Genomic DNA, 241,779 nt, shown 5'->3' with positions numbered 1-241,779 from the left:
ATTATACCAGTCATTCAGCACATGGGGAGAGCAAGCTTAAGCAGAAAGGAGCAGGAAGCTTTAAACAGCATTATTTGAGTTCAAGGGATGAGGATACAGAGGAGGGGGGGGTGATTTCAGGTTTTACAGCCACATCAGCCAATTGAAACCACTACTTCTAACACTGGCCCTTTATTTAAAACCCAATAGGCTGAAAAAGCAAACATCTGGACTAATGAGAGGTCCCCACCTAGGAAGAAAGTTTGTCCCCTCATGCCAACATTCTGAAGTAGTGACTAAGTTTGTTTGGTACAGACAGAACAATGGGAAAAGCATATCCTCTGGTTAAAATGAGCACAGACAAAATCCTGCTGGGAGATCCTATTCAGGGGCGTAGCTATAATTGAGCGCAAGGGTTCAAAGAACATGGGCTCCCAGCAACTGAGGGCCCTCCAGTGCCATCCCTCCCTATTTTCTTCACTATCTCCCTCACTCTGGGGGGCCGTCAGAGAGAGGGATGAACACGGGCCCCCCTCCCCTAGCTATGCCCCTGAAAGAGATCCTGGAAAGCTGTTTGGGGACTATATGATTGGACCTCTGCCTTTCTGCTTAACTTTGAAATCTAAGAGTCAGACTATTATATACAAAACCAAACTGTCTTTTTGTGCTGCTTTTCTCTCTCCTTTACCCAGTCCTTCCCAAAATAGCTAAATGCCAAACCAGACAACACTGCCAGCCAATTAAGACTATTCAACAACACACACACACACACGTGGACAAATGTGTTGGTACCCCTCCACAAAAAAAGAACCCACAATTGTCTCTGAAATAACTTGAGACTGACAAACTTAACTGGCACCCATCATTGTTTATTCCACATTTAACAAAAATCAGACTTTGCTTTAGAGTTCTGCTGCACCGAATATTTCAAACAACACAAATGAAAATGGCCTGGACAAAAATGATGGGACTCTTAACCTAATATTTTGTTGCACAACCTTCACAAACCGCCAGCCCTTGCTGACGCCCCCCCCCCCCGCCCCCACATTTTCACCGGGGCCCCAAACCAGCTCTCAGCAGCCCTGGTCCTTCCCCTGGTCTCTTTGTTGCCATGTTGCTTGCTGCAGTGGCGGCAAGAGCTATCCTGCTTTCCCCATCTCTGAGAAAAGAGCTCTACAACTGAGGGCAAAGTGAAGCCACTTCAATACAAGTAACAGGTTTTTAAACACAGTCTAAAAAGAAGATCACATGTTTTTGCTTCTTTCATGCTGAAACTTCCTTCCAGATGACTACCATGTAAGAACAACAAAAAAAGCTGGTGCACTTTTTAAAAAACCAAAAATTTTATTGTGGCAGAGGGCAAAGAAAATAAAATGGAGACAAGTCTGCCATTAAAATAGCAACATTTAGAAACCAGCATGAGAACATTTGATTTCCCAAGACCATCTGCTGCTTTGACCTCCAAATGTATAGTGATCTCAGTATCACTGCAATGAACAAAAAAGGTTAAGGGGATAAGAACAGCCCTGCCGGATCAGGCCCAAGGCCCATCTAGTCCAGCATCCTGTTTCACAGTGGCCCACCAGATGCCTCTGGGGAGCCCACAGGCAAGAGGTATGTGCATGCCCTCTCTCCTGCCATTGCTCCCCTGCAACTGGTATTGAGAGGAATCGTGCCTCTGAGGCCGGAGGTGGCCCATAGCCACCAGACTAGTAGCCATTGATAGATCTGTCTCCATGGATTTGACTAAGCCCCTTTCAAAGCCATCTAAACTGGTGGCTATCACCACATCCCATGGCAAAGAATTCCATGATTGAGGTGTATAATATTATGCATGACATGAAGAGAGTGGACAGCACAATTATTATTATTTTACATTTATATCCTGCTCTTCCTCCAAGGAGCCCAGAGCAGTGTACTACATACTTGAGTTTCTCTTTCACAACAACCATGTGAAGTAGGTTAGGCTGAGAGAGAAGTGACTGGCCCAGAGTCACCCAGCAAAGTACTTCCTCTTGTCAGTCCTAAATTTCCCAACCTTCAGCTTCATGGGATGACCCCTGATTCTATTGTGAAAGAGGGAGAAGTTTCTCTCTGTCCACTCTCTTCATGTCATGCATAATATTATACACCTCAATCATATCTCCACTTAGTTGCCTGTTTTCCAAAGTAAAGAGCCCCAGATGCTGTAGCCTAGCCTCATAAGGAAAGTGCTCCAAGCCCCTCAGCATGGTGTAGTGGTTAGAGTGCTGGACTAGGACTGGGGAGACCTAAGTTCAAATCCCATTCAGCCATGAAACTAGCTGGGTGACTCTAGGCCAGTCACTTCTCTCTCAGCCTAACCTACTTCACAGGGTTGTTGTGAAAGAGAAACTCAAGTATGTAGTACACCACTCTGGGCTCCTTGGAGGAAGAGCGGGATATAAATGTAGTAGTAGTAGTAGTAGTAATAATAATAATATTGTTTGCCCTCTTCTGCACCTTTTCAAGTTTGACAATATCTTCTTTAAGATACAGTGACCAAAGCTGTACACAGTACTCCAGATGTGGCCACACCGTTGATTTGTATAAGGGCATTATAATATTAGCATTTTTTTATTTTCAATCCCCTTCCTAATGATTCCTAGCATGGAATTAGCCTTTTTCACAGCTGCTGCACACTGAGTTGCACCACAGCCCGAATCTCTCTCTCCTGGTCAGTCGCCAACAGCTCAGATCCCATCAGCATATATGTGAAGTTGGGGTTTTTTGCCCCAATATGTATTATTTACACTTGAACCACATTTGCTATTTTATTGATTGATTTGATTTGATTTGTATACCGCCCTTCCAAAATGGCTCAGGGCTGTTTCCAATTAAAACAAACCACTAAAACAGTAAAGAGCTAAAACAAATTAAAAACCAACACAACAATTAACAATTTTAAAACATTTTAAAACAATTAAACAATTACAGTGATTAAAAACCCTGAACACTGTAACAGATTTAATCCAGCCTTTGTCTCAAAGCAAGCTCATGTGAAGGGAAAAAAATGCTGAATCATCCTCTCTCTTGCCTTCACCCACAAAGGCTCTTCCTTTAAACTTAAACTGTTCCTTTAGTAGCTCAATCGCTGCCACCATGCCCATTTTTAACAGAATTTAATCCCCCCTGGTGTGGGCAGAATTCCAGGGAACTCTCCTTCTCTTTACTATTAGAAAAGTACACAAAAACCTCCACATGCAAGCCTACACAAGATGACAACACTTGGTAGAGTTGCTGAGCAATTTAAATTGAGAGTAAAACCCCTTTTCCGTAGTTAAAAATACACTCAGAGCAGGTAAAATGCAAAGAATAAACGGAGAAAAACTTGATTCAAAATACTACAGACTGCTTCAGTATGCTGAAGCATACTCTCAGCTTTTAGCTACAGGTAAAAGAAACACTCAGTAGTTGCAAGAATACTTCAAAAAGCACCCTCAGATGATATTGGAGAGATACTCTTTAAACATTATGGTTACCCAGTTGCAAAGAACATAAATGTAAGAAAATACAAAAAGCACCTTTGAGAGTTTACCAAGGCTATTGCAGCGCCCTAGTTGCATTATTGATAGACAAACTTAGAACAATATCCAGGATGCACAATGCACACAAAAGATAGATAAGTTTCTAACGCCACAGCTGACTAACATACTGTTCCCTAGTTTAAACTCTCCCCAAAGCCAAAAGCTCTGGCTTCCTTTGCCTTGAACTCACCAAAACCATGGTACAGGATTCAGGTTTCCTTCCATCCTGGCTTCCCCCAACTTGAGGAAAGAAATTTCCTGCAGCCAGACCTCACGGCCACATCTCCTGCCCTCCAGGCCTTGGCAGACATCTGGGCGGCGTCCAAGGATGAATCCGCCATGAACTTGACCGTCTTCCCTAATTTTTTAAGACCCTGCTGAAGGTTGGTAAGCTCAGGCGGGACCACGGGAGTGAGCTCTTTAACCCACAAAACTGCAGCCCTAGCAAAGACGGAATTAGCAACTGAATGGACAGCGCGGTCGCCTCATGAGACCTGCGCAGAGCTTTCTATCTTCCACTTTTTTTTAAGGCATCCTCCCTTTCCTTAGGGAGTACAGCCCGTGACAAGAGTGCCCACCTCCGCATCCACCAGTGGCACCTTAAGCTTACTCATAAGAGTGCTGCTAGAATTGTACATGTGCCTCACCACTGTTGAAGGTCATTTGCCCTCAGTGGGCTTATCCCATTCAGCCTGAAACACGTCCAAGAACAGCTGAGGACAGGGAACACTGACCTCTTGGGATCTTAAGGAGGGAAGCACTGTTGGGTCCCCTTCTGATCCTTCGGAAGCAGGTGGAACCCCCACCACCAAGCGAAGGGTTTTCCTGACCTTATGCAGGAGAACTGGATAATCCGCCTGAGAAAACAGGCAATAGTTTGTCTGTTGAGAGGAGGTCGGTTCCTCCTCATCCCCAGAGAGTTCCCCTTCCTCTCTGTCTGAGTCGGAGAGATCCGAGGGCTCAGGGAACTCCTGACTAGGGGGGTGCTGAGAGAGCGCAACAGGTGGAGAGGCGATCGGGTGGCAAGGAGGTTGGGCAGGGGGCCCTCCATCCAGAATGTGCTTGGCCAGACTGGTCTGAGAAACAGCGTGTGGTGCACCCAGAGCCGCCAAAATGGCCACCCCCGGGATTTGGGCGGGAAGTGGCGGGGCGAGAAATGATGGCAACACCGCAAGCAGCTGAGCTGGAACCAGGAACGGGACAGCAATGGGAATGGGTGGCCATGGCAATTTGCTGAACTCCTCAGCCACCACGCGCCTCAGCGTCGCTGCAAAATGAGGAATGTCGTCGTCCTCCTCTTCGGCAGCTTTGCCCAGGACAGGGCGGCATCGGCAGCCGCGATAGTGGTGCACAAGCGCTTGGCGGGAGGCGCTGAGTAGGAATCCCCCAGTCCCGACACTCCCTCCAAAACCCTGTTGGCTCACCTACCGACTACCCCGCGACCTCCGTCTCGCACTGCAGTACAGGAGCGGCAGCCTCTGAAGGAGAATTGCCCCCACCTTCCTGGAGACGATCTCCGCGGGTGGGTGACTGGGGCTCGGTCTGATCGCCTGCTGATCTGGCCTTAAGCGAATCCTTTTCATGTTTTTTTGCCTTCTTGGCAGCCTTGTGGGTCCGAGAACCGGGTGTGGGAGCGGAAGCCGCGACCCACTCGGCCTGGCACACAGAGTGCGCCACAGAATCCTCAGAAAGAGAGGGAGACGCCTCTCTCTTGCTGTGCTGAGACTCCATCGCCAATATAAAGGCACACAAGGAGCTGCAGCAGAAGAACCACAAACTTCCCTTTTCCTCTCCCTGCAAACCCCTTTCGCTATGCCGAGGCAGAAAGGTGAAGTACAGACAGCGGGAAATTAGATAACAGAGGAGCAATTAGAAAACAGCCCTGCTGAAGCGAGACAGGGCGAAGAACTGGAGTCTCAGGGGATTGCTCCTCCCTCCTGCTGCGAGCCAAAGCTCTTGATTGGCCCTGTCTAGGAGCAGGAGGTCGAGACAATCCAGCATCCTTGCGGATACAACCCATACCTCTGAGGGAAAATTAGTGTTACCCAAGATTCAAATTATGTACAGCAAACATTTCACCTGGTCTACTCAAGATGGAGCAGTCAAGTGCTACAGTTTGACTCTAGGACAGGGCAGGGGAAATTGGATTGGAATACTTCCTCTCCACCGACGTTGCAGAAGCAGTGTCCCCAAAAGAGGACCTGGGAGTAAGTCTGATAAATGGATGCTATTTTGTTACATGACAAGACTAACTTATGCCTCTTGTTCGGCCAAGATATTGATCTTAAAGACACCCAACAGTTCCTTTCCTGAAGCTAAGCAAGTCTAAACCTCACCAGTGCCAGCCTGAGAAATCCATTCTGAACTCTAGGTAAAAGGTAAAATTTAAATCTAGAGGTAAAATTTAAAGGGCCCCTTAGGACATCACAAATCACAGAACATATGGATGTTGGTTTCCAAAAACAAAGCTCCTTAAAATGTCAAACACAAATCCACAACTCTGTTGGATAATACTGAAAATAAAGAGATGACTACTACCCTTTTATAAACACAAAAGGTAGTTTTAATATACAGATTAATCTGAAACAACTGCTACAAAGTCAGTGGCAGAAAGAGCATATTAAGAGCTTTCGTCAGATATCTGTGCATCACTGGTGGTTGTCTTCTTGAGTGGGATAATACAGATGCTATTCCTGGCCTCTTTGATTCTCCACCAACGACCCAGCCTGTAACATAAGGCAGGTAAAGATGATAATATAAGCCACTGAAGCCAACTTTTAAGTGCTGTGATTCAATAAACCTGAATACTTAACTACCACTTCACAGAAGCATTTCACCATGCTGAAAGATGCCATCTACAATGTACATTTCATAAGATGACCTTGCAATAGACTTGCAACATGGCAAAAAGAGAGATACTGATGCAGCTGGATAACTAAAATGTGGGGCAGTCTTTTTGTTCACAGGTATTTCCAGCACCCCATTAGTTACATGACAAAAGCAAAATATTTCCTCCAAAGCTGAATGACAGTGCTCGCTTTCATATCCAATCTTCTCACTAGTCAATTTTAAGAAGGTTCCCCTTCTCCACCTCTGACCTGGTCTTAAAGTGTTGAACACAAATTTGACAGCATTTCCTATTACAGTTTTATTGCAAGCCTCAAAATGAGTCTTCTCCAGTAGGACAAGTCTAGCTCTTTCTACACCCTCGCTCCATGACCTGGAAAGGAGAGCAGGATCTTGCCTGGTGGCTCTGCTTCCTTCCAACTCCCCACCCCCAAACTCAACATCTCTACAGGGTCAGTTGAATGCATCTAGAAGCGCCTTTTACACCTTCTCCTGAACATGCAGAGGTCAGGTGGTGGGGCCTGCAAGTGTAACCCTGCTCCCCTTTCACACCACATTCGGTCAACATGTAGAGAGTGAGGTGTGAAAAGAGTTCCCAGAACTAAGCAAGAAACACTGTTCATCTTAGAGGGGAAAAGTGTGTTTATTGTCACTTCTGTACCAAATCATTCTGTCACTTAACCAGTTAGGAATTCTACTAAATTCCATGAGGTTGCTAAGAGCTCTGATCTTGTCACAAAACTTATTTTCCAGAGACAGGAGATTGAGGGGGAGAAACACTGATTGTGTAACACACCGATTGTGTGATACACCTTAAATTTGGAAGTGTACATGCACCTTAAGGCAGCTGACAGAGACACAATATGCCAGTGTTATTGGAAACTATGTATGGTAATAACAACAGGAAGGCATGGCTGAATACCTGTGTTCTTGTCCAACTCCAGCAACTAGAAAGCTTCCAGCATTTGAGAATTTCAAACTATTAACAAAACCAACCTGAGGGAAAGAAACGCACCGCAAGTTAAACATCAGAAGTTTTATTATTATTTATTTCATTTGTATAGTGCCCAATCCAAAATGGTTCAGGGCAGTTCAAACTGCACAATTATCCAGTACTAGGGCAAGGGAGGTTTCTTCATAAGACACAACGGCCATCTCCAAGCAGGACAGAATCACTCCCTCTATCATCAAAGATAGTTTTATTCACCTTCCCCACCCACTTGGGCCATTCCCCCACCAGCAGCAGCTTTTATTAGCCAGAAATTGCAAGGGTCAAGCATGGCCACAAGCATGCCTGAGGAACCCAGACTTCCAGTGACCCCATCTACCTCCTCAGGTTGTTAAGGCTGAAGAGAATCTATGAACACAGGACAATCAAGATACCAGTGTTACTTGATTTACTACTGTTCCTATGGAGCCCAAATTATGATAGATGTGAGTGATTCCTTATGAAACACTATCTCTAAAAAGAGCACCTTTACAGGAAGCTAAGGCCCATGCGAGCCCTTTTCTCACCAGGGGAATATCAAAGAGTGGTTCCAGCCTCCGGAATCCCTCTCCACACTTCCACAGCTTCACACTGGCACTGTGGGAACCTGCGAACAGCAAAACAGGAGAAGGCTTGATCACGTTAGAGACAGTAACTTAATCTTCGGATCAGCACTTGCTAGGTTGGCACTGAAGCAGAAGGTGGCTTTATACAAAGCCCTCTACACAGGCAGGCCTACAGGAGCAAAAATAAAGGTATATCTAACTTCTATTACAGGCCTTAAGAGAAAGGCCGCCCTGCCTTCCACTAGCTCCAAGGTACGAGTCTCACAACATGAGGCACCTGTGGCTACAACATCACTGTTCAGCAAGGCAGCAACTGAAGAGATCCAGTATGGCTGTTCAAGGCCCTGAGTGCCATGGCGACTGTGGGCTTGCTTCACTGTGGTTAGTGGTTTCTTTTTTGAGAGCCCCCAGAGGGCTATTGACCTTAAACAGGGAGGAGAATAAGATTTGTTATACTACATGCTAGAGCCAATGGGTAACACAGTTGTAACTCAGCAACACTGAGACTTCAAGAGATACTCACCCATCATCGGCACCAGACACCATATGCTCCTCATTGATCAGCTGGACACAGTCAATAGAACCCCTAAATATAAAAAGCAGAGACAACCATGTTTACGCTCCATGCTTACCACCGGCATGTCTGGTGGTGACTTGGAACCAGGCCTTCTCTGTAGCTGCTCCTGGCCTGTGGAATGCACACCCAGCAGAAATCCGTAGTTTGGGCTCACTGCTGGCCTTCAAGAGAGCCCTAAAGACTTATTAGTTTTGTCTGGCCTTCCAAGGTTTTTGAATTGTTCTTAGAGAACCACACATGCTCACCTAAGGGGTATATGAATCTTCCTTTCGCACAAGGGGCTCTCTGGGAGCTCACCCACTGTTACCAAAGGCTCAGAAGAAGATTTGACTAATTATTAGAGACAGATGTCTAAAAATAGTTTAAACCTGTTAAGTGAAGGAGCCTGCTCCTTGTACCCACAAGTTGGCTATTAAGAGCCAAGAACAGATGCATTTCTGCAGAGCTACAGCAACCTTGTGATGAAACTTGATTAGGTGGCCCAAGTTACACTGGAACGCCCACGCCTCCCTTCCCCAAAAATATTTAATATAGGGAGATCATTCTCCTACTTACTGGTGCCCATAGAACACAAGCTGGGATTCCTCGGGGATCTTCCAAACTCTGACAGTGCCATCTCTTCCCCCCGACGTGACACAGCACTCCCGGCTCAGGCTGTCCAATCCAGTGAGCACATCTTGATGCCCAAACCTGAAGAGGAAGGGAACAGATGAGATGCAACTATAGATATCTGAATGCTTGGTATTCCACCATTCTAGAATATCTTACAGTTTAGAACCTGCCAGCTACATCACCTGCTACCATTATGAGATGCCAACAAAAATCTGTCTTATATGATGGCCTAGTTAGTCACATGCAGAAAAGGTTGGCCTCATGGATTCTCACACTCAAAAAGTTCCTGTACTCTATAGTAGGTCCATAAAAGGAAACTGTCGGCAGGGGCAACCTTATCCATCGTTTTACAGTGATGGGAAAAGCTGTGCCTACAGAGATTCTCTTTGCATCTTTGGCCAGAGATATCTTGCTCACTTCTGTTGTCTGCTTTTATTTATTTATTAATCAAATTTGGACACCGCCCCAAACTTTCTTCTCTGGGCGGTTAACAATAGCATAAAACAATTTAAAATATATACAAAAACTTAAAACAATTTAACAATTTAAAAACCACCTACAAATTAAAACCTTAAAATTTTAAAGAGGTGGGTTTTCAAATGCTTTTTAAAAATTGGCAGAGATGGGGAGGATCGTATCTCAGTAGGGAGCACATTCCACAGTCTCGGGGCAGCAACCGAGAAAGCCAGTCCCCATGTGGCCACCAGCCGAGCTGGCAGCAACTGGAGACGGATCTCTCCGGACAACCTCAATGGGCGGTGGGGCTCATAATGAAGAAGACGTTCTCTTAGATACCCAGGCCTAAGCCATTTAGGGCTTTATGTTATAACCAGCACTTTGTATTTTGCCCGGAAACCTACTGGCAGCCAGTGTAACTCTATCAGCAAAGGAGTGATGTGGTCTCTCCAAGATGACCCAGAGACCAACCTGGCCGCTGCATTCTGTACCAACTGAAGCTTCCGGACTATGTACAAAGGCAGCCCCACGTAGAGCGCATTGCAGAAGTCAAGTCTGGAGATTACCAACATATGTACCACTGTTCTGAGGTCGTTCATCTCAAGAAACGGGTGCAGCTGGCGTATCAGCCGAGCTGATAGAAAGCCTCTCTGGCCACCGCCTCAACCTGAGATACTAGAAGTACTCCCAGACTATGAACCTATTCCTTTTGGGGAAGTGTGATCCCATCCAGAACAGGGAGATCAAAATTTTCTCTAGAGTTCTGACCCTGCACAATAAGTACCTCCGTCTTATCTGGATTCAGTCTCAGTTTATTCTCCCACATCCAGCCCATTACTGCTTCCAGGCAAGCATTTAGGGAAGTTATGCCATCTCCTAAAGAAATTGACATGGAGAAGTAGATCTGGGTGTCATCAGCATACTGATAACACCCCGCTCCAACACATGATCTGGATGAATTTGGACCAACTTGTCTAGGAGGTTGTATGATGATTCTTGCCTTGGAACAGACAAAAGCTACAATTAAGGTAGATGGCATTAACCCTCCAAGCACTGGTCTACTACAGCCAACCAGGCAAGTGCTTCATGGTCCATGGTGAGGCCTTCACATCTCAGAGATGTTATACTGAAGTTATACTGTAAGAAAGTAACTTCAGGGTGGGTTTCTGATGCAAGTACTCCATACAGTTTTGCACAGCTCAGACGAGTGGAACAGACTCATTTCAACAGCTGTTATCTGACTATTCAATAGGCACCACAGCCATAAAGAGAAAGAACATGTCAATGGATCACTGAGGCTAATCCCAGCTCCACCCTCCAATTCAGCTCTCTGTTACCTCCAGAGTGCATGATATTTATAGTGAGTGAGCTGGATGACATCCATACTAAGGACCATGAAAAAGGTTTGTGGCTGCTGTGCTTCTGAGTTGCACTACTGCTAGCAGAAAATAAATCTTTTCCAGAAAATATACAAGTTTGTGCAAGAGGTAGTGCACCATGTTATACAACAATTAGCTAGTGTGCCACCTTGTGCTCTCACATCTTCCACTAGCACAAGAACTAGTCCGGAACAAGTACAACCTTGCATTATGTCTTTATGCTAGCACAACCACATTGATACTAGCACAAGACTGGTCTGGGTGTCACTCTTTAAAAACACTTAATAGCAATAGCACTTACATTTATATACCGCTCTATAGCTGGAAGCTCTCTAAGCGGTTTACAATGATTTAGCATATTGCCCCCCAACATTCTGGGTACTCATTTTACCGACCTCGGAAGGATGGAAGGCTGAGTCAACCTTGAGCCCCTGGTCAGGATCGAACTTGTAACCTTCTGGTTACAGGGCGGCAGTTTTACCACTGCGCCACCAGGGGCTCACTGTCATTGCCTCAGTCCCACAAGTATGTAGGAAAAAGCATGCTTCTCACAATGTTTCCACGTAAGCATTCTCTGCCACATTCCACACTTTGACTGAACGGTCATGCGAGGCGCTATACAGCTGGTGTGTGCCTTTCCGGAAAGACAGGCCCTGCACAGGAGAAGAGTAAGAGGATTGCGGGTGGAGATAGTGGTATGAATGATAAAGCAGAATGAAAGACATTTACGTGCTACTTTCAGTCATTGCCAAATATCCCCCTTCCAAACCTTGCCTACATCCACCCTGGTGTATGGTGCATTCCAGTACTACTGAATGAGCCATTAGAGCATCAGGTACAGGTCACAAATAGACAAGTTATTTGTAACTTGTTTGGTCTGTCCTTCCAAGGTTTTTAAATCATTCTTGAATATTTTTAAATGGTTTTAAAATCTGTTTTAAGTTGATGGTTTTAAATGATTGTTACTTTGTTTTGTTGCTGTGCACCACCCAGAGCCTATGGAATGGGTGACATAAAATGTAATAAATAAATGAATAAAATAAATCGCTTCAAAAATACCATCTGATCTCTACAAAAATGACACTTGGATGTTAAAAAAAGCCATGAGAACTGAAATATTTTGTATTTTGCTATTTACATAGCACTTTGCAATTTTTTTTTTTTTTAAGCATCTCACAATTCTTAGAGCAGAATCCAGACAAGTATTGCTTTGGAGCAGGCCTGTTCAACTTAGGCCCCGCCCCAGAGCTGTTTTTGGACTACAACTCCCATAATCCCCAGCCACAGTAGCCAATAGCCAGGGATTGTCGGAGTTGTAGGCCAACATCTGCAGGAGGGCCAAGGTTGAGCAGGCCTGATCTAGAGTAAAGCTCTTGAACGAGAAGGAGGACATGGCAAGAAGAAAGGAACCACTCTTCCAGACTCAGTCTTATGCGAGCAAAAGCTGTTACGCAACTTCTAGCTGTTCCTTATGCAATCTTCTTCCACGAGCAGAAGTCCTCATCTTCTGCTGGTGATTTAATAGTATTGCAGAGCAGCATAAGTCATGATTACTGCACATTTTCTCACCTTATGCTAGCACAATAGGAGTCTAGATCCTGCTTGCAGTGTTAAAGATTTGATCACTGTGATCAACATGCCTCCTAGGCAGTTATCAAATACATTTTAACAGTTATTGTTGTATTCAGTTCCCAGTTCTGATAGGGATACCAGGACACACCCTAAGGCAGAGAGCCTCAGATTCCTTTTAGAGAACATTTATTTATATCCTGCCCATCCAGTGTAATACTGCTGGGATGACTCACAACAAAACAACTTAGTTAAAAAGAGACCAGATTGAAATCAAATTTATGAATCCAGAACCCACTAGAACAGACAAGAATGTTTTTTTTTAAAAAAAGCCTCTCTCAAAAGACAAGTCTTTAAACTTCTGCAGAGATACAATAAAATTGTTATGATTTAATATAGATGTTTAAAAACAAAAACAGCAAAAACCTATATTAAATGTCCAAAATCAGTACAGCTATCAATAACACTAATTCTGTTGGCCAGAGAGCAATCAGACAGAGACTCAATTGAAACTAATTAGGAACACAGGAAGCTGCAATATTCCGAGTCAGACCATAGGTCCATCTAGCTCAGAATTGTCTTCACAGACTGGCAGCGGCTTCTCCAAGGTTGCAGGCAGGAATCTCTCGCAGCCCTAACTTGGAGATGCTGCCAGGGAGGGAACTTGGAACCTTCTGCTCTTCCCAGAGCAGCTCCATTCCCCTAAGGGGGATATCTTACAGTGCTCACACATTGTCTCCCATTTATATGCAAGCAGGGTGGACCCTGCTTAGCTAAGGGGACAAGTCATGCTTGCTACCACAAGACCAGCTCTCCTCTCCTACCTCAATTAAAAGTAAAGTTGTGCTGTCGATTGGTGTTAACTCCTGGCGACCACAGAGCCATGTGGTTTTCTTTGGTAGAATACAGGAGGGGTTTACCTTTGCCATCTCCTGCGCACTATGAGATGATGCCTTTCAGCATCTTCCTATATCGCTGCTGCCTGATATAGGTGTTTCCCATAGTCTGGGAGACATGCCAGTGGGGATTCTAACCAGCAACCTCTTGCTCTCTTTGCAAGTTACTTGATTTAGGAATTTCCACTAGGGATGTGCACAAACTGGTTTGGTGCTCCTTTTGTGGAGTGCTGAACTGGTTCAGAATTCCGGCGTTCAAGCCAGTTCGGAGGCAGCAGGGAGCGGGGTCCTGAGGGTGCCCTTACCTCCCCTGCCACTTTCCCCTCGAACTGGTGCTCTGCCCAAAACAGTTGCCATGGGGCTGTAGTGTAGCTCCTTGCAGCCCCGTTCAGCAGCATACCAGAAGTGGCCAACGTATGTTCATTGGCCACTTCTGGTACACTGCTGAACAGGGCTGCAAGGAGCTACCCTACAGCCCCACAGCAATGGTTTGGGGCAGAGCACTGGTGGGCAGGAAAGTGGCGAGGGAGGTAACGGCACATACACCCCACCTCCTGGGAGTGTACAAACCAGTTTGTGCACATCCCTAATTTCCACAGTCTGCACTCCAGCCCAGCTGCATGTAGAATTCTTCAACTCTTTTGAGAAATGGCATTAAATGCACCTATAAGCCTATATGGCTTTGTGGCCAAATTATGTGGGTTAACACCCACCCCCCTGCCCCACTGCCAAGTTGTGGAACTCACTCACCGACACAGCATCACGATGACCAGTGAACTTGTACAGGTGCTTGCAGGTTGCTGCTTCCCAGATCATAATGATCTTGTGCCGATCTCCTGTAGCCTAGCAGAGAAAGGCCAAGCAAGGCATTCTTGTCAGTACCCACAATTTTTTAGTAATATTTGCACGCAGGGATCCACAAGTTTAGGCTTAGCTTATGAGCCAGCCATTATTTGTGGTTGCCACCAAACCCCTCTTTCCCCTCAGATCCTTTTCTGGCATACAAGCAGAAATCTTAGGAGAGAAATGGGTCTACTGCCATTTGCACTGGGATATGGCACTGGCAAGAAACAATGAGAGTCCTCTCCTGCTGCTCCAAAGGGATTCCTGCTGTTTTTTACCTTCTCAAGAACGGCAAGTGGATTTGCAGATGCCCATCTGCACATTTTAGATCTTTTTGGTACCAGCAGTAATAAGGTGTTTAAGGATAACCACCCCATTAAGAACAATTTATGAAGATGAATGGATTGACTCTTCTCTCTAGATGGCTTTTTTTATCAAGCTGCTGGAGACTCCCAGTGAGTCTACAAGCCCAGAGGAGCAAATCCAATTTGGGGACTATTAGCAACTAACAACCACAGCAGAGAATTGTCACCATTTCTGTGAAAAGTAGAAGCCTACCTAAAGAACAGGTCTGATTGAGCCACACGTACCAACTACATACTGCTGGCAATGACCTGCAATACACAGCTTGATCAGTGGCCACCCGTCAGAGGGACATCCTCATCCTAGTCAATGGGTGGACTGATAGACTGCTGGCAGAGGGCATGGAAATGTAATTATAGGTGCTCCACTAAAAGAAGCTAAACTGCAAAGATGCAGGGAGAGACCTCAGCTCCACTAAAGACCAGTTGCGTGTGCTTCCTCAGAACACGAGGATAGGTTCTTCTTACCAAGTATTTACCGTCTGATGAGATAGCCATTGAAAGGATGTGTGCTGTGTGACCCACGTGACTGTCCTCCATCCCCTTCTTCTCTCCACTGATCACATGCAGCTTCTTCCCACTCTCCACGTCCCCTAAGTTACAAGACTCCATTTATTATCTCTAACTTAGCTGGACAAGGACAAAGCCATATATAAGTGCTTTAATTATCATCCACGAATCTTCTCCCACTTCAGTTAAGCCAGAGCACCGCTGCAGCAGAATCCACTGCAAATTTTCTAGCTTTTAAAACAAGACATCTGCTAACAGTGACCAAAGAGACTGTACAGGGAGGAGAAATTAAAATGCTGCCCCCCCCCCCCCCGGTGGTTTAAAGTGTGTATGGAGGGAGTGGAGCATCGGTGGAGGATAAAATAAGTACAGCTGCATTCTAAGTGGAGTCTACGCTGACACATAAAAGGTGAAGGAAGCTTAAAACGCAATTGTAAATCCACCTTCATGGATCCAGTTTAAAAAAAACCTGAAACAAGTACACTTAATACTGCATTTTTTGCTTTTCACATATGGATACCAAAAGAATGCAAGAGGTTCAAGAAAGGCATGAGTGATATCAGTGCTAGCTCTGTACCCACACTGATCAACAGATAATGGGTCTATGCATCTCAACCATCAGATTACACAAGAGCTTAATTTGGCACCAAGTTTCTTTGTAATCGAATCATAAAGTTGCAGGCCTGAAGTTGTACTCTTAACTCTGGAGCACAACAGAATTCGTTCAGCTTCCTGCAACAGCTGCCTACAGAGAGATGGATGAGATACACAAACCCACAGAACTCCATTCACACCCGGATCACCAACATTTACTGATGCCCATTATGACAACCCTGTATCAATGTCTAATTTATACACTGAAATCTGCAAAAGTTATCTAAGTGGAAGGATTCACAGTCATCACAAACAGAGAACTCGCCTATTACAGAATGTTAGACACCCGACTCTCCCAATCACAGAAGCACCTGCCATCCCATTTACAGTCTCCATCACTTCAGATGAAGGCTGTATGAATCAGCACCATGGGAGGGGGAGTGAAGGGAAAATGTTAGATGGGTCAGGGGGCAGGACTTCTGTTGCTGCTTTGGACAGTGTATCTGAGAACAACATCTGAAGAGGGTTAAAGGCTATTTTCAGTCTAGTGCTCAGCAGTATTCCCTCTAAGGCATGCACACGCTCACAAGCTTTTTTTTTTTTTTTTTTAATGTCCACTCAGTTAATTTTAGATCCTGCTCAGGTTGAATCAGGAAGGCCCCACTCTGTAGGCACATGTGCACACAGTGCCTTGATACTGCTGCCCAGAACAATCCTCATTCTGCACACAGATGAGAACAAGTTGTTCTAGTAAGAACTAATCGGCCTACTTTCCTTTCACTATCTCTACAACTGGACTCAATTTGGTTCAAATCGCCACAAGTTAGATCTTTTGCGCCTCAAAGGTTTACGCATCCACCATTTTGAATTAGGGTGGATGACATAAACTACACCACTGAGGTGTCCCTACAACCTGATTTGGTTCATGTTGGTCCAGGTGCTGCAAAGTTGATGGGGAGAGGGACACACACGGACAGGGAGACATACACACACGCATGCCAGGTGATCTCATAAGCCTACTGGAAAGTAGGCTAAAAATAAGAGGGAACTCTGGTGCTCAGGAAACATCTTAAGTCAAGTCATCCATTCCTTCAGCAATGTTAAGCAGAATCTGGATGAGAGAGATTGACTGGAATACAAATGTAACAGCACACATATGGGAGCCATCATAGCTCTGCAACAGAACTCATGCTTTCCATGTACAGAAGTTAGAAGTTAGATCTCTGGCATCTTTACTTTAAAAAATCAGAGGAAGTAGAGCCAAGGAAGTTGTCTACCTAAGACTGGAAAGATGCTGCTAGTCAGAGTAAATGCTACTAGGGTACATGGCCCAATGGTTTAAAATCAAATACAAGGAACTGCTTTGACCTATCTATAAGCCAAACATCCCACTAGTCCAAGAAAAGATGGGAAAATAACTATATACGCTTAAGTCTTCAGACAGAACAGTTCATTTTATCAGGCACCTAGCAGTGATGCAAATAGTTTAAGTAGACAAGAACAATGTTGTAGATTTAACAGCACAAGTAGAATTTCCCAAGTTATACAAGCTGAACATGACTGGCTATGAAAACACTCAGAATTAAAGAAACTGGATAATAAAAGGGGACAAAGCAGCACTGCACGGTCTCACCCATTTTGCTGCTGTTTTGTCGTGCAATCCCTTATATATTTTTCGCCTGCAGAAGAATACAACGGATATAGAGAAGAGCCGACTATTAGCAATGTTGGCAACGTTTTGGTAGTAATACCAAGACTGGTCCCTTCACCTTCTCCAGCTACACAAAGACACACTCACAGACTTTTGATCCACCAGGTCTGCAACATCTCTAGATGGAGCCCACATAACATGCAATGCTCATTCCCTCTGGCTTCTTCCACACTCTGCCACCAAGACCTGCACTATAAAGACACTAGCTTCTTTTGTAGAGAACACAACTTACATTTGATGATGGTGCAATCTTTAGCTGCAGAGAAGATGTATTTATCATCTGGCGATATGACTATGCAGGTGATGGGCAGCCGGTGACCTCGTAGTACCCTGATGTCAGCACTCTCTGGTGGCTGTAACTATTCAGAAGGATAGCAATGAGATCAGTGACTCCTGAGGATGTGGACAAGCTGCTTGGGGCGGTGCGGCCTACCACCTGTTCTCCGGATCCTTGCCCAACTTGGCTGCTTCTATCTAGCAGGGAGATTGTTGGAGGTGGCCTAGTTAATATCATAAATGCATCACTGAGGGAGGGTAGGGTGCCTTCGCTGCCGGCTCCTCCAGCCAACCGGTGGCCAGGCCAGCCCGCTGCTGGCTCCTCCAGCCAGCTGGGCCCACCGCCGGCTCCTCCAGCCGACTGACAGCCAGCCCGCCGCCACCTACTCTGCCCAACCGGCAGCCGGGCCAGGGCCCATCTGGCCCAGGGCCTGTCCGGCCCGCCGCCACCATTGTCTCCTGTCTCCGTTGCTATCCCTAGGCAGTCAATCTCACGAGACCTGCCATGCATGGGATTAGCGACGGGTATGCTTAGGAGAATTAAATATACAGAAGATGGTTTTAAAATTGTTTTGTGATTATTGTTTTTAAAGGACTGATGAGCAGGTTTTATTTTTGCTGCACCACCCAGAGCCGTTTATTTTTGTGCACCACCCAGAGCTGTTTGGATGGGGTGCTATCTAAGTGTAAAATAAATAAGCAAGTGCTTGTATCATCATCAAGCTCCTGGTAACTGGGTATTGCAATGACAGCATACAAGCTAGAGTACAGCAACAAAGAACCGGTGCATCAGAAGTCATTTTGCAGCCTGGGATGGCCTTCAGCACTGCTTTGCACAGTGGGTTGCAACCCAGAAGAAACATTCCATTATACTCCAATGTCTCCCTAATCTTAAGGAAATCTAGTATCGAAATAAGAGAGGAAAATAAGACCACAGCACTAGCTGTTCTTACTAGAACCAAAGAACAGTCCTGAGATTTCAAACTGGAGCATCCAACCACCAAAACAAATATTATGTTGTATGTGCAGACATAAACAGATTACATGTACAGATCTTTGTATGGCCAACTATACATGTTTTCATTTCAGAAGTGAACTTGAACACAGGCTCCCTCAAGCGCAGGGTACGGAGAAGAAGTGAACAGCTCTGTGTGTGGTGGACAAAGTGTGCAAATGTGTCCATATGCATATAGATCTGAACATGCATACGCCATACAGATTGTATGTGCATTGAACATGATGAGTTTAATAGAGCTTTAGAAACCTAAGAGCAAGCAGACTTAGGTTACAGTTTCTACCAGAACTGTATGAGAGTAATGACCAAGGAGGAGAACAATTTAAAAATAAATGGCAATCCTCCCTGCAAAAGATCTCAAGCAACAGCACAAAAGCTCTGTGTCAAAAGATAACCAGTCTCCTCGACTTCAAGGAACAGAGACACAGCTGCTCTCGAACAGGAAAAATAACTCAAATGAAGGTATCCGTACTTACACTTTTGGCAATTTGTCGCTGCAGTTTTCCTTTCTGCTCAAGCTATGGAAGAAGAATGGTGAATGTATTTATTTTATTTAACTCATTTGTATACCGCCCAAAACGTACATCTCTGGGCAGTTTTAGACATCAGTAGAATCCCCCTCTAAAAACCGAAACAGTGTAAGAGTGAGAGTGAGTGTGTGTGTTTTAATTCAACATATAACCATACAACTGAAAATTCTAAGACTACTACATAGTGAAGTAATACAGCAATTCATTTATGAAAGTGTATTGAGAAAAGAAACACACTGCCTTTTAAATCCCATTTTAGATTACATAAAATCAATCTGTTTTAAGCACGCACAAAGTATAGGGCTACACGAACACATGAGAGAATGCTAATGGGCTGCTCTAGTTTTGTCTTTTAAACTCTTACGTTTCTAGCTCTCATAAAGACAGGGAATCTTAGAAAAGTGACATCACGATAGACTTTAAAGGCTGACAGATGAAAAGGCAAGCAAACCACAGTTTTATTGGATACTCAAGTTCCACAGCTTCAAAACAATTCATTGTTCTACAAGACTGTCATTATTTTGTATTCGGACTGAGAGTACAAGAGGGTTATCATTGCTCTGACTATAGGACAGGTTGCTGTGAGGAAAGACGACAAGAAATGAACTTCTACAAAGCCAGAGCAGAAGACAGTGCAGACACTTACATGGTTGACACCTCAAGAAGTCATGGAACATAACATACAACTTATACATATTCCAAGAACTTCCACTTGGCTTCAGTCTGGAATCTGCAAATATCAGAACATCCAGGAGGCCTACCCCAGTGTCCGATCCATGCTCATCTCATGCATAAAAGTGACCAATATCCTTTTGCTTATTACGGAAGCTGCCTTATACCAAGTTAAACACTGGCCCATCAAGCTCAGTACTGTCCATACAGATTGGCAGTGGCTCTCCAAGGTTTCAAGCAGCTCTACCTGGAGATACCAGGGAGTGACACCGAGACATTCTGCATACAAGCAGATGCTCTACCACTGAACTATAGCTCCATTCCTTAAGGGAAATATCCTACAGCAGACAGTGTTCACATGTAGTCCAAATGCATGGTTGCTACTGCAAGACCAGTTCTCCCCTCTCTACTATCACCCCTGGAAGAAGATTTATTCCCCTCCACTTCTACTACGGATTTTAATATTTGTACCCAAGAGCCAGATCACACTACAGGTCCATGATCAGGTTTTGCTTGAGAAGCAATCTGTATAGCACTTTGATCCGTGTTGTCCTCTCTGGCACAGCAGAACATTGGTGCCGAGGGACTAGGAATAAGTACCACAAGACAGTTTCCTGATTTTAATGCTCACTGCTAGAAATATTTAGCAGCTCTGTTATTTTAGAGAAGAAATTCTTAGTGACGTGTGAAGTATTTGCCAATGTAATTGGAGTTTATCAGGTCCAGAATTATGATGTCTGGGCCTCAGACTCTGGGATATATTTGGCGATACAGAATTGAATGACTGTGTGCACAGCTTTTCAGACTGATAGACCCAGTGAATGTGGAATGTGTAGAAGGACACTACATTAGAAGTTATCACACTACATACATCAGGGAATGCGCTGCGTGCTTGAACGTACCATCGCCGGATGTAAGAGAACCAATGCAAACACTTAAGCCACACAATAGCCATCACAGGGGGACAGTGGGAGTTAATCCTGTTCACCCTCAGTCCTCCACAAAAAAAATACTACCTGTTCTGCTCACCAATCATCTTTTTGCCATTGCCCATTGCTCTGAACAGGGGCACAGCAAGCCTGGAGTGGGCCCTGGCACAAACAGTGAAGATGGGCCCTTGCCCTCACACCTCCTTCATGGGGTGGGGGGGCAGCAAAGAGCAAGCTGCTGCCCAGCCATCCCCTGCCCCTCAGGGGGTCCGGGGACATTTGTCTCTCCATTTCCCTTTTCAGTTATAACGAAGCCTCTAGCTCTTAGAAGTCTTACCAATGTAACAGCAAGAACAAAGTCCAGTCACTCTCAGCAACATGGGATTAGTTTTTGTTCTACTCCCACAGGGGGAAATGGCAACACTTGCCCTTTGCTTTCCTCTGCCCAATCCAGAAGAGGGACGCCTTTGGACTGAGAGTGGACCCAATACACCTCTGCAGGGGTGGGGGACCATTTAGGATGGTCCGCCCTCAGAGGCTTATGGATCCTAATGGATTCCTGATGGCTCTGGGAGAGTTTCCTGCCGAGAGAGAGGACGATCCTGTTGACGCCCTGGTCTCCCTCTGGTATGAGATGGGTCGGGCGACTTGACACGGTTGCGCCTAGGCATCCTCTCCCAACCACTGGGGAATCCAAGTGACTCCCAGGTATGCAGGTAAGTTGCAGACAATGAAGTAGGCTAGTAGACAGCTTGAGCATCATTGGCAGAAAACTCAGAATGAATGTGACTGAACACAGGCTAGAACCCATATTAGGGCGTACTCTATGGCAGTGACGGGGGCGTAGAAATCCTACTTTTCCACCACCATCAAGTCTGCTCAATGTTGTCCAGCTGAGCTTTTTCGAGTGGTTCGGGGCCTCCTAGGTGAAGACCCCAAAGACCATCAAATAGAACCTTCGAATGAATTGCTGTATTCGGCATCCCGCTGTGACAGATTCGCGTTACATTTTGCGGATAAAATTGCTCATCTCCATTCTGACTTGGATGCTAAAAGTTTTGCTGCACCAGAACTGGATGTTGCCAATGCACCACCTGGTCTTGTTATATTGGATGGTTTTCAGACTGTGTTGCCCGAGGAGGTGGACAGACTGCTTGGAAGGCTGAGGCCTACCACGTGCATCCTCGACCCTTGCCCTTCATGGTTGGTGAAGGCTTAGAGAGAGAGACTGGGTCCATCACCTCTAAAGCATTCATGCAAGAGGTGACCCCTCACATGAAGGAGGCAGTCATTAGGGCCCTCCTAAAAAAGCCCCCACTTGACCCAGATGACTTAAATCACTTTTGACCTGTTTCAAACCTCCTCTTCTTGGGCAAGGTGTTGGAGCGTGTTGTGGCGTCTCAGCTCCAGGCAGTCCTGGATGAATCTGATTACTTAGATCCTTTCCAGTCTGGCTTCTGACCTGGATATGGGACAGAAACTGCCTGGGTCACCCTGATGGATGACCTGTGCTGGGAGAAAGACAGAGGGAGTGTGACTTCGTTGATCCTCCTGGACCTCTCAGTGGCTTTCAATACCATCAACTATGGTATCCTTCTAGGATGTTTCTCTGGGTTGGGACTTGGGGGCATGGTCATACAGTGGCTCTACTCCTACCTGGAGGGTCATACTGAGAAGGTGGTGCTGGGGGATGCCTGCTCTACCCCTTGGCCTTTGGCTTATGGGGTGCCACAAAGATCTATTCTGTCCCCCATGCTGTTTAACATCTACATGAAACATCTGGGAGAGGTCATCCATAGGTGTGGACTGCAGTGCCATCAGTATGCTGATGACACCCAGCTCTACCTATCTTTTAAGTCAGGGAGGGAGTGGATGCTCTGATGCATCCACCAGGGAGGCAGTGGATGCTCTGAACTGGGGCTTGAAGGCTGTTCTGGACTGGACGGGGGCAAACAAGCTTAAACTTAATCCAGGTAAGATGGAAGTACTCTGGGTTGGTAGAAATGATCATCCGAGTAATGAGGCAAATCTGATCTTGGATGGGGTCACACTCCCTTGAAAGAAAGTTTGCAGCTTGGGGGTACTTCCAGATCCGATGCTGTCCTTAGAGGCACAGGTGGCGGTGGTGTGCAGAGATGCCTTTTACCAGCTACTGCTGGCATGCCCGCTGTGACCCTACTTGGAGAAATCGGACCTGACCTCAGTCACTCATGCATTGGTAACATCCAGATTGGACTACTGCAATGTGCTCTAGTGGGGCTGCCCTTGAAGACGTTTTGGAAACTTCAGCTGGTCTAGAATGCTGCTACAAGGATGCTCATGGGTGCATGTCGCTTCACAAGTATCACACACATCCTGTGGCAGCTTCATTCATTACCAGTCCGCTTCTGGGCTAGATTCAAGGTGCTGGTCTTGACCTTTAAAGCTCTACACAGCTTGGGGCCAGGATACCTATCAGATCGTATTTGCCCACATGAACCTGCCAGGGTCCTCTATTCATCATCTCAGGCCCTGCTCATGGCCCCACCACTAACATAGATCCAGCTGGTGGGGTCTAGAGACAGGGCCTTTTCGGTTGTGGCCACTCGGCTTTGGAACATCCTCCCTGAAGAGCTCCACCATGCTCCCTCCCCGCAATGTTTTTTAACAAACTAAAAACACATCTTTTTAAAGAGTCTTTTTAATGCTCCATCTTTGGTTATATCTGATAGGTTCTTTAGTTTTTATAATTCCCAATTTTTAGCTTTTAAACTTAATTTGAAACTTAATTCTGATTGTGATTATAGCCTGACTTCTTTACTTAATTTGTTTAATTTTATTAGTTGTATTTTACATTGGATCTATTTTATTGTTGTGAGTTGCCCTGAGTAGTAGGGTATAAATATTTTAAATACATAATCTCTATATATAATTCTTCTAAATGTAACTGTCGCTAATTCCATGTGTGGCAGCTCTCGCGAGAGTTTGCGAGTGAGCTGCGAATTAGCGCTGGGCCAGCCAAGGAGAAGTGGCCAGCCACCGGGCAAACTAGGGGCGCAGATGCTCTGTGCCAGCTCAGCTTGTAAATAAAACACTCTCTCCACTTTGGTACCAATCCTCAATATCCAACTCACCACATCTTCCTTCAGTCGACCAGCAACCAGGTCCTTTTCAAAGGCTTCTTCTTCGGCCTTTTCCTCTTCTGTCCAAGGTAAAACACACACACAGAGTGCATAAGGGCCAGGGTGGAGAATATAAGTCGTAAGAACAGGATGGGTAGCCGGAAGCAACAAGGGATTTTGCTTCAGTGCTGCCTGTTTTCCTAATTTTATTACATATATATTCTGCCTTTGTTATGCGATTGTACTCAAGACAGCATACATAGGGTTCTCAAGCTGTCTCCCATACAGGCACTGATCAGGTCCTGACCTCCTTAGCTTCAGGAAGGTTTCTACATCATGAACCTTCAGACCATGACCTAACATTCTACTCAACAGTGAACCTTTCCCTGCAAGAACTAGCTGTTCTAGTGTAACCATTAGGCAAATCACTAAAGGCCGATTTGCAAAGCTCTTCAAATACATGGTTGCCACTTGAAATTGCAATGTGTACCAAATCCTTGCTCACAGTCAGCTTATCATACATAGCTGGTGTGTAGTGAACAGAATCCTACTGCTTTTTAAAGTCTGCTTGTATAATTATATGGGTTGACTAAGTCAATCTGAAAGTTTTTAGCCAACTTCCCCTCGCTTTTTTTTAGATGACTGTCCATCTGCATAAATTAAGTAACAATTAAGAATCAAGTAGTTGAGATACCAAAGTAAGAAACAGAAAACCTATATTAATTACTTGCTTTGCAAGCCTGGCTAAATTAATGCAATTCTCCCACCCCCACCAACACACACAAAAAGGATAATTAAAAACCCTCCAAGCTCTTACAGGAGGATTTCTCACTTGTCACCTTTGCTGGGATTTTGCAATATACACACATGTACAATAAAGAGTCTGATTTTTAGTCATTTAAGTAATCCACTAAACAAATTCAATTGGACAGCAGTCCATATATATCAAATCCAGCCCATATCTCACCTTGCTGTCGAAGCTGTTCCAGGTATAACTTTGCTAATCTCAATTTCTTCTCTTGTGGTGTCTCCTCAATTTCCTCTTCTGCTTCATTGTTCTTTTTCTTTGCTGGACTATGAGAAGGAAATACATGGGAAAGAGAATCTCATTTCTCCCCCAGCAAACATACATCAACAAGACAGACATCTCATTGCACGGCACGTCAAAAAGTTAAACAAAATGCACCTGGAATGGAATAGAGGCAGAATTCTATAGCACCGCACTATCACCAATAACATTCTTAAGGTGGCTTACAACAATAAAAATCCATACATAAAAATTAAATATCAGTCAATAATTAGATGTATGCCCTTCCTAAATGCAAATTAAAAGTTTTAAGATATATATATATATATATATATATATATATATATATATGTATATATTTGAAAGAGAAACTTTTTTTTTTAAGGTACTGTTTAGCATCCTGAACTGTATCTTCCAGTTTTTCTGGACAGGAGTTCATAGCATGCTACATAGCAAAGAGAGCTTGGAACAACGTTGGCTCTCAAATTGCTTTTTGCACCACTCAAAGTGAAGTCATAACAAGCTCTGCTTCTTTATATTTATGAGGCTACACCTCTATCCATGATCATACAACTCTCCTTCTAGGCTAAGGAAGACCCCAAAGTAGTCTGGCTTGCCCTTACCTGTCTGGTTCAGAGTCACTGGAGATCTCTTCATTCAGCTTGGAGCCAGCTTTCTGCCAAGATTTCTCCTCTGTAGTAGGGAGCTGGGAAATGGAAAAAAGTCCTTTCAGAATTCAGATGTGAATTTGCTGGGGTGAAGTACAACTACAGTACAAGACTTTCCCCCCACAAGTGGGAATGTGAATGGGCCTAAAGTAAGTTTGAATTTCACCAACACTGAAACTAACTAGAGCCCACCTCTCAATACAGATGCATGCCTACATTCTATGAATATCAGCAGTTATGCAAATCCTCACAGAGGTAGGGTTTAAATACTTGACAACCAGAGTTAGTTCACTATGAAGTTGTCAAGTATTTAAACCCTACCTCTGTGAGGATTTGAACTACTGATATATCTCATATATGATATATCTCATATATCAACATGCAAAAAATCTCCCAACATGCATGCACAAACCATATATACTCTCAACAGAATTTAAAATCATATATATATATATGATTTTAAATTCTGTTGAGAGTATATATGGTTTGTGCATGCATGTTGGGAGATTTTTTGCATGTTGAGATGCTTTATTGTAAATTGGCTACATTTTGTTTTTAAGGAGCATATTTCATGTAAGTAAATACCATTGGGAGGAGAGATAAAGAGTTTTCATGGAAAAAAGTGGGGGGGGGTGTTATGCTGTTAGTCTGGTGGTTATATTGTTCTATTTTTATCTTTATATAATGAATTTTATACTCGCCTATATGTATTTTGTAAGATTCATGAGAAATACTTCAATAGCAATTTATGGCCACTGAAGGCGGCTCAAGCTGAAACGTCTAGCACAGCAGCAAGCAATTGTCATACAGCAACTAATTACAGAAAGGAATGCTTACTGGCACAGCAGCAACTAAGCATTGAATTAGCAGTAGAAGTACAGAAAAGAGCGCGTACATGCACATTGTAGTATGGGGAGCTGAGTTTATCACCTCATTGAGATAGAGGAAGCCGCTTATGGATGTGGATTTCAAAATATCAGCATATGTGGTATAAGAAGACATTTATATAGACTTTTATTACTCCCTTTTTTGCAGTTCTGTACTTTTTGGAAGTTTGGAATTCATGAAATTCTACAATGAAGGAATTATTGAAAGAATTACTGGGCGTTTTTAGGTTCTATGTATCATATGAATTATTGGCAGATTGGGTATTAAAATTATTGGTTATCTTAATGTATATGTATTTATATGTGAATTTTGATTGTTTAAGGATTCATGTATTGATTTGAGTGCATATGTGGGTAATTTTAAAATTGTATATGTTAAATATCTAGTAGCTTTCATCCTCTGGTATGTTTTGAGAAAGATCTTTGTAACATTAGGATGTAGTTGAGTGTGTCCTCTTTATGTCTTTTTTCATATTAATTTTATATTTTATTCACCAAACTTTTTGTGTGGGTGGGTTCTTGTGGTGCTATAACCAGTTCTGCCAACTGAGAATCTCACAACTTACAAGGAAGGAGTCAAAAACCAACCTGGCAGCTTAGCCTTCTCAGATGATAGAACACAACTCTTAGTACTTACTTAAGTAGCCACTAAGGTCTGCAACTGTCAAATCTCCATTCCCCCATGAAACTCACTGGGTGACCTGGGGCAATCGCTCTCGATCAGCCTAACCTACCTTGGAGGGCTGTTGTGAGAATAAATGTACCAGCATATGCCACCCTGTTCCTTCAAAGGAGGGCAGGGTAAAAATAGGATAAACACTAATAGGATAAGCACCAAAGACTGCTCCCTTAAGATTGCAACTCAGACTACACTCTATCAGAGTGCAAGCCTCATCCAACTTTGTAAGGTAAAGTTGTGCCATGGAGTCCTGGCACCCACAGAGCCCTATGGTTTTCTTTGGTAGAATACAGGAAGGATTTACCATTTCCTCCTCCTGTGCAGTACGAGAGGATGCCTTTCAGCATCTTCCTATATCACTGCTGCTGCCTGATAAAGGAGTTTCCCATAGGAAACATACCAGTGGTAATTCAAACCAGCAACCTCTTGCTCCCTAGGCAAGTAACTGCCCCTCTGTGCCATTAGGGGGCTCCATCAAACTTTGTAGGACATACTTGTTACACTTTTATCCCACCCTTCCTCCAAGGAATTCAGGGCATCCCAGATTGACCCCTTTTTACACACAGACCCCACAACAACCCTGTGAAGTACATTAGGCTGAAAGGTACATACTGGTCTAAGGCCATCCAGTGAGCTTCATGGCTGTAGAAATTTGAACCCAGCTCTCCCCACTTAAACACTCGTTTAAGCACCTCACATACACTCTTGGTGTGTTGAATGTTGTCCAGCGCACTTAGGATCAGGCTGCACACCATCAGTGCTCATCACAGCCCATTCCTTACTTTTTTGGAAGAGAGCACGCTGTGCCATCCCTATAGCCTTTCCCTCTCGTCTCCACATTCCCCTCTGTACTTAAACATGGGCAAAGAAAATAACCCACACGTGTACCCCTTCCCTACCATGAAGCGCGTTAAGAGCCCACTAACACACGTGCCTCTCGCTGCGCTACCCAGTCTTCCTTGGCCCCGCCACCGCCGCACTGCTGACCTTCCGCTTCTTGCGTCCGGCTGCCCCCGCCGCTGTGGCCGAGGTGGAGGCACCCCGCGGCTGTTTCCTCTTCATGCCCGCAGCCGCCATGCTGCTAGCCAGTCTAGACGAGACAGGCAGCCGCATAAAGGAGCTCTTCCCCCCACGTGGCTCTCTTACCCAACCCTCGGCGCTTCTTCCTACGCTGGAAACGCCTCCGGTCTTCTCCCCCATTGGTTAAGGTGGGTACCGCCTCCAGTCTCTTACTGGTCCTGTAACCGGCTGGTCTTCACATGTGGCGTTTCCTATGGGGCGTGTCCTTTCCTTCGGCTGTGCTGTTTTTCTGCAGTGTGGCTTGTTCACCAGCTGAGGGAAGCTTCGAGCCGGGCAGGCACCGGGAGGAAGGAAAGAACCCTTTAGGCAGTCGCGCGTGTGGAGCGCCCTGTGGGTTAACGCAGAGCTGGAGGGAGGAGCGGAGCATCGGTGAGGCCGAATGCCGGAGAGCGTTGGGAGCTATGGAGCTGGTGCGGGGTGCAGCTGCTCTTCGCCCCTCTGCTCAATACTGGATGAGTGACTGTGAAGTAGGGAAGAGGCGAAGCTACGGAGAAGGGGGATTTCTGCCGGGCTCTCCAGTTCACACGCGTTAACCTCAGCCAAAGTTTCCCTGACCAAGTCCGTTTCAGGAGCAGGAGCAGCCCCGTCCTGCCGAAGTCCTGCATTTTCTGGGAGCCACCTTGGAAGAAAGACGGAGGCACTCCTAGTATGTTTGATCTTCCTGTGACTTAGTGCCAGAGTGGCGTGCCTCCCCTGTGGACTTTGTGAGCCACCTGCTCCACTTCGTGATCGGCGGTGGCTGAGCTGCTCCAGCCTTGATTTGACTGAAAGCTGCGCTTTGAAAGCCGGGGCGGCTGCTCTGCTCTTTCCTTTCCTCGGGGCCGTGTTGGCTCCTTTGCCCATAGAGGCGTGTTGCTGCTGCTGCTGCTGCTGCTGCTGCACTATGGAAGGCTGAGGTCAGCAGCGGGAGGGGAGAGCGAGAGAGCGAAAGCGCAAGCAGCAGCCCTGATTGACTGACTGATTCCCTACTTGTCCGAGCTTGCCCTGCTGGGCTTGCCTTCCCTCTCTCTGGCAATCTCCTGTCCCTCCGGCGGGACTCCAGGAGCAGCACACGCACCCTTCGCTCCCTTCCTTCCCTGATCCGGTGAGTTTGCTGCTCCAGGCGGGGTTGGAAAACGGCTTCTCATTCTGCTTGCCTCTGTCTGGCTTGTTACTAAAGTGAAAGGAAGGCAACATGGAGCAGCATCCACAGCTGCCTTTTCTGGAACTGATTTTTGATTGAGAGAAATGCTAGGGATGGCCCCAAAGGATGTAGGGCCTTGGCAGTTTAATAACTGGCTGCTTAAGTGCCTCTGAACCCAGACCAGGCCCAATAATCTTCCTGGGGTGGGTAGGCCCACATTTGGCTCAGGCTGCTATGCCTTTCCAGAGCAGTGGTGGCATGGTGAGAAAGCTCCTGAGGTGGCCATGCTTTCCTTTTTGCCCCTGCACAAGTTTTTGGGAGTACATCTGTCTTTCAAGCCCACCTGTAAACATGACAAATCCTTTATGTAACATCACTTGGAAATGCTGATGGATGGCCCTCCGACTTGTAGACGGCTACTTGCTGCATTGCCCTGGGATTACCCCCCAACAACCAAACTAGAAAGGTTTGTATATTGCTGGGGGAGAGTGGGGGAGAAGTTGTTTTGATCAGGTTGCTGTTGTGTGTCACTGTTCATCACTGAGGGGGTCTGGAAGGAGTTTCCCTCAGAGCAGATTCGCTAATGATTTTTTAAAATAAGCTTTCCTTGTAGTACGCAGGCTGGCTCACCTGCTTGAGTACACTGATTAATAGAGAGATTTGCGGGCCTGTGAGCTAGTAAGCATTCTTATGAGTTAGCAGAGTTATTTGCAAGTCCTTGGCTAGTGCAAGGATAAACAACTGGAGTCCTATGGAGGCTCTTCCTCTGGCCTGGTTTCTAGCGGAAACCAGAGCTAATGGTAAAACTTGCCATACAGGGCATTGCATCACTTTTGGTACTTTAAATACAACAATAAAACTTCAAAACTGCATTGACTGTATCCGTGGAATATATCAAAGTCTGTATGCATTCTATCCTCAAAGTGTATGTAGTCTACATGTTGCTCATGTTCAAGGGAGAGGAGAGTTGGTCTTGTGGTAGCAAGCATGACTTGTCTCCTTAGCTAAGCAGAGTCTGCCCTGGTTGCATATGAATGGGAGACTTGATGTGTGAGCACTTCATGATCTTCCCCTTGGGGGATGGAGCCGCTCTGGGAAGAGCAGAAGGTTCCAAGTTCTCTCCCTGGCATCTCCAAGATATGGTTGAGAGAGATTCCTGCCTGCAACCTTGGAGAAGCCGCTGCCAGTCTGTGTAGACAATACTGAGCTAGATGGACCTGTGGTCTGACTCAGTGTAGGGCAGTTTCCTATGTCTCTAAGGTCTCTTGTTCATGGGGTCTGGCAGGAGTTTCCCTCAAAGCAGACTAGCTAGTGACTTTTTATTTTAATTTCCCTCATAGTATGACTCATTTGCTTGAGTGAGCTGAAGTAAGCTATTTAGTCTGCAACACCCTTTTTGGAACATACTGTACCTACAGCCTATACAGTACATTGTCAGATGGATTGGATAGGTTGGCTTAGTTGTCAAGAGGCCCATTCACGTGTTATGTTCAACACTTGTACAACCAGTATACACAGTTACAGTTATCTGTACCATGCATTTGAGGGGCTGTATCTATGGGATACAGCTATATCGGGCAGCAGTGATATAGGAAGATGCTGAAAGGCATCATCTCATACTGCATGGGAGATGGCAATGGTAAACACCTCCTGTATTCTACCAAAGACAACCAAGGGGCTCTGTGGCACCAGGAGTCGACACCGACTCGATGGCACACTTTACCTTTACCCATTTTCACTTTTAGCATGAACACAGGTATAGTCATTCACACAAACAGATGTAAGAGTATGCAGACATCTGTACACTTGTACAGAATAATGTCTGAGTTGAGCCAAGGAGGTGCTGATATGTGGATAGTCTTGCCTAATATTAGGGGTTGGATTTAATCCCTTTCCATTCTCTATGTTGCTAAATAGGGATGCTGAAGGATAGGTTTTTATACTGTGCTGAATGTGAACTAGATTCCACAAATCAGAATGAAAGTCACTTTCCTCAAGTCAAGTAGTGATGCCCACTTGAGCAGGGAGGCAAGTTGCCTGAACCCAATAGGGAGCAGAACATGAAGATTGGTTGTTATCTCTTAGGTCCTCTGGAGGTTTTTTGAGGTTGGAAATAGTAAGTTCATCTCTCTGCTCTTGATGTTGATACCTGTGTTGGTTTTGTAGTCACAGTCAAAAATATTATGTCCCAAGTTTATCCTCAGAACTTAGAAACTTGGTGAGCCAGGAGATCTGTAGAGTTCAAACAGTTCAGGGTGTTTTTGTGCAGAATCCAAAGATGATAGGAAGCTGTAGGTCAATAACAGCTAGAGAGCCAAGGCTGTTACAGTTTTAAAACAATGCCTCCTCTGAAACACACACACATCATCTTAAAAACATTTTTTTGCCTTGAAACTGCTATCTTTATTCATATGCTGGAGATGTCATGCCTTGGGAGCTGATATTGCCTGTATTGTTTGGTCATGTCCTCAGATCATGAGATTTTTGGCATGGCAGTCTAGTAGATATTAAGGCTATAAGAGGATATGAAATCACATCCATCTTAAAACTATTCTTTTTGGCTTCTCAGAAATAATGTAATAAAAGGTTATTGTGGACTTATTCATTAACAGCAGCTAGGATGAGTGTTGCTGTGTCATGGGAAGCACCCAATCCACCCCACTATTGAACATCACAGAAACCTTATAAATTAGACACAGATGTCTAATGTCTCATTTTATTATTTTTATTTTTACATTTTATATCCCGCTCTTCCTCCAAGGAACCCAGAGCGATGTACTACATACTTAAGTTTCTCATCACAACAACCCTGTGAAGTAGGTTAGGCTGAGAGAGAAGTGACTGGCCCAGAGTCACCCAGTAATCCATAACTCACTTTCATATAATCGACATGAATATGGATGAATGTTCTCCTGATACTTACCATTCTTGTAATTAATAAAAACAATTAGTTGCTTTACAAATTTGTCTGGAGTATTTCCCCCCTGCTTAAGGTGCCCATATTAAGTTAAATTAGACAGCTTACTATGGGCACTTTAAAGGCGGGTGGGATACTCCAGGCAAACTTGTTGAGAAATGAATTGTTTTTATTAACTACTGGAATGGCAGTGGTAAACCCCTCCTGTATTCTACCAAAAGAAAACCACAGGGCTCTGTGGGCGCCAGGAGTCAAAATCGACTTGACGGCACACTTTACCTTTAAGTATCAAGATAACATTCATCCAAATTCATGTAGATCATACGAAAGTGAGTTATGGATTACTGACATATACTGAGAAGAAGAGATTCTTTTGTCTATAATAAAATAATAGTTTGCTTTTTGCCTCAGATTTATTGTGTTAAAACTATTTGTATATATATTTAAGCTGCTTTAGTTGGCAGCCAACCCTATTTAGCAATAGAAATACAGGTGCAACTGTTTTTCATGGAATAAAGTTATGAATTGGTTGACTGACATGCCTAAGGGAAGAGCTTATTTTACAGTATTTATATCCTGCCCCTCCAGCACACTGCTGCTGAAGGAGTTAACATTGCTTGCCTAGGGTGCGGACTTCTGGCTGCAACTGTCAGGCCAAGGATCACACTAAAGGCAACTGGTTAGAATAAAGATGCAGCTAAACTGGTTCCTTGTGGGATGTATTGAGCTGTGTTAAGGCTATTTGTAAACACAAGTGTGGTTTGTTTGAAACCAGATAGCTTGGCAAAAGAAAGAGAATTGGATGGCTCCAGAACAGTGTTTAATCAGCAAGACTGTGCATTACAAATAGGGTTTAGGGATGTGCAAACATTATGACATAGAAACGTTTCTACTTGAAACAAAACACCCTCTAAATAAAGGGCCTTTTCAAGCTCGGAGCAAATTAACCCTGTTTCAATCGGAATGTTTCGAGAGCCATTTTGGAGGCCTGTTTTTCCCTTGCTGATTGGTTTTCTGGCACTGGCTTCTGATTGGCTGGTGATCTCCTCGCTACTTGGTTGGCTTGTTATAGAAATCAAGGTCATGGGCAACTGTGCCCTCATTGGCTGGGCAGGGAGGGGGAACACCAAGGACAGGAATTTCAAAATATATTCAAAGAGATTGGGAGGCAGAAAGAGCCCTTATGCCTCTCTTGAAGAGGATACATCAGGAGAAGAGGAAGGAAGGTGTAGTGAACAGCCCCTCCTCTCCCCTAAAGAGTGAACCAGAAGTGAACCCTGTCCTGACTGACAGGCTGGTGACCTCCGGGGTTCAGCCAATTAGCACACCAGGTGGGTGGGACCTAGACAGGAGTTGGAAGGAAGAGAAGGGTCTCCTTGTTAGAGAAAGAAGCTGGGCTGGAGTTGCAGCCAGACGTGTGGCCAGGGAAATGGCTGCAAAAGGAGGACTGCAGTTCTTGGAAGATAGGACTGCAACAACAACAACAAATATTTATTCATAAACCGCTTTTCAACAAAAGTTTCCAAAGTGGTTTACACAGAAATAATAAATAATAAGATAGATCCCTGTCCCCAAAGGGCTCACAATCTAAAAAGAAACATAAGATAGACACCAGCAACAGTCACTGGAGGTACTGTACTTGGGGTGGATTACGACTGCAGGGGCTTAAATTCTCCATCCAGGGGTTGGTGAGTTTCAAGGCAAAGGAATCCAGGGATTTTGGCTTTGCGAACTTTAGTCTAGCGAAAGTTAAGTCAGATTTTGGCATTAGACTTTTATTTCCTTTCATGTGCTTTGTGTATCCCTCAACCTGTTCTATTGTTTACCTTTAGCTTCGGCTGATTCAACAGCTGCATCCATTCCTCGGAGAGGATGACCTCAAAACAGTGGTGCATCAGCTGGTAACCTCCCGGCTTGACTACTGCAATGCTCTCTACGTGGGGCTGCCTTTGTACGTAGTCCGGAAACTTCAGTTAGTTCAGAATGCGGCAGCCAGACTGGTCTCTGGGGCAACCCGGAGAGACCATATTATGCCTGTTTTGAAACAGCTACACTGGCTGCCGATATGTTTCCGGGCAAAATACAAAGTGCTGGTTATTACCTTTAAAGCCCTGAATGGCTTAGGTCCGAGTTATCTAAGAGAGCGCCTTCTTTTACATGATCCCCACCGCACGTTAAGGTCATCTGAGGAGCTCCATCTCCAGTTGCCACCAGTTCGTCTGGTGGCGATGCAGAGGCGGGCCTTCTCTGTAGCTGCTCCTGGGCTATGGAATGCACTCCCGGCAGAAATTCGTAATCTGAAATCATTGCTGTCCTTCAAGAGAGCCCTTAAAATGTACTTATTTGGTCTGGCCTTCCAGAGTTTTAAATGATTAATTATTTTAAACTGTTTTAAATTGTTGCCCTGATTTTGAGGGCTTTTAGCTGTTTTATTGGTTTTATTGTGTTTTAATAGTTTTATTTTAATTGTTAATTTGTTTTTAATTGTGTTTTATCATGTTGTGAACTGCCCTGAGCTGCATCGGAAGGGCGGTATATAGATCTAATAAATAAATAAATACCTGTAACGCAACTAAGCTAAGAAAAGCTGAGCCTGTGCCCATCCAACTAGGATGTTGTAAAATACTTTGTAAGCTTTTAAAGATATTTTTGTGTTTTCGTACATCCATGTTCTTTGCAACTGGGTAACCACGGTTTAAAAGTGTGCTGCTCCAATATCATCGAGGGTGCTTTTTGAAGTATTCTTGTAATCTAATGAGTATTTCTTTTACCTGTAACTAAAGCTGAGAGAGCCACAGACCAAAGCAGTCTTTAGCATTTGAATAAAGCTTTTCTTTTTCTTTTTTGCAATTTTAACCAGCCTCTTCGAGTTGATTTTTAACTCGGGAAAGTGGGGGCTGGAAAGGGTTTTCTCTTGTGCAAGACACATCATTCACCAACTACCAGTTTTCTCACCATGTGTAAGCTTGCATGTGGAAGGTTTTTTGTACTTTTCCAATAGCAAAAGAAGAGGAGTCTCCCTGGGAGTCCACCCAAGCCCAGTGGGGGCCAAACTCTATTAATAATTGGGTGGTGGTGGCAGCCTTCAGGAAAGTTTTGGGAGAAGCCTTTGTTCAGAAGGCATAGAGGGGATGATTCAGCATTTTTCTTCCCCTCACATGGGCTTGCTCTGAGACAAAGGCTGGTAAATCCATTACAGGAGGATTGATTTTGTGGTTTTCTTTTCTCCCTCGAAGTAGGAGGTCACGGCTCACAATGGGTAATCTTCCACTCCTTGCTCCAGATAGACAGGAGGTCTCAGGTGTTTCAGATAGGTGATGATCCGTCCCCTTCTCCCAGCATGCCCAGGTGCACTTCTGAAAAATGGACCGTGGCAGGGGTGAGAGAGAGAGAGAGAAATATCTTTGTGATTGCTGTGATGAGCTCTAAGTCTGGCCTTTAGATTAACTTGTGCTTCACGCACTACTCTGGTCTGCTCTGCAATCTGCATTGTAAGGTGTACTCAGTCAAAATGTGGCTGAAGTTGCTCTAGTTAAGTGTATGTATGCTTGCTGCTAAGGGGCCTGCTGTGGAAGCTGTTGCAATGCTAGGAAGTTAGAAGTCTTAATTGTGTGTGAGAGAGAGCAACTTGTGTCAATGATGTTACTACATCATAGGCACTAGCTGGCAGTGGATTCTAGGTCAGTGGATTGTGTGGGGGGGTTGTTTCTTTGTTTGTTTGTTTGTTTTGCCATTTGGACTGTGTTTGAAGTGTGTGTTCTGTATTGGGAGGGACAGATGCCCTTTTACGGTGTGCTTCAGTGTTTTTGCAAGACAGGATTGCAAATGGCATTGCAAAACTTGTGTGCATGCACTCTGAGTGTACAGATATGGGGAAACTCAAAGCGCCCCATTGTTCCCCATGGGTGGCTTTACCTACCACCCAACCCAGAAAAGAAATGGGCAAGTAGGCAATTTTAAACAAATTTTTAACCTTTCTCCCAAACCCTGCCCCGTAGGATCCTATGAAAAGTGAAAATTTTGTTTAAAATTGCCCACTTGCCCTTTTCTTTTGTTGGTTGGGTGGTAGGTAGCACCCATCATACCCTACCATCCAACCCACTTTGGTGTTCCTAGGAGCTACCCATGGGGAACAATGGCGTGTTTCAAGTTTCCCCATTGTTCCCTATGACCAAAACTCTAAACATCTGGCTGCAGATGGAGCGGGGAGGGAGTTTGTTTCATAAAAACAGCCAGTTCAGCTGCTTATTCCATGAAATGTTTTGGCCACTGTGAGCTCTAAACAAAATGCAAATTCTTTTTCTTGCACATCCCTTATAAGGTTCCTAAGGCTCTCTGCTCTTAGTGTGGGCGTGTATGAAAAGGGTTGATCTCCCTCCAGGCACTCTAGCCATTTGCCTCAAATTCCTACCAATGCGCAATTGCATGTGAAGCTCTTTCTCTTATTCTGAACCACTATACAGTGTCATCCACAAAGCTGCTGTTGGTGTTTTTTACATATGAAATTTGCACATTCAGCTGCAGCATGTATGTATAATATGTGTGTTTTAAATATTTCCTAGATCTAAGTAATGTATGCAGTCATACTCATAGTTCTTAGTGCATGGGAACGGCATCCAAACCAGGCAGCAAAAGAAAGCTGAAAGTCATGGAGGTTAGTCCTGGCAGGAGCATTTCAGGGGTCTCTGATCAAATGCGACCACCAGTGTCCCAGCAATGTGTTGTAATCACTAAACCGTGGTTCTCCGCAATCTTACTGAGGGTCGAACTAGTGGATCCACAAAGTGATTACTCCAGCAAAATGTTGACTTTGTTGAAATTGCCCTTTGCAGTTGTATCTTGGGCTCTTGGTGGTGCAGCATTATTCCAGCACACATCCCTAGCAGACTATCTTTATCCAATTCAGTCGTCATTTGGAGTTTGTTGGGGGCAGGGGTTGTAGACTCCTGGGGCTCTGGAAATTCTCTCCTGCTGGCTTTGGATTTCAATCAATCAATCAATCAATCAATCAATCTTTATTACAGCCAAAGACCAGCACAGGATATAGTACAGATACAAAGAGATAAAATTATTATAGACCAGATAGATACACCTAATAAGCTGTGTATCCATGGCTATAATTAGCCTAAAAGATATTATGATTATGATTAGTAAAATGCAACTCTAAAAATTGTGGGGTAATTAATAAAATAAGATGCTACAGGCTAAGCCTAAAAACTGTAGAGAGATTAATAGAGTAAGGGTAAAAGATAATGATAAAAGATAAAGGATAAAACAGAAATAAGTATACAACTATTTTTAAAAGTAGGGCATCTAAAATATAAAATGGTTAAGATAACATATAAAAGCTACCAAGTGAAGTAGCGAAGCCAATTAAAATGACACAATCAGGTAAAATGGTCGGTAGTTGAAAGTCTACTGCAAGGGAAAATAACTGGCAATCTGGACCCAGCGGATCTTGCACACTGCCCACAGAACCTGGCAACATTATACGTGAGAGTCTGATTGTCATCTGAGAGCAGCATCTTGGTATAGGCTTGACTAGAGCGACCAGGGTATTTGAGAAGTAGGGGAGATATGAGCTTGTCACAACTGTCTTTATAAAAGGAACATGGAAGCAGCACATGCTCTATGGTTTCCACCTCCTCAGAGTCACATGGACAAAGCCTTTCCATGAGTGGGATCTTCTTGTATTTGCCTTCCAGAACTGCGGAGGGAAGGGCATGACACTGGGCAAGGGTGAACGCCCCTTATGGCTTGGTATTTCCAATTGTGCCAAATATGCAGAGGGAGAGACGGTAAATCTGCAACTATCTAGAGCCAGGAAGCCTGGCGCCTTACTTAAATCTGCCTGGTGTTCCGTGTCCAGAATCCTGTTTGATGGCCTTTTTCACCTTGTCCCAGCCCATAGCAAGCAGAAGGGACGAGGAGAAGCCCAGAAGCACCACTTTGCTGTAAACTGCCTGTTTCTATGAGGATTGAAAGTTATCTTGCAGGGTTAACAGGGCAAGGCCCCATGGACAGAAGGCTAGTTTGAGCCAGTGGTTAAGAATTGTCATCCAAATCCTAGCCTCCACTTTTATCATGCTAGTTTCCAGCCTTAGGGTGGCATTGGAGGGCTGTGGATTTGTCTATATGTGAAAAGAATGAATTTGTCTCCCTTTGTTGGCAGCTGCGTGAAAGAAGTGAATCTAATCTGCAGTCTTGACTTTTTGAAGAAACGGGTTGAGATTCTCCTATGCAAACTATGGCCCCAAAACGCAAGGCTGCTGCCCAAGCAGCCATCAAGGGCAAGAAGGTGAAAGAGGAACCACAGTCAAAGCCTGAACCAGAGGAAGACAGTTTCCGCTCCACCATGGAGTCACTGAAGGCAGCTCCCAAGGAGAAGCTCAAGGCCAAAATCGACTCTGCCTGTCAGCTGAGTAATATTGATGGGGCCAAGGTGAGAATGAAGCTCTGGCTGTGTCAAGTCTCCATTAGACATCACGGACGGCAGTGCCCATGTCACCTGGTCTTGGGACAGGATGGTGTAACATTGAAGGGAGGCTGCTGTACCCTGGGCATCTGGGGGGGGGGGGGCGGGTGGAATGATGCTCAGAATACATGAGGCTTCAGATTTCTTGATGCTTTTTTCCTCTTTCCTATCTAGTGCTTTTGCCTTTTGTTTTATGAGGTTCCTCAGTCAGTTCTTGATTCTAGTTGCAAGTGATCCATATGAAGGAGGAAACTTGACAGCGCCAAGAATGTCTTTCCCCTGCCAAATGCTCATTAGCTAATAGGGAATTCCTGGCACAAGTCTGAAAGTATTTCTTTCTTCAGGATACCTTTGCCAATCAGATATCTGCATAGTTCTTGTTAGCTAATTCTAATACTTGGCACTGGGATGCAGGTTTATGGGAGAGTCAAACCTGGATAGGAATTCATCCTACTATATTCTGACATGGACTCCATTAGTTGCCTAATTGACACAGTGTTGGGAAAGTCCTCTCTTATGTTAGCTCATGATAATTATTATAGTTTCTACCTTTTTGTCCTTACAACAAGATGATTATTGACATTTTACAAATGTTGAACATAGTAAGTGTAGCGGATTACAGCCTTTGTCTCAGAGCTAGCTCACGTGAGAGAAAGAAATGCTGAATCATCCCTGCTGAGCTGCCTGGCTAGGCTTCTCCTAAAACTATTCTATATTCCCGGTAGGTTTAAAATGCTGCCGCCACCACCCCTTGTATCAACAGAGCTTGAACCTCTCTGGGCTTGGGATGTGCTCTTGCACAAGTACAAAAATCTTCCGCATGCAAGCCTGCATGTGGCGAGAAAATTGATAGCTTCTGACCGTTTGAGGATGTGATTGCACCAGAGAAATCCCCCTTCAGCTACCCCTTTTCCTGAGTTAAAAACCAACTCGAAAAGGCCTTTAAGTAGAAAAGAACTAAAAAACCCAGTTTTATTCAATTACTACAGACTGCTTCTGTATGAAGCTTTTTCAGCTTTAAATACAGTTAAAAATACTTAGTAACAAAAATATGTTGTCTCTAGAAGTAAAAGTAAAGTTGTGCCCTTGAGTTGGTGTCAGCTCCTGGCTTTAGGCTAGCTTAAATGTTTATAGAGTCTTTTGCAACGCCCTAGGTAGGATGGGCATAGGCTAGTGTTTCTTACCTTAATTACATTAAAGTTAAACCATAATAGACCAGTATGAGGAATATGCAGAAACATGCACACTAAAGAAATACAAATTTCTAATGCAAAGTCTGACTAAACAAACTTTTCCCTAAATTAATCTTCCCGAAGCCAAAGCTCAGGCTTCCTTTCCTTGAACTTGCCAAACTCCAGATGAGAATTCAAGCTTCCTGCCCTCCTATCTTTCAAGGATCTGCAGAGTCATTCTCCTGCAGCCAACTTCCATGGCCTCATGTCCTCCTGTGCACCTCCTGCCAAGCTTCTTTTTAACAAAGACCTTCCTGGCAACAGCCCTCTAGGTCCCACCCACCCTGGTATGCTGATTGGCTGAGCCCTGGAGTTCACCAGCCTGCCAGTCAAGACAGGGTTCACTTTCAGTTAACTCGTTAGGGGGAGGGGAGTCTGATCACTACAGTCGGTGATACAATGATTTGCTCAGTGCCATCTGGTGAGTCCCCATCTGAATAGGTAAAGAGGTCAAAGGATATCACTTTGTCTTTTTGGCTAGAATGGCCTATCCCCATTTGCAGTAGATGCAGAGATTGCTTTGGGTGTCTCGAAAGAGATGCCCTCATGTTTCCAGCATACAGTAGGTTCCTCTGTTATGCTTTTAGATTCATGAGGACTACGACTGCATGCTGAACCAAACCAATATTGGATACAACAACAACAAGTTCTACATCATCCAGCTGATAGAGCAGAATGGGAGCTACAGCTGTTGGAACCGCTGGGGCCGTGTGGTGAGTCTCTTCTGGACAATGTAGTTACCATAAATGAAGAATCAGTGTTTCTTCTCTCAGTAATGCAAGGGGGCAGGTCAGCATCTGGGCATAAGCATCGTGGCTAATGATGCTTCTCCCCAGAGCAAACAAGTGAAGTTCCCCCAAATCATAGCCATCATAAGGATTCCTTCTGTGTCCTACAGCAATGTTCCCCAAACTACCATCTGCAGAGCTGTAACACATGTATGCCTGGAGGAACTGCTCACTAGGAGTGTTCCTTAGGCACATTTGTTGTGGGTTACATGTTTTCCCCAGAATTACTTCGGGCGCCCAACATCAAGCATGGCTGAAACATACCACTTCTGAATGAGTGCTGAAGAATGCTGGGATGGGGATTGGGGGCACAGAAAGTTTGCTTCCATAAAAAGCCACCTGCCAAGCTTTGCTCACTTGCTCTTTATGGAGGATCCTCATGAGGTTGTTGCGATCTTGTTAGTGCTCTCTGCAGTATCCCTCTCTTTAAAATGTTTAAAGTCCTAACTAGTGGCAATTTGTCTGTCTTCAAACACCACTGCAGTTCCAGCCTGTGGAGAGGCAAGGTGCTCTTGAGGCACCTGGCAGAGGACCATCGGTGAGGTAGTCAATGATATGATGGGTAAAGCCTGCCATTTCCAGGAACTGCTTGCACTGCAAACGGGGTCCCTTCCTGCCCGCCCCTCCTCCCATTACTTGTACACATCCCTTGAGTCCATCTCTGAGAGAAGCCAGGGCACATCCTGCAGTCCTTGGAAAGTTGGTGGAAGCAGAGGCTGCTGGAGCCTCGCCTGCTGTGATTCAAAGCAGAGGGGAGTGGAAGCTCGGTTTGCAACTCACCAAATTCCAGGAGAAACAAGGACTCCTGGCATTGGGAATTGGTGGAGGCAATAGCTGAGTTATCCCCATACTTTTTCACTGCCCAGTTTACATACATACATAATTCCCCATTCCCATCTGTGCAACAGGATAGTAATAATAATAATGATGATAAAAGGAGCAGTCCTAGGGTCTAATAATGTGGAGTGGCCTTGACATTGGCACCACACTTCTTGCTGCTGCCGCCCCTTTGCCAACAATGAGGTAGGTTAGCCTTGTCCCTCTTTGGGCATTACAGCCCATCACTTTGGCCAGCTCCACCCTTAGCAAGAAGGAGTTGCACTCTGAAGGACTGGGCTAGACAGGCTCTTTCAGTCTCTGGTTCCTAGAGCCCCTTCCCTCGGGGATCTTCTTAAAAGTGCTGCAGGCCCCCCAGACGAAATGTGCGCCAGATTGGGAGTTAGGATTTGGCTGTACCAGCAACACCTTCAGGCTGAGTTCACAAGAAGCAAGGGAATTGCAGTGGCTTGGAATCCCAAGGCGTACAGTTCTATGCATACTTAGTAGGGAGTAAGTTTCACTGAATTGGTTGAATCTTAAATTGCTTAGCAAACATGAATAGGGATTTGGTTGCAAGGCACATGTGTTCAAGGGGGCTGTGCTAGGAACCTTGGAAGCTGCCTTATACTGAAACAGACCATTGGTCCATCTAGCTCAGTATTGTTGGCACTGTGGCAACAGCTCTCCATGGTTTCAGGCAGGAGTTTCTCCCAGCCATACTTGGAGATGCCCATTGAATCTAGGACCTTCTGCATGCAAAGCCAATCCTGAGAATAGATGTTGTTAAATATTTATGTACCACTTTTCAACAAAGGTTCTCAAAGGAGTTTATGTAGCAAAAGGTATCAGAGTTCAGTGAGGCTTACTCCCAGGTGAATATGCATAGGATTGCAGCTGCAACATGACAGCAACTTTGTATTGATTTGAATTTCTAGCCCCACCATTTCCTCCCATGGGGCTGTGAGCAGCTTTTACAATATTACTGGCAAAATCTAGCCTAAATAGTGCTTGAAGGACCATTTGATTTCAACTGGTTTTCAATCATTCTGGTGATGGAGAAGGCTGTAATCTTAAGCACGCTGTCCAGAGAGTAAGTCTCATTGTACTGAATGGGGCTTCCTTCAGAGTTAACATATTTGAAATCTGGGTCTACAGCTTTAGTCCTAGGTCAGTTATGCCTGCCCATATTTGCCTTGGCTGTGGAAAGGTGATTGTGGGACTGCAGTGAGGACTATAGCACTATCTTAAGTAACAGGTAGAACCACAGTTACAGCACTGCTTCCAAGGACGACGTCTCAGCAGCATTAAAGGTCTGTATTGTGGAAACAACCAAAACCTAAGGAGCAAAGAAAAGTGTGGAATATATGTTGAAGAACCGAACGGTATGTATGTGTAGGTGTGTTGAGATCCATCCTCTAGATTCCATTTAACTGGTGTATTAGTCCCCTGCTAACTGGGCAAAGAGGCACCTTTTACCGTGGTGATTCTCTTTATTTAGCAGGGGGAGAGTAACTGGCCCTATCCACCCCCAGCACAGTACCTCCAGTGACTGTTGCTGGTGTCTCTCTAATGTTTCTTTTTAGAATGTGAGCCCTTTGGGGACAGGGAGCCAACTTATTTATTTATTATTTCTCTGTGTAAACCGCCCTGAGCCACTTTTGGCAGGGCGGTATAGAAATCAAATTAATAATAATAATAGTAATAATAGTAATAATAATAGTAGCTCCTGGGTTAAACAGGACCACCCTGTACCATTTACTGAGAAGCAAGTCCCACTGTGTTCTGTTGTAGAGCTCAGGCCCTGAGGGTCTTGTGCTTAAGCAAATTGACTAACGCCAGCATTGTAAAACGATTTACGAAGTTGTCAACATATTTTAAAGGTGGGAATGCTTGCAAGTAGATACATGAAGTCTCACTTGGCTTTGCCTACAGCTGTTGTGGTGTTTATGAGAACACTGCTCTACAGTGTTCCGCCACACGGTATATCCAGTACAGTGTGTGTGTCAGCCGAGCCACAGTCTTGCAGGTGCTGTAGATAATGGCTGCAGAAAATAAACTGTTGCCTTGGAATAACATGTTCCTGCTTCAGGGCAATAGATTTATAGAACACAGTGCAGAGAAATTATGATAAGAAATAGACATTGGGGCAGATGCTCTTATGTTTTTAGTGCAATCCAGGTCAGCTTGCCCTAGTGTTTATCAGTACAAGATGTTAAAAACAAGGCAGAACATAGAACAGGAGGAATCGCTATGCAAATGTCCCAAAAAGGAAGGTATGTCTTATGGTCAAGAATCCTAAAGGCTACCTGATTCACAGCCACACATTTCTCTCCTTATGAAAGGCAGGCACACAGATAGAGCTGTCAAGTGGTACAGGCAAACCTCATTAATCACAGACCTGGTATATGTGCAAAAAATGGGCAACTAAAGGGTTACGACTATGGGTCTTATCTGTGGGTCAAGGGTGGGCAGAAATGACCTCAGAGGTCATTCCCACCCACTATTTAAGAAAGGGAGCCATTTCCTGGTTTATTCTTGTGTTTATAATTTTTTTAAACCATGATTTTTCACTGAAAGAAAATTTCAGCATTTGGGGGTCATTTCTGGTCAGCTGGAGACACATAGAGCATGGTAGGGCAACTTCACCCACTTCCTACCCATTATTTTTGCTCTTGTCGCTGGCTAGGGAACCTTTGCCCACCCCGATGGAAACAGAACTCCTGCAGATAACAGGGTTCTCCTGTATACACACAAGCTTGGCTGATTTGTTCCAAGAACTTCATTTCTGAGAATCAAAATGAAGCAAGTGTTACACATTTCTTTCAGCTTTGTGTCCTATAATATTGCAAAATTGCATAAGTCAGCTTTCAAAACATACATTTATGAGTTTACAATAAAACAAATAAATGCAGAAAACAGTGATAAACACTGTTATCTTTGTAGTGGTCCAATTTTCATTCACACTCGGGTGTTCACACATGCACGGAACACATCTCGAAACCTTCCAGAGCTTAGACACAATTCTGGCAGTAACCCTGCTCGGTTTTATCCCTGTCCCTCCTTATAGTATGTTCAGCATCTTACTGAGCAGGTAATGTGTACATTCTGTGTTGTTAATGAAATGTTTAAAATTAAACCACAGTGCAAAGAAGCTGCTTTCCTAACATGCACTAAATCCACTCTCTCAATGGCGTTTTCTAAGTTCATTGGTTTCCTAGGGACTGCCCAGGACTAGTTTTACCACCCCAGCCAGGACAATGGCGCTCCTTGATGCTGCAGAATAATCAGCATCAATAAATTTTGTAACAGGTTGAGCCTCCAGTTGAAAGCAAATGTTGATAACAAACAATAGAATCCGTGTCTGTAACAGAAACTCCAAATGCAGTATTCTTTAAGCCTTTTCTCGCAGGCTTCTTTTTAGGTCCAACTCAGCAGTCAGATCAGGACATCACAGGTCTAATGTAATATGGCCATCCTTTGCCATATGTAGAATTCATATTCCTACTACTGCCCTAAAATGATTGGTTTATTTCCAGCCCTGAAAAACAAATACCTGGGTTTGGGGGAAGTATAGATGCCTTTTTGGTTCTGAACCTTTCAATAGTTAAGGTGCACACACTAACTTGTGGTACCAGTGTGGTTTGTTTTGTTTTCTTTGCAACAATGAGATGCGCTCAGAACTTGAGGATTCTTTCAAGATGACTGACACAAAGTGTTTCCTAGCTGACATGTTGTTATCATATGCATATTACTTTTGCCTTTTTTCCTGCCCCAGAAATCCAAGTGCTTATATTCCCATAAACTAGACACATAACACAGTTACAGAATGGTACAGTATGCCTGATTCAGGATATGGGCTTGGCCCTTCTATTTGCTCAATAGTTCTTTCCTGCCAGGGTTTTCTGCATAAACTCTCTGGTTGGCATCCTGAATAAATTTAGATTAGGAAGCCCCTGGAAATTAAAAATTAATTTCAGTGGGGGTTCCTTAAGTAAATTTTGCCGGAATGTCAGCCTCTTAGCACTGTTGTTTGGTTACTTGAACTTTATCTTGACATTTGAAGGAATGCAAAGTGTTACTACTGGCTGCTTTCTAACTGCTTATGTGCTGATGGTTTAATTTGTCTGGCTAGCATCTCTGTACATTTAATTGCAAGGAGAGCCCTAAATTCAAGGTGGTCTGGTTTGACTTGATCACTCACAGTTGCCCCGAACCTTCTCTTGGGAGAGTCTTTTAAAATGCACTTTGTCAGACCTGAAGTTTCAAGGTTCATGCTAGAGAGTTGCTTGGTCACAATGGGGTTGCCTGGAATTGTAGGTAATATCTTCCAGTTGTCTTTTTCGTTCTCCAAGGCTCAAGTTTCATAAGGCTTTTATTTCCCGAAATAGTTGGTCATACTGGCATGTATTCTGCACTTGAGAAATTGGGAAGGGAGCTACACTGAGTCATCCATTGCAACAATCAACATATTTTCTTTTTCTTTTCCTCTCATTAATTTACAGCATGTGTGGTTCCCTCCATCCTTGCTTTGCATACCAGCACACTTTCTTAGGGCCTGGCACACCCAGGCTCCCTTTCCTTTGACTTTGGGTAGTGCAGGGGGCAGCAGCACACTAGGAACCTAGGAAGCTGTCCTCTACCAAGTCAGACCATTGGTTCATCTAGCTCAGTATTGTCTACACCAGGGATTCTCAATGTTGGGTCCCCAGATATTATTGGACTTCAACTCCCATAGTCCCCAGCCCCTGTGGCCTTTGGTTGGGGATTATTTTTATTTTATTTATTTATTTATTGTTAAATTTATATACCGCCTTTCATTAAAACAATCCCAAGGCGGTTGAAGTCCAATAACATCTAGGGACCCAACGTTGAGAATCCCTGGTTTACACGGACTGGCAGTGGCTTCTCCAAGGTTGCAGGCAGGAATCTCTCTCAGCCCTATCTTGGAGAAGCCAGGGAGGGAACTTGGAACCTTCTTGCTCTTCCCAGAGTGGCCCCATCCCCTAAGGAATATCCTGCAGTGCTCACATGTAGACTCCCACTTATACATGTAGTCTCACATGTAGACTCCCACAAGCTAGGGCAGACCTTGCTAGCAAAGAGGACAATTCATGCTTGCTACCACCAGACCAGATTTCTACCGACCCATTTGTGCAGAAGGCAGCAGCACACTCTCTTTCCCCCAGCCCTGGCAAGCAACTGCAATTACCAGGTAGCTTCCTCTTCTTCCAAGCAAGGGGCTGCTGACAGCTCTAATATATCAGTTGCAATTTTTTCAGAGACTGGGGAATATTCCCTCCCACCACTAAATGTCTGTGCATTTCATTGTGGGAGGAGCTGTAGCAGGAGTCCAGAGATCTTTCTGAGGAGAAGCACTGCAATCTGATCTCTGACATATCCCGAATGAGTTCAGTGCATAGAATGTTTCAAGGTAACTCCTGAAATTCTAAAACACAGAACAAGTGAGGCAACTAAAAGCAGACAGCTTAAATTAAAAATGCTAGGAGCACTTGTATTATGCATCTCTTCTTCAGGCACATATGAATCAGAGGAATTTTATGTTCAGACTGCTGTTAGCCAAGCAGAGGCAAGCATGCTTTAAAACCAGGAAATTATGAGGAATTGGGGAGTGTGTTAATTATATTTCAGTTTAGTATTCCTCGAGCAGTAAGGTTACACAACTCCACAATTAATCTGAGATTTATTCTTGTTATATAGTTAAAATTAGTCATCTTCATCTCCTGGTCAGCAGCTAGTTTACCTGGGGGCCAGTTTGAAAAGTGAGCGCAGACCCAGCATCTCAGCCTCGGCTCCTTAAAGTGGAGGAGTTCCACTTCCAGGAGTTCAGTTACCAGAGATGTCGCTTTCTCTTCCTTGGCCTCTAGGTTGGTCCCTGGTGGGCATTGGGCAGCATACATGGCACTGGATTTATCCCAGCTGCCTTCAGTCCTTGACTTCACTTAGAAAAGCTGATGTGAGCATCTTTTGAGAGATTGGTGGTTGCAGTTTATCAGACATTTTGTGGGCTGCAGCTCAGTAGTGGAGCACAAGCATTGCACACAGGCAGTCCAGTCTCTAGCATCTTCCGGTAGGGCTGGAAAAGGCCCCTCTCTGAAACCCCAATGAACTGCTGCCGGAACTAGATGGACCCCCCGTGCTCTGATTCCATTTAGGTTATATCACCACCACAGCCGCCGTCCTCTTCACACCATACACATTTAATGTCTAAAGCTTCTTGCTACGGTTGCTCCACAAGATGTCCTATTTATATCTTGTGCAGTTTAATTTGCATTGCTTTTAGCTCATTTGCAAGCCTTTTTTGTCCTCTCCTGCACTCTTTCATGTGTATTTCATGTACATTTTATTCCTTGCTAGAATCAGTGGTCACTTAGTCTAGACTAGATCATCAAATCATTAAAACTGTTTTTTAAAAGGTTTTTTAATTGTTTTACTGTGTTTTGTATTTTGTTTGGTGTGTTGTGATTTCATGTGTTTACTCAATGTATTAATGTTGTGCTGTGAGCCTCCCAGAGAACAGTTCATTATGGGGCTGCTGACAATGGTTGTTTGGTATTATTTACTTGGAACAGCTCAAAATCTACACAGTGGTAAGGCAAACATTTTTAAGCTGCACATAATGCTTAAGAGGCTGACATGGTGAATCACATGACCTCTTGAACCAGGCAAAATGAATGTGAAGAAGAGATGGCATAAAGACACCACTGATTCCACTTGAACATCAGAAACTGTTATTGCCCAAATAATGGCGTTAATGCAACATTCCAAATCCAATATTTCATTATAAATTTTGAAAAGTTATAAGCTGTTCCTTCATTTTAAAAAAGTACTCAGAGCAGCTTTAATACTAGTACAGTATTAAATATCAAGAAAACCATATCAATGTTTACTAAAAATTCTGAGAACACTGATCAAAAATACAAAGATGAAATCCCAGAAAGATAAAATTGAAACAGTCACACACAAGATTAAAAACTTGTTTGAACAGGTCAATCTTCACGAGACTCCTAAGACAAGGGAGGGATGGGGCCAAGTGCACCCTGCTAGGAAGGCAGTACCAGAAAGGGGGTGGGGCTACCACAAAGGCTCTACCTGGCTGCTAAATGGACCTTACCTGGAGGTGGTGGTGGCAGCGGCAGTGGCAGCACACAGAGGTGGTCCTTTCTATTAGATTTTAAAGGTCAGGCAGAATCATGTGGGAGAAAATGATCCCTTGGGTACCCTGGTCAAAACCATAAAGGGATTAGGTTTATCACCAGCATCAAATGTGCCCAGAAACAAACCAATGCAATTCCTGCAGGATCCATGAGCTTTGTCCAAGTCAAGACTCCCACTGCAGCATTTTGAACTAGTTGATGTTCTTGGAAAATCTTCAAGGGCAGACCCACATAGAGCACGTTATAGTAATCCAGTTGAGATTAAACAAAGGTATGGATCACTCTAGCCAGGTATGACTAGTGCAAGAATAGATGCAGTTGGTGCACTGACCAAAGCTGGCAAAAGTTTCCCAAGCTGCAGCAGACACCTGGACATCCAGATGCAATGTGGGGTCGTGGAGGACTGCAAACTTGCTCCTTCAAGGGGAGTTCAACCCCAACAAGAGGAAGTTGATCTCTCATGAATAAATGCTTTATGTCCTCCAAGTGAGGACCTAGTAAAAGATAGTGAGCACACAGAAACTAACGATAGTTTTAATTTATCAAATCAAGAAAATAGTTAAATGTAAATAATACGCGTGAACTTTTAAAAATGGGTGATGTATGACTACAGTGGGCAACTGGGCATATTGCAAGCCTGTAGAACAGGGCAAGTCAATGGGATATCTTTTCTCTTGTGTGTTGTTATTGTGCCAAAGAAGACATAGATACCAATACTACTATGGATATTTATATACCACTCTTCAACCAACGTTCTCAAAGTGGTTTACATAGAAAAATAAATAAATAGATAAGATCTCTGTCCCCAAAGGGCTCACAGTTGAAAAAGAAACATAAAGTAGACACCTGCTACAGCCACAGGAGGGATGCTGTGTTGGTTTGGATAGGGCCAGTTGCTATCCCCCTGCTAAAGAGAATCAACACTTTAAAAGGTGTCTCTTTGCTCAGTTAGCAGAGATTAGTTAGAAATCATATAGGAAACAATATGATTGCTAACAGTAGTTAGAAATCATGTAGGAAACAATATGATTGCTAACAGTAGTTAGAAATCATGTAGGAAACAAATGCAGAATCTCTGTAATCTGTGCAAATTCCAGCACAAAAAAGCAATTTATAACTAGGGCATTCTATCTGCCTCTTGATCAAAATTCTTATAGTAATCTTGAGATGTTAAGAGACTGGCAAGCCGGAAAAATCAAGAAGGCAGTAATAATAGTGGACAAACCACCCTATATCTCATTTGTAGTGTGCCTTTGAGATTCTAAATCTGTTCTTGGATTTTGTTTTCTTTCCCTAAAAGCATCTCAGAGACATCTAAGTGATAAATGTGTATGCTTCCAAACCCCTGTTGCTAAGGGTCTAAATTAAGTTTCCTGTCTGGAAGCACTTTATGTTTTCCATTTAATGTTTGCTCAGTGAGAGAACCCACTCTTGCATAATCTTTAACTTCCTGAAATTTAGTTGCTCTGGGGAATGGATTGAGAGAAGAGAGTTGGTTTAGCACTCTAGAGCTGAGGAGTGAGGGGATCAGATGCAAGTGGATTAAGTAGACCAGTGGACTAAAGAGACAGGGCAATATTATTTCTGTTTCATAGCAAAGAATCTCCAGTTTCAAGGAAGGCCTTGCATGGCGCAACAATCTGTGATGGAGATTTGTTTTGTATGCAGTTGTCCTCTATGTTGAAAGCCAGGCCTTGCTTTTTCACATGGAAACCTTCCTTTCTGTAACTAAGGCAAGATCTTGCATGGCCTTGGACTCCAACTCCAGAATGTGTAGAGGTTATCTGCTTTAGTGGTCTATTTTGCCACATTCCATTTAAATAGCTTTCTCAAAAAAATGCCTGTTTTGCTCAGGGATTTCAGAGACTGCATTCCACTTCTTGATTTGAATCTATCTAATAGTTTCATTTTATGCTTGGAAAGGAACTTTATGCATGGTGCTGGCAACTGAGTCTTTAGAATGCCTGGGTGCTAAGAAACAGTTTGACGGTGACAACATCACCTTCAGCCAAACCAGCATACAACAGCTCTGCTGGTTTGGCTTGTTCATGGAATTCTCAAGAATTAGCTTTGTGATAGGCTCAAATAATTACTTTGCATTGTTGCTAGGAGGAGGATGCCTAAATGAGACAGTGCTGAGTGTGAGGAAGAGATGGATTGGTGTGAAGTTAGGCAGGTCAAGGGGAACTGCCTAGCCTTTAATGTCTCTAAACCTTGGGGATTAGATAGTCTATATCCAATAAGACTAGAAGAGCTGGCAGATAAAATAGCAGGCCACTTGGAATTATTTTTAGTAAATCAGACCACTTGGAAAACTTTAGCTGTTGAAAAGTGCAACGGGTTGAGTCTTGACTGGTACAAGTCTCTCTCTCTATAGTATAGATATTAAAAACACTAGTTCTATTTCAACTGCAGTTTCCAGGTGCTGATTCTTACCTTCACCTCGGACCTTTTAGGGCTTTAAAGATCTCTGGAGTACTGTCTTCTCCCACATGATTCTGCCGATCCTCTTAGATCTTGCAGAGAGGCCCTTGTGAACATACAACATTCATTTGGTGGTGACATGTGAGAGAGTCTTTTCAGTGGTAGCCCCTACCCTAAGAAGCTCCCTTCCTTAACATGCCTGGTTGGCCTCTGCCTATCCACTTTCCAGCGATGGCGAAAGACTCCTCTTTTTCAGCAGGCCTTTCCAGTAACCTCCTAGATTATCTGCCTGTCTTTTTAAAATGTGTTAGTTTTCTTTCTTGACCTCTGTAGTTTTATTCTGCTGCCTGTCTTCGGTTGAGATGTTCTTTTTAACTTTGTTTTAATGTAATGTCAGCATCACTATTGTAAGGCCACCTTGAATCCTCAGGAGGAAAGGTGAGGTATAAAATGCTTAAATAAACAAACAAATTAACTCTGGGGAGAATATTGCCTGATTGAAAAATAGCAAATATATTGTACCCACATTCAAGAAAGGGATTACAAATGATCCAGGTAACCACAGACATAAACTTTAACTTTGATAGACTTTTGGTAACTTTGGTAGCAGACACATGCAAGCCTCTCCCCCCCCCCCACCCTGGGGTGCAAAAATAAACAAATGAATGAAAATGAAGGACAGCTCAGTGGCCACCGCTTTATTCCTGAACTGAGCTGGTTAAAAGCATCTCTCCCTATTCTATATCTACACTGACCCGTGTCAAGTCCCAAGGAATGTTTCTGCCCTTGGCTCCAGTCTATGAACCACACGCTGCATCAAGTGGTAGGATGTAGGTGTTGGGTACAGTGATAGTGGTCCCTGAAGGCATCCCATGTGCCAGTATGCAAGATGACAAGAATGTTCTCCTCAAATGGTGAATTGCACGTAGGGATTTGTAGCTATATACAAGCCGGTTGCACGGAGGCAAGTGTCCATGGCTTCTTATTGTAGAAGAAACCTAAGCAATGAGGCACAAAAAGCAAAGGAGCAAGATGCAGAGTTTTAGGTTTCTTAGTGGTGCATTTTTATCCATCCATTGATTTTGCTGCTGCTTCCAGGGGGAGACAGGACAATCAAAACTCAGCAGCTTTCCTTCCTTGGAAGCTGCCAAGAAGGACTTCGAGAAGAAATTTCGGGATAAGACGAAGAACAGTTGGGCTGACCGGGAGAACTTTGTAGCCCATGATGGCAAGTACACGTTGATCGAAGTGCAACATGGGGATGAAGAAGAGAGTGAGGTTACAGTGAAGGTAAAGACCAAGGAATATCCTGGGAGCAGGGATGCATTAGAGGGTGGCATACGTCTATGCAAGACAGCAAAACCCTAAATGTTTGTTTAATTACTTATTTAAAATATTTATACCCTGCCCCTGCAGGGTACTGCTCGGGGCGGCTCACAACTATAAGATAGATACTAGATAGATAGATAGATAGATAGATGGATGTAATACTCGTGAAGCAACTTGCACCCATGAGCATCCTTGCAGCAGCACTCTGAACTAGTGGAAGCTTCGAATTAGTCTTCAAGGGCAACCCCACATAGAGCACATTGCAGTAGTCCAATCTGGATGTTACCAAAACATGAGTGACTGAGGTCAGGTCCGACTTCTCCAAGTAGGGTCGCAGCTGGCGTACCAGCCATAGTTATATATAAAACTACTAAATATAAGTAGTTTAATCTGATGTATTAAATAAAAGCGTTAATACAAGTTAAAAGTAATTACCAAGTGCTTGGCCATCATTCTGTGACTTCAGTGACCAGAATGCTTTAAGCCAAGAGTGGCTTGCTTCTTACTGAGTGATTGAATAAAATACTGTCTATATGTTTTCCTGTATAACTCCTAAACAAAAATTGGGTTTTTTTTTTTTTTTAAATTGAACTAAAACTGAAAATTTAGAAAAGAGACTTGGGATATCTGTAAGGGAGTCAAATCCCTGTCTGTGTGGATGTATATACATGTGTGCCAGGGATCAGCTTGAATGGTGGGGAGCAGTTGGCTGATCCCTAAGGATTACAGCATCAAGAACATCCTATGAGGAGACTAGTGATTGAGTAGCTAGCCTTGAATTATGAAGATATCTGTAGAAGCTGAGTACCACTCTATTCCCAAGGAGTGAGCTTGTCCTAGCTGTCCAATCACAGTGTAGCTCTCAGAGATTTGGAGGACTCTTGTCCTTTGGTATGAAATGAGCCAAGTTCTGTTAGGTCTCCTTCAGGTCTTTTGAAGTTATTTTTGTGTGCGAGCACAGCTGAGCTCTTCTGGCAATCCAAGTAAGGCTGGTGGAGTAAATGGGAGCCTGTGTAAACATGTGCAGCCCAAGTCCATGCATGTTTACTCAGGAGTAAATTCCATTGGCTGCAGTGTGCCTACTCCTAGGTAAGCATGCCCAGTACTAAGGCTGCAGTTGTGAAGAAGAACTCAAATGTGTGTGAATTTGGGATGCTCTCCTGGTGGCTATTCGCTCCTCAGTCTCCATCATGGCTTTTAGAAAGCATGTGAAGACTTGGCTTTTTACTCAGGCTTTTATGTGATTGTCTCCATTGCTGCTTCTTTGTATATTGTATGATGATTATTATGTATTTTTTTTAAAAAAAATTATTAGATCTGTTTTTATATTTTAGCATAGTATTTTAATTGTGTAATTTTTATAGTCCTGTTTTAATTTTTTCCTATGTGAACCACCTTGTGATTGCTTTTAATGAAAGGCGGTATATAAATTTAACAATAATAAATAAATAAATAAATTCAGACCCTTGTCCCTTGTTTCCTGTCTCCAAGGTGGACACTGTTGATGGAGTGAAGCTATCCAAGCAAAGGGTACGGCCTTGCACTTTGAACAAAGCTACCCAAGATCTGGTCTCGCTCATCTTCAGTAATGACATGTTTAAAGAAGCCATGCAGACCATGAATATAGGTAAGGAGTAAAGCGTGGTCTGCTTTACTTTGCAGCGGAAGAGAGGCACCATATCTACATCTTTCCAGCTCTTGCTATTGTGCAGGGACCAACCGCGCATGCAGATAACGTTGTACCTTTTACTATGATGACTGCTACTGCTATTATTATTAACATTTATATCTTGCCCTTCCTCCAAGGAGCTCAGGGTGGTATATATGGGATACCCCTTTATTCTCACAACAACCCTGCGAGGTAGGTTATGCTGTGGCATAATGACTGGCCACTAAGCTAGTCATTGTCTTCTTTGGCACTCGTCATTACAACTGAGTGGCAAATTGAACCCCAGTCTCCCTGGTCCTAGTCCAACACTCTAACCACTTAACACTGGCTGCATTTTGCTAGACATATAGCTGATAGAGAATGGTAGGATGTGCAATAGTAGTGGAATAAAACCAAACCAATTACTGGAATAAACTTGGGATGAGAGGTACAAACTAGTACTTGAGAGATTTGCTTTTTTAATCATCTTGCATAAATGACAACTATCTACATAGACCTGGTAATGGCAGCGGATTGAACATGAACAGCATATGACGCTTCCTTCTACTGAGGCCAACCATTGGTCCGTCTAGCTCAATTCTGTCTACACTGACTGGCAGTGACTCCACAATTTTCAGACAGGGATATTTCCTAGCCCTACCCGGTGATGTCGGGGATGCCCTATAAGAAAGGTGCTTCAGTTGTAAACTTGAAAGGCTAGATTAGAGGCTTGAACTGAAATAACTGCTGGCATTTGCTTCTAGGTGGCTTCAACCATTCACTTGTGGAATTCTTGGAAGTCCAAAGTAGGTAGATGGCTCCATCCCAGACTTCCTCATGTCTTGCTTTGTCTTCCTGCCAGATGTGAAGAAGATGCCCTTGGGGAAGCTGAGCAAGCAGCAGATTGCCAAAGGCTTTGAAGCCTTGGAGGCTATTGAGGCAGCTCTGCAGAAGCCACGACCCTCCCAGAAGCAGCTGCAAGAGCTCTCCTCTCGTTTCTACACCATCATCCCCCACAACTTTGGCCGGACCCGGCCTCCATCCATTGACACGCAGGAGGTTGTCCAGGCCAAGAAGGACATGCTGCTGGTAAGGAGTCTATACAACCTGGCCAATCCTCACCTTTAAGCCTGAAAATCCCAGCGCCCAGGACGTCTTGTCAGTTTTGTGTGGCTAAACACTCTTACTCGGGACTTATCTGTACATTGTTGAAGTGTCCTCCTTTCTAGCAGAGTTCTGTATTTTGTCACTTTATTTACCTTCCCCAGAAGCCACAGGTTCTCTGCTGCTCTGGGTCCAAGGTCGTCTGATTGATGGGTTATCTTGACCCACATGACTCCAAAAGGCAGGACTGTGCAAATAAGTAGAGGTTTTAAGTTTTGGAGGAGCAAGCCCTTCCCCAGTTCTTTTTTGTCCTGCGAAGATTCCAGGCAGCTTCTCAGTGCTCACCGCTGCTACTTTTACTTTCAGTTTTGCAGCTCTCTCTCTCTCTCTCTTTTTTTTTTTTCCTCCCTCCTTCCTGGGCAACATTGGATGGGAAGACCCCCTCAGAGTACTGCATGTATGCATTCGGAGAGGTCTTTGGCTGGTCCTTTGGCTGCGCTGCCACCCGAGACCCATCTGAAGAGCCTGCAGTCGCGGGCGTGCTGTTTGCAGCCTGCAGAGTTTCTGGAGCCGGAGAATGCTGCCGATCAGCTGTTTGGCGGCATTCCGGTTCACTCAAGGCCTCAGCCATCGAGCGGGGAAGCGGGCCAGGCAGAGCTCCCGCCTCCGCGTTCCCTGGAACCCTCCTGCCACTCCCAGGGCAGCCCACCCAAACAGAACGCGGACCCGCGAGAAATGGCGTCTGCGCCCCCATGACCAGCAAAGAAGGCCTCAGCAAGACCAGCAATGGCAGGGGAGGGCATATCCACGGACATTGCACCTCCCAGGGCACAGCAGCAGGTAGTCACCAGGAGTGCCGCTTCAGCCCAGCACGAGGTGGTGAGCGTGGCCCATGCCAGGCCTAGTTATTCTTCTGACCCTTCGACTGGGGCTCCCTTGGGGTCATCTATCCCAACCCCGACTAGTCCTTTTCCCAAAACAGTCACTCAGCTACCATCTGATATGCCTGCCTTCTGGGGGTTGTGGGTAGAGAACCTTCACCACTTTTGAAAGATATGATGCCTTGCAATCAAAAAGACATAAGCAGTCTAGGCAGTCCTCCTGGGCTTCCTCCAGCGCTGAATCCTCCTTCTGAAACTCCTGACCATAAGAAGGCAAAGAAAAAGAGAAAACCTGTTTAAAAAATCCAAAAGGTCTAGATCTAGACAGCAGGACCTCAGTGTTCATTCCTCTGAGGTTTCTGATTAGGGGTCCCCTCCCCCCAGGCTCACCTCCTTCAGCGATATGGGGAACTTGGCTAGTGGGGGCACCCAGGGCATGGCTCAATGACACCCACCTAGCTCCCTTGGGGATCCTCATCACTCAACGGATCTTATAGGCCAGGAGGACCCAGACCAACATAGATCTGAGGGCGAATGGTCTGATACCCAGGAACCAGACTTGCCCGAGGCATCCCTTAGACTTTTTCAGGTTCCAGATTTGGCCCCTCTGATGTCCAAAATGGTACTAGCCCTGGGTCTTGCCCCTCCTCCTTTTCAGGAGGCCCAACCAGCCAGTAAGAGTACATTAGTTTTCCTCGGCTCCAAACACCCTGCCGTGGCTCTGCCACTTCCTAAGCAGTTTGTGGAAGCCGGCAAGGCCGAATGGCCCCTCTCCACTCCATTCAAAATGGCTACAGCCATGGCAAATAAGCTCTATACCTTTCAGCAAGAGGGGAGCGAAATTTTCAGTATGCCTCCTACAGATGTGCCCGTGTTCCAGTTAATTTCTGGTTCGGTTCTGACCAGAGATGGGGAATCAGCCCTCAAGGACCTGGCAGACAAACGTATGGAGAGGGCCCTAAAGTACATCCATGAGTCCTCAGCCCTATCTATGAGGGCCTCGGCAGCAGCCTCTATGGTGGCACAGGCTTCCCTGATCTGGCTGGATGATTTGATTCAAGACCCCCCCTCGGCCCGGCTAGACTGTGCCAGACCCTTTTGAAATTGCACAAGGCACAAGCATTCATGGCTGTTGCCACCCTGGATGGGCTGCATTTCGCCTCTAAGGCAGCTACGGCCTCTGTAGTAGGCAGGCACAACTTATGGATAAAATACTGGCAAGTAGATGCCACATCTAGGACCAATCTGGCCTCTGTCCAGTATGATGGCCAAAAGTTGTTTGGCGATGCAGCCCTTAATGAAGTCCTTATCGAATCTAAGGACAAAAAGAAAGCTATGCTCTCTGCCACTAGAAGGCAGGACTGCTCCCAAGGCAGATGGCATTTTCAGCCCTTTCGCTCCTTTCGGTCTTCCTTTTTGGTAGGGACAGGGGGTCAAGGGCTCAACACTCCTACTGGGGTAGAGCCAGGACATCTAGACAGCAGTTTGGGAACACGGCCTCCTTCTCCTTCCAGTCCAAGCAGTCTAAACAGCAGGCATGACGGGGTGGGAGAGGTGCCCCTAGGTGGTCGCCTCTCCTCTCACTGGCACGTTTGGGAGACCACCATATCAGATCTGTGGGTACTCTCCACTGTAAGGGAGGGCTACTCCATAGAACTAGTCAGCCACACACACACACCCCTGCCACAGGTTCCTACCTACTTCCTCATCCAAACACAAAAGGAAACACCGGGGCCTCCAAGAAGCAATACACCATCTTCAGGCCATAGAACCAGTGCCTGCCCATCTGCAAGATCTGGGCATCTACTTGATCATCTTTACAGTCCCCAAGAAACACGGGTCCTTGCAGACGGTACTGGACCTGAAGCATGTCAATCACTTCATCCACAAGTGCACTTTCCGCATGGAGTCCCTGAGATCCATCGCAGAGGCCCTTCACCACTTAGATCTCCTCATGTCCATAGACCTGAAGGAGGCCTACCTGCATGTGTCCATTCACCAGGACAGTCGCCATCTCCTCCACTTCCTGTATACAGGAGTACATTACCAGTACAAGGCTCTCCCCTTTGGCCTCTCATCAGCCCCGCGTGCATTCACAAAAATCCTGGCCCCCATGATAGCGCACCTCAGACTTCAGGGCGTGAGGACCTTTTGATATGTGGACGATCTCCTTATTCAGTCGAAGTCAACGCCCATGGGTTCGTCATAAACGAGGCAAAGAGTCAACTGCTCTCAGCACACCAGATTCTCCACCTAGGAGTTCTGATAGACACCCAGCTGAACAAGCTCTTTCTGCCCCAGGACCGAAGACACACCTTGGAGTCAGAGGTACGCAAGCTCCTGAGCTCCAACCACACACCCCTCATGGATCTATCCAGATTCCTAGGCCTGATGGTGGCGAGCCTACAGTCCATACCCTGGGAACGTTTCCACCTGAGGCCCCTGCAGTGGTTCCTCCTCCCCTTTCATGCAGACATAGCAGTCAAGTCCAGCAGATGGGTGACTCTGTCCCAGGACGTTTGGCACTCCCTACAATGGTGGATCACTGCCCCACACCTATCCCACCCTGGTGGGAAAGGAGTTCCTCAATCCCCCCAGGATCATCGTGACTACAGACACCAGCAAAAGAGGATGGGGAGCTCACTGTCAACACCTCTCAGTACAGGGCAGGTGGTCGGCAAAGGAGTGCCAAAACATCATAAACTGGCTAGAACTCAGAGCCATCCACCTAGCCTTTCAGGAGTTCGAGACCTCACTGCTACACCACCATGTGCTTATCCGCATGGACAATACCACAGCGAAGGCTCATGTGGACCGGCAAGGGGGTACCAGGTCCCGGTCCCTCCAGGTGGAGACAACATTACTGTTCCACTGGGCGGAATGCCACGCAGCACATCACGTACAGGGCGATCTAAATACAATAGTGGACTGGCTTAGCCACTTGGACCTTATCCCAGAAGAATGGCGCCTATGCCCGGAGACGTTTCTCTTCCTCACACAGCACTTCGGACTACCCCTGGTGGACCTGTTTGCGACTCCAGCAAACACGCATCTACCCCGCTTCTTCATGAGGTTTCCCTGCTGGCAGGCGGAAGCAGTGGACGCTCGCTCGGCCCCATGACCACAAGGCCTCTTCTATGCGTTCCCTCCCACCCCCCTTCTGGCGAGGGTCCTTCGCAGAGTCAAGCTTCTACGAGCCCAGATCATTCTGGTAGCCCCGTTCTGGCCGTGGTTCACGGAACTTCTCAATCTCTCCTCAGAACCCCACCTGCTGCTTCCCGTCATGCCAGATCTACTGCAACAGCGGCCAGTTTTGCATATAGATCCAGGCTGGTTAAAGCTAGCCGCTTGGAAACTGAGCGGTGCCTCCTGAAACACCACGGATACTCGGCATCAGTCCTAAACATGATGCTGGCTTCCAGACGTCCATCCACGAACCGGATATATCAATCTACGTGGAGGGCCTTCCTATGCTGGTCAGACCGCCACGGGGTACCAAGAGGGTCAGCTTCCATGTCTCACCTGCTGCAGTTCCTGCAAGACGGCCTGGACAAGGGCCTCTCGGCTAACACACTAAAATGCCAAGCCTCTTCCCTTGTGCGTCTAATATCGGGAACATCTGAAGGAGCCGGCCATCGCCACCCACACCTGAAACGTTTCCTGCAGGGTGCTGCTCTCCTATCTCCACCGGTGGTTCGTCGTTTCCCCAACTGGAACCTGCATACTGTCCTCAAGGCCCTCCAGGGTCCCCCGTTGGAACCGCTGTCATCTATTCCCCTACGGATGCTCTCACTCAAGCTCACATTTCTAGTAGCCATCATCTCTGCCTGCAGAGTTTCTGAGTTCAGGGCTCTCTCTGTACATAAAAACCTCTGCATTTTTTCGAAGGACTCTGTGAGGCTAATCCCAGACCCCTTTTTTCGCCCTAATGTATCATCTCCCTCCCACATGTCCCAAGACGACATGTTACCTTCCTTTTGCCCTCACCCGGTTCACCCAGCCAAGAAGGCATGGCACGAACTTGATGTCCGCAGATGCCTCAAAAATTACATCAAGCGGACCAAGCATGTTCGGACCTCCACGTTCCTGTTCGTTTCTTTTCTGCCACGATCTATGGGCCAACCAGTAGCACACACCACCATAGCTAGGTGGCTCAAGGCATGCATATCCCTGGCATACGAATCTCAAGGCCTTCGGGAACCCACCAAGGTTTTGGCCCATTCTACTAGGTCAGCGGCCACTTCAGCAGCCTTCTCCACCAATGCTCCTGTCCAGGACATCTGCCGAGCAGTGACCTGGTGGGCCCCCTCTACCTTTACCAGACACTGTAAACTAGATATGTTTGCATCTGCCCAGGCAGCATTCGGGAGGCACATCCTCCAGCAGGTGCTCCCTGCACAATAGTCGTTGGTACCCTCCCTATTGGAACTGAGAGCTTTGGTAGGTCCCATCAGTCAGACGCCCTTGAACCCAGAGCAGCAGAGAATGGAGCATTGGTTACTCACCATGAAGGCTCCTTCTTGCTGTGGGGTCCAAGGGCGTCTCAACCCACCCTTGTGCCAGCTCCTACCGTCCATGTATCAGGTTGTGTTTTTTCTGACATGTGTTTTCTGAAAAGTTGGCCTAGTTGGTTTGGCTGTGTGTTTGATTTTTTTTCCAACTAGTTTACCAGATGTGGCTTCGCATCATTGTACCTGTCGCTTCTAGTACTAAAAGAACTGAGGAGGGGCTTGTTCCTCACGAACTTAAAACCTCTACTAATTTGCATGGTCCTGCCTTTTGGAGTCATGTGGGTCAAGATAACCCATCAGTCAGATGCCCTTGGACCCCGCAGCAAGAAGGAGCCTTAATGGTGAGTAACCAATGCTCCGTTCTACCTGAGATTCCAAAGCTGTCCAGTGATTCTGGGATATATACAGAAGTGGCACGCATAACCATGTACAACATTCTGGGCTCCCTGGAGGAAGAGCAGGATATAAAGGTACATAAATATGTGCTGGTAAGGTTAAAGCACACTTAAAGATCCCTTGAAATGGAATCCCAGTGGCAACAGGTTCCACCTGCTCATTCCCATGCTCTGTAGTCTTTTTCTGTCTGTACTGTAAGTTGGCATGTTATGTTTGTAAAGAAAAAAAGGAAATATTTTCAGCAATTCTATTTACACTGTTTAGAGCTGTGAGTATGAGAGTCTGATGATGTCTGTAATGAAATGCTGCAAGGCAAAAAAGCATATCAACTGAAGTTTATAGACTGAGAACCATATTATTCCTAGAAATAAAATAATAATAATGTGCAATGAACATCTTGCACCTCATAAAGTTGCAAAAGTAGCCTAGAGAGGCCAGGTAGGATGCTTAATGGATGCTGTCTCGAGAGATTATCATACCTTCTGCCCCTGAGTCCAAGATAATGTTTTAACTACTAAAAAAAAAACCCACCAAAACTGTATTTCCCCCCTTTGCTTCAGGTTAAAGGGCAAGTGAAACTTCCCCAGGAACGAAGGATTACCTGGCAGGGCAGTGGATAAGGAGCAAACTGCATGTCAGACGGCCGCTTCCCACCCACCCCCTCCGCACCCCCAAGCTCATACAAGTTGGTCACTTTTCTTGTCAGGTGCTGGCAGATATTGAACTGGCCCAGAGCCTACAGGCCCAGAAGAAGAAGGAGGAAGAAGAGGAAGAGGAGATGGAGGTGGAGGAAGTGCCACATCCCCTGGACAAAGACTATGGTCTCTTGAAGTGTGAGCTCACTCTGGTGGACCCATCCTCAGAGGATTATAAGGTATGGTGGTTCTACAAAGCGTTTCTTGCTCTGTGACTGAGGGACAGTAAGGGGGATGATCCCCTGGGTCTGAGAATGCAAAACCACTGCAAAGTGAGGGTAGCATTCAGACTGCTGCCTGCCTCCCGACAAGTGAAAAGCTGCTGCTTCTCCCCCTTGGTGCCCTGACGATCGCTTCATTTCTTCTCCTCCTTCTTCCTTGTCAGCTGATCGTCACCTACGTAAAGAAGACGGGTGGCACTTACCGGGAACTTCAGGTCCTGAATGTTTGGAAGGTGAACAGAGAAAGTGAGGTGAGTCTGATGCATTGAGAGCACTCCTAGCAGCTCTCTGAAATGGTTTCCATCTCAGGGCTGGACCATTCAAAGCCTGTTGCCTCAGAACAGCTTCTGGCACCTGGCAGGAGGCGTCTAGAAACCAGAACTGGCCCTTATCCTGACAGACAGCTCTTGATACATTCTGCCTACTGCCAAGAGCCTGTGTATAGCTGGGCAGACACTTGTGGTGTGCATTCTGTGGCAGGTAGCAGCAAGCCCATCAGGAGCCCAACAGGTTGTGAGTTGGGGCCATGTGTTGGTTTTCCATAGGCAGAAAATATGAATATGAATTCATCAAATATTGGCCAAAGTGGGGGTAAAGTGTAATTAGCAGCACTGCTGGCTTCAGCCAGGGCAGAAGAATGCCTGGGAAATTCCAACAACTGGCTTGGGTGCACAAAGCCCAGACTTCTTTCATGGAGCTGGAAAAGAGAAAAGTTCCTCTAGACCTGCTGCAACCCAAAAGCAGGCCCATTCACCTTTCAGCTCAACCCCCACCCCGCCAGCTTTACCATAAGTCACTGTGTATCATGAAAGTTACAATCTGATGCAAGCACAGAGTAGATGCACTGAGCATACCTGCAGAGCAAATGCTCCTGGTCAACTCCTGCAAGAGTCGTCCGTCCTCCTTTCTGGCCCTGCCTACCTCCCATGGGGTGGGAGGTCATGATAATGGCTGATAATTAGCTAAGCAGGGTCAGCCCTGGCTGCATTTGAATGGGAGACTAGATGTGTGAGCACTGTTAAGATATTCCCCTGAGGGGATGGAGCTGCTCTGGGAAGAGCAGAAGGTTCCAAGTTCCCTCCCTGGCAGCATCTCCAAGATAGGGCTGAGAGAGATTCCTGCCTGCAACCTTGGAGAAGCTGCTGCCAGTCTGTGAAGACAATACTGAGCTAGATGGACAAATGCTCTGGCTCAGTATATGGCAGCTTCCTATGTTCCTATGTCCAACTGACTAGGCCTTTGAGGTAAATGAAAATAAGGTCAAAGACTGACCAGGAAAAGTTGTTCATCTTCCCCGTTTTTCCCTAGAGGTTTCTTCTCCAGGTGGGCAATGAGAGGAATCTAGCAAGACATTGTCATCTGTGCATGCTTCTTGGATGCCCACCCAGGTGTGGTCCGCTAGTTACAGATCTGCCCTGTTGCATCCTCAAGCTGTGCTCCTCTCCCACAGAAGACTGTGCTGCCCATAAGCATAAAATTGCACCATCTGCGGGGAACTCTTCCTACTAATTCTGCCTTTTCTGTTCCCCACTCCTTTTATAGGGTAGTCGCTTCAAGATTCACGACCACCTGGAGAACAGGCGCCTGCTGTGGCATGGCACGAATGTGGCTGTCATTGCTGCAATCCTGAAGAGTGGCCTGCGCATCATGCCACACTCTGGTGGGCGTGTGGGAAAGGGCCTTTACTTTGCGTCTGAGAACAGCAAGTCGGCAGGCTATGGTGAGACGACATCCTGTTTCCTTTGGCTGACTAGAGCATTCCTCCCTCTGTTCTTGCTCTGCCCTCTAGTTCTTTACTGCCTTTCTCTGCAGTTGTTCCTATAGCCTAATTGCCCCTATAATCTAATTAGCCTGCAGTTGCTCCTTTAGCCTTTCTCCTAATTATGCGATATGCGAGAAAGACCTTTCCTCTTCTTAACCACTTCAGACACCTCTCACCCATGTTCAAACACTTTCAACCACTGCTACCACCACCACTTTCTGTTTATGCATGTGTGTCAGAATGGGGTGGGGTGTGTGTGTGACTGAGATTTATATATCTGCGTTAATGATTGCTGGTACGTAATCCTAGCTGTGAGTCCATTTTGGTGCTTCCCACCAACACTTCAGTCCTTGTATCCTTAAACTGGATAGTGGACTCTGGAGCAACACTCAGGGGGGGGGGGCCCTGTGGGAATCCATACACTGAACTGTGGCCCAGTTCAGACATCATGAGGAGCCAGGATTGCATCCTGGTTTTGCACAACATCTCCTAACCCTGGGTGCATGCTCCCCTCTCTGCTTCATATGCAAGAGGAGGAAGAAATTTACTTCCAAGCCTGGCTTACAACAATCTGCCATGATATCCGAACCATTTGGTCCTGGCTTATTCTAAACAAAGTTTTAGATAAAATAGGATTAAGAGCTGGGTTATTATATTTTCTCCACAATATCTATTTTTAAATGAGGGAGAATCATCTGGTCAGGGATTACTTTGAGGTTGAGTAGGCTCTGGAGCAGCATTATCTAACTCCACTAGTAATTCAGCTCATCCATGGAATGAATTCTGTTGTCACCATGGTTCCCTGCTGCCATAAAGCATTGGTTTGGCTGTGGTGGCAAAACTTGGGCACTGTGGCCAGTGCAATTGGCACTTTATCCTGATGGCCACTTCTTACCCACCCAAGAGCATGGGATGCATCCTTTGGAAAGTTGGTAGCTTCACCCAGGCACTTTTGCATTCTGTGAGGAGCCAGCTGGGCAAATCTACTCAGACTGCACTTGTCTTCTGCTGATCTCTTGTCAGCAATGTGGACTGGAGCAAGCTGAAGCACCTTGCCCCCACGTGGTGGGGACGAGTGCGTTTAAACTGAAGCTATGTGGCATGCCCTTAGATAGGGTGCTGAGGGGGTGGGTTCAAAGCAGGAATTAGGAGAATGCAAGAAGCCCAGTGCAGCACTCCCTGGAGCTTCCCCAAACAGCAGGCTTCACCACAGGTTTTCTTCGAGGCTTTACTGCGAGTTCGAAGTTGCCCCCGCCCCATGCAAAAAGTTGATTTTTTAAAACTCCGGATAGAAATCAGGCTACACTCTAATGCGCGATGAAAAACTTGAATTTGTGTTGGAAGTGCTCCCTGATAACTCGCAGGGACTTCGGGGTTAATTTGGCTGATATGTGAATGCACACCTTCATTCTGGAGGCGATGCGAACTAAAAGCCAGGGGTGGCAAACCTCCAGGTGCAGTCAGATAAGAATTCTTAGTCTCCTCTTTGTGTAGCTGTGTAGAATTTCCTCAAGAATTCTGCTCCATCAGATGAAAGGCCATCTAGTCCAGCATCCACAGTGGTCAATCAGATGCCTCCAGAAAACAAACCATGACAACAGTGGCCCCCTCCCTCCTGCTGCTGTCCCCCAGGAACTGGTATTCAGTAGCATACTGCTTTTGAACATGGGCGTTTCATTTAGCCAACATTGCTAATAGGCATTGATAGGCCAGTTTCCCATGAATCTGTCTAATCTCCCTTTAAAGCCATCTAAGCTATTGGCCACTGCATCTCCTGGCCGTGAATTCCACTATTTTAACTTTCTGTGACCAGGGCTGTGTGTTTGCCCTCTGCCCCCCCTCAAAAAAACCCCAATCAGTCAAAATGTTACACCAGTCTAGCCCAAAGAACTGGTGGCAATGTTTCTTGTGAAAGCTGAGTGTGAAATTTCAGTTGCTTTTCTTTTCTGTAGGGTGTTGCCCAGTAGCTGGGCCTAGCCCCTGCCAGCAAAGGCAGGCCGATGTGTGGAGAAGTCAAGCAGACCTGGCAGTGGGAGTGGTGGATTTGCTTGACTTGTCTTAACAGATTGGCCCAGCACTCAGTGGCTGCCTTTATGTTTTTGTTTATAACAGTGATTCTCAAACTTGGGTCCTCAGGTGTTATTGGACTTCAACTCCCATAATCCCCAACCAAAGGCCACTGAGGCTGGGGATTATGGGAGTTGAAGTCCAATAACACCTGAGGACCCAAGTTTGAGAATCCCTGGTTTATAAGGTTGTGGGCCCTTTGGGGACAGAGAACCATTTTATGTCTGCTTTGAAACTGGATGAAAAGTGGTTTGTAAATATGAATAGTAGTAGTAGATTTAAAGACTCTGCCTTAGCCTGCCCACCCCCCACCCCCGCCAAGCCACACACCCCACTGGTCCACTGTTGCTCATGCATTCTGGTTTTGTTTCTGTTGGCCTTCAGTATTTGAAGAAATGCCTCTGACTTCCCTAATCCCACTGGGCTGGATGTGCAGTAGAGCATAATGTAGTGCAGGGTACGGTGTGGGGAACACAGTACTGTCAAGGCACAGACATTACACACTGGCAGGACACCTGCTGCCCATCCCTTTGATCACTGTGACCTCTTTCTCTGCAGTGGGCACCACCTCCACGCGGGTGGGGATCATGTTCTTGAACGAGGTGGCCCTGGGCAAGGAGTATCGCATCACTCGAGATGATCCTTCCCTACGCAAGCCCCCCGATGGTTATGATAGTGTTGTGGCTTGTGGCGTGACTGAACCAGGTGAGTCTGAAGGCGAGGGGAGTGGGGGAGAGAAAGAGGCCACTATGGATGCTTGCTGACTGCTGATCATATGTAACCTCTCACTTTCTTTACCTCTGGTTTCTTTTGTTGTTGGCAGACCCTGCATATGATAAAGAGCTAATCCTGGAGGGGAAAACAGTGCTGGTATCTCAAGGAAAGCCCATTTCTATGACTAAGTACCGGGACTCCAGCTTCAGCCAGAGCGAATACCTGATCTACCAAGAGAGTCAGTGCCGCATCCGCTACCTTGTTGAGCTTCACTTCTGAGAGAAGTGCCCCACCTCTGCTCTGAGGAGCCCCTCCTCTCGCTAGCACTGAAAGGGCTTCCATGAATGGCTGTGATGCCAGTCGGAGTGCCTTGGCTTAGTCTGCCCTGTTTCCCAGCTCGCCGTCATCCAGGAATTCTGGGGGCTCAGTTGGGCTGAGAAACTGCTCCCCAGCTTGTTCTGATTACTATGCTGGGCTCCATAAAGCAGATGAACCATGTTATGCAATGTGCAGTTTTATGTTGTGTGGCAAAGCAAAAGTGACATCGTGGTCAAAATCACCAGACCACCATGGCAAGGGTCTACACCAGGGCTGCTCAACTTCAGCCCTCCTGCAGATATTGGCCTATCACTCCCATAATCCCTGGCTATTGGCCACTGTTGCTGTGGATTATGAGAGTTGTAGTCCAAAAACAGCTGTGGGGCCTAAGTTGGCCCAGTCTACACTGGCATGTACTTACCTTTTTGAGGTACTTTGGCCCTGTAAATAAAAGGACGCATGTGAAGACAATTCCTCTGTTATTGCTTGCTATATGGGCACATCTCTTTAGATATTAAGTTATTAACACATTTGATTGGCTCTGTATTAGGAAGGCCAGGGGACAGGGGGCCTACTTGTTCTGCCTAAGGAAGCATTGTGCCAGAAGGATGTGGCTGAGCTCAGACCTGAGGCTCTTGAGCTTTAAGCGCATGTTTTGTTTCTTCCCCTTCCTCAAGCCATCCAGCAACATTTGTATGATGTGCAATCTGCACGTAACTTCTGTTCCTTTTCTCCTTTGTATTTGTGAAGACAAGGGACGTAGAAATGGGTCACTGTGTTATTAAGGGCTTATCTGGTGTTGGGAGAGAGGTGTGTGTAGGGGGTGATGGCGTAGGGCAGTGATTCTCAAACTTGGGTCCTCAGGTGTTATTGGACTTCAACTCCCATAATCCCCAACCAAAGGCCACTGAGGCTGGGGATTATGGGAGTTGAAGTCCAATAACACCTGAGGACCCAAGTTTGAGAATCCCTGGCGTAGGGTTTGTTTTGGGTTTCTGTGTGCTCTTGTCTAATCTAGACCATCCAGGAACTGCTGCTGTGTATACCTAGAGGGGAGCATGAGAGCGAGCCATCCATGTGTAGAGGAGAGAAGGAGACTGCTGCACACTCGGTTAAAAATGGGCAGAGAAGCTGTTGCCTCTCTGGCTCCAGGACATTAATGGCTGATGCCATGTTGCCACTGGGGGCTGCTGCTGCGCTTTTATCTGCAAGTGAAGAGGAAGAGACTCTCCCCTCCTGCAACACTCCTCCAGTTTAAATGCCCCTGAAGAGCCTGGGCTGGGTTGATTTTTTTTTACTTTCAGTTATGCCCTCGGGTGGTGCGCACACTCTGACCAAGGCACTTGGTTAGCACACGGTCCTTGAGTGTTGTTGTGCAGAACCCACATAGCTCTCTCTTTAAAAGAACAAGTGAACCCCTGTAGGAAAGGAGTGGGGGAGGGTGCTCAAGGTGGGGCTTTGGCCATACAATCCTCCACACCACTTGCACTACCAGCATCCAAATGGGAACAGAGGCAGTGATGGAAGGGGACTCCAGCAGCTGTAGCAGCTCTTACAGGGCCTTTCTAAGTCTTGTTCTGCTAGGAGGGCTGCAATATGGTGGCTGGAGCAGCCAAATGATGTTGTCTCAACACGTGCCCTCCCATTGGGGGAAACGAGCTGTATAAGAGCAATCATACCCCACACCTTCCTCTACCGCAGCAACGCCGGCCCCTGCCCTGCAGTCTTCCTGCTTTTTGCTGTTTTCTCATTTCTACCGCTAAGCAATCTTCTGCTACAGTAATATAATAGGTAAACATATTGCCTTGCCTTTCAGTTTGTATAATCCAGTTTTAGGATTTGGGCTCCCCCCACCAGCCTTGCAAAATCCTGCTTATGTTCCTATGCACATCCACCTCTCAGGAAAAGCCGTTTAAATGGGCAGGAAAAACCACACAACGTTCTGTTCTATCTGCCATCTTTCGCAGGAGAAATGAGCATGGGTCATTCTAAGCTGTTCTATTAGCGATTCAAAGAATAGCTATAGAAACTTAGTGTTGCTTGCATTGGATGGACCTAGAGATGTGGCTGTCCCTACCAGCCTATTGCCTTAGTTCCGTTAACAGGAATTGGGGGATAATAACAGGGAAAGGATGTGGGTCCTCCTTAGCTAGAAGGCGTCGGTGTCAGCCAGAGCAACATGCAATCAAACCTCCTCTCAAGCCTGTCTATTTAAGGGTGAGTGCATTTTATTAGTTTTGCAAGTGTGCTAGAGTCACCATCTCTCCTTATCTAATCTATATATTTATAACTCCCCATCACCATAGTATCGCTGTGCCTCTCAAGTATTTATAGAGGGAAATAACAATTATTGGACTGTCCCTCTCTTTTACCCTCTGTGTGCTCCGAGCCTGCAGGGGAAATAGCTCAATTACCTGAGAGGGCTGCTTTTAATCCATTTGAGTGGGTCTGTCAAGAATTGCTGGGTGAGAGCTCAGTCTCTTAACTGGGCACCTCACTTTGGTTTATGAGACCCGTGGTCTAAACTCATTGGAGGGAGCAGATTTTGTCCCTCTGGAGCTGTCTCGTACTGTGTTTTTAGTCGGATTGCTGCTCTGTTTAGCCCAGCACAGTTAGTGTGGCTGGCAGCTCCTCTCCACAGTGCCAGGCAGAGATTCCCCCTCTGCTGGCTAGATCCTCTTTTTAACTAGAGATGCTGAAGATTGAATCCAGGACCTTATGCCTGCAAAACTGGTGTTCTGCTATTGCAATTGATTCATCTAAGCTTGTTTCACCTGCAACATGCAATCTCTTCATGGCTTTCTGGTTGCTGGCACCAGCTGAACAGGGAAGAAATGTCTCTCATCTCTGGAACTGGACAATGGAGGAGAAGTAGAGCATTCATAATCCACTACTTCCCTTTCATTGTGCAGTTCCACCTGCAATAGATATTTCTCCCTGTCCAGCTGGTGCTAGAAATCATAGAGCCATATTTCCATGGACAGGACATATGAGATAACAGTGAAAGGGTATGGGTCATTCTGTGCTTGAGCAAGTTGGCGTGAGCCACCTTCTTCATTTTAGAGAACTTCATAGTTGAACTGGTGATGCTTCAATAACAGCAGAGGCTAAGCAGGTGTGGCACCTGAACCTTGCACTAGCTCTGGCCTTTATTTCTAGTTTGGAAGGCATTGCTGCAGGCACAGATGTGGCAGAGTCAAGAAGAGAGCAATACTTGATTGGGTGCCTGCCCCTACGCCCCGCAGGGGCACCATGACTTGTAACAATGCTGCTCTGTTGTCTTGCAACAACAAGTGGTTTCTGACAACAGCAAGTCATTTCTTGCTATGGATTGTTCTCTCCTCTCGGAACATGACATCACTTTTCAGTCACAGCAGATTCTAGTGAGCCAAAACAAACCAGCAGCCCTGTCTTTGGTCCATCAGATTAAAGCATCTGTCTTTTGCTAGTCAGTCCAGCTAGGATGAACACTTCCCAGCTGGTCCACAATTGCCTAGCTTTAAATCGCTGCTTCAGGAAAATAGTGTAAATTGATGCATATTGGGGTGGGGAAAAAACCCAACTCCACATATAAGCTGATGGGGTCTGAGCTGCCAGGGACTGAACAGGAGTTACTTTAGAGATCAATCTTGGACTCCAAACAAATAGCAGACCATGTGGCTATTTGAAGCTCCAAATTTCCAAAGTGCATTATTTGAATCAGTAACAGTGCAACATATCCATTAACCACAAATGTTAATTGTGCAGAATTCTAAATAGTTTAAAAGAGAGACGCTAGTAGGGGAGACACCTTGATCATGAACAACAACAACAAATAATAATATTTATATATATACTGTTTTTCAACAAAGTTTCCAAAGAGAACACATAGAGAAATAATAAATAAGAAGGCTCCTTGTCCCCAAAGGGCTCACAGTCTAAAAAGAAACATAAGATAGACACCAGCAACTGTCACTGGAGTTACGGTGCTGGGGGCAACTATATTATTTTTTTAACATTTTATATCCCGACGTTCCTCCAAGGAGCCCAGAGCGGTGTACTACATACTTAAGTGTCTCCTCACAACAACCCTGTAAAGTAGGTTATGCTGAGAGAGAAGTGACTGGCCCAGAGTCACCCAGCAAGTCTCATGGCTGAATGGGGATTTGAACTTGGGTCTCCTCGGTCCTAGTCCAGAACTCTAACCACCAGTTACTCTCCCCCTGCTAAATAAAGATAATCACCACATTAAAAAGGTGCCTCTTTGCCCAATTAGCAGAAGGAGGTTGACAGGAGGTATTGGTTTAAAAGACATGTTCACATATGCAGTGCACTGTAGCATCCTAGAGACTGATTTATTGTGATATAGTTTTTGTAGCTTCAGCAGATGTATTAAGTATTGAGAGAGTGTGCATGCACACGCACATGCATTTGTGCAGGCAAGTAACAAAAGAACAGCTCTGCTGGATCAGGCCCAAGGCCTATCCAGTCCAGCATCCTGACTCACACAGTGGTCCACCAGATGCCTTCGGGGAGCCCACAGGCAAGAGGTATGTGCATGCCCTCTCTCCTGCTGTTGATCCCCTGCAACTGGTATTGAGAGACATCGTGCCTCTGAGGCTGTGGTGATGGTCCACAGCCAGCAGACTAGTAGCCATTGATAGACCTGTCCTCCATGAATCCGTCCAAGCTCCTTTGAAAGCCATCTGGGTTGGTGGCCATCACCACATCCTGTGGCAGAGAATTCCATAGATTAATTTATGTGCTGTGTGAAAATGTACTTCCTTTCGTTTTTCCTAAATTTCTTGGCCTACAGTTTAATGAGATGACCTCAGATTCTAGTGTTGTGAGAAGAGAAATATTTCTGAGCGCTCACTCTCTCCGCACCATGCATAGTGTTATAGATCTCTGTCATGTCTCCTCTTAATCTTTTTTTTTCTAAGCTAAAAAGCCACAGGTTTTGTAGCATTGCCACGTAAGGAAGATGCCCTAGGCTCCTGATCATCTTGGTTGCCCTCTTCTGCACCTTTTCCAGTTCTACAATGTCCTTTTTGAGATATGCTGACCAGAACTGCAGACAGTACTCCTAATGTGGCCACACCATAGATCTGTATACAGGCATTGTAGTATTAGCATTCTTATTTTCAGTCCCCTTCTCAGTGATCCTTAGCATGGAATTTGTCTTTTTTACAGTGCCTCACACTGAGTTGACACTTTCAAGGAGCTGTCCACCACAACCCCAAGATCTCTCTCCTGTTCAGTCACTGTCAGCTCAGACCCCATCAGTGTATATATGAAGTTGGGGGGTTTAACCCCAATATGCATCACTTTACACTTGCTTAAACAGAGCCACATTTGCCATTTTGTTGCCCACTCCCCCAGTTTGGAGAGCTCCCCACAATCTGTTTTAAATGATTATATAAAACAGAAATGACAATTAATTAATTGTACATCTAGCCCACCTCTCATGATGGCTTCCAAAATTGCTAGGATCAGTCACTAGAGCTGAGCTCGCTAAGGATATGAGAACTAGACCGTCCCATCTGAACACCTGTCCCCAGCCATGCTTCACCTTGCCCTCTTGTTGGACTGTTCCAGAACCTGACCACCAGCCTTATGCTTCTGCCCCTTGAATTCCTGATTTCCCATTCTGGAACCTGCCCACCAGCCCACATTTGCCCATGCCCTCTACCTCCTGATCTTTGGATCTGCTGGAATCCTATTCCTAGCCTGTTTAGGTGCACTGTTTGGCCCACACCCTGGCATACCCCCAGTCACAACTAAGACTTATTCTACAGCTGGAGTACACTAAGGGTTCTACAAAACTAGGGCAGAAACAAGTTCCTGTCTGCTGACATAATCTAGAAAATGGGAGGTGAAGAGGAAACTGCAGCAACTAGGAGAGAGGGGGAGAAGAGGAAAGCAAGCCAAAAGAATACAATTAACCTAATTTAAACAATCCTATAGATCATCAAGAAGAGAACACAAGAACAAGAATGTGAGTTCTTAATTATTTTCAAGGTAGAGAATTCCACACATAAGGGGTCATGAAAGAGAAGGCATGGAGGCAAGAAATTGCACAGGGAAGTGGGTGTCCAACAAACACATCCTCTTTAGTGCCACATCAATAATCCCAGTCAGAAGCCCTGCAGCTGCATTTAGTTTGAAAAAACTGCTGGAACTTCTGAATGCAGATCTCTTACGTCATCTAGTTGCACCCTTACATCTAACTTCTGCGGGAGTGTGCCCTTTGTATGCAGTCGTACAGCAAGACACCTTTTGAGCTGTTGATAATTTTTGGCATCACTTTTGGCAGGGTTGGGGTATAGAATGTACTTTACTTGTACTTTTAATTGAAATGATCCTCATAACTTAATAAATGTTTTCATTGTACCATTGGGGAGCTGTGACAGAGAGAAGGCTATCCAGGATGTCCAGAGCTGAGCAGATTGGAACCCAGGTCTCCCAATTCCATAGATGATCCACTGGACTTTGATGCGCAAGTTAATGCTGGCCTTTCATACAGGGCTTTTGCAAGGACTACTGAGATGATGTAGATGAAGCATTTTGACGGACAATGCAATTGCTTCTTGTTCTCAGAGTAGGAAGACGAGTGGCTGTGTGCTGCCAGTTAATGTCCTATCCATGGTGCACGGCAGGTTCTCCTCTCCTGAACGCCCAAGCTTCCCTCTCTTCCCAGTCTCATCTGTGCTGCTGGGAAAGAAACATGGTAGCTGGTGCCACCTGCTTTCTTTGAACCTTCTTCTCTGCTGAGTGCTTTGCAAACATTTAATTAATTAGACAAACAAAAAGGCCTGTGGGAAATACTGTCTTACATGCAAATAAGGGACAATGGTAAATACAAGGAAATGGGGCAAATGCTGACCTAATGGATCTACAATAATTATTTCCTTCTGTGCCATCTCATAAAGGCATTTGAAGTTCTAAAAATAACCAGAGCTGAATCAGTGAATGGGGGAAAGTACTGCCAGCTACAAATGTGAGTTTTCAAAATATCATGAGTGGATTGGTTGTGGGTTTTAGGTCTTATGAATTATTGAGGGCATTGACCTGAGTTTGAAACACTTGCAGAAACATGTAGTTATCTGTCCTCTACTGAAAAATGATTTACGGTACATTTGCAATGTGCAACCTGGAGTGTAACAATTTTATTTAGTGATGACAAACAGGAGCACAAGGAGGTGAGAATGTGTGCTTTCAGAGGTTCAGCCCACACTCACAGCTATTAGATGAACCATCGCCAATGCTTGAATTTTCGGATGAGAAGGACTGGGGCTGAAACCTATCTGGATGTCACACATTCCCTGGAAACATTTGCCCTGATCTCAGATGTGCTTGTGATAGATGTGATTACTCAGCGCTGGAGGAAAGGCACTGTGCACAAAGGCACTCTCTTATTTGTACTATGCACACATTCAGAGGCATGTTCTTGGTTGTTTTTTTAAATTAACACATTATTGACAAGTTCCAAGCCTGAGAGATCTATTTGATGATGCCATGCTATGGATACTGGCCTTGCATACAAGACTGTTTTCAACAATCTATGTAAGGTTGTCTCTGTAGTACTGGTGGTACATCCCCAGTGGTGTTAATTCCTGTTGAGAGCATAACATGAATAAGTCCCTGCACCACAGTACAGATGGCTGCCATGCAGAAGCACAGCAAGGTTGCAGTAGGCCAAAGTGAAGATGAGACATGGCCGCGCTTCCCCCCCCCCCCCCGCCAGTTACCTGTCTTCTCCCCCCACCCACCCATATTTGCTGCAGAAGAACAAGCTGTTGCCCAGTCACTGCCCGCCCCCTGCTCCTTCAGGCCCAGGGCCATTTGTCCCCCTCCCCTTTGTTCAATTATAGCGATACCCTTGCTAACATGCTTCATTAAGTGTAGCAGCAGGAGGGATGGCACAATCTCCATCACTCAACGATTCTAACCAAGGTCCATCTGATTTAGCATTTCCTTGTCACAAGCAGCCGGCCAGATACTTCTAGAAGCTCATAAGCGGAGCATGAATGTGGTGACCTGTTGCCTGACCCCAGCATCTGGCATTCAGAGGTACACTGCTTCTGCACACAGAGGTTCCATTTAACACTCATGGCTAATTTCCTTTGGCAGTTTAAGCTACAGTTAATCAACCCTTGCTATTAAGTCTCCTGAAGCAGTGTGGCTATATAGCCTGTGTCTTTGGTTGTCACTGGTGAGAAACGTAGTATGATGGCTCACATATGTGGAGTTAACTCTCCTGAGAAGTCTACGCATGGCTAGCAAATATCACTGGTGCTGTTTCCTTGCCACTGGTTTTAATGGGCTGTGTATACTACTACTACTACTACTACTACTACAAATATTTATATATTGCTCTTCAATAAAATTTTCAAAGCAGTTTACATAGAAAAATACATAAATCAGATGGTCCCTTGTGCCTACAGGGCTCAAAATCTAAAAAGAAACATAAGGTAGACATCAGCAACAGCCACTGGAGGGATGCTGTGCTGGGGTTGGATAGGGCCAGTTGCTCTCCCCTTGCTATATATAAGAGACACGCCACATTAAAAGGTGTCTTTTTGCTCAGTTAGCAGGAATTATACTGAGATGGTTGATGGGGGAATCCCTCCTCTAAGCACTTGAGAAGCGACCCCCCTCTTACTGAACTCCTCCCCCACAAAACCTAATATCTTCAGTCCCGAAAACAAATTTTCTGCCCCTCACCACAAAGTGTCTTTCCTCTTCCTGCAAAAAATAAAAAATTAAATAAGAACAAGTGTGGAGTTGCTCCTCAAACTTTCCCTCTGTCTGCATCCCTGTACTGAGGGCCCTAGTTTGTTGTACTATATACCCTGAATGAGGTGTGAGGAGGGAGAGCACCATCTAAGAGACCAGGATGTTCTGATACCATGTTTTTCTACTTAGGAGAGGACAAGGGCTGATTCACATGTGCGTGGACATCATCTGACACCACTGCTGGATGATGTTCAGCTGCATAAATGGCCTTGGTTCAAATGTGTTATTTCGGTCTGGGATGTCAAACTGTGGCCCTCCAGCCGTTGTGGGCCTACAACGCCCATCATTCCCATTGTGACTGAGGGTGGTGGGAGTTTGAGCCAGGATGGCTGATTCACAGATGCACATCCTCCGTTATTGCCAATATCCAGAGTGGTGCATCATGCACATGGGAGCTCTTCCCAAAATGCTCATAACTTGTCCTTGTTATGTACAAGTATATAACAAGGACAAGTGATTATGCACTTAGGCATCCCCCCAGCCAGGGGATTCTGATGAAGAATTTTCTCAGGATCAAAAACCAGAACTCTGCACTTCACCCACCACTAGAAAGGCCATGAAGCATTTCGCTGATTTGTGGCGAAAACCCTTCTTGACAATGTACAAGCCAGTCATAAGAATAAGGTTCCCACTTCATTCAAATGAAACAAAGAGCCATTGCTCATGTGCAGTGTTAATTAATGTAAATGCATGCACATTTAAAATTGCCCATCACCTAGCTCTGAAGCCAAGCTAAAAATATGCATATAGACATGACTAACCATAGAGAGAAAGAGAGTTTAAAAACTGGCCAATCTCTTTTTAAAGTGGCCTGATGGAGACCCTGCATTGGACATGACAGACTTTGGTGAGCTTGCGCTGCTTTCACCACAAAAGAGAGAATCCTGCATCCTGCCTCCCTGCCCGCCTCTTCAGAAAATGCGTGTTCGTTCCATCTGAAATGAAATGGCCAGGGTCATCCAGGCCAAATCCTAGCCCCAGGAAAGTCCAGATTTCCCTATGGTGCAACATCAGAACCCCCTGCCCTGTCCTATAACAGAGTGACCCAGGGTCATCCAAGCCTACACATCACTGTGGGGGGTGCTTAGGACCCAGCAGAACTCTCTCTATGAATGACAGACAGTGCTTTAAAAGGCCAGGCAGAGCCCAGATGTGACAGCCTGTGCCATCTACTGAGAGAAAACCAGCAGTTGCTAATGCAGCCGCCACCGCCGCTGCTGCTTTCCAGCTCCATTCCAGGTGTGGAGAATTGAACAGTAGCACAAGAAGCCTGCAACAACGCCTTCCCAGGGATTCTGTGCATCCTCCCAGCAGCATCCTCCCAACACTGAAATGGCTTCAGGATGTGATAGCCATCCTGCCTAGGTGCTCTTCTCTGCAGCAGGAAAGGACTTTGATTCCACAAACAAAGCAGGTCATTGTAAATAGGACAATAGTCCCTGCCTCTGGTTAGCGGGATTGGCTCAAAAGCAGGGCATCGGCAGGTTGCTGTCTAGGAAAAGGGCACAGTGAAGCATGGAAAATTGGAAGGCTGTCTTGAATAGCACTCGGAAGGCTTGTGCCCTTGCAGGGAAGTTATGAAGAACTCGCTGGCCAGGAGGAGACCACAGCTGGGGAGTATCTGCGCTGGGTGAGTCTCTTCTCTGTGGGAGCTTCTGGGGAGAGAGTAAATCTGAGGCTATGTTGGGGGACAGGCCGGCACTTCCTTTGCTAAAAGCAGGGGTGTAACTATAATAGGGCAGGGGAGATAGTTGTCTGGGGGCCAACTGCCTTGGGGGGGGGGGCCCAGAGGCAAGTCATATGACTGACTCCCCCAGGTCCCACACCCACCCGGGCTTCCTTCAGTTGTATTCATCCTCTGAAATTGATGTGAGTGTTAAGACCTGGAGCTACCGGAACAGCATGTCTTTCTCTAGTACCATTACGTGACTTGCATCGTCCACAATTTACAAAACCTTTTCTTTCTGTTACCATTATTCAGCCCCATTTAAGATGTCTTTACTTCATGAGCTGAACTTCAGTGAGGAGGGGGCCCATTTTAAAATCTTGTCTCTGGGCCGACTCCAACCTTGCTACGACCCTGGCTAAGAGGAAGCACAATAGAGCCTCATTCCATAGAATGGGCCCAGACCTTGCTTGCAAAACTGAGTCCTCTCTTGTGTTTTCCCAGTTCAATTCTGTGATGTGTTAGGTGTGGCTTTCCAGAAGGGATGGGGAAGCAGTGTCCTCTTATATAAAGCAAGCGAGACTTTGGTGGAATTTGGAGGCAAAATTAGGTTACCCCAGTTTCAAAAGGGGAGCGTTAAAACTAAATGAATGCAAAGAAGAGGCATGAAAATGAATACCTTGAAGAGCTGCCTGGACTGTCCAGCCTAGGAATAAGAGTTTACACTCTAGGGCTGCAATTCTAAACACATCTATTAAGGAGTGAACCCCACTAACCACTGTGGAACTTATTTCTGAGGAAACATGCATGGGATTGCACAGTTAAGCTACATTTGAGTAGTTCATACAGCAAGGTGGGCAATTTTTGTGGGGACAAAAGTAAGAAGTGGTAACCTTGTATGCTGCCCTGAGCTACTCTGAGGAAAGGCAGGTTAAAATATGTTTAAAATAAGAAAGCTAAGATGATACTGGTATTCGCATTATTTGCTAGAGACAATGAAAAGATGGTTTCTGATAGAAGAGCAATATTCTAAAAACAGCCTCTCTAGATGTCTGTGGGAGAAAAGAAATCTTACTGCTTTTGAAACAGCTGGAATAAATTGAAGGTGATGTTATTTTTATGTATTAATTAAAAATAATTAACTATCAAGTTAATAAAAATAATTAACTTGGCTCACTGTGAGCCTACTGGAAATGTTCCCTTTTCCCTCTTTCACCTAATATTCAATGACATTATTTGTGAGAACCTGTTCCATTCTTCTTTGTTTCTGCGGGTTTTCAACCTCATTTTATTATGGGTCGGTTTTTGAAGTTGCTTGTTTTCATGGACCACCCCATTTCTTTACCTTATGTCCACCATGTGGAACAATGCTTGAAACACTTCTGAATTAAAACTCAGAAGTTGCAATTGTCTCCTGCTTTTCAGCACAGCTATATGCATGCAGAGGGAAGAACAGTGCACACAGCTGAAGGTAATTTCCACTACAAGCTCTTTTACCACTGAACAGGCAAATAACTTTTCAGTTTGTTTGTTATTTGTTATTTGTTATTAAAGCAAAATTTAAACTGGAAATAAGTTGCCTCTTCAGCATGTGGTGAAAATTTTCCTTTATCACAGACATGGCCAACTTGAAGCTCTTTCGCTGTTGCTGAACTACAATTCCCATCATCCCCAGAATTATGGCTTTATTGTATCTCATTTGGTGGGGGCTCTATGAAAGTGCACCAGAGATCAGCGATGGTCCCGATTACAGTTCAACACTGCTGCTTGACACATGTGAACACCAGCATAGGAGCCACTTCCAAGGGGAGCACCACCATGTCCCGGTGTAAATAACACAACTGCATGGACATAGGTCTTCTAACGGGGTTGCCTTAATCACACATGCACCCCCAAGTTTCATGGGAAAAGATCAGCTTGACAATTTATTTATCACAGACATATACAATATCTGCCACACAATACACCAGATATAACTGTAGTCGAGAAGAAAGAAAAAAAAGTTAAAATAATCGACATAGCAATACCAGGGGATAGCAGAATAGAAGAAAAAGAAATAGAAAAAATCACCAAATACAAAGATCTACAAATTGAAATTGAAAGGCTGTGGCAGAAAAAGACCCAAATAATCCCAGTGGTAATTGGCGCCCTGGGTGCAGTTCCAAAAGACCTTGAAGAGCACCTCGACACCATAGGGGCCACAGAAATCACCATCAGCCAATTACAAAAAGCGGCTTTACTGGGAACAGCCTATATTCCGCGACGATATCTATAACAATTGACAATAAAATTCAGCCATCCCAGGTCCTTGGGAAGGACTCGATCTCTGGATAAAACAAACCAGTCAATAACACCTGTCTGACTGTGTAAAATAATAATAATAATTAATAAAAACATTCTCATTTTGGGCACAAAAGCACAGAGAACCCAACTGCAGTCAAATGTGGCACATACACCCCTGAGGTTTGAGGCTGCAGCATGCCCAAGTGGCTCCTGCACTGTGAAGGGGGCCTAAAGAGGGGGAAATAATAATAATAATAAACTTTGTTAGCCGCCCCTTAACAAATTGTCTCTGGGCGGCTTATAACAGGGCTGCACTCCTCAAGTAACTGACTCCAGAGCAAAGGGAGGGTTCTGCACAATATACCACAGAGATCAGGCCTAATGATGAAGCAGATGAATCCCAAAGAGGGTTCAAATGTCTTTTCTAACTTTTATCTCTTCCTGTTATTACAAAGAGAGTTCCTGACCAAAGCAGGGGGGGAATTATTGTTTTGATGTTTCACATCAAGGGCAAAAATGCCTAAGGCCTTGTCATTGAGAAACAAAGCTAAGGAGTACGTGAGTTGTATCTTTGTGTAGGATCGGATGCCCAGGGTGATATGGCCAGTCGGAACTTGAGCCAGACGTCTTGACTAGCATCCTAACCTATATACAGAAGACAGAAACATAATCATCCCCATAATTTATTGCTGTGATTAGGCTGCTGTGACTTTCAACAAGCACATGTTTAATGTACAGATGGCTTAACTGTGGCCACATGCATGTGTGGGGAAAGGGATTGCACACTTTGTCCCTACATTGAGTACCTAAACTAGGGGTGGGCAATCTTGGTCCTCCAACCATTGTTGAACTACAACTCCCATCATCCCCAGCGATAATAAATTATGGTTGGGTGATGGGAGGTTCAGTACAACAACAGCTGGAGGGCCAAGATTGCCCACCCCTGACCTAAATGCCTACAACTCTCTCCTTGCATTCAGGACTATGGAAAAGCAGGGTCTTGACTGTGGGGACAGAGCCCTACATGTATCTATCCAGCCAATTTGAATGCGTACAAGCCAGGCGTGGGGACAGTGTGCACAATCCCACTCTGTCTCCCCCTCCCCCTGACACACATTCAGTATAACATGTGGAAAGACCTGCTCTGTCAGTGCATATTCCAGGGAGGAGGCGGCAGCAGTGCCAGCAACAACTCCATATACAGGCACCCCAAAGGAGGGCTCTCTCATGATCATAGCCTGGGATGGTGGGAGCAGTGGATTGAGACTTGGGGAAATGTATTCCATGGGCCTCCCCAAGAATTTGTTTCTGTGTAGCTGGCAGGGTGGTGCAGGGATCGTATATGCATACATATATATCCATAAAATATGTAAATAGAGATCTAATCCAGCCACAAATCTGGGGGGGGGGAATTGCCCCCATCCCTGATGGATGTCAAGGACATAGACGTTCCTGCCTTTGAGGGAAAGACACTGATGTTGGGAGGAGAATGGGAGGGCAGTGGGCTAGGAGAAGTGCTGGGGCTGTGCTATATAACAGCTAATGCTGTGTATTGCATGGGTCTTGGTAATATGGAGATTTGTAGTTCTGAGACATAAAAACGTTGATTCCCTGCCTGCGTGGTGCTGGGCTTTGCCCCTTGCTAGTGTGTGAAGTAAGGAAACTTTTCTTCTCGGACCTTTTGAGATGGGCTCAGGCCAATTCCGCCTCCTAGGTCATGCTTCCCCGTGTGCTCCGTGCCTGGCACTGGCTGCTCTTGTGACATCACAGGGCGAGCAGAGGCCAAGCACCAGGAACAGGCAGCTGGGCAGGCAGCTTTCCAGAGCTCCTTGGCTAGGCAACCTTCCCAAGGGCCTGAGATCAGACCCTTGGCCTAGAGCTGCCACTCTCTACGTGCACCAGCCTTAAATTCCTATGTGTGTTGTTCCTGGGGTGTACCTGCAGCATCTTCTGGGTTTGGTTTTTGTTTGTTTGTTTGTTTGTTTGTTTGTTTGTTTGTTTGAGTCACACTTCTGTTTCCATTGGGTTTGACAACTCAGAGTGTGGTGAAAGGCCATCACTCACTGGAAGAGCACCTGCGTGTTTTGCACACATCCCCGGTCCAGTCCCTGGCATCTGTAGGCATGGCTGGGAAAGACCCCCATCCCAAATCTGGAGATCTTGGATTTTGGACACTGGTACTCCTCAGTGTATGCAAACAGCACTGAACTAGGAGAGGAGAGCTGGTCTTGTGATAGAAAGCATGGCTTGTTCCCTTAGCTAAGCAGGGTCCGCCCTGGTTAAATAGGAATGGGAGACTAGAAGTGTGAGCACTGCAAGATATTTTCCTCAGGGGATGGAGCCGCTCTGGGAAGAGTAGAAGTTCCCAAGTTCCCTCCCTGGCTTCTCCAAGATAGGGCTGAGAGAGATTCCTGCCTGCAACCTTGGAGAAGCCGCTGCCAGTCTGTGAAGACAAATACTGAACTAGATAGACCAATAGTCTGACTCAGTATATGGCAGCTTCCTATGTTCCTAACTAGGTGTATCTTCTGCTGAGAAGACTGGTCCATCTGTCTGGATGACTTTGTTTATGGAGGTTTCCCAAGGAGGGAGCAGGCTGGTGGCACAAAGGGCCTGGCTACAGAAAGGACAAGCTCCGAGCTGCTGGGGTGGAGCCCTTTTCAACAATTGGAGGGTTGCCCAGGCAACTCGGAAGAATCTGTTGCTGTTATATTACTGGGAGAAGGAACAGAGGGAGCTTCTTCATGCTTTTCCTAATAACTGTCTTGCTGGGTCATCCTCTCCTCCATTTCATTGTCCTTTTGCCTGCATGAAGAAGAGGAAGAGAAGTGTCTTCATGTGCATGCTGTGTGTGTGTGTGAGAGAGAGAGAGAGAGAGAGAGGGAGGGAGAGGTGTTTGTGCAAAAGCATGTGGGCTTGCCTGTGTATGTACTACTACTACTATGCATTTTTATATACCTCTCTTCAACCAAAGTTCTCAATGCGGTTTACACAGAAAAATAAACAATGCATAAATAAGATGGTCCCCTGTCCCCAAAGGGCTCAAATCTAAAAGGAAACATAAGGTTGACACCAGAAACAGCCACTGGAGGGATGCTGTGCTGGGGTTGGACAGGGCCAGTTGCTCTCCCCCTGCAAAATATATGAGAATCACCACTTTAAAAGGTGCCTCTTTGCTCAGTTAGCAGGGGTTGTAAGCATGCACTTGTGTATGCAAGAGTCTAGACAAGACATGCCAATGATGAGGGTGGGAGAGAGAGAATACTTATAACTTGTGTAGGCGAGTATGCCTTTGTTTGTATGTCAAAGGTAGTTCTCTTAAGTGTGCACATCCCTGCAGACAAGTGTATATTTATTTGTGCAGACTCCATTAATCAGTGCAAAACTGGGAATGAGTTATTCTGGCTCCTGTTGAGCTGAAGTTGTTGATTTTTTCCATAGGGCCAAACAATAGGAACTTCAAGAGGCAGTGGCATAGAAAGGTTGGAGGGGGCCCTGGGACAGGAATTGAGAGATGTCCCCCTGCACCTTCACCAGGCAGTGGGGGTGGGTAGTGCCTGCCTCTTGTGACACCCAAATGCTGTGCCGCCACTCTCCAGCCACGCCCACGTGGCCTGATGATGTCATCGTGCCAGGTCAGTGAGGCACTGTTGCCCCCCCCCCGCCAATCCCAGCAGAACAGGCAGTCCCTTGAAGGCAGAGCTGCTCCCAGTGGGACCAGGGCAGCCCTGCCTCATTGAGCCGGCCCAGCTTCTGGAGAGAGCTGCCAGTGCATGTTGAGGCCAAGCACCCAGTGGAGGGGGTAGCTGGCGCCCCTGGACACCCATTCCCTCCACCCCATATCCGTTGTAGCTACACCCCTGGCAGGGGACCTGCAATCAGATCTCCCAACATATTTTAAGTTAACTGTAACTGCCGGGGCAGGGGGGCTCTGATTTTGACTGGAGTGACAAAGTCAGAGGAGGGAGGGGTCCAACACTTGCCCTCTGTGAGGTGTTTCCAATCGAAATCCCTCCCTGCAGCGGCTATTTGCTCTGCATTTTTTAGTCTTTAGTTCCGTATTGGAGCAGCTGGAATCAGAGTCAGGAACTGGGATTTGACGAGCTTTGCACCCCTCAAATGAGCTTTGGGCTATCCCAAAAGATACTCCCATGCCACCGGGAGAGTGTTCCCTATGAGGAGAAGTCTGACCTGAAGTTTGAGCCAAGTGTTTTTGAGGATGGAGAGAGACCACAAGCATCTCGTTATTTTTCATTGGTGATGTATCTGCAAATAAGTAAGTGGCATTAGATTAACTCTGCTCAGCGATATAAACGTTGGGCTGCCACATATCATATGTCCACTGCACTGGGAGATCATCCCCTATAAAAATTGCAAACCCTGCCCCCCTCAAAATGATTTATATGTTACCAGGAGGTTTTTCACATATGGCTCTATGCCTCGGGGTATCTGAAGAGTGAATCTGCTTCGCAGCAGATTCAAGGCATTTTATTTCAAGGGGTTAGATAGACCATTTGCATAGCCATCAGCACTCCCATCAACGCTGGAGTCTTTTTTCCAAAAGCTGCTGGAAACCCTGACATAACTCTGGCTAAGCCAGAATTTGCAACCTCCCTTCGGAGAAAAACAAAACCCTGTCTGTCCTACTCCCTGATAGCCCACAGGGAGGTTGGGTTAAATCCAGCCAAAATGTGGACTGGCACACTCCAATCAGGAGCGGATTCTGCGGAGGGTGGGTGGGGTGGTAGGGAGCCCAGTCTGTAAAACCTCCAGAGCACTATGGGAGCAGCTTCCACATAGTTGGATCCCATGCTGCTCCAGGAATGTGGGTCAGGTCGGTGACTAACACAGTTTTATCCCATAGCAGTTCCCTTCCTTGAGAGCTGGTTATGCTGACGTGGAAATAAGCCATGTCATTTGCCTAAACCATGTGGTTCCTTCTTACAGATGTCCAAGTTTCTAAGCACTGCCCCTCCAGTGATGCTGGGGGACCTCAGCTTGGGCTGGCAGGCCCTCAAGGAACTCTAAGTCATCGAATCAAGGCACAGCCATGTCCTCTAGTTGTGTGGAGGGGGGGAGTTGGGGGCAGGGGGGGTGGTTACTGGCATTAGCTCCTCTCATTCTCCTGGCAGGCAGCATGAGGTTTGAGTTGTTAGGTATGCCGACTCTGTCTCAGTCCCTGAGCTGTCCACCCCATCCCTCAAACATGGAACTCCTAGATCATGACGGTGGGGGTGGGAGATTAATGAGACCATCTGTAAAAGGACCACCCAAAACGCATGCAATGGAACCCGCCCAGGAAAAGAGATCAGCGGGAGTGGAAATAAAGTTGTCTTGCTGAGGCTTCACCTTGTACTAGCAAGAAGTACTTCTTTCAGGGAAAGCTAATCTAGAGATGAGAAGCAAATCTTTTCAACAGACGTTGGGTATTCTGTAGGTTGCCTAATAGATGCCCCCACTTGAAACAATCACGAAAATACGAAATTCTGGTCTAAGTCTTGTTTCTCAAAACCACTGGCATGAAGATTTTTGAGGGAGGAAATCGGTATCATGTCTGTAATTATATACGTACTGTATATGTTCATCCTTGCAACCACCCTGGAAGGTATTTCATTGCTATTTCTATATTACAGCTGGAGAAACTGAATGTCAATGGCTGTGTATGAAATGTATTTAAACCTAGTTCCAATACTTTTCACCCTACTGCTATGCCAAGGATGAGTGGCAAAGCATCATTTATAAAGAGCTATAGGACCTATGTGATTTTGAACACCATCACAGTCAAGCTCTGGTTTAATTTTGTCTGTAAAAGAATCTAAGTTGAAATAAATGGTCTTTGAAATTCTGGGAAATCAACATATACATCATGACTCCCAGTCTGTTTCCAGACCCAATTCAAAGTGCTGGTTTTAACCTTAACCCTAAATGGTTTGGGACTGGGTTATCTGAGGGAGTGCCTTGCCCCATATGTCCCTACCCAAAACTTAAGATCTTCTTTGGAGGCCCTCCTCCAGGTGCCTCTGCTAAACCTTGGAAGGAACCTTGGAATAGCCTCTCCAAGGAGGTTCACCTGGCTTCATCACTTTGTTCTTTTAGATGCCAGGTAAAGACCTTTTCGTTCACCTAGGCCTTTTAAATTTTGGTTTTCAGATCTGATCTGATTTTTAACTAATTTTAAAATGAGTTCTTAAGCTGCTTTGTATTATATTTTGTTTTTTCTTTTCACCTTTTTTGGAGTCTGTTATGATTTAATGTGTTAAGTGTTTTTATGTTATATTTTAATCCTCTCTTGTGAGCCGGCCAGAGAACAATTTGTTATGGGGTGGCTAAAAGTTGTTTATCATTATCGTTATTATTAATGTGCTGAGCCCCCCTGAAATAGCCAGACAGTCCAAGGAGCTAAAACATGAAGCATCCATTCAGGTGCTGATTCCACTTACCTAGATGCTACTGTGCAGAATAGCTACCATTGCTTGCCACTGGTGTGCTGACCCTGATAAGCCAGAGCAGGAATGGTATCTTCTCCCTTAGGGGAATGAAGTCAGCCCAGGTTGACTCACTTTATACTTCAGTTTCTGCCCTTGTGTAAGCAGTGATTTCAATAATAATAATAATAATTCGATTTCTATACCACCCTTCCAAAAATGGCTCAGGGCGGTTTACACAGAGAAATAATAAATAAATAAGATGGCTCCCTGTCCCCAGAAGGGCTCACAAGATAGACACCAGCAGCAGTCGCTGGAGGGATGCTGTGCTGGGGGTGGATAGGGCCAGTTACTCTCCCCCTGCTAAATAAAGAGAATCACCATGTTAAAAAGGTGCCTCTTTGCCCAGTTAGCAGGGGATGCAGGCTTAATGCAGGCTTGTTGTGTTTCATTTTCTTACTTTTGAACTTAAATGACTGGTCCTGTACCTGTCAGCCAATGGTCAATCTCTTTGTGACTTCACAATGTGAGAATAAAAGACTTAAGGAGGGATCCCAATTGGGCGAGGGGGGGGGATTTTTCCACCCCTGTAGAAAGAGGGTTAACCACACTGTTAGCAGAACTGCTCCGGAGTGCTTGGCAAGACACTTCAACAATGCTTTGGCTTAGCATGGGGAATTAGCTTGGCTGGAGGGAGCAGTCCTGTTACAGTATCAATTTGAGCAACTATTGCATTGTGGAAATGAAGAAGAGGCAGAAGTGCCATACAACAGATTTAATTAAGGATAAAGGGGGTACATGAAGGCAAATGTTAGTTAGGCCAGTTAAGAAAACCTTAACTGATAGTCTTAAAAAGAATCTCACTGAAGGTAATTTTAGCTAAGGGTCCAAATTGCAGGTTAAGGCTTGCTGTAGAAAGTACCTGTGGTTGTCTTTGGTAGAATACAGGAGGGGTTTACCATTGCCATCTCCTGAGCAGTCTGAGATGATGCCTTTCAGCATCTTCCTATATTGCTGCTGCCCAATATAGTACCAGCGGGGATTTGAACCGGCAACCTTCTGCTTGTTAGTCAAGCATTTCCCCACTGCACCACTTAGTAGGTATGGCTTAAATTCATGCAGTCATTTCATGGCTGAGCAGGATATGTACCTGGGACTTCCCGCTCACAGTATGATACTCTTAACCAATACACCGCAGTGACTTGCATGTGTGTGAGAGAGCGAGCGAGCACAGACAGGATTTAATGCAATCTGTTATGAAGACGGACCTAATACAGCCACCTTGAAATTATAATAGTGATGTACTGTTGCTTTCATTTTACAGACAGCAAAGCATTTTACAGGAGAAAGAATGGTGAGCTACAGCCCTATGCATTTTAGCAAGTGAGTATGCAGATGACACCCTCTTGTTTCTTTCCAAACCACAGGAATCCGTCCCTAAACTTATGGAATTACTATACCAATTTGGGGACCTCTCTGGCTACAAAATTAATTGGCACAAATCTGAGGCCATGTCCATTGGGAAATTGCCCCTCTCTCATAGGGATATGCCCTGGCCCTTTACTTGGAAAACAGACTCCGTGAAATACTTAGGTATTCTAATTACTAAACAACCTAATCAAATTGTCAAAACTAACTTAGATAACATACTTTCACAGATTAAGATAGACTTCCTCCGCCAGGCTGACCTTCCACTGAGTTTGTGGGGTAAGATAGCTGTTGTAAAAATGAATGTTATGCCCAGATGTATTTATACTTTAAGAGGGCTTCCGTTGCTTATTCCTCAAAGATACTTTAGAGAAATTGACAGAGCTGTGAGGAGGTTCCTCTGGGGTAATGGCAGGCCTCAGATTGCTTTTAATAAACTCCAGTTGGCCGCAGACAAAGGGGGCTTCAACCTAGTGAATCTTAGATTGTACAATAACACGTTTTTAATTGCACAGGCTATCCATTGGCATGCCAACACAGATGGGGAAAGGGCAGAATGGGCTCAAGTGGAGCTACCAGAACTGAAGCCCTTGGAAGGATGGGAAGCACTTGGCTCCAGATATCTTAAACATCCCCACTACCAATCCCCTACCATACTAGCAGCCCAACACACCTGGAAGGAACTGGCAAGGCAACTAAACTTTGATCCCTATGCCCACATGGATATGACACTGTGGGGTAACCCACATATATTGATAGGCAAACAACCAATTTTGTGGAAACATTGGATTGATAAAGGGATTTACTGATTATCACAGCTGAAAAATGTAAATGATAGCTACAAACTATTTGCACTCCTGCAAGAAGAGTTCCACCAGCATGTGCCTGGCAATATATGCAACTGAGACATACCATATCGGCTCAATTCGGTCCAGACGCCTTGGCGACCCCAGCAACTCCAGCGCAGGGCATACTGGGGAAACCCCCGAGCCGGGAGGCTGCTTTTAAGCCTCCTGGCCAGGGGGCTGCTCACAAACAAATAGCCTGGGTTTGCGGAGCGCTCGCTCCGCAAACCTGGGCTAAGGGGTGGGCTACAGGAGCAGGTTAGCCGCTCCAGAACCACCGGGCTTGGATGCGAGCCCGGTGGTTCTTACGATCACAAAAATCGGGCTAGGATTTAGCCCAATTTTTGTGATTGTAAGAATAGCCCCAATGGCTTTGGCGGAGCCTGCCGGTTGCCAAGAGGTTGATATTGAGGCTGTGGAAATCTCCCAATCCCCCTCGGTGCGAGGATTGGGTACAGGACCTACTTAAGCTTGCAGCACATGAAAAATGGGCCCTCTTAAAAGTAAATAAATTGGATAAATGGTCTGAAATTTGGGATAACTTTCTTAATCTTTTCTTAGAATAAGAATCTTTCTGATCTATCCACATCTTAGTGCAATGGTGATTCTCCCTTCTTCTCTTCTCTTCTCTTCTCTTCTCTTCTCTTCTCTTCTCTTCTCTTCTCTTCTCTTTCTTTCTTTCTTTCTTTCTTTCTTTCTTTCTTTCTTTCTTGGGGGAGGGTATGGGGCGTGGGGGGGCAACTTGGGCATGTTGTTGCAAAATATAAATTGTTATAAAATGTTTAAAAACATTAAATTGAAAAAATTCAAGATGGGGGAGTCAAATTTCTGCTCTTTACTAAAAACAAGAAGGCTACTGAATGGGGTGTGGGACAAAGGGGCCTGCCCCCTGCGTCTGACGTCAGCAGCATCTGACATCAGATGCAGCAGGGGGCGTGGCCTCGCTCTGAAACGGGCCCCACGCCCCGTTTCAGAGCAAATACCAACCAGCACTGACTGTGTATGCAGTGTGGCCGGGAGCTGCTCTCCCTGCCTTAAGGGAGGAATGTGAATGCAGTGCTGCCGGTATTTGCTCTGAAACGGATCGTGCAGCCCCGTTTCAGAGCGGAGCCGTGCCGCCTGCATCAGGCGCAGTGGGCGCGGGGCTTGCTTCCCCCACACCTCCAGGCAAGCACAGCGAGGCCCCTCCAAACGTGAGGGTCGCCCCGCCCTAAGGTCGGGCCTGTTCCTAAGCTTTGCACAGGAAAAGAGGGAGAGAAACTACCAATGTCTGTGACATTTGTACCAATACAATAGATATCTTGAGGATACATCTTCATGGTACATATGAAGGTGTGCTTTAAAGTTCAGATTTGCATAATCAGTGCATCTGATTCCTGCAACTCACATGCAGCATTCTGAACATAGTCTGAACATAGGTGCCCAATATAATAAAAGCCTTGCTGGATCAGACCAAAGGCCTAAATACTCCAACATCCTGTTTTCCACAGTGATCAACCAGATGCCTCCAGGAAGCAGACAAGCAGAACCTGAAGGCAATAGCCTTCTCCCCATGGCTCACCAGCAACAAGTGGTATTTAGTGAAGAGTAACTCCTGCATTGCCGACAAGGATAACACGCCAATGTTCTTGCAACCCAATGTTATATGAGTGTAGAGGACTTCCACACAACACTGCACCTTGTGTATCAAGTTTAGAGCTAAAAGGCCAAACTGTGAGTGCAGGAATGTCTCATCTCGTGCACATAGTGCAAATAATTTGATATATATTTGCAAGCACAGTATTCCCTTTAAATGTAGAAATAAAAGGGAGCTTAGAGATCCAATGGTATACCTGCCTTCAACTGTTAAAAATAAAAACCCTTCTCAAGATTTCTTGACATGTGACTCAGGATGCTTGAGAATATGGGTTTGGCCAACCTCCAAAATATGTGAATGGCATCTGCTCTGCTCTAATTTGGCTTATATCTAGGTTGTGCACACTAAGTTGTTTTATGGCTGCTTCCCTCATACATATAAGGAAATCTTTAGATTTAAATAAGGTTTACTTTATTCAGCAACAACTCCATTTTCTCCTTCCCTTTCCCTCCTGACTCCTCCCCCACTCTCTACAGGATGTCCCTTGGGACAAATGTCCAAACAAACAAACAAACAAACAATTCTGCACCCAAAGGTAAGTCAAATTCAGGGCCAAATCAAGCGGAACTCTGAAACATGCATAACTTAACAAACATTAAATTCTGAGTAGCTGCTTATTTTGCATCATTAGTCTGTTTCTGCCAGGCCTGCAAAGAGGTCAGGAGCTGGGCAAGACATTAACACTCCACGTCCTGATTGCTGAAAATCTTATTCAGTCTGGAAATCTTACTACTGGCTCCAGAGATTCTCCAGGCATTTCCTACATACTAACAAGCTTATTTTTGCAGCCTGTGAGGAAAAGGGATGGGAAAAGCTATAGGGCCTCTTCAGCCTCAGCCAAAGAAGAATATGTAGAGGGAAGGAGACATACTATTTCCCATCTCCTCTGTCACTCCTAGTTCCTCCTTGGCCTTCTCCTTTCTCTGCCTCTTATATGCAGTGTGCCAACCATGTTTGCGTCCTACCATTCCTTGTCCTGCACGCAGGCCCAAGGCCTATGAATAGGCCTTTCCAGGTGCCTACACTATTGTCTTTTAGGCTCCAGGCAAAGACTGTTTTATTTTCTGAGGCCTTTGAGAAACAATTGTGTTTAGTGTTGTCCCTGGTTCACCTCAGTGTATTCTGTTATTTTGATGATTTCTTCACATTTATTGTACTTAACTGTATGCTTTGTTTATTTTTAAACACAAAAGTGATTCAAGAATATGTTAAATAAGCAGTTTGTTGGTCAACAGCTTCTCATGTGGCTCTGCTCCATACTTGTGGTAGCAAGTATGAATTGTCCCCTTAGCTAAGCAGGGTCTGCCCTGGTTGCATTTGAATGGGAGACCACATGTGAGCACTGTAAGATATTCCCCTTGAGCTGATCTGGGAAGAGCATCTGGGTTCCAAGTTCGCTTCCTGGAAGCTCCAAGATAGGGCTGAGAGAGATTCCTGCCTGCAACCTTGAAAAAGCCGCTGCCAGTCTGTGTAGACAATACTGAGCTAGATGGACCAATGGTCTGACTCAGTATATGGCAGCTTACTATGTTCCCATGTTCCAGTTCTCAGGAAACTGTATTCTGCATGTTGAGTGTTTCTTGCTGCATTTTCGTAGAACTGCAGAATATAAACTGTGGAGGCTTACGTCTCTGAAAGGAGAAGTATAGTTCCAATGCTCTTCGAAGACAGGGGCGTAGCAAGGTTGGAGTGGGCCCAGAGACAAGACTTTAAAATGCCCCCCTCCCTTTACTGAAGCTCAGCTCATGAAGTAAAGACATCTTAAATGAGGCTGAATAGTGGTAACAAAAAGCTTAGTGACACTCACATCAATTTTGGAGGATGAATACAATTGAAGGAAGCCCGGGCGAGTGTTCGGCTGGGGGAGTCAGTCATGTGACTTGCCTCTGAGGGGCCCCCCAAGGCATTGGGCCCTCAGACAACTGTCTCCACTTGCCCTATTATAGTTATGCCCCGATTCGAAGAGGATGGAGACTGTTGCTAGGAACATCCTCACCAAGTTTTCTGTGTGCTACAATAAAGGATATCCCATCATTACCCCATTACTTTGTGTTCACAAAAGTAGGAGCTATCGAAACAACAGCGCATGTGTTTATTATATTGTAGCTTTTACAGGGACATTCACAGTGTGTATATTATCCCATATTTATCAAATCTTTGGGCTTTTCTGATAATGATGATATATGTCATCTTTTATCAGACCATGATGACAAGATTTCTTATGTAGTTGCCAAATTCTGCCCAATTGCTAGTAGAATTCGTAAGACCATGTTATGTAGTTGAATGGTCAAATACTACTATCTACTAAAGATAGTTATTTTAATCTGAACTGAGTTTTTTCTCTTCCTTTTTCCTTTGTAATGTCTGTATGAATTTTATGTATCTGTATTTTTCTGGTCAGTGACTGAAAATAAACGCCTACTACTTCTACAGAGCAGCAGTTTCCAGATTGCTGGCAACCTTGAGTTACACGAGCTCTGGATAGGGCTGCCGAGTTACCTTATCTCTCACTTGCTTCTAGCACAGGGGTTCTCAAACTTGGGTCCCCAGATGTTAAACTACAACTCCAATCATCCCAGCCATCTCCTGTGAATAATGTAAGTTGTAGTCCAACAGCCTCTGGAGATCTAAGTCTGAGAACCCCTGGCCTGTTCTGGCACAATCCAGTCATTCATTCATTACTAAGTTGTTAAGTTTTGCTCTTCTTTTTCTTTCTCCACAGGGATAAAGTACCACCAGAGAAGAAGATGGTGGCAGTGACATACAACCCAAACGTCCACTGGCCACCAGTGTACATTCTTGCTGCCAGGGTCCAGGCCCATTTGAAATAGACCTCAGGGACAATGGTCAACAGAACTAGGATTAATTCTACCCAGGGACTTGATGCATTCTATCCACCTGAGGTGTCCCAGTTTCAGGAGGCCATTGGCATTTTCTTCATGGTCATGCTGAGCGTCATTGCCTTGGTTGCCAATACAGCAGTCATGGTTGTCATTCTCAAGACGCCACTGCTGAGGAAGTTCATCTTTGTCTGCCATCTCTGCCTAGTAGATCTGTTGTCATCCATTTTTGTCATGCCCCTGGGGATCATCTCCAGCTCCACTTGTTTTAACAGAGTTTTATACAGCATTGCTGAATGCCAGACACTGATCTTCCTGAATGTTTGCTTCATCAGTGCCTCCATCCTCACCATCTCTGTGATCAGTATCGAACGGTACTATTACATTGTCCATCCGATGAGATACGAGGTCAAGATGACTACTGGGCTGGCAGCCACAGTTGTGGCTTTCATCTGGGTTAAGTCCATTCTTGTCGCTGCTTTGGCACTAGTGGGCTGGCCCCAAGACAATGGAGCCAGCAGTGCCAGCAAGTGTACTGTTTATTGGAGCCCTGGAGCCCACAAGAAGATCTTTGTGATCATCTTCAGCATTCTCTGCTTTATAGTTCCCACCTTGATCATATTTGCAGTCTATGGCAGCATCTACAAGGTAGCCCGGATTGCTTCCCTGCAGCATGTCCCTGTCCCTTCCTGGACAGCCACACCCCGGCAACGATCAGACTCCATTCACAGCCAAGTCACTATCATCACAACGAGGAACGTGCCTCCCAGGCTGTCACCAGAACGCTTGTTTGGTGGGAATAAGGCTGCCATGACATTAGTCCTGATTGTAGGTCAATTCCTCTGTTGCTGGCTCCCATTCTTCTCCTTCCACCTACACTGCTCCATCACCTCTGCCTCTACGGTCCCTGGTTATGGTGAAATTGTTGTGACCTGGCTTGCCTATTCCTCCTTTGCTATCAACCCTTTTTTCTATGGGCTACTGAACCGTCAGATCAGGGAAGAACTGGCAAAACTGGGACGACAATGCCTCAGTAAGCCCCTGAGTCAAGAGCTGTGCATCTCCAGCCCAGAAGGTTCCATCCAGGAGAATTTCCTCCAGTTCCTGCAAAGGACCAGTTGCACAATAGAGACACGTTCCAGCTATGTTAATTCCAGCCCCAGGAACACTTTGGACCAGGCTGCTTTGGGGTTCAGAATCCCAGGACAAATCCCAGAGGAAACCAACTGATGAAAGAACCGTGGTTTGGGGTCATCATGTATACACCTCTTCCCAACTGGCTTTAAATTAAGAGGAAGAAGAGGGAGCTCAATGCACTGAAAGAATAGGCTGAGCCTTCTTTGTTGGAAGAGTCTGCATGTGAAACAATTGCTTCTCTCATAACTATGCGAGTAAATGGGATGAAGGAATGGTTTCCGCCTGTGGCTGACAGGGCTGGATCTGATGAGGTCAGAGCCAGTTTTACCGATAGAGAACTGTAGTCAGCCACTTAGGGTGGGGCTGAGCAAGGGCAGAACTTTTAACCAAATTTTCAGAGAGCACTTTGCGGAAGATCATGTTGTGAATAAGGGCCTTTCCAGACAACCCTCCCAAAGTGCTTCTTTTTGTAAGTGTTAAGATACTGTTAGCCCCAAGCCAGCATCAGCGGTAGCCAGCCATGGAAGGAAACATGTTTTGCTGCCTTGTGAATGTACATACAGCCAAGTTGTTTGGGGTATTTTTAAAGGTGGGGGGCAGGGGATAGACAAAAATTCATACTTCAGAGCACCCATTCTCCAAAGGTAAAAATGGTGGAGCATCTTAAACTCTTTGAAATGTCACTGATTGAGGAGGTGGAGAGAGAACTGGCACTGATCAGGTACCTGAGAACCTAGAGTAATCACCACCTGCACAAAACTTCTTATTGCTACAAAAGCTGGGGCTGCAATGAATGAGTGGAGGGTACTTCATTTTCCAAGCATCTCAACAGTGTGGTGTGGATGCAAGAAAAACTTGATTTCCCAGGAACTCAGGTTCTAGGTAGGAAATGTTCTCTGGATCGTAATAAATGAGTAACCACCACATATTCCATATGCCGGAATAATATTGTTTGGAAATGTCCGAACAAAGGAAACCTCTGTTAGTAGGGTAGATTCTGGGCTCTTTTAGATAGTAATATATTTCAACTTCACCACAAATTACAACAGGAGATCAGATTAGAGATCCATACAATGTTCAAGGGCATTGCATAATATCTTAGACCATCTGCAGCACTCTGTGAAAAAACTGGGTATTCCCCCCAAGTTAGACTAAAAGACATTTGAGAAAACATGGCTTTTTCACACATTGCCAGCAGATGACACTAAGACTATTACGTAACAATCTTGAAAGTTGTGCGGGTTTCTCTTTTTATCTCCCATTGTAATTTGTGCTGAAGCTAAACTATATCATCATCTGGAAGAGCCCTCTGTTATATTTGTGCATGGATGCTTGAAAAGTCTGCATTGAAGGATCTGGGATTATTCATTTAAACTTGTTGTGGTTTACGGAGGGTCTGTGTTCATTTTTATTTTTCATCCAAGACTAGTTCTGAGTGGAGGCAAAAGTGAGGAAACCCCTCAGCAAAGGACATAGAGGACAAATAATCTCTTTAGTTCTGCATCCCTCAGTATCAACGCATTCAAATTCTAGTAATATAATGCAAGTCTTTAAGGCTGCTTCTCCCCGAGCCCTCCCCTTACCATTTGGTAGCAAGCTAAAGTAGTTGGTGACATAGACAGAGTCCTCAAGATCATGGATGAGTCTAGGCCTCAGCAGGATGAAGGCTGAGGAAGATAGGCCTTTTTTGTCCCTTATTAGCCCCTGGTGGCGCAGTGGTAAAACTGCCGCCCTGTAACCAGAAGGTTACAAGTTCAATCCTGACCAGGGGCTCAAGGTTGACTCAGCCTTCCATCCTTCCGAGGTCGGTAAAATGAGTACCCAGAATGTTGGGGGCAATATGCTAAAATCATTGTAAACCGCTTAGAGAGCTCCGGCTATAGAGCGGTATATAAATGTAAGTGCTATTGCTATTGCTATTGCTATTATTAAAAACACACATACACTCACTGGCAAATTCTATTCTACAAATTTATATTAGGTTTATACCAGTGTAACTGTCATGACTTCCCCCAAAGTAACCTGGGAGTTGTAGTTTAGAAAGGGTCCGAGAATTCTCTAGCTCCCTGCAAACTCCCTACAACATGCTCCCTACTGTGCCTAAGGTTTCTTAGGGAAGGGGAATGATGGTTAAACCACTTTAAAGCTCTGGTATAAACGGATTAAGCTAGTTTAAAGCTGTGGTTAGTATGCCCAGTACTGACTCTCATCTGGTTTAGGTATGAGCAAATTCAAAAATAGGCATCTGCCAGTATTCTTTGTTGTGAGTGAGTGACAGATGGATGGTTTCTGTGGAGAAGAGAGTTTCCGTTTCCATGGTCTTCATGCATAAATCGGCGATGATCAGAGATAAGACCATTAAGGGTAGAAATGAATGAGGACGCCATATTGCAGGTCTTGTTCCCCCACTGAAGCAGAAAGTGAGCCGATTTTATTCCAGCTGAGATGAGCTATTGGTTCTGTGTGTAGCCGTATCACTTGGTACATTGTGACCTCCGAGAAAGTGCAGGTGAAATTGACACGCAAAGCTGTAATGGGGGAGACAGCTCACAGCAGCAGGCCAAGACAGCACAGTAGAACCTACCTGTCTTAAAGTGCTTCCAGTGACTCAAGCTTAATCTAAAGTGAAAGCAACCTCTTGATTAGCTTCATGTGACAAATGCAGGTTGTCAGAATAAGATGGAGAGTTTTTACGCCAGGGCATTACTTGGAACTTATTCATCCGTAGGGACAATGCCATTTATTTCAGGGATGTGCTTAAGAGCCCAGCAAAATCTAAGATGCTGCTATATAAATAACAGATGGTGATAATACAGTATGGGTGAGTTCTGCCGAATTTCACACCAGCAGCTACATTTGGTGGCCTTTCTCAATGAAGGACTAAAGTTGCAATTCTATGCACACGGAATCTGGGTTAAGCCCCATTGAATTCGGTAGGACTTACATCTGAGTAAATGTTTCAAGAACTGGGCTACAGGCAGATTGCTGTGGAATTTTTTTTTTTAATAAACTGCACTAAATATGAAGTGCTTTTGCACAATGGCTTCCCAAAGGTCCTTGTGACTTTTCAAATTATGATTTATTTTAACAACTTTCTGTTAAAGGAAGCAAAGCACTGGGGTATTAGGAGCAGGTTCTGTTTTTGGTTTCTTTAAGAAACCTAATTTTCCCAGCTGAGCAAGGAAGATCCATGTGCAGAAGTTGGCTTCAGAGGCTGATGCACTGTAGATGCAGATATGGCTCTAGCTATGCACCTTCATCAACATCATCATGCTCATCCATCACCCATTGACCTATTTAGGTGTACCTTTTGATGTGCACATGGATGCATATCCCCATCCAGGGCTACTTTTTAGGATGCATAACTAGTTGTCCATGGCCAGAGCTGGATCAGAGCCAATGTTCCTGCTTGATGGTTTATTTTTGTTCTCTTTCAACCACTGGAGTGAACCTTGAGATCAGTAAGGTTGACAGATCTCCTGGTGTTCAGCATGTGAAGGCCCCTGTAGACCAGCTTGGAAACACACTCAGATAGAAATGTCTGCCTCTCTCTCCTCATTGCCAACAACCCTTAGAAACTGACCTTGGTCACATAAGCGACAGTGTAGTTTCTACTGGGTATTGGGGGCTTTTCCAGATGGTGATATATTCCAGTATAAATTACAGTGGGAGATAAAAATGAGAAATACACACAATGTTCAGGAATATCACATAATATTATTAGCAACATCTGTGGCAATCCATAGGAACATAGAAAGCTGCCATATACTGAGCCAGAGCATTTGTCCATCTAGCTCAGTATCATCTACACAGACTGGCAGCAGCTTCTCCAAGGCTGCCAGCAGGAATCTCTCTCTGCCTTGTCTTGGAGATGCCAGGGAGGGAACTTGAAACCTTCTGCTCTTCCCAGAGCGGCTCCATCCCCTGAGGGGAATATCTTACAGTGCTCACACATCAAGTCTCCCATTCAGATGCAACCAGGGCAGACCCTGCTTAGCTAAGAGGACAAGTCATGCTTGCTACCACAAGACAAACCTTTTTCAAATTAGAATAAAAAGAGCTTGAAAAAACTAGTTTTTTTACAGATTGTAGCAGTTTGTCAGCAGATGGGGATGAGAATATTACTCAGCATCCTTCCATGTCGTGTGGATTTCTCTTTTTATCTGCTGTCATAATCTGTGCTGATGGTGGAATATATTACCATCTAAAAGAGCTGATGGTCTCTTGAGATGGATTCAGCAGGAGCAAATCAGCAAATGGGGATGAATTGGAGAAGTTTTGAAATGGACCAATTTTAGAGTCATCGGTCTTAGATTTAAATAGATATCAGAGCCCACAGTCTTGCTTGCATCTGTAGGGATGTGTCCCTGGGGTCCTTAGACAACACTAAGGTCATTGCACCCCATAATTTTTAATTATCCCAGGGTACTTTCCATATACACATAAAGGATGTACATGCACAAGGAAAGGAGATGGTAAAGGATTCCATGAGTATGCTCAGGGATGGGCTATGTTATTTGTGTGCCAACCTCCTTAGAGATCCCTGTTGGGGTTCGGTGAACTTCTTTACACCAGACTGGCGATTTCTTCTGAACTTTCAAAAAATGGAAATCTAATATTTGTAACAAACATGTAATGAAAACAACAAGCAAAAAACAAACAAACCTCCAATTGTTTTAAAATAAATAAAAATCAAAAGATTGAATGAATGTAACGTTTATGAACCTTAACCCTACTTCTTTATGGTCTGTGTTTACAAAGGGAAGTTTACCTATTTGGGAATGCCCCTCTGGCATATTTAAAGCACAATAACTTCATTGCTACCATTATACAGGCTGCATTCTCACAATCATAGTCATACTGGTTAAATAATTAACCTGAAATGCTGAGCCCTGTGGAGCTGGTTGTGAGAATGCAGATTTCCAGAGCAATCCTGTTCCAGCCACTGTGGTTAACAGTGGTTTGAAAATCAAGATAGATCTTGGTTATCTATCCTGGTTCAATGTGGTATAACTACACAGATGTTTGATCAGGATTGCTCTGGAAATCTGCATTCTCACAACCAGCTGCACAGGGCTCAGCAATCCTGGTTACTGGTAACTCTTTAAATCAGATCGCTGGGATTGTGAGAATGCAACCTAACTAAGAAAGATTAGACTAACGAAGCGATCTTTATATTTGAAAGATCCTGTTAGATCTGTGTTGGAACTGAGAAAAAACTAAAGTGACAGGTGGTGGTTCCTTTTCTTAAATTCTTTCAGTGAGAACTCTGTATTAGTTGCTGCTGGCAGAAGGTCCTTCAGAATATTTGAGCACACCAATAAATTCCTTTATGTGTGAACCAACATAGTCCTAACGCAAAACATCTAAGGTATGTAATTTCCTTTTCCTGGATTCTGTCACACTCAGCAGATGCATAGTGGAGAGGTAGGGATTAAAGGGAGATGAAAGCTATGCAGATAGTGACTATGTCAGCCCTTAATGGCCTCCACTGAGCAGACAGCTTAAAGTAGATAGGTTGCGATTTGTGCACAACTGGTGAGCAAAATCTGCCCACCATCTCTGACATTGGGTGGTCCAGCCTTCATTCACAGACCTAGGAAAGCAAAGCGTGCAGTGTCTTGCTCTGCCCTACCCAGGGTCCCTTCACAGAGGCCCTCCCTTCACACATCTATCACAATGGTGTATTTTTTGCTAGAGTTAGATAAAAATCTAGTTTGTCACTTAACATTTATATTTTAAGAATATTCTCTCCATTCCCTGTTTAACCATCATCTTTGAATCAGAAGGTGTGTATCATATGATTGTAGCATCTCTGTGGCTCCAGAAGTATATCAGTTCATACAGAATGTTAATTAGAATGGATCTTTACAGCGTTTGTCAATTCTGTGCAAAAACATGGGCTTTTTCTTTTCTTTCTTTTTGATCACACCATAGTCCATATATAATCTCATGAGATTACATATAAGAAATGGATAAGAAAGGGATACTCTGTTATCTGCTAGCAACATCAAAATCTTACATAGCAAGGAGTGATGGTTTAATGATACAGATAGATCAGAGCTGCACAACCTTAGCCCTCCTGAAGACTACAACTTCCATAATCCTTTATTGTCTGCTGCGGTTGAGAATGATAGGATTTGTACTCAAAAACAGGGAGGTTTGACCTGTGCAACCCTGAGGTAAAGCCTGAGCTTGCCCTCAGAAGTGCCATCCCATGTTGAATCATTAACTGGTCCACATAAATTCCTTTGTCCCCCTCAGTTCCTCAAAACAGTGAGCTGGATTATCTCCTGCCTCCGCACAGTGGTCAGCAAAGTTCATATGCACCTGAGTATCTGTGTGCAGTAGACTGTTGCTTCTAGGGAGTTATGTGATCAACTTGTGGTAAATAAACCAACCAGTAAAATAAACCATAAAAAAGCATGCAGGATCATTGATCCAGTTGCAGGAGCAGGAGCTCTTAGGCTTCTTTGACCAGCATAAGCCTAAATGCCCTATATACTCTACATGTTACATGGAAATAAGTCGTATTAATTTCAGAGGGACTCCGGGCCTGTTCAAATGATAACTGAATGTGTTGATTATACACATTAGCCCTCTTTAGATATTATGTTGTACTTGCACAAAGGTGTCCATACAGAAGTGCATGCTTTTGTGTGAATGACTGTACATGCATAAACTGAACCTGGATTCAGGCCCTCCCAAATGCAGGGTGTGGATAGCAGGCCTACTATTGTGTGTGCATTGAGCATAGCAAGGCGGGGCACACGACCGGTGGCCGCTGCTCCTGAGGCATCCACATGCCTGTTGACATTCTCAAAGCACTCCAAAAGGTTTGTGAGGCAATATTTACCTTTGCAGAAGCCATGCTGATTCTCCTTCAGCAGGGCCTGTTCTTCGACATGCTTAACAATTTTATCCTTGAGAATGCTTTGCATTAATTAATCCCAGAACAGACATTAAGTTAACCAGCCTGTAATTTTCTGGACAACCCCACACTCCACCCCTCTTTGAAAATTGGTGTTGCATTGACTACTTTCTGGTACATAACCCGGTTGTAGGGATAAGTTACATATTTTTGTAAGAAGGTTGGTAACTTCACATTTGAGTTCTTTCAGGATTCTTGGGTGGATGCCATCTGGCCCTGGCGATTTGTTAATTTTTAATTTTTCAAGATGGTTTAGAATGTCATCTCTTCACCTCTGTCTGACTCAGTTCTTGAGCCTCTTTCGCTGAGAAACTCAGTTCAGGCACAGGTATACACTCGGTATCCTCAGGTGCAAATAACTCATAAAGCTTCCGTGCAATCACCATATCCTCCTCAATAATCCCTTTCACTCTGACAGTCCAACCTGTGCTTGAACTAGCTCTCCGCTGCCCCTTCCAGCTTCCTGTTGGGGCGGTGCACATCCCAAAAAGCTCCACACGCCGTCAGCACACACGTGACACCTATGCATGCAGATAAGGCTTTTGGGGATGCACGCCACCCCAGCAGGAAACTGGAAGAAACTGGAAGAAACAGAAAGGAGCACCTACCCTCCTTTCTCTTAAAGATCTCTTTTGCATTTCCCTGCAAGTGCTTGGACTGTGCTTCAAAGCGTGGTTCTGGCATATCCCTAATCGCCCCATTGGCAAGTTTCCTGCTTCTGATGTATGTAATCAAGTTTTCTTGTTATTCCCCCTTGATGCTTTTAGCTAAATGTTCCTCAGACTCTCTTTTTGCATCTCTTATTGTCTCCTTGCATTTCTTTTGCCAGAGTTTGTGTTCCTTTCTGTGCTCTTCATTGGGCAGGCCTTCCAATTTCTGCAGGAAGTATTCCCTTTTATATAGCTTCCTTGATTTTCATCATCATCATCATCATCATTTATTACAGTCCATGACCAGCCAGCAATTACAATAATCAACAGTTACAAGCAGCATAACTTAAAATACTCTGATATAAAATAATACTGAATAATACTAAACTACCAACCCACCACCAGAGTAACACATGTAGCTTACATAACATAAGAGTTAACCATTTGCTTCCTGATGTCACAAACAGTGGCACAAAATTTGTCCACACAGTAGGTAATCTCGGCATCAGAGTCAGAAAGGAGAAAAATTAAATGTACATAAAAATCATCTGGCCAGGCTGGATAAAGGAACAGAACTGGGCCAATAAGAAGAGAGAGTATATCTCTATAAAATACACAGTACAATAATACATGCCCCACTGACTCAATTATGTCTGAGCGGCACGGGCAGAAATGTTGGAAATATAGCGTATGAAGAAATCTACCCTCCAAAACAGCTGAAGGTAACACATTTAAACGGGCCAAAGTAAAGACTTGGTGGAATTTAGGGAAAGCAAGTTTGTATAAGTAATTAACCAGGGATACAGTTTGTCTGGGATTTCCTACAACCATACAGTGTGTAGTTCACCCTCGGTCCTTTTGAAGTACAATATCCCAAAGGTGCTAATGGACTGATTCTTTGGCCTTAAAAATAAGCCAGATCTGAAAGCAGCTATGGCGGATTAATGTAGTAGCAAATGTAGCATTTGCTACAGGGCATTTTCAAGGGCCCTGCATGTCTGGCTTCCAACTGGGAATTAAAGTTAAAACTTTACCTGTTTTATTTGGTCCGTGTTAGATAAAATATCCCTTTTCTGCTAGATGTGCCTTTTAAGATAAGGCCCAGCACAGCATTTGTCCAGTGGCTGTTGCTGGTGTCTACCACATTTTTCTTTTTAGAGTGTGAACCCTTTGGAGACAGAGAAGCATCTATCCACTCTTTATTTTTCTATGCAAACCACTTTGAGAATTTTGATTGAAAAACAGTATATAAATGTTCACTGTTGTTGTAGTAAGTGTGAGTTTGTGGCTTGGTCTCCCATACTCCAAAATATAGCAAATGAAAAAATTGAATTACTTTACTATGCACGTAAATAATTTATGTTTTAATATTTATGTTCATTTTTTTTAAATTTAGCGTCCCTTTATAACATATGCTACCGGCCCCACACTAGCTTAATCCAGCCCTGGAAAGCAGGAGACCATAACACCTATGTTTCTTCTCCACTGCATTTTCCCACCTAGAGGAAAAGCTATCCATTAAAGTAAGGGCAGCCAAACCAGAGGGGTTGTAAATTAATTTAAGCCAATAGTTGAAAATAAGTGACCAAATGCAGTCTTCAGTCGGGATTAATCTGGTCTCATTTCTCAGTAAAGCATTTGGTATGCAGTATGGAACACTAAGGATAGATCTAAGAAACGTGGACTGTGTGGCCTTTAGAGAATGAAAATTTGGGTATATACAAATTTGAGTATATATACATTTGTCTGGAGGCCTGACAAATTTGATCAATTTAGACCAAATATCCTTTTTTGCTTCCTCTTTTTTCTTCTTAATTAGTTTCTTATACTGTTTCTTCTGCATCTGCAAAGTAGGAGGAATCAAGGGGCCGTTATTCAGCCTATATTGTTTAAAAGTGGCCACCGGAGAACACTTAGCCATCCTACACTCCTGGTCGAACCATGATTTAGATTTATAATTGTTCTTGTGTCGAGTGGCCCCCACCTGCTAACTTGGCAAAGAGGCACCTTTTAACATGGTGGTTCTCTTTATTTAGCAGGGGGAGGGTAACTGGCCCAATCTGCCCCCAGCACAGTACCTCCAGTGACTGTTGCTGGTGTCTGCCTTATGTTTCTATTTAGATTGTGAGCCCTTTGGGACAGGGATCCATCTTATTTATTTATTCTTTCTCTGTGTAAACTGCCCTGAGCCATTTTTGGAAGGGCGGTATAGAAATTGAATAAAATAAAATAAATGAAATAAATATATGTAATTCACTTTGAAGGATATCTCACAAGTGAGTTGAGAGCCCCTGATAGGACTGAATAGTCCTATCACCTATTTCTGGTGATTCTGCTGTTACAGTTCTATTATAATTGAGGTGAGCATTCTTGGAAGCATAGAAATCTGATATTGCTTTCTCCAGTCTAACGGACCATCTGATTCTTTGGCAGCCTGAGTCCACTTCTGGGGCCACTAGAAATTTGTCCATGATATACATGTCTTGTCCTTTTAAGTATAATCCCAAGAATAAGGGTAAATGATCACTATCCAAACAGGCCTCGACCGAGAGGGAGGCCACATTATTCAGTACATCACGTGAGACCATAACGTAATCTATGGAGCTAGCCTCATGCCCAGACCAATAGGTAAATTCAGTGGGATGATCACTCCATATCGCTCCATGCAGTATGTGAAGATCTAAAATACACACAAGTTGCATCAGACGGTGGCCCCGCCAGAGGTTTGTGTTAATAAAGGACTTCCTCCCTCATACATAGGAGGAACAGTATTAAAATGTGCACATAGCATCTCATTATTAGGACCAATTCTAGCACTGAAGTCACCTGCCACTACTACCGAGGCATTGGGGATAGTCCGCAGCAGTTCAGAAATATGCTCTTCTAATGCTAGCCATTGTTCCTGGGCATGAAATTGTAGGGTAAGTGGGAGGAGATATACATTGATAGACAAAATATCATAACGACTAAGGTTGACTAAACATGCCAAGGCAAGTTGGATCTAACTGCTTAACACTAGCCTGTAGTTTTGTGGAAATAAGAGTAACCAATCCACCCTTACGTCTACCCCTTCCTCTCCCCTCAGCCACCTCCAGTGTGAATGAGATGAAACCTTCAGCCAATATTGTCCCACACATCCATGTCTCTTGCAACATAATAATATCAAATAGTCCTATGTAATCATTAAAGGCTGGATCTGTAATTTTGGAAGCCCACCCGGAAATGTTCCAAGAAACAGAGCCATATTGTGCTGAATGTCAATCAGTTGGGATCGTTGGGGATCCTTCATGGTCTATAACAGGGATCCTCAACCTTGGGTCCTCAGATGTAATTGGACTTCAACTCCCATAATCCCTAACCAAAGGCCACTGGGACTGGGGATTATGGGAGTTGAAGTCCAATAACATCTGGGGACCCAACATTGAGAATCCCTGGTCTATAAGATCCAGGGTGGTTCCCTCCAAGACAGGTTATAAGAGATCCTGAGGAATCAAGGAAAATTCTTTGCTTATATTCAAACATAGGTCAGAAGGCATCTGCTGAGAATCCAGTGGGATAAGTACTGCCGGATCCAGAGCACAATTGTGGGGGTGCACCGGAAACTGTCGATAGTCGGTCGAGATCTCCTGCAAGGAAGTTGAGTAGCAGGCCAACCCGATAATGGCTTGTTGAAATAAACATTGTCAGTATGTGTTGAAGGTGTGATGGGCTTTGGGAGGCCTTACAGACTAGGGAAGAGATGTGGGAGGTATTCTCCAGACCATTTGCCTCATGAATTTCTTTATCTAAAGATTTAGAGTCTTTCAGGTCTTGTAAACCGTACTCCAAGAAAGCATTGTAAATAGTACGTGAGTCCACTTTGCAGTCCCACAAAAGAGCAAGCGGGAAATCCTCAGAATCCTCAGGGATGGAGCAATTCGTATTGGTCTCTGGAGCTTCCCCTGTCTGGGGATTATGATTTACAAGCAATATAGAGGGAATATCTAGTGAATCAGAAGCCAAGGTTCTTCCTGTGGACTTCCCAACTGGATTCTTGAGCTGCTGCAACTGCTGTGCTGTGGGGCTGTATACTTCTGCATCAGACCCATCCACACTTTTTGTCTCCTGGCTCACTTGGCTTATGATCTCCATTTGTAATTCCATTAAAAGCTCTGTTTTATTCATAGAGCTCCTCTCCAAGAGCTCAGCAGCAGATTTTTAAAAATCCTCCCACATTTATCTGCTCATTAACAGTCACATCCTCTGATGCGGCAGGGCATTCAGTAAAGGAATCCATCTGTATATATTCAGAGTTCAAGAGTCTAACAAGTAACTTTACTTGTTAGCCATGCTAGAGTTCTCCCAGACTTCCTTCCTTCCTTCCTTCCTTCATTCATTCACTTACTTGCTTGCTTACTTACTTACTTATTCGATTACTTGGTGGTACCTTTCCTCCTTTTTGGTATACATTCTAACTGGGCTTCTAATATTGTGGTTTTAAATAATCTCCAGACATTCTAGAGTGAAGTGACTCTCCTGATTTTCACATTCAGTTTTCTCTTCACCAAACTCCTCATTTTAGAGAAGTTTCCTCTTCTGAAGTTCAAAGTGTCTGTGTTAGACTTCCTTAATGATTCTCTCCTTGCAGGTATGCTGAATTGGATCACACTATGGTCACTGTTCCCTAAAGGTTCCACGACACTGATATCTCATACCAGGTCCTGTGTACCACTCAGGATTAAGTCCAAAGTTGCCTTCTCTCTGGATGGTTCCATGACCAACTGTTGTAGGGCAAAGTCATTCAGCATGTCTAGAAATGTGGCCAATTTCTAATGTCTAGAAATTACCTGAATGTGAATTTGCCCAGTCTATGTGTGGGTAATTGAGGTCACCCATTATTATATCTTTGTCTCTCTTTGACGCCTCTCTGATTTTCTTATTTGTTATTATTATTTATTTAAAATATGTATACCCCGCCCCTCCAGTGCACTACTGCTCAGGGCAGCTCACAACAATAAGATAGACACCGATACAATACAAGTAATAAAATTAACTTTTTTTAAAAAGTCAGATTAAAAACCACAATTATTAGGTTCAAATTAAAACTGAAAATTATAAAAAGCTAAAGAACCTACCAGATATAACAAAACAATAATGAGCATTAAAAAGCCTTCTTAAAAAGGAGCTAGTCCACCGCTAGCTAGAAAGCTAGCCCTTTCTTCTGCCAGTTATCATCAGTGTTTTGGTTAGGAGGGCGATTGCACATTCATAGTAACACGTTTCCTTTCAGGCCTTGTATTTCCTAACTTTTTTTCTAACTTTAGGGGTTTTTTTCTAAGTTAGGTTTTCCTAACTTTTCTAGCTTCATAGGTAAGAAGTCAAGCTCACGGCTCACTTCTGCTTCCTACTGTGTACAGTGTGGGTACAGGCTACATGGCAAGCCAATGTTTGAGCAAGCCTGGCCTAAATCCAATTGGTGCTTATTGGACCCCCGATAAGGGGTCCACGGTACTGCCTCCCCCTTCTCACAGCAGTAATCCCCCCACTGACAGCCTTGCTGACCTCCTTGGCACTTTCCAGGCCAAGAAACGAGTCCACCACCCACCCACTGCCCAAGTCCCACTCCCTTTGTCAACTTCTCCGCCCGCTTCCAACCCATACGCTTACCTTTCTCTTTCTCCTCACCCTCCATCTTTCCTTTCTCCTAAGTGCATGAAGTGTACCGATGAACAACTTCTCCTCCTGCCCCCAATTCCCCGGCCTCTTCCCATCACTCCTTACATCGTGTGGGAGAAGCAGCACCTGCTGCTACCATTCAGGCTTGTCTCCTCCACTGGCTTCTCTTTTCCCTGCTCTCCCTGCCCGTGGGAATGGAGCAGAGAGCCCCTGCAAGCAGAGAGTGAGAAAATTAGAAGCCAGCAAAGAGGTCAAGGAGGAGCCTGAGTGGCAACAGTGAGCCAGGGAGGCAGTGGCGCAAGTGCCCAAGGACATCGCCACCTCCTCCAATCTGCTGCCTGAGGCAACTGCCTCACTGCAACTCATGGAAGGGCCGGCTTTGTGTGAATCAGCTTTTGCTTTCATGGAACATGTTTAGGATCAGAGTGTATGGTATGGGAGGTGGAAGTCAGTTGTTATTAGGATCCATGCCAGACTGTGGGTTTTCTTCCCTTCACCTCCCTGATTACTCAGGACTGAGGAATGTAACGACACTACATGCTCTTTAATCCTGTCACCCCTTCTTATGATGTGCAGCCATTTAGCAATCTCGTGCTGAAGGGAGCAGACTGTTTCCCCCCCCACGCCGCTGAGTCAGTAAACAAGCAAAACTGAATTGTGTGATCCCTGCTGCTCTAAGGGCTTCAGCTAAAATAAGTGGTTTGATCAAAGGGGTGCCTGGCTTTCATTGTCTCAGTGTCTGCTGAAGCACATTTATTATAGCAGAAAGGCAATGCGTTTGCATTACTGCTAGGCAAACAGTGCTGCAGGAAAGATTCAATTTTCCATAGCACTGTTGCAACTCGAATCTCTCTGTCCTCATCTCACTTAGGAGAGATCCAGCCAGTGTTCCCTTTAATTTTTATCATCAGTGAGAGGAAAGAGTTTTGTTCTGGGCAGCAGTAGCAATGCAGTGTGCGCACATCTCTCTCTTTCGCTCACACACACTCTCTCTCTCTCTCTCTCTCTTAATGTGACACGCACAGGACATTAATTTGCACATTAAAAAAAATATCCAAATTTTAGTTGCGGGGAGGGAGGGACAAGAGGAAAGTAGCCGCCTTTCATTAAAAACAATCCAAAGGCGGTTTGCAAAAGTTAAAAAACATATAATAAAAATGACAGTTAAAAGTATTAAGCTAAAAATATGAAAACAAACTGATTTTGCTTAAATTAAAGCTTTTTCTTTTTCTTTTTCTTTTAAAGCCATGGCGGCAGTAGCTGGGGTGGAGGTGGGGTTGAGAGGGAAGTTCCCCCTTTTACTTTAATTTTTTAAGAAGCCACAGCAGCGACAGAAGCTGCAGCGGGGAGGCGAGGGGAAAGTTCCTCCTTTTGCCCCCTAAAGATCACCACTGCTGGCGGCGGGATGGGGCGCTCTGGTGGCGGCTGGCTGTGGGGGGGGGGAGAAGGGGAGAATGCCCCCTTTTTAACCTTTGAAAGCCCGCTGTGCTGTGGGATGGGGAGCGGCACACTATCTTCCCTAAGACCAGGCAACGCTAGTCAGCAACCACTACTGTCGTTGATGTATGCAAGTCTGATGTTGAACTTCACATAGTCTTCCTCTCTGTGATGGGACCTAGAGTTAGCCTCTTCCTGGAGGGCATAGGCAGGGTGGGTTGTCTCACCTGACCCCATGAGGTCAGCCTCAGACAACAGCCTCAAGCAGTAAATGCCCCATGGGACAGTGAATGAGGGGCCTCCCACCCCTGCCACAGGCTCCACCTTACCCTCCTGCTGCTGACCCAACCTCATCTGTGTTGCCACCATCCATCTCTGGTCTCCCCCCACACACACCTCTGGCACTGATGCCCCCACACCTCCTTCACCAGCCAAAGTGCTGCCTGCTCCAGCAGCGCCAGCTGGCCTCTTCTGCACTGCTGCACCAATAGCAGCCCTTTCCCTCTCTCGCTCTCCCATTGTCTCTCCTCTCCAAGCATCAAACTTGTCTACTTTGTCCTGGATATGTGTGGTGCTGAAGGGAAGAGGCGGGGTGGGGGAGAAGAGCTACTGTTATCACAGCAGGACAGAGGAGAGGCCATCTGCCACTTCTGGAGGCATGCTGCATGGTCCCTCATGCTGTGCAAACATCAAGCTCGAAGCTTTCCACAGAGGGCTTTTGAAGCCCTTTAACTTGCATCTCCTCCGGAATGGAGAAGGTGTGTTCACGTATCAGCTAGATTTACCCCCCAATCCCTATGAGTTATCGGGGAGCAGTTCACACACAATTTGGGTTTTTCACTGTGCATTTGTCATGCTCCTGTCTTCAGATAGCGAAGAGAAAGGGGAAGCTGACAGTTTGCCAGCAGCTGCAGGGGAACCTGAAGGGCAGAGCCCAGCTGTTAGCCCACAGCAAATATCTGAGGCAGGTCTAGTTGAAGCTTCAGGACAACCGGAACCATCAGAGGTAGCAGAGATAAGAAATGGAGAGCAGGACACTGAAGTAAACAATGAAGCACCTTTGCATCCTTGTGAGAGAAGGCTGATGAGATGCAGACAACAAGTGGAAGAACTCAGGAGAAGCAGACGCCTGCTTTACAAACCAGATAAATCCTGAATCTGTGTCAGCAGGCCGAAGGTGGAGAGCAATTAAGCCCAGCTATAAATCAAGACCGAAGGCTGCAGCTAAATGCTAGAAGCAACAAGTCTTTTTGAGCCTGCTACAGCTGAGCCTTTGACTCAGAAGAAACCCCTGCTTTGGGTTGGCCTCTAGAGACCCAGGCTTTTTCTGCTGCTACTCTGCTAACCTGACCAAGTCCTGACAGCTGCCCTAGCTGGAACGCCTTGCACTCCTTTTGCTCTGGAACTGTGCTATATGGTCAGTGGACTGAGTTTGCGGGGGAGACAGTCTGTACCTGATACTTCCAATAAAGTGTTCTCTTGTGTTTTCTTTGCAGATGGGGGAGGACTTCAAGGAGCTGCTTCCGACTTTGACTTAGACACCGGACAGACAGGCTCCTGACAGCATTGGAGCGTAACCCGTTTTATATCCGGGGTAAACCCCACCCCCACACTATTTGTGTCGGGTTTTTGGGACAACTTTGAATTCACCGTAAAACCTCCCTATAAACTCATGGTAAAACCTGCTGTGTGTAAAAGCCCCAGCCTCAGTGGTGAGAGGAAGAGGAGCAGATGGTGCTTGGGTGGGTGAAGGAGGTGGGGCTAGGGCCAGTGAGGGGCTCAGACCCGTAGGGAGGCCAGTGGCAGCCCCTGTTCGTCCACCACCACGGCCCCCCTGCCCCACCCCCCACATCTGACATCAGATGCAGGGGTGGGGCTTTGCTCAGAAACGAAGCACATGCCCCTTTTCCAAGCAAATTCTTGGTCAGAGCCACTTTCATAGCACAGCTGGGAGCGGCTCTCCCCGCTTTAAAAGGTGGGGAGATGCGTTCTCAGCCAGGCTGGGAAGCCAGTGCTCAGCTAAGTGGCTCAAAGCAGAGCCACACAGCTCTGTTTTGATTGGTTTATCCGTTTTGACACTGTGCCCTTTGTGGGCTGTGGGCCCCAGCTTACTCTGGTGTTGGGGAGGATTGGTAGTTTTTCATGCTGCCATAGACCATGACCCCTTCCAACCCTCTCTCTCTTCTCCCATCCTCTAGCACTGGATACCAAAGAGTCAAGCTGCGTCGTTCATGGCTTCCTCCTCTCCTTCAGGCACTTCCCCTATCCAAATAAAATCATCTTTATAGAACAGTAGAGCATGATTCAAAAATGATGATAATAAAACAAATTATGGAACCATAAAACTATATTGCTATAAAATTGCTACTCTCATAGTATAAAGCTTCTTATAATACTATAAAACTGCTATCCTTAAAGGGTATCTATGAGATTATTAAACAGCTGTATTTAAAAACTTATGAATGTATAAAATGTGAAATATAAAGGATGCAAAAAGCAGTGGCTAAAACAGGGTATATAAAATATGGGGTCTAAATAGAAACACTAAAAAGATTAAATAGTCAGTGGTTTAAAACTATGCAGAGGTGTCCCCCATCCATGAATTGAGGTTTTCTTTCCCTGGGATAATGCAGGAGCCTAAGGGGGAAAGTCGCACTGGCAGATGGGGAGGGTGGGTGGAGACAAGAGAGCGGTGGTCTTTGGGCTGTGGCTTGGGTAGAGGTTGGCAGAGGAACTTCTGGAAGGCCTTGACAATGGCCTGAGAACACCAATGTCAGGCCTGCACTTGGACCTCCAGGATGAGACGGAAGCAAAGATCACCATCAATACATCTGCCACAGAAGTGTGTCTATGGATTTGTGATTCCTTCAGTTTTCCCTGCTGATCACCTTCGTTCCCTTGATTATTATCATTTATGCCACACTTCTTATTTGTTTAGTCATTTTTACCTTATTAGCAGTAATTTTAAAAACAAAAATCCAGACAGGATGAACAATTTTACCAAACATACTTTAAGACAAAGAAACAAAAAGTGATTTTAAAAAATCTCTCAGCATAATACAATATTTCCCTCTCTCAACTGTATCTAATTTATACACTTTCCAGCACGCTGCACATGCCTTCCAAGATGCTGCAGGGGCTCAAGTGGGCATTGTTTCCCTTAACGGATCAGGATCAACTCACTGCACGGTGAGAATGGCCAGCTCCACATGGTGCCAGAGGGGCTGTGCAGAGTAGTCGGCTTTGGCTGAAGCTTCACACAGACCCAGTCAACACTTAGTCAGGGAGCTGCATTTGGGGTTGATGTGAGCCGCCACTGCTTCTCCCAGGTTTGACAGTGAAGAACACTGCACTGTGCAATGCAACGTGGGTTAGGGTGGAGCATTGCCCACATTGCTGCGTGTGTGTCGACCTTTGGCTGAGTTGTGCCTCAAGGCAGCTCTGCTCAGTCGTAAAGTTGTGCAAACACAATTGCACAACAGGATGCCCATTACTTCAAATGGGCATCCTGTTGTGCAACTGCATGTGCACAGCTTTACGTTGTGGAGAAGCGGAGCTGCCCTGGGGCGCAACTCCGTTGACGGTGATTACATGCCCGCAGCAGTGTGGGCAGTGCTTCGACCACCTTTGTTGCATTGCCTGGTATGTGAGCGTCTGTGTCTATCCACGTTGTGTGGTGGCCCAGGACTGAGTCTGACAAAGTGTCCCAGAGACCATATTGATTCCAGATGTAGACAGGTCCTGTCAGCACTTCACTTATCCATCCAGGAAAATGCAGCATTCCTGCATGGCAGCTGGTGACATGGTCATTTCACCCATCTAGTTACACATCCTAGATGTCTGTAGCAGGCCCTGTGAGCACGACATTCTGATGAGTAAACACCCCCTTTGGGGTTGCTGTGGTAACCAGGAGCATAAAGCAGGGAAGGCTCCCATGTTTCTCATTCACATGGCAACAGGCTGTGCTCATTAAACATGGGCTGGTTGAGGGCACATCAGATACTGCCCTGTGATGCCAGACTTGCTCCTGATAAGGCAGCTCTATTTCCTCTCTCTTGCTGCTGGCCTCCTTTCATCTCCTCCTGCTCCCATATTTCCTTTTGCACCCCTATGGGCACATGATCAAACTAATTCAATACAGATTATGCTAGGCTGAAACTGGAGAAAGTTTGGCTGATGACACCTTGCGCACCCCCCCCCCCGCACCCGAAAGTAGGATCAACACCTTATTTCCTGCTCCTGTGATTTTAACCAGTAGCCTGACACACAAATTAAGCAACTGTTCCTCCGCCCGCCACATCCCATCATGCCAGGAAAGGTTTCCGCTGCTACATGTCTGCATGCGAGGCTGCTGTTCAAGGCTCAGGAGGATGGCTTGATAAAAAGATGTGTTCTTGGCAGTGTTCTTTTCTTCTGTGTCGCAATCGGCTTCCATTACTTGGCAAGTTCCTTTCTGCAGTGCACTTAGGCCTGAGTTAGACTACTCCTTAGTTGTGTGGAAGGCGCTGCGCCTCCAGGGCTGCTTCTGTGTCACTAAGCCAGGCCTAGTTCCTGCATTCCCCCCGTGGCCCCAGAGGGGCCCCAGCTGCACTCCTTCCTGTGCTGCCAGGGAACTTGAAAAGGCCAGGAGGCGGCCACGCCCCACCAGTGCTGCTAACCCAGTTCCCAGAAGGCTGATCTTAACCGAGAGAGGAACCTCAGGGAGGGCTGCAGTATCTGCTGATGCTGCACCTTATCAAGCAGAGTTGGAAAGAGCAGCACTGTAGCAGCTCCCATGTGCAAAACCCAGGCCTGCAGCAACGTATCCATTGAAACTTCTGCCCACATGATTCAAGCAGCTTGCAGAGTCCGGAGAGCTGCCGGATTGCATAGCCATAGCTCTGGGCTATGAAGTCAGCCCAGACTACGTGGTCAGAGGTTCATATGCAGTCTTAGCCACGTGGAAGGAACCAGGGCAATGAGTGGCCGCCTAGCCTCCGACATTTCACAAATGAAAAAGGGACATGCTTGCAACATCACGCCAAGGACTGCTTACTGAGCTCCAGCCCTACCACTCATAAACACTGTTGAAGGCTCCTCACTGCCTGACTGTATGCTATGGATGCATTGATGCTTCAACATACTGTCCTCCACTGATTTAAAAGCCAAGAGGAGGATATTATTTTTACAGTGGCTGACATTCAGAACACACCAGTGCAGCAAGAAGGCAGCCAAACAGAGCTTCCCAACTTATTGCACCAGTGAAGTGGGGAAGCAGCCATTTTTAATTCCCTCACCTTCCCCAGGAAGCCCTCTGAGCCACCTGAAAATATGTCCCTGAGGGCTGCACAAGACCTCAGGGCCATATTTTTGGCCATCTACAATCCCAACACAGCATCTCTCTAGTGTCTATCTGAATAGAAATGAATACATCTAAATGAATAAATAACCAGCTCTCAACAGACATGAAAACAATCAAACACAACTGTATAACACATGTAGACATACAATAACATAATACCAGGTGGAATTACAATATGCAATTGAAAAATAAAAAACCAGTATATGCAGGTTTCCAAACATAGTCCAAGATGTCTTCAGATGTGAGAATATGAAGAGTACATACAATGCAGTTAATGAATTCTCAGATCCAAAAGGTTGCTTGCTCTTTTTGAATGAAGAATTCACGATTTGAGCTATAGGCATTTGCAACATCTCCCTGAGTATATCGTTTCCTCCTTTTGGATCTGAGAATTCATTACTTGCATTGTATGTACTCTTCATATTCTCACATCTGAAGACATCTTTGACTATGATTGGATACCTGCATATACTGGTTTTTTATTTTTCAATTGCATATTGTAATACCACCTGCTATTGTTATTGTATGTCTACATGTGTTATACAGTTGCGTTTGATTGTTTTCATGTCTGTTGAGAGCTGGTTATTTATTCATTTAGCATTTATTCATTTCTATTCATCAGAATAGAATTTGTCCACGGTTTCTGCATTCCCCCCCCCTCCATTCCGTGGACCCCGTTTTTTTTCTTTCCTTGCTGGTGTCTACCTTGCATTTCTTTTCAGATTGTGAGCCCTTTGGGTACAGGGCACCATCTGATTCATTTATTTATTATTTTTCTGTGTAAACCATTTTGGAAACTTTCGTTGAAAAGCAGTATATAAGTAGCAGCAGCAGCAGCAGCAGAAACTAGAATGTAGCATTTCCTCCAGGGGAGGAACCACCATTGGGCAAATGGGTTCAAAGAACCCAGGCCGCCACCAATCAGGGGCTGTGCTTTGTGGCCCCGACATGCCCCCTGCGTCTGACATCAGACGCAGGGGAGTGATCTCACTCCCAAACAGGGCTGCGCAGCCCCGTTTGGGAGCAAAATGCAGCACGGCCAGAGTAACTCTCCCTACCTTTTAAATGCTGCAAATGCAGCGCTGGCCAGTTTTGCTCCGAAATGGTGCCACACTTGCTAGTGAAGAATAGCAAATCATGCCACCAACAACATTGTAGCAGCAAGGCATCTTCAAAAGGGAAATACAAAGGCCATTATTTCCCAGAGGCAGGTACCAGGCAATGACAATGGTCCCTGGTGAACAGGAATAGCAGCAGCATACTGAGCAGTGGTTCCCATGCTGCTACAGTCTCAAATGAGGCAGTGGCGCAGTGTGGTGTAGTGGACCAGGTAGTGGAGCCTCAGGTTCAAATCCCTAATCAGTTCTTAGGTCACAAGGTAGCCCTTGGGAAGCCACTTCTCTCTCGGCCAATAGAGCTGCTGTGAAGATAAAATGATTTTTCCCTCGTGTATGCCCCACTGAGTTCCTTGGAGGAAGGCTGTGATGGCCCAAGTTCTTGGGGCACCAAATGCAGCCCCTGTCCCCGGCAGCATGCAGTGGCGGCCTGATGCGTCCAGCCAGCAGGTGCAAAGGGACCACTCTTCCTCTTCCTTCTGTGCTGGATTTGAGGAGGAGGAGGAGGAGCAAGGTGGGCTAGAGCAGCTCCTCTCCTTCATGTCCTTGTCCTCCCCCTCTTTTCCAAATCCAGTGGAGGAGGAGTGTTGGGGTGGCGGCTAAATGTTCATGCAGGCAGGTGGGGTGGTGACCGCAGTGGGAGTGGCAGTCACACCATCCCTCATGCCTCCTGATAGTCCACCTCCAGAAGCAACCACCTTAGTTAGCCTCATGATGAGGCCAGTCCTGGAGGAAGGGTGGAATACAGAAGTGATCAATGAGAAGTCCTGTCCTCTGGCTGGAGTACTGTATACTGAGGTCTGACTCTATGGAAGCCTGATGGTCATGCTATGCAGAGGAAAGTTGGACTCAGTCCTCTTTGTGGGAGCCCAGTAGTATTTGTCTATAGAATCATAACAGTAAGAAGATGGATTTTTCTCCCTAGTGTACTTTTTGAGTGTGCTGTTATTATTCTGATTTGTCTTAGTGGGGAGTCAGAACAGAACCAGTGGGTGAATTATTCTGAATTCATTATAAAATGTGGATCTGCACAAACTGTGAGTCAACTTGCTTTCTGGCAGGACTCCAGTGTGTAAACTTCCATGGCAAGCAATTCAGCAGGTGATGCTTTTTCCAGCATGTGATACTTTAATAGAAGATGCTTCATCTTCTATTAAAAAGGACAGAAGCCCACTGATTTTGGTAAAACATTACAGAACTCTTGTATTTCCCCCCTTTTATAAAATCTTTCATCCAATTCGGCTTTTTTGCCTGATTCACATATGCAAAATTCTCATCACAATACTTCTGAGTTGACAAAGTTTGCATTTTATTAAATCAGTGATAAGTTACAAAGGAGAAAAAATATAGAATTATATGTACAGCATTTTCAAAGACAAGCCAAAGGGGTCCATGGGATAGGGAAGCTCTTTAGAGCAACAAAAAAGATGGGATATTTTTGCCAGCAAGTGACAGAGGGCAAGAGAGAGATTTGTACCAGCCAGGGTACAAAGCCACAAGGACTTGGTTTTTGCACCAAGTAAAAATTATTGGTTCTATCCTTTTCTTGTGGAATCAAATCATAGGGGTGCATCAGTTTATGCCATCTGAGAATTTGATTTATGCCATCTGATTTATGCCGAGAATCTGACTAATTAGATTTCTAGATCTATAGTATTTGTTTTCAGTAGCATGTTGCAAATATTTAATCACAAGTGTCTAAATATGCACAGGTAATCTGTATAACCAAATTGTTTGTAGCTGAGGGCAAATTAAGCACAGTAAGCAAAGATGCCAGTGCCCGTTGAAGCTCAAAATAGTTGCAGAGTTATTACTGAGGCCCAGTGTAACGCGGATTCCATGTTTCAGCCTGGATTGATTACCCCTACCTAATCTTGGTATAAAAATTCAGGTGCTTGAGCTCAACATAATCAGGGCTGTGTGTATGCTGTGATTCTGCAGGAGCACAGGGAAAACTGCAGATTGTGGTAGTAGATACAGAATTCTGCTTTCTAAGGATCTTTGCTTTTATCAGGCGATTGGGTAGGGGGATGGGGGACGACAACAGCAACAACCAAGGAGGTTTCTAGCTATTATGCGGAGATAAGTGTGAGAATAGATGGGTCATGCTTGTTGAACTCTCAAAAGCCAGAGAGATGGTTGAATAAGGTTTCCCGTGATCGGGGTAGGGCTTCAGCAGGGCCAGCCCTGCCACAAAGAAGGGTGGAGTGAGTTGACTCAAGCAGTGGATTTGAGGGCATTTGTCACACTTGCTTACCTACTCACTTTTAAGTGAACTTGCTAAGTATCCTTGTGTGTGTACAGAGAGAACCAAATGGGAATCCTAAATGTCCCCATAGCAGATATAAAGGAAGGAGTGCTATTAATAGAAAAGGAAGCAAAAGGGAGAGATCTGAAAGAAGGAAGGAGTGTAATTTTGAAAGGGGAGGGAAGGGAAGGAAAAGCAAGGGAAGGGAAGGGAATGGGCATCATTTGGTGCTCTGCTTTGGGCAGGAAAATGTCTTGGGCTGGTCCTAAGCACATAGCTAGGGGAAAGTCGGCTTGTGTTCATCTCTCTCCCTGGTGGCCCCTCTAACATGGCATCACATGCAGGGGCGTGGCCAGCACCCGGAAGGACCCCGTATGGTCCTCTGGAGTTCATTTCCCAGCCAGCAACTAAGCACTGACTGTGTGTTTTCTTCATTCTCTCTGCAAGCGAGGGAGAGAATGAAGAAAACACACAGACAACAACAAAGCTGGCTGAGAATGAGGCTGGACAGGCAGCTCTCACGAGCTGGGTGGCTCGTTTTCTTTGAACATGTCTGCCAAATTATAGCTCTGTCCCTGTCGTGGGCTTCAGTGTTCCTGCTCCTGATCCTCTCATGACTAGTAAAACCAGAATATATTTGCAGAATAAATTATGCAAAATAAGATAAATGGATGCACATTTGCATAAGGTCACAAAATTTAGCTTTTGTTAGCACAGACTTTGGATTGCCTGGGTGCAGATTTTTTTTTTCCCTTTTGTGGGGGTGCAGTGTACACACAGCCCTGAGGATGACCATTGCTTATGCTAAGCCAGTTGGTTCACTGCTAGGGGCTGGGCAAGAGTCAAATTGAGATATTTTAATTCATTTACCCCAGACTGATTCAACAGGTCATGTTCCATTCAAAGCCATCAACACTGCAGTATTTCATTAAAGAAATGTAATATGCCAGTTTACAGCAGCTGACCCAATTAAGTGAAGTTATACTGATTCACACCAGCTAAGTAATGGGTCATGGGATCCTTTGCTATTTAGTCCATTTGGATAATTACTGAATGCAGTGGGGATTATATGCTATTGTGATGATAGTCAGTCTGGTGCCAGACACATATGTCAATAACTTTAATCAGAAGTCACCAGGGTGGTCATCTGTTTTAATCTCAGGGTCCTATCTCAGAATAACATCTCTCTACTCACATGGGCTGTTCCATCTAGGTAAACTTATGGTAATTATGATGATGATGATGGATAGGGGGTGCTGTTAAAGGGACTCTTTCCAGCATATAAAAAGTGGCCAGGTGTACTAATGATAGGAGCAAAATGTAAGCACTTATTGGAGGCAACAGCCCATAGGAGCAAGAGATATTCAAAGATACTTTATTGGCATGACAAGATATTACAGATCCTACCAAAATATATGAGGATGCATTTCCTGAGGTATCTGCCAGAGAAAACAAGGGGGTGGGGGGGATAGATGTCACCCACCTATAAGGTGACTAGCTGACTGCAGCAAGTGATGGCAGTTCTGATCCAGTAATGGATCAGGAACGTTTATGATGTTTTCTGTTGAGTTTTTCAGTTAGGAAAGTCACAAGAATGACCAGATATATCTCCATCTTTGCTGTGCCTGTCCCTGTCCATTAGAAAAGCACACCTCCTGAAAGTAATTCCCTTCAACTCCATTTTTAACAAGATACCTTGTAAGAGGAAACAAAAGTCCAGAATACTGTATGATGCTGAAGACCCGGCTCAAAAGTCATAAATGCGTCTTTTCATAGTCGTACCCAGGTATAATGAGACATGTTTGGCTTCATATTAGGAGACATGTACTAGGGCTAGAACACTAAAGTTTCCTTCTTGGCATGTCCTGCCATTTCTAGAGCCTACATAGCTTCCAGTTCTGTACAAACCAGAACTTCTCCTAGTTCTGCCCTTGTAAATACAATCAAGGAGACATAGCAGCACAGCATCTTCCCTAGCATCATTACCACAGGTCTACCAAGCTCCATCTACTGCCACAATTGAGACGAGACCTTTCACAAGATCACCCGCTTCTTCAATATAGTACAAGGAACTGGGGGTGGTTCAAGTTTTCCTTAAGTAGAATCCCTCTCACTGCAAAGTGTGACAGAAATCAGATGGAGAGAGAAGCTCTTCACTGAAGGAGATCAAACAGGTATACAGAAGGTAAAGAAAAATAACACTTTTTAGTGGGAGGCTGAAATTGTTCACCCAATATAAAAGCATGAGTCTGAGGTGGTCATCCCCACCATAAACATCTCCTTAGCCAGGGGCAGAAGGACCATTCCCCTGCTGCTGACCCTTGGCTAGCACTGCTCTCAAGAGCTGCCTAGGTTGTTCTCTCTCCCGTCCCCTTACTTTCCTTCACAAGTGGCTCATCCCTCACATCTTACTTAGTCTTTCCCCATACAGTTTTGCTTTGGAGCTGCCTGATGATGGTGGCATCTAACAAAGCATGTGAGGGTCTCCAAAGGTTTCCCCTCTCTGCCCCACAGCCCACCTTCCTGTATCAGTATGGGGAGAACTTCTGTCTCTCAGCCTTCTTGGTGGCATTGGCTGTGGAGATCTTGGTCGTATAGGTGGCAAGGTTGCCATTGTGCCCCGTGACTGAGGAAGGGGGCAGCGTCAAGAAGGGGACAGGTTTCAGGCCGATGAAGTTGGAGAGGGAGATGGCATAAGGGGCACCAAGCAAGGCTGGGGAAGGTGCGGCCACTGCTGTCAGCGTTGGGGCTGGCGAAGGGGTGAGGGACTGGGAGAAGGTCATGCCGAGGTCAACAGGGGGCGTCTGGGAGGTAGATTTGGCCGTCTCTAAACTGAAGAACAAGAAGGGAGAGAGAATGAGACCCATGCATGCATACACATTTACAAACACTAACACAGACTTCTGTGGACATATACTTGGATGTATATGCACTGACATATGCATGTGCAAGCTTGCTTATAGAAGAACATGCATAAGCGTGGACGGATATGTACAATTTGCATAATACATATGTTCAAGTATGGATATGCATATGCTTACACAGACAGGTGTTTGCACTGGCATGCATAATCATATGAGTATAAGGTCTACGGCATAGCTCCGAGGTAGAGCATCTGCTTAGCATGCAGAAAGGCCCCAGGATCAGTCCCTGGCATCTCTAGTTACAGTAAATGACCTCAGGTAACAGAGCGGGGGAACATAGGAAGCAGCCATATACTGAGTCAGACCATTGGTCTATCTAGCTCAGTATTGTCTTCACAGACTGGCAGTGACTTCTCTAAGGTTGCAGGCAGGACTCTCTCTCAGCCCTGTCTTGGAGAAGCCAGGGAGGGAACTTTGAAACCTTCTGCTCTTCCCGGAGCAGCTCCATCCCCTGAGGGGAATATCTTTCAGTGCTCACACTTCTAGTCTCCCTTTCATATGCAACCAGGGTAGACCCTGCTTAGCTAAGAGGACAAGTCATGCTTGCTACCACAAGACCAGCCCTCCTCTCCGGGAAAGACTTCTACCTGAGATCTGCCAGTTCAAGTGGACAATACTTGGCTACATGAACCAAGTGGCTTCAGATGTGGACAGGGACTGGAACTAGTGAACAAGTTGGTCTAAACAATTTTGGTATCCAGGTGTTGTTCTCCCCCAGAATCCTCTCACTCCCTCTGGAACTATGTCCATGAACTAGAGTTCTGAGGAGAGCCTCCTTTATGATAGCAATACCATGCCGGGCTTGTTTACACCAACAATATTTGGAAGTGGCTCTGTTAGGGATGTTATCCAAGGATATCTTGAAAGTCCCCTTTTGCCCCCAAACAGCATTCCAAGGCACTTTATGGCCACAGCGGATGTGATGGAGCAGTCATGTGTTTGAGGCATATGTCCCTTCTACAGAATGAACTGGGTGCTCCACTTTTCACATGAAACCTGCTGCTCTTCCCCTGCCTTACCTCACTGTGCTCCTCCATTGTTTTAAGACATTTTCTCCCACCCCAGCTCTGGAACTGAGGGCAGGTGAGGAGGAAGCTGCTTAAAAGCTGTGAGGGATCACAGTGAGGTTCTGCTCCTCTTTGCTGCAAGCTCCTTTTCATAGAGAGAGTATCAACCCACTCACCCCCTATTTGATAAGTGAACAGGGCAGACATGTGGGCTGCTACCCTCATCACATCTCAGGGAGCCCTGAGCCACAGACCCTTGAAGGACTGTAGCTCTGCTTTGCATGCGGAAAGTCCCAAGTTCAATCCCTGGCATCTCAGGTAGGGCTGGGGAAGACCCACCTGGAACCTTCGGGAGCCACTGCCAGTCAGTGTGGAGAGTACAGTGCTTGATCAGGGGTAGGCGACTTGGGTGCTGCAGCTGTTGTTGCACTGCAACTCCCATCCCACCCACCCTGCCAAACATTATTGTGGCTGGGGTTGATGGGAGTTGTAGTTAGCTGGAGAGCTAAGGTTGCCTACTCCTAAGCAAGGTGGACCAATGGCCTGACTTGGTATAAGGCAGCTTCCTATGTAACTCTTCCTGACTTTCTTGGGTCATGTATAGCACACTGCGTTTTTTCTCTGGAAATTTGAACTTCACCCATTTGAGATAATGACCATAATAATGTTTGAACAGAGAAACAGTACTCTGTTCAAGGAGAGGAGAGCTGGTCTTGTGGTAGCAAGCATGACTTGTCCCCTTAGCTAAGCAGAGTCCACCCTGGTTGCATATGAATGGGAGACTTGTTATGTGAGCACTGTAAGAGATTCCCCTTAGGGGAATGGAGCTTCTCTGGGAAGAGCAGAAGGTTCCAAGTTCCCTCCCTGGCTTCTCCAAGATAGGGCTGAGAGAGATTCCTGCCTGCAACCTTGGAGAAGCCGCTGCCAGTCTGTGAAGACAATCCTGAGCTAGATAGACCAGTGGTCTGACTCAGTATATGGCAACTTCCTATGTTCCTAACATATGAAGCTTTCTTCTACTGAGTCACTGATCCATGTAGCTCAGTACCGTCTATGCCAGTGGCTCTTCAGCGTTCAAGAAAGAGGTTTACTTTAGCCCAGGAGGAAAGAAAAAAGGTTTTTATTTTCTTTCAGCTTAGTTCAGCTCCTTGAATGTATAAGCACATCCGAGATTCTAGGGTTACTACCACAGGAAAACTGATTATGTAAACAGACCCGTCATCTCCTGTCTTAAGTGCCTCCTCCAGCGACAGACAATGTATGTGAAGGTTCTGCCCTCTAGTGGTATGAATCCATGAAATAAGGATGACCACCATTTCCTGGTCCAAATCTTGAAGCATCGCATAAGGGGCCAGGTCATTAACAGTAAGCAACAAGAAATCCTTCACCCAAGTGTGGTAATTATTTGGGTTAGATGGAACAGTTCCACACACTGTATGTTTAATGCTACACAGGAATTCCTGCACTGGACAGATGTTTCAGCTGCCAAGGCAATTTGACTGGAATGGCCTCTGTGGCTGGGGATGATGGGAGTTGTCATCCCACAACAGCTGGAGGGCCGAAGTTGTGCAGCCCTACTAGAGCTAATAGTACTAGCCTAGTGTGGGCTCCTGAGAACCACTTCGAGTGTCTCAACTAGGTCAGAGGCAGACATTTGTGTGAAAGGCTGATAACAGAGCAATTGGAATGCAACCCAACATGTTTTGCATTCCTGTTATCAAGCAAATGGCAGAATGTTTGCCCACTAACAATTTGCCTACCCCTGTAAAAGATCGCCGACTGATTTCCACAAGGCTGTCCATCTAAGAGGCCCAGGGCTTGGGCACCGCAGGAAGGAGCCACACCAATACTTCCTTGCATCTGTGTATAAATGCGGAGTGACTCCTCCACCACCCGCCTTGGCCTCTTCAGCTGTCATACTGGCTCTTACCAGGCTGTGATGAGGTACTGAGCCAAAGTGATGCTGACTGGGGTGCCTGTGATGGTCACGTGACGTTCAGCAGAACCCTCCATCTGGTTCCCAATCTTGATGTGTGCACCGGACATTTGCCGGATCTCACTGATCTTGCTGCCTTGGCGGCCAATGATGCAGCCAATGAGCTAAGAAGGAGAAAAGGAGGGATTAGCCTTGGGAAGGGAATGGCCCTGGAAACTTCACCACCTCAGAATAATCAAACTGGATTGTATCAAAGAGTCTAGAAAGAGCAGATATTCATCATGGAACAAATTCCCAGGTCACACTGACTGAGCTGCAATACACCATTGTCTATTAAATTCACAATTGTGAAACATTCAGTTCAGAGCCAAAACATTCAACATTCAACTCAGAGCCAGAACTCGCCAAGGCTCAGGCAAAGATTATTTCAGTGCACCAGAAAGAATGCTCCACACAACACAACCCACAACACAGAAAAGTAATATGGGATCAATCTTATGAGAGTGTCTAGGGATGGTAACTTGGACTACAGGGTAAGCCCTAGACTTAGCCATAGGGATATTTTTCGTTCTTCTCTCTAGAACTTTGCTATATTGAGGGAAGCCTAAGGGCCAATCCAGATTGATGAGGAAATCTGGAACTGGATTTCCTGGAGCTTTTTAAAGACCTAACAGTGGCTGTGGGAGCCCCAAATTGGACTGGATCAGTGATAGAGGAGAGCTGGTCTTGTGGTAGCAAGCATGACTTGTCCCCATAGCTAAGAAGGGTCTGCCCTGGTTGCATCTGAATAGGAGACTTGATGTGTGAGCACTGCAAGATATTCCCCTCAGGGGATGAAGCCGCTCTGGGAAGAGCAGAAGGTTTCAAGTTCCCTCCCTGGTTTCTCCAAGACAGGGCTGAGAGAGATTCCTGCCTGCAACCTTGGAGAAGTCACTGCCAGTCTGTGAAGACAATACTGAGCTAGATAGACCAATGGTCTGACTCAGTATATGGCAGCTTCCTATGTTCCTATGCTAGATGAGGGGGGTTAACTCTTCCCCCTTGTGCCAAGTGCTCAATTTAAATAGCCCTCTGAAGCTTCTATTAGCCATTGAGAGGGGAGAAAGACAGAGAAATGGTTATACGTACATTAGCCCATATGAACCTGCCAGGGCTCTCCGCCCGGCATCTCAGACCCTTCTCATGGCCCCACCACTAATGAAAATCTGGTTGGCGGGGACTAGAGACATGGCTTTTTCAGTTGTGGCCCCTCGGCTTTGGAACGCCCTTCCAGAAGAGCTTCGCCATGCTCCCTCCCTCAGTGTTTTTAAGCAACAAATGAAGGCATGTCTTTGTAGAGAAGTTTTTAAATATCTTATACTCTGCTTTTGTCTGGTAGGTTTCTTAGTATTTAGCTTTTTAGCCTTTTACTGATAATTTTTAATTTCAGTTTTAAAGCTTGTTATTTTAATTATGGTCTTAGCCTAATCTTTTAACTTTTTAACCTTATCTATATACTTAATTCTCTTAGATATGCCATTCTAAGATCACATGCGTGGCAGAACTCTCGTGAGAGTTCCGGACATGCGGGCAGCAAGCAGTTTGGGTGGCTGGTGGAGCTGCGTGCGCAGCAGGAGGCGGTTGGCCAGCTGGCTGGTGGGCTGAGGAGAAGTAGCTGCTGCCGGGCCGGCTGGCAGGGCAAGGCAAAGAGGACGCTGGTGGGCTGGGGGGGATAAGCAACAGGACAGGGGAAGAAAAGAGCCATGGCGGCCAATAGAGCTGCACTGGGAGGGGGGAGGTGCTGGCAGACCGGCCGGAGGCAGGGGAAAAGCTAATGGGCAAGAGAAAGAGGCGCCGGGGAAAGCACCGAGGACAGGCAGGTGAGAAGAGGCGGCGGCGGGGAAAGCAGCGAGGACGGACAGGCAAGACAAAGAGGTTGTGGCGAAAACAGTGGGCGGTGGGGAAGTGGCGGGGAGAGAAAGTGGTGACGGAGGGAGAGAAAGCAGCAGGCAGGCAGGTGGCCCAAAATGGGCTGAGAATGGGGGGAAGGCCCGAGGGGGAGAGGGCCAAGAACGAGGGGCAATCTAGAGGCGCAGATGCTCTGTGCGGGCTCAGCTAGTTATTTTTTAATTCTATATTGTATCTATTTTATTACTGTTGTAAACTACCCTGAGCAGTAGTGCACTGAAGAGCTGGGGTATAAATATTTATAACAACAGCAGCAGCAGCAGCAGCAGTGTGGGTGACACTTTAATGGCATTGAAGGGTTAACCCCCCCTCCCCTCCCCTGCCCCAGCACCACTCAACTCCTCCCACTGCATGGCTGCAAAAAGATATTGGGACTTCCAATCACAGATCTCTCTGCACAATACCTAATTTGACCCTGAGACTAGATGGGTTAAAATAATAACAGTGATGCCATGTAGGTTCAAGGCTTCTACCACACTGTGGCAGGAATTAGCCTTTAATAATAAAACAGTAGCTCTTGTTTTGAGAAGCTTCTCCTTTAAACAAAATTCTCAAAAATGAGTATGGTTTTCGTGTGGGGTTGGGGTGCAGAAGGAAAGGTCAGTGCTGCCTTCTGCCCACTCGCTTCCTGCCTTCTGAGACTGAAAAACAGAGTCTGCTGTGTGCTCGGCTGCCTGTGCTGACATCTGCAGAGCAGGCCTGGTGCGTTGGCAGCTGGGCTGGCTGCGTGGGGGGGGGCACAAGGAACTCTGGTGCATTCCTCTCTCAATGGAGATATTCACCCTTTCTGGGACTTAGCTTCCAAGAGATGTAGAAAGATCAAAGGACAGCTCGCATGGCTCTGCGAGTGTGTGTGTGTGTGTGTGTGTGTGTGTGCGCGCGCAGAGGGAATGTGTCGGAAGAAGTTAATGTTGGTGAGTCTGCTGTGGCTACCAAACCTTTTCTTTTTTTTAAATTGGCCTTCCTTTTCCCAACATTTATCTCCATGCCACAAAAAGTAACAACCGCTTAATGTCTCCATGACAGACTGCAGCTAGTCACAGCTGGAGGAACAGAGTCAATAGCAAAGCTGGCAACCTTACTGCCTGTGCTGTTTGAAGGAGAGAAAATTGTCATATCTCAATTGGAGGCCATGGCTCTTGAATCTGGAGCTCTCTGAGTAGGAAAGTGGATAATGGGGGGCTTTGCAAACTACTTTTCTCTAAACCTTTTAAAAGATTTTATTTTGTTTACATACAGTGCATCTCTCCCCAGCCATCTCAGTATTGCTTTAGTCAAGAAGCAATTGATTCAGTGGTCCTTATGCCATGGGGGTCAAGTCCAAGTTTTGTCTGTCTCCTCTCAGTCCCATCTCCTTCTTTTAGCAAAAAGCTACCTTCCTCCATCCCTAGGCTTTGCAGCACAGAAGACATGGGGCTGGGTGAAGCAGCTGCCTCGGGTGGTGGACTGGCAGAGATGGCGGATTGCCCGTTGGCCACATCCACTGCTCTACTGCCCCTGGATGCCCCAGCTGATCTGCTGCCCCCAGACTGTATCTGGCGGTGGTGTGCTTGCCACTCCCCTCACTCTCCTTCTCTGCTCGTGCTCTAAGCCAGAGGCCAAGGAAGGGAACAGAAGGAAGTGTGACCAGGAGGAGAGCGGAGTGGTGGGCTAGAGTGGGGAGGCTCTAGCCCAACACTTTAAGCTCCACACAGTCCACTTCTCCCGCTGCTGCTTTCTCTGGCCTCTGACTTTTGAAACACCAGAGCGGGCATGAAGAAGAGCAAGGAGGAGGGCAGTGGCAGTGGCTCATAGCACTGATGGTATGGGGAGGTGGGAAAGGAAGCTCTGCCAGAATGGGGAACCAGAAGGAAAAGCCTGATTGGGATGGGGGATGGGAAGGGAGGACCCACCAGGATGGGTGTGTGTGTGTGTGTGTGAGTGTGAAAGAAAAGCTGCTGAGGTGGATGTGGAAAGTACAGACCCACTGGGATAGGTGGGTAGAAACAGCAGACTTGTCAAGATGGGGTGGCGAAAAGAGTGACATGCTTTGAACACTACTAGAGAGATGGATGGGGGCGTGGAATGCAGGGAGGACAGCTGCTTGCCACACAGCCTCAGGTGCTGGGGGAGGCAGTTTCCACCAGCCTTGGTGAGAGGAACAGTACCTTGATTTCTGATCCTGACATGGCTAGCTGCCAGGACTTAGCAGGGTTGACCCCTTCCATGGTTGTAAAGTAGATGTCTGCATCAGTACGTTTAGTGATGTCTTCCACTTGTTTAATGCAGCCAGTTTTTACTGATTTAGTGGATGGGTAGTGGAACAAGATAGGCAAGGATCTGGCTTCAAAAGTCATAAACCTTCATGATCATGTTAATCAGGAGGGATTGCACTGAAATTATGCCATTAAGATGGTGGAAAAGAGGCCCAACAAACCACAAGCAAGCAAGAGAGGTAACTTGAACAAAAAGCTGACTTACATCATTGGGAACCAGGAACTCTTGAGAGCTATTCTGAGCATTTGCATCCAAGCCTGAAAAGGAAGAGTAAAACACAGCATTACTGAGGCCCTTCTGTTGTCTCCTGGTTGCTCCCTGACTTTATAACCCTGCCTTAGTCCACAGGGTGCAGAAGAAATAAGATCGCCAGCCTTTCCTGACACACAAATGTGGCAAGAGCAGGAGGAAAAGATTCGATGGTTCCCCAGCTACAGCAGCTCCAAGAGGTGGCTTTTGTTTTATGCCATTTAGCTTAGCTCACATTACACTGGACTAATTTTAGACAGCCCCAGTGGCATTCCAGACAGAGAGCCCATCCCCTCCTACTGCTTGATGGAGACTTCCATTGGCTTGTGCTGCTCTTTTAACACAATGGGGAATAATCTTAGGGCAAGGCCTTTCCAGATGATCCAGATTTAGCTCAATAAATGTGCATTTGCAATCCATTTTTGGTAACCAGAAAGAGCCATTATTTTTTAAAAAAAGCACTTTTGAATCATGAAATAGCATGTTTTCCCCATCTTTAGCCAGTATTTGTTAAGTTCCTTTTATGAGAAGGGAAATTCCAAAGGCGATATCTCTGGAGAGGTTTTCTTAATTTTATTCCAGATTTTCAATATAGCTATAAAGAAAACATGAAGATACTTTTTATCTTTTCCTTCCACTTCTGGTAAGTATTTCAACTCAGGGGAAGAACTTATTGGTTCCATCTAATACCATCTGTGCTAATATTCTTTGCTTATCCAAGTAATCATTACTAAAAGAATTGCTGCTCAATATGACATGTATATATTCAACTATTCAGTTTAGCCTTTTGTAACATATTAAGATTGATAAAGATCCATTCCATTTTTAATGCCCAAATAAACCAATAAACTGGGAAAGTTTGAAATAATCAGTCCAATTGACTACTGCAGGCATTTCAGAGCAGAATGCAGGGAACACAGGGGAAATGGGTTAGCCTTGCCCAGTTGCATAGCCCAGCTGGATTATTTCAAGTAGATCACCATCTAGAATAAAACCAGTGACTGGTTTTTCCTAGAAAAGAAAGACCAATTAAAATTCCCCCCTCTCACATTCCAAATCTTTGAAGCACTTGCAACATAAAAGAATACCCAACAAGACCAACACTTTCTCCACATGAAAAATAGCCAAAGATATATGGATATTTATCCTTTTCTTAAACAGCTGATATTCTCAGCAATTTTTAGCCTACTTTCCAGTAGGTTTATAAGATCACCCGGCATTCCGTGTGTCCATGTGTCTGTGTGTGTGTGTCTCTCCCATTCCCCATCAACTTCACACAGTGCCTCGACCAATATGAACCAAATTGGGTACAGTTGTAGGGACACATAGGGACACCACAATGGCATAGTTTGTGATGATTTCATCCACCCAAATTCAAGATGGTGGACACGTGACCCTCAACTGCATAGTTTGTGATGATGTCATCCACCCAAATTCAAGTTAGCAAGTGGGCTAACTTGTAGCAATAGCAATAGCAATAGCACTTACATTTATATACCGCTCTATAGCCGGAGCTCTCTAAGCGGTTTACAATGATTTAGCATATTGCCCCCAACATTCTGGGTACTCATTTTACCGACCTCGGAAGGATGGAAGGCTGAGTCAACCTTGAGCCCCTGGTCAGGATCGAACTTGTAACCTTCTGGTTACAGGGCGGCAGTTTTACCACTGCGCCACCAGGGGCGAGTAGACAGTCTAACCAATTTTAACCAAATTTGCTACAGCTGCAAGGACACAAAGGGACACCTCAATGGTGTAGTTTGTGATGATGTCATCTACCCCAATTGAAGATGGCAGATGCATGAACGTTTGAGGCTCAAGTGGGCTAACTTGTGGACTGTCTAACTAATTTGAATCAAATTAGGTACAGTTGCAGTGAGTGACACTCAGGGGCACCTCAATGGTGTAGTTTGTGATGATGTCATCCACCCCACTTCAAGATGGCAAACATTTGAGGAGCAAGTGTGCTAACTTGTGCACTGCCTAACTAATCTGAACCAAATTTGCTACAGCTGTATGGACACATAGGGATGCCCCAATGGCGTAGTTTCTGATGATGTCATCTACCCCAATCGAAGAAGGCAGATGTTTGAACGTTTGAGGCACAAGTGGGCTAACTTGTGGACTGACTAATTGATTTGAACCAAATTAGGTACAGTTGTAGTGAATGACCAATAGAGACACCTCAATGGTGTAGTTTGTAATGATGTCATCCATCCAAGATGGTGGACGTGTCAACATTTGAGGCACAATTTGTGAACCACCTAACTAATTTGAACCAAATTTAGTCCAGTTGTAGGGATAGTGAAAGGAAAGTGGGCAGATTAGTTCTTACTAGAAAAACTTGTTATATTATTCATTAACTATCTCCCTACAGCAAAGTCTAATTGATCATTCTCTGTGAAATTTGCTATAAAGAAGTTAATTCTTGCTAAATAATATTTGTGTGTGTTTCACTAATAGCCTATGTAAGCAGAGCTACTATTCCCGAGAATTGCTAAAATTCCTTTGTTTTAAAAATGCTGTTATGAAATATTGGTTGTATATATTTTTCCCAGCAATAAACATGTATGAATTTACTTTCCCATTCACAATAAAGATATCTGCCTTCAGAATCTTTTGTTATTTGTGCAACTGTGAATCCAAGGATCTCATAAATAATAACAGCCCCTGCCCCCTTTTTTGTCTTTCTGAACTCACACACCAAATAAACCACTCCTGATTTTGTGATATTTCTCCAGTATTGGGAGGGCTGTGTGTTTTTTAAGTATATATTAAAAATATTTTTAGAGAATATATGATTCCCCTTGTAGTATCATTATAGCATAGAGGTACTGATCTAGCCTTTTTTGCATCTGCAAAGCAACCCCCAACAAAAGCTCATCACTTCATGAACAATTTGCTATTATTTAGTTCTTCTAAGCTTCTGTATTCCCCCTTCCCAACACAGGAGTGCCCATCTATTTTGATTTATTTATTTATTAGGGCAATGTGCCCAAAGCAATATGTCTGTTTCAACACTACAGCAACTTGATACCCTCTTCCCTCCTTCCCCTGCATATCTGACATGTGGACATCCTGTGCTATTGTCTGTGAATGGAGAAGTGAGAAACTATTTGAACACATGAAGCTGTCTGACCATTAATCAGTGTAACCCAGTATTATCTACTCTGACTGGCAGCAGCTCTTCAAGGTCTCAGGAAGGGTTTTCTCCCTCACTTCTTACCTGATCTCTCAATCTCTCTCTCCCTTTTAGGAAAAAACCTGGAGATGCCAGAGAATAAAGCTGGGACCTTCTACATGTAAAGTATATGCTCTATCACTGAGTTATGGCCTTATTCCAAAAGGAATATTATGTAAGGCTATTGCATAAAGGCAGCTGAAGCACATATTCACTGTTTATCAAGGTCCGAGAAATGTAATGAAACACAAATCTTCATCTTAGCTCAAGAATGCCTGATACTTCCACTTCACCCTTGAGTGCTCTGTGAGACATTCAACCCTTTTGTTTCTGAATGAAGACAATCCTTGTTTTTTGTCATTGAAGGGACAGAGCCATCAAGCTACAGGCCTGACCCTTTTTCACAATCCGCAACCAACTCAAATCAGACCTACCTTTAGGCATGTACATTCAGATCCATTAAGGAGGAGGAACCTCCAGTTTGGAGGGAAAACCTCAACCCTGGATTGGGGTAAGACCAGCATTACATCAGAAAAGCTCTGACTCTTTTCATTAGATTAGATTCCAGAGGTGTCTATCCCTGGAAGAGTGGGAAAGCCTTCCTAACCTTCAATCACTATAAAATGAGCCAGGAACACCACCATTTGTCACCAGTACAGTCATGACTTGCCAGTAACCAGGCGCCATGTCATCAGGGGCTACTAGTGTCCAGAAAGGGAGAAATTGTTCAGATTAATGCTCTCTCAAGCCAAGGACCTGCTGCCTACTGCTAGACTAAGGCAAAACTCAGTGCTAGTTAGTTAGGACATAAGAAAATAAGAACAGCCCTGCTGGATCAGGCCCAAGGCCTATCTAGTCCAGCATCCTGTTTCACACAATGGCCCACCAGATGCGGCTGGGAAGCCCACAGGCAAGAGCTGAGGGCATGCCCTCTCTCCTGCTGTTGCTCCCCTGCAACTGGTATGAGGCATATTGCCTCTTAGGCTGGAGGTGGCCTATAGCCCTCAGACTAGTAGCCATTGATGGACTTGTCCTCCATGAATTTATCTAAGCCCTTCTTAAAGCCAACCAGGTTGGTGGCTGTCACCAGCAGAGAATTTCATAGGTTAATTATGGTTATGTGGAACAGTACTTCCTTTTAACAGTCCTAAATTTTTTGACAATCAGTTTCATGGGATGACCCCTTGTTCTAGTATTATGTGTGTGAGAGAGAGAAATATCTCTTTCCACAATCCATTCCATTATTGTATAGACCTCTGCCATGTCTCCTCTCAATCGTCTTTTCCCTTAACTAAAAATCCCCAGGTGTTGTAGCCTTGCCTCATAAGGAAGGTACTCTGGGACCCTGGTCATCTTGGTTTACTTCTTCTACACCTTCTCCAGTTCTATAATGTCCTTTTTGAGTTATGGTGACCAGAACTGGTCACCAGTACTCCAAATGTGGCTGTACCATAAGTATGTATAGGGCATTATGATACTAGCAGTTTTATTGTCACTCCCCTTCCTAATGATTCCAAGCATCAAATTGTTCTTTTTCACAGCTGCTACACATTGGGGCTATTCTGACGATCGGCAAAAATCAGGCTAGGAGAGCCTAGCCCAATTTTTGCCAATTGTAAGAACCACCCAGCTCGGCTGCGAGCCTGGTGGTTCTTGAGCGGTTAACCTGCTCAAGTACCCCTCCCCCTTAGCCCGGGTTTGCGGAGCGAGCACTCTGCAAACCCGGGCTATTTGATTGTGAGTAGCTGTGGTGCGGCTCCGCGCTGCAGCTACTCATGAGGAGACCCCCGGAGGGGAGGCAAAAAGCCGTCTCCTGGCTCCAGGGGTCTCGCCAGCATGCCCTGCGTACTCGTGCAGGGCATGCTGGAGCTTGCGGGGGCCGATTGGCCCCCGCTCCCCCCAGCCCCCTCCAGCTCCGTCACAGAGCCAGCAATTGTGTGGGCGGCCGATCTGGCCTACCAGGGCTCTCTCCCCGATCATGAGCCCACTCTCCCCGCTCACTTGAACAAACCGGGTCTCACCGATCATGAGACCCGGCTCATTGTGTCGACATTTAATGAATGTGTCCACCATGAATGTTTGTGTATTTTCTTTTGACATCCTGTGTGTCTTTCTTTACTATTTCCCCTGTTTACCCCAGTTCCTTATTCTGTGTGCAACCCTTATTTCTTAATAAATCTCACATACAGGAGAACCTCAGTATTCATGGGGGTTCCATTTTCTGTAATTAATGCAGATACCGAAACCGCAAATACTGAATCATTGGGGCAATGGGATTGCGGGGGTTAGTTCTCAGAGGCCTATAAATTGCTGAAAAAATGGGGGGGGGTTAAAAGGGCAAAATAAAGTGCCCTACTGTGTTCTGCGGGCCTCCAGCGATCCAACAATGCTCCCCAGAAGTCAGAAATAGACCGGGTTTTTTGGCATTTCCCCCACAATTTTTCATGGGATCTTTCCAAGTAAATGAGCCACAAAATGGCTGTTTCACAAAATGGTGGCCGGAAATGACCTCTGCAGTATTTTTCAGCTTCCTCTGATATGTGGAATTAACCCCCTGTGAACCGTTTTTTTAACACGGTCAAATATCAATCACCTGACCACAGATACGCGAAACCATAGATGGTGGATCCCTGTAAGTCCACCTGTACTTAGACGTGGCTTCAGTCTGGTTTAAAAGGTTCTGGAGAGTTACTTGAAAAACTGTTCCTCATGTGCCTCATTAGGTACAGTAATTCACTACTGATGCATTGTTTTAAGATTAACATATTGTTTGTCTAGAGCTGGGTTGTGTGGACCAGCTGTACAGTGCTTGCAAGTCCCAAGCAAGACAGTTCTGGGTTGCTGAAGCCATGCCTGAGCCTGGTCAGTGGCTTTAGATCCATTTTCAACTGGGGGCAGCCTACTTGGAAGGAGCGGTATGCTCCTAAAATTAGGATCAGAGCAATCTCTCATCTGAGGGTAGATCCCAGGAAAGCATAGAGTAACCCCGATCTCGTCATAGCCCCCTAGACCCATTGTATGCAGCAGAGGGTGCTTCTCATAGGTCCTGATACAGAACTCTGAGTGTGTGCCTCACCTGCTACTACTGGTGAAGTTTGTCCCAAGGAAGAAAATGAGACAGGGTGCCCAGAAAGCTGCTGTAACTTTGTCACCTGCAAAAGAGACAACAGCAGAGTGAAAGCAAGTGTTACTTTAATCTCTCTTTGCCCAAGTATTATTTATTTATTTATTTATTTATTACATTTCTATCCTGTTCTTCCTCCAAGGAGCCCAGAGGCAGGGAGAAGATGACTCACTCACATATCAAACCCTAACTGGCAAGTGAGCAACAGCAACAGACAATTTTTGCAATGTCTGCTAACTGAGCAAAGAGGCACCTTTTCAAGTGTTGATTCTCTTATGCTTAGCAGGGGGAGAGCAAATTGGCTCTATCCAGCCCTAGTACAGCATCCTTTCAATGGTTGTTGCTGGTGTCTCCCTTATGTTTCTTTTTAGGGAAAGATAATCTTTGTTTGTTTGTTATTCTTCTATGTAAAGTGCTTGGAAAAATTTGTTGAAAAGTGGTCTATAAATATTTGTTGTTACCTAGACTGGGTAGGAGCAAAAGACTATCTGAGGTAACATCTGGGAATTTAGGCAAGATCCTCCAGACCCAGCCACTCCTAAGACACCAAATTCCACACACAAAGCAGTGCAGTGCATGGGGGGGGGGGGATAAAGCAACTTCATGTGTAGCTGGCACCAGAGTGTACAGCTGCAACTCAAGAACAAACATCAGAGATCCCCAAATGGCACGGACCCAAGCCTGGCCCTGAAAGCACCTCTCTCTCGTCCCTCAGGGGGGCACAGACCAGTATCTGGAGAATAAAATGGATCCTGAAAATACAGAAGTTGGCCATCCCTGTGAGTTTCACTAAGCAGGTGAAACTTACTTATGTAAAATAGAATAATGGAACGTTTCTGGTGGTGTTGCCTGCAGACTCTGCCAAACGGATCTTGATAACAGGAGGGAGAGAATGGAGAGGCAGGGTGGCAAACTCAGAACAAGTAGTCAGGATAATGGGGCATGAGAAATGATGGCAGATGGAGGCTTGGAGAGTCTAGATCTGATTAAATATGGAACTACTTGCAAGTGTGAATTCAAAATGTAAGCATTAATTCAGGCTGAAAAGCTGGACTCACCTCTGCTTGAGACATACCACCGTACTGTCCTTGCATGGAGAATCCCTGCAAAAGGGGAAAAGGGTGACCAAGATGAACATCAAAGAAGTTCCCAGGAAATTATATTTTTTGGCAGCTAATGTAGTCATTGACTTATACACCTTAATGTTAGAATTAAGGACCATGAGTTCAAATATTCTATGAGGGAGGCCGCAAAAATAATACCAGCAGTCCCTTCAACAACAATCCCAGAATATTGAATACTGAACAAACCATATCATTTTATTTGGGGAGTGAAGCAAATTTACTTTGAATTCATTATTTATAACTTTCACCAAAACCAAAAAAGTACAAAAATAAAAGCACTGCTTAGACAGGAATAAAAGCATATGAATCGCTTACATCCTCTATAATAAAATGCTTAGGTATAATCCTGTGTCCCTGTGCCCATGTCTTTCTCAGCCGTTCTGGGCATGCGCTCCGCGCATGCCCAGAACGTCCAAGAAAGATACGGCCACAGAGACACAGCGGCCATGTTGGAGAGCAGCAGTCGAGGAACGGGCTACGGGGAGGACAGAGGCGGCAGCGGGGGACCGGGAGAGCAGAGGCGGCTACAAGGGGACCGGGAGAGCAGAGGGGGCAGCGGGGGTCCGGTTTCAGGCGAGAAACGGCCACGGGGAGGCAAAGGGAGAAACAGCGGCAGGTCTGGCCCGCCCGCCGAAAAGGACAGAGGCGGCGGCTGCGGGTCTGGCGGGTCTGTAGGCAGCACCCCAGCCGCGGGGAGAGGAGAGGCGGCGGCGGGTCTGGCCCACCGAAAAAGGAAGCAGAGGAAGAATCCGGGTGGCAGAGAGGTGGGGACACTGAAGTGCAGCTGGAACCAGGAAAAGAAGGCAGCAGGAACAAAAAATGAGTGAACGGGGGAGGCGGGAAGAAGCAGAGAGGCAAGGCAGGGAAGCGAAGCATGCGCTGCGCCTCCTCCTCGGAGCCTGGAGAAAAAGAGTGGGGGGGGGATTGGCGGAGTGCCTCCCGCCCAGGACCGCACATCGGCTCTCCTGCGCCGCTCACCTCCCTAGAGCCGGTCATGGAGGTGCTGTACACCATGAGGCTGGCCATGGTGCTGGGTTCGGAGCCACTCCCTCTATGCTCTGGCTGTACTGGATGGGAGGAAGGAAGGGAAGGCTTAGGGAGGAATCTGCTTCCTTGCCAGCCCCGCCCAGCATGTGAGAAGGGAGGAGGAGAAAACTAGCAACCCCCCCCCCACTAGAGCCCGTTATTTAAACGGGCTTAAAAATACTAGTAGATTATAATTGGTCAAAAACAAAGGCATATGAATCTGTGTAACTCTCTTTTTTAAAATCTTGAACATACCAATGGAATCTAAATGAAATATTCTTGTTCTACCAAATGTATCTCTCTATCAAATTTGTATACCACTCCAAATTTTTGTCTCTGAGTGGTTTACAACAACATAAAAAAAGAGAACAGGAAATGAAAACCCTGAAACAACTTAAAACCACAGTCAAATTAAAAGGTTTGGGTGAAGAGATACATCTTTAGGTACTTTTTTGAAGTTGTTAGAGATGAGGAGGCTCTTATTTCAGCAAGGAGCAAGGCCCATCCCTGTGTGGCCACCAGATGAGAGGTTGGCAACGGCAGACAAACCTCTCCGGATGATCTCAACGGGCAATGGGGCTCATGGCGAAGAAGACGTTCTCTGAAACACCCAGGGCCTAAACTGTTTAGGGCTTTATAGGTTATAACCAGCAAATTGCTTGACTAATGGAGTGAGTCCCACCTCTTTTAATGCCTTTATATAAAGGGCATTTCCACATATGTTAGTTCTTCTATTTCATTCCATTCACATATTTCATACTATCTTCTTCTATTTAATAAAAATGACAATAGTTTATATCTGACTGAAATGCAAATAAGTAATTGCTCTCTAACTCAAAATTCAAAGCAGTTCAGCACCATTGCATAATAAAAGATTCCTTTAAATAGTTATAAAATAGGACAGTGCATGACAGATGTACAACTGATACAATCTGGATGTTGATATCAATACACTTCTGGTGGTTTCTAACAGCATTTTGTCACTGTGACAATTGACTCACTCTCACTATCTCATTAAGGCCATTTCTATACCGTGGTAATTTCATTAATTTTGCCACTCAACATTTTGAACTTTTAAAATTATTATCAGCAGCAGAAGCAGCAGCTCACATCTTTGACCATTTGGTAAATAAATTTTATTTTTTAAACCCTAGTTAATACTTCTCAGTTGTGCTTGAGAGGCAACATTTCTTAAAAGCGACTCAGCAAGCATCATGGCCAGTGGGGTTGAATTTTGCAAAAAGAGCAACTTTAACAAAACAACAGATGTTCCTTGGAGCAAATAGCAAAGTATCCCTATTGAGTACCCAAATCCCCATAAATTGGCTCATTATAATGACATAAATTCTATTTTTGCTCTATAAACCTTAATTGCTCCAATGGCTCTTCTGCTAGTTTTGACAGCTAGAATGCCTCCCATTTCCTGTTTTTTATTTCATATTGCTATTTCTGCTTCTGCTTGCTTATAGCCTACAGCTTTGTTGATAAGTTATGTACCTGGGTACGTATAAGGCAACTAGGAGTGCACCAGTTAACCCTACTCTCCCATGCTGGCACGTTCTGTATCCACACACCCTGCCCTCTCAGAATGCAGCAGTTGTCCACAGCAGCAAATGCTGTATCTCGACAGTTTCTCCCCATGAAAGGGAACAAAACTCTCCTTGGGTACAGTGTCTGCTGCTACAGACAAATGTTGTACATGGGGAGATGTAAGGCATTGATATGGAGTGCCCTGACATGTGGGGGTGGGGAGAGTTAATTGGCATGCTCACATTCATCCTTTACCTGGGTACATAGGATGGATGTGAACATGCCAGCTAGTTATACCCAGGTACATAATTTCTGAAGAGAGGAAAACTGCTCAGTTTGGTGAATGGAGGTTTATGTGTAGAGTTATTTCCCTTCACCTTTCCTTCCTGATTCTTTGGGCTGGTTAGGGTTCAAATCACATGATTAGAACAATGTGAGATAAACGTTAAAGTCTAGATTTCTGCAGCACACATGCTCCCGATTTCCAGTTGTGTAAACCCACTTATTTTCAGAAATGTTGGGTTGGTAGCACACCAACCCAACATTTACCTAACACTGATCATCTAAGAACTTGAATTCAAGCTATCGATAGGTAAATTTCAGATTAGTGCACTGCCAACTCAAAATCACCAAAAATTTCCAGGTTCATACAACCGGAAAATAAAACCATGCACACCATGCGAATCTAGTACTTAACATTTACCATGCATTGCTCTAATCATGTGAACCAGCCCTTTCTCTCTAGATGAGGCCCAATCCCATGCTCTAAAATTCTACATATTGTATTATGGGCCCCTCTAGTCAGAGCCCCCAACCAACAATGGAGTTTTTCCTAACATATATAAGTGAGATAAGTGTTGTCCCCAATGAGCAACTATGTCCTTGGTCACCTCCCTTCTTTCAAAGCTTGCTGAATGTAACTTCAATCCTTTTCGGAGTCTGTGACTGGCTCTGTGCTACCATGCAGGAATGTGGCTTCCTCCCTCTCCTATTTATTTATTTATATTTATATTTTATTTTATTGATATGTTTATTTGTATATAAATACAAATATTTATATATTGGATTTATTTTTATAAATCAAATATATAATTTATATTATGCATTTATGATATGTATATATCTAGGCAGTGTACACAATTTAGAACTAATATAAAACAGAAAAAAAGCAATTAAAACAATTTCATGGAATTAAAAAACAATTTCATAGGATAAAAACAATTAGACAGTTTAAAATTAATTGCAATTAAAAGCATGAGAAAACAGGTGTGTCTTGAGGGTCTTTCTAAAAGCAATCAGAGATAGTGGAGATGCTCTTATTTTGATAGGGAGCATATTCCAAAGCCCTGGGGCATCCACAGAGAAGGCCCAGTCCTGTGTTGCCAACAAATGAGCCGGAGGCAACCGTAACTGGACCTCCCCAAATGATCTTAATAGGTGGCAGAGTTCATGACAAAGAACGTGGTCTCTTACATACCCTGGACCCAAGCCAATGAGAGCTTTATAGGTAATAACCAGCACTTTGTATTTCGCTTGGAAACATATTGGCAGTCAGTGCAATTCTTTTAAAATCAATGTTACCATATTTTACGGACTATAAGACGCACTTTTCCCCTCAAAAAATATCCGCCAAAATTCAGGTGCGTCTTATACTTGTAACTGTGTCTCACACTCATAAGCCTACCCAACAGGTTCGAGGGGGGGCTATCCCCCGGCAAAGCCTGTACCGATGCTAAAGGAGGGGGTTGGGGGTGACCCTCTATTAACCCCGTGCCGCCTGGGGACTGCCGCTCCAGCTCACCCTCTGCCGCTTGGGCCATGGACTCCTCCTCCTCTCCCGATGAGCCGGTGGCCTCCCAGGATCGTGCCGCCGCAAAAGCTTCCAGCACCTGGGCCCTCCTGCGCTGCTGCTGGGCCCTCGCCTGGTCCGCGTCAGCCTCGAAGGCCGAGTCAAAATGGCGGCCGTCGCTGTGCGCACCCGCACGCGCTGTGGCGGCCCTTCTTCGAGGCGCCCGCTCCCGCAGTGGGGAGCGTCACCGTGGATGGCCCTTCGCCCGGGGGGGACGTGGTGGTCCTGGGCGCAGCTGAGGCATGCTTGGTGGCGGCCGCACTCGCAGCAGAGCGGTCCGCTTTCACCATTTGTGCCCTCGCTTTCTCTGTTCTGGGCCTAAGGCCCTGCAAACAAGGCACTCTGCTCTGCTCCATGGCAGAAGGAGGGAAAGGACAGAGCGGGGCGCGGTGGGAGGGCTTGGAGGGGAGATGGAGGCGAGAGGAGAAGGAAAGCTCGAAAACGAAAGAGGTTGTTTTTTTTAATAGGGTCAGAAGCGAGGTTGAAGAGAAAACAAGGAGTGGAATAGGAGCAATTGAAAGAGGACTTATCTGAGGCAAGAAGAAAGGAGAACAAACTGAAGCAAGGCTGAGAGTCCTTTCCTGGAGCTAGCAGGACTTTTCGGTACAGTGATTGCACCCTTGTATTACCGATCATGGAGAAAACTAAAAGGCATTCATACAATGCGGGATTTAAACTCAATGTGATTAAATACACTGAAGAACATGGGAACAGGGCAGCAGAGCAACACTTCGGCCCTCCACCGACAGAAAAAACCATTCGCGATTGGCGGGCTGCTAAGGATGAACTAGAAAAAATGAAGAAGACAAAATATGCAAATAGAGGACTAACTGCAAAATGGCCTAAACTAAAAGATGACGTTCTGAAATGGATTCAAGGACACCGTGAAAATGGCATTGGAATTACTACAAAGATTATTCAAATACACACATGTAAGCTTGCGCAAAAGTGTAACCTAACAGTTTTTCAAGGTGGAGTAGGTTGGTGTTATAGGTTTACTAGTGTTTTCAGGCTCGTTGAAATAATGGGCACTAGTAGGGGAGAGTTTTTCCCCCCTGCCCCACTCCCTCTCGCCTTTGCCCCCCCTGCCCCTTGCCCGAGCAACTTGTCCCTTGCCCTTGTCCCCCCTCCCTCTTGCCCGAGCCCTCATTACCCGATCCAGCCCGCGACAGTCGGGCGAAGTAAAAGCATATTTTGCGAAGAAGAGAGGAGCTCGCGAACAGAGCTCCTCTCTGTGCTAAGCCACTGCCCTAACTGCCGCTATGGACGCAAAGGATGCAATAGGCGTCCTTTGCGCCCAAAGCACCAGTTTGGGAAGAGGCTTAGCACAGAGGGGAGCTCTGTTCACGAGCTCCTCTCTTCTTTGCAAAATATGCTTTTACTTCGCCTGACTGTTGCGGGCTGGATCGGGTAATGAGGGCTCGGGCAGCTGGGAGGGTGGGCGGTGGCGGCCGCGGAGGCATTCTCATGGGCCATTTTGGCCCTTAATCATTTGTGGGGGGGATCGGGGAAGGAGTAATTGGACAGCTGGGAGGGCGGGAGAGTGGTCGGTGGCGGCGGCCGCAGCAGGAAACATTTGGGGCAAGGGTAATTTTGGGGCCGGGCAAGGGCCCCAAAGTCTTCCAGCCGCCTGTCCTTGGCGGTGCCGCCAGGCCTCGGCGGCAGCTCCGCCACCACCTCGGCTGGCTTCCCCCGCCGCCTCTTCCTTCCGGCTGGCTTCGGCGGCGTGGCCAGGCCTCGGCCATGGCTCCACCGCCGCCTCGGCCGCGCCATGTCCAATGGCTGAGGCGGTGGCTCTCCTGCCGCCTTGGCCAGTTTCCCCCGTCGCCTCTTTCCTGGCTTTGCGGGGCTTCACCGGCTTCTTCGGGGCGGCCGCTTCTGGCCGCCCAACATGGCCGCCGGGTGCTGGCGGTCGTTTCTCCCTCAGAACGGCCGAGGGAGGCGCGGACACACGCTTGGTTGTCCACGGACGGACACCAAGCCTTTTATTAGAGAGGATGAAGCGCCATGGGCTTAGCATGCGAAGCAAAACCAAAATATCGCAGAAAATGCCACAAGAGTATGAAGAGAAAATGTTGTCTTTCCATCGCTTTATCATTCTTCATCAAAAGAAAACCAGTGTGGAACTAGGACAAATCACAAATATGGATGAAACTCCTTTGACATTTGATGTACCGAATGACAGAACCGTTGCCATGAAAGGTGATAAAACTGTAATGATTAAAACGAGTGGGCATGAAAAAATGCACTACACTGTTGTCCTTTCATGTTGTGCTGATGGCACTAAACTTATTCCAATGACAATTTTCAAGCGCAAAACAATGCTGAAACCATCTGAGATACCGCCGGGCGTAGTTGTTCACGTACATCAAAAGGGTTGGATGGATGAGGCTGGTATGAAATTATGGATTACCAAAGTGTGGGAAAGAAGAAAAGGCGTTTTATTGAAGAAGGGTTCACTGCTTGTACTAGATCAGTTTAGTAGCCATTTGAAAGATTCCATGAAAGAGAAATTAAGGGAAGGAAATACAGAGCTGGCTGTTATTCCTGGAGGACTTACATCACAACTGCAACCTCTTGATGTCTCAATAAATAAACCCTTTAAAGTGTATATGAGAGAAAGGAGCATTGGTCACTCACCGTGAAGGCTTCTTCTGGCTGCCGGTGTTGAGGACCTCTCACGTGGGGTTATCCTTGCCCGCATGCTCCAGAGGCAGGACAATCAATTAAGCAAAGCCTTTAAAAGGCAGGGAAACCCCTCCCAGTTTTGTTTAGTCTAGCTGAGCTGCTAAGAAAGGAATAAGAAAAAAGTATAGTTAATCAGGCCCCCAGGAAGAAAATACAAAGAGTGCAGAACCAGTAGCCGTAGATGACCTGGGTGGGTCGAGAGGTCCTCAACACCGGCAGCCAGAAGAAGCCTTCACGGTGAGTGACCAATGCTCCTTTCTTGGCTGCCGGGTGAGGACCTCTCATGTGGGACATGCCACAGCTGAAGATCCTGGGTGGGAGCGTCATCGGCTACTGGGGCGGAAGAACCTGCTGAAGTACCCTTATGCCAAATGCAGCTTGGGCTGATTTGAAGAGGTCTAGTTTATAGTGTCGTGTGAATGTGGACGGGCATGACCAAGTAGCCGCTCTGCATACTTCATCCAGTGGTGCATTGGTTGAAAAGGCTGCAGACGTGGCGGCAGAGCGTGTAGAGCAAGCAGTGAGTCTGAGAGGCGGAGGAATGTTTTGCACCTCGTAGGCCAACGCAATACATGCCTTGATCCACCAAGCCAGAGTTGATAAGGAAACCAGGCAGCCCACGGAGGCCGGGAGAAAGGACACAAATAGGGATTCAGAGGACCTGAACGAAGCAGTCCTGGAAATGTAGGTCTTTAGACCTCAACGTACATCGAGTTTGTGCCATTGTTTTCCCTTCCGGTTAGAAGGGTTAGGGCAGAAAGAGGGGAGCAGAACATCCTGGGATCTATGGAAGATAGAAGGGACCTTAGGTAGGAAGGACGGGTCGGGAATCAGACGAACTGAGTCCTGAGAGAAAACACATAGCTGCGGATTGGCAGAGAGGCCTTTGAGTTCCGAGATCCGACATGCAGAGGTGATTGTCACTAGGAAGATGAGTTTGTACGACAGGATCCAGAGCGGGATGGATTTTATCGGTTCAAAAAGTGGAGCGTGGAGGACTCGCAGCACTTTGTGGAGCTCCCAGGATGGGAACCTGTGGACCACAGGTGGGGAGGAAAGAGTGGCGCCCCTCAGGAATCGACGGAGGTGCATCTGAGACTGAGAGTCACGCTGAACGGAGGGAGAGAGAAGGGGAAGGAGTGCAGCCACATGTCTTTTAATAGTATTAGCCTTGAGGCCTTTGTCTAGGCCGTCCTGAAGGAAATGGAGTAGTTAGGGCATCTGACATTGGTCGGGAGGATTGCCAATCTTGTTGCACCAGCGGAGGAATACCCTCCAAGTAGATTGGTAAATGCGGTTGGTAGAGGCCCGGCGAGAGGCCAGTATTGTAGACAGGACTTTTTGCGTGTAGCCTCTCTTGCTCAGTCGGCGCCGCTCAGCCTCCAGGTGGCAAGCCTGAACCACGTGGGGTCTTGGTGGAAGATTGGGCCTTGACTGAGGAGGTCTGGGGCGGGAGGCAGGAACCAGGGACCTACCACGGCGAGATGGAGTAACTCTGGGAACCAGGGGCACCTCAGCCAGAAGGGAGCCCCTAGGATTACTTGTGCGTGGAGGAGGTGGACACGACGGAGAAATCTGCTGAGGAGAGGTATTGGAGGAAAGGCATAGAGGAGCTCCCTGGGCCAGGGAGAAGAAAGGGAGTCCACTGCCTCCGCTGCGGAGCATGGGAACCAAGAGAAGAATCTCAGGAGCTGGGAGTTCGCTGGGGATGCAAAGAGGTCCACTGAGGGATGGCCTAGGCAGCAAGAGAGCTGAAGGAAGATCTCGGGTTTGATTCTCCACTCTGCTGGGTGAAGCACTTGTCTGCTGAGCCAGTCGGCTTGAGTATTCAGAGAGCCACTGACGTGATGGGCCAGAATCGACATAAGGTGTGCTTCCGCCCAAGTTAGGAGAAGGACCGCCTCTGCGTGAAGAGATTTGGATCTGGTGCCCCCCTGGCGGTTCACATGGGCCTTGGCGGTTGTGCTGTCTGTTCGAATCAAGACATCTTGATGTTGAATCTGGCGCCTGAAGGCTAGGAGCGCCAGGCGAATGGCCCGGAGCTCGAGCCAATTGATACTGTGACTGGCTTCGGATGGGGACCAGGAGCCCTGGGCCGAGAGACTGAAGTACTGAGCCCCCCAGCCCGAGAGGCTGGCATCGGCCGTGATGATGGAGCGGGGAGGATCCAGGAAGGGCCGCCCTTTGGTCAGGTTGGAGTCCAGAAGCCACCAATTTAGAGAGAGACGTACTGGTGGGGGGAGTTCCACTCTCTTGCGACTCCTCAGGGTGATGGCGGCCTAGTGTGGGAGCAGGAACCACTGAAGGGAGCGGAGGTGAAGGCAAGCCCAGGGAACAGCTTCCAGGGAGGAGACCATCAGACCTAGGAGTTGTGCCAGGGAGAGCAGCTGGGTCGACCTGGAACGAAGGGTTTGACGAATCAGCGCTTGGATCTTGGCGATCCTGTCCTGGGGAAGGAAGAGGCGATCTGAGAGGGTGTCTGTGACCACCCCGAGATGCTGTAGTCTGTTGGAGGGAGTCAGATTGCTTTTGGAGGTGTTTTGGTAGTGGGAGCCGTTGTAGGAGAAACGAAGAAAACGGCAATGATCTGGATGAATTGGGACGTGCAGGTATGCCTCTGTCAGGTCGACTGAGGCTAGAAAGTCCCCGTGGTGTAAGGCCTCTGAGATGGAACGGACCGTCTCCATGCAGAACCTGCAATGTTTGACGAATTTGTTCAAAGATTTTAGATCGAGGACAGCGCACAGTGAGCCGTCCCGCTTGGGGACGGTGAATAAGATGGAATAAATGCCGTATCCCTGGTGTTCCTTTGGAACCCGTTCTATGGCTGAGATGTGAAGGAGGTGGAGTATCGCCTGAAGCAGAGCTGAGTGTTTGTGATGACACCGGGACCGAGGGGTTGGAAGGAAGCGACTTCTGGGATGTGAAGTGAAGTCGATCTTGCACCCGTTTTGGATGGAGTCCAGCACCTAACAATCGGAGATGGAAGAGTCCCACGCGTGGAAATAATGGGCTAGGCGGCCCCCCACGCGATGGGGCGGAGAGTCAGGAGGCCTGCCGTGGCTTGGGGGTTGCCCGAAGTGCTTGTTGGTTGAACTGCGAGGGTTGAAGCATTGCCGATTCCACCGAGGGCGGGATGTACGGAAATCACGGTCTCTGGGCTTGAAATTCTGGTGAAAGGAACGAAAAGGCTGGAAGTTTTTGCGGTTCTGCCGTTTATCGTCTCTGCAAAAAGAAGAGGGGAGAACCTTCTTTTTGTCCTTTGTGTCAATGAGGACCTCTTGCAGGGCCTCATGGCCAAATAGTTTGGAAGCCGTAAAGGGCACAGCGATCAGGTTTGTGCAGGAGGTCTGGTCCACTTGCCAGTGCTTGAGCCATAGGGTACGTCGTGCAACGATGTTAGTCGCTGTGGCCCTTGCCCCGAAGCGCACCGAGTCCAGGGTAGCGTCAGCAATAAAGGCATGGGCCTTCTGGATTTTTAATGCAATGAGGCATTGGCGCGCTGGTTCGAGGGGCGGAATTTGAAGCAATTCGTCCGACCACAGGAGGGCTGCCCTGGAAAGAATGGAGGCAGCAACAGAGGCCTTGATGGAGATCGATATGGCATCAGTGTTCTTGCGCAGCTGTGCTTCCATTTTTCTTTCTGTGGGGTCCTTAAGGGAGGACTCCCCATCTCTTGCCAGAATGGCCCCCGTGGTAAGGGCGGCCACCTGGCCATCAACCGGGGGCCCCTGAAAAAGGGCCGTTGCTGCAGGAATGAAAGCATACTGCTCAGAGACGATAGCCGCCGTTTTCTTGGAGGAAGTGGGGAATTGCCATTCTTGTTTCACTACCTCTGAAAAAGTCTCAGGGAGAGGAAAAAGAGGTTGGTTAGACGCAGCAGTGGGAAGCACCAAAGATTCTCTAGAAGGAGGAGGAGCTTCCTTAGGTAGGTCTGAATGAAGGCCCAGAGTGTACAGGGCTTTCAGAAGGAGCTGAGAAAATTCCTCAGGGGGCAGGAGCCTGCGGGAGGATTGGGATGAATCCGGCTGCTGGCCGTCAGACCACTCGCCCTCTTCGCTGGGGGTAGGGTCCTGAATAGGGATTCCTGAATCCGGGGGGAGTGGGAGTTGAGATGAAGGCCCGGCCAAGGGAGCCTGTAGTGGTAAAGTGGGAGATAGTTCCACTGGCACTTCCGAGGGGGGAAGGCGAGGGACCGGGGAGTCATAATCAGAGATATCAGAAGAGTGTGGATTAGAATGGCGGTGGCCACGTTTAGAAGTTCTTTTGGATTTTTTTGCCTTGCTACGTTTGGATGCCCTCTTTTCCCCCTTAGACCTGTGGGACCGCTTAGGATTGCCAGGGGTCTCTGATGAGGAAGAGGAGGAATCCCCAGAAGAAGGGGAAGGCGTCTCTTTGCATTTGTGCTTTTTATGCTTTGCCTGTTGGGGCTTGAGACTCTCCAATGATGCATGCATTGCCTCCACAAACCAGGCTTGCCAGGCCACGGGCATGTCTTGGGGAAGGTCTAGGCTCACTGGGGCAGAAGGAGTGGAGGGGAGCCTAGCAGGATTGGATGGGCCCAGGAGAGAGGAGCCATGAGGTTCAGGACTCACCGGTCTGGCTGGATGGTGGCTGCTGGCCTCCTCGTGAGTAGGTGTAGCTCCTGCTGAGTCCTGCCGCCGCGGGAGGGATCAGCAGGAGAGAGTCAGAGTGGCCCGTTGCTACTTGGTTGGCTGGGCGCATCGTGGAGGGGCTGCCTGCTGAGGAGCCCAGGACGTTGGCAATAGAGGAGGCGAGCAGCAGCGTTTCCCTCTCCAGCGACCCCGCAGGGGGGCTGGCGGGGGGGGGGCTCAGTTTCCCTCTCCAGTGGCCCGGCGGGGGGGGGGGGGCTCAGCTGGGTAGCGGACGGGCTCGGTGTCTGAGGGGGAAGCCTCCTCCAGCTCCACTATCTCAGCTGCCTGGAGAGCTGGGTCGGGGGAGAGTGCTTCTGCGTCCTGGTGAGGGACGTTAGCTGAGCTTCTGCAGCTCTCCTTTGAGTTCCGTGGCCGTCCAAGAGAGAGTCCAGCATCAGCCGCGGGGGCTGTGGCAGATCCAAAGACCCGGCATGGGCTTGAGGGACCTGGATGATCCGTTTAGGCTGTGTTTGCTGAGTTTTCTTTGCCTTGTGCATGCGAATATGCAAAATGCCCTGATCCCTCTGCTCCATAACAAAGGGGAGGAGGAGAGGGAGGGAAGAGACCAAAGAGTAGAAGTCTGAAAGAGTAACCCCCCCCCCTTTTTTTTAAGTAGATTAGTTAAGAAATAAAGCAGAATGGAGAAGCTGGTAATGGAGAGACTGAGGAGAGGGATAAGGAAGAAAAATGCTCAAGTGAAAGAGATAAGGGAGAAGCAGCTAGCTAGGAACGACCTTCTCTGGAGCGAGGCAGGACAAACAGAACTGGGAGGGGTCATCCTTCCCCGCCTTTTAAAGGCTTTGCTTAATTGATTGTCCTGCCTCTGGAGCGTGCGGGCAAGGATAACCCCACGTGAGAGGTCCTCACCCGGCAGCCGAGAAGAATGGAATAAATGGATGATGGATGAAAATCAACATCAATTTACTCCAAAGGGCGCTTTAAAACGGCCTTCAATCAAACAAGTATGTGAGTGGGTTAAACAGTCGTGAGTGATGCCATTATTGTTAAATCTTTCAAGAAGTGCGGTATAAGTAATAGTCTCGATGGCAGTGAAGATCATTTTCTATATGAAGAGGAGGAGGACGACGATGACGAAGAAGAAGAAGTGGGAGGGGAGGAGGAGAAGGAAAGTTCAGATGAAAGTTTTCTGGGATTTTAAAGGTCTGTTTGGTTTTATAAATAATGGCAAATGTTATTTTTTTAGTTTGGCTTTGTAAACTATTGATAACAGTTTAATATGTTAAAACTCTGAAAAACTGGATTAAAATTAAGTGCGTCTTATAGTCCATAGCGTTTTATAGTCCATAAAATAAGGTAATATGGACCCTTCAGGTTGTCCCAAAGTCCAGTCTGGCTGCCGCATTCTGTACCAATTGCAGTTTCTAGGGGTGTGCACGGACCATTTGGTGTGAATCAGTTCGAATCTGAAACAAATTTGGACCGAACCATGAGTATGCAAACTGGTTCGTTCGCGGCGGCCCAGTTCACTATCAAACTGGTTCTACACATCCCTATTCTGGACAACATACAAAAGCAGCCCCAGGTAGAGTGCATTACAGTAGTCGAGCCTGGTGGTTATCAGCATATGCACCCCTGTTTTAAGCTCAGAAATGGGCGTAGCTGACGCATCAGCCGAAGCTGATAAAAAATGCTCCTAGTCATTGCCTCAGCCTGAGAAACTAGGGAGTTTGGATCCAGGAGCACTCCCAAGCTATGTACCTGGTCTTTCAAGGGGAGTGTAACCACATCCAGAACTGTGCACACACTCTTAGTGCATGCAGTACCTACACACGGAAGTAAAGTGGAGAAGGCAAGACTGATACCCATGAAGTCATGCAGATACTTTCCCTGAGGATTTATGTGCCACCTACCTGATTGGCTGAAAGGAGAACTGGTGCCAAGGACAGGCTGGGATGGTAAGGAATAGTGGCCCCTTTAGGAGGTGACTGGGAAATCAAAGGAAGAATCAGTGTGATTTGTAAGAAAGACCACCCCACCCTAATACTCATCTGTATCCACAATCGCCTTGTTTAATCTTTGTTGTGTTTTTAAACAAAATGGGGTGTGTAGGGAAAGGAAGTGAAACACTGCCTCCTGCCCTGCTCTTCCCTCTTTATGTTCTGTAGCTTTAAGTAACTATCTACCCACCAACTCACTTCTGGCATCAGAACAAGTATGGGAGAAAACTGGTAAAGCTGAGGAGTACAGGGAGAAATGGTGGGGTTGGGATTGAGTTTTGCTCCCCTTCCTTGTGGGCTCTTTTTGAAAGAATTCAGATTCCAGCCTCCTCCCTGGCTTCCATTCAGTTCGTGGCCAGCTGTTGCTCTGTACTGCGGCTATGTCAAAGGTACCTACCATGGTTGCTGGACAGTCATACCTGCCAATATGAATGTGTTTAATATAGATGCAGTTACCTCGCATGTCTGGTTTGAACATAAGAACAGCCCTGCTGGATCAGGCCCAAGGCCCATCTAGTCCAGCATCCTGTTTCGCACAGTGGCCCACCAGATGCCACTGGAAGCCACAGGCAGGAGTTGAAAGGGGCATGCCCTCTCTCCTGCTGTTACTCCCCTGCAACTAGTATTCAGAGGCATCCTGCCTTTGAGGCTGGAGGTGGCCTATAGTCCTCTGACTAGTAGCCGATGATAGACTTCTCTTTATCCAAACCCCTCTTAGAGCCAATCAGGTTGTTGGCTGTCGCCACATCTTGTGGCAGAGAATTCCACAAGTTGATTATGCATTGTCTGAAAAAGTACTTCTGTTGGTTGGTCCGAAAATTCCAGGCAATCAGTTTCATGGGATGACCCCTGGTTCTAGTGTTATGTGAGAGAAAGAAGAATTTCTCTCTATCCACTTTCTCCACACCATGCATGATTTTATAGACCTCTATCATGTCTCCCTGCAGTCGTCTTTTTTCTAAACTAAAAAGCCCCAGGTGCTGTAGTCTTGCCTCATAAGAAAGGTGCTCTAGGCCCCTGATCATCTTGGTTGCCCTCTTCTGCACCTTTTCCAGTTCTACAATGTCCTTTTTTGGATGTGATGACCAGAATTGTACCCAGTACTCCAGCTGTGGCCGCACCATTGTTTTGTATAAGGGCATTAGAATGTTAGCCATTTTATTTTCAATTCCCTTTCTAATGATCCCTAGCATGGAATTGGCCTTTTTCACAGTTGCCACACACTGAGTCGACACTTTCAATTATCTGTCCCCAAGATCACTCTCCTGGTCAGTCACTGAGAGCTCAGATCCCATCAGCATATACTTTAAGTTGGGTTTTTTTGTCCCAATGTGCATCACTTTACACTAGCCAACATTGAACCGCATTTGCTATTTTGCTGCCCACTCACCCAGTTTGGAGAGATCCTTTTGGGGCTTCTCATAATCTGTTTTGGATTTCACTACCCTAAATAGTTTGGTATCATCTGCAAATTTGGCCACCTCACTGCTATGTGATCTTACTTACTGTAATCTGTGTAAAGAAACATAAATCTTTCAGAACAGATCCTCAGCATCTGGGAATATATAAAACTTGATGATGCACAAAAGGCATGTGGGATGCACAACCAGAAGTTCTGAATTGTCTCCAAAGTAGTATACTTTTTAAAAAATTAGATACAAATTAATATGTTTTAAGTATTATACCAGCCACTTGGTCTGCATGCTTATGAATATATCGGAATTACAATCTTGATTTAATCAATGTTATATTAGCTTTTTATCCAAGTTTAAATCAAGCTTTGATTTCAATGAATCAACCTTGGGAATAGCACTAGCAATTTCTTTGGCTTTTGAAAAAAGCTTTTATGCCATGAGCAATTATTATACCAATCCCCCTCTCAACTCAATCCTAAGAAAAGAGGCAATGAGGTTTACAGTGAGAGTGGGGATTATTAGTATTAAGTGTGCCAATATCTTAAAGGCACCACTTTCCCCGTATCATTTGCATGTCCAGTAACCATGCTAGACACCTTTGACATGGGCCCAGTAAAGAGCAACAACTGACTAGGAACTGAAGGGAAGGAGGCTGGATTCTGAAGCACATTACAGATGAGGCAGCAGAAAAAGAGAAAGAAAAATAGGCAAATCCTGCAGGGAAAGGATACACACACACACACACACACACATACACACACACCCTATGTCTTTGTCTATATTTCCCCATCAACTGGGTGAGCACCCAGATCTTAATCCTAAAAATTGCCCATGCACATTTGGAAGAATATGTAGGCCAGTCTAATCTGGGCTATATCAGTTCCCAGCCACTGGGCACAACTTCTCCCTGATGGTGAGGAAGGAGGGTTATATTGTAGGGTTATGTCCCTACCTGATGAGGTGGAAGGAAAAAGAACTATACCTCCAGGATAACAGCGCAGATCTGCCGCACACACTGGATTATAGCATCCGGTACTCCAGAGACTGTAACAGCCCTCTCAGTGGAGTTAGGGAGAAGGTCTCCAGCCACTTGAACTTGTGCTCCTGTAGACTGCAATGAGAAGAGAAACAAACCTGAATCTTTCTTGGCAGTCTGATAAACTCTGCCCTTGTGGAGAGCTGCCAGATCAGAAATACTGCCAGTATTAATCACCGTAATAAGGGTCTTTAAAAGCCAAAAGTTGAATAATCAGAGAATCTTAGCATTTATTCTTACAATTTTCTAACACACACACACACTTATATTTTTAATGGGACCTTCTCAGAGCAATTGAAGTGAGAAAACTTGTAGTATCCCAAATTTCTCTTTACTAAGCAAGACAACAGTGAGATACTTACAGGGGTACTTTACAGAAGAAATGAGCAGACATAAGATCAGCTTTTTGATATTTCAAAAAATATCCACTTTGGTAGAGTAGGATCAACAGTAAACATGAAAACTAGGAAAACAAACTATTGTTACATAGAACAATGTGGATGAGTTCTGGTCCATATGAGCAACACAGAAAGCTCGTTCTTATGACCAGCCCTACCCTTGTAGGGCAGCTCTAGCCTAGCTAGGACTGGTCCTGAGAACTGCTAGGGTCACTCCTGATCCCAGTGCTCCTTTGCCGGGTAGCCCAGGTTCTAAACCTGGGCTAAACATTAGGTAGGAGGATGTGCATGTGCCTCCTAGCCCACTCCCAGCTTGTATGGGTGAGAGGGCTACCAGCAGCTTCTTTTGGGCTGTCAGCGGCCATACTCCCATAGAGCCAGGGGGAAGGAGCAACCCAGCAGCAGGAATTTCCCCAATTCACCGCACTGCTCGAATGGTGCATTGTGGGATATCTGGCAGCCAGGCTGTGATCCCCTTACCTCTTGCTCACCACCCCATTTGCCACCCCACTGATCGTGTGGGTGCATGATGCAATGGGGCCCAGAGGAGGCTCCAATTGTCTGGAGGCAGGCAGGTAGTGTCCTGCCTTTCCCCCAGCCCTCCTCAGTCCCAACCCCAGTGGTCAGTCATGAGGACGACCTCAGAGAGAGGAATGAAGTAATAAGGACAGCAATAATTGGCTTCTCTAGAATCTAGAGAATGAAAGGTTATAAAACACCAAGACCAGGCAGTGTAGTAAAATCAACACTATTAAGAATTTAGTGAAGAAACCCTATTCATTCTTTTGCAAAGCAAAACGATCCAGCCTGCATCTCTGTTCTCCTGCTTGTTCTGTGTATGCGCCACCTCACAGTCCAGGTCGGGACTAGGCTCTAACAGAGCATTATTCAAAAACTGGCTTGGATCAAGAAATGGATTTCTTATGGCCAGCACAGTTTCCAGAGTCTTTACCTCTCGGATCTCCTTTATTTTGGCTCCTGCTTTGCCAATGAGTGAGCCACACTGGCTGGCAGGGATGACTAGCCGCAGTGTTACAGGTGGTTTGGAGATAGTTCCTCCATTGGTGGCTCCATTTCCCAGGTCCTGAAATAAAAACAACAGCACAAGAGTCAAGAAAATTGAACAAATTTTTTCACAATCATCTTTGTGACCTATAGACAATTGTGCGCCACTCTTTCTTGGAGTCCTCCCTTCAGCTACATGAAGAAAGACAGTACTGTGCTCTTATCTCCTGAAGGTCTGATTCTTCACCCTCATTTCAAGTTCCTAATCATTAATGATATTTGGTATTCAGATTCAGTATTCAGAACAGGGCGACCAGTGAGGAATACTCAGTCTCAGTGAAGATGTAACACCTAACCATGCTTATAAGATTGAATCTGAAGATATAATCTCCTAACCATAAGCTTGAGATCACCAATTATTAGCATGACAAGTAACTCCTTTCCCACACAGATACAAATGCCATTCTTAATGTAGGTTTTTTAATTTATCAAAACATTAATTGTACATACAAAATAAATTATATGATTAGAATACAATGTCTAAATCATAACCTTTTTACAAGAACTGTGGTTGAACATTGTCATGTACATTGCTGTCTCAAAATACCACACATGAAATTCATGTTCTCGAGAACAAATTGTCCAGTTGTCTTCTTTCTCTAGTCTATATTAAGTTTATCAATTTGGCCATAGAAACAATATCCCAGGCCTTAATTAACCAGTCCATTATTGACTCTTTCTTACCTATGTGCAATCAATATGCCAGCGTGATTTTGTGAACAATTTGTGTGGTTTTTTTTAAAAATCCCTTCAGTGGAGAAAGGAGAACTTCTTCCAATGCTACATTCTGCATATTTTTCTGAGTTACTGATGCTCTGAGAGGACACTGTGCCATTTTGAGCTGCTGGTTGCCTTACCTCTTCCAGTTTGAAGGCTATCATGGAAACAGCTCTGAAAACAGCATCAGTGGATCCTGTAATAGTCGTGATCCTCTCTGGACACGATCCCTCCGAAATGGTGATTCGGGCAGTACTCTAAGAAAGCAAGCCAATAATAAAAGTAGAATTTATACATTTTTCTTCCTGAAGCCCTCTTCAGGCATTCTGTAATATATTTATAATCCCAATATAAAAATGCTAGAGAATAATGAGCTAACTTTAGATTAGGTGCTAACTTTAGGTGTGGAGAAAGTGGATAGAGAAAAATTCTTCTCCCTCTCACATAACACTAGAACCAAGGGTCATCCCATGAAATTGATTGCCAGGAAATCTAGGACCAGCAAACGGAAGTACTTTTTCACACAACACATAACCCACTTGTGGAATTCTCTGCCACGAGATGTGGTGACAGCCAACAACCTGGATGGCTTTAAGAGGGGTTTGGATGACTTCATGGAGGAGAGGTCTATCATTGGCTACTAGTCAGAGGGCTATAGGCCACCTCCAGCCTCAAAGGCAGGATGCCTCTGAATACTAGTTGCAGGGGAGTAACAGCAGGAGAGAGGGCATGCCCCTTTCAACTCCTGCCTGTGGCTTCCAGTGGCATCTGGTGGGCCACTGTGCGAAACAGAATGCTGGACTAGATGGGCCTTGGGCCTGATCCAGCAAGGCTGTTCTTAGCTTTAGAGAAACACTGACCAACAGCACTTCTGCTGGCTGTTTCAGCCTCCTGTTTCTTCAAATCTCTCTACACATTCTTCTTGACTTTCACTCTGAATCCCCACTTGCCTCACAATGGTTTTTTGCATGCAAAATGACAGCACTGCACATGCATTCCGAGCCATTCCATGTCTGAAAACTATCCAGCTGGCAGCCAGAGAATAGACACTCCACCCTACCCCAATTCAAAATGGCGCTGCATTTTCCCTCACTACACTTACTTGTTCCCGTATCTTCTTCACGGTCTCTCCTTTCTGTGGGATTAAGGACAAGTGAGGTGGTTAGATTTGTACAGCTTCACAGATATGACAGAGAAACAGCTGTAGCACATGGCGACACAGTCTTACCTTGCCTATGATACTGCCAACTTCCTGCAGAAAAACAAAGGCAAGAGAGGCTGCGTTAGAGAAGATTTACAAATCAGCAACAAACAGTCTGAGCACATCTGCATAGCTGAAGATGAGGAAGCAGCACCTTTCTTTCCCAACATGAAAGCGTGAGTCATTCCACCACCTCGCAGCTTGAAGGAGAGGGCCGTCCCTCTTCCTGGCCTTTGGCCAATCGCTCCTCTTCCATGCCTTTACTCTTCCTTTTAAAAAATTGTTTTGGTGAACTGGCACCTATTTATCTAAACACCTTGGTAATGTCGATGGCTAATTTATTTTAGCAGGAGTCAAAACTGGCTATTTTATTCATTCATTCTCTGCATTCACATACTGCCTTTCTGCCAAGGCATCCAAGGCAGTTTTTAAACTTCAAATAACAAAACAAAACAAATGTTTTTTAAATGTTCACACTCTTATCGCAAGATTCCAAATTCAAGGCAGAGAATGTGTGGAGAGAAGTGTTGCCTTCCTGATTCGGGAGCAGAATAGTGCTAACTGGGTTGGAGGGCTTGGGGCTGCATAGTAGCAAATGCTTCCGGGGGCAGGGGTGGGGGTGGCAAGGGGCTGCAATCCTAATCCAATGGAAGGTTTGCTGTTGACTGCAATAGGATCGGGGCTGCAGCCTTCTGTAGCAAGCTCAGTTGACCTACCTTCCCATGCATAAGCATCCGGAGGGTGAGAGTGATGCTGAGTTCCGTTTCATCTAGCCCATTATCTGAGCCACTCATCCTGTCTGGTGATGCCATGGTGTAGGAATGCATGGATCTGCTTCTAAGGAAACCAATACCCAGGATCTATGAGGCCTTGAAACAGCCAAATCTGCAAATACACAGAGAGAAATAAGAGATACATGTGGAACCTCGTTTGTAACACCCCAATAAGCTGGCAGGGCTGTGGAGAGTAATAGAAAGCAGCTGGGTTTCACAATGCTTCCTGTCTCAAAGCACCTAATGCTGATGGCAATGAAGGGAAACATTACATGAGCTAACATAAGTGTGAAGCTGTGATTTCATCACCCAACCGCAGCTCTGTTTTTGCTCACACACCTGAATTTGAACCCTCATTTTGTAGTGAGTTTTGCTGCTGAAACTTGAGTTTAGAAGGCAACATTGTGTTGTCTGAATTCTGCCACCCGGTATAATCTGGGTTTCATGCCCATGATCTGGTGTGAGATGTCAGAGTTGCAGAATCATTGGGTAGCAGTGGCCATAGTGTGATCCAATTCAGCATATATGCAAGTGGAGAATTGTCAAGGAAGACCAACACAGATGTGTTGGACTTCAGAAGAGAAAACTTCTCAAAGATGAGGGGACTGGTGAAAAGGAAGTTGAAAGGGGAAGTCAGGAGAGTCAAATCACTCCAGAAAGCATGGAATTTATTTAAAACCACAGTACAAGAAGTACAGTTGGAATGTATACCAAGAAGGAGGAAAGATACCACCAAGTTCAGCAGGATGCCAGTGTGGCTAACAAGTAGAGTTAGGGAAGCTATAAAGGGAAGAAGACTTCCTTCAGAAAATGGAAGTCCTGTCCAAATGAAGAGAACAGAAAAGAACATAAACTCTGGCAAAGGAGATTCAAGGAGACAATAAGGAATGCAAAAAGAGAATTTGAGGAGCAAATAGCTAGAAGTGTCAAAGGGAATAACAAAAACTTATTTAAATATATCAGAAGTAGAAATCCTGCCAGGGAGGTGGTTGGACCCTTAGATGATGAGGGTGTGAAAGGGATTATTGAGGATAAAGAGATTGCAGAGAAGCTGAATGAATTCTTTACATCTGTCTTCCCGGCGGAGGATACTGACCATATACCCTCTCCAGAATTGAGTTTTTCAGGTTTAGTGGCTGGAGAACTGGGCCAATTTGAGGTGACAAGGTAAGATGTTCTAAATTGTCTTGAAAAACTAAAAATTAATAAATCGCCAGGGCCAGATGGCATCCATCCAAGAGTTCTAAAGGAAGTCAAATGTTAAATTGCTGATCTCCTAGCAAAAATATGTAACTTGTCCCTACATATGTAACTACATATGTAACAAAAATATGTAACTTGTCCCTGTACCAGAGGATTGGGAAGTAACCAATGTAACTCCGATTTTCAAAAAGGGATCCAGGAGAGATCAGGGAAATTACAGGCTGGTCAGCTTAACTGTGGTGCTGCGTAAATTGATGGAAAGCATACACAGAGTGAGGATTCTCGGTTGTGAAATAACTTCTTCATAGGGATTCTCTATGAAGAAGTCATTTCACAACCAAGAATCCACAACATATAATAATTTTTAAAAATTCACCCCTGGCAGTGATGGCAAAAGCTCACAGGGGACATAATGGATATTGCTGGGGACAAAATGAAGGCTCAAATCAATGAATCAATTGGAGCTCAAATCGAGAGTGATTCGATTCAACCTTGAATCTGGTAAGTATCCTCAAGGGTTATTTGATTTGAGTTTGAATTGCTTGAATCGCACAGACTTGAGTCAAATCAATTCGGCCATGAATCAATTAGCACATCCCTAACACAGGGACATTGAGAAAGCACGTGGAGACATCTGGGAAGTGTACTTCTTCCCAGTGCTATTTCCATGGCAGCGGTGGAGTGGTGTATGAACTTATGAGGGAATGCAAGGAGGTGGCAATGGGAAGAGAACTCAAGCTAGGGTGAATGCTGATGAGGAAGCACAAGCTGGTGGCAAGATAAGATGGGTCCTTACAAGCTATATGAGGCAGTGGGGACAGGCTGCGAATGGTCTTGTGAAGGCACATATGGCAGCAATGAGGTGGCAATTGCCCTTACCAGGAGTTTTCCCAGGCAGGTTTTACTGCGGGGTTTTCTGCAAGGCTTTTCTGTGAGTTCAAAGTTACAAAAAAAGAAAAAAATGACACAAAAAGTGGATTTTTTACTCTGGATATAATTCGGGCTACACTCTAACACAGGATGAAAAACCTGAATTATTTCTGAAGTGTTCCCTGATAGCTCACAGAGACTTCGGGGTAAATTTGGCCAATATGTGAGCATACACCTCCATTCAGGAGGAGTTGTGAACTAAAAGCTGGGTGTGAAAAAGTTCCTGGGAATGCAAAGTAGAGGCAAGATGCCCAGGACCTTGAGGTGGCATATAAGGTAGTGGCAGACTGCCTTTGAAAACAGGTTTTGCATCAGAGGTATACTGCCCAAGAATCAGAAGACTCCTAACCAGCATGGGTAGGCTCTTCCCCAGAGTGTCTAATCGGATTTCCCTTTTAGAAATGCCTGGAATTTCAGTAATCCGAAAACATTTAAGATGAGAGTGAAGATGCTTTATATTTTCACTCATGCTCTAAAAAGAATGGAAATTGCAAGCTAAGGTGCCCACCTTAACTTCTGTACCATATATCCTGTAAAGGCTTTGTACAGTCTGAAATATGATGATATCTTTAGAAATGAGGCCCCATAAACCCACACTTTGTCTTGATCAGGGATGTATCAGGCAAAAGTTCATCAGGGGCATCTGGAGGAAGTGATTGGGGAAGCTGCACCTGTTAAGTCTGCCTAGATGCATCCTTCCCCAGCTCTATGTCCAAATTAAAGACCAGAGCAAAGTGTGACTCCATGGAGCCGCATTTCTAAAGCCATCATCATAAGCCAAGCTGTACAAAGTCTTTACAGCTTATATGGCGTTAAGAAGGGCACCTTAACTTGCAATTTCCATTCCTTTTAGAGCACAAGTGAAAATGTGAAGCATCTTCACTCTCATCTTAAAAGTTTTTGGATTACTGAAATTTCAGGCATTTTAAAAAGGGAAATCCGATTAGACAAGTTAGAATTTGGAATGCCCAATTTGTGTGTGGAGTGCTTCCAAGGATCTCAAATGGACTTCAGGGTCAGTTTGACTGGTGTGTGAATGCACACACTCTCTTCTGGTGGAGATTTGGGGTAACAGCCCTGTCTTTAAAGCCTCCGGGTGGTTGCAGCAGAGGCGGAGGGAAAGGCACACTTGGTTGTGCTGGTGGCATGAGCTGCTGCTCTTTTTGGCAGCATGGCAATGAAGCAGTGGCTGTGTTTTACTTTTTCCAAGGAAAAAGAAAAAGAACAGTCTGTGAGTGTGGGGGCAGCAAACAAGCAGCATAGCAGCTTTTTATAAAACAGGAGCTTAAAGGCAAGGCAAGCCAGATTGAGTGGTTAGGGCTTTAAATCGGCTTTCTTTTGTTCAAGCTGATTTTTGTTAATGGTGGGGCAGGGAAGAAGCGTCTGCTTGTTTATGAGAGAGAAAGTCAGACACAGTTACATGCATACTTTCTTGAGAGTAAGGCTATTAAACTCAGTGGGACTTACTTCTGGGTAAATGTGCATAGGATCTGATACATGTCCACTACCTTACCCATTTTTTAAAATCCCTTTCTGTCCATTCTTCATTATATTAAAGGATTAGCAACATTGTAAATTCTTCTGTATTTTCCATGGCTGGAATCAAATACTACTGTCACATACTCCTTCCTTCAGTTTAACAACATGGATTAACAACATGGAAACCTCTTCTATCTTAAATCTAAACCCAAAACATCCATATTTTTTTTTAAAGAGCATGGCTACTATGCAACATAAGAATAAATTCAGTGAAATCAATGGGCCTTACTTTTGAGTAAACATGCATAGGATCAGACACATAAAGAGAGAACAGAAGGAACTGAGGGATATATTTAGCCAAGCACTGAGATGCAGCTATCTTTTGCAAAAGTTAGCATAATGCCAAAAAATTTACATTACCGCCTAAAGCAGGTTTGAAATAATTTGGCCTGATAGTCTGGGGGCACTGGGCTGGCTTACTGCAATTCCTACATATCTGGGTCTGTGGGATTGTTTTTTAAAGCCTCATTGTTAATTAATATGTGTAACCTTTGCAAAGTTACACAGTCTGGCTTTCTTCCTTGATACGGGGGAAACATTTGAGCACTGCTTAAGTCAAGCAAGCACTCACGTATTTCTAAGCTGTGTTTCTTAAATCAAAGCTTATGTTAAGAAAGTGAGGCTGGATTTTTATTTAAACTAGTCATTTTTAGAAACTGTTCTGCCTTTTTGCATATAGTGTCCTAACATCTTAGTGCTGAAATGTGCTCAAGGTCTCATATCTCATTTGTATTCTCATAACATCCATTTGAAGTAACTTAAGCTGAGGAAGCATATGACAGTAGCATTTGATTCCACGGAAAAATATAGAAGAATTTACAATTAGGATTGAATAGCTTCTTAAGATAGTTTACAATTACAACTGACATTCACGGGATCTCATGACTAGCAGCCTGTGGCAGACCTCTACTTCTCTATGAATCTATCTAATCCTTTCAAAATGCTAGCTAAACTAAGTACGGAATTCATAGGTAAAGCAGGTCTGTGAGACTGGTGTTGAATAGTAATGTTACTGATTTTATTTTGGTTATACATACAACCCAGTTCTGTGTAAGTCTAGTCCTGAGACTGTCTCCTTCAATTCTATGCTTAGAAAGAGAAAATCCCACTGGATTTGGACATAACTATGAGAGGATTGGATGTGGATCAGGAAGACCTGGGTTCAAATTCCCACACAACTATGAAGCTCATTGAGTGGCCTTGGCCCAGTCACCAACTTTCAACATACTCTATCTCAGAGGGCTGATCTGAGGATCAAGGAAGGGAAACTCTGAGTTCCTTAGAGGGAGGATGAGATAACAAGTAGTTCTAAGCAGAATGGAGCAGTGTTCCCGCTAAGATATGCATGTGTGTGTGCGCACTCACATGTTTTTAAATGTCTGCTCAGTTAATTTTCGTTCCCACTCAGGTTTATTCAGCAAGGCCCCATTCTGAATGCATGTGCGCGCACACTGCCTTGATACTGCTGCCCAGAACAAAACTCACTCCACGCACAAATTAGAGAGAACACTGAATTGGAGCCTACTTTACACTTATTTGAACATGGCAGTTCTTACCTAAGCTCCCCTCCTGTGTGCTGTAAATTTCATTTGTATCTGACTATCAACATGTGGCTTACACAGGGGTATTGCTGTCTAAATGGTTTGAGTGGCTGCCAAAGATGGCAGATCAGCAAAAACAACAACCACCCCCAAACACCTCTGTTGTGGTCTGCTAGACACCTGTCTTGCAAACTGGGAATTTGATTTGTATCGGATGGTAATTGCCAATGTTTGTAGAGGTGGGGTCACAGATGTGGCAATCTCTTAAACCTTCTTTCCTTCAGAAAGTAGCCTAAAAATGGAATGGATTGAAGTTCCAATTCTATAACTGTGTAATAGTGCATTTAATTGTTAGCATAATGCCTAAATGTTTACATTACCATTTAAGCGGGTTTGAAATAATTTGGCCTGATTGTCTGTGGGGGCGGGGGCAATCCACGTAAAGTGTGCTGGGCCCAGATAATCCTCTTGATGTCCCTGCTGGCAGCTAGCCTTTTAGTTTTTTTGTTTCTGTTTCATAGCTAGGAGAAAGTAAAGGAGTGCACTTGAGGACAACACTGGGGAGGGGGAAGTTGGTAGATCCCCTTCATGAAATCCATAAGTCCCCACCCTGAATTTTAGCTAATCAATGCTCCCCCTGTAGCCTTCTAAAACAGTAACTATATGGAAAGCCAGCACAAAATGTAAGAGAGCTGGGTCCCATCTGTTTTCTCCCTGTAAATCAACCCCACCCCTGTGTTAAACCTGACTTGCTCTCCCTAGTTTCTTGTACAGAGCAAGTTCCCTTTAAACGAGTGATCCCCACATTGGGATGCTGAGTCTGTTCCCACGTGCAGCCTAACCTGGGTTAGGCTAGGCATGAGAACAGCCGGGAATGGGCCCAATCCCGGGGGGCAGTGCCGCCTCGCCCTGCTATTAACCCCGCCTGTTAGCCGAAGTCAAGGGAGCAACCCCTAGTTACTTGCTTGTGTGCAAACACAGGCTGCTTCCAGCCTCGCTGCACACAGAGATGGGAACGTAGAGCGTTTCTTGGGGGAGTCCCCCAATGTAGTGCACATGTTACATGCTATATTGTGGGCTTCACGGAGGCCAGAACAACGTCCCAGCTTCAGATCAATCTGCCCTGCTCTGCACTGCACTGCACGGAGCAGGACTGACTGTGTGGAAACTCGGAGCGCGCTGCCAACTGATGATAGTCTGGGGGAAGGCAAGGTTTGGGAATCCTCCCGCCACCCACCTGGTAGGTCATAGGAATGGCCCCTGTGCATATTTCAAGAGAAATGATACCAAATGAAACAGATTAGCAGGATAAATAGACAACAGGCTAAAGAGGAGAAGTGTACAAAGGGTGGTGTCAAACTGCAGCTCTCCAATTGTTTTTGGCCTACAACTCCCTTCATCCCTGGCTACTGGCCACTGTGACTGGGGAAGATGGGAGTTGTAGGCCAACAAGAGCCAGAGGAATGCAGTTTGACATCCCTGTTTCAGCAATGGCAGAAACTGAAGCTGGTTTTAGCAAGGAATGGTAAAGGAGTATTTGTTTTCTCTACTATTTGTCCACAGTTTAATGGGAAGCATTAAAAACTGTTCAGCGGCCATCTTGTGCTTGATTACTTGCTAAGGTTTTGTCATGATAATAATGTTTCTTCATTGGGCCTTAATGGCTACACAAAGCACACCCGTTCTAGGGGCTATTCACACATGCAGGCAAAACCAGGATAAGGAAGCCCAGCTGGGATTTGCCTGTGTTTGAGAACTGCAGGGAACCATGCAGCTCCCAGTAGCCAGCAGCACAGCCGCAAACCCTGTAGGGAGCCTTCGCTGTTAGCAGGGGCGCATCTAGGGTGGGGCAGGCAGGGCACGTGCCCCGGGCACCACTTAAAGGGGGGTGCCATTTTTTAAAATGTAATTTTTTTTTAAAGGCCACCAAAAACAAAATGGCCACCACGCATGCTCAAATGGCCTCTGTGAGGCCCTAGGCCATGCCAGGTGGCCATTTTGTTTGACTACCACACATGCTCAAATGGTCCCTGCAAGACCCTAGGCCTTGCCTGGCCTCACAGAGGCCATTTGAGCATGCGTGGCAGCCTCCAAAATGGCCACCACGCCGATCTTTGCAGTCCCAAACAGGCCCAAAAATCAGCCCGGGACGGGCTGTGGCGGTGAATTAAGAGGCCAGCGGGGGGAGGGGAAACCTTTACAGACCCCCTCCACACAGCCTTTAGGAAGCCCCCTGAAGGGGCTACAGGTAATTTTTTTAAAATTTAATATAATATTAGTCACTGTACACATATTCAGTTTGGCACTATGTGCAGAGAATCAGGGCTTGTGAATACTGAGCTGAAGTTTATGAGCTAGGATTATGTTTATTTGTTCTTACTTTGCTTCTTGTGATAAGTGAGTTAAATGTGATGTCTTAATCATATGGCTATTAATAGTATTAATAGTGAGTTTGTCTTTGAATCAGTGTGAAATCCTTAGTATTAAGGCCACTGGGAGTTTCTTGCTCTCTTTCTCTCATTTTAACTGTCTTTCTGAAATATTAGAATATATTCCAAGCACTGACACAGTTTAGTTACTCTGCATATCCTTTAATTATTTTTTTTGAGGGGGGAGAGCATAAAATAGTATTATTTAAACACCATTTTAAAAACAAACCCATAACATGAGGACAAGGAGGGACGCTGCTGAAGGGCAACGGATTTAGAACAAGGAAATCCTTCTTTCCCCAGCCTGTGTACTCTATCACAACAAAGGCAATCCAGGTGTTAAAAATAGGCCTGGGTATAAGATAAAAGACTATTTTGAAACTCCAGGCCTCTCAGACAATCTGGCTTGATATTATAGGGAAGTCCAAAAGACAGTGTCCAAACCCTTTCCAAGAAACTATTTTCAGGATCGTCCAAGGATTAATCCCCTCCGGAACTGGTCCGCATGCGACAGCTCCCTAAAGGTCTGTATGTCACAACAAACTATCTGTACAATAAATGTTGGACTTTTTAAATAAGGTCCTCAGCTATGGACAACACTGATAATTGTGCTAATGCACAATGCCCTTATGATGCTGCTGGATCATTATTGCTGATTGTTCTACATCCCAGTTCTCCAATAAGCTAACTCAAACTACTGTGATTTAAACTAATGAAATTTAAATTTTAATCTATTCATACTTACTTGGGAGTAATTCCCATTCATTCAGTGGGATTTCTGAGTAACCATACAAAGGACCAGGCTGTAAAATCAATTAAACTGATTGACCAAATGCTTCAAGCAGCTTATTATTGCTTGGTTGATTTTTCTGTTTTTTCTCATCGCAGGGCATTCTGCATCTTTTAAGCCAGCCCTGGTTTCCTCGCAGAACTTCTCTTTTTAATTTTATATGGTTAAATTGTGCATACTCCCTCTTGCCAGGGAATCTCTTGCAATTAATTAAATAATAAACCTGAAAGATTATTTAGATCACCTCGGTGTTCTTCACACAGGGCTTTTAGTTCGCATCTCCTCTGGAATGGAGGTGTATGTTCAAATATTGGCCAGATTTATCCCGAAGTCCCTGCGAGATATCAGGGAGCACTTTACACACGATTTGAGTTTTTCATTCGCATTAGAATGTAGCTCGATTTATATCCAGGGTAAAAAAAATCCACTTTTTGCGTCAGTTTTGGTAACTTCAAACTCGCATCAAAGCCTCACAGTAAAGCCTGCTGTCTGAAAACCTTTCTGGTTTTAGTTTCTCCTCTTCCAGATTCCCTCTCTGCGTTAGGACTTTTCCAATCATACATTTGCCAATCAGAGCAAGCAGCAGGAGGAAAATGGTCAGAGGGGAAAGAGTTAAACAAACTTATGTTTCCGCAGGCCTTTTGCTGAGTTACTTTCTGTTGGACACAACTTCTATGTTTCACAGAGGGTTTTGTTTTGTATTTTAATTAGAGCCATTTACTACCAGTAATTTACTGCAAGTCTGATAAATCATTCTGGGCTAGATAGTATATTAAAACAAGCACACAGTTCTCCACAGTGCTGATGAGTCATGGAAAAGATAACCCTTCCAGGATCTAGCTCAGGCCTTTAAGGACATGGCACATGCTGAAGGAAAGCCTGAGAGATAGTTACTGGTCCTAGCTCATCCAGTAAGCACCATGGCTGAACAAGTATCATTTGAATCTAGGTTTCCCTTGTCTCAGTACAACATTCTCTCTCTTACTACACCACCCAGATTCTCAATAGCCTAGGCCTAATCTTTGTTTCCCATTCATATGTGATACGTGTTTCCTCCTGCATAAGCATTTTTTCCTTAAGTCAATACTGAATTCGCACAACTGCAACTATGCATGCACCCCATGATAAATCTGTTGCAACTTGCAGGTAAAAAACATGTGTTTGAGGCAAGGTAGCTTGAGGCTAGATCACGGAGTGATATATTATTGGACTGTTTCTACTACACAGAGTTAGCAGACAAAATTAACTAGGTGTGAAGATGCAATGATGCCCATTCACTCTCATATTTAAAAAAGAAAGAGACAAAGACTCTGATAAGGAAGGATGATAGGCAGCACAAACAATGGCCAAGAGTGATACATCACAAGACTCCACGCTCCAAACAAATCACAATGCTGTACCAAACGGTCCACAAATAGCCAAGTATCAATCTGTTCTCCAACACCCTCCACTCATTCTAAACAGAAACATACATTGAACAGCCCCACAAACACATTCTGTACACTCACATGCACACTCCAAACACACATGTGCGCACACACACACACACACCGCCCCCCCCCCCAAAGCGGCCCTCATTTTACATTTTCTGGTACAAAGCTCAAAATGTGGGAAATGTATCATTTTGGGCCAGTAAGCTGTCTATTTTAATTCCTTGTCCGATGAAGTTTACTGCAAAAGTGAAGAAACAATAATGAGTTTTCCCAAGAAACAGCTATCCTGGGGCACCTTAAAAGCTAGTAACTATTTTCTAATGTTTTCAGATGCAGAAGTCTCAAATTCACATTTTCAAGCTAGCAGACTGAAACTCTCTACCTACAGGGTTTGGAAACGCTATACTTTGGGCTTTATTTTTTATTCAGGATCCATCATGATACCAGATTTTTAGAGAGCTGGCATTATGCCCCTTTAATTAAGTACAAATGTTTTTGTGAAAAAACTCTGGAAGTGATGTGCACACAACGACAATTCATGGTATGGAGATGCAGCTCATCATACAATTTTCAGCAGCAGATTGTATTTTAAAAACTGCCAGTCTGGATGCATCTGAAGTGTATTAATGACAGGCTCCTGGAGACATGAGCGATAACAGCTGACATCTGCTTTTGTGCCATGGATGTGTCACTTTGCTCAGTGGTTGCACAGTGAACCCTGTGCAGGCGTCACCTTTTACCCTCTGCTTCTGAGGGAGCAGAAATGAGCACAGCTGCTATCAAGGGTCCCCCGCTCCACTTTCTTTATGTAGCAGCTTGATTCAGACTGCCAGACAGACAAGAAGCTAACAAACAGCTACACAACCAAAGCAATGGAGTTCTGTCAATCCGTCCGATAGAAAATGGTATGGGCTGTATCCAAAGAACATTAATCCTGTTGAAGCACCATTGAAATCAAATGCCACCTTCTGGGCAGACTAAATATTAAAATATTTGTATCATTGCATTGTTATTGGTACATTGCATTGTCAGTCATCATTAATTTCAATGAAAGTTATTATTAATCTTTTGGATTCATGATCAACTAACCCTATATTTCAAATTCACTCTGTTATTATAACAGTTTAAAAGGAATTTTTAGGGTACCCATTGTTACAAGTAAAGGAAATCAACAGACAAGGCAAATACTCACCACGCCAGGAATGCTAATGGCGCTCAGTGCTCAAGGAGCAACTAACTTTCTCACAATACTGACTAATTACATAAGGGCTCTTGTATGCCTAGAAGACTATGTAGCTCAAAGTGTCACAATAGCATCTATAACCACCAGGAAGGGGGAATATAAGATGCCAATTCCCAGCACTTATTTTCAAAGGATTTTAAAATGATCTGCCATATTTTCAGCCATTTTCTTTACATTTGCTCGCTGTCAATTAATCTAACAATGCAAACTATATTCAAGAGAGTAGGCCTGTGAGGGTTTCTGGTGATACATGTACCAGGAACCTCGATGCTTCTGTTTCATTAGTGTTTTGATACCCACAGAATCTAGAACTCCTTGTTGAAGAGTTTTGGCCATATTTGGTAGAGACAGAAAAAGTCTCCCACAAATGTCCAAAAGTCTTCAACAAGGAATTTCAAATTCTTTGGGCACCAAAACAATCTGGTCATGTCTGACAGAATCAACAGGCTTTAAAAACACTGTAGTTAAGAGCAAAACCAGGCATACAGTGACAACAGGCCTGTGTTTCTTTCGATGTGTCTGTTCCATTCAGATATAAAGTGTAGTGGGGCGGTCTAGCTATATCATCATAGGAGTCAAATCTTGTATTGTGTTCACTGGCCACCTCAATTCACACTGCTGCCATTAACCTTTGAATGCCTTAATGGCCTAGGACAAGAGTCCTAGAACGGTGTCTGCCTGAATGTTAAAATAATCACTGGAGGCCCTTCTCCAAGTCCCATCCCCATCAGAGGCATGGCAGGTAGATACTAGAGAGAGAGCTTTTGCCAAGCTGCTGCTTGGATTGTGGAATGCCCATCCCAGGGAGATCTGCCAGGCTCCTTCTCTACTTATGTTCAGGCAAACAGCTAAGACTCTTTTTGTTCAAATAGACTGTTGAACTTTTATCATGGTTGGGCAACATTTTCTGGGGTTTGTCCCTTTAAAAAAACAAACATCTGTGATATTTGTTACCATAATGCTGCATTTTGATGGACTGTTTTATGTGCTACTTTAAATACAATTCATAGAAATGCTTCTTATAAATATAGTTATACTAGCAGGTGAGACCTGCCGTTGACCAGGCAAAGACATTTTGTGCAGATTAGACTAGACTTCTAGGAAAGTTCAAGGAATTAAATATCTCTCATAGAATTTTTTAATTAATGTGCAGACAAAAGGGAAGTAAAAATAGTTTTAAATTTGTACAATTTCAACTTCAAACATTATTTATTTTACTGGATAATTACCATACATAGTAAATTTGAATCTGAGAAAGATCTTCTGCTTCTCTTCAGCATGTCATTTTTGAATTAATGATCTGAGTATTGAGTGTTAAAGTCTGTCGAGAACAATAACAGTTAAAATATGATGTTTATATTCAGCACTACTTATAAAAATACTCCCCGCAAAATCTGATCAGATTTACACCCTGCAAAATGTGAACCTTTCCCCTGGCATATTCTAGTGTTAAAAGTAGCACATTCAGCTAATTCAGTGGCAGGATTGTTCATGCAAAATTTGGTATCTGTAGTTAATCAGGAAGTATGTTTTTATTTTGTATAAACAAACTCTTCAAAATATGTAATAGAAAACTATATATGTGTGTATATAGTTATAGAAATAAAATAATCAATTTCCCCTCATTCCTTCTCCTGTATCTAACCTCCCCTCACTCTATCGCTTTGGGAACGTTTCTTCATTCCCAGCTGATTTATGATACCATGAAAGAAAATAAGTGCCTAAAGCAACCAACTCTGGGAGAAACATGGGTGGAACTACCATTAGGCAAGGGGAGACAGTTGTCTGGGGGCCCCCAGAGACACCTCACATGACTCCCCATTGCCCCCTGCCCAGCCCCAAGGCCCCTCAGCCACTTGCCCTATTTGCCTTCTGTCCTGCTTGTTCTCCTGGCCGGCAATCTAAGCAGCAGGCAAGCTGCAAAGAGCTCCTTTTCTCCCGCCTCTCAGCTGATCGGTGGGTGGGCGGGGCTTCCACGGAGGCCTCCGTGTAGGCCTCAGTGAAGCCTGAACTGGAGTAGGCTTGCAGGGAGGCCCCAAGCAAGGAAGGAGGCAGGCAGGCAGACAGAGTGGCCCCCACAGCTCTCTGCAGCAGATCCTCTGCCCAGCCCAGCATTTGCCAGGTAGAATGTGAACTCCTTTTTGTGGTCAAACCCACGCCCCCCCACCCCCGGATATATAGAAATCTGCTTGCCAAAGGGCTTTGATATGGGCGGGGGGGGGGGACTGAGAAGTCTCTGAATATTTAATTTAAAACAGCTTGGAAAATTTGCTGGCTTAAAAAACTATCTAAAAAGTCCTATAAGTGGCTTGTTTCATGGCAGAAAATTATAAAAACTTCTGGAACAAACAATATTATATTTATTTTATTCATTCATTCATTCATTTATAAATGTACTTATGTTCAAGTTGTTTTGCAACCCAGAAGGTCTGAGTGAGAACTGTGAAGCATGTGTTGTGCTTTTATTTTATTTTTCTTGTGTGTGAACTGCTCCCCAATAACATGCGGGGACTTCAGGGTAAATCTGGCCAACATGTGAATACAGTGCCTCCATTCCAGAGGAGAGGTGTGTTAAAGGGCTTTAAAAGCCCCTTTTGAAAAACCTCCTGGAATCAAACTTGACTGAATTCGTTCAGAATTCTGAGAAAACATACATAGGCTCACCCTGCATGGCTGAAAGTCTCCTTTGCTAATCTGCAGCGAGGGTCCCATTTTAATAATTCATCTTTCTAGTGTGTTCTAGGCATTAAAAGTAGCACAAATATATAGTACTCATTGTATATCACTATATATTGTGAAGTGTGTGTGTATTCAGTGAAATGTATTTCTAGGCAGCATACTTATTTTGAAATATCAGACTTAAATCCTTGAGGGCCTGGGGTGTGCGGAGGCCCTGGACTTTGAGGGGGGTGCCATTTTAAAATCTTGTCTCTGGGCCCACTCCAACCCTGCTACACCCCTGGGGAGAAAAGATATCTGTGTAAGAAGAAGATGCATGTGCCCTTTACTGTTAAAGCAGGAGTGGCCAGCCTGAGGTGTGTCAGCTGTTGTTGGACTACAACTCCCATCATTCCCAGCTGCAATAGCATCTGGGGATGATGGGAGTTGTAGTCTGACAACAGCTGGAGAGCCTCAGGCTGGCCACTCCTGTGTTAGTCACACACACACACACACAGACAGAGTTGTATCTTTGTATGTGAACAGGGCAGATGTGTGAATGATGGCTTCCTTGTGCCCAGTTTGGCCTTCAGCTGAATTGTCTTCTTTCCCTAATCAGCTAGGCCAGTGCCTGCTTTCCTATGAAGCTGGTTAAGAGTGTATGACCAGTTGAAAGATCTTATTTTCTTTCTGGATTAAACATCCTAAGGATATATTATTTGTCTTAAGAAATGTAAACCTTGTTTAAATTATCTGCAAAAGTGAATTGCTCTACAGTGCTGGAGTAGCGCTTGGTGTAGAGAATGGGAAAGGAGGTCTGGTGGCTGGACCAGGCCCAGCATTACAGCTGAAAAAGAGAGAGCTCTCGAAACCTCTTCAGCCCAGTGCTGTTGATCCATCCCCAGGTTTGAAAGCAGCCGTGCTGTAATAATTCAGAATTATTTGCTGAGTGTTCATACAGGTGTATAATAATGGAAGGGATGTGGCTCATGTATACAATTTACCTATTTACCTGGGACAGTCCATATTTTTTTATTCCCGCCCCTGGAAAAATAACTGTCCCTACTGTTGCGTTTTGGGGTATGCCCTGTTAAAATGTTGATTGTGGAGTCACACATTAAAGTAAATGCATGCATATCAATGCAAAGGCACCAAGCCTTGAATAGCCCTACATTTCACTCACTGCAGAGTGAAATGTATATGTACTGAGTTTGTTGATAACATATTGTAGGATAATTATGCTTTTCTAGTATATTTCTACCAAAAGAACAGGATCCCTTTTAGCATTAAAGTCAGCTGAGGACAGACTGCTACAGAATAAGAGAGAACATCATGCATCATTCAGTGAAGAGCATCCTGGCAAGTAGTTCCATGAATGGGAAAGATGTTTTATATCAGAGGGGTGATTTTACCGATTTCCCTTTCCCTCTGCCACCCCTTGTGCTCCCCTGAAAATATGTCCCTAATGGTTGGGAAAACCAAAACAGATTTTTGGCAGACCCAAAGGGCCGTAGAGGGAAAGGGGGATTGGCAAGAAGCACCCCTCTCCCCTCGTGTGAGCAGACACCTCCCACTCACAGAACGACTAGTCAGGAAGCTAGTCAGTCTATAATAATGGAAGGGATGTGGCTCATGTATACAAATAGAGATGTTACAAGCATGTCTCTATTTCTGTCACTGAAATGATGGAGAATACGAGATGGCTTCTGTTGCGGAGAACTCACTGGGACAACAGAGATGCTGCAGAGCCAGGAAAGGTTTGCCCTGGGATAAGCCCCATGAATGGCAATGTAGGAATGGAGAGGAAACTATCCTAAAGCTGCTGCTCTTTCCTCTTCTCTTCACCACAGATACTGCCTGATTACCCAAGCTCTCAGTGACTGAGGAGCCCTAGAGCTGTTCTTCTACAGTCACAGACTTTTCCTATAAATTCCAAATGCTGCGCCAAAAAAAAAAAAGAAGAAGAAGAAGATGTCTGCAGACACTTAATTGCAGAAAACGGAATTCCTGTCATAAAATTTCAGAGGCTGGACATCAAGATGTTTTTACTCCAGAGTCATCCCATTAAATGCAAGCATTTTATGAACTTCATTCTCAGTACCTAAAATCATGGAAGGGGAAGCGATTTTCCCTTCTTTCTCCTCACTGCAAAAAGCCGTTTTGCTTTCAAGAATGTGTTTGGAAACGCTGAGCAACCCTCAGGAACGCAGCCCTGCCAGCAGAAAGGTCTTTGCAGCAAGCAGAGAGAAAATAAAATTGCCCCTTCGCATCCACTTGACTGTGCAAAAAGCCTCTCCACAAGGACACTGAAGGCTCCCTGCAAACGCACAGCCCTTCTTCCACCCACCTACAGCTGTGTAGCAGGTGGGCCAGTGAATGACTTGAGAAAGTAACTAAAGCTAATTTATATGTGGAAACAAGGGAACTGCTGCAATCCATAGAGAAAACAAGTGGAAGACATCCAAAGGCATAAGAGAAAACCAGTTCCACTTTCAGGCAATGGATTGTTATGTATCTTGCGATCTGGTCGTAATCATGCTTATTCAGGTACTATGGTACTCATGTCCAAGTAAGAATGCCTAGGATTGCTGCCTTAGGGTGACTTTCCCCCCCATGTGTTTTGCTTCTCCTAACTGTGTGAACTCCCATTCTTAAGGCCAATGTCAATGCAACATATATCGCCAAACTACACATGGTGTTTATTGAGTCATTCACTGGATGGGTTTAGTTTTTCTTTAGTCAGTAGAAGCCACAGAAATCCACATCTGGATTTGTATCATGTAACAAGGAAGAGGTTTATAAATCCTTTGCCTCTGCCACAATCCCATCTAGATCTTGCCCCCGCATTGTGGCTGCCCCAGAAGGAAATCTGCCATTGATGCCAAATGCAGATTACTTACTTTACAGAATACAAGCTGTAAGCACTAAAACTGTTACAGATAATGTTATATGTGTAAGTTATGATCTATATTTTTATGAGCCAGATTTCACCAGTTTTTTTTTATTTCTATGCTCTAGAAATCTGATGTTGCTTTTAGCCTGCCTAGGACTTAACCCAAAGTGATCTTGCTTGGGAAGCAAGACTGATCTGTCCAAAGACAGGACAAAAAAGTTGCATTTTACTCATCACTCATCTGGCAGTCATCCCTCCTATTGGGAAATGGGAGATTGCTCCAGGGGCTTCTACATTATCGCAGAGGTCTTGGGAGTGTTCTCCTGTTTCTCAATGAGAGGAACATCTGCGGCTGGAAGGCCAGGAGCAGAAATGGTCTGCCAGGTTCTTCAGTTAAGATGCCCGTGGCTTTTTTCTTATTTATTTATTTACTTACTTACTTACTTACATTGATATCCTGCTCTTCCTCCAAGGAGCCCAGAATGACGTACATGATTATGTTTATCCTCACTACATCCCTGCAAGGTAAGTTAGGCTGAGAGATAAGTGACTGGCCCAGAGTCACAGATTTGAACTTGGGTCTCCCTGGTCCTAGTCCAAACTCTAACCAGTCCACCACACTGGCTCTGAGGAATGTTGTTGGTGAAAATCCCTTGGACTGAAGACGCTGGCCATTTCTGCATTAAGGGATACCAATGGTTTTCCAGAACATTCCATAATGAAGACCAGGAGAAGATCCTGTGCAGACAGGCCTTTAACGTTTCTGCTCTGTGGTTGCCTTTTCCCATCTTGATATTGTTTTATCTGTTTTTAGTCTTTTGCATGATGTTTTTATGTGCATTTGTCTTTGTATTGTGCTGATGGGTTTTCATCCGCTATTTTTTATTACTGCTGTTTTGGTTTTTACGGTATCGCCCCCCACCCCGCTTCTACATGGTGTGTATAGTGTATTAGAGGATTTTATCTAATGTTCTCTGCTTTGAGCATTCAAACACTATTTTATTTTTTCATTATTATTATTATAAATACATATATGGCTGTGGATTGAATTACCAGTATCATAAATCACAGCACTTCTACCATTCCTAAGAGCAGCACTTTGCTCCAGCTTCTAATGAATCTGTCCTTTCTACAGTCTGAGCTTTCTGCTCCCCCTCCCTCTGTCCTGGAAATAAGGCCTTTCCCTCTCCAAAAGGTCCACTTTTGTGTTCTGCGTGCATTTGTTTGCCTCCTGAATCCATGTTTGGTCTAGCAGTGCCCTCTGCATAACCTCTACCATGCTGCCTCCCAACCTTACTGCTAATAATCTGTGACTTTCTCATCAAGCAGATCAGAAGCATCTGTGGAATGCAAACCCACTGGGTGATGCCAGCCAGTATGCTCCCCCTCCTCCACCAGGGTCCCTAAACAGCCTCTTCTCAGGGAAAGGAGGGACACCAAAGCACTGGAGGGCAAGGGGTCTGTTGTTTTATTTCTCTAATAACCTGAGCCAAAATGGTATTAAGTCCCTTCTGAAAATCCAAAGGAAAAACAGGCTGAAAATGCTAGTTAACCCAGTGATGAGGCGAGAAGGCAACAGCTGTGTAAATGCAGACACTTCGCCCCCTCCTTTCTGATCTCTCTCAGCTGTCCCAGGCGGCAACTGTCCTATCAGAGTCTCAGGGGGCTTATTTAGACTCCAGCTCCCTTTATTCTTGCCTGGGAGATTGAGTGTCAGGAAAACCTGGGGCTTTGTTTGGGGGAACAACATGTTATGGCAGGCTAGACAACAGAAGAGAAGACATCAGACCTCTTCCCCCATCTTCTCTGCTAGGGCTTCCCTCCCACTGATAACAGTTCCTAAAAGATACCCCTGTGAGTCAGATGGAGGGGGGGGTAGTACCACTTGCTTCAATGATGCAGTAATTATTGGGCCCCTGGTGCAAATTTGGACAGAGAAGCACAGCCTTGCTTTGCTCCTTTAATATGACAAGTATGGGGGAAAGTCCCAACGGGCACAAGACAATATTTATGAAAGGATCCTGGCACATTTTGAGCCTCAGCCACCAAACCACAAAAGATAGAAACATTCTGGTTTTGCAGGTAGGTTCCAGATCTTGTCAGGGCTACCAACAAAATCCCAAATCCTGAAATCCAGGAAAACTCTCCCATTGGAAAGCATGGGGAATGATATCTCATAGAGAACTAAGACATTAATATGCTCCTTGAAAACTGCAAGCCCTCACTGAGGCGATTCTCACAATCGCCAAAAAGCAGGCTAAGGGAGCCTAGCCCACTTTCTGGAGACTGTGAGAACCACCGGGCTCACAGGCGAGCCTGATTGCACTCAAGTGGGTAACCCACTTACGGAGCCCTCCCCTAAAGCCTAGGTTAGCGGAGTGAGCGCTCCACTAACCTGGGCTCTACAATCGCGTGTTGCCGCGGCACGGCTCCACAGCAACACACAAGGCGACCTCCACCGGGAGGCTAGAAGCAGCCTCCCGGTCCTGGGGGTCTCTCCAGGATGCCCCACGCCCCGATCCCTGCAGCCCTCGCCAGCTCCATGACAGAGCCGGCAGTTGTGTGGGCAGCCAATCCGGCCACCCAAGGCTGCAGCCTGCTCGTCTGCGGGGAGAGCGGGCGAAGCCTCTCCACCATAAAAAGGCCTCTGAACAGGTTCGTGCACATCCCTAGTAGGTAAAGGTATCTGGCTAACACAACAAAGGGTGTAATTACAGAGGTCAGATGGACTTTGGGCCGGTTAGGACAATACTTTTCCAGACCATGCAATTAAAAGGAGGAAATTCCAAGAATGTGTCCACTGCAACATTTTTGCAGACATCCTGGTGTTCTCCTAGTGCGTTCCTTTTTTGTGTGAGGAGCGGCTGTCTGTCTGGCCAATCTACACATGAGTAGTTTAACTTAAGCGCTATACTGGATGCTGCCATGTAAACTCATTTGTGTGGCAAAACTTAATGGTTTCTTTTATGGGCCTCCAAACAAGTTCGAACACCGGGGTGGTTTTTTTTCAAAGTTCAAAGCGGTGGGGGGGGATTTTAAGGGTGGGGGAGGGTTCACTTACCCTTCCCCTGCTTTCCCCCCGTCGGCGCTCATTGTCCGTAAAAGCCTTCGGGGTGGCAGTGTACCTCCCTGCCACCCCTTCCCCCTCTTCGGCCGGAAGTACTAGGTGAGGGTCAGACGGGCACGCACACGCACCCAGTACTTCCAGTAGAAGAGGGAGAAGGGGTGGCAGGGAGGTACACTGCCACCCCAAAGGCTTTTATGGACAATGAGCGCCAGCAGGAGGAAAGTGGGGGGGAGGAGTAAGTGCACCCTCCCCCTCCTTGCAAGTGGCCCCCTCGAGCCACCCCTGCCCGGTTCCGTGTACATCCCTATTACCTACATGAATATGTCAGATTTGGATTAAGGACCATGTGAAAAATGGATTAATTTTACTGTTGTTGTTGCTGTTATCATCATCATCATCATCATCATCACATTTATATCCCGCTCTTCTTCCGAGGAGCTCAGAGCGGTGTACATGGTTATTTTCAATCCTATGCATTTTTATTTGGAAGTATGTCCCACATATATCAATGCAACTTACTCCTAAGTAAGTGGTGTGATGAATCACTCCTGGGCTTAGTGACAGAACCATGCCTAGTGATCAGTGATCACTGGTAAAACATAGTGGGTGAAGATTATGTCACGATCTGGATGGCTAAGGAATCTCCAGGGTCAGATTGGTGGAATTTATTTTTAAGAGTATACCAGTAGATGGAACAAACTACATTATTTTGTTAAGCCCATCATTAGAACACAATTTACAACTAGAAGTGCCTCTTTTTACATGAAAGGACGGTGGGGGAGATATGGATCAGGACTGCAAGGTGTGTGGAGGGCAGATTAATGCTTTTCTCCTGCTCCGTTTCCCACCAAAAGTTGTAAACACTACTACTATTACTACTTATATTTTCAATCCCTCCACCACAAAGCAGCTATTTGTCCCTGAAGTATCTGTTCACTGCTAGATATCCAGTCATGTCCCAGACCATAAGAAACAGCCAAGACTCAGATCCTGAGAACAAGAAGCCAAACAAATCCCCAGCATTGGTGCCAGCTGCTAAGGTGCAGGCCCTGGTCATGAGGATGAATCAGGCAAAGAGGATCCCCAGAAACCCGGACTCTGATAAATTGTTCCCCTGGAGCCAGTCTCACTCAAGGGGTCAGTTCTGGATATATTGGAATTTTCTTGCCCTTTAGTGCCCCCTCATCAACACAGGGAAAGCATCATGTGATAGGTGACTGAGACCGTGGACTGCTTGGCTCCAGGCTTGAAGGTTACCCTTTAAGCATCCACACTGGGATGGAGTCTGAGGGTGGTAGTCAGGGCCAAAAACATGGGAGGGCTCAGTTGGAACTGGGACTTTATCAGATCAACTTGCTTCTTTGGAGCTCTCTGAGATTCTGCAGCCTCGCCATGTGGACAACCAGGACAGGTCGCAGTCATTTTGGGAGCAAATCGCAGCTTTATGAGGGAGGCAATTTTCAGTGGGAAAATGGCAGCAGAAAAGATGTGTGTGTATGTATGTATGTATGTATTTAACACATTTGTATACCACCCAAAACTTATGCATTTGTATATCACCCAAAACTTAAGTCCCTGGGTGGTTTACAATAAAACAATACACATTAAAACAAATTAATGTTAAATTAAATTAAACAAATTAAATTAACAAAACACATTAAAATAATTTAAAATTTAACACAATGTTAAAAATTTATTTAAAAACTGTACATCTAATTAAAAGCCTGGGTGAACAAATATATCTTAACTGCCTTTTTTTATATGGAGAGGCTCTTATTTCAGTAGAGAGTGCATTTTAAAGCCTCAGGACAGCAACAGAAAAGGTGAGTAGCCACCAGACGAGCAGGTAGCAATTGCAGACAAAACTCTCCAGATGAACTTAATGAAATTCTCCAGATGATCAGATGTGATCAGGTGGTAGGGTTCATGGTGAAGATGTTCTCTTAAATACCTAGGGCCTAAGCTGTTTAGGGTTTTATATGGTATAACCAGCACCTTGTATTTTGCCTGGGAGCTTACTGGCAACTAGTGTAGCTCTTTCCATACAGGAGTGTAGTGATCATCAGTCACTGAACAGTCCTCCTTTCCCCTAAAGAGTGAACCGGAAGTGAACCCTGTCCTGACTGACAGGCGGTGACCTCTAGGGATCAGTCACTCAGCACATGGTGAGTGGGACCTAGAGGGCCGTGAAGCAGGAAGAGAGAATTCCTTGTGAAGAAGAAGCTAGGCTAGAGGAGCTGCAGACAGGCAGCCAGGGCAAGTAGCTGCAACAAGTAGGACTGCAATCCTGGGAAGTTAGAACTGCAGGGGCTTGAATTCTCTACCATGGTTTGGGTGAGTTCAAGAAGGAAGCCAGGACTTTGGCTTCAGGGAAAGGTTTAGTCTAGGGAACTGTTTGCTAGTCAGTTTGCATCAGAAACTTATTTTTGCTTTTGTGTGCCTTGCATATCCTTACAACTGTTCTATGGTGTTTTATCTGTAATGTAACCAAGCTAAGAAATGCTGAGCCTGTGTCATTCCAACAGGGCATTGCAAAAGTCTCTGTAAACTCTAAAAGGTGCTTTTTTGTATTTCCTTACATCTATGTTCTTTGCAACTGGGTAACCATGATTTTTAAAGTGTGCTGCCCCAATATCATCTGAGAGAGCTTTTTGAAGTATTCTTGTAGTTACTGAGTGCTCCTTTTCCCCGTAACTAAAAGCTGAGAAAGCCTGAGATGGAAGCAGTCTGTAGGATTTTGAATAAATTTTAATTTTCTTTTTGTTCTTTGCAATTTTAACCAGCCTCTTGAGTGGATTTTTAACTCAGGAAAGCGGGGCTGGGAAAGGGCTTGCTCTGGTGCAACGCATGTCTCAAGTTTGATTGCTCAGCAACTCTACCAAGTTTTCTCCCCATGTGTAAGCCTGCTCATGGAGATTTTTGTGTACTTTTCCAATAGTAAAAAGGAGAGTTTCCCTGGAAATTCACCCAGGCCAGGGGGGAATAAGCTCTTGATAAGTGGGTGTGGTGGCAGCATATTATCTACCAGGAAAGTTTGGGGGAACAGTCTTTATGAGTGAAAGTAAGAGAGAGGGTGATTCAGAATTTTTCATCCCCTCACGTGAGCTTGCTCTAAGACAAAGGCTTGTATAAATCTGCTACAAGGAGTAATATGGTCTCTCCAAGATGACCCAGAGACCAATCTGGCTACCCCATTCTGTACCAACTGCGGTTTCTGGAGTACTTACAAAGAATATATTAAAAACACACTTGAACTACAAAGTCGAAAAAGAAAAGTATAACATTCTAAAGTATTTCTAATAAAAATGTAAGGCAGTCCATTTAAGCTAAATTGAACAAATGCCTACCGATTTCAATGTCAAACTTATTTTTACTTTATAGTTTCTACTAGAAGTCCTCAAGTCCATTATACATTGATAATTTCCCCATAGGGATTGGTTTTCTACATAGTATGGCAAACAAATTAATTAAGTTGCCTTCCATGTTTTATAATTTACCCACAACTCAGGGCAGAATAAGTGCAAGGCACTTACTGGTGAGGCCAGGGATTGAACCTGAGACCTGGTGCATGCAAAGCATAAGGATTCGATCCCTGAGCTACAGCTCCTCTCTTTTTTGGTTGAAGAAAAAGCCATGATAGGCAGCAGGTAGCAAGCAGAGGCTAGAATGTTGCTGCTGCTGCTGCTGTTGACCTACCACGAATGAAACCCACATTTGCCACCACAGTAAGAGTGGAGGAGTACACCCAGATAAAAGCAGCTTTTATTTGCCAAGGTCAATTTGCCAAGGGTGTTCTCAAACTTGGAACCAGCCCTGCACAAGTCAACTGGGAGTGGCCTTGTCTGTCTCCAAACTTATGCAATAAATAAGGAGACACCAGCAAAGAAGATACACACAAAGCAGATACACCAGGAAAGAAACCCCTGTGAAGAATGCTGTGTTTGGATGAGCAGGGACAGTTACTCTGCCCCTGCTAAATGTACAGTGAGAGAACCATCGGCTAAACAGTGTCTCTGCTCAGTTAGAGTTTTTTGTCTTTGCCAACCATTATCTTAATATATAAACCATGCCCACGTCCTCTGTTTATACATCACTTTCTGTCTTGATGAATCACAGGGGCTTCCACTTGTGACCCATCACCAATTGTTTTACAATAATTTTGTGCAGCAAAGGATATAAAAACCAGGACTGACCCTAACCCTAACCCTGGCAGAAAAACAAGGGCAGGAACTATAAAGATTGTGATGAGACGAAAGTAAGCATCACAGACAAAGAGAACTCTGGCTGAAGTGTTTCTAGGCTTAGTCTAAAATGTCTGCTATTATGATGAACACAAAAATTCTGTCACAAAAGAAATAATCAAAGATAGTGCTTTACTTGCTTCATATTCCTTAATCCCTGGGAACAGCAAAGCAGCTCCTGACTACAGCAGATTATGACACATGCCACCACCTGGGCCTCTCACATGACCCACAGCAGCAGCATGCTCTGAGGAGAAAATCCTTCCCTCCGTTTCTCTAGAGCAGGCGATCAATCTAACTCTGTGCATGTGATTGAAACAGAACTTCATTAAGAATTTAATCCCACTTATACCCTGATCCTTAGTTGGTGACCACAGGGCCTGGGACTCAGATCTAGCTTAGTTTGGAAGTTTCTGCAGTGAAGTAAATGATGTGGCAGCAGGGAGGGTCAGCGTGGAATCTGGACTACTGCTCCTAAATCTTAGTGCCGTGATTTTTGCCCTGCCAGAGAATCCTGTGATGAAAAACAAATGCCGCTCAGTGGATTAGAGCAAGCTTTTTACTGGCCTCCCGCACCCCCCACCGCCATAAAGCAATAGGGCTGAATTTTTAAGGAGGAATGTGGCTCACTTGCTCACAGTAGGAGGAAACTGAAGAGCCTTGCTTTACCCTGATGTCACTCGAATACAGCTGGCTGGATAAAATGTGGTGACAGGGCTGTGGTGGCAGAACTGGCGAGCTATGTAGAACTGAACAATGAATGAGCAGTCCTTTTTAAAATAAAGAGCATCCTTCATGGCAGCCCTAAGTGCCTTGTCTTATGAAGCAGAAGAAGATGGTGCCTCTGTGACTATCACAAGTCCCAAATGCTGAACTTACTCATGACCCCATCCAAAGGACTAAAGCTGCAATCCAAAACATTCTTACTAGGGAATAGGTCCTATTGAGCTCAGTGGGATCTACTTGTGAGTAGACACACTTGCATGCATTAAAAATGATCTTTCTCAGCTTAGGTTTTGATGCAGAGGTATCTACCCTTGCATGAACGTGTCTGTCTGTGAAGAGAAATTCCCCACCTCTTGAAAACTGGGGCAACATAAGCTCAGCTAGATGGGAAATCCCTACCCTGGCTGTTGCTGACTTCCCAGAAAACAGGGAAGGCAAAGATGCTGCAGATAGTATGAGCAACTGGCAGCTTGAAAAGAGAGCAGATGGCAGGGGTGACAAGATCTGCCAATGGAAGGGATCATCGGCCCACGCTTCTTGTTAGTGCCTGATCCATTGACAGCACTTTGGCTCCCAGGGCTCAGCCCAGCTCTCCTTCAAAGCACCCAGCTTACTGCCAGAGACTAGGCAAGCTTGAGGAAAGAACCCTCATTTATCTAGCTGAAGAGACAAACACGGGTCTTGCTGAACAATAGGACAGAGGCCTCAAGGAATAGCTCTCATTTCCCATCATAACCGCACATTACAGCACTGAGTGCATACATTGGCTGCATTCACATGTAATGTGGAACCCACCCCACCGTCCACATCCAGATGTTCAGGAGAGTGTCCTCTCTGCAGTCAGAGAGACTGAAGAGAGGTGGGGGAGCTGGCTGTCCAGGCCTCCTTCTTTACAGCCAGCACAGCTAATCAGAGAGGGAGGAGCTTCCTCCCTCAGTTCCAGTTTGGCCAACTACATCCTCCAGTACTGCATTTGGATGAAAAGGAGGCACCCTTGACTCTCACTCTCAGTTTGGAGCAGCTAAACTTCATTCCAAACCGAGGGTTCAAATTGGAGTATCATCAGCGTGACCTCGGGTAATGCTGCCAATATCTTCCTTCCTTCCTTCCTTTCTGATTTATAAACTGCCCCATCCAAAGGCTCTGGGTGGTGTTCAGTGTTCTGACAGATGAGCACAAGGGAAAGGGAAGCTGATGGGTTCTGATCAGTTTCTCTGTATTACTTGTAGTGAACATGAAGGAGAAAGTGGGAGGATTTCTGTTAGTTGTTCCTCCCTTCTTAACTATAACCATTGTTTCCCTCCATTTAGTCACAACTGCATTACTATTCTGACTAGTGGGGTTGCCATTAGATTTGTCTCATTTGTCAACAAATACGGTAGGCTACTGCTTTTCTGGATAAAGTGGCCACTTGACACTTTTTTTCCTGGCTTGATGACAAAATTGATGGTCCATTGAAATGTTAATTTTTTAGTTTTAACTAAAATATTTTACTAAATTCTTTAAATATTAAATATATTTAAATAAAACTTATTAAACCACTTGGCTTTGGATACATATGTAAGGATGACAGTGATTTCTTTCTGATTTTCATGTACACTTCAGACTTGCAGTTCTTGTCTTCTGGGATGGATTATGGTGAGTGGAGGATTGGTGTAATTATTACATTTTGAATACAAAGTGGAAAAACTGGGAAAGGACCCCTTATGGGGCCTCTTTACAATATTTTGCTTGCCTTTCTTAAGAGCAAAAGGGAATTTACATTATGAAGAAATGAAAAGTTTGAAAGAAAACAAGCCAACCAAAACAAGTCTTTTCTGCTGGGGACAAAGCATGATATATATTTTTCCCTTTCTTGAGTTGTGTGTGTGGTTTTTTAACTATTATGTCATTACTGATTTCTTTTTCTATTGATTTTTGGGACAGTAAGCATATAAAGTGATGTGGGTCCCCCCCTCCCCAATGTATTCCTAGCACATCGTGTTACTTCTTTTAAATGCTGGGAATTTTTTTTAATTATAATTAAAAACAACAACAATAATCCTGTCCTCTCTTCATGAAAGGTTTGGCATGCACGGCACACTTGGTCAAATTCCATAAAAGACATACCAGGAAAGATATGAATTGACATCACTGCAAGCTGCCAACAGTAAACATGCTCTCTAAAAATATCATTCTCAAAGGTTTTTTTTAACATTCTCAAAACATAATAAAGCAGCGACATGAAGCAAAAGACCATTTAAAAACAACTTTTTAGAGTCCTCGCTAAGCAGGATGACTTAATAGCATCGCCAGGACTGCAGCCGTGGGGTCTGGATCAGGGCAGTGGCAGGTGCAAAGTGTTAAATTCTCCTCCTTCCACCAGAGCATTGCCCAGGGACACTGCTTGGCACGCAAAAGATCTACACCCCGTACCATAGCCCCACTTTTAATAGTTAAATCCAGTCATGCCCCCCGCAATAATAATAATAATAATTATTATTACATTTATATCCCGCTCTTCCTCCAAGGAGCCCAGAGCGGTGTACTACATACTTAAGTTTCTCTTTCACAACAACCCTGTGAAGTGGCTGAATGGGGATTTGAACTCGGGTCTCCCCGGTCCTAGTCCAGCATTCTAACCACTACACCACACTGGCTCTCATAATATATGTAATAATTATGTAATAAGATGTAATAATTACATCTGACTCCTCCTCAAAGGGAAACTGGAGGAGACAAGTGCTGTATTGGGGGCTGAAGTGTTTGCTTTGTCCCTAGCGCAACACCATTTAGGGAGGAGACAGGGACGAGAGCAATCATTGTTGCTGCGGGAGCAGCAGCACAGGTGACCAGCCACCCACTCCCAAATGAGAAGGAAGTGGCTGATGAGACTTGGGGCTCTGAGTCATTCACTGGGGGCCCACATCCCATGAGCCACCCCCTAATGATGCCCCTGCCATAGCCCCAATCCAGTTGAGGGAGGGGCACACCATGCTTTTGTACAGGAACATAGGGAGGCTGGTGGTGACCCATGTGTGGCAGCCGCCGGGGGCCCCTGACCCCCACGTCTGCCATCAGACGCAGGGGCCCAGCTAGCCGCGCCCCCACATCCGACATCGGACACGGGGGACGTGGCCTCCCTCCCAAATGGAGCAACGCGGCCCTGTTTGGCAGGGAGATCAGCCCATGCTGCATTGAGCAGCGTGGGCCGGAGCAACTCTCCCTGCCTTAAATGCAGAGAGAGCAGTTCCAGCTGCACTGCCAATGCAATGCGGACCAATCTCTCTCCTAAAAAGGGCCACCCGTCCCCATTTGGGAGGGAGACCGATTGGCCCTGCTGTGTTGGCAGCGAGACCAGAAGGCTCTTCCTGCCTTTAAGGCAGGGAGAGTCACTTCAGCTCCAAACGGGGCCAGGGGGCCCTGTTTGGGACTGAAATAACACCCCCGCATCTGACGTCAGATGCAGGGGGGGCGTGTCTGGGGCCATGCTTACGGCCCGATTGGTGGCAGCCAGGGTTCTTTGAACCCGTTCACCCAATGGTAGTTCCACCCCTGCATTTGTACCCAAACCCCTGAAAACAACAGGCCAAAGTCACATCTAATTTGGCCCTATTAAGGCTTTGACCAAGATAAGTGACTGCCTGATCCATTGATGTGGATCAGTGTCCTCAAAGATGGACACTGGAGGAAGAAAATGGCACACTCCCTAGAATCTACTGGAAGCAATGTTTCACATTACTTTCCAGTAAAGAAGGCCCTCAACAGTTGCTCAGTCTTGACCTTGGTATTCTGCAACTTGATTTATTACCTCATTCTGCTCCACTGAGAAAACTCATCCCAGTTTTGTTACATCAGTGATGTCATCCTCATTTGACTCATATTCCTTAGTATTCTGACTAAGGATGAATATCTTATCATAATAAGATTACCCCACAAACATCAACTATGAAATCTCTCCTCCACTTAACAGATTGAGAAACTGAGACACAGAGGTAGAATGTTTGGTCTTGTCACAGCAACAAAACCAAGGTTAACTTTTAGCCGCTTTTGGCCTCCAGCTAATCCTTTGCTATTAAATAATTGATGTTTCAGAAATCTTTCCATCTTATATAAGACTAAAGTGAGTATCAAACATGAATACAGTTGCCCATTGGAAGGAATTAAACCAGTGAATTGACCTTTTCGGGAAAGCAATAGCTTACAACTCTGAAAAGAGCTGCCAGCATTATATCTGGAGCCAAAGATCAATTCCCACCACTGGTGCCATTAAGGCTGTACTTTTGGGCTCACATCCAGAGGCTCCTACCCCCCGTAGCCCTCTGTCTCATCCGTAGTGTGTGGGGAAACCTCTGGCTTGTCTCTAGAGGAGCACCTGAAAAAGTCCTCACCCTGAGCCACAGAGCCGACTGCTTTATTCCCCCCTCCCCCTTCTTGCCAGAGAATCTGTTCAGGCTGAAAGGAAGCAGCCAGGTGAGCCGCAGATCAGAGGCTGTGCCAGGTTCTCACCCTGCACCTGGTCTGGACTACAACTCCTAGTCTCCCTTTTGGTGCCTTGAAGGACTGGGTTCCAAAAAGGCTGCTGCAGAACATTCTTATATCCATGACTGCAACCTGCAAGATACACATTAAGGCACACATCCAGGGAGAGGTGGTCATTATTGAACATGATGGAAGATTCATGCCAAGTCACAGCCTTGAATTTAGCTGGCTAGACAACCTGCTCTTCACTCTCATCTCCTCTATTTTTATCTATGTATCTCTATTTATAATTCTCTTAGACGTACCCATTGCAGTGTGGCAGCACTTGTGACAGTTCGCGAGTGAGGGGAGGGGTAGAGGAAAACGACAGTGGTGGGAAACATAAGGCCAACAGACAGGCCGGTGAACTGGCGGGCGGGGAGAGAAAGTGGTGGCAACGGGGAGAGAAAGCAGAAGCGCCAGCAGCGGGGGAAAGAAAAAGTGGCAGTGGCAGGGGGGAGAAAGCGGTGGCGGTGGGGGAGGGGGAGAAAGCGGCTGGGGAAAGTGGCTGGCCAGGTGGCCAGCCGGAAAGAAAAATTGGAGTGGGGAAGAGAAGGGGGAAAGGCCGAGAATGAGGGAGGGGGGGCCAAGAACGAGGGAGAACTAGAGGCGCAGATGCTCTGCACCTAGGCCAGCTAGTTTGTTGATTTCTCGATTTATTTTTCCATGAAAATTGCTTTAGGAACATTTATTTATTTATTTGATTGATTGATTGATTGATTGATTGATTTACCATCCTTCCTAAAGTGTCTCAGGGCAGTTTACACTAAAATAAAAAATACATAACAATTAAAATGAAAAGCCAATTAAAAACATAATACAATTACAAATACAACTAGATAACATTAAAACTAGATATCATTGATAAGGTGGCCCCACTTAACAAGGGAGAAGCCACTGTAAGACCATTAAGTCCAGGGTCTGATAGCTGCACCCCTGGTTCCCACCATAATGAGAAAAAAAGATTATGACTGCACTCCAAAGCACTTGGTGACTTTATATGTTATCTCCCCAACAACACACGAATGTAGATTCTTTCAAGAGGTGTCGGTGCCACTGGCTGGGACTTTGTTTTGTACACAACTATTCTACAATCCCCATCTTCTGCTTCTATCAGCCTCAGCTGGAGTACACAAAGAATAACATAGTTTCAATGAGCTGCCAGTGGAAATTTGCTTGCGTGGGTAGTTTTCTCATTAATCCTCCTCAACTCACCCCCAGCTTTCACATGAGAGAGATCGCTTACTGGAGCACCAGAACAATTCCTGGTGTGTTCCCTGCATGGCGAGGAGGAGAGTAGAAGCCCTTAGAAAAATGACCTAATAACTACTCTGCATGTGGATGTGTAGCTCCCCCATTGCATGGACAGGACAGGACAGGGTGGAGGATGTGTGGATTTAAAAGGACAAAGGGACAAATGTTTCAGGAAGAAAGGGAATTTGAATAACTCACCCAAGGCTATAAAAGCACCACAAAAGCATGATGACCCCTGCTTGGAGCAGTGCTGTCCCTCCCCAGATGTGGTTGGATTGCAACTCCCAACATCCCCAACCACAGTGGCGGAAGGCTGTTGTGGCTGGGAATGATAGGAGTTGTAGACTTCCCCAGGAGAGACCTTTATGGAGAGGCTGTCAGTCACAAGAAACAGAGGGTCTTTTAAAAGTTTCTCCTTAATTAGCAAAGGTAAAGTGTGCTGTTGAGTCGGTGTGGACTCATGGTGACCACAGAGCCCTGTGGTTGTCTTTGGCGGGGGCGGGGGTGTACCTTACAGGAGAGGTTTACCATTGCCTCCTCCCACGCTGTATGAGATGATGCCTTTCAGCACCTTCCTTTCTATATCGCTGCTGCCCGGTATAGGTGTTTCCCATAATTTGGGAAACATACTAGTGGCGGTTCAATCCAGCAACCTCTGGCTTGCTTTGCATGTGGCTCTCCTTAATTAGGAGAAGGCTTTGGCAGGAATTCCCATTAAAACGACTATTGGGAGCAGTTTGTCATTCTCCTTTCAAGTTGTTTCTTTAGTTTAGGAAGAATTATTATTATTATTACATTTCTATCCCGCTCTTCCTCCAAGGAGCCCAGAGCGGTGTACTACATACTTGCGTTTTCTCCTCACAACAACTCTGTGAAGTAGGTTAGGCTGAGAGAGACATGACTGGCCCAGAGTCACCCAGCTAGTATCATGGTTGAATGGGGATTTGAACTCGGGTCTCCCCGGTCCTAGTCCCACACTCTAACCACTACACCACGCTGGTCAGGATCTCTCTCTTGAGAAGATCACTGGGTCTGGGAATAAGGTCTGGCTTTGGAACTTTGCAGCATGGGCGTGGAGCAGGTGGTGGGACTGCAGCCGTGTGCTTTCATGATTGCCTCAGCAATATCTAGGGAGAAGGAAAAGGGACGGGATTTTGTGGTGCACTGATTTGGTCTCCATCACTTCCCTCTGACTCTGCTCTTTAGGATCCTTCAGCTGGATATGGACCAAAACACAAAACTTATCTTGGACAATAACTTTGAGGCTGGTTTACTAGACTGGCTTCTTCTGTTCCTCAGAAAGTTCCTTGGTTCAGAAGACCTGATCCTAAACATGCGTACTTGGAAGTAGGTTCTGTACTCTGTGTGACTGCAACAGTATTTATTCCCAAGTAAATATGCCTAGGGTCTTGGAGTCCTTCTTGGAGTCCAACATACATTCCCTCCACATCCATGTGTGGGACTACCGTGTGGCCACCAAAGTAATTTGCCCCACATAATGCTACGGAGTTCCCACTGCAGTCATGCAACACTGAACCATTCCACAAGGGCCTAGGAATGAAGCTGTGGATGAAATCCCTTGGTCCTCTTGAATGGTGCTGGGATTATATCATATTTCAAGGCTGGCTAAGATGATGCCTCTCTCCCGAGACTGCTCCAATGCCATCTTCCTCATTATTATTGCATGCTCTAGGCTCCTCTGCCAGTAAAGTGGCCAGAAATAACTGGGAGAGGAATGGCATTTGGTAGCAGTTGGGAACAAAAGGATGTGCATTGAAAAGAATGGATGCCATCTAGTCCTTGCCAAAGGGGAAGCAGGTGCTGAAAGCAAGGCTGTGTCCCAAATGGAATGAACTGGGTGGATTCATCATCACCCAACCTGTCCCCAGGGGCCTCACCACAATAGCAATCTGAGCTCAGAAGTGTCCCATGCCAGTCTGCAGAGGCGAAGATGATGAATGGGGCACAGAGGAGGAGGAGGAGGAGGAGGAAGAAGAAGGCGCATGTGGCGCCAGAGCTGGCAAAGCAGCCTGTCCATCCAGTTAGCTGAGGGGTGCTGGCTTAGCAGTGCCGCCACATAAAAGATCAGCCGCAGTTGGAGCTGAAAAGGGAGAAGCGGCACGCTGGCAAAGCTGCGCCTCGCCATCAGCTGAGCAGCAGAGAAGGGATCTGGAGGAGAAGTTTGCGAGGGGGTCATCACCCACCCAGCAGTGAATCCGAAGGAACCGGAGGAGGAGGGGGCGGCGGCGGCAGGTGCTGAACTGCACGTCCGAAGAGAGCCGAGAATAGAGCGGCATGAGAGGGCAGGCAACTCCCAGGGGAGCTGCCTGCCCCGCTAGGGCCGAGGAGATGGAGCAGAGAGAGGCCGGAGCGCACCAACCAGGCTTCCAGACCAAAACAGACTGCCTGGTGGTGGTGGTGTGTGCTTGTCTTCAGCTGGGGGCTCGCCGCCCCTTCCTGCCGCGGGCACTTAAATCTTCCACTTCTGGCCCCGAAGCTGCAGTCAGGGCTGGCAGCAGCGGGCGGGGGGGGGGGGCTTGAGTGCGCTCGCTCGCTCTTCTCCGCAAGTGCCTGCAAGGAAGGAGCGCCAAAGTTCGGCGGGCGGGGAAGGGGAGCGGGGCAGCTGCCCTCTCCCGCCAGCATCGGCCGGACAAGCGCTGGGATTCGAGGGAGAATCCCAGGTGGGGATTGGGGGGGGGGGCGCAAGGAGGGCGAGGTGGCGACGAGAGCGGGGACCCCCGCCGGGCTGGACAGAAGAAGGACCCCAAGGCGCCGGCAGCCCCTGCCTGCCTGCTCTAGCTGCGCCTGGTCCGTGAAGCAGCAGCAGCAGCAGCATCCCTTGCTGCCTGCCGGCCGGCTTCCCTCCCTGCCACGGAAGAAGCACATGGCTCGATGCTGCTAGGGTGGGCGGCGGCGGCGGGCAAAACTTTTTGCTCCCTTCCCTCGAATTCCCGCTGGCGGAGCTGTGCGCCGCGCGCCCTCCAGCCCTCGGTCCTGGCCCTCAAAGTTGCTCGGAGCGGGCGCGGCGGCTGCGGGGTGGGTGCTGCGCGCCCAGCAACCCTCTCGCAAGCGCTGCTGGCTCCTGCGCCAGGGACCCCGACGACTGCCCCGAAGTTGGTGGCGGGACCGTGCGCGCGCGCGCGCCCGCCCCTCATTGCCCCGCTCTTACCTTCGGAGTATGGCCAGAGGGGTCCTTTGTGCCTCCTAGTCCCACATTGTCACCCGGAGAGGCGTCGGTGACAACTGCGAGTGACATCAGCCCCGAACAATGGAATCAAATGCTTGACAGGAGAGGGAGGCGCAGGCCAAAGCCGCGGGACTATTTTACCGCCCCCCTCCCCGCGCGCTCAATCCCGCCCGCCAAGCCTCCCTCTCCGTCCCTCCCTTGCTTGCCGGCTCCCTCCAGGATCCAATTACAGCGGATAAAGGAGACACTCAAGGAACAATGCACACTGGGTAAGACCATCTGCCAAGGACAGGGACATTCCATCCCCCACCCCCACACCCCCTCCTCCCCTTGCGATGCAGATCGCTCGCCCTCTTTTGTATTTTGCATTCTTTTCCTGGAAACCGATCAGCGGGCACGGCCACCAGCCCGGGTGTCCAATCACCAAGGGCAAGGCAGAACAGAAGGCTGGACTTCGTCCCGCGCCTGGGGTCCTTGGGCTTCCTCCTGTCCCCTTCCCATCGTCGCTGCCTCTTTTGATTTGTTTACACCGCATCCAGGTGGCTTTTGCTTGTGAAGAGGCTTGCCTGATTTGTTTGTGCTGTTAAAGGGGTCCTCCTCAGGTTGGTTCAGAGAGGTCATAGTACCTAACCTTGCTCTATTCTAGAATCAGTCGCAGCTCACTGGGTATCCTTGCTGCACATTGTGAATTCTACCCAGTTCCCCTATCCAGAGATACATTATTTTAAGGAGAAAGAGCCCCTGATTATCCAGGGACTGTTTCCTATCCTTTTAACATTCACATCTTGATCTGACACAAAACTGACACAATTTTGAGTGGTTTGAAGCAAAAAAAATAAGAGTGGTTACAATGAAATAACTTAGCCTATCATGAAACCCTGTGTTTTTCTCATGGTAATGAGAATGCCATGTCTACACTGGTGGAATACTTGCATGGGGGTTTCAAAGTGCATTTAGTACACTTGCAGTATGCACGCACCATGGGCACACTGCAGAAGTGGGGATCTGTGTATTCCCAGTGCTGACTTGCTGCCACATGAATGGACATTTTTCTGCTATCAGATTCAATGAGAGGCTACAATTTAACTAACAAACAAACTCCTCTGTGCCTTTTCCATGCTTCCAGTTAAGTGCTACTCCTGTGCTATATGGAAAGTAAAGGCGTCCCAAGAAGTGTTTTATGCATTCTCTTAAGTGTTCCATTTTGGTTCTTTTTTCCTTGAGTTGAAGTACAGCTTCATTGTGTACACTTAAGCTATTGTACAGTTATAAAGATAGACAGAAATAAAAATAGGATTGGGAAAATGACAGTGCAGAAAATTGCCATGTGAACATTCCCTAAAATAGCTGGTGTTTTGGAACTCTTTCTGGAGTCCAGTATGGCTCTCTCCTGGCTCAGGAAGGTCTGTGGAAATGAATTTCTAAAGAAGGCTAAGGAAGATCTAAGAGGAGCTTTGCAGGCAGCAGCTGGTAGATTGCAAGAAGGAGAACAAATTCAGGAGCAGGTCAATACACAATCTCAGGTGAGTTAGGCGGTTTAAAGAGGCAGACAAGGACTGCCTATAGTGCAAGAAGGAAGAGTGCTGCATTGATTATTGGTTTATTATTCAGTTCTTTGCTGTTCCACGTGATCTCTGTACCATTTGAGTAAATCCTTTATTGTACAGATTATAGAGTAAAACAAATGCTTGCATTTTCCCCCTCCTAAAGGTTTTAAGCAAAGTTACCTTTCCTGTTTAGCCAAATCTATTCAGTAAAGCCAGGTAAAGGTAAAGTGTGCCATCGAGTCAGTGTCGACTCCTGGCGACAACAAAGTCCTGTGACTGACTTTGGTAGAATACAGGAGGGGTTTACCATTGCCATCTCCTGCACAGTATGAGATGATGCCTTTCAGCATCTTCCTTTATTGCTGCTGCCCGATATAGGTGTTTCCCATAGTCTGGGAAACAGAGCAGCAGGGATTCGAACTGGCAGCTCTGCTTGCTAATCAAGTCATTTCCCAGCTGCGCCATTAGGTGGCTTTAAAAAAGGTAAAGTGTGCCATTGAGACAGTGTCGACTCCTGGCGACCACAGAGCCCTGTGGTTGTCTTTGGTAGAATTCAGGTACCATACAATTAATCACAGGTGATTATTTGAATGCTCTCCATGTCCATCTATAGACAAGCAGCTCTTTCCTCACCTTACAGGAGGGTTCGAGCTGTTCAATAGAGAGCATAGAGGCCCTATTTTAGCTAAGTATTTCATCATTCAGTCACTAGATGAGTGTCCTCCAGCACCTGTTTGCAAGCTCTCTAACCCCTGCAGGGAACAGGAAAGGTTGGAGAATTTGCAATGCAAATAATGAGAGGAACTCAGATGCTGAGCTGCCAGCAATATGGCAGCTGCCCTTTAAAGGTGTGTCTGTGTGACTGTTTAATGTCAACCTTGCATCAGAAAAAGGAGGAAATGCAGGCATGTCCATTACTGGAGGACTGCAATCTTGTTCTGACTTGCATGGGTGAATGCACCATCTCAGATCAAACATGGCAGACTCCCAAATCATGTCACCTCAAATTCTCCCAAATCCTGTTTGCTCAAATACCACACTTTTCAGTGGAGTCTATTCATACAGTCAGCAGAGTGAATTATCAAGTGCTTTATAATGAAGCCATATACATGCATTTATGAAGTGGACTTCGATGGTAAGAGGATACTCTTTATGAGTAAAAGTTGACAGGCTTTGCAGAGCTCTTTTTCAGGTAGAGTTGTTGTAGGGCTGATTGCTCTGGACATCTCTATCTTCAAGGGCTCAAAGTAATAAGCAGGACTTTATGTCGGGCACAACTCCCTAATAAGTCATGGGAGCATGACGTTCATCTGTATGCCTACTCACAGATTTTATGGCAGTATTTGTTTTACTTGTGCTGGTAAAGGGGATGGTTTACACTGTGCAAGCATGGCACTAAGGCACTTTGTGCAGGCAAAAAACCAATGTTTTGTGGAGAAAAATGGGTGTGTTTGCTGAAGAAACACAACATAGGCAAGGTACCGCATGGTATGATGCATGGAACATCAGACTTGGAATGAGGACTGCCAAGTTCATAACTTTCCCAAGCCACAAAGTTCCTAGGGTGACTTTTCTCTCAGCCTAGCCTACCTCACAGCGGGGAAAGAACCATTGTCAGGGTAACATCCTGTGAATGTCACCTTGAGCTTCTTGAAGGAAGGATGGAATGCCAATGCAACAAACAGGCAGAATATTGGCCCATTTCATATCTGCTTGAGAACCCTTAGGAGGCACAAGTGGGCTGAGTGGTAAGGAGAAACGGGGAATGGACAGGGAGGACTGGAGGCTGGTGGGGAAGGTCTGGCAAGGTCAAGGTGGATAACATCGTGTGGAAAAAAATAGACTCACCGACAAAAAAAGGCTATCTAATCTAGCAGTATGGTGGTAACAGATCTTTTTTCTTTTCGTTTGTTTGTTTGTTTCGGGGGAGGGGGAGAGAACGATGCAATCCATACATGCTGTTCTATAGGTGGAGAGCAAGTACTTGCTGACAAGCCAAAAAAGGCAAAACCCAAGAAGGTCAGTTCGGTAGCTGGTTGTACCTGGATGAAAATTCCTTCTTGCTCCAAACGATGCTGAGCAATGCTGAGCAGGAGTGAGCAAAACCCATGCACTGAGTCATCTCAAATGAAATTTGATTGGGTGGGTGAGGGATGATACTACCCACGTCCTGATCCCAATAGCCCACAACTGAATCAGAAGAGAAATCTACAGCACAGGATGAAGAATGCAATTTTCACTCTCCTGAGCAATGTGCTGCAGTGCCTTTATTGCAACGGACAGCACAGCCTTGAGAGAGGAATGTGTCACTCTTGTGGGATGAGGGGAAAAAGCTCCATGGTAATGTGAGCTGCTGCTGGCTACCAGACAGAGGAGCTGGGTGCAACTGAGCACAAGACAGATTGTGTGTGCACTGGACAAGAGCAACAACTGCTCCAAAGGTGGGGGATGGGAACGGGTGAGGCTGCCATTGTTGGCTGCCTACCTCATGGGTACATTCAGGACTTGTTGCCAAACACCTGTTGGAGCACAAATGCATCATCACTGAACCTACGATAAGGTACGAGCTTAGCAACCAGGGCTGCTTTGGGTTGGTGAAGGAGCAGAATCAAAATCAGAAATATCCCTTCCCTGTGGATGGGGCATAAATAGCAGATGGCCAGGCATTGCTTCTCCAGAACTTTGTGACCAAGCAGCACAAAAGCATTATTCACCCTGACAGACTTGGGTTTTCTCTTGTCAACAGCGGCTGGATCAGGATGAGGTTCAGGCATGGACTGCAATCATGGGCGAGGGGGCTTTACCCCCCTGCTGCAATTGCAATTCTTGATCCTGGAAGAGATGAGGAAGAGGAAGGGATGCTGCCTGATACTCCTCTCTCCTCCCACTTCCCTCCCGAAGCTGAGACAGAGCAGCTGAAAAGTTCTTGGGTTAAAGGAGCTTAGGGATCCTTTTTCAATCCTGCCCTCATTAAAAAAAAAACTAGGTAAAACGACAATATTTTTTTCTCCCTTTCATTATCAAGGGAACCCACCAATCTTTATCTGCCTTGATGCTTTAAATAATAGGATCCACATTCAGTTTGATGAGTTGGGTAACATCCCAGCTAATTTGATGTCACAGCTGTTGGACTTTGTTGTGTGTTCTCTTTGTCACCTCCAGCCAGTTCACCTTTTTCAAAGGAGGTAACTTGTAGTAGGGGCTAACATGGCATCTGATCTAGCTGACTTTTATCAAGGCTGCTGCATGCTCTATGACTCTGCAAAGGCCTGAGCTCTGGAGCATAATAGTAGCAGGTCACTGAAGAACTGAGTTTCTCCTTGGCCCACATTCATTAGTCTACTTTCATCTTCACACGATAATGAACTTCAGAAACAAGAACTGCCCAACCAAAATATGCTAAGGCTGATTCACATGATCATGGCACTGTTTGGTAGTTTTTAAATGGAGATCCCGATGGCATGTGCAGGATTTTTCACTAATCCCAGAATCATGCTGCAAAACCCCAACATTTAGCCAACACTGCAAACATGAGTTCACATCTTAATTATCTCAGTGATATGAATCTGGGATCAACAAAAAAATAATAATCCTGAGTTCACATGACATGCTCCATGGGAGCACACCCTGCCCTCACTGGGATCTCCAGTTTTCATTTACCAGACATTGTTGCAATCGTTTGAACCAGCCCTAGATACTATATGGTAAACCAAGCTCTTGGCCAGTACTGCTGTTGGTGGTCCTGTGAGATTTGGATCTCCCTTAAGAGATACTAATTTCACACTGAAAGCCAGGCACTATGCAAAAGGTTCCGTATTCCAATTGCTCGGATGTGTTTTCATGGCACATAAGTTCAGCACTGAGGAACCACCCTTCACGGAAATGCCCAGGCACTCTCCCATCCCTTCCCCTGAGAGTCTGTCAATCCCAGGATTTTAGATCCCAGATATAGATAGATGTCTCTGCCTGTGTAGGAATGATACCCAAGACCTGGCCAACCTCCTGCCAGCAAATCCTCTGCAGAATAGGATAAAGTCCAATGTTTGACAGGCATCCCAACCTTCAGCCACTCAGGGTGCAGTGTGATGAGTCCACCTCCTTACTTCTTACTGTTGGCTCCATCTGTCTGAGCTCCATCTATGGAAATTGAGCACAAAAGAACCAGCCAGGTGGCTCTGGTATAGCCGACTTTAACCTGCCCCCCATCTGTTCACCTTAGCCATTAATTTAGTAATCTGCTGGGCATTTAAAGGAATCCATTTGTGCTGTTGGGCAGGCATTTTTCTCTTAAGCTGTAGAAAACTAGATTATCTAATTCCATTTCATAATAACAGGAAGGGGGGAAGGAACGTTGTGCTGATAATCTAGGAAAGGAGGTGAGCAGAGGGCATCTGCTCTACTAGAGCATTATTTGCCACTATTGTACAATAATCCTGGTGAACTGGGTGAAAGAGAAAGTTCAGGTGACAGTGAGATATCTCTGGACATCTGCTCCTCGCCTCCCCCCCAGCATCTTGTTGCCCTCATTATGATTATAATGCCATCAATTCATCATTCCAACATTTCACTTGTTATTGAACGTAAGACCCAGGAGTACAGAGGAAAATCTTGAGGAGCAACTCCTCACTTAATATTATTTGGGCAGGCAGGGATGAAAGACACTTTTTTGTGAGGTCTGGATTGTTCGGTTTAGTGGGAGGAATTAAGTAAAATGATGGGAGAACTCAAATACTTGGGGAGGGCATCTCATCTAGCATTTCAAATCCTTAATGCCTGAGGCTACACTTCATTTGTAAGGCCACCATGATACGGTTCTGCAGACACTAAACTTCTTGGATATGAATTCATGGCAAAAAGTCCTCTCTGAGATGATGTAGGGTACTTCATGTCAACTGAAGAACTCAAACTGGTATATTCATGCTATTGCCATGTATCATGAATAAATACAAAATAAATATGCTGAGAAAGTTAAAAGGCACAGTCTTATGGACATTTAAAGTAAAGTGTGCCATTGAGTCGATGTCAACTCCTAGCGACCACAGAGCCCTTTGGTAGAATACAGGAGGGGTTTACCATTGCCTTCTCCCACGCAATATGAGATGATGCCTTGCAGCATCTTCCTGTATCACTGCTGCCCAATATAGGTGTTTCCCATAGTCTGGGAAACATACAAGCAGGGATTCAAACCGGCAACCTCTAGCTTGCTAGTCAAGTCATTTCCCTGCTGCGCGTAAATCCCATCGAACTTTGTGGGACTATGTAAACTTGCATGGGATTGCACAACATTAAAACTAGAAATCTTGCCACATTCAGTACATAAGATAGAGACTTATGCATTCCAGTTCCCAGCCTTTTGCTTACAAGTGAGGATCACATTTGACAGCTCAACTCCTGACACCCATTCTTTTGTAATAAATGCGAGGCAGTGCTCCCTCAGAGCTAGGTTCAACATCCAGTTCTTTGCTCCAAGCGGTAAACCGAGCTTCCTCTATTATCATTAAACTGTACTCCATATTTCCATAGTTAATATCAAGGCTAGAGCCACACAGACCAGATATTCTTCCCACCATCCCCACATTTGCTTTAACTATTTCAAACTTCAGTGACAAAAGTAGCCATAAGAAAGGGTTGGTTTTCAGTGGTGTGGAAAGTAATGTATCCACAAAAACAAAGAAGTACAAATTCGAGTGTTATTTGATCACAAATTCTTAATTTTGACAAATAATCTATTGTTCATCAGGGAATCACTGGAATCATCTTCTGTGTATGAAATCCACACAGTTCCTGCACACAGTTCCTGATTTTTTTAATTTTCCAACTATATTCTTGAAAGCCTGCACTCTCTTTGTTAACCCATTGGTCCCTTTGATTATACTCAAGAAAGCATGGTTCAAATAGGAAGCAGCAATGGCATTTTCTGCTCTTGGAATGAGTGAGCAAAGTTTTGCCCCCAGACTGCCCTGATCTCTCCCTTTCCTTGGCAGGAAACAGGGAGCGCCTCCCACTGGAGGCTGTTTCCCTCACTGTTGCCATTGTAAACAAACATTACCCTCATTTCCCCCCATTAATCATTTATTAAACTTCTATGATGATTCCCAGAATTGTCTGATTAAACCACATAAGACAGTAATCACAGTAGCTGCAGAACAAATGAGCATCTCAAAATGGGCACGAATTTTTGGACATAAGGAGAAGGTGCTATTTAGCATACATATGCTGCTAAGGGACTTTGCAAGGGGCGATCCAGGAGATGCCAGGGATTGAGAGTGAAGTCAACATTAGTTCTGCCCCTAATGTTTGCTCATCACAAGGCACTTGGCTGTCACTGTGTGCTCCAAGTAACAAAATTATACAGTTTTGCCACACTAGAGCAGGAAGCAACAGACTTTTGACACAGAGATGCATGTGTACAACACAGCAGTGAACAGCAGAAGATTCAAGAAGTGCACTGGCAGAGATAACTGGAGACATCAAGGACTCCAAGATAGTGAAGGATGTTACTTGTCAGAATGGAATGGCTCTGAAGGACAGGTCAGGGAAACATACATTGCGCTACCATTATTAAACCTATCTCAGCCAGCCCATAGTCCTAGCTGTTTATTTATTATTTAATTATTTAACATTTATATCCCGTTCTTCCCCCAAGGAGCCCAGAGCGGTGTACTATATACTTGTAGTACAAAAAGCGGTTGGCTTTTATGTTAATTTACACAAAAGAAGAAAAATATCACGTTCATGGGCGAGTCGTAGGAAAGAGAAAGAGATGGATTTCATGTCAGATTGTGGCCAGCTAAATTAGAGCAGAAGTTCCAAGGCATCTCTGCAACAGACCATAACATGTTAATGCAAACTTAAAGATAAGTGTGACCTAATGCAGCTCACTGCCGAGGGCAGGAATGCTGGTGTGGGCATGATGCAGTTAATTAAATTTTAGGCAATGGGCACACGGGATCCATTTGCTAATCCTCAGCCATTATCCATTTGCTAATCCTCCTCATTCTAGAATAGTTGGGTAGTCCAAAAAGGTGCTCAGGTTGTTCACAGAATTTCAGAAAAACATCCTAATACCCAGGAAGCGCACACCAAAGAGACAGATGTGGAGCCTACGGATCACAGGTTGGTTGGGAGGATAGAGAGCCAGTTTGCTCTTTACTCTAGGCTCTTCAGGAAGTCTAGCAGACCAAGGTGCCACTCATCTGGTTTGTCAATGTAACAGGCATGGCCCGCCCCTTTCATCAGCATCACCTTGTGATTGGGTAAATTCTTCAAGTTGTTCAGGCTTAGCTCCCCCAACTGGACATCCTGGTCCCCATATACGATGAGTGCTGGTGTCTAAATGGAAGAGAGAAGAGTCGTGTGGTCAAACCAACAAATGAAAAATCTTGCCCTTTTCAGCTGCCACCAGAATGAACAACCTCAAGTGAAACACAGGAGCAGAGCCTGCTTTCTTGCTTGCAAGCCCTACTGTTCAGGCCCTATACCAAGTGGGGGTGTTGTACCTGCGCTTAGCATCCCCAGGAGCATGCTTGGAAGCCCAACCCCCACCCCATGCCAACACACTCTGAAATCCGGCCCCCCACTTACAGCATTTCTCAGAAGAAATAAACACAATACGCAAGAAGATATTCTCCCTACGCAAGAAGATATTCTCCCTGTGATGTGGAGATGGGCACCTGGGGGACCCAACCACAGGAAAAATCTCCCCATAAGAGACTCTCCAGACTTACACACAAATGCTATAAGTATGGAAAGCAGGAGGTGCAGCTTCAGAGTATATCAGTGCAGGAACGAGGCTTCTAAGTGTGCTCTTGGTGGATGCTGTAGCAATCCCACTTTGTACATCACCTGAACAGGGCTTGAATATATATGTCATAGGGAAAGCACACCCCAGGCTGCTTCCCACATGACATAATTTCTTTACTCATTTAGTAAAGGTAGGTCACCTCCCTCCATGATAGGGTAGCTGGCTAAGCTGTTATCGGTTACCCCCCATCTCAGCACATGCCCAGGTAGTGATACAACAGAGAAACAAATGAGCATTCAGTGGGTACCCAGCACAAAGAGCAGGTGCAAACAGAGTCTACACGTGTACCGTTTGTGCTCTACTTCAACTGAACTAATGTGCGGTTGGTGGAGAGGCTTGCTGTCACAATTCCACTTCCTCCCCGCACATGTGCGTGTGCATAGTCTGGGGGACATACCAGCGGGGATTCGAACCAGCAACCCCTTGCTCCCTAGGCCCTTCCCCGCTGTGCCATGAGGTGGTCTCACAGTCAGCGCTAGAAACATGTTAAATTACTACTGGTCATAGAACATTTTCCCCCCCTGGTTGCAATATGAGAGAAAATCTCATAGCAGGGAAAACAAACCTCTCCTACATTTGCAGGGGCTCAGAATCCCCACAAGAGAGAGATTCGGGATTACAGAAGGACAGGGAACTGCAATTGCTGTCAAAGCTATTCCCTACACTGTCACACTGGCTAAAAAAAAGTTTACAGGTCACATTTACAAGGGCAAAGGCACACATTGGACACTAATATTGGGAAGAGGCTAACATCTAAAGTCTAGGCATCTGGAGGAGGGTCAGATCAAGCACTGTGCTTTTGCAAGAGATACTATAACACAGTATTTTAGAGCTCAGGGGTGTTCAGGGATTTACTGCAGCTATGGTTCTCATCTCTCTGCCTCTTTTTCTTATGAGTGAAGAAGCAGAACCCTTACTGCTGAGGCAAGAGATCCCATGTATCATGAAATCTACCTCACCAGTCCAGTAATAGGGAAATGTTTGTCACAGCATATCTCCTGGCTCTGACTGAAAGGAAACAATGTGGACATTCTCAGAGCTTATGGGGGCACACATGGTCAGTATGAAGAGAAACAGCCTACAGGCTTCCCTGTTTGTTTCTGCCTGTAAGTAGGCCTGAATATAGGCCTGTTTTGAGTCTTCCACGGTGCACTGTGGCTGAGAATGCAGAAGAGGCAGTGCCCTCTAGTGTCCAGCTGTGGACTTCTCAGTTTTACAGTGTATTTGTGCCTGTTGTAAGCAATTACTAACACAAACCTGTCTGGTCGGTCTTTCTCTCACAGCTCTGAAATCTCAGCTGCTTTTCTCAGATGTCTGTGAAGTCCTCTTAGTTATTGTTTGCCGAGAAGAAACCTGCCCCAATTTTAACCTCAGCATCCCCTCCTCTCCTCTCCAAGCCTAGATGTCAGACATACCTTGACACTGGCATATTGTGTGGCTAGGAATTTCTCCGTGCAGATGGGTGCCACTGGGATGTACGCCTTGACCAGCTCACTGTGCTGGAAGAGGAAGGGAAGGGAATACATGCCGCTGAGAGAGGGGCTGACCACCACAGCCTGGTCTAACTTCAGGGCCTCGAAGACAGACTTCAAGAAGCTGCTCGGAGCTGGCTCTCCAACGGGAGCAGGAGCAGCTGCCTCCTTGGAACGACCTAAGCCTGGACCACAAGAAACAAGACAGTCCATATTAAACATACTTGATGGGTGAACAGTGGCAAGGAGCTCTCTATGAAGACTCAAGGGCAGCATCAGTCTTGATCCCAGCAGGCCTCAGCTTGGTCTGCACTTCTTGGGTGAGAAACGGACTGGGAGCACCAGCAGAGTCCATTCATTCATTCATTCATTCAACATATTTTTATACCGCCCCAAACTCACGTCTCTGGGTGGTTCACAACAAAGCAAACAAAACAGAAAAAATTAAAACACCAGTTAAAACAAAATAAATGATACAATAAGTTAATACACTACAACAATTCAAACCGTAAAACATTTTAAACAATCTTAAAACTATTAAAAGAATATTTAGTTAAAAGCCTGGGTGAATAGATGTGTCTATAAAGACTTTTTAAAAGTTGTCAGAGATGGAGCAGCTCTTATTTCAGCAGGGAGCGTGTTCCAAAGCTTTGGGGCAGCAATGGAGAAGGCCCATCCCCGAGAAGCCACCAAATGAGCCGGTGGCAACTGCAGACAGACCTCTCCTGATGATCTCAATGGGCGGTGGGGTTTATAACGAAGAAGATATTCTCTTAAATACCCAGGGCCCAAGCCATTTAGGGCTTTATAGGTTATAACCAGTACCTTGTATTTTGCCCGGAAACTTATCAGCAGCCAGTGTAGATCTTTCAAAACGAGAGTAATATGGTCTCTCCTAGATGACCCAGAGACCAACATGGCTGCCGCATTCTGTACCAATTGTAGTTTCAAGGGCAGCCCCACATAGAGCGCATTGTAGTAATCTAGTCTGGAGGTTACCAGCATATGTACCACGGTTCTGAGGTCGTTTATCTCAAGAGGAAAAAGCAGGAGAGGAGAGCTGGTCTTGTGGCAGCAAGCATGACTTGTCCCCTTAGCTAAGCAGGGTCCACCCTGGTTGCATATGAAAGGGAGACTAGAAGTGTGAGCACTGTAAGATATTCCCCTGAGGGGATCGAGCTGCTCTGGGAAGAGCATCTAGGTTACAAATTCCCTCCCTGGCATGTCCAAGATAGGGCTGAGAGAGATTCCTGCCTGCAACCTTGGCGAAGCCACTACCAGTCTGTGAAGACAATACTGAGCTAGATGGACCAATGGCCTGTCTCAGTATATGGCAGCTTCCTTCCTAGGATGTCTGAGTAATAAATAACATAAAAATGGATGGATGGTGGCAGGCACACATTTCAGTGCAGGTATCCATGTCAAGAAGCTGACCCTACCAACTTCTCCAAGCAGAGAGGCAGGCGCTAGTTCCACCTCAGCTGGTATTAGATGCATCCTCACTGCTGCTGGCTCCTCAAGGATATTGCTACTGAAGATGGCAGTTTGGCCTAAACACAGGCCTAAGCAGATGGCAATTCTGTAGCAGTAGCAACAGGCTCTTCTCCACCCCTCATGCCCAGAAAGATGGCTACCTGGAGTGTTATGAGGGTGACGCACCTCTTCAAGCAAGGAACAGTGGCACTGAGGGAGGCAGCTACTGGACAAGGAAGGGAGAAAAGTGGAGCCATTGCGATGAGTTGGAGGAGACAGCATATCCAGGTCTAGAGGCATTAGTGGAGGAGAAGAGGTACAAAGCCATGGTGTGGGTGTGCTTGTATTGGGGGGTGGCAGGGCGAGGGAAAGGAAAACGACCAGGGTCCTGGCCAAGGCACTTAAGGGTTATGGACCATTTTGCTAGAAGGGTGAGAGGAGAGAGAGGTAACTTTTCAGCAGCCTGGTTTCCAAGAAAAAAGCTCTTGAAAGTGGGAGGTCACAGGACTTTTATCTCCCTGGCTCTGCATCAAAGCCTTCCAAGGCTAATTCTTTTCTTTTTTTTTAATCTAAGAAGTTATATTTATGTATGAAATAAATAAAATGAAAATAAGTTTCAAGCTCCTATGAAATACTGGGCCTATGTCCATGGGCATGTCTGTTTTGGTACTCCTTGGAAATGGTTGTGGAGATGATAAGCTTCCCAATGGGCATGCTGGGACCAAAATGGACACTTGCGTGACCATCACTTCATTTTGGATGTATTCTTTTTTGTACGTGCGTATGACTTCACATTTTAAAGTTCTCACAAAAATAAGACCTGAGAGGTACATAATTGACCTTCTTAACCTTGAAGGAAAGTCATATTTCAAATTACACCAGCACTGGAAATCTTGTTTTCCACCAGAATGCTGACACGACCTCCTTACCTATGGAGACTGAGGCCTACCTGGCAAATCAATAGCTACAGCACAATATCCAGCTTCCGCCAACTTGGACAAAGTCTGCAGGTTGAGCCAAGTCTCTGATGAAAAACGAATGCCATGCAGCAGCAACACAGAAAACCGAGGGGTCTGTTGAGCCGGCTTGACCTGCCTATAGAAGAGGACTTGTCCGCCCACCATGATGGTACCCTCAGTGAGTTGTGTGGAAGCCATCACTTCTGGAACGTATCTTCCAGGAAACCTGGAGGTAAGCGCACCAAAAAGAGAGAGAAGAAAATGGGGGGAAAGATATGGAGAGAAAAATAGATAGGACATAAACATATCACTTCTTTGGTTTTTCTCTGCTTTCCCCCCCCAGTCTAAGAATTGGCCCCAAGACAAGAGAACAAGCATTGCAATTGTAGAGCCAGGAGCAAAATGCGGGTGAGACTATTTCTGTCTCTCACTGCCTTCCATTTCAAAACAGCCTTGATTACTCTTCCTTTCTTACAACAGCATGCATTTGCTGGTGGATGGGCAGGCAAGGAGACTGTGGGCCACATGGAATAAGTGGCTGGATAACAGACCCATAGGCTTTCCCCACATCCCTTTCCCACTCTCCCCCCGACTCATTGGCTCCACACATAAGCTCAAGACTGGGGGCCCCAGAAGATGTGGCATGGAGTATGAATTTGCAAGTGCCACTCCTCATCTGAATCTGTAGGGAGATGAATGGCAAATGAGCAGCTCGTGACACAGGGGTGCCTGATGAAAGGGCACAGTTCACATTCTTCTACAACCACCCAAGAGTACCCTGCCTATAAGATTTTTGGAGAGGAGCTTGTTAACTGAGTTTCAGAGGGGGACAAATTGCACAAAATCAGACCCCCACAATAACAATTCTTGGCAATTGGCAAACTGTATAGTTTTTTCAAGCATTCAAAGCATTTCACATGTATTATCTTGTTGCAATCTTACCAGTTAGGTAAGTATCCCCATATTGCAGATGGGGGGAGCCTGAGATTGGGGGGTGGGCCTTGCCGAACATCACCTAGTGAGTTCATGCCAGAGGCGAGATTAATTCAGGGACTTCCTGATTCCTAGCTCAGTCTCTTAACCACTATGCTGCACCAGCATTCCATGTGATCAAGCATTCTCCTGGAATGATCAGCTCAAAAATGAATTTATCTAAGTGGTGGAGAGAAGAGGCATCATCCCCAGCCAGGGCCTAGATAGATGCAAAACCATGTGAGGACCTGCATGTGTGAATGAGCCATCACAAATACATCACAGACATGAAGGTTTTTATCAGTTCACACACAATGCTTTCCAAGGGTCAATTTACATAGTCAGTTGTCCATGTAACCAAATGTCAAGAAATCAAATGAAGCACAGGCATGTATGAACCAACTGTTCCCTCACTTTCATGCAAACCCTCTGAGGACTGTAAGATAGCCATAACTTGTGTTTGTAATTAATGAGGGAGGACTCCAAAGTGGTTTGCAGGACTGACTCACCAGAGACAAATCACAAGAAATCATAACTGAGCAGTGCTGATTGTGGTTTTAGCTTGGGTTTTTAAAACTTGTTTAACTTAATTTGGTCGATTTTATTATTAGTCTTATTTTACATTGTATTTATTTTATAAATGTTGTGAGCCACCCAGAGCAGTAGTGTACTGGAGGGTCGGGGTATAAATATTTTAAATAATAAATCATAATTTAAACCTCCGCTCTTTTCTTTCACACCCTGCTTTAGCATTTCGTCCAGACTTTAATCACCCTATATTTGCATGCAAAGTGGAAAAGCAGAATGCTTGTTTTCCAGGATCCATTTTATGAAGCCCCAGCCTACATGTTTCATAACATACATCAGCCACTTCGAGGAGGACGAGGAGCCAAGAAGCAATTTACTCGAGCGGAAACAAACTCAACTTTCTGCGCTTGGGTTTCCGCACCTTCCGATGCAAATCATGACACTTGCGGCAGTCCGGGCGAGGGGAGGGGGCAACAGAACAGCTTCTGAACCTAACTCCTTGCTTGATGGCTGTAACCTGACTGGCTGCGCACAGAATGCATGAAGAGCTCTTTCAGATGCCGTCAGAGCAAAGACAATAAATAGTCGGCGGGGGGGGGCGGTGAGGGGGGACTTAACCCAACTGTTGCATTGTACAAAACGAAAATGTGGGAAGTGGGAGCGTTAGGGGTACGCTACCTGCGGGAAGAGATCCCAACCGATCGCCGAGAGATCTGCTGTGTGCCTGAGCTTCCGGGGTCCAAAGGTCCTTAAAGGAAGCCTGACGAAAGGGTAATAGTAAGACGAAAGTGACCCTTTTTTAGGCAAAAGTGCACATGAACACTAGTGACATCTAGTGGATATAAACAGAATCACCTCGATGACTTACGGGTCTATGCAAAGTTGCTTTAAAAGATTGCCAGTCTAAGCACCTTGAAGTGAAGTCCCGTTGATTTCAGCGGAGCGCACAGAGATTTAGGAGGAACAAGATGCTGCAAAAGAATGCAATATATACTCGCCAATGCATTTAACAGAAAGGATAGAGCAGTTATCCGAAATATTCTCTTCAATTATAATTAATGCAAGCCTTTAGTGTATTATAATGCAGGTTAGTCTGCGGCAGAATACAAAAAATCAGGTCAAACTAACTTGCAGAATAAAAGCCATGAAAGGCAGGCGATTTAATACTGGGCAAGTATGTGTCTGTGTGTGCACGCACGTGTGTGTGTTTGTGTAAAGAACAAGTACATTATGTTTCAGTATTATCTGAAAGCTAGAGGCTAGAAACGCCATCATCTGGAAAAAGTATAGCATGCACACCTGCCTGCAGATGATTTGCTGTGAAAGGATTCAGATATGAGAATGCAAATTCAAAGAGAAAGCATTTTCCTGTCCACCATTTGTAAGTAGATACACTGAAAGCATGGGAGATTTCAGAATGGGCAGGTTTTATTTTACCTTTTGTGCCAGATATTGTTTTAACTTGTTTGTTTTAACTGCTGTTTGTTGTAGTATTAAAATCTGTTGTGCACTGCCCAGAGCCTTTGGATGGGGCGGTATAGAAGTGTAATAAATAAATAATACTAAATAATAAACCAGGACTATAAAATAATAAAAGTCAAAAGAACAGGGCCAGCAAAACAGCTAGACTGGCTAACTCAGACAAAGCCCAAGCAGAACAGATGCATTTTGAACCCCCTTCAAAAGGACACACACACACAACTGCTGACCTTGTGGGAAGAGGTCATTCCAAAATGCCAGGGCAACTGGGTTAAGGTCCCTGTTAAGCATCTCAGTGTGACTTCACAGGGAGTTAGAGCCCAAAGCTTGAGAAGATGATTGACGCTAATGTGGAGGACAGTACAAAGAGCAGCACTCTTTGAGGTATGTGACACCCAGGCCATTCACAGTAAGCGCCAGCTCTTTGAACTGAACCCGGAAGCAGATTAGCAGCCAGTACAGTTACAATAAAATCAGCCAAATATATTTGCACTGCCTCACACCCATCAAGAAATGGGCGCAACATCATTTTGCACTAGCTGAAGAGTTTCCCAGTTGTCTTCAAGGGCAGCACCACATAGTTCACATTATGGTACTTAAGCCTAGAGATTATGAAAGCATGAGTTAGTGTTGTAAGATACTCTCTACCCAAGAAGGAGCGGATCCTTTACAGCAAAGTAAACAAAATGTGAACTTAGAGGACCAGAAGAAATTCAAGAGATCGAGCTTTCCACATCACTGCAACCATATGCTGGGAAAAGCAGACTCTGTTGAATTTCTGCATGCCATGCTTCCGTTGAAGGCACAGAAAGAACTTTTGTCAAGAAAAATGCAGGAACCTTATTTATATTGAATTCAGCCAGCCCTGCATGCTTTTTGCTTTTGAGCTTTATGTCTTCCAAATGCTGGCGCTAGAGTAAGAAAATATTATTCTCCTCTCCTGGGAAGATTCTGAACAGCTCTAATGAGCTATTGCAATGGAGAAAAAAGTGGTTGCCTTTTGTGTAGCTGTCTCTCTTCCCCTGGGGTTGTCAGTGATCTGGGTGCTGAGTGTTGCCACCCAGAAATGCATTACTGATATTTTACTCCTGGCCTTGCAGGGGGAAAGGGGGAAAACACCACACACACACACACACACACCCCAGTCAAACACAGCAAAGGTAAGTAGGCCATCAGGATTAAGATATGCTGGTCTAATATTTCTAGGTGGGGACTTGCCCTCATTACAGTCTTTGGCTGACACAGTACTATGTGCAGTTCTAAGAGCACAACCTAAGAAGACATTTCCCCAGCAAGAATAAATTGGGTGCCTATATGTTTTATATTCAAGGCAGATGAATAAAATGACTTTATTAGATCACTTGCAGTTCTGGGCTTCAAGAGATCTGTACAATTGCAAGCCTCATTGCAAAACTGGGGGAGATGCAAACACTAAAGCATTCTTCAAACTTTAAGTGGAAAGTCATTGTGAATTTAGAGGAAAGTTGAGACCAGATAACTGGTAATGGTGAATCCTTTGATGAAGTGTGGCTGAATCTGATAGGAAATGTGGGATCCTGAGTTCTAACCCTGACTTTGACCATTTTTCACTGACATTGTAAAAAGCCTTCTGGGTCAAACCAAGGGTCCATTTAGTGCAGATTCATGTTTCCAACAGTGACTAGCCAACTACTTCAAGGAAAACCACAAGCAGGACCATCAAGCAAGAAGCTCTCCTACATTGCTTGCTCCCTGAAACTGAGGAGTCTGAGGATTTTCTCCCACTCTGTGTAGGCTTCTGGATATCATGGGATGTGTGACTCCAGGTGACAAAGTGTGTGTGCACAGCCAAGAAAAATGCAAAGGTGTATGTTGTAGTGGTGCTCACAAATTACACTCACATACTATTTTACAGTTCTGAACTTCCCTTAAAAAAAAAAAAAGTCCTGGTTAGCAGTTAACTAGTGATCACATGGTGCTTCCAGACAGGTCTTGGGTTCCCAAGATGGTAATTCTGCTAGGTAGAACAAAAATACTCACATCCCTGCATATGGCGGGAGTCAGGGATATAGGGACAAGACCTGATCCTTGAAAGAGCTAGGAAAGGGCCAGATTATTTTTGTTATTATTACTAGAGATGCAGAATCATAGAGTTTTAGAGTTGGAAGGAATCTTGGAGATCTTCTAGCCAGAGATTATCAATGTTGGGTCCCCAGATGTTATTGGACTTCAACTCCCATAATCACCAACCCCAGTGGCCTTTGGTTGGGGATTATGTGAGTTGAAGTCCAATAACATATGGGGACCCAACGTTGAGAATCCAAGCATCCCTGACAGATGGCAGCTTCTGTTTGAAATATATGTTGGAGTACTAGAGCTAATGACAACGGGTACAGCAACCAGCCTCAGAACTGATAATGAAGACACTGAAATGGTGGATAGCTTCTGCCTTTTAGGATTGACCATCAACAGTAAAGGACCCAGCAGTCAAGAGATACGCCGCAGACTAGCACTTGGTAGGGTAGCAATGAAGGCCTTGAAAAGGATATTTAGATGCCGTGATGTGTCTATACCTACAAAGATTAGAATCATTCGGACAATGGTTTTCCCCGTGACACTCTATGGATGTGAAAGCTGGACTTTGAAGAAGCAAGATAGAAAAAGTATTGACACTTTTGAACTTTGGTGCTGGAGAAGACTTTTCAGGATACTATGGACAGGCAGGAAAACAAACAAATGGATCATAGAACAAATCAATCCAGAATTTTCACTTGAGGCACAAATGACCAGGCTCACACTATCATACTTCGGACATATTATGCGAAAACCCATCTCCCTCAAGAAGTCCATAATGCTGCGGAAAGTTGAAGGCAAGAGAAGAAGCGGACGACCAGCAGCAAGGTGGATGGACCCGATTGTGGCAGCAATGAATGCACCACTGAGAGACCTTAAAGGCCAAGTTGAAGACAGATCATCCTGGAGAGAATCGATCTATGTCGTCGCTAAGAGTCAACATCGACTTGATGGCACTTAATCAATCAATCACTGGAGCATATGAATACATGGCTTCTAGGAAAAGTGGGGAGAGTTTTCTCCCCAATGGCAGGGGTTCAAAGTGATACTCTTAGGTGGGAGAGGGACTAGCAATATGCCTGACATTGATGTCACAAGTATTCACAAGCAACTTATGCCGGCCCCCAGCCCTAAATGGTTTCGAATACGAAGGGCGTGACTCATGCAATCAACTCTTTGAAAGTCTTTAAAATTCCAGTTTGGGTTCGTGCCTTGAACTATTGAAGGCGACATGCCTTGAACCATTGACGGCTGAGTCCTTACCACAGACTTCAGCTGGCTCACAACCAAGCCAGGGTTCATGACTGCAGATTCTACTTAAATGGAGCGGTGGGGGAGAGGTGAGCTACAAAGCCAGGGAGGCTACAGCTGCTTCCTTCATTCAAGGTCACACAGTAAATATGGATCTTGGAGCCATGTTGCATCGAAATGTACTTGCATAAGAGTTTTGTCTATGAGTACATGTCTGGAGGAAAAGGGGATACATTTTTACTAGTCTTCAGGTTTGTGTGAGCCTCCAGATTAAAAGATCCACAGTGTTCCATTTACCTACTTGGGCAAATAAACATCTCCAGAAGAAATAGCTTCTTCAGTCAAAGTTGGCAACTGAATCTCTAATTCATCTTCTCTGCTGTGTTTCAAGTCCTCTGGAGACCACTTGAGTTGTGGTCATGGGAGGAAGTATAGGTATCTGATTTGGGAGGCGGGGCCACTGCAGAGCTGCGTTTCTGTGCCTTTAGTTGTGGATTAACAGCTTTGCTCACTGTTGTGGTACCATGGCATCACAAACTACACTTTCTGAACTACACTTTCTATATCCAATTGCAATAGAACTACGCCCTTTATTGCAGTGGTTTCCAATCTTTCTGCCTTCAGGGAATCCTTTCCACAAGGTCCCTGTGGACTGCAGAGGATTCTGGACCACAGAGCTTCCAGATCTCTAAGGGCTCAGAGCCTGAGGCTGAAGGAGTCGGGTAGGGTGGGGTCTGGAAGTCCAAGGGTGGGAGCTAATAGCACCTGGTTGTGGTTTGATTTATAAAATAAAATGAAATATGAGAGAGAGATCTCAAGCCTTTTCTGCCACTTGATCGCTGCCACAAGATAGTCGTTTTCTTCTTTCCGTGTTATTTATGTTGCTTGAATTGGTGTCTGCCTCTCTGTTCATTTTGCCCCACAGACAAAGAACGTTACTAAGCCAAGAAGAACATGTGGGAAAAGAGGAGTGGTCTAAACTTTAGAATAGGGTGGGAGAAGCAGGGGTAGTAGGCTCTGTGAAAAACACCTTGGCCCCTTGCTTCTGGTTCTTCATCCTACAATTTTACTTCTCCCCCTAGTAATTCTAAAGAGGCTTCAGATCCTTAACTTTTAGGTCAAAACCTGTCAGCCCCATGTATGTTCAGTTCATTGCCAGACCACACATTACAAAGAGTGTGATCTAGGACTTCAACAGCACCTGCTCCCACGCGAATCTGCCTGGCATTGCAGATTTGCACCAGAGGTGTCGCTGCAGGAGGCAGACGGTTCACATTGCGATCCCCTGGGTTCCATGACCTCTTTTAGAGGAAAACGGGGTCAAAACATTACTTTTTCTTTTTGTAGAAGTCTTTTTGTAATTGTTTAACACAGGGGTTCTTCTTCCCAATGTTGGATCTCCAGATATTGTTAGACTACAACTCCCATCACCCTCAGCTACAATGGCAGCCATAGTGGCTGGGAATGATGAGAGCTGCAGTCCAACGTCATCTGGGGACTCAGTGTTAGGACTCCTGGCATTTTAACACACTCGGCCCTCTCCTACGGCGCCGGAAGAGGAGCAGTGGTATGTCTTGGTTTCCCCCAAGAATCACCTCCGCCGCTACTGATCTCCGTGAGGAACTTTAAAAATCCGTGGCTCTTGTAGCTGATCCCTTGGTGAGTTGGGGGAGGGCGTTAAAGGTTTACAGTGCAATCTGTGGGAATCCATACAGTGCATTCCACGGGACGGGACAAAGGCAGTACGGCTTCCAAGGAAAAATGCACGGGCGGGTTCCAAGTTAACTCAAGCACATAAACATTGCCCCGCCCGCCTTGCGTCCACTACTCCTCCCACCACCCCCCGGGACGGTGTTCCACCACCACACCGCACGGCCTGCGTTTCCGCCGCGGAACCAGCGTAGCGCTTCAGTCGGCCACGAGGGGGCGCGCTACGATTAAAGGCGGCGGGGAGTGATTCCGTGTGACCCCAGATCTCAGTGTGGCGTTCAGCGGCCGCTGCCGGGTGGGAAAAGGCTGGAAGCGCGGAGTGGGGGAGGGGGCCGGGAGCAAGATCCAGCTGTTGCTGCTGCTGCTGGTGAGGCGCTCAAGTGCAGGTACCGTCAGCCGGCCGAACGGTCGGGGGAGGCGGGAGGCCGCCCGCGCCAGGCGCTGGTGTGTCGGTGCTTGCAGAGCCTGCCAAGGCCATGGCTGGCTGAAAGAGGCCATCACGCATAGGCTGGAGACGGGGGATGCATGAAGCCCATCCCGGGCGCGGTGTGTGGTTGGCCTCGGTGTGATTCCCGGGGTTGAAGGGTGGGAAACCGACCGTGCCTCAAGCTGGCTGCTCTCTGGGGCTCGGCTGGGGATAGAAGGCCTCCTCCCCACCGGCCTCCCGAGCTTAGAGGGCAAGCAAGGCGGGGTCTGGGTTGCCAAGAGCCGCATACAAACAGCCCTCACTCCCTGCTTTTAGGTTTGGAGGTTGAAGTCGAAGGTGGGGGTTTTTTTGTTTTGTTTTTTTAATGTGACTCCGAAAAACTCCCTAGGGCAAGTCTTGTCTCCTGCTCTGTGCCATAAAAGCTTGTAGCAAATAATGCCCCCTCCTCTCTCCCAATTACCTTTTCATGTTTTGTTATGTGTTCTTGAAATGTTGACTAGTCCAGTGATAGGGAGGGCTGTTAATCAGTAAAGGTGCATATGAAGCAAATGCTATATATCATTACTGAAGGAAGTTTCCAAGAGAGGGGGGGAGGGGATGAGAGATGATGACCCTTGGCCCTGTCATGTCTGAACACCTTTGTCTGGAAGTGAGTGACAAGGATTTGCTGGGCTATAGCATTAGAGGGGGTGTAAAGTACAGTGTGCCATGGAGTCATTTTTGACTCCTGGTGCCCATAGAGCCCTGTGGTTGTCTTTGGTAGAATACAGGAGGGGTTTACCATTGCCTCCTCCTGCCTAGTATGAGATGATGCCTTTCAGCACCTTCCTATATTGCTGCTGCCTGATATAGTACCAGCGGGGATTCGAACCGGCAACATTCTGCTTGTTAGTCAAGCATTTCACCACTTAAGGTGCCAGAAGGGGGTGTATATATCAAAGAGTGTCATAACTCACTTGTTCATCTCTGTGCAAGCTGCAAAGCGTAAGGGGCTTCCCATGAACAGCCTCTTTGTGATTCTTCTTCTGCCACTGAAGCTGCTGCTGGAGGAGGGGAAGGAAGAAGGTGTGTATGCAGAAGGAGGCAAAGAAGGCTTGTAAACAAGGGTGTGTCCTGTTACACTTAAACCAGGCAAGAGCAGTGGGAGGCTGTGAGCTTGTCCCAGCAGGAATAGTGCAGTCTGTGTTACTTCTTGAAGATGCTAATGGTATCCGGTTTCCTGAGACAGAATTAACTAATGGAGGAGACGCAAAGACACCCTAAAGGCCACAGAACAATGCTGCTGTCAGACTGTGGAAGAGCCCACAGTGTGCGCCTCTCTCCAAGAGTGGCGAATTCAGTGCAAGAGTTGTTAGAGCAGCTAGTAGCTGAGCGTGATACATTAGGCCAAGCCCTGACTTCTCTTTCGGCTAAACTGGCAAAGCTTGAGAAGCACTTGGAAGAGACGAACCACTGGGTTGAAGCTCTGGAAGCAAAGGTGGTGTCCACCCAAGGCTGTGTAGTGAAACACTCTACTTTGATGAGGGAGTTGGCAGCAGGGTGCCTGGTGGCCAATCGCAGACTGGAGACCCTGGAGAACAAAGTGCGAGCTCGGAACTTGCGGGTCACCGGTGTCCCAGCAGCCGTGGGAGATGTAAATCTCATCCCCTTCCTAGAAAATCTGCTGCTCACTGCCTTGGATTTAAAGGGGAAAGAGGTTCCCATTTGTATAGAAAGTGCATATCGTCTCCCAGCAAGCAATGCCCAGGAGGGTAGAGGCAGAACTGTGCTATTAACACTCTCCAGTGTACAACATCGGGAGAGAATACTGAAGGCTTCGTGGGCTTCGCGGACTGTAGAGTTCCACGGACATCGGGTATCTTTCTTTCCTGACCTCAGCCCAGCCACATATGCCAGGCGGAAGCATTTTGTTGCACTCAAGCAACAGTTCCTGAAGGAAGGTACTCAGGCTTATGTGTCCTACCCTGCAAAGCTGAAGGTTGTGCACCAGGGAAAAACCTACATCTTCAAGGACTGCGCATCTGCGGCTCAACTGCTGGATAGAATCAGACAAGGTAGTTGGTAAAAGGAGAAAAGAAATAAGAGTATATCTGGAGGTATAAGTTGAAATCTGAGACTGTCTGGAAGCTTTGGCTCTTCTTTCTTGTGGCTGATTGTGGGCTTGTTGAAGTGTGGCTTGGCTTTCTCTCTTCCTTGATATTTTGCATAAAGAGCAATGGTTTGTAAAGTAGATGTAGTGAAAAGAACGAGACCTAGTTTGTTTTCCATTGCAAGGATCCTGTAGTGCTTGGGAGATGCTATGTCTTGGGCTATGTCATGGGTTAGTAATTGGTTCCATTCCCCTCCTTGATAGGCAGAGGTTAACTTCCTTTGAAAGGCAACATCGGTGCCATAGTAGATGCTCATATCAGGGCTACCTCCTGTGGCGTAAGTAGTAATGGTTATTTTGCTAATAATGTCAAGGGGGTATTACTCAGATGAATGTGGGGATCTGGTCCCAAGCCTTATCCAGGCTCAGCTGGAGGTACCAACTGACTTACCATAGAGTGCACCTGAAATGCGAATTGCTAGTCTCAGTAACTAGAAAGCCTCTGCTCAGATTTCTCTCCTGAATCCCTGGCTAGAGAGGGCAGCAAAATACTATAGTGTGGTGAAATGATGGGGTGCACGAAACTGGGGTACAAGGAATGTTGTAACATTGGAGGGGGTGAAGACAAGTCTTCTGGACCTGCCCTCTGATACTCTGGTTCAGACCCCCAAGTCTTATACTCTTCTTCAGCTTTGATGGTCCTTTGCGGGGCGGTCAGTTCACGTGTCTGTCAAAGGTGCCAACGTGCCATCCCTGACGCCAGCCTCCAGGATTCCCATCTTAGAAGTTATTGTCTCATCCTTACCCTCCAGTGTTGTGATCTGTCTGCATTCTAATCCTTATCTCTAGCACCTCATGACTTGATGCCTCAAAGGTGGTAGTCATCTTCTCTTGTCTTAGTCTTCAGCCTTGATTGATAAGCATTAAATGCCATAACAATTGTTGTATTCCTTCCTGACCCCTGGGTCATTTTCAGTTACCATTGGCATTGGTGTGAGAGGGGGAGACTGGGTGTGAAGGGAAATAGGGGAGAGGATTACAATGGTTCTCTTTCTTATACAGAATGCAATTGCCAGGTCTTCGTGGTTCATAACAATGGTATACATAACATAGTAACTGGTTTTCTTCTAAGCTATGGTCCTAATACATAAAATACAACTAGCAAGGAATATGGAGCTCTCTTCTAGTCCAGGTTCCAAAAGTAAGGGCTTGTAATCAGCAAGGTCCTTTGAGTCTTTCAACAAGTCCAGGGCTCGGTTTCCTTGAAGCAATATCATCTTGTCACTGTTCTTTGGAATGAACTATGCCTGTACTTAAACTGAATATAGGTAAATAAAATCATAATGGAGGTTAGGGGAAAGGCCATGAGGACTGTGGCTCTTAACAGACACAACAGTCTGGAATTGATCAGGTACTATGGGACAAATGCTTCCAAATAGCTTTGCATGTTGAGGGTTCAACATTACAGAAAATATACATCTCTTTTGGCACCTTATTAGTAATTCAACTCCCTTGAAATATTCTTCCAGTTTGGTATTAGTATTAAAATGACATCATCTGAATTACACTGTGCAATTTTCCTATTGATTGAAATACTCTGAAAACACGGTACTACATCAGAATGTTGTAATACACCAGCCTTGTAGATGAGTACCTTTAGCAGCCTGCTTGCTTGTATTTATTTTGGTCACAGTGTAGCTTGAGTGGTGGAGTCTGGCAAACTCATCCCAGGTGAGTAGCTCATTACAAGGCAACATTTAATGACCTGTGATTTGAGCCTAGACACAGGTTACGGTTTGCTTGCTTAGACCCTGGCAATAAATAAGACACACATACCCCGCACTTGAGAGAACTTCTCCCAAGAGCTGTAGCAATGTTCTGTGGTGGATGTACCTTCATCCTCGTCATTGCCTTTGCCTTTTCTCTAGCTGATCTTAAAAGGTTGGTGAAACTGTTCATGCCATTGTAAATTGATGAAACGCATCAAGATGGTGGCCTCTAAAGCATCTGAAAATAACCTCCCCTGGTGAAAAGTCAGCTAAAGGACATGATGCCTCAGGCTTCAAATTGGTCCCTAGCCTAGGTGCTTACCGAAGACATCCTAGGATGGTTTTTTCCACTTAGCACAAAATGTGAAATAGCTGTTTTCTCCGTAGGCAGTTCTTCCATGGGCTTCTGCAGTATGTGATTCTGGATGTAATGACGTGCCTTTTCGTCACCCCTGAAATTCATTCCCTTACTACTATCTTTCTGTACATAAGATGCAATCTCTGCAGTGCATTAGGTGAAAACACTTGTATTTATGCTTCCCTGCCAAAAGCACCAGGCATATTTAGATATATGTAAAGTAGGTGAACCCAACCAAGCATTTTCTCTCTCTTATAGCAAGTGATCTGAGGAAGACAGTCTTGCTCCAGGCTTTTGAATTATCTTGTGATATCTTGAAGCAAATAGGCCTTTATTTGGTGGGAGAGGGAGGGGGCAGTTTTGGATTCAAGAGGCAAAGGCAAGCAGAAGTTTGACCAAACTTAGCCTGACAGTAGCAGTTCTAGCATGGATAGAGAAGGCCGCAGGCTGTCAGAGCTGAGCAGGATTTTGCACTACAGCAGTGAGTAGGAGCTGATAGTGAAAGAGTAGTGAACCTGAAGCAAAGTTAAGCCTTTTTTGAGTCTCAGTGGGCCCTAAAAACTGAAGTCAGTTGGAAAAGGGAAGACAGTAGGGACAGAGAATGTGAGTCCAAAATCTTTCTGGGAGGATGATGCAGTGGAAAAGGGGAAAGGAGAAGGTTTGCCATATTTTTCTTAACAGGTTTCTAGTGCCTTTAACACTTTTGTGACAAGCTCCATTTCTGCTCTTATTTGCATGGAAATGCAGTCATGGGGAGTTAGAAACTCCCCATGAGTTCTTAACTCATGGGGTTAAAAACACGAGAAGCCAGTTAAAAAGTAGCTTTTCCATGTTTTTAACATGGGAAGCCATTCAGCTCAATGAAAATTTGTGGGGAGGGGGCAAGCTGAAAACAACCTTCTGGTTATTCATTGGTGGCTGCTTTTTCCTGTGTTTGGTAGTCTCATAGCTTTGCTATGCTAAGGACCAAACTGCAGGTTATGTACACATGTTGTGTGTGTGTGTGTGTGTGTGTGTGTGTGAGAGAGAGAGAGAGAGAGAGAGAGAGAGAGAGAGAGAGAGAGAGAGAGAAATAATAGCCTTGAGGATGGCTGCAGCTCATTGAGGTTGTGGGAGGGATTTAATCATTTCCCCCCCTGTGCTATGGACTGACTAATTGGCTGTTTGACCAATGTAAATAGCATTTGTGGGGGACAGGGTCTGTCATTTTCATCAGGACCACAATGTGAAAGGAAAGGTTAAATGCCCTCTTTCCATGCACTGCAGTCCCAGTTGAGAATCTCCACCCCCACAGCTTCTTCTATAACATTTTAAAAAACCCAAAACATGCAAAGCTAACTAAACTGTACATTTAACATAACATGTAGTTTGGCCTTGATAGTATATAACAGAAAGCGGGTTAAAGCATTATTAGTAGTCCAATATGGCATGGTTATTGAACCATTCAAGCAGACACACCCATGACTGATCTCCAGAGTTACCAAATATCATTAAGGCAGGGAGGATATCGCCAGTGCAAAGACAAGACTGTGATGGCTGGTATTGAGTAAGCTGAACCAACTGTCTTGGGCTCTCAAAGTCACTAGACCTCTGTGTTAGTAAATCGGCTATAACCATTGTAGGAGAGATTTGGGGGAAAGCAGTTCCTACTCTGCTCTCAAATCAAGGGACCAGTATCCAGATGGGTCAGGACATGTTTTGTATAGAAAAGCTATGCTGTCCTTCCTTGTCCTGTGCAAGTCTCTGTTAGTGAATGGAGTCTGCTTGCTTCCTTGCCATAACGTGGCACCCCCTGCACAGCCTCTCTGATCCTAGTGGTTCTCTTTCTCCCTCTAAAACTCTTTCAGAAAGGATGACTATGACTTTGATCCGCAACAGGCTGGGGCTGCTGGTCTTGGGAGTCCTCGTCACCTTCGTCCTCTACCTGTTGCTCCCTGCAATCCAGCATGAGAGATTTACATCTTCCATAGACATCCCCAAGCCACGGGCTATGGAGGAAGAGATGAAGAAGAGTCAAGGCAATGTCACTATTTTGACCGGGAAAGTTCTACAGAACCCCTCTGTCTTTTTCAGAGAAGCTGTAATGGTACGTAAAGATGGGGCTCCCACCACTGAAAGGTAAGCTGTCTTTTTTAATGTCTCTGATTATAAGGCATTTGATTAGCACCCATGATGGCCTATGCTGTTGGGGAGACTCTTCCAGATTTTCTGGAACCTAGAACATAAGAACATCCCTGCTAGATCAGGCCCAAGGCCTATCTAGTCCAACATCCTGTTTCACACATTGGCCCACCAGATGCCTCTGAGAAGCCTATAGGCAAGAGGTGAGGGCATACCTTCTAAGGCATATGCGCCCGTTGTGTGCGCGCGCCCATCTGCCATGCACGCGCACGCCCAGTACTTCCGGCCATTGAGCGCAGCAACGGGGCAGCAGGGAGGTATGCTGCAGCCCCAAGGGGCTTTGATACAATGGAGCACCAGCGGGGGAAATGCGGTGGGAGGGGTAAGTGCACCCTCCCCTGCCTTTAAGGGAACACCCCCGCCGCCTCCAAAAGCCGAAATGGTCCCAGTGGCCGAAACGTTTCAGAGTCCTCTATAATGGCCTCCGAAATGTTTTGGGGTCAAGCCTAATACCTGACCCTTGGTGAGCACCAAATATTCTTTGCTGAACCAGTGTGGCGGTTACTGAAAGCATCTTTGAGTTGAAAGCATCCAGATAGCATCTCCCTTTCACTGACCTTTTTCTCATTCTTAGTGAAACCTTGCATAGCCACTGTATTCTGCCTCAGTGGTGGTTGCACTTCTGTTGCTATAAATGACCTTTCCATGAAAAGGAGGACAAATGCATTTGATCTGTTCGTTTATTTTTGCATCTTTGAGTGGCAGGTGATGTCAGTTACTGTGGCTAACTGTTCAAATCTAGTCCTGGCTTCTGGGTCAGTCGAGTTGCTTCATAGATCTTTTTGTGCAAAGACGTTCAATGCAGCAATAGCTTGCTGCGAAGTCTTGCTGATACTGGAGTTTTCCTCCTGCTTGTGTTATGCTAACCTATTGACTTTTCAGATAATAGGTTTATTTTGCAATAAATGTGAAGTTGCTGCCAGAGATCCAAACATCTTCTGTCCATCCAGCTCACTATTTGTAGACTTTCCCAATAGTAAACTGCAATATTCCATCATGGGGGAAATGAAAAGCTCCCCCCATCCCCTGAAATAGCAGTTTGTTGCAATTGATAGTTCTTTGGTTGCATGAGTGTCACGGGTGCCTCCTGGTGAGTGCTTGCAAGATCATTGTGACTATCCGCTTGCTCCTTTCCCACAGCATTTTAAAACTTTCAGTTTATTTCTCTATGTTAGACCTGAATGCCTGCTCCTGTATTGCTGCAGCATGGGCACATATTGCCTCTTAAAAACTGGGAAAGAGAAGCTTGGAAATGGTCATCAGCCCCTATCCCTTGCAGAGGTTGAGAACTCTCCCTACCGTGTCTCCACATTTTTCATTTCATTCTAGGCTGGGCACTTTTCCTAGCCAACACTGGAGCATGCCTTTATCTCCTCTCAGAAAATCTATACCCCTGATCCCAAATCCTGGCTAGATCTGGGTTCATGCTAAGAGGGTAAAAAGGGCGTACAGTATATTTCTGACCATCTCCAAAGAGTCTATCCCCTGCTAACTGGGCAAAGAGGCACCTTTTACCGTGGTGATTCTCTTTATTTAGCAGGGGGAGAGTAACTGGCCCCATCCACCCCCAGCATAGTACTTCCAGTGACTGTTGCTGGTGTGTGTCTTATGTTTCTTTTTAGAATGTGAGCCCTTTGGGGACAGGGAGCCATCTTATTTGTTTGTTATTTCTCTTTGTAAACCGCCCTGAGCCATTTTTGGAAGGGCGGTATAGAAATCAAATTATTATTATTATTATTATTATTATTATTATTATTATTATTATTATTATTATTAGACTCTTTCTCTAAGCCTTTCCCTGGATTTTTCTTAGCAGACTGGAGGTGATCTTTCTACATGGTCAGGCCTTCACTTCCAAGACATGGGAGGACCTGGGTACCTTGGCTTTGCTCTCTGAGAGTGGGTATCGAGCAATAGCCATCGACTTGCCTGGTAAGAAAATGCTGCTGACTTGTCCATGTTGGCATTGACCTTTTGCCTTCAGCTTTATGTGCTTTTGCAGCTCAGGAGCCGGGAATAACTGCACTCAACATTGTGGCTGATATCCTGACTAAATTACTCATCAGAAGTCCTCTTTAAATTAAGTAGTCCTTTAGAGTAACTCATGAGTAACTTGGTCTGGATGTTAGCCTGTGTGTCTGGCTCCTTGGTCAACATCTAATTTTTAAGAGGAAAAATGAGCAAGGGTAGCTAGGCCCACAAAATTTGCTTTGCCCACTAGTCTGCTCCAACTGGGCCACAGGCAAAGGGTTCTTTAACTCGCTCCACCAAAACAGAGGTAAGGACTCTCTGCCAATGTCTGTATTTAACTTGAGGAAAAAGTAGTTGTTGTGCATCATCAGAGATGGGTCCTTGGGATAGTCCCTAGGTGGCCAATTGCTAGTCTAACTGGCTTGTTTCAGAGTGCCATGTTCTTTGAAGGCTGTGACTAGCAGCACTCTCCATATTTCTTGGATACATTCTTCTTCCAATCTACTCTCTGTGCTCACTGGGGGACCTTGCTTATTCCCTGCTCTGGGATTCTTTGCCATAGTTACTCATTGCCTTGGAGATGTGGTGGAACTAGCCTATAAAAGTTTGGCTTGCCTCACAATGTAAGATGGCTTCGAATTACTGATAACCAGTGGCATATGAGTTAGAAGGCTCTCTAATGCCTAGCTGTGTAGTTTGAGTCAGATGGCTATGCCGACCTTGAAGGAAGCCAGGACTCAATGTTGATGCAGGTTAGAAGTGAGTTGGGGAGCAGCCATGTTGTGGCAGTTTTTCTTCTGGAATATTCTCAGCTCTGCTTCGTCAGCTCCCTAGAGCCTTTCTTTCAAAGCTAGAACTAAACTGAGCACTGCATTTTGGACAGACCTCAACCCTGCTGGAGTGACTTGTGACTTCTTCCTTCTGTACAGATGCCCTTTCGTTCCCCAAATAACAGCAGGCATTTGTATATTTCCTTTTTGTGGCTGCAAAACACAGTTATCCTTAAGCAGTCCCATAAGGTGGGCCAGTTGTATTACCCCATAATACTGAGGCTGAGAGAGAACATGGCTTGCCCAAGGCCAGCTTGTGAGTTCATAGCTGAGCTGAGAACTTCCTAACTCAAGTCTTTCTCTTAGCCATTGTAACTACACCAGGTCTGGAGAACCTGAATACCTGGCCTAGCAGTCCCCTTTCCCACCGTTGACCAAGGGCTGTGAACTCTTGGACCAGCCCTTTGGACCTCCCAGTCAGATCCTGATTGTCCAGTGGATCAGCAGTAGGAAGACAGTCCTGTTTTGTTCTTTACTTTGTGGGGGCAGGGCAGCATGGCTTCCACTTGTACAAGAGAAACACTTCTGGAGGCAGGGGTGGGTGGGTAAGATTAGTAGCTGTATTTAGGGATGTGCACAGAACTGGCAGGGGCCGGTTAAGTGATGGGGTGGGGGTGTGGCTTTAAGGGCAGGGGAGGATGCACTCCCCTGCCATGTTTCCCCCGCTGGCACGCGATTCCCTAAAAGCCTGTTGGGGCAGCAGCGTACCTCCTTGCCGCCCTGTCCTGACGTGGACCGGATACAACTGGAAGTACTAGCTGTGCTTGTGTGCATTGCGCACACCCCGACAGGCTTCTAGGGAATCGTGCACCAGCGGGGAAATGCGGTGTGTATGTGTTTAAGTGTATCCCCCCCCGGCTTAAAGCCATCCCCCCCTGCCCCCGCCGCCTCCTTCGAACCTTCGACCCGGCCAGGGTTCAAAAGCTGAGTGGCCAGATTTGGCTTTTTAAAAGCCAAAGTCTGGCTTACGGCCCATTTGACCCACGAGTATACCCCTTAGGTTCTGGCAACCTTGGAGCCTTTGGAGGCCCGTAAAAGGGCCTCCAAACTGGTTCGTGTACATCCATAGCTGCAGTGTCTCTGCCACTCTGTTTGTTGTTGATGCCTGTGTCCTTGCAGTAGAGTTTCTCCAGTTCCTTTTGTTTCTCAACAGGCTACGGGAACTCCCCGCGCTCCAATGCTGTGGAGACAGTGCCAGGCCGTGTTGCTTTTCTGCAGCAAATCCTTAAGGAGCTGGGCCTTCAGAGACCGGTTCTGATCAGCTCGTCCATGAGTGGCCGTTACTCCATCCCATTCCTTCTGGCCAGTGGGGAGCAACTGAAGGGCTTTGTGCCCATTGCACCTGTGAGCACCAAGGACTTCACTATTCAGCAGTATCAGAAGGTCAAGGTATGGGATATGGAGCAGTACAGTGAAGCTACTTCTCATATGATCGTATGGAGCTCATTTGATAAGGAGAATGCAGGGGCACGTTTAGATTCTGATTCCAGTGGGGAGACAGAAACGGGTGAGCAAGGCTGAATCTTATGGACGCTGCTTGGATACTTTGAATAAACCTATGCAGAACCAGTCATCTATATGCCATATGTTCACATGGCAAGTACATAATCTAGCTTGAAATCTGGTATCCCAGGAAGGTCAGCCCTCCCTTTTTCTAATGCAAGCTTTCCTTTTGCAGGAAACTGCAGATAATAGTGTGTGGGGCAGTGTCTGAACAATCATGAAGGATCAGGAATTTGAAGGAAGTTGAGCCAGTTTCCCAGTGTTTGGCAGCTTTGGACAGCTTCAAGGATTTGTTTTGTTTGGTGTTTTGCTGGCTTTCTGTCTCCATTCCTGGACAGTCACAATCTCCATGCCTTTTCCTTCATTCCATTTTGCTGCCCCAGTCTCAAGTTCCCAGTCCTTTAAAGCCTCCTTGGGCCAGTTCCCACAGTAGTTGGGAGGGCAGGAGGGCGGCAGCCAAGCTGAGATGCAAGGCAGAGCTTCAGCCCTTGACTTCACTGGTTTACAGCCAGAACTCAACCGTCCCGGGGAACCCCCTCCGACCGAGGGTATCCTCAGCAGAGCAGGAGGGGCACCAGGAGACTCCTGTCCAACATATACCCCATCTCTGTCCCTCCCCAGTCAGGCGTTGCACCATCACACACACACACACACACACACACACACACACACACACACACACACACACGCATCCTCCCCTGACCCTGCACATGGGCAAGCAGCATCCTACGTCACTGGTCCCACAGGCAGTGGACCTGGCTGCTGTCACATGGATGGCCAGGTCTTGCTAGCCGTGATGTTGCTAGCCATGGCATGCTATGCTGTAACTTGAAGAGTATAGTGATTGTCACTCATGTAGGTTTGAGTTCTACTCATGTGTAAAGTTACTGTAACACCGAGTAGGTATAAAAGCAGACACCTGTGTATGCAAGCCAGTTGCCCACTGGCTCAAAGTAAAGAGTGTTTTGTCTCCTGCTTCCATGTGAATTCTTATATGTCTGCTGGGTGCAAACATAACAAAGCGGTGGGAATGGGAATGTGCATGTTGGAGCAGGTGTGAATGGGTGTCACAGGCGACATTGGCTGTTGCCAGGTACAGTGTAGTCAAATGTGTTGGGATCCATAAAGTCGAGTCAGAGTGCTAGAGCACCAGTGTCTGGCATCTGCCCTAGGTGCAGGTGTCAGTGGTAGACATGCAAGTAAGAGTGTGTCGCGTGTGGATAGCCAGGATAGGTGAGCATCATGGGTTCACATGGTCAGTGGATCTTGGTTTGGAGCATCCCAAGCTCCGCCACCCTACTTCAGATCCTAGGTGACCGATGCTGGTTTTCGCCACGAGATGGAATCGAGATTCCTGGTGTGCGAATTCATGTGATCACGTGGGTAACCAGCATTCAACCACAATTCCTGTGATCATGAGAACCTGCCCTTTAATTATGGAAATTGGGTAACTTTCCTCGGTGGGGAATGCATTGAAACTTGTTTCATTTGCATGATTTTGGATACAACACTTAAGCAGAGAAGAATGCACACTGGGTTACTGCATCTCGGCAGCTCTCTCTATTGTGCAGATGCAACTATTCCTAACAACTTTGCTTTGTGTCCGAACGTCATATATATTGAAAGCCTTTTGCAAAGTAAGTCTTGCTCTTCAGGCGATCTCAGTTGTGTAAGGTTGTCATCATGTATTCCTTTCGGAGAGGCTTGGTGCTCTGCATTCCCTTCTCCCCTGACTGCTAGTTAGCTTTTATTCTCTGCTTCTCAACAACAGGCAAAGTCCTGCGTCATGGGATATGGTCCCACGACACAGCTGATGTATACTGATGTGCAGAACTAGGAGGTTGAAGTGGAGCTTGGAGGAACCTAAGTAAAGTTAGTGATTTGAGGCAGGTACTTGAAGAGCAATCACTATGTCTTTATGGCCCCAGACAGAAATAAGCTGGTGCAGATAAGTTCTCACGCAAGTGGTGATATCCTGTCTACTGTGGTGCTGTCCCTTACACTTCTTCCTGTGATAAGGATCACCTACAGAGTAGACATGTCCTTATGAAGGAGTAGAACATCAAACACTGTGGCTGTACAATCTCCATGATCTCCCATGTTTGTCTTTCCATACCTTGATGTTTTCTGAGGCCCTCCTTTGTGTTCAGTCCCCCTTTAAGTGGGGAACCAAGAGGGGGAGTAGCAAGGCCTATAAAATTATGGCTCCATCCCTCTAGAACTCTGTACTGAGAAAGCTCTGATCAACCCTCTCTAGCCTGGATTCATAAAAACTGTGTATGTATCCAGGCTTTTAATGAAGTTAGATGGGTTTGGCTTTTGCATACTCATTGCTGCTGGTTCTTACTATATTGTGACTTAGTCTCAATACGGTCTTTAATTTGCAGACCTAATAGTACAGATGTAGTGTGTGGGGGTGCGGTGCGTGTGCCACCCTTAGCCCTTCCATCCATTGGAAAGGCAACCCAGAAATGCTATGAAAACCAGTTCAGTGGGGCTTTCCAAGAACTGCCTGCAGGCCTGGTGGATCATGCTCTGCAGGCTCACTTGCACAAGCCCCTTGGAAAGAGCATGGCTAATGTGTTAATATTTTTTTCTCTCTAGACTCCAACTTTGATCGTCTATGGAGAGCGTGACGCTGGCCTGGGCGCCCAGTCTCTCCAGAGCCTTCAACAGATCCCCAGATCCAGGGTTGTCATGCTGTCTGGAGCTGATCATGCCTGTTACCTTGATAAGCCTCAAGAATTCCACAAGGCCCTCCTGGACTTCCTGGCTGAGCTAAAGTGATGGAAGAATCCTTGCCCTGCCACCCACTTCCTGTGAAAGGCCAAGTCTCTGCCACGCAACTGGGGTGCTGCGTCTTTGAATCTGTTACTCCACATTTCAAGGGCTACAGGGCTTGCTGACTGCTCCACAAGAGGAGCTTCTCCCTACTTGCTTGTGGGGCTGCTTCCACTTTGCCTGCGCAGGCTTGACTGAAGGAATCCTGCAGTCTGGCAGAAATACTGGATTATGGGTGGATGACTTAGGGGGATTCTCCCCACCGTTGCTGCCACCTCTTCAGGGTGTTTGTGGTGAAGAGGTCTGGAGAATTTGACAGTCTCTTACCCATTTGAGAGCTGATCGCTCTGGATGAAAATGCAGCTGCAACTCTAGTTTCTTATTTCAGGAGCACAAGCTACCTGTGTTGGGTTGAGGTGGCACTTCTCCACTGACTATTGCTTCTGGCATGCATGCTCCTGTTCTAAGGATCAAGGGCTTGCCACATGCCTGTTGTATTATTTTACCCCCTATCTTGGTTCGGGGGTCCTAGAACTTGCCCATCAGTGGAATGAGACCAAGTATGCTGGTGTGCTGAAGTGTGCCCCCAGTAAGGCGTGTGTGTGTCCTTGTGATAATCTGAACAGGAAGAAACCACTGTTAGAGGTGGTGTTAGGACTGGCCAGGAGGCTTTTGGGGAGACTTAGGGTAATCCTAAAAACTATTTCACCCCCCTCCCCTCTTTTAAAAAATGTTTGGTTATTGCGATGCCTCGGGGCTTCGGCAGTAACAAGTTGGTGGTTGTATGTGGGTGATTTTTGTTCTTGTTAAGGAACGTTAAATGGACTCTCACTCAAGGACGAGGGAGGGTGGATATAGGGAGAAGTAATGCAATAAGTTTCCCAAGGAGCACAGTCCTTACGTTAGGAAAGTGATGATTACTTTTGCTCACTGGGTCATAACCTTGTAGGATTCTGAGTGTTAGAGGTCAATAAACCATTTGTACAGTTCTTTCTGTGTGGGCATGCACATCTTACATAGAGACTGATGGAGCAGGCAGGCCTTGCTTGGCAGCAGCATGTGCCTCCTGTAGATTTTCCTCTGGGTCAGTGGGCTTCCTTGCTGCCCATCTGCATGTAGATGCACTGATTTGGGCAAATGCAGTTTGATCTATTCTTATCCAGTGCTCAGAACAGGATGCCCTCCTACTACTTTTCAGGTAGCTCTGAATCATCCTCCTCCTTTCTTGAGCCTGAGCTAACTTGAAGTGAAACCTCCTCAGTTTCCATCTCCCATTTTAAGCATTAATTCTTAGTCATAAATGCCCGACTCAGAGGTTGAGCAGCCTCTGAAGACTGTTGTGAATTGAGAAGGTAGGCAACACAGCTGTTATTGGAGAACTGCGCACACATCACAATGGAGCCATTGCCTTTTGGCTTGATGTTACCACTCATGTAACATGTAATTTGGCTTTAAAGGGAAAGATAGTAAAGTGATCCCCAATCTTCCTTGAATTGTGCCATCAAGTCAGTGTCAACTCCTGGCAACCACAGAGCCATGTGGCTTTCTTGGTAGAATATTGGAGTGGTTTACCACTGCCTTCCTCCTGCGTAGTATAAGATGATGCCTTTGCCATTGTCACTGAAGTGAGCATCCACCTCCAGCACCTTCCTATATCTCTGCTGCCTGATATGGTTGACTACAAATGAGCCCCTGGTGGCGCAGTGGTAAAACTGCTGCCCTGTAACCAGAAGGTTACAAGTTCGATCCTGACCAGGGGCTCAAGGTTGACTCAGCCTTCCATCCTTCCGAGGTCAGTAAAATGAGTACCCAGAATGTTGGGGGCAATATGCTAAATCATTGTAAACTGCTTAGAGAGCTCCGGCTATAGAGCGGTATATAAATGTAAGTGCTATTGCTATTGCTATTGCTACAAATAGAGAGAGTCAGCATGGTGTAGTGGTTAGAGTGCTGGACTAGATCCGGGGAGACACGAGTTCAAATCCTCATTCAGCCATGATACTCGCTGGGTGACTCTGGGCCAGTCACTTCTCTCTCAGCCTAACCTATTTCACAGGGTTGTTGTGAAGAGAAACTTGAGTATGTAGTACACCGCTCTGGGCTCCTTGGAGGAAGAGCAGGATATAAATGAAATAAATAATAAATACAAATGTACATTTACTAGGCACAGTCTAGAAAGCACACGGGCAGAGATTTGAACTAACAGCCTCTTGCTCCCTAGGCAAGCTGCTTCCCCACTGCGCCACCACAGCTGATAGGAGTTTATTAACCCACAGTAAACTCCTGTCTGAACAAGTTCTAGTACATTCAGACATTCCCAGGAAGACCATGGTCCCTAGTGGGACATGATTTGCTGTGATGCAAACAGCAGTTGGCTTGAAAGATGCAGTACAAAGTTGTAAGTAGGATGGTGAGTTTGTTTGGTTTTACATCATGAAACAGACTGGTGGGTTTTTATCATTATGAAAGCAAGATTCCATTGCTGAATCCTCATCAAGTTGGGAAACTGCAGAGTACCGTGCCTGTTGTCTTGCTAGTTTTCAAGCAAAGTGCTTTAGCTAGTGAAAGAGCAGTTTCTTTCCTGTGGGCTCTTCTAGAACTAGTGGCCTGCATGGTATGTGTCTTCAGCTGACTCCCATTTTCCCTTCAAGGATAAACACTTCTAGCTGTGGCACAAGTACACAGATCAGTGAAAGAGAATATGTGCTACAGGCCAGGAGGCTTGGTTCCATCTCCCTGCCCCAATGGATGTTTTGTGCGCCTTGGGAGATGGTGAAGTGAAATGGATTACTTGCCAGATGTCTCCAAGAAAAAGGCTTCTTATTTATGGAATGGCATGGCAAGTAACGACCTATTGCTTGTTACTCCAGCTCTCTTGTTTCAGAGACAGGCTGGAACTGAAATGATGCTGAGATCCAAAGTGCTACAAAGTCCATAGCGTTTAAATTGCATGGATGCTCAAGATAATCATTAAAAGACTAGTTAGGCAATAGACCCTTGGTCTGTACATAATGCAGAGATGCAGAGTCCAGCACGTATCTGCCTTTCCACCTGAGTTACCAAGGCAAAATATGGTTTCCAATCTAAATGGAATGCTGGGATATGTAGAACTGGAATATAACGTGACATGGTAGATTTAATTGCTGGTTTACACTTTACATGCCAACATATTCACTGTGTAAAATCAGTCAGTCAATGTTAGTTCACTGACCATATATCTATGTAAAATCTGTATTTTCAACATTAAACACTACTTAAATGGAGAAGTGGGTTTGTCAACATAGAGTGGGCGTGTGCCATGGCCTATTAGAGCTCCCTGCCATGTGTCCACTGCAGATGTACAACTGTGCCTCACACTTTATTGTGTTTACTGCTGCAACCACTGATTTGTATACAGCAGCCACCGTAAAGTGGGAAGCAGAAAAACAGCCACATCGTGAATCAGCCATAAGACCCATGTCAATTTAGTATATAGTGGAAGAAGTATAATAGTGAAGCTCCCTATGGATCACCCTGTGCAATCCAATCAAAAGGAAGCATCCCTTGTGAAACCATAAGAACAGAAGACCACCGTGATCCTATGTGTACCTCAGTAATGTCTAGAGGTTTCCCTGCTGGGCAGTGTTTTGATTTGGATAAAGTTCCAAGACTCGAAGAACTGTCGCAATGAGCAGCCAACCATCCAGGGTTCCAGACCTTGACTGCAGAGAACAGCGTTACTTAGATAATATGTGCTGAAATGCAGAATTTGCTTTTTGTTGAGCAAAGCTCTACGGTTGTTTGACAGATAAGCTTTGGAGGAGGCCTTGTATCTTAAATCCCAGTTAAACTTAAAGCTTAATGCCTCTTTCCTTCAGCAAGGCAGCACACACTCCCTTCACCTCAGTGGCCTCCATAAATATATACCACCTCTTGGTGCTGCAGGGGAACTTTCCCCCTTCCTTTTTGGGGAGAAGAGGCATTTCCTGTTTGTATTCATAATCGAGGTGTACTTCTCTTCAGGGTTTCTGCCTGGAGTGAAGTAGGGAAGAGAATAAAAAAGCCATTGCTAACCTCCCATAACTAAGCACTGATCTGTATTGGAAAGCAACTGGAAATGGAGCTAAACAGGTAGATGGGCCAGTTAAAAATAAGCCATAAGGCCATTCTGCGGCCTAAAATAGGTTTGTACACAGCAGATTGAGAACAGCTTTACTTTTTTGTTAAAAGTATCTGCAGATGGTTGCAAGTTTGGCTAGAGGAAGGATGGAGAAGAGGCTGCTCCATCATCTCTCTGCCCCCTCCCCCCCCACCACCGGGAAGAACACAAGTGCTGATATCCCTGCCCCTGAAAAGGTAGTTTGGGAAGTTGGAGGAGGCTGTGCTCAGTGGAGACATGTCCAAAGGGGAAAGGGTTACTGTTTCTTTGGTCAAACGTGCAGCCCTTGCAAGTGCTTTTTCATTCTACAAACAGATGCACATACACCACCAGCTGGAGACTGACTTGTATCTGCCATGTTGCATCTGAGAAGCAGTGTATCTGCAAAATGCAAGCCTAGGGTGTTTTCCTGCAAGCGCCCTGTTAAAGACTTCTGCATTATATGTTCTTTGGGCTTATTAAACCATCGTTCTAGTCTCTAAAACATATTTGTATAATTTATTGGAGCTGCTGTACATGATTAGGCAAGCTATAAAGAACCTATCTACACCACAGCCTTAAACTGGATTAACAGCCATTCCCTTTCCCCAGGAAGCTGTAATTTAGGGCAGGGGGACAGACCAGAGATCTTTAACAGAGAATTCTTAGCACCAAACTACAATCCCAGGATATTATCAGGGGACCTCAGCTGGCATTAAACCAATACATTTATAGTATAGTTATGCCGGGTGCGGGGGGGGGGGGTAGGGGGAAGGAATACCCAGTTTGGAAGAGAGAAGGTTTTGGCCAGCGGCATATACAAGCACAGCCCAGAACTTTAAACATGAATATCTATGGTGTATGAATTGCCCTGGAACTGTCTCCAAAGTTAGAGGGTTAAATGTCTTCAGTATGATGATGATTTGCATATTGATCCTAGCTGTCTTCAAAGAAACATATTGAAACTTACCAATGAGTGACATCTAAAGCTAGCTTTAATGATTGTTTGGCATATAAACGTCTTCAGCAAATGTGTCATTTTAGCAACCAGCAAATGCTCTCTTTACCTCAAAGATCTAAATAAAACATTCTACGCTCTTATGCTGCCCCGCTCTGTATACCAGCATGCCTAACTCTAAAGGGTACTAGTCTCTTAACCAGTTCAGCAAGCAATCTTGCCTAATCAAAAACAGAACTACCATTTAAATAGCAATCTAGAAGCAGCTGGAATTAGATCCCAGCTCAGAACTACTTTACTAAGGCAAAATAAAATTTGGAGACTCACTGCATGAGGACTTGGGGACCATAATGAAAAGACACATGGTACTATCCTGGAATAGAGCAATACTACATCCAAAAGCACAAACTATGGTTTGTTTGCCCTCCCCCCACCCACCCACCCAAAGGTGTAGTCTGTAGGGAGGAATGATCCTGGAAGGAATGAAATGTATAGTATGTTTTTTATAACTGCTATCAACTTCAGAAAAGACTAGTTAAAAGCAAATGGGCACGTCATCTTTCTTCCAAGAGATCTATTTGCAGTCAGTGAGGAAGACCTACTTTTCTACACTCTGGTGATAGCTTACCATGCTAAGTGAGATGCATTAGATAAAAGAACACATTTCTAAATAGATGGGCTTTTAAAAAATGCAACAGGATGCAGAACTTGCAGTTTAAAAAAGGCAGTTCTAAAAGAACATTTGTGCAGTTCAAAAATGCAAGTCACTTGAAAAAGTAGTATTTTAGATGAAGTAAAAAGTGACTGATAACAAAGATGAAAAGAAAAGTGAGTAGTCCACAATACCCAGACCCTGATCAAACATACCCATTTCTTCCCCCACTGCCAAAGATGCATCCCGAGGTAGACTACTTCCCAGTCTTCACCAGTGAATAAGACTCTTCTGCAATAGTGCTGTCCAATTCTCAGTTCTGAGGATTTTCTTCCACTCTGTAGGCTTCTGGATGTCCTAGAATGCAACTCAAGGCAATAAACTATGTATGCATAAATAAGGAAAATGCACAGGTGTGTATCTGTAGCAGTGCCTGCTATGTGTATAAATTGCACTTGCATACCACTGTGATTCTGAATTTTCCTTTAAAAAAAAAGTTTAAGAAGTCTTCAGGTAAAATGCTAGCTTGGTCTATTCCTGCTTTTAAAACTATATGCCTGTGCCCCATACAAAAGGGACTCAAGCTGTGTGAAGCTGTGGAATTTGTCATAATTTTTTTTTTTTGTTCCGCTTTCACTTAAGTGTTTTGGACGTTTTGAGCCTCTCATAACAAATGAGCATTGCAGGTAGCTGCAGCCCTCCAAAGACTTTTTTTTTCTGATAAATTAAACTACAGAGGCCTGTTTTGGACTCTCATTTGGAAGTGGAAGTTGACTGCTGTGTTAAAGTGGCTCCTTGGGAACATGGTGCTCTGGCTTGGTCACAGCAGAGCTGCCAGAAGATACTTAAGATTCAGGGCATGGTGCAGCTAGGGCTGCAGCACTGAATAAGGACAATGACCTCAAGAGGTTCTGGGAAATCGAACCTATAACAACAGTGAGTTGGTGAAGCTGCCTGGGAATGTTGAGTAACAGGGAGCAGAGTGCAGTGTCATTGCTATTGTCTCACAGGAGGGCTTTGGCTGCACACCATTTATACAAAGGCCTTTTTGAGTGAAACATCACTGAGCAAGTTGGTAAAAAGCCAGGTCCTCTGCTATGTATTACTGCACTTCTGCATCTGTTAATTCTTCTTGTATGCAAACACAGACAGTACAGGTGATCCTGGCTCATTTAGGGTTGGTTTGCAAATGGACGCAAGCACCTGGTAAATGGATTGCCCTGCCTTTGGGCAGAGGATTGCACCAGGTCACGTATGGTTTCTTCTCCCTCTTGACTAGCGGTGATCTATAGAGCCACACCTCAAGGACACAAAGATGAAGGGCGGTTAGCCCATCCCCACTGGGGGTGGAGGCAGTATGATTACTCAGAATATGTATGTATTGCTTTTCAACAAAAAAGTCCTCAAAGTGGTTTACACAGAAAAAGATGATTCCCGGTCCCCAAAGGGCTCACAATCTAAAAAGAAACACAAGATAGACACCAGCAACAGCCACTGGAGGGATGCTGTGTTGGGGTTGGAGAGGGACATTTGATCTCCCCTGCTACATATAAGAGAACCACTACATGAATAGGTGCCTCTTTGCCCAGTTAGCAGGGGAATTCCTGTAATATGGCATCCTGTCATCTGACATATATAATTCTGATGTGTATGCAGTGATTGTTCACACTCCAAAACTCATATTTCCCTTCATCTTCTGCAGTATTGCTTAGAAAGGGTTTAGGAAATTCAGACCTGATGTGCATAGCGTGCACACACACACACACACACACACACACACACACACACACACACACCAGCAAACCACTACCTCAGAAGTTAAATTGCCCTTAATTATACTTTAAAGAAGTGCCATTGTTTTCAATGGAGGGCCACGCCTCTGAAAAGACAAGCTGACAGTTGTACAGTTGTGCCGTTGAGTCGGTGTTGACTCGTGACCACAGAGCCATGTAGGGGTTTTTTTGTATAATACAGGAGGGGTTTGCCATTGCCATCTCCCATGCAGTATGAGATGATGCCTTTCAGCATCTTCCTTTATCGCTGCTGCCCAATATAGGTGTTTCCAATAGTCTGGGAGACATACCGGTGGGGATCTGAACCAGCAACCTCTTGCTCTCTAGGCAAGTTACTTCCCTGCTGTGCCATTAGGTGGCTGTCACCTTCTACACTTCTCTCTCATGTCACAACCTGCTTTCTTTTCACAATGCTCATGTTGAAGAGTGACATCTGCTGGTTGTCTAAGAAATACCATCACTAATGGTCCAAACATAAGGGGTATACTCGTGAGTCAAATGGGCCGTAACCCAAAATTTGTCTTTTAAAAAGCCAAATCTGGCAACAGAGGTCCAAACCACAGTTAAAAATGCAGCTGCCCACAATGCAAAAACCCAAAATAAAACCCTGACACACAAAACCAAAAACTCTCATCAACAGCCAAAGGGAATGCTGGGGAAAAAGAAATGCTGCAAAAGATGGGGTGAAAGAAAAGAAAGAACTGGAAATGTGGAGGGCTGGAAAAACAAGTTCAGAGAAGAAAAAGACTTCTCCAGACACCAAGAGAGAAAGAGAAATGAAGGAGAGGAGGAAAAGAGAGTGAGAAAAGTGAAATATAAAACCAACAACAATTTCCCATCATTACATCCTTCAGTTTTGATGGGATTTTGGCTAGTTCAAACTAAAATATCTCTCTCACCTTACAATCAGGATGAAAATAGTTGCCTGTGGTTAACTGTCAATGATGCTTTTGGAGCCTCCAAATTAGAGGTCCAAGTGCTTAGCTCTTACTGCTAGAAGCAAGAATTGGTCGGAACTCAGTTTTCTAGGGAGAGGTTTCTACTGCCTGTCACCTGGCATAAGCTGGGATCAGAAAGGCTTCCTAGATCTGGGATTTCTTTCCCTGCCAGCTTGGCAGGGAAAGAAACCTCACAATTCCTGCCAGCAACAGACAACACAATCACCAGGAAGAGTTTGGTAGGGGATGTGTGTTCCTGCATACTTGTGTGCGCACATATGCTTACTTTTGTGTCTATGTGTGCATGCAATATGCTTGTGTGTGTGCAAGGTGGCGGCAAGTGGGATGCATTCCTCTTTTCCATGTTGTTTACTGCATGAATTACAATTTTATCCTTCTTTTCCTGCTCAGAGCAGTGTACATGGTTCTTTCCCTGCCCTTTTTATTCTTACAACAATCCTGTGAGGTAGGATAAAGTGAGGGATGGTGACTGGCCCAAGGTCACCCTGTAGACTTCGTGGCTGAGTGAGGATTTGAACTCTGGTCTTTTAAAATCTGATACTCAAGCCACATTGGCATCTATTACATTACATCATTGATTGATTGATTGATTTGATTTGTATACCGCCCTTCCAAAATGGCTCAGGGTGGTTTTGTAATGAAATGCCAGTATGTCTGCTATACATGAAGTGTGCCTAAGTGGAGGGGTCACCCTAGAAAAAGATCTAGAGCCCTGATCTCCTCCTGCTCTGCATCAAACTTGTTCCTGAGAAAGACAAGAATATCTTACTTGCTCTGCAGAGATGTGTTACTTTCTGGTCCACACATCCTTTTTCTTCCATGCACCCCAAATGGCTCATCAGTCTCATGTCTACGCTGATACTTATCAAGAGCTGATTCAGAAAAAAATGTAACCTTTGGAGAAAAGTTACTCTACAAGATAAACTGTATAAATGCAGGTAGTGAGCGTTGCATACTTTAATCAAAATGCATGTTGAGAACTACATCTCAGTGACAGTCTTTTGGAAAGCCCATACGACAGAATTCCCACTTACTATGTAAGGAAACATGTTTGTAGACTAAAGCAAAAACCTGAAATGATCTTGCTTGCCAAGTGTCACAGGTCTTTGGCCTTGGATGTTGAAATGAGGCCAAAGGGGTGTGCCTCTCAAACTCTTAAGGCTGCCCGTTCCACACTCCTTGGTGTCGGAATGGAAAAATAATGTTGTTCTCCTGCTCTGAACTTTCAGGAGAGCAAGGTGCATCATGAGCACAGAAAAAGTGCATGCCAGTGCATCAGAACAGAATGAAGAAGCTGCCCGTTTCTTTGTGTGTTTCTCTGAACACTGTTAAAAGCAACACATAGACTAAATCATCTGTTATATACAGGCCTTTTAAAATGTCTTAATTATCTGCAGCCTATTAACAGGCAGAAATGTGCCTGTACACATGACATGCACATATAATGAAACATCAGGAAGAACAGGCCAGCATTTCGAGTTTGGAGAAAGATATGGCTGTGATGGTTAAACCAGTCAAAGTTGCCTATTTTCATATTGTTGTGTGCATCAATAAGGTCAGAAGGATCAAGACCACCATCCTAAGCCTGGTTGCTGTTTCAAATGTCTCCTGGGGAGCTGCAGTGCTGTGTGTTTGAAGAAGGGTGTGCATGGGGCACCAGAGCATGGTTTCTTGGCTGGTATTAGGTCTAGCATTGCTTTTTATTGGCCCCTAAACCAATAATCAGAAGTGGCTCTACCATGAGGCAAGACAATGTGTCTGCTTCAGGTGGCAGATTTTGGCCATTGTTAAGGTAGCAGAGCAGGGAGGCAAATCAGATCTGATCCATGGGACACAATCTATATGAAAGTTCTCTCATGGAAGCATCATTGAAATGAGCACTCAATTCGGCTTGTACAGTATTCCCACTACTGTGAATTAGTGGAAGGAGAGTGCCATCGGATGTTCTGCCTCAGGCATTTGGCCCTGGGAAAACATACTTTACACTTATTAACATTACACTTAACTATCTATTATTTGTTTATGCTTAATATGCTTTAAATTCTTCCACATTTTGCTGTATATCCAAGGGCTTTTTCAGCAGTTCCCCTGCCCCCCAAATCCACTTTTAGAATGCCTCCCCAAAGGGGCTTTGTTGGTCTCCACCTTTGATTAGTTTTTTAAAGAACCTTTAAAATCCTTTGTTTTAAAGAAGCTTTTCAAAACTGGATGTAACAGAGTTTCTGGTTTTAATCAGTTTTATTTCTTACTGCTGTTTTGATCTTAATTTATTTTATCTGTTAGCTATTTTATCTTACTGTCTTTTTTAGTATGTCATATTATGTTTTATGCTGGATTTGTGTTTTTATCTTTTATTGATACTTTGTGTTATGGTTTTATTGTAAGCCGCTCCAAGTAGTAATGTGCTGGAGGAGTGGGATATAAATATTTTAAATAAATAAAGTAGAATGACCAGGCAGTGGTGTGTAATGCAAGCTGCCAGTTACAGGCTGAGAACCATTGAAGAGAAGAGCCAAAGTTCAGTGATAGAACTTGTACTTTGCATTCAGATGGTCCGAGGTCCAACTTCTGGCATCTCCAGGTAAGGCTGGGAAAGATTCTGGGCTGAAACTATGAGTCATTGCTAGTATACAATACTAAGCTAGATGAACCAGTGGTCTGATCCAGTATAAGGAATCATTGTATGTTCATATTCCTCTTCTTTGGAACACTCCCCCCTCCCGATTCATTCAGCCCCCTCCATGGCTGCTTTTAAGGCCCTTCTCAAGACCTACCTATTTCACCAGGCATTTGCCATCATCATCATCACTGCCAAACACTGTCCGTATATTCAGTAGTGATATAGCAATGGAGTTTGGACCAGACAAGCGTGCTGCATTAATAATGAAAAGAGGAAAAATAACAAAAACTGAAGGAATAGAACTGCCCAATGGAAGCAACATCCAGAACCTGGAAGAGAAAGAACCTTACAAATACTTGGGCATTCTCCAGGCTGATAACATTGCACACACTGAAGTTAAAAGAAAAATTGGAAGTGAATACATCAGGAGAGTAGAGAAATCCTCAAGTCCAAACTCAATGGCGAGAATACCATACAAGCCATAAACACCTGGGCTTATACCTATTATCAGACACAATGCAGGAATAATAGACTGGACCCAGGCAGAGCTAGAGATGCTAGATCGTAAGACCAGGAAAATCATGACCATCAATCATACTCTGCACCCCCACAGTGATGTAGATAGGCTCTACCTCCCTCGCAGCTCAGGTGGAAGAGGAATGCTACAAGTCCGTCAAACAGGAGAAAAGAGGCCTTGAAGAATATCTCGAGGACAGTGAAGAAGATGCACTTAAAATGGTCAATAACAAGAAACTATTAAACTCCAATGAAACAAAGCAGGCCTACAAGAAAGAACAAGTCAAGAACCGAGCAGAAAAATGGAAAAAGAAGCCACTGCATGGTCAATATTTGCACAATATAAGTGGAAAATCAAACATCACCAAGACCTGGCAATGGCTTAAGAATGGCAACTTGAAGAAAGAAACTGAGGGTTTAATACTGGCTGCACAACAACAGGCACTAAGAACAAATGCAATAAGTACAAAAGTAGAAAAATCAACAACAAACAGCAAGTGCGGCCTTTGTAAAGAAGCAGATGAAACCGTGGACCACCTAATCAGCTGTTGTAAAAAGATCGCATACACTGACTACAAACAAAGGTATGACAAAGTAGCAGGGATGATACACTGGAACATCTGCAAAAAATACAAGCTACCTGTAGCCAAAAATTGGTGGGACTATAAAATTGAAATGGTTTTAGAAAATGAAGATGTAAAAAATATTATAAGACTTCCGACTACAAACAAACATCTGACACACAATACATCAGATATAACAGTAGTCGAGAAGAAAGAAAAACAAGTCAAAATAATCAACATAGCCATACCAGGTGACAGCAGAATAGAAGAAAAAGAAATAGAAAAAAGTAACAAAATACAAAGATCTACAAAGACCAAAATAATCCCAGTGGTAATTGGCGCCCTAGGTGCAATTCCAGAACACCTTGAAGAGCACCTCAACACCATAGGGGCCACAGAAATCACCATCAGTCAATTACAAAAAGCAACTTTACTGGGAACAGCCTATATTCTGCAACGATATCTATAATAATAACAGCAACAATATTGATAATAAAATTCAGCCATCCCAGGTCCATAGGAAGGACTCGATGTCTGGATAAAACAAACCAGTCAGGAGCACCTGTCTGACTGTGTAAGCAAAAAAAATAATAATATTATAATAAATAAATAATAATCATATTTTAATTAATTGTTGTTGTTGTTCACTGCCTAGAGTCCTTGGAGGAGGCAGTATATAAGAGAATGAATGAATGAATGAATGAATGAATGAACGAACATTGCACCAAAGGAGTCCATAACTTTATTCATTTACAGCCTCTGGCTCTTTAAGGAGTATGGAATCCTAAGAACAAGGATGCACTACCCCAACCTTGACTAGCAACCAATATGCATAACTATGACTAATGCCCCCACATTCTTCACTGAAATTATTTTGTTTACTATCAGTACTTTTAAAGACTGTCATTTGAATCAAGCAAAGAGGATGCCTGCACATGAAACTAAGGTTCTTGCATATCACAATACACATGAGAGATGTGTATGCATCATCATCAATTTTATTACAGCCATTGGCCAGCAGTAGATGTGTATACACAAAACACTCCTACTTGTGGCAGAGTTCTTGTTTTCTGTGAGGGGGAAAATAATTTAAAGAAAACCAGGTTTGTGGTCTACCATGGAGATTTTTTGGCCCATATGCTGTGGTGATCCATGCATAGAAGCAGGCTTCCAGATGCAGAACACCCCCTTGGTACATTCAAGAAGCTTCTGCAAGGTTGCTAAGTCTCCTCTGCCTCCACCACACACACATTCAGAAGCTGTGGAGAGGGACCCCAAGTCCCAGCATGAACGCGCTACTATGCTCATGAATGCTGCTCCCTATAGCCACCTAGAACGGGAAACACAGTCCAGACATTCCTCTTTCCTGTCCCACTAATTATTATCCCTGTGATATGGAAAATGGGGGGAACAAGTGGTGAGCACAGTGGCACTTGCAGACTGGGGCAATTGTGCAAGAAAGATCTGACTACTCCTGACAGTTTGGCCATTTTGAGTGTACCAACTTCTGTTGCATAAAGCTCAGCTTATAAATAATTTAGGAGAGATATTTTAAGTGTCAGATGGAATCACATTTAAAAGGTTCCATACTGTGAAAACTATCATGCCTTGAATATATGCAGTAGGATTTTGTTGTGGGTTGTTGTGCTGAGACATGAAAAGCAAGCTCCCCCCACCCCCTTTCTTCCAGAGACCTAAGCATTGTACCTAGAAATGTGTACAATGGTTAAAAAAGAGAGTGACGAAAACACATTTTTGTCTGTACTCTGATGTTTTGAGTGTTTGTGTGTGTGTTTAAAGCCAGTTGGCCTAGGAGTTAAAAATGTGAGCTGTGATCCAGGAAGTTCCTAGTTCAATTTAGTGATGAATTCACATTAGTGATGAATTCACTAGGTAGATTGCTAGGCAAGCCACTATATCTCAGCCTCACCTATTTCCCTACATTTGTACCATGGGGATAATATAGACCTATCTTACAGCACTGTTGTATGATGGCATGTATGAAGCGCTTTGGATGCTCTAAAGCACCAAAGAAATGCTAAATTTTATCAACTGAAAGAAATAAGATGTTTATTAAGTGACACATTTTTCAAATGTAACTCATGAACATTGCAGCACAATTTTGAAATCAAAGCTTGATCTAAAACAGTGTCATGTTACATGTTACAAATCTCTCTGCTGAGCCTCTGGGATTCCAGACATATGTACCTGAATCTGGATCCCTGTTGGGAGGTGGGGAAAGAACTAGTGAGGGGTATGTGTAGGGCTGGCACCAGGAGCTGACATAACTGGGCAGCTGCTGAGTCCTAAGACCCTCAGGAAGGCCCTCTGCTGATCCCTGAGACCACCTGTAGTGTGATAATCAGGCTTGAGGGAGGACTAGGGCTCAATTAGAGTGACTGCTTGGAAGATGGGCCTCTCCAAATAAGGACGAAAGCCCAGGAGAATCAAATCCCTGTGGCCCAATCCAGAGTCTGGATTGGGCAGGGGTTACTGGACAACAGACTATAGAGGAGTAGGGGTGGGATGTGTTAAGAGTTGTTCTTCCCTGGAGGCCTCTGAAGAAGGTCTGATTAGCAACTATTGTAGGACAAAGGGAGTCTAACAGTCTTGGCCTGGGAATCAACTGGGAGTTTCTTACCTGGAAGTGAGTAGGAAGGATAGGGACCAGTTTAGCTAGATGCATCAGAGAATTTATTTTTGTTTTAGTGCTTGGATCTGACTGCATGGTTCTTGTAGTTTCTAGGGAAGGGCTTTGCTTGAATGGAAGCAGTGATTGTTGATGACACGATAGTTTTCCTTACCATCCAATTATTAATAAATCTTTGTTGTTGAAGAGTGTCACTCCTTATTAGGTCCTGCCCTGGTCGCACACTCCTGAAGGTCTAAGTCTGCTTGAGCCTTTCTTGTAGGGAGGGGTTTTCCACTTTACTCTCCCAGTATACTCCCTTGGAAGGGTGAATCTGCTCCTATTAAAAAGTGGGTGGTGGCAGCCTACCCAGGACTTCTCACAGCTGGAGGAGGGATTTGGTATCCTCCCCGCTTATGCTGGTCAAAGACCGTAATAAAGATGATTTGATTTGTTCCTCCCGCCCTGCTTTGATCGTTCGACCATCTCTGTGCCTATAGCCTTTGTGTATTGGTGGCAGAGCGAATCACTTGGGCCCATCCAGGTAGGAGGGGGCCTGTGGAGGGCAGTCTGTTGAAGGTCCCCTGAAAGCTAGAGCTGGCCCTGGGTTATGTGTGTGTGCACATGATTTTGAGCAGTAAGGTGGCTAAGCATTGTGCTGCCACTCTGCTCAAAATCTTAGCCCCTTGAGGCTGTTAAAAACTAGCAAATGCTACAAACACCATTGGGACTTTGTCCCACACATTTTAATGTTTCTCAAGACCTATTCACACGTTATGTTCAACACTTGTACAATGAGTGTACAGATCTGTACACAGGTTATGCTGAACGCAGGTACATAGTATACTTCTTATCTGTACCATGCATTTGAAGGGCCTGTATCAAGGTTCACTTTCAAAATGAATGTTGGCCTTCAGACATTAGCCCTATTCAGACTTTTTTTTTTAAAAAGGACTCTCTACTCACATACAGTGCCCCAGAGCATGCTCATGGAAGCAACCACCATCATCACACTTGCAACATTTGCCACTTCAAACATAACTGTTAAGAGTGCAGGTAAGTCTTGTGGGCATGTCAGCACCGGGGGGCGGGGAGCACTTCTGGGTATCCTGGGGCACACTGTACATCATCAACAGGGCTATGATGTTCAGCACTCATATAGTGCACACAGATCTGTAGATAAAGTTACTCACGTGTTATCCTGAACACAGGTACAGAAGTACACTTCCTATTTGTACAATGCATTTGAGGGGCCTGTACCCAGATTCAGTTTAAAAATGAATGCAGGTACAATCATTCATGCAAAAACATGTAAAAGTGTAGACACATCTATACATTGGTACAACATAATGTCTGAATAGGGCTACATTGTTTGCTCTACAATGTGCTACACAAACAGGCTTCCACAACTTGTGACCTACCAAGCTGAATGTGGCTCACCACTAGGGTCTGCAGGTGCTTGACCACCTCCCAGTTTTTGCAGTTTGAGGCAGGCGGAAAAACAGAAGGTTTCTTAAGACCCCAAAGAGCCAGCACACATGGCTAGCAGTGGGCTACGTTTGGTCACAAGTAGTGCAGGTCTGGCTCAAAAGGAACCATGAGTAAAAGCAGTCAAAAAAACTAGCCTTATGCAAAGCCAACCACTGATCGGTGAGAAGCAAAATGCACTTAAATCATTTGTCTTGTTAATAATCATGACATGTAATCTGTCAGAGAGAAGAGCAACTGTTGTGCCCCATGCCAATGTCCCTTTAGAATCTCTTCCGTATTCCAGGTCACATCAAATATGGGGGAGGCTTATTTCTGCTTTCAGTGCCAAGGATAAAAGCTATAAAAGGTGAGGCAGTAATAAAGGCAAACATGTCTCGTTTTACTTATTACTAGCTGATCCCGCACAGAGCATCTGTGCACTAGTGTTCTCAGCCCCCGCTCGCCCACTCCTCCCCCCCCACCCGCTCGCTGCCCGGCCATTAGTCCCCCCCCGGCAGCTGTGGGTCTGGGGTCGCAATGGGGCCCATTCAACCTGCCACTTGGCTGGCAGATGGGCCCAGAGAAGGAGGCTGCGCCGCCCTCTCCACCTCCTGCTCGGCTGTCTCCTCACCTCTCTGCGCAGGCACAGAGAGGCCTCAGTGCAGCCCAACCTGTCATTTGGCTGGCAAGCGGGCCCAAAGAGGGAGGCTGCACTGCCCTCTCTGCCACCTGCTCGGCCAGTCTCCTTGCAAGGAGGATGGCTGTGGTCGGGCTGCCTGCCCACCATTTTCTCTCTCCACCTGGGCAGCCGCTGCCACTGCCCGCTGCTTCCTCCCCCCCCCCACTCACCCGTTCACCTCTTTGTGTGGCTGCCTGCCACTCCCCCCTGCCACTTTCTCTTCCACCGACGCTGCTTCCCCCCACCGCCACTCCCCCCCTTCCTCTCCCCTTCTCGGCAACTTGCTTGCAAACTTTGCGAGAGCTGCCACACATGGGATTAGCCACGGGTATGTCTTAGAGAATTATATATATAGATTTTCCACATGCTCGGTACTACTGAGTCGGTAGTATGGGATAAGTACTCTGTACATGCTAAGAAATATGTTATAGTTAGGGCTGATGGCAAACTGAGGCAAGCTTGAATCCTTGCATCATTCCTTCTGGGAATGATGACATGCTAAAGCTCTATTCGCACAGTATGTTCAATACTTATCTCTGCACCACATACACAGGTACAAATCTGTACACAGGTACAATTATTCACATGCTAAGTTGAATATAGGTACAGCAGTGCATTTCCTGTCTGTATCCTGTATTCTAAGGGGTCTGTACCCAGATTCA

General features: G+C 45.5%; 6 protein-coding genes and 1 long non-coding RNA gene across 29 annotated transcripts; 4 read left to right on the top strand and 3 right to left on the bottom strand.

The window, feature by feature from the left end:
* Window positions 1-6,064: 6,064 nt before the first annotated feature.
* RRP9 (ribosomal RNA processing 9, U3 small nucleolar RNA binding protein) lies at window positions 6,065-28,479 on the bottom strand. Of its 2 annotated transcripts, none has more exons than XM_053296170.1 (15): window positions 28,365-28,479; window positions 25,608-25,690; window positions 24,925-25,031; window positions 23,970-24,037; window positions 19,202-19,243; window positions 17,667-17,793; window positions 15,088-15,212; window positions 14,165-14,257; window positions 11,502-11,602; window positions 9,058-9,192; window positions 8,449-8,511; window positions 8,203-8,348; window positions 7,887-7,966; window positions 7,294-7,367; window positions 6,065-6,250 (listed from the first exon to the last, which is right to left on the bottom strand). In XM_053296170.1, exons 1-15 carry the CDS (start codon window positions 28,416-28,418, stop codon window positions 6,145-6,147), a joined length of 1,404 nt encoding a protein of 467 aa, XP_053152145.1. In that variant the 5' UTR covers window positions 28,419-28,479; the 3' UTR covers window positions 6,065-6,144. The 2 variants fall into 2 exon arrangements, with proteins under 2 accessions (XP_053152145.1, XP_053152144.1); XM_053296169.1 differs by lacking the exon at window positions 28,365-28,479 and adding an exon at window positions 28,206-28,358.
* Window positions 28,480-28,517: 38 nt separating this feature from the next.
* On the top strand, window positions 28,518-67,368 carry PARP3 (poly(ADP-ribose) polymerase family member 3). 4 transcript variants are annotated; one of them, XM_053296167.1, is made up of 12 exons: window positions 28,520-29,382; window positions 36,901-36,992; window positions 38,511-38,780; window positions 40,633-40,758; window positions 52,350-52,541; window positions 54,072-54,207; window positions 55,091-55,317; window positions 61,827-61,994; window positions 62,201-62,287; window positions 63,579-63,756; window positions 66,424-66,570; window positions 66,689-67,368. In XM_053296167.1, exons 3-12 carry the CDS (start codon window positions 38,577-38,579, stop codon window positions 66,856-66,858), a joined length of 1,635 nt encoding a protein of 544 aa, XP_053152142.1. In that variant the 5' UTR covers window positions 28,520-29,382; window positions 36,901-36,992; window positions 38,511-38,576; the 3' UTR covers window positions 66,859-67,368. The 4 variants fall into 4 exon arrangements, with proteins under 4 accessions (XP_053152143.1, XP_053152142.1, XP_053152140.1 ...); XM_053296165.1 differs by lacking the exon at window positions 36,901-36,992 and having other exon boundaries at window positions 28,521-29,382; XM_053296166.1 differs by lacking the exons at window positions 28,520-29,382; window positions 36,901-36,992 and adding an exon at window positions 29,414-29,887.
* Window positions 67,369-67,850: 482 nt separating this feature from the next.
* GPR62 (G protein-coupled receptor 62) lies at window positions 67,851-110,947 on the top strand. Of its 8 annotated transcripts, none has more exons than XR_008316502.1 (7): window positions 67,851-69,114; window positions 73,281-77,305; window positions 87,374-87,432; window positions 92,681-94,817; window positions 99,197-99,306; window positions 110,105-110,202; window positions 110,807-110,947. XR_008316502.1 is itself a non-coding variant. In XM_053297541.1 (3 exons), the coding sequence occupies exon 3, from the start codon at window positions 92,802-92,804 to the stop codon at window positions 94,026-94,028; it is 1,227 nt and encodes a 408-aa protein (XP_053153516.1). In that variant the 5' UTR covers window positions 67,851-77,305; window positions 87,374-87,432; window positions 92,681-92,801; the 3' UTR covers window positions 94,029-98,644. The 8 variants fall into 8 exon arrangements, 1 of the variants encoding a protein (XP_053153516.1); XR_008316503.1 differs by adding an exon at window positions 90,435-90,493 and having other exon boundaries at window positions 67,851-77,305; XR_008316505.1 differs by lacking the exons at window positions 110,105-110,202; window positions 110,807-110,947 and adding exons at window positions 105,041-105,152; window positions 109,478-110,092 and having other exon boundaries at window positions 67,851-77,305.
* Window positions 110,948-116,349: 5,402 nt separating this feature from the next.
* On the bottom strand, window positions 116,350-189,256 carry PCBP4 (poly(rC) binding protein 4). 3 transcript variants are annotated; one of them, XM_053289687.1, is made up of 13 exons: window positions 188,988-189,256; window positions 155,315-155,483; window positions 154,626-154,649; window positions 154,500-154,532; window positions 153,538-153,654; window positions 152,568-152,699; window positions 151,164-151,292; window positions 148,680-148,754; window positions 134,995-135,039; window positions 133,889-133,964; window positions 127,587-127,639; window positions 123,174-123,343; window positions 116,350-120,144 (listed from the first exon to the last, which is right to left on the bottom strand). In XM_053289687.1, exons 2-13 carry the CDS (start codon window positions 155,423-155,425, stop codon window positions 119,841-119,843), a joined length of 1,269 nt encoding a protein of 422 aa, XP_053145662.1. In that variant the 5' UTR covers window positions 155,426-155,483; window positions 188,988-189,256; the 3' UTR covers window positions 116,350-119,840. The 3 variants fall into 3 exon arrangements, with proteins under 3 accessions (XP_053145662.1, XP_053145663.1, XP_053145664.1); XM_053289688.1 differs by lacking the exon at window positions 188,988-189,256 and adding an exon at window positions 168,340-168,413; XM_053289689.1 differs by lacking the exon at window positions 188,988-189,256 and adding an exon at window positions 167,709-167,796.
* On the top strand, window positions 168,486-173,079 carry LOC128342425 (uncharacterized). The gene is made up of 2 exons (XR_008314975.1): window positions 168,486-168,601; window positions 170,988-173,079. It is a non-coding gene; the product is annotated as an uncharacterized LOC128342425 (long non-coding RNA).
* A 6,924-nt stretch (window positions 189,257-196,180) lies between the features above and the next one.
* On the bottom strand, window positions 196,181-204,712 carry ABHD14B (abhydrolase domain containing 14B). Of its 2 annotated transcripts, XM_053289700.1 has the most exons (5): window positions 204,629-204,712; window positions 204,439-204,520; window positions 202,251-202,486; window positions 199,772-200,013; window positions 196,181-197,884 (listed from the first exon to the last, which is right to left on the bottom strand). In XM_053289700.1, the coding sequence occupies exons 3-5, from the start codon at window positions 202,456-202,458 to the stop codon at window positions 197,702-197,704; spliced, it is 633 nt and encodes a 210-aa protein (XP_053145675.1). In that variant the 5' UTR covers window positions 202,459-202,486; window positions 204,439-204,520; window positions 204,629-204,712; the 3' UTR covers window positions 196,181-197,701. The 2 variants fall into 2 exon arrangements, with proteins under 2 accessions (XP_053145675.1, XP_053145674.1); XM_053289699.1 differs by lacking the exons at window positions 204,439-204,520; window positions 204,629-204,712 and adding an exon at window positions 204,095-204,256.
* A 5,332-nt stretch (window positions 204,713-210,044) lies between these two features.
* LOC128342423 (protein ABHD14A-like) lies at window positions 210,045-225,150 on the top strand. Of its 9 annotated transcripts, none has more exons than XM_053289694.1 (5): window positions 210,045-210,201; window positions 216,743-217,013; window positions 218,890-219,008; window positions 221,031-221,266; window positions 223,985-225,150. In XM_053289694.1, the coding sequence occupies exons 2-5, from the start codon at window positions 216,748-216,750 to the stop codon at window positions 224,165-224,167; spliced, it is 804 nt and encodes a 267-aa protein (XP_053145669.1). In that variant the 5' UTR covers window positions 210,045-210,201; window positions 216,743-216,747; the 3' UTR covers window positions 224,168-225,150. The 9 variants fall into 9 exon arrangements, with proteins under 9 accessions (XP_053145669.1, XP_053145673.1, XP_053145668.1 ...); XM_053289698.1 differs by having other exon boundaries at window positions 210,053-210,201; window positions 216,774-217,013; XM_053289693.1 differs by lacking the exon at window positions 210,045-210,201 and adding an exon at window positions 210,386-210,619.
* Window positions 225,151-241,779: the final 16,629 nt, after the last annotated feature.

This window comes from Hemicordylus capensis, chromosome 2 (genome assembly GCF_027244095.1).
Source record: "Hemicordylus capensis ecotype Gifberg chromosome 2, rHemCap1.1.pri, whole genome shotgun sequence".
NCBI lineage: Eukaryota > Metazoa > Chordata > Lepidosauria > Squamata > Cordylidae > Hemicordylus > Hemicordylus capensis.
Note: the sequence above shows the minus strand (reverse complement) of the source record. Positions and strands in the feature narration are given on the sequence as shown.

What these genes read in the sequence shown, in the direction of transcription:
- RRP9 (XM_053296169.1), bottom strand. Translation starts at nt 28,331, where the DNA reads ATGCGGCTGCCTGTCTCGTCTAGACTGGCTAGCAGCATGGCGGCTGCG. An exon ending in GTCGACTGAAGGAAGATGTG is followed by an intron (nt 19,244 to 23,969) that starts GTGAGTTGGATA and finishes CTTCTTCCATAG; the next exon opens with CTTGAGCAGAAAGGAAAACT. An exon ending in AGATTGCACCATCATCAAAT is followed by an intron (nt 15,213 to 17,666) that starts GTAAGTTGTGTT and finishes CTTGTAACTTAG; the next exon opens with GGGACGTGGAGAGTGGGAAG.
- PARP3 (XM_053296167.1), top strand. Translation starts at nt 38,577, where the DNA reads ATGCAAACTATGGCCCCAAAACGCAAGGCTGCTGCCCAAGCAGCCATC. An exon ending in GTAATATTGATGGGGCCAAG is followed by an intron (nt 38,781 to 40,632) that starts GTGAGAATGAAG and finishes TTATGCTTTTAG; the next exon opens with ATTCATGAGGACTACGACTG. An exon ending in GGAACCGCTGGGGCCGTGTG is followed by an intron (nt 40,759 to 52,349) that starts GTGAGTCTCTTC and finishes TGCTGCTTCCAG; the next exon opens with GGGGAGACAGGACAATCAAA.
- GPR62 (XM_053297541.1), top strand. Translation starts at nt 92,802, where the DNA reads ATGGTCAACAGAACTAGGATTAATTCTACCCAGGGACTTGATGCATTC.
- PCBP4 (XM_053289687.1), bottom strand. Translation starts at nt 155,425, where the DNA reads ATGCATTCCTACACCATGGCATCACCAGACAGGATGAGTGGCTCAGAT. An exon ending in TGAAGAAGATACGGGAACAA is followed by an intron (nt 153,655 to 154,499) that starts GTAAGTGTAGTG and finishes TTGCTTTCTTAG; the next exon opens with AGTACTGCCCGAATCACCAT. An exon ending in CAGTACCTCATCACAGCCTG is followed by an intron (nt 120,145 to 123,173) that starts GTAAGAGCCAGT and finishes CTTGTTCTTCAG; the next exon opens with TTTAGAGACGGCCAAATCTA.
- ABHD14B (XM_053289699.1), bottom strand. An exon ending in TGTAGCTATTGATTTGCCAG is followed by an intron (nt 200,014 to 202,250) that starts GTAGGCCTCAGT and finishes CTTGTGGTCCAG; the next exon opens with GCTTAGGTCGTTCCAAGGAG. An exon ending in CACAATATGCCAGTGTCAAG is followed by an intron (nt 197,885 to 199,771) that starts GTATGTCTGACA and finishes TCTTCCATTTAG; the next exon opens with ACACCAGCACTCATCGTATA.
- LOC128342423 (XM_053289690.1), top strand. Translation starts at nt 210,774, where the DNA reads ATGCATGAAGCCCATCCCGGGCGCG. An exon ending in TGAAGCCCATCCCGGGCGCG is followed by an intron (nt 210,799 to 216,742) that starts GTGTGTGGTTGG and finishes AAACTCTTTCAG; the next exon opens with AAAGGATGACTATGACTTTG. An exon ending in AGCAGTATCAGAAGGTCAAG is followed by an intron (nt 221,267 to 223,984) that starts GTATGGGATATG and finishes TTTTCTCTCTAG; the next exon opens with ACTCCAACTTTGATCGTCTA.